The sequence below is a fragment of the Falco peregrinus genome, chromosome 3 (assembly GCF_023634155.1).
Source record: "Falco peregrinus isolate bFalPer1 chromosome 3, bFalPer1.pri, whole genome shotgun sequence".
NCBI classification, from domain to species: domain Eukaryota; kingdom Metazoa; phylum Chordata; class Aves; order Falconiformes; family Falconidae; genus Falco; species Falco peregrinus.
In genome coordinates this window covers 16,762,855-17,034,739 of record NC_073723.1, presented here as the reverse complement: position 1 = coordinate 17,034,739, position 271,885 = coordinate 16,762,855, and the positions used below count along the sequence as shown (strand labels likewise).

Genomic DNA, 271,885 nt, shown 5'->3' with positions numbered 1-271,885 from the left:
GGTGGCTTACGGATCAGGGCGGGTCAGATGTGCCTCGAGCATCACTGGTTCCCCTCAGTTCCACAGGGTCTGCTCCCAGCCAGGGTCCAGGCCATCCCTAGGGGCTGCCTCTGCCCCTCAAGACCTCTAAGAGTCTTTCTCTGCTCTTCTAGTCTGCAAAATCATCTGTTAATGTGGATGCAGAAGAGCCACTCTGTTTTTCCCCTTGCCTGAGGAAGAAACAGCATGAGTGTCATTGCTTGCAAAAGGTGCCAGACTGGTGTTCCCGTGTTCAGCCGCAGGCTGATTACAGCAGACGCAAACGCAGTGTAAGGGAGATGCTTCCAAGATATTTCCTGAGTATTTGCCCTTGTTTTCTGATTTGTGCTGTGGGAAGGGCTGTTTTTCAAGGACCAGCCTCTTCCCATGACTCTAAGGGCTGTACAGGCACTGAAAACAAAGAGACCCTCCTCCTGCAGAGCCTCTGATGTGGGATGAAGACAGGAGCAAGCAGCCAGTGATGTTAGGGAGGGAGGGGAGGGAGAGGAGTTGGGGGAAGCCTAGAGACAGCGCTGGCTGTAGTGACAGACCACGTCGGGGATGACTGCTCGGCTGTCAACCACATTTTTAAAGTCTTGCAGTGCCAAAGCATTTACCTCCAGGATAAGAAGCATAACTTAGTTTCCAGAGGTTATTAAGTTCTTGATCTCTGGCTTAATGCAGCCAGAGAGGATATTACCCACAATGACTGTTTTGTGAGGAACGCATCTGGCTTTAGTGAACTGGAATATTCAATTCATTTTGCTGAAATCACTGGCTAACCTTCAGCAGGGAGGAATTAAGGAAAACTTGGTGTGAGGTGAGTTTTGAGGTGGAGGAGCTTGAAATTTGTGTGCACTGACAGATGTGTATCAATGTCCCCCGAGGAGTTTCCTCCTAATACCAAATTGCCAAGGGGGAAAACCCTAATTTATAATTGACTGTGGTCAGTTTGAGCCAGTCAGTAACCAGCAAAAGGCTTCAGAGGCTGTTATCTGTTCTCAATAGCACTTGGACGGGGACTCCAAGGTGTTATTTGGTTGGGTGCTGTATGAGTACAAGGGAAGAAAGAGTGTTCTGTAGGCCTGTCACCTGGAAAATAAAGACAAACTTTGAAATTCTGGCTCAACTATAGTCAAAAGGAGTTTTACCGCTGACCTAAAAGGGGTGAGAATTTAATCCAAATAGTACAGAAATAATAAAATACATACAATAGGCTATTCAGAAGCTCAGAGGAAGCCAGAGGAAGCAGGAAAACAATAGACTCCTTAGGCTGATTTGTTTGACCATGTTTTCAGACTATTAGAGCAAAAAAAGGCATTTGGGAAATACAGACACGCACATGCATTTGTGCTGAGAAATGCCAGACATCCCCAAACAAACAAACAAACAAGGTGTCGCACATCTGTTCCTCACCTGCATGCGGGATGCTTTCGGACCTCACACCAAACTGCGTAAGAAATACATGCACATCCAGCTGAAAATCCCAGGGTCCTAGACAGGGTTGGACAGTCACTAAGGACTTCAGGGCCGAACTTGTCCCGGGGAGTGAGCTTTAGCCCTGGGACCTTCCCGTGACACGAGCAGGTTGCCCTCCAAGTGTGCAGCCCCCCCCCGACAGCCAGCCATGGCCACATGGCTCCTCAGCGCCGGTGCCGCGCTCCGGTTGTACAGCACCAGGCACAATAAGCTGCCGGTCAGATTTGAAGGCTGCCGTGTGATCTTGTGATATTAATAATATAATGATAGCATTATAACTGGACCATTCAACTCTGTAGTTTGTTCTCCTATAAATGATTTATAAGTTTTATGCATTTTATATGCCTCTCATTAAAAATGCATTGAAAAATACTATCAAAATACCACTTTGCGAGACTCAGGCTCTCTTTATTCTTGTTACAGCCATCTGCCATTAAACTTTAATAACTGACTGATTATAATTTATTAATTTATCACCTGTTCTTTATACAGTTGGATAAAATAATTGTCAACCAATGTGAAATGGCCTCCTATTGTGTTATTAATCCCCAAAGCAATTAGAAAACCCAGTGATTGCACAAGCCATTGAAAATGGGCAGTAATTCATGTTAGGAATGATCTGCAGTGTGCATGTCAGCGCACTTAGTGTGTGATTGGTAATAAAGTTCCTGTCACCAGTGTGAATTTGAAAGGGGGCAGTTTAAATAGGGAGGCTTTTATTTTTATTTATTTATTTTGTAAATAAGCCTGGAGGTTTAGGGCTGACAGTAGATGTGTAGGTTGCAGCTTGTCTTATGGGTTCTGTGGGTGCAGTCTGAGAAAGGTAACACCAACTTCATATGGTGTCACCCTAATGCTTCTCAAACCTCCTTTGGAGAGGTTTCTGCCCCTGCTAACATCCCCAGGAATGAAAAGGTAATTTGGGGATAGATATAAATGCCAAGTCATTTAAGAGATTGACTTCAGTCAGCTTAGGATGAAGATGTCAGATTTCAGTATCTCTCCTTTGATTTTTATCTGCCGAGGTTTCAATATAGGTTAGTTGTGGGCTTTCTGATATGGATATTTACAGTATGTGAAAAGGGACTGAGCCAGCGGTTTATTGAATCCAACAGCTGTCGTTTAGCAATGCTGTTTGCTTACTTTGCCAGCGTGAAGGAGATATGCAGGCCACCCCAGATGTGAAAACGTTCCTTATCTCCCACCCTATTTGCAGTGCAGTCTTCCAGCTACTAGTGTTACAATACCTCTGACACTAAAACGTCACATTCCAGTAATGTTGTTCCTGATGCAGGTTTAACTGCTTTTCTGGTGAAAAGAAAGAAGAAAAGAAACAAGAAGAAGAAGAAAAAAAAAAAAAGATGTCACTGACATCAGAGAGCACAGCCACACTACTGAGGAAAGCAGCTGTAAATGTTTCTTTGTCCTAAATAAAGCTGCCTGGCCCCTCTTGTGTGTGTGCTCAGTCAGGGACCACGCTGGTGGGTCAGGCACAAGGGAGGTATAGAGCTTCCAATTACAGTGTTATTTTGTTCCACATCGCCTGGGAGAACTTTTCCTTGAACAAGATGATTGTATAGATCGAAAAGCTGTCAACATTTTGCTATTGTAGAAGGCTCTGGGCAGGCTTAGGAAGAGATTTTTCACATTTACATGCCATACAGTAAATAGGTCTGTGCATTAGTGTGATGTAGTGACTCCAGAGCATGAGAAAGTCTCGTCTTCCGTCAGTACCATGCTCCCTCTGCATGATGGTAGGATAGTTGACTTATTCCTCTTCCACCCAGCACTTCTGCTGTCTTTGCTGTTCCATTTCAGGTTTGTAGCTTCTCCACAGTTAAAGCTGGAGAAACCACTTTAAGACCCAGAAAAATTGACATTGAACTGAGCATTTTGGGACACTTGTACTTCCTCCTTCTACAGGGAACCCAAAGCAGAAATAAAGAGGTCATTCTTGATATTCTTGTACTATTTCTGGCTTTTCTGGAAGTAAAAATCAGAAGAAATCTCATGCAAATGTTTGTCCTTCGGAGACATCCAAGACAAATGTGCAGATCTAAGGGCTTTAGATAAAGCAGATATAAGTATGCTGAGTTCTTTTTCTCTCATCTTGAGAAACTTTCCCACCTTACCCCTCTAGTGTGTCCACAGATAAAATCTGGACTGTAGAAAGTCCTCAGAAATGGTGCAGCCACTGTAACTGTCTTGCACTGAAGGTGCACAACCATCCTACATAATCCTCAGTAGAGATGAGCATGGAGAGGATCTTCCACTCCTTCCCACCTCTGCAGGCATACACAAGGCTACTCTGTATTCTTAAGCTAGCGCAGTGACTACAACCTCTTCATCTTAGTTTGCAGCAGAGTGTTTGCCTTCTGTCACAACCCACAGCTAACTAATCATATTTTCCCCAGATTTGGATCTCAGGGCTCTTCTAGAATCAGGTTCTCGGCACCAGCAGGGGAGCTTCTGGGTATGGAAGCTGGTTACGGCATGCTGTCTAACATGAGCTACCGGGTAGGTAGTTTTTCAAACAGTAGATTGACAACTGTTACTGTCTGTGTTTTCACTGCAGGTAGGAGGTATCCAATTATCTTGCAATGTTAATTGAACCACAATGCGTATACACCTTCTTGACTATAAGAGCATCATGGAAGGAAATCCACATTCAAAACAAGGCTAGGGCCAGTCATCCGTGTAATAGACCCCCCTGGCTTCTTCTGTCTGTAAACTCGATGGTCTTATATAGCGCACCAGATAAATACTTCACAGCTGAAGAAGTGTCCCAAAAACTCTGATTCATGAAGGGGTACCCATGGCCTTTCCCCTCTGCAAAATTGCCATCTAAGGAATCTGTCATATTTTTACTCATGACAAAGTTCCAAGCTGGGGGGACACTGAATCCTTTAAAAGGACTGTTATCAATCACATAGGAAGATCTATGTTGCAAAAGTGTGGTTGGAATCCATGTGGGTCTAAACTCAAGTTAGCAAACCATGGCCATATTCTGCACTCATTATTTCCACAAAAGGATTGCATACACCCATGTGCATCTCTGAACCTATCCCAGTAATATCCCATAAATCTTTTGACTGCATTAAATGGTGTTACTCTGGCTACATCTACCCTGATGAATACATACACTAGTGGTCGCATCCACACTAGACAGGCTGGCCTCCCTGACAGCAGGGTAGCTTTGTTCCCTCCTTACCACACTTGGCCCTATGTCTCCTGCAAGTCATTTGCCCCCTAAGACATAGCTGTCATTTTGGGTCCATTTTTTTTCAGTTCAAAGTATGAGCTATGCTGCAGTCCTGCTGCTTGGTGTTTTCAAGGAATGAAGCTGAGATTCTACATTTTGGTCTTGTATTTCTGACATGACAAGGCTGGAGTGCAAAGCCTGCAAAGAAGATGCTGAAGGATTCTGCAGAGCAGAAGAAAACAAGCCTGGTGTATTCTTGTCCATACTGCCTGCCGGGAAATGTTCCCAGAGTGGAATATCTAAGACAAAACACTTTGATTTTTCTTTCAAAGGAGCTATCTAGTACTTTCCAAAAATAGCATGGGAGTGAATTAATGTTTATGCAATATGGAGGATCAGTGAATCAAGACCAGGGGTGAGGCTGAGAGTGAGGTGAGGGTGTAGACATACTCCCACTCATGTGAGTGTATGTAAATTGGAGTGATTTTCTGGGCACGGAGAGGTGTGGGAAAACACTGGGGAACTTGGCATTCAAATGCTGTGACTGCATCTTCAGCATTGAGGGTGCCAGCCCTTGTGAAAACAGATCCTGAGCTTCAATTGGCAATCCTGTTCTGAATGGAAAACACACCCCCAGATTCGGGTTTTCTCTATGAACCAGAAGGAAGAAAAGACAACAGCTTCACCTGAGTTCATTCTGAAGTGAAGGCATAACCTTTGACACACCGGATCGTTTACCCTTTTATGTGGGAAAACCTATTATTAGAGCTTGACTGAAATGTTTAAGAGACTAACAATAATGCCACCTACCTTCAGCTTTCAAATATTGAGTACTAGAGTTTGGTGCTTACTTTTCATCCTTGTTTAGACTCTCCTGCTTTGGAAAGTCTTGGGAAGATAACCTATTTCTTTAACAAAGCTGTGCTGCAGTGTGGATGATGAGGATAGTGAAGATCCTCAGGAGATGCTCTTCGAAACACCCTGGAGCCATTTGCATCAATTAGCTCCACCATCAGTATGCGACTGCCTGTAGGCCAGGCTGTTGCCTATTATCTCTTGAAATGAAGATCATTTTTGATAGGGAAAGTGGGAGGCTTTTGCTTATGAGAATGAGTTCACTCAAGGCTGCTCAAGTTAAGGGTTCCTTCAGAGTCTCTTGTATCATATAGGGCAATTTATACGGAAATGCTTTTTTAAAAAAAACACATTTCTTTTTCACTTAGCCTGTTGAATTTTGCTGAATGTGCTGCAGTTTGTTGTTAGGACTTCTGAGCCCTGATGAGCACAGGCAGTGTCACATTCCCAGTATGTGGTCCAAAGCAGTGTCGCAGTGGGGTGACTATAACTACTGTCAAATGGTGTCAGGAGTCCGGTTCTGACTTGAAAAGAGCATCGCTGACACTTCTTACTACAGTTTTTTGGCTTTCTTCCAAGGTTTCCTCCCCAACAGATGCTGAAATCCCAGCAGAAAGCAGGAATGAATATAACAGAACAAATGCACAGCATAGCTAATTAGTCATTAAAATCTCCTAAAGCAGCTAGTATGACACAGAAGTAAAAAAAAACCAAAACAAAACCACCAAAAAAGCAAAAAGGATAGTTTATTGGATCTCTAACCTCAAAAGATTTTTCTGTTGCACCTATCACAGCATTTTATTGTAAGTAATTTTTACGGAGTGAAAGAGAGGAGGACGTCCTGCTGGCAGTTACCCGAAGTATAAATCCAGAGTAGTTCTGCTGCCTCCAGCAAGACAATCCAGTTTGCTGCGACGGTAACAAAAGGCAAGTTTGCAGCCAGGCTACTGCTTTCACGAGAGCTCCAGCAAGAGAAACAGAAGCAAAAAGAGTATTAATAAAAGAGTGAAAGACCTTTTTAAAATGTAGCACCTGGAGAAGGTCTCGTCATGTTTGTATGGCACCTGGCACAACAGAGCCCTTCTGAATTCTGTTTCTGGAAGCTGCAGATATATCCAGTGAAATGACAGCACCAACCACCGAGGCCCAAAATAAAAATCTGTGACAGAGGTATTAGGAGCAGGGTTTGGGGAGGAAGAGGAATCTATGTTGATGGACTCTGACAAAATTCCATCACAGTGAGTCACTTTTTAATTGAGAAAGAATAAAAGAAAGCAAGGGTGGGGAAAAGACACGGGTGAAAATCAGAGGTCACCTGCCGTTGTGATAACTTAACTGAAGTTTTGGAAATGAATCATCGCAGCAGGCAGTGGAAGGTTTCACCCCAGGCGATGACAGGAAACGCAGGGCTGTAGCTGTGTGCAGAGCATTTTGGGCTCTCGATTGGCTTTTATTGATTGGGAAAGTACAGCTGCGCTCAGAAAGTCTTAGCTTTTTCTCTCATTTTCAGTTCGACAGAAAGGAAAATCTCGAGCAACCATTTTCAGCTTCTCTTTCTCGGAAGCAAGGGGGTAAGTGGGAGGGGAGTTCACAGGAGGAAGACACAAATCTCACAATTTTACTCACATGTCTAATGAAATCACATGCTACCAGTGACCCAAACAAAAAAGAAAAGAAAAAAAAACACAAACCAACAAACCCACAGCCCACACCCTTGCTTGAAAGAAGAGCTGTGAACAGCTACCCAGGAGAAGACCCTATTGAGAGGTGCTTCACAAGGGCTTTCTTCTGTTTGCAAGCATGCAGCTATCTAGGACATCCCTCTCTGGGCATCAGATTTTCTGGGAGGGGAAATGATCTTGACCAGAAGATGAGCTTAAAGCCATTGTTTGTAAGCCAGTGGTTTCCAAACTCCTGCTACCAGGCACGTGTGATCCTGTCTGTGGCATCTCCTTGTTCTGGGCCAGGCTGCAGTGCACATCAAAATAGTTCACATCCCACCAGTAGTAAACTTACATTGGTAAACCTTGCTTACATGCCTTTGGATGTGTTTGCCCTTGGGGTGGGAAGGGACTGTGTAAAGATCCAGACAGCACATCCACTTGGTGTGGTACAACTCTGTGGCTACCTTAGCAGCCCAGGAACGGATTAATTGTAAAAACCTTAATGCCTCTGGATCTGGTTGAAAATATCTTCTATATCAACCATAACATGTCCTGGGAAATTATTTTATCTACAAATAGGTAAAGGCTGCGTGGTGTCTTTGCTGGTTCAAGTGTCTGTACTGTTCATCTCATGCTGCGAACATGGTGAAGAACGGCAGGCCCGTTTTAAAATCATTCCAATCATTAGATACCAAGTCGTGTGAGCCAGGAACCAGCTGCAAAGACCCTTGACACCTCTGAGGTCTCTTTACGGACCTTTGCCTTGGCCTGGCTTAGCTTTGGTTTCGCTCTTGTATGAGCATGGCCTATTTGAACGTTGCCTCCTGAAGAAATGGTGGGTGACCAAACAGCAATTAAGTGACAGTGAACGGAAAGGGGAAGCACTTCCATTTTGCTGGGAAAGGACCATACATGACACGGTGCTTAAGTGCATGCTTACATGTATAAATGCGGGCCTGCGCATGTGACACCCCACTGAATTAGTGCACAATTCACATTCATAGTGTGAGCTTTACTGGTATTTTGTATGAGAGCCCCACTGAACCCATCATGTGTGTGCAGTGGCTTGTGTGCATGACTTACGGGCATGCTGTTCATTGCAAAGAGCAACCAGACTCTGGGAAAGTCAAATAAGGTTACAGGCTGTGAGAGACACATGGTTTTAAAACACTCCATGTATGAGGGATGCCAGTGAGAGCTGAGGAGACCCACACAGAGAAACTTACCCACAGAGTTTATGCAGAATAAAGATTTTGAAAAGTGTGAGAATAGGTAAAATTTAGATACTGCACCAGATTTTCTTGTTTCCGTATTTTGGGCTTAAAAATACTTATGAAATTATATGCAAAAGAAGAATTAACCAATCCCCACCTCAAAAGAAGAGGCTGAAACAAAACCAGAACCCCTTTACCTCTTGTCACCCTTAAAATCCCCCGGCGCTCGCACAGTCTGATGCATGTGAGATGAAGCATTAAAAAACTAGGAAACTCCAAAAGTTATGGTATCTCACAAAAGTTTTAATGGTTGTAGGAGAGATGTGTCATATTTTCCTTGTGAAAGGTAACTCAGAATATTTGATTATTATTATTAAAGTACACTATAAAATATGAAGAATATGAAGTGCAGAAGAGTGATTGTGAACTGTAAAATGTAGCCTTTCTAATTTGAAAAGTATTTTATATCCACTTTACCCAGCTATCAATGACTTCCCTAGGTCCAAACCCCTGCAAAGTGATGCCCAAATAATTCTAAAACCCCTCAGTAATTTTAATGACCGTATAATTTATCATAATTCTGAGTTTCCTGTAAGCAGTGCACATGTGGGGAAACTTGCACCAAAAGTCTATTCTCAAGAGAGTCTCATGGCTCTGAGCATCACAGCAAGCTGCCTGTAAATGTATGAGATTGAAAGTTTGTTTTGATCTCTGCCTGGCTTGTTCACTTCCAAAATAAAGTGCTACTGATCCTATGTCACCTTTGTGCTTCAGGGAAGCAAGTGGTGCTGTGTAAGCTGGAGCCAGCAGTAAGATGTCAAAGTGTTTTCTATGGTATGGGGGCACTAGCAGGGAGTCCACATGTTTAGGAAGAAAATCTGAGCATGTGGTGTGGCTCTTCTTTAAGCACACCCGGCTTTTGACATTTCTGGGAAAGAAAAAAAATTGACAGGAGTTGGTACAATTTTAGTATATAAAATATGCAAATTACTGCATTTCAAATGAATTCTCGGGTTACTTGGAGGCCACCCAAATCTCATAGATGAACACCCTAGTTAACATTGGTGTAAAAAGTGTGTGAATGTTGAATGAGGACTTGTGGTGGTGGCAACAGAATGTACCGTATCACTGAGGATGCTTGCGTGACCCTCATCACCAGTATATCTGAGCAGTTGTGGAGTATCACTTGTTCTTCCTCGCACACCCCAGTGGGAAGGGGAACAACAATCTTTCTGGGGTCTTTATAGATGCTCCATGGTGCAGAGCCTGTGACCCAGGAGTGGCTAGAACTGACATCTCCAAAATCCTGTCTTAAGTGTCCTGCTGAATCAACCTTTTTCCTATTGTCGGTCTTGATGACAAGGGTGCTATAAACTTCTGTAATGCAATGGGAACATCAGACAGGGTCTGCCTCGGAGGTGATCACGAGATGAGCAATAGCTGATCTGGATACACATGGCGCTCTGCAGGTGTGTGATGAGCAATGATATGAAGACTGCAGAGATATATGAAATCTATATTAACATCCATTAGCTTGTAAATGAGTGGTCAGGCTTGTACCTGCTTTGGTTGGAATTTGGGGTTTTAACTGGCTTTTGTAGATATTCTTATATTATAGATTATACAAGATTTCCAGCCTTACTGGTATGAACATTAAGGAACCACTTTTAAAATAGTGGATTTATGATAATTATTTTTTTATTGAGATCTCTTTGAAAGGTGGGGGCTATTTTATAAGTAAAATAACACCAGTCTTGATCATTTCTGTACAAAATGAAGTGTAGGTAGTCGTACATAATAAATAATGTTTTGATTTGAAAATGTTTCATTACATTACATTAATACATCTTAATAGGTATGGATCATGTCACACACAGTTGTTAGCTTTACTGTTAGCTGGATCTTTCTCATTAACACACTGTAGTTAAAAATGAAGTGCCCTAAAACTGACTATGTAATACTAAGTGTAATTTCTGAAATTACTGTGTTATGCTGTCCTAAGTACCTTGGAATTGCTTATTTAATGGAATGTTCAGCCCCTAAAATAAATCCTTTACTATCTACCATTAACTCCACAAAATGTTTTAAGGACAAACACAAGCACACTGTCCTTTCAGGAGAAGGCTGAAGTTATTAAACGTTTGAGCCATCCTAATCAGCGAATGCCAAATCTAAACTTGTCACAACTGTACTTATAATAGCTGAACTTTCCACCTCCCCATGAGTGGCCTGTCTCGTCACACTTATTCTGCCTGACCTACTTTCCAGCTCCATACCTAAAGATGTTAAAAAAATTTCTGCATCTCTTGAACGAGGACAGAATTAGTTTTTGTAGTGCTGAATCAACACAAAACCAGTCCATGGCTGGGGACCTCTGCCTCCTGCTTCTCACAAAAGAGATTTTTCTTTTGGAGCCCCATTCCACCTGCATCATTCACTGGCTGAGGAGTTTTGTGATGAGGTGGAGATGCAAGGAGCTTAAGACACGTTGCTGAACTGATGCCACGGTTTCAGGGTAAAGAAAACAGGGAAGAAAGGATACTCTGCTGCTATTCAGTATTCTGTAAAAGTGTTCATCCTGCTGCACTGTCTGTATTTGCAAAGGGCTCCAGAATACAAAGCTGCATATAAGCTGCCAGCATGAAGTTTCAGGGCATAGGGTAAAGCTCAGTGACACCGTCACCCATGGATAGCTCTTGTGGACAGTTCTCTGTCATGGTTTGGGGAAGCCTGGGCTGATGCCTCAGCAGCTGGCAGCCTGACCAAGGAGTGAAGGGGCAGTCTAGCTCTATGGGTATCAGCCGACGTCCCACCCAGGGACAGACTTCAGCCTTTTTCACTTAGTACAGACATAGCTACGGAGACCTGGCATCAGGATACTTAATGACAGCAACATCCTGTGTATTTATTTATGTGTCTGACTATGACAATGATAAATATGGTTATAAAACCACTAACAAATTGCCTTGTTCTTCCCACACTTACAGCTTGAATATATGTCCAGGCAAGTAATTGTACCAGGGACATTCCCTGGCAATGGGCCCAAGTGTCCCATCTCCTACAATTAATCTGTCTTATCATACCAGATGGGTTAGCTGCATCCAACCTGCCTGTTGGGAATGGTCTTTGGACCATACAAGCTTCTAAATTGTGCCTAGGTTTGGTGGGTTTTTTTGGGGGGAATGCTACCTGGCACAGACCCAGACTGTGCTAGGGACCACCAAGTACCCTTGCCTGGGAATGACCCTGGCATTATTTAATTTATTGGAATAGATGTTGCCTGAAAATCTCCCAGTGAGTTCTTGGTGCTACATAATTAATAATATCCCACTAAGGAACAAATCATAGTGCTCAAATGAGGAAGGAAAAGATTGTAATTTCTGCTGTACAGGTCAATAAGATAAAGCCCATAGGGCCAAATCCTGAGAACCTGGTGGGAGTTATGCCTGTAATCAGTCAAGTTTATAAATACTTATTGAGGGTCACACCAGAAGATCCCTATAACGTAGCCAGGATTTTTGGACTGGGTACAGTAGTAGCTTCTCCCACTGAAGGTGCAGTTGGCAGGTTTCGAAGTGTGATTTTGTTCACCTCAGAGAAGTAAGATTTGTCAAAAGGGAAGGCTGGGGCAGGGGCAAGGTGTTCATGCTGATGTAGAACATGGGCTGGTAATAAACAACTGCGCTGCTAGTTAACACAGAGCAGCACAGGTCTCTAGTGTAGACTTCACCTACACGTCAGCACTACTGCCAAATTCTCATTTCCCCCAGCCAAATCTCTTCATCTCTCCATTCCTTTGGTATATAGGCTCTAACACTCTTAAGGTATGCAGATGCAGCTGTGACACAAAGGCTAGACATGGATTCCATCCTCGTTCCAAACACAATGGACTTCTTTCTCAGCAAATACATGGCTTACAGACAGCCTTTCATCCTCACCAGAATTGCTTAACTTTTAGAAACTTTTAGTTTTATCTTTTGCACATGTGTAATTCTGCTAAATGAAACAACTACTCTATATAAGAACTGGTTTCTAATGTCAAACTTTTACTGGAAAACTGGGAGGGAGTACCATGTAGCAGTAGTCAGGTCCTTTGTTTCTTCTGCTCTGCTGAACCAGCACTTTGTAATGAGTCTATCGCCAAAGGACAAACACTTCTTTTTGCTCTCATACCATGATGATTCCCTGTTTTCCAAAGTAAAGCCACGAAGGTGAGGGAGGGGATGTGGGGGGGGGGAATGTGGTCCTCCAGCAACAGGATGCCAGTACCATCTACTGATAGGAGAAACATGAGTTTAGCCTGGACCTCCCCCCTCAAATCTGTATTCTGTCTGAGACAGTTCGGTGTATTTTTAATTAATTACTCATGTCAGTCAGAGACACTCTGCTAACACCAGTCATATCTTAACAAATGAGCTCCTCGCACCTTTCATAAATATTTTATCTATCAGATTCAGCAAGAGTGGCCCAGTTTTCAGTAAGGGAACACTTGGTTCAGACATCAAGGTCTCTGACTAATGGTGTAAGCATGGTGAGCTTATGTCTCGCATCAGTGTGAGTGTCTGAGAAAAGGCAAGCAGTTTTGCAACACAAACATTTGGAGCAATGTGATTCCCTTCTGGCAGATGCAAAACTAAAAAAATTCATTACATGCCTGGATGCTCTTTGGCCATGGAGCTGCGAATGGAGGCGGATACTGAGTAGTCAGATCCCAAAATATTGATGGACTTCTGGTTGGCTGCAGAGCGTTTGATACTGTTAGCTCACCTTAAGGGCCCTGATTCTGCAAAGCAGATCTTTAGTTTTACACCTTTGCTCCCATCCCGTTGAATTCAACCTTTGTGGTTTACTGTTGAGCTGAGGCCATGTTTCTGGATCTCTTTCTCACCTTAGCTTCAAAAATCATTCCGGCTTTGTCTAGAGCGCAGCTGTGGGTATCTGCAGAGACACTCAAGTTGTCTTTAATAGGGCTAGCACAGGCACAGGCAGGAATTAGCATATTTCAGCATAAGCTGAAACATTGATACCTGAACTAATAGCTAAAATTAGTTCGAACTCTGTGTGTGCTATAAACATGTTACTGACAGATCTAACTGATAAAGCGCATTATCCTCTTAGCTAATTTTTGAACTTACATTAATCAAAATCCTTTTTGAAAATGCATATAATGACTGGCCCTTATATTCCAGCAAAATTCTCAGTAATGCTGTACATAATACTAAAATATTTTCTGAGTGCTACTTTGTGTATTCTTAGTAAAGATGGAGACAAATCTAGGCCATTTAAATGCATGTTCTTTAGTAAGATTCAGCTTTCTGCAATTGTATGAAAAATCTTCAGATGACTGTGAAAGTATTGTTTGCGTATCTAGCACAGAAGACAAGTTACAAGATAAACATCCTTCATTACTCTTCATTGCAACCTCCATACATGGGGATTTTAACAGTTTGTTATCATACATTGAAAACTGAGATCTATAATAACAGTTTTTAGAGATTTTTTTTAACCTTTAACAAAACCACAAATATTAATTTTCTTTTAAATCCCTAAATCATCCAAATTTTATGTGCTGCATGAACTATGCCTATAGGCTAGGTACCCTATGTAATATTGGGTACATTTCATGCAGCTGGTAAAAATAGTAATCACCTTATCACAGTATTGTAGAGCTGTCAAACATTAACTTCACAAGTTTAATGAAAAACAAATCCTAATGACAGGGATAACTTACAAGGACTATTGATGATGAAACATCCTTACTCACCATTTTAACACCATTTCAGTATTAATATACTGCAGGTTGATTACTGTTATTCTTGGAATTAAATGATCTTTGTTATATTAAAATAAATGAATAAACATTGATTTCACTGTTGCGCTTACAGCCTTAATTCTCTGGTGTCTGATATAGAGTCTGAAACTTTTAGCTAAAACTTCTCAAACCTTCTCTTTATATGGCAAAAAGCCTTTATGGATTCTCATGTAATTCAGTATCCCATTCAGACTTCTGATGACTGTGTTGGTAGATTTAGATCTGCCACTGGCGATCTGGGGTGCAGTTTTATGTTCAATTTAATCTGATGTAACCTACTTTCCCCTCTCTTCCCCCCCTCACATATTCCTGCCCCTCCCTCACATAGTGTCTGCAGATCATGCGAATGTGCGTGAGTTGACACAGAAACTAACCACATACAAGAAAAAAAAAAAATTTGTTTTCTGCTGGTTTAGCAAACAAACTTGTTTCTTTGAGATGATTTTTAGATCTCATGTAAGGAGTGGCTGGGGGTGGTAATGGGCTAGACCCAGGCATCTTCTTTTGGTGGCTGCCTGCTGTGACATTGGGGTAAGTGTAATGTAATGTTGCATCTCTGTGTATTTAACTTTTTTTATCATCTCTGCCTTCCCAATTTGCTCCTTTATTATACCCGCCACAGGATACGAGGCACAAAGGATGTCAAAAAGGACAAAAAAACCTAGAAGTGATGCTGAAATACTAAATGAAGGGAACCAAGCATCCTCTGTTTCTCATACACATCTGTGCTAGAAGCTGCAAGAAAGCCTGTCCCCTTTGCCACCATAGTGATAAGGAGAGGATGCTAGAGGAAGAAATGAGATTTGAAATCTTGAAACCTACACACACATTACTCTTTCCACTGACTGGACTCCAAGGTTGTTGCTCACGAAGAGGGAGACCTGATATGAGGCCGTGGCCAGCCTTTCAGATACCTTTAGTCAACATTAGTGTAGTAAACATATGCTTTAAGCGTGCAGATATGCAGATATTAGGTGGCCTTTAACCAAGATGAGGATTGGTGATAAACAAATATCCTAAGGCTGCTAAGGATTTTAAATGTAGGAGGTTTGAAAAGACTTATTTCCTATTTTCTTTATTCATACTGAAAGCAAGTGAAATGCATGCTCAGACCACATGAAAACTTTAAAGAAAAAAATGGAATTCATAACTGTTAAAGCCGTCGTCTGGCAAAGAAATCGTTAACTCAAGAGTCTGAAAAGATAACAAATATCTGCTGAGATTCATTAACTAGGAATTTTTTATTCACTGCTGCATAGCTCCGATTGTTTTTTAAATGGGCTTGGTATTGAAGAGGACATCTGTCTACTCCCAGATATCTGTTCTAATGGCAGGAGTTTCATGATGTATTCAGAGCCCCCTGGCTGTACTTCCAGAAGTCTTTTCTCTGGGAAGCAGGTCCAGGTTTTGTCCCAAAAGTACTGGCAGACCAAGACCTGGAGCAAATAATACTTAGGTCCTCGGAATAATTTATGTAAATAATTCTCATGGGCTTTCATTTACCTTTTGCTCTCCTGCATGTCTGCCTTTGAAAGTGGCTCATCTTCCAGGAATCCTTTACAATTTACTGTTTTCTGGAAGTGAAGGCCTTTTCAGGCATCTCCTCTTAATGAACTGACAGTAGTTACTTACAAACCTCTAGGCCCACACTAGTGACTGTTTCTTAATCCTTCCTGCAGGCCTGTTCCAGTTGCAATGTATTTTTTTTAGCTGCTTGCTTCATTTAATTTGCCTCTTTGTTCCCATTTGCTGAGTTATTTAATCAAATATGTGCTGCTGAAAAGCATCAGAAATGTGAGCTATTTTGATAAAAATCAACCTTTGTGTTTCGTTTATGTGCTGGGGCTGTGTGTGAGGTTTTAGGTTGTTTTGTGTTTGGTTTTTTTTGTTTTCTTTCTTTTTCCCCTCACCATGTTTGGTTTCCCATTCACAGGAAACCCAAAGAGCATTCACACATAAATTAAACCCTCACTAGAGAACAAGAGGTATTTTCCTCCCACTTTCTAATAGAAAACCAGGAGGAATGCCCACTCCAGTGTATGCAATTTCATACACTGTGTCAATGGGCAGTTGAAAAGAGTTCTTGTAAGATTTGTAGGACACATGCAACCTACATTACTTTCCACCCAACAATGAAATCCAACCTGACAGCTCTGAGTTACACACAGCCACTAGAAGAAACATCTCTGTGGGAAAATACACACATGAAACCCACTTGAAAAATAAAGTTGGCAATAATCAATTACCTATAAGCCCAGCTCTGCAAAGCTTACTTGTGGGATTAATTCTTTACATGGTACTTTTTAGCACCCAAGTGCTTTATAAAGGGTAGCTCAGTCATCCTCATGTTTTGCAGAAACTTAGGCACACAGTGATATTATCTGCCCGAGGCCACAGAGAAAGTCAATAGTGGAGACAGGATTTGACCCTGGTATTCCCAGCACTTGAGTCTGGGTTTTCCTTTGGAGGCATCAAGTGCCTAGAAGCTTACAAGGTCAGACTCCTTGCTTGCTCTAAGTCTTTATAGGCTCCTTGGGAAGAAACACAGGAAAAATGGTCAGCTACAGGTAGATATTCACTTCACAGGCTTTGCCCAAGAAGACTTCTGTCAAAACTTGTGTAGCCTTTTTTCTGCTTGATGAATGCTTGCAGGGAGCCCAGGCTTCCAGATAATACAGTCCTAGAGCACACATCTCATGCAGAAAGTCCAAAGGGCTGTGCTTTCTAGAGGTTAGAGAGTCTTTGGCACCATGTCACCACAGATGCAGTGAAATGGAGCTGGTGTGCCACCAGGTCTTGGAGCTACTGCTCATCCCATCACTATGCTCTTGGGAGTCTGGAAAATCTGACCATGTCAGCTTATGCTGGAGCATTGACACTTCCAGCCTTCTCTTCCAGGCTCTTAGAAGCCAGCAGCTGCTCTTCTTCAACAATGAGAGTCTGGATTTGGTCAGGCTTTCAAAGATCATAGAATTTCTATATGCAGAAGCACTGGAACCCACTATAGATAGTGAGGAATACTCAAACATTTGCTTATTTTAGTGTTTCCTCTTTTTCCCCCCTCATTTCTGTGCTCCAAGGAAATCTTTTAGGTTTCTACTTCTCTTTTGAAATGGAACATTCTAATTTTTTCCCCTAACTTTTGAGATTTCCCCAGATTTTGATTAGGTCTTAGCTAATTGTAACTGTACCACTGGACTCTGACTAGCTAAGCTACTAACATTCCTGTTCTTACTGTTATTTTACTCATACCCATTTGGAAACTGTCCCAGTGGGCAGTCCATGAGGGAGACCTCTGATGCTAATCACTGAAGTGAAGACCAGGTCAAGCTACTGCTTTAATGAGTTTCCACAGAGTTTCCATGTCGCTAAACACAGAAGTGAGCTGCCAGCATCCTTCCAGCTACAGCAGTTGCTGGCTGCAAATATCTGGTTTAACTCATGAATGCCCTCTGCCTGTTTGTCATTAACCATCTGCCAAAGACAGCCTTCAACAAGAACTGCTGCTGGAAGGGTCTATAGGAAAGGTGTTGTCTCATTTGTACCAGGTTACCCAAAACAGTCCATGTACTTGGTTTGAAACAGACCTGCTGATGGTCCTAAACTGGAGGAGGGAGAACCAACATGAACCAACACATAGCGCTGGAGTTGAGGGATGGTTACCTGCAGCTCTTGAGCAAGGGCAATCAGCAGGGCCAGAGCCAGATCTGGACACAGAATGTGTGGCTATGTCAGGGAGCTCACTGGCAGTCTTGGCTACCTTGGTTTTCTTGCCACTGTACAGGACAGTGGACTTAAGCCACAAGAAATCTGTTGAGAGGGAGAACAGTATGGACACAAACCTCACACTTCACTGCCCGCACAGTAAAATTTTCATTAAAAATTATGCTTGTGTATTTACATCCATAGAAATCCCCATATGAATGCAGAATGAGGCCACAAACACATCTCAGACCTTTGTCATGGTGGCTGGTAATATGATGCGAAATATCATGAAAAACTCAGGTGATGCCTGCCTGATTTTGCTTGGCTGGTGAGAAAGACTAGACAGCAAAAACGAAGTTTCCCTGGTCCTAGCTATGTTCTCAAAGAAGTTGTAAATAATTACCTTCCTCCAGATGCAGTTGAGTGAGCTGAAAATGTCCTGCCCGTCAGGAGGTTACTGATGCAGCAGCAGAGCATCTCATGTCCGTTTTCCCCTGCTCCACACTCCAGCCCACTGCAGGAGCGATTGCGGGTGTTTTTTCCTGAAGAGGATTAAGGAGCACAGGTAAGCGCACAAAGCATTCTCCAGCAGAGCTGCTGGCCGGGAACGTGTTGTGTAAAGGCAATGACATTTCAACGGTATCTTACGGTGTTGTAGCTGTTTAGCTGATCCCACCTCAGCCTAAAGTTTTTTTGTAATACCAGTTATACCACCAGTGATCAGCCACTCTCCTTCACTGTGAAACCAGCAGCAGCAGGATCCCACCAACAACCCTCCTGCTGGCTGACGAGCGGGTCATACCCAGCATAATTCATACCAGTGCAGGTTCGTTTCAGCAGCACAATTTTATTCAGGAACATGGGGGTTTTGCACATGTAAGCCAACAGCTGTACTTGATAATCTTTGTAGCCCAGGTTGGGCCCAGAGTATATGCTAATTTGCCCTAGGAAATAAAAATGTAGTTTAGAATGGCTTTTCAAAAGCAGTACTACTTCCACACCCACACACCCCCCACACCCCCCCCAAACCTTCCCCATCATAGTAATATGAAACACATTGCAGCCCAATTTCTTACACTTGTACATACTGAGAGTAGCACCTTTGGGGCCACTGACAAGTATGAGGGGGACTCTTTGTAAAGTGGTTATTTTTGCAGTACAGACCAAAACGTTTCCCATATTGCCCTTATTGAAAAAATACTCTCAACTTTGTTTGAGGGTAACACTTGCCCATGACAGAGTGGGGGCTGCAAGGGGGTGGAAGCAGGGCAGCGGTGGAGGTTGCTGCTCCCTGAGGCTAGCGATGTGACAGGGGATGTGGTGCCATCACAGCTTCTTGCTGCCACAGCCGCCTACATGTGAACGCTTTCCCCTGAGCATGGCTCTAGGCAAAGCCACGGTGCCTGTGCAGCACCACCAGCAGCCAGGGTGCTTCATGCTCTGGAGATGTGGGCAGAGACTCCTTGGGGTGCAAAGAAGCACATTACACTTCAAGCTTTTCTATTTGAAGCTTTGTCAAGTACTCGATGCTTATCAGGTTTTCATTGCAGCATGGGGTGTCAGCCACTTCTTCTGGAGACACTTTAAAGTATTATCTCCAGGATCTGATCTCACTCTCTCAAGATCTGGCCAAGATTGCTTTTGCTTTCACTGCAGGGGTGAAAGAACTGCATAGTGTCAAGGGTCTCCTCTTCACCTTATCAGTCCCTCCCACTCCCTCTTAAAATGTGTTTGCAAACTTTTTTTATGAGCAGCCAGCTGGAGTGGAGGAATCCCCATGCAGGGACTTCTTTCTGCCTGTCCAATTGAGACAGAGGCTTAAACCTCTGACTTGTCCTAATTCTCTGCCACTTTCACTCACTGAGAACAGGAACCACTAGATCTGATCTGTGCTTTTGCACAGTGCCCATCCCTGTGGCATCTGAGCTTCCTTTCACTTCTACCTCCTCTAAGATTCCTGCTGGGTTAGTGCTCAGAGGCAACTGTGAGTCATATTCCCTATCAGACATAAAATGGGAGAAGAGCTGTTTATAAAACATCATTTTTATGTGTCACATGAACACTGTGTTGCATATCTCCAAATTATTGTACAGTGGTTGGATATCGATTCTGCTGTTTGAATTTAAATGTCTGCTCTTCTCAGAAGGTCTGCTGACAGAATTTGACAGAAAATGATTACTTAGCTATGGATTTTTTTGTTGTAACTAACCCACAGAATTTAATAAAATAGTGAGAACTGATTTCACAAGAGGGTTCTAGAACCTGAAAATGGGAGGAGAAATCTTCCCTTAGTAACTTGTATAGGATGCAGATAACTTCTGGATTAGCCTGTTAAATTTGATTTAGGTCCTGATTCAGCAGAGCATTTCAGTACTGCTTACGTTGCTGAAATGAACAGAGATGGATCTGAACACAGGCTTAGAGATCATTACATGTTGGTGGATGAGATTTTTAAAGTTATTTAAATGCTTAGCTCACTAAGCATCTTTAAAAATCTGTCTTTAAATACCTTGCTGAATTAGGGCCCTAATTCCCATTAAATTTTCTGTGGGCTGGATTCTCCAGTTTGCCAAGTTCATTTGTTCCCTTTAGACTTCCTCATGAGGTTTCCCTTGATCAGCTAATGTGTGTTGAAATAGACCTCGTTCTGTCTGCAGTTGGCATTTAAAATTCATTCATTAAACACGTTGGCTAATGCGTTATTAAAGAAACACCTTTTATCCTTCTGTAATCATACTCTTGGTACATCTCTCATGATGCAATAGGTGCTGGGTGCATTTCAAAGGTACACAATTGTGTCTCACAGCATCATGATGTAACAGGCTTCCCAGGTATCATCTTTCCACGCATGAGACGGGGCTGGGATGGTTTATGGCATGAGAGCATATTTGATATGTTGGCACTGGGTGGAGGAGGAGGTTGATGGTAATGTTGCTGGGAAGTCATGCTTGGTTATGGTCCAGTGCTCTTTCCAAAACAGCCACCCCACTGCTGGGGACATCACATAGAACAAGTTGACCAGGTACTTGTGTCTTATGGGCTTACAAGGCTGTGAAAGCCTGAGACACAGACCTAAGGGGTAAAGGGAGTGTGGGGACAGCGATGGTCTCTCTGAGCAGTTCCTGAAGCAGCAGCTCGTCACTGGGACACCAGAAGGTCGGGTGACCCTTGTCTAGAACAGAGGGAAGTGTGCTGTCAGGCCTGGGTGACACCAGAGAGCACACCCATCACCCTGCAGTGCCAACAGGGTGACACAGCCTGTGTGTCCCCCTTGGGAAATTGCTGCCTGTTAATCTCACCCCTCGGTGCCTACGCCTTATTGCTGAGCTTCGGGAGGAATGTAAGTGCTTCATTGACCACAGGGTTGAATTTCACCCGGATTAAATCCCTTTGAAAAACTAAACTGGCTTGCTGATGAGCTACACAGAAATACTTCCTGTCTATTGCATTACCATCTCTGGGTTTCACCCTTTCTGAAACACAAAGCGGTCATGGAGGGATTTCAGACCTTGTGGTAGATGGTAGTGAAAGAAACATTATCCTCCTGCAACACAGGAACGGCTCAGTTGATTTAAGTCAGGTTTGGCTGAAAGAATCTCCATCAGCTTTAACCTCTCATGCAAAAACCTAGCATAAACATGATTGAACATGTTTGAAACTAGAGGAAAGCAGATCTGTGAGAGAAATCTTCATTAGAGCCGCAACTGCACAGAATCTACCACCTCTCCGCATTTGTGCCATTTATCAGTATTTAATACAAATATATACATTGGAGCAAAAGGGAAGAAGAGAACCCCACAGGACGTGACTTCCAATTAGCAGGGGGTCACATCCCCTGCTGTGATTTGCTATTGGAAAAACATGCAAAAGATAATTGAACATTACACTCTCATCTCCCCCTGCTGCTGGCAGCATTACGAGGAGGGCTGCTCCGGACCCCTTGGGGAGATGGGGAGAAGGGATCAGGCAATTACATGCAGCGCCACATAATAACAGTGATTCATAACCTCATGGCACTAAACTCACTGGGCCAGATCTTTAGCTAGTGCCCGCTGGTGTAGCTTCATTGACTTCAGGAGGGAGATGCTGATTTACGTCAGCTGCAGATCTGGCCCATTTACTTTTTCTCTTTAAGAAAGCGATAAACTATATAGAGGGAGAACAGGATGTGCAGTGCTCCACACGGCAGCCTGATGGGTTTCTGCAGAGGAATGCTAAATAGCTGAGACATACTGACCGCTTTTGCTAAGTAAGATCAGGTTATAGTACCCCTTGTGCCTCCACAAGGTGGCTTAAACTGCGAAATTTGCTATTTTGGACTTGGGATACTCAAAGAAGCCGGAGTGATCTTAGTTATAGTTAAGCACCACAGAGCAGTCAAGGACAAATCACTTTCTGTACAGCTTTAGGAATGGGTTCTTGCTACCAGCATCATCATCTGGAGGTGCTGGCATCCGTAATATTAGAGGAAGTTTCCTTAGTCTGATCATTTTCTTATCCTGATTTGCCTTGGTGTGAGTTGGTTTAAGGGAAGTAGTACAACCTAGGGATTAGGGGTCCTCCTGTCCCAGTCCAGTTCGAGCACTGACTTCCAATGTGACCTTGAGCAAGTCCCTCCATGGTCCTGTGTGTCTGACTTTTCCTTGGCTCTTGAGAAGTTCTTCTTTCTTTTATGTGGTTGCCTGGGAATTTTCCAGCTTCCTAGGAAGAACAGGCAGCCCCTCTCTGAGACCCAGGCCAGGTACAGCTGTCCCTCCTTTTGGTCTGAGACCACACACAATTCAGCCCAGCCCTGAGGCAGAAGAATTAGCAGGAGGGTCTCGACACTCCTGGGGTACAGAGGTCTGGGACGGGCTGGGGTCTATGCAGCTGTGCCAGGAACAGGGCTGCTGTAGGAAGAAGGCAGCTTGTGATGAGAGCACCAGGGCCCTGGGATCCACGGCCTTTACTCACTCTGTTTGGCACAGGCTGGAGCGAGGAATTTTTAATGACAGGATTTGAAAATGTTAGCAGATTGTACATAGCTCGTGCCTGCTTTCACTAGCCGAACCAGCCAGTAATTTAATTGCATGCGTGGCTTACAGCTAACATAGGCATGCCTGCCTGTTGCATGCCTCTCAGCCCGGTGTGGGAGGGTGGGCTGGCCCTGGGAGAGGGCACTGGGAAGCCCTGCCGATCTGTGCCGAGCCACGCGTGGCTGCCAGGGCCCAGATTCACCAGTGGGGATTGCATTCAAGGGCACAATTGCTTCCTCCCTTTGACCAGGCTTGATGTGGTTGCAGGAATACATAACCAGCATGTCCGCTGAACTCTTTTCCTTTTTATGTGGCTTCCTGTTCTAGTCCCTCTGTATTGCAATGCTGTAAGCTCCTTGAGGCAGGGACCATGGCTATATGTACCTTTGCTAAATGCTAATGCACTCCTCATGTTGCTGCCTGAGTGAGCAAGATTGCCGTAGTGTGAGCTGGCTTCAAAACTCGGTGCTGAGCTCTGTCTCACTTTCTCAAAGACTCAGGTGGTGCTGGGGTTGAAGTTGCCTGTACTGGTGAATTGGAGTGAAATATGCTGATCTGCTCTGTACTGCAACAGCACCTGAAGGGCTAAAAGCAGGAAGAACAGAACTCGGTTTTGTCAGCTCTGCACTTATGAATCATTTTTTAATCCTTAATAAAACTTCTATCGGCTTAGAAATCTTGATACTTTAAAATAACTAATGTCAGGTTGTTTCAGTTGCTGCCCCTTCACATTCATGCCTTTAGGCATTCATTCCTTGTCTTTGCCGCCCTGTATGCTGCAATCTCCTGACCATGAAACTTTAGGCTTTATTTTAACAAAGAGCGAGATTATCCACAATCCCATGACTCCAGGACCTGTGTGATCAAGAAAAAAGCATACGCCACACCACAAAAAAGCCCTGTGCTTGTCACATTAGCATTTGCTGCTGTTAGAGAAGGCCTAGGGAAGAACTAGACCCAGGCTAGGGATGGATCCTGGCAAATGGTGGTTCCAAGATTTTTATTAGTGTCCTATAGTAGGTGCCTCAAAATTAAGCTTCTTAGTGCCATTTTGAAGCATAGAAGTGCTATTATTTCCCTTTCACAGCTGGGAAACTGGGACACAGACACAGCTAACAGCTTGCCCAAAGTCGCTCAGGCAGTCTACAAAAGAGAGGAAAAAACAAAACAAAACAAAACAAAACAAAACAAAACAAAACATGTCTAAATCCTGGGTCAGGGTCCTCATCAGTAAGCAATGAACTGGAGGTGAGTACCACCGGGTTAGCCTCTGCAGGCTGAGTTAGGGTTCAGTGTAAGGAAGCAGCCAAATGTGTGGCTGTCTATCTGGAGGGTATTTGCACTAATAAAACTGCTGAGTCTGGAAAGTTGAGCATTTTCCCGTGTGATTGCTGGTGTTTCATTTTCTGGTCATGGTGGGAACAGCCTTTCTGGTTCTTAATGGAATTAGTAAAACATCCAAACATTTCATAACTTTAATGGCTGTAGAAGTGGGAGAAACTCCAGCTGGTAGGAATAGAGATGGCTCCTGGTTTTCCAAGTCAGTTTGCCCTTTCTTTTGTGAGCTGCTTTATTTTATTTTAGTAACCTGCTGTCTTCTTTCTGTTTAAGTCTCGACGGAAAAGAAGGAGAGAGCAGGTAAACAGAGGTGCAAAGTCATCATCTCTAAGAAACACCCAAGAAATAAGTACAGGTAAGGCAATTTGCAACATCGCAGTCTCCCGGGACAGGGCTTTCCTTAACGTTGACCTGTGTTGAATCTTCCCTTTGTGCTTTCCTGCAGCCAGTAAAGACACGGAGTCCAGGCTCTCAGCCGAACTGCAGCTTGTTCCTGCCTCCTTATCTCCATCTGTTACCCCTTCCCTTATTCTTGCTTGGCCAGTTACTCGCAGATCTCTGGCCTGAATAAAGGACAGCCCCTCCCCAGCTCTTTGTGGAGCGGAATATTTCCTTCTACACACACTTCCCTTTGAAGAAAACACTAAGTTTTAAAATTACCTGGCACATGCACACAGTAAGGCTCCTCTCCTGCAGAATAAGCACCCAGATCAACGTGTGCCTGATTTTTTTCTCTCCCAGCATTGCACATGCATTAAATATGCCCATAAGAAACAAACACCCACTGCATCTGTGTCTGTGCACACAGGTTGGATGAGTATCCTTCTATTTGTTTGAATCATGGAAAATTCACATTTTATTGTTTTGTGAAAATACATTTCCTATGTCCTTTTATGCAGCCAATAAACAACTAGTTAGTGAATCCATGGGCTAGTGAAAGATGGGGAGTTGTAGTGACTAGGCATCAAGCAGGAATTTAGGAATGCTGTGCTCTGTGTTAGCTCCCACACTGAGTCATCTGCATCCTCTTTGGTAAATCACATGGAGGACTGAAAAGAGATGCTCCAAATCACCTGTAAATGCAGTATGTCCCCCAATGCATCCCCCTCCCATTCACATAACTCCTTCACACTCTGTCTGCAAGAGGCCTGTATGACAAAGCCTGTATTTTGGGTTCCCAAAATCCTGCATAGGGATACTTTGATCCTGCCTGAGGCAATGCTTGCAGGCACCCCCTGTGGGAGACAGGCAAGCCTGGTCTCAGGGACGGTTTCAGCCACCTTTAGCAGACCAGTGCAAACATAGCCATTAAGTTCTCCTATTTGTAAAACAGGAATAACATCTCTTAAAAGCATCGTGACACTTTTTTGCTAAGTGTTTACATGTTCTTGGTGTATCTTGCTCTGGAAAGAGCTCCATGGAACATTTTGGAAGGGGAGAGGATTGCTGTACAGTATAACAGAGTGTGACAATGGGTAGCAGAAATGGGCTCTGAGTATTTGCAAAGAGCCTGTGATGAAAGGAGAGATGGAAGTGCAAAGTATTATTATTCTAATGACACCCGCCTCTCGCTGAGCTGTGCCTTGTGGAAGTGTGTGAACTTTGGAGCATGCCCTGATGAATGTGAACCATGACAGCTCTCAGGAGATGTAGGGGATGCTGGCAACAGTTTAATCAATTATGACAGCAATGGTAAGATCTGTCCAGATTAGAGCACTTCAAAAACTACAAAGCCTCAGGCTTCTCTGTCTAGGTTTTTTCGAGAGTGGGACAATGAAGGAAATGGATTGATTGGGGTCCTTTGAAATGTAGTAATACATCTGCTGGCTTAAATGCAAGACCAGCCAGATAGTATTTTATCATCTGAAGACACAGGATGGTACAGGAGGTAGTGCTGTGAGTTTTACAGTTATGCCTGCCTGCAAATGGGCTAGATATGATGTTTCCCTGGAAGAAGGGTGGGTTATCTTGAACGTGTTATTGTAAAATAAGACAGGGATGAAGGAAAACAAAAGGAAAACATCACACAGAAAAGATCTTTTGGGGAATGGGTAACTGCAGAAACATCAGATCAAAGGAAGACATTTTCTGTTAGGAATCAAATTATCCTCTTCCTGTCCAAGTCAGATGGACCCATTTGAGGAACAGATAGGCAAGATAAAGCCTCAGCCAGAGTGATTTTATCTCACTCTCAAGTGTGTGTGCACGTGTGAATCTCAAATAAACACAGCATCAGAACACAGAGTTATGGAGCACAATGAATTACATGAGCATGCACGTGTTTTTGCAAAAGAAACAAACAAACTAAAACAGGTAAGGCTTGAAATTGCCAAATCAGCAAATAAGAATGAACACATCACTATTGCAACAGTATTTCCTAAATATTGTCCTCAAAAGCAAGTCACAGACTGCATAGGGTATTCAGATAGGTGACCATTTCAGGGTACGTTAAGCTGATCAAGTCATCGGAAGCCACCGATCCTTTTAAAGGGGTTCACAGGTAGCTCCTCAAAGAGCCACCCAGACATTGCACGGAGCTTCTTGTTTCACGCTGGCAGTAGTGGCTGTGTGCAGGGATGTGTCCTACACAGCGGCTCTGCTGCACAAGGATGAGCCAAACCCTGGGGCCCCCTTGCCCCCAGTGCCCAACCCTATTTTCTGTAACTGCTCCTGACCATTAGTGTTGCTCCCTGCTGCCAGTGCATGGCATGGCCTGGTTCTTAGCAATAGGAAATGTGAATCAGATGTGCAGGATTGATCCCTAGCCATGCAGCATGTTGCCACTATTTGCCCGGTGGCCTGGCTGTGCCCCTTACGTCTTCAGTGATGCGTGGCAGCTTGTTTGCACTGCAGTGACTCCCTCTCTGCTGGTGTCACCCACAACATTGCTCCATCACGGCCTGATGTGGCAGAGATGGGGACAGAAGTCAAGCATGCAGGTCTCATGCCTGGTGTGTGAAGCCTGGCAGGTCTTACGCAGTCAGGTTACAAGAGCGAGAGCTGGAAATAACCTTGTAGCTGTACAATTAAGTGAGCAAACAGGGCTGGGCTTGTTCAGGAAGCAATGCACTTCGACTTTTGAGGGAAGAGCAGCTTTGCCAAAGCACCTCCACCTGCTCCCTCTGTTCCAGTGTTGATACCTCACCTGAACCCAGAGGATCACAGCAGACCTGTGGTTTTGACAGCCCTGCGTACATTGCAGGAGAGTTCACGCAACAAAGACATGATTGCCTGCTACTGTACTGTGCTGGGGTGGATTAAGCAGGGGATTAGCAGTGCAGCCCTGGCTTCAAATGCTGCTTTGGAGGTTGGTAGCAGTCCAGTTTACAGCTCTTCTTCCCTGTGTTAGGTGGGACTCTGGGGAGCAACTGTTTGGGTTTGACTCTCATTGTGCAGCCTCAGTGACATGACAATGTTTCTGTTTCCTCAGGAAAATGGGGATCAATAACACTCACTCACTTCAGCAAAGCACCTTGAGGTCAGCCTGTGAGAGATGCTGGAGGAGTGGGGACTATCATTCATTGGTGTGGACTTGCAGCCCACTGCCTACTCCATGGAACCTAAGCCACAGCTGGTAAACACAGCATCAAATGTGATTTCTTTGGCATTCTTCTCTAAAGCATTGCCAGCCTTCCTTCATGTATATTGTTTGCAGTGACCTTCTGTGCTTTGTCTTTGTTCATATACCAGCTCAGACAGGGCTGGTTTTATTATCCAGCAGGGCCCCTGGTGTGAACACGAGCATCTAGAACGGTGCTGATGGTTGGTAGGACATTAGAGTACACCATAGCAGACCCTGATCCATGTACAATAAAGGGACCTAAGTAAAAGTGCTGGGCAGATGGCTGACTGCAAGTGCCTGACTTTGATGTTGCAACAACTTCTCCCTCTTTATGGCATAAAAAGGCACAGTCTGGTAGTCCTAAATACTAGGCAATGAATCACCTACTTAATGACTGTAATAGGCAGCCAGAACACAGTCCACAGCCTTTTGGGGTCTGTCCAGTGTCTACTTGCCTGTCTGTAAGCACACATCTAAAAATAATAATTGACCCCTGATTCATAGGGTCAGTACTTTTACATACCTACATTTTTATGATGAAAAAGGAAAAGTGTTTTCTTCATGGGGTTTAATTTACAAATTAAACTGGAAAATTGTTGAACTGGTGTTACAGGAATAAGCAGGGTATAATTTAAAAAAGTGAATAATCCTGAAAGTGTGTTTTCTTTGTCTTTTTTTCCCCCAGCCTTGCTGTTTTACAGATGTGTAGTCACTTTAAGAAAGTTAATTTGTCACCATTGTGAGAGAGGTTTTCACTGTTCACGCAAACGCCAGCTGCCACCCAGCTGAGTGTAAAAGAAACTTCATTTCCACCGTGAGTAGAGACCTGTCCTGAGGACCCAAGTGAAACATCTTTTGCATCCTGCTCAGTCATTAAAGAAATACAGAGGCCACTACTGCATGTGGTTTATCACCATTCAGGACGGCAGGAGGTTGCCCCACAGACATATCTCCATGGAAAAGCCCGAGGTCTCCTTCCTTATCATCTATTAAAACATGGCATCTTCTCTGCCCTAACATACATGTTTACATCCTAGTTTGGAATCCGGCATCATGACTTCCTAAAGCTTTCTTAAAGTACCTTCTACCATCATTACCTGAGCTGCAGTCTCCTTCCTTGCCTCTGATATGAAGAAATTAGTGATCACCAAGTCTTTCTCCTTCCTGCCACCTTCCCCAGCCATCAGCGAGGTTACGCAGAATGATGGCTTTTCTTCCTCTGCAATTGTGCTTTCCTGGACAGGGCTAAAAAGGCAGTTAGATGGACCTTGCGCCCAATTTTCCTTCCCATTGATACCATGGAGTGGGGAGTAGGGAAGGAAGCTGCTCTCCTTGTTTTGCCATCTTTGCTCTTGCCCGTTGATGGCCACTCTCACTGCCTGAATGCTGAGCTGAGACCATGTTACTGTGTCCTTTCCCCCACCTGACTCACTTCTATCTCTCATTCCACAGTCTGTCTCTCACAGCCATAATTACAGGCCTGACTTTGCACGTGGCTCTGGAAGCTAGATGGCTTTGGGTTTCTCTGGGGTTGTATGATGTTGTGGACAGAGATTTTATTAACTCTCATTGCAAAAATGACTGAGCCAAACCATCCTTTGAGTGTTCACAAACCTGGTTGCAAAGATGCTATAGCCTCCAGAAGAAGTGTGGACACTCCATACTTGCCCAGAAGTACTCCACCATGCTTTCTACCTTTGCTTACCCCCAGATTTCCACCACTTCCACAAAAAAAAGGAGTAGTTCCACAAAGAACAAGAGGACTGCAGGAGGGTCAGCAAGATCTGATGGGTCTTTTGAAGCCCTCCTTGCCTGTATCAGCATAAAAAAGGTATCTGTATTAGCATAAAAAATGTATCTCATCAGCTCAAAAGGGTTTGAAACACCAGGTCTGACCTCCCAGAGTTGCAGTTGCAATGGAAATGGTGGGCTGAGGATGGCATTCGGAGTGGTTCAGGCAGGTCTGTGAGGTGAAAGGTGGTCTTTGTTTAAGAGCACTAAGTCCCTCCACAGACACAGCCTGACTATTTATTTATTTATTTGTTTCCTGGTGAGATCTTTGGAAGATACTTTTTTCATTAAAGTGATTCATAGTCTTGTAGATATGGAGCTTTCATGAACAAGAAAGCTGGGTTTTTTTCCAGCCAGTGATATGCTAAGTTTTTCCACAAGAGGTGACAAAACCCAGAAACTTTTGAGGAGAAATTTTACTCCGTAAAAAAAATAAAATAAATATCTCTATCTTTGTCTGCTGAAGACAAGACTCACAAAAAGCAGAGAACAGTACAGCTGCAGGTTCCTAGGAAACAAAAAAATACCTTTATCTCGCCAGTGCCTACTGTGGAATCTGGCATCTTTCACCAGGCTGAGATATATGAAGGGCATCAGAGTCAGTAGCCCACAAAGAATACACAGGGGCACTAGCTTTAAATGTACCTGCAGAGGGAAGGATTAAACTTGGCTTGTATGATTAATCTAAAAGACTTCTGATGTCTTAGTACCCTTCTGACACAATCTAGTCACATTTATTTAGATCTGACTCAGATGTGTGACTATCAGCCACGAAATCAGCGGCATCAGTTTTGCAGCACAAAGCATGACCTGCAGCTCCTAATTTTTTTCTGGGCAAGCTCCAGATCCAGAGCAGTTCAGCTTCCTGAGAACTGACAAGGTTGGAGCATAAAACAATCTGTCTGCTGGCTTGATGGAATAAAACCTGAACAACTCTTTACAAACACCATCCTTTGAGAGAAAGGGTCAGGAGTACGCATTAGGTTCACAGTCCTGCCTCTCTGCTCATTGTAATAAGCAAGCAAGCTTAGGACGAGCATAGGTTCAAGAATAGGATTGTCCTCACTGGTATAGAAATAGTTACATACATAGACAAGCATTAAATAAGCTCTTTTTCTTTCCTCAAACAAGCCTGTTAATTTCTGATATTTGTTTGGGTCTGGGGTAGTTAACAGCATAAAGGTGAAATCCCTAATATGTGACAGATTGATGCTGTGATATTCCAGAGGGCAAGTGAAGTTTTACTGTTTGAGAGTGGGATGTTCACTCATGGAGATCCTGGCAGAGCTGGTTAATTTTTTTTTTTTCACCCACTGAAGTTACCGCTGCAAAGGTTTTGCAGTAAGGGGAGGAGCTCTTGCGCTCTGCTCCTCTTAATATTTGACTACATCACAGTCTATGAGTGACCTATTAATTGATTAGCTGCAAACTGCTGAAATGCCAGGTTTTTATACGTGCGTGTAGAGAAAACAGGGAACCATATTCAGGTCAGGTTTTAAGGTTGCGCAGAGGTCTGCAGTGGTAGATTATCTGCAGACAGTGTCTAGGGGAATTATGTACGTTGGGCATTGTGGTAAGTATCAGTCTTAGAAAAATGCTGGTTAACGTTTGAAATTCCTGGAGTCATGTCGTTTTCTACCATAATGCATAAAACGATGTGTTCTATTGCAGCTGTGCAATTTGGCTTTGGTAAAGATGAATACACATTTCTAATGACCCTTATCTACCTTGTAAATGTTTAGCTCATTAGAAGATGAATCTCAATAGTGAGGGAGACAAGCTAGGTGACAAGTCTAACTGTGCTGATGCCATAAGATGAAACTTGATAATGTGTAGCATCTTGCAAAGAAGGAATAGCTAAAATTTCTTCAAACAAATTATACAGCAGATTGATTTAGATTTGGAATAAATCAAAGTGATTATTCAAGCTAAATTGGTTGAAGTCTAACAGCCAAGTGAAAGAGATGGAAACAGATGCTAGAAGGATACATTAAGGTGAAATATCTAAAGATGTGAAAATATTGCAAGAAACTATGAACTAATTCACTTACACATGAATTTAAGGGAAAGACTTAACATTGTTGGTGGGACCTGGCAGGAGCCAGATGCCAGATGAGAGAAGATGAGACAGTGAGGGTCTGTGACCCTCAAGGTGACAGATGATGGGGTAAGCCTGAGGAGAGTTTTTCACCTAAGGATAATCATTTGCAGTTCAGTAGAAAAAAAGTAACCATGTTTGTGCCCTCTCTGTATTTTTAGCCAGGTACAGAGCAGCAATTTTAATGTACTGAGACTTGAGCAAATGATTTGCAGCTCAGCTTTCCTGAAAGCAGCTCCATCTCTGTGATGGATACGTGATATTTCACTAAGTCAGGGTTGTTTTTTGGGAGGTCTTTGCAAGGCTGGTGAGTGTGAAAGATTTTCCATATGTAGAAAGCCTAGGGAGCACTTCCAATGGGTTGGTAGAAGATAGCGGAGAAAAGTGAGCTTACGTTTTACAGACACACATTTGCTGTAGAGGGATTTGCTCTTTGAACAAGCAGGATCTTCTAAGTGGGCATATCAGTACCAGCTAACAGACAGGAGGAGAGAGACAAGAACTTGACTGAAGCATGCAAGGTTTCAAAAGGAAAGGAAGATCTCTGCCATGACAAGGTTGTCCTTCCTATTCTTCACCAGGACCTCTGATACACACTCTTCTCACTTATTATGAGCAGTTGCTGTTGCAGCAGCTGGAATGAAAGATCCCTTCCATGCAAAGCATTTGTATTGCTGTATGAACAAAAAATCTTTATTTAAGAAAGGTGTGTGGGAATATCCTCCCTGGCTGAGAATGACTGGGTAAGACAACTTGTGTATGGATGGAAAATATTTACCCAGGCCTAGCACTGGTGCCCCTGAGGTTGGTGGGAGTTTTGCTAACTTTGGGAGGACAGAACCAGGTTTTGTGATGGCTCTCTGGGGCTGGGACAGGCAGAGTACAGTGGGACTGAGGTATTCTGGTAATGTGTCACGTTGTTTTAATCAAGAGACTTGCATCATTCTAGGAATGGAGATGTTTAGTGAAGGGTGGAGTGCCTCAGATAAATAAGCAACTGAAACTTGGGATGTTCATCCACCCCTTATCTGAACTAGCCAGATCTCTTTGTTGTGCAAAATGGGGCTGGAAAGCTTTTGAGGATAAACTTCCTTCTGGCATTTGATATTCTCTGCTTCTGCTTCAGCTGCAGGCACGAAATCAGCTTCACACCAGTGTCCACTTTTCAGCTCTTTGGTTAGGGCCTTCACCTCCTTTTTCCCCATGTGCCAACTGCTATGAGACACTGGCAGCAGCTATAGCTACTGGTGGAACCAAGTCCTTTCACATCCCCAGCACCTTCCCTTATACCTCTGAGTGGGGCCACTGGCTCCAAAGTCAGTTACAGCAAATTTCAACAAGATCGCCTTTGTGGAAACTAGGAATCCCACCTGCACAGGGTCTTTATTACTAAGATGCTGAGGGAAGTGAAGCAGGATGAATTCAGTTCTGTCCAGGACCTGCTGCATGGTCATGAGACACCATTTTTGTGTACTTAAGTTTTTTTACAAACATTTTCTTTTCACTGAACTTAGATGTGGTATTACTAGTAAGCAAGATATTCAGTTCAGCATAAGCTAATAACATTTTTTTTAGGCTAATGACTGTTTTGCTCTGTAGGTATCTGTCGTAAAGCTGACGTTCTGAGACAGTGTTTCTGTTGGTTTGTGTTTCCCAGATATTTAAAAGACAGGTCTGGATATGCAATCCTATGCTGAAGTGTAAAAGTTAAGGGTTTTACATATCTAGATAGTTGATTTATGGGATAAATAAGTTCTCAGAGGATCAAATTATCTAAGCTAAAGCAAGAAACAGAAGTCCAGTTAAGACAAGCTTAAAAATATGGCCCTGGAAAATGTCTGGATGAAATTTATTTGCAGAATAAATTTCCACCATTTGCAGAAGGGTCACTGCTATCACTTTATTACTGAAAAGTCAACTGCCCTTACAAGTGTTTTCATCTTCAGTGGCTGAAAACTGAACTTCTCTAGCAAGTGTATTGTAGACAAAAATCCTATGTTAGAAAGAAAACTTTTTGTCTGCTGGATTTTGCACTTTCTGACGAAGTGCTCTTTTGTAGAAGACTGACTCCTTTTGTAAAAATAGGTTGTTTATCTGAAAACACATTTTTGTTTTAAAAAAGTTTGATGCACCCAAGGTCAAGATCTGCTGTAAGATCTAATCCTTCCTGTGTTCATGCTTGACTGTTTGCAGCAACATGCTTCTGGGTTTCCAAAAGTAGCAAAAACTGCAGGGCCACTTTTTATGGCTGTTTGGAGAGGGGTTTACTTAGCTCTCTACACTATCAAATGACTCAAAAAATCACCATATGTCAGATTAGATCAGCTCAAAAATTACAGCCAGGAAACCACTGATAGCTTTTCTGGAGTTCCATGGAAGTTTACATAACTGTCATTGCATGTCATTTGGTTTAGCAGCTGCAGGAAGACCCTGGTCTCCAATAAACAGACATAATTGATTAATAGACTGTATCTGTGGCCACTGCAGTTTGTTCTGTGCGCTGAGATCTGCGCACCCAGGTCTGGAATCCTGCTGCTGAAGACACAGTTTATGCATTCATTTAGTTTAAAATCTGTATCTGCTCTGAAAAATTGTGGTGAGTCATTTGAAGAGCCCAGATCGATTAGGCCACATGCACATGTTGATAGGATTAATAATTCAGGGTGAGCCCAACTAAATCTGTGGCAAAATTTCCTTTGGCTTTTATATGACTTGGAGGTGGAAAGGATGGGAAGGTTCTTTGAGTCCACTCCCTCTGCTCAAGTAATATTGCAGGTTTCCATGACTTACTTGACTGGATCTTATAATAAAATCTCACCAGTTTTCTTATGTTTTCAAAAACTTCTTTCCTCTGATGGCTACAGAATCCTTTGCTCCGGTTGCTGTGCCCACAATCATCCTGCAGCTTAAATATTTTGTGCATGGCATTTATCACTTGGGATATTTAGATACAGCAACCATATTCTGTGTCAGCCTTTGTCCTGTGAAGCTAAACAAAACCTATACATCTCTTCTCCTCTTGCAAAACAGGCTTGCCATGTCCCTGGCCAGTTCAGCAGCCTTCCTCTGCACCTATTTCCTCGTGAATTCTCCTTTCTTGAAAAGGCATGACCAGAATCGCCTGCAGTGAATTTTCACAGGGCTGCATACACTGTTACCATTGCCCTCACCTGACAAGCTCCTTTAAACACAGATTATAAAGATGCCCTTGCCATTTCCAAGGGCTAATTTTGGGGGTGGATGCATCCCAGAGGCAGGCAGCCGCACCAAGAGAGCTCTGCCCCTTCTTCCCCCTGGGATTACTTCAGTGAATGCCTTCATTTTATGGCTTTTTAGAAGTGAAAGGCAGGATCTTGAAGGCCATGACCCTGGGGGAAAGGAGTGTCCTATCTCCTGCCCGTGACTGGCCCAGGATGGTAATGTTTGCAAAATCCAATTTTTATGGGGCTTTTGTGACATGATGGAGGGCAGGCAGGGTGGTGGGTATATATATCGTGCCATGCTGTTGTTGTCGTGGTACACCCAGTGAAGGGTGGCACCCTGAAATAAATCACCTGGGCTCCAGCAAAGTCGATACAGCAGTTTATACCAGGTAAAGACCTGGCCCCTGGGCTTGGGGTCACCCTGGAGAAATAATATATTTTCCTGGTGTCCTGTCTTTCTCAACCTCTGTCAGCACAGGGGGAGACAGCTGGGCCGGGGGGGGTGTGGGTGGGGAGTGGGGCTATCAGCAGAGCTGCCGTGGTTTTGGGGCAGACAGCCTTTTTCCTGGAATTTTCATGGCTATTATGTATAAAGAACCCATACTGTAACTTCAGAAATAAAGTTCTTCAATATTTTTTTTTTGTCTTCCCCTCCCCCCCCCCCCCCCCCCCGCCCCTTCTCTTTGCCACAGCTATCTGTATTTGACAGCGAGCAAGACAGTCACTGGGCTGTTTGGCCCGCTATCTTGGTTGCCGTGTGCAGGCTGACTCAGGACTCCCACGATCAGGCCGGTGGCTGTACTTGTTACAGCCCACCAACCCCTCGTTGCCTTGCTGAACCTGTATGGCCTTTGGAGTCCTTCACTCCCAGGTCTGGCTGATGATGTTTGAACAACAGGAAAATATGCTCTCATGTCACCTAAGCAGTAAGTGTTGCAAACTTTTGAAGAAAGCTCTTTGTGCAGTACCAGGTAAAAAACCCAAAAAGCTATGCAGTTATAATGTACCCTTCATATCTCAGCATCTTCTGAATTTTCCAAGGATATCAATAATAAATAAAAAGTCTTCAAAGCTATCTCCTTAGAGCAATTTTAGTACATTTAAGACATGCAGTAAAACATTCACTATGACCCACGAAATGCATATAGAAATAGATATATATTTGCCTGTGGGAGTACATTACATTGGTAACTGAAATAAACTTTTCTTTTGTATAGACTTTAAAGGAAATAAAGTGATTATTAAAAACCTCATTTAAAATCCATCAGTAAATAAAAAAGAACATACAATTAAAATGTATTTATATAGATATTCTTTACTGGAAGGATTCTGCATAGGCAATGGAGGTAGCTGGTGTAAACTGGTGCTTAGAGATCCCTTTTGATAACATCCTAAATCACTGCAGAGCTAGACACAACATCCAGTTATTCGGTGTGCTATGTTTGGGCCCATTCTTTAAGTCTCTAATTCTGCCAGGTTTTCCAGTTATAAAAGAGGGCAGTTCAGTAAACAGCAAAACTGAACAATGGATAATTTGCTTTTTTTGGGAACAGAAGATTTGCTAAGAATATTGGTCAGAATACAAATGTTTAACAACTTGAGTCAAATTTGTGGAATAATCTAACTGAGAAAAAGCAACAAAGTATTTCCTTTAAATATCACACCATATCTTTTTAGTAGTTATATGTTGCAAACATTTTGACTTTGCAGTTGAATGTGGCCTTTCAGTTTAGAAATTAACCCTGAAAAGAACTCTGAAAGCGGGAAGATTATAAAAAAAATACTGCAGTTTAGATAAAGATTTTCTGAGTAATACAAAGTAGTATTTTTGAGGAGTTTAGTGGGGTTTTTTTGTTGTTTGTTTTTGTGGTTTTTTTTTTTCCTTTTGGATTGGTTGAAATGGGAATTACTTTAGCCACTGATCTGGAAAAGAAAAAAAACCAAACAACAAACGCAGTTTTAATGGCTTATAATACTTCCTTGAGTAAAAATCTGGAAGATGAAGCTTCAAAGTTTTCCTTATATTATTAAACATATCGAAGTCTCATGTTACTCCTAAAGCAGTTCCATGTTACTCCTAAAGCAGTTCAGCAGATGTACAAAAATAGTTAAGCCTTTCTTGTGAAAAATTCAAATTATGACTCCAATAAGACATAGATTTATTGTGTTTTACATGTACATTAGTCTGTACCTTCACAGTACCCATAGATAGGTATGTGATGGTGCTGGACTGATGGATATACTATTCTTTTTTCATGGAGGAAATTTTTGCCTTAAAGCTTTAGTTTGGATGTAAGTTTTCCAAGCATTTACAGATGGAAGTATTACTTATTTTATTTGTTGGGTTTTTTTCCACAATTGTTTCTGATGTCTTCTGCATACTCCTGGAGTGGTAGCCCTTCTAATTGCATAAGGCTCCTTGTGGTGAGGTTCCTATTCAACTGAAATTGATGTAGTTGCATTTTCCCTGGTTGTTTCTGCTGTCTGATGGCTTGATGAAATATGTGAAGAAAGCACCCCGTTGCCCCAGTGCTTCCAAAGGCCTGTGTTCAGGCTCGGTGATAAGATTCCTCTCCCTGAGAACGTGCTGTGGGTGTGCACTGAATCCCAAACCCCAGCTGCTCACACTTTGTGGAGGGGGCAACATAAATAGAGAAAAGCCATAAAACAGCGTCCAATGCCCTGGGCAAGAGCTGGAAGTTGGTTGGTGTTGATGATGAGGGGCCCAGGTACCATCACAGTGACCCTCCAGCTGGATGTGCCTGCAGCGAGATGTTGGTAACAGAGTCTGGTCTGTGTACAAATGCACAGGGAACACAGGACTCAAAGGTCATTTATTTGCCCATGGCAGGGCCCCGCTGTTCTCTCCTTGTCCTGATGTGAACTTCTGATTATCATGTTGCATGCTTTGAAGTTTATTAACTTCTTTAGTCACCCTGTGCCCCTGTGCATAAAAATACATGTGTGTGAGCACTGCTCCTCCAGCCAGGCTGGCTCAGACAGTAAAGCAGCACCAGCGTGAGAGATGTGGAGGTACAGACCATGTGCCTGAGAACATGCAGGTTTGTATAACAGCATCTCACAGACTGGGCTGTGGAGGATATTTAAAGAGCTCCTATAACGCAACAGCTTAGCTGGGGCAGGGGAAGGAAAGACCTTCCTGTTCACACCCAAACTGGTTTGCTTTGGGAGATCTCTCGTCTCCTAATCCTGCAGTGCTGGAAGGGGATGCAGCTCCTGCCGCAACACAAGAGCTGCCCTCCAACCCAGGCACCAGCCAGAGGTGGCATGGCGTGAGGAGGGACAGGCATGTCTCATCCACAGCCCCTTCCCCTGCTACCAACTAGTCCATGCCATGAGGGCTGCCGCAGCCTGTCCTGTAGATAGGAGAACAACTTAGCTTTAACTTACAGCCCTGTGCAAAGATTGCGCCACTGTGCAATCTCCAAAGCAAGACAAGGGCAGACTGTGTCTCTGAGGGAAGCCTTGCTCCCTGCCATCCTCTTGCTCCGCCTGTGTGGGACAGCTTTAGTGTAATGTTAGCTAATGCTGCCTGCAACATGCACTGGATGAGCTGTACCAGCTGGTACCCCCAAGGATCAGCACAAACCTTCATTCCTCTTTCCACTCACCTTTCCTGTAAAGCTTTTTCTTGTGAGATCAGAAACTCAGTGACCTTGGCAGCGAGGGAACTGGAAAATGGGTTTAGTTGGAAGATATGACTCAAAAGCACAGTTCAGGCCTCAGATATCTTCCCCTGGGGATTACAGAGTGAGCAATACTAAAATCAGTGTGTCAAGATGTCACCAATCATGCATTGGAAGAAACTTTACATGGCAAGATGAGAGTGCTGCAGTCGGTGCTCTGAGTTTAAAGAAATGTTGCAATTCAATCAACGTCCCTTCGTTTATCCTAGTGTATGCTTCTCCGTTCAGCAGGAAGCCTATTTCATTCCTTTTATTGCTGCCGTGCTCTTTACTGCTTCCCCCTCCATGAGCATCTATCACAGATCCGTTCACGTCCTCTGCCTCTGATAGCTAACGGGCACCTGTCACCAGACCGGTCTTTGATGATGCTCCATCGATCACCCAGAAGGAAATGGTTATTGAGTGGGTGGCAATCAACTTTTTACCTCTCCCTGGAGCCAGAGTGCATCAGTGCTTTCCAGCACTAGGCAGAAGCCTCCTGGAAGGTATTTTTTGTGCTACATTTCCTCACGTGGAAGGCTGGTGTGCCAATGCAGAGTCACAGGGCTCAAGAGACATAGCTGCAATTTCTTGCTGAGTCTTGCTTTGAACTTAGTGCTAGAGGAAGGTAGAAAAGGGAGCTGGGGCTGGGGACCAGCATCTTCTGGCTGGCAGGTCCTACTTTCCAAGTCAGAGCTGCTGTTGAAATCAGGGGAGAAATGTCCTGTTGATGCCAAAGGTTTCTACCACCCCTCCCACCTTTGCAAACACAAACCTAAACTGAGAAAGACTGTGGAAACATGTTAACCATGACTGGAAGAAGGAAGCCCAAATGCAGATGCTCAGTGGGAAAGAAATAATTAGGATTAAATCTGAGTTGGTAATATATACTGGTACAACCACTGTCCCAGCATTTGCTGGAAAAATCTGAATTTTCAGTCTGAAAGAAAAGAAAGACAGAGAATTAAGAAGAGACAAATCCTCTGTGTTTTCTTACAGCAGTAGACAGCAAACCACAGCCTGTGTGTCCCGATCCTTAGCGGCACTTAGGTAGCTAACTCCTTTAATTCCCATTAGCACTAGCAGATAATTGCATTTGAAGACGTAAATGTTAACCAGCAGGACTCAGAAGGACTCAAGACACTACAGGGCTGGTAGGCACAAGATGCTCTCAACACACACCTTTGAAGATAGACCCAGTGTTGTTCTCTCTGTACACATCTTTCACACATTTGGCTAGCTGGGGCTCAGCAGGACTTGTTGGCAAACTGGTGTGACTGCCAAGCACCCCTATGCAGAGAAATCCAAATGGATTCCACGTGGATGCAGTCTACAAGAAGTAGAGTTAGAGTACACATGTATATGAGCAGTAGTCAAACTGGGTTTGTGTATTTTAAAATATCTAACATAATTTCAAAGCAGCGTAATCATCTGGATTGACTTTTTCTTCCTGCTCTGTTATTTTCAAATATTTACAGCAGCACTTCTAACTGCTATCTTTAACCAGTGGATACAAGAATATGTGGTATTTCAGGCTTTAAAACATCCTATGCAACAGCAGAGCAGTTTGCCAGTACTTACAGAATGTATTGGTTCCTTCTTTTCAAATGGATCCCGGACTGTGTTTTAGAGGGAGGAAAAGCAAAGGTGGGATAGGTATGTACTAATCCCAGTAAGATCCTCAGATGTAGGGCCGTTTGCACTCACAGCAGCAAAGTTGGTGTGATTCTGGGCTGCTGACACACGATGCTTCACATCTGCCTGTGCATTCACATTTGAAGTGCTTTGCAGATGTGTTTTAATGATGTCATGAGTTTCCTAACTGATGTGCAATCACGTTCTGCCTTCACCTGATATGGTGTGGTACATGGCATGATGCACACCTCATTCTTTAAGGCATTAGACCCAGATCCACTGAAGTTTTTCTGCGTCAGAGCGCTGTGATTTGTGAACAGCCCTGGCAAACCAGGATGACTGATGAGACCACAGCTCTCGGCAGCACCACCTCCCTCCGGCTGCCACACTGCACCTCCTAGTAAGGGTCTTGAGGCAAAGTGTGACAGCTCACTTCAAAATGCCACGTCAGAAACCGTGGCAGTTCAGATGCTGATTGATGAGCAGCTGTGATGCCCCAGCTGTCTGGACAGTGAGGACAGCTGGCTGCATCACCTCGGCAGCCAGATGGCATGAAGCCGTTCCCTGTCAGTCAGAGCTTGAGGTCCTGCAGGACAGCAAGTTCTCCGTGGGCCTGACATCCAGCCTTGTCCTATGGCCTAACTCTACCAAGATCCTCAGTTCTGTGTCCGTCACATCTGTCTGCATGTGACAGTTTGTTTTCTCCCAGCTGTGTGTGTTTGCGCTTTTCACGCTGGCTTTGATTTGTGCTATCTGTTTGGGCCAACTGGCTAAGTGTACCGGGATTCCTGTGAGCGTTGCTTTTGAATTTAATACTATTTCTAGTGAAAGCCTGGCAAATAACTCAAAATGAGTGCTTTGTTTGATGAAGCTCCTCATTTTCTGTTCACAAATGGTCCATGAATAGAGTGCAAAATTATCTACTGCAGCCATTAGAAAGTTTTTTGCAAATTTCTTTTGGGAAGTAACTCTTGATCTGCAGCGGACACGTCACTCGTGTTAGTGCTGCAGATGTGTAACTTACCAACATATGTAACTAATGTAACTAATCAAAGCATTTGAATTCCAACTTTTTTTTTTTTTTTAATTTTGAATTTAAATGCCAGTTTGAATTCCACTGGCTGATTTCAGCCTAAGCAACTGGTGCAGTATGGATGGTTGCCTGATCCAAAGAAGGAAATTGGCAGAGAAATGAAACCAGCACTCAGTGTCTTCTCCACCCTTAGATTGGGGTCCCCCAAAGGGTGGGGGGATGTGCAGCACTAGCAACAGCAAGCAGCAGTGATCTCTGCTTTTGTACCACGTGCATGAATGTGGCTCAGCAGCAGAGTGGAAGAAATCAGGGGCTGGTTAGTTGCCTCTCTTTTTTGTTGGAAGAGGAAATGATGTCCTTCTCCATGCTTCTCCTGGAGAAAGGTTCTGGTAGGCCACCCCAGACACAAAAAATCTTTAATATTTTCTCCCAGGGACAATGTGAGCAAAAGGATTTAAGTATCCCAGTAAGGAGAAGTGTCTGTGCCAACCTAGTTTGTGTTTGTGGCCAGGGACCATGACAGTTTACCTGACTTACCAGATTAAAGTTAACATCATTTTTGAAAACTTTCTCCTCTCCCTGAGCTTCTGTGGGAACATTGCTGGAATTTATTGAAATTTGTACATCCACCCATGGCACACTTCAAAATGCTGCAAAACAGTCAAGTTACAAGGAGTGGTAAAATGTCAGGTTTCCCAGTTTCCTCTTCCTCAATTTGCAGATGCTGGCATTTTTTTTTTTTTTTCCTGTAACAAGGAATAAGTAGCATCACAAAGGCATTCTGCATCAAAAGGCCTTTCATTCTGCCTTGGCTTTTAGATGGCTTCCGATCCAGATCTACTATAGATATCTCCTTTTGGCTACTATTGGAAGTTCCCTGCAGTGTGCAGTAAACATTCACTTCATATCACACATCTCACCCTGACAAGCAAATCCCCTGCATATCAATGTGGCCCTGTGAAGAGATTTTGCTTTTTTACATTCCTTCCACTCCCAGCTGTTAATTTGCACTGACTAGATAGCAGGGGGTCCTACTCTGCCCCAGAGATACGCTTGCAACTTCCACTGACTTTAATAGGATTTGCGTGAACATACACAGTCAGTCCCGCAGCAGAATTCAGACGAGCTGGCTGGAAATTTCAAAGTCATCAAGGGGTTTTAAACACCCAGTTTCTCTAACCTTCAATAGGAATGAAGTGTTCAAATCTCAGGTAATTGTTAAAACCCATGGAGTTCACAATAACTAACTAGGTCTAGTTTTATTGTCTTTTACATAAAGCAAATCTACAGCCTGTAATCACCCTGCACAAGGTAAAAAAAAAAAAAACCAAACAAAAAACAAAAACCAAGAGGGCAGGAGTTAGCCTTTCACTTACAGAGATTTTATTTGAATTGCCACACTTTCATAGGTTCAGTTACTGCAAGTGTGAATTACGTCTACAAACATTTTGACAGACCTGCAGAGGACTGAAAACATCTTCCCCTGCCACCACTGTTTGTAGGAAATTATTTATGGGTGCTACTGATAAGTATTTCAGATTAAAACTGAACTATTTTAGATTAAAAGCATAGAAGAGTACTAAACTGTTCAGGAAACCTGTAAATGGAAATATTAGGTACATGTATAGCATTGTGTCTGATTTCCTTTATCCACTTGAGGCATAATCACCAGTTGTTAGATCAGGAGAGCTTTACCAAGTTGTTTAAGTACACAGTGGAACTGTCAAAGGCATCTAAACAGTTAGATGTTCAGTTCCCACAACTTTCAGAGAATATATGCATCAAGAATACACGTAAGGAATGGGTTGGGATTTGTGAGTAATTTAGATCCTAATTCATTTAAAAAAAAGGAAATCACTTAAACGTTCTTTAAAAGTCCATTTTTCAAAGATACCGTTTGGTTTCTTTGGTGCCTCAGTTCTAGTTTGGCCGTCCCTCTAGAACAGCATGTTTCTGCTGATGGAGCTGATACACACAGGCAGTGCAAAAGAACGTGATTAACTGCTTGTTTTTTAAATATTAACCAAGTCTTCACTTTTCCAATTAAAATCTATCAAATTAAGCAAATTGCATGGGGGATTGGAAAGAAAAAAAAATCCTTCACTTAATTATTTAGCCAATATTTACTGGGTAGGAGTGTATTATTAACACAGCAAAGGAGGCTATTAATTACTATTCACAGCATTTCTAATAAAAAAATGGCATCTTCTATTTCTATATAAGAAATATTGTCACTAATAATCCATCCTAAATTTTAAATGTGGCGTAATAAACTGGATGTGCCATTTCTCTGTTCTGTACTGACACATGCTATATGAGGAAGATGAACTTTTTTCAGGGCTGTGTCAAAAGGCTTTTTCTTGGTGACCTTTAATCAACTGGTTTCCAATTATGCAGAAGTCTAATGGTGTATTTGTATATTTGTAATTTATTTTCCAGCAGAAATCTCTGCTTTGGCATCACCTGCTTTTCACTTCCATTGTGATAACATAGACAAGCAAAAATAGAAATGAAAAAAATGAAGAAAAAAAGCTATTTCCTTTACTCTATGCAAAAGTTTTAACATGTCATCTGTTGCATAAAGGATCTCCATGTGTAATCTGTTTATTAAGAGAAAGGAAGTGTGAGGAAAGATATTCTGAGGTAAAGATACTTGAATTGGTGTTGCTAAGGTCAGGCTTCAATTTTCTGCTTGATTTTAGATGCCCCATGTGAACTCTAGTTAGTCATCCATGACCTGCGTCCCTGAAATCCACAGTGTGTCATGGAAGGAAAAGACGGCTAAAAGAAACATTTTGAAATCTTTTAGGCTATCTATCTATTTGGTGTTAGGATCGCTTCTGCCTAAGCAACTTCTGACAGATGTTTGTCAAATTATTTTTTTAATGTTAGATTTCTTGCTACAATTAAAATCCATATATTTTATCCCAGCCTCAGCATATAAGAAGAGCTTATTCCTTGTGCCTCTCAAGTACTTCAAGACTGTTTTCATGTCTCCTCTCAGACTTCCCCTAGTCCAAGACAATCCCAGTTCTTTCCTCCTGGGTCACATTTTTCTCTGCATTGCATTCTTGCTGCGCAGTCCGTCCTTCCTAAAGCTGGATGTGCTATTGCAGGGCTGAGCAGAGCAGGAGGGATGTTTCACATGTCTTACAGGTGATGGTTTTGTTTGTACGCACCAGTGCTGTATTTGTCTTTTGAACAACAGCGTAACATTGTTGACTTGTGTTCAGTTTGCAATTCAACATAATTCCCAAATGGATTTTTTTTGTCTCTTCACCTGTTCTTTCAAATTTGATCTAATTTTTCCAGGCCACCCCTCTAATTTGTCACATTTTTTCTGATTCCTGTTCTATTCTTCAGTGTGTTTAGACTGCCTTCCTAAGCTTAATTTTATCTGTAAATGCAGCAAACACACTTCTATCCCTTTTTTCTCATCATTCATGAAAATATTGAACTTTACCAGACCTAGGAAAGAACTCTGTAATTACCACCTGATACAATCCTACCATTTTGATGCCAAATCATTGATAAATTCCTCTTAAAATGCAGATTTCCAGCCAGCTTTGCATGCCTTTTCTGTGTAGTTTAATCCTGACCATGTTTTCTTAGCTTACTTATGAGAATATAATGTGAGACAGCGTCAAAAGCCTCACTAAAGGCAAGATGTATGACATTTTCATTTCCTCCGCTACCCACAAGGCTTGTTACCCTGTTGTAGAGTTGAATTAGATTGGTTTGATGTGATTTGATCTTTACAAGTCTATGCTGGCTGCTACTCCTTTCCTTGTTACCGCCCAGATGCTTACAAGTAGTTAGATTATTTGTTCCAGATTTTTCCAGAAATAAAGTTAAATTGTCAGACTGATAATACCCTAGCTCCTCCTTTACTTCTTCATACAGATAGGTGGTCTGCTGACTCTTCTTCAGTTTTCTAACCCTACCCTCTTGCATGAGTTCTCTAAGAGATTTACTAATGCCTGTAAGTATCTTGGGATAAATGTCCTAATGCCCCACTGAACTGGAAACATCTGCCTTATCTAAGTATTCTCTAATCTGATCTTGCCTTGTTGTAACCTGAGTTGTTGCCCTTTGGTTGTATCAGCCATCTAGTCATAATTGACCTTTCCAGTGAAGGCTGAAATAAAAAAGGCACTAAACATTTCACTTTTCTGGGACTCATCTGGCAGGAACTTGTTCTCTCCATTTAGCAGTGAACCACTGTTTTTCCCTGGAGTTCTTTTCTCTGCAAATGTGCTTACAGAAAGCTTTTTGCTTCCTTTGCTAATTTCCTCTCTTTTTGTACCTTTGCCTTTCTCAATTTTTCCCCACATATTTCTGCTATTCATTCGTACTTGTCTTTAGTATTTCAATGTAGTTTTCTCTTCCTGTACATTTTATTTAGCTCCAGGTCATTGAAGAGCTCATGGTTTAGCCAAATTGTTTTCTGATTACACTTCCTATCCTTCCTTCATGTTGGCATGGCTTCTGATTGTACGCTCACTGTCATTTCTTTAAAGAATTGCCAACTCTTCTGGACTCCTTTGTCACTTCAACTTGTTTCCGAGGAGATCTCACCCACCAATTTACAGTGTTTATTGAAATCTGCCCTCTTGAAATACATTGCTTTTAGTTTTCTGTTTTCCCTCCTTCCTTTGCTAAAGATAGTGAATTAAGTCATTTCATGGTAATTATAGCTCAAGATTCCCTGTCTGTAAACTGGGATAACATCTGTTTGTCTCTGTAGGTTATAAAACCTTGTGGGGAAGAAAAAATTTCATTTGCTTTTCCTTTTTTTTTTTTTTTTTTTTTAATAAGATACAACACAATGCAAGAATATTCCAGTATTAGCTGATTCCTCTAAAGAAGCCCTTGTTCCTCTGCCCTCTCTAGGGACCAGGAGTATCTTTCCCTTCCTACAGTACCATGTTTCTGTCTTTGACAGATAGCATGGCTAGGTCTCTGCTCTGCCATTCTGCTCTAATATCTCACCATCTCCTTTGTGGTCATCTTCCTAATTGACTGCTGTTAAACAGGTTGAAGAGTAAAGGCAGTTGTACTGGTAAATATATCCTAATAGCAATGTAAGTACAGACAGTGACAGGAGAAATAGTCATATTTTAATATATTATATATATTGTGGGGCTTGATGCCAAATTAGAGCAAGACCCAAGTGCACAGCAACGTGTGTGTGTGGATTTCCCCTACATGTGGGCTCTAGATACCATGTGAAGGAATGTGGATTTTCAGGTCTGGAAGCAGCTGTGGTACAGTCCAGCCAGCACCTCAGCATGGATATTCAGGGGAACATGTGGAGCCTACACATACTCCAGAGACCAGACACAGAATCATATTCTCTCTGCTGTTCAGGGAGGGGCAAAGGCTGCCATGCTGCCAACAGGAATGTAAAGAATTTCCAGATACAGATATCTGGTTGCAACCCTTCAATTAACTGGAAAGAGCAATAAATGTGGGGCACTTGGTCATCTGCTCTGCATTCATGTAAGCACTGTCTGGAAGCGGAGAAGAGTTAGGAAATATCTACAGTGTCATTCTTTTGAATTCCTCCTGTGCGAGCCTCTTCCCTTGCACTAAAATATACACAACTGCAAGCAGACATAAAAAGTAGCAGAGTAGTTAAGTCTGGCCACATGTATCATGACTGTGTACCAGGACAGTGAGAAAGTGGGCTTACGATGTTGGCCGGAGAAAATGGTCAGTTAGTCTTGTACTCATTTGCTTGTTTGAGTGAGTGCTGTTGGCACATTGTCATGAACGGCAGTTGCTGAATCCAGCTAGATGTGGCAGAAAACATGGGCAAGAAACTGGAGGAGCTGGAAGTCATGGTGCAGCAGGAAGACTATGCCATTATCGCCATCACAGAAACATGTTGGGGCAACTCATACAACTGGAGTGCTGCAATAGATGGCAACAAACTCTTCAGGAGGGTTAGGCAAGGAAGGAGAGACGGTGCAGTAGCTCTGTATGTCAGGGAGTGTTTCGACTGCCTAGAGCTGAATGATGGTGACAACAGGGTCAAGTGTTTATGGGTAAGAATCAGGGCCAACAAGGTGGATATCATGGTGGGAGTCTGTTAAAGACCACCCAACCAGGATGAAGAGGGAGATGAATCATTCTACTAGCAGCTGGGGGAAGTCTCAAGATCACTACCCTTGTTCTCGTGGGGGACTTGAACCTACCAGGAGCCTGATGGAAATACAACACAGCAGAGAGGCAGCAGTGTAGGAGGTTTCTGGAGTGTGTGGAAGACAACTTCCCAAACAGCTGGTGAGTGAGCCAACCAGGGGACATGCCCCACTGGGCCTGCTGTTTACAAAGAGAGAAGGACGAGTGATATGGTGGTTGGAGGACATACTGGGCGTAATGATCATGAGATGTTAGAGTTTCCAGTTATCAGAGAAGTAAGGAAGGGGGCCAGCAGAATGGCTGCCTTGGACTTTTGGAGGGCTGACTTTGGCCTGTTTAAAAGCCTGGTTGACAAAGTCCCTCCGGAGATAGTTCTGAAATGCTGAGGGGTCCAGGAGGGCTGGATATTCTTCAAGAAGGAAATCTTAAAGGCGCAGGAGCAGGTCATCCCCATGTGCTGAAAGACAAGGCAGTGGAGGAGAAGACCGATCTGGCCGAAGAGAAAGCTTTGGCTGGAACTTGGGGGAAGAGGAGAGTTTACCACCTTGGGAAGAAGGGGCAGGCAGCTCTGGAGGACTACAAGGATGCCACGAGGCTATGCAGGGCGAAGACTCAAGAGGTGAAAGCCCAGCTAGAACTCAGGCTGGCCACTGCTGTAAAAGATAATAAAAAATGATTTTTTAAATACGTCAGAAACAAAAGGAGGGCCAAGGACAATCTGCATCCTCTATTGGATGTGGCAGTGAACATGGCCACGGAGGATGAGGAAAGGCTGAGGTACTTCATGCTTTCTTTGCCTCAGTCTTTAGTAGTAAGACCACTTACGCTCTGGGTACTCAGCTGGAAGACAGGGACAAAGAGCAGAATGAAGGCCCAACAGTCCAGGAGGAAACGGTCAGTGACCTGCTGCTCCACTTAGACACGCACAAGTCTATGGGGCTGGACGAGACCCACCCGAGGGCACTGAGGGAGCCGGAAGAGGAGCTCACTCAGCTGCTCTCCATCATTTATCAGCAGCCCTGGCTAACGGGGGAGGTCCCAGAAGACTAGAGGTTAGCCAGTGTGACACCCATGTACAAGAAGGACAGGAAGGAGGATATGTGAAATGACAGACATGTCAGCCTGACCTCAGTGCCAGGGAAGGTTATGGATCAGATCATCTTGGGTGCCATCACACGGCACATGAGGTACAACCTGGAGATCAGGCTCATCCAGCATGGGTTTATGAAAGGCAGCTCCTGCCTGATGAACCTGACCTCCTTCTACAGCAATGTGACCCACCTAGTAGATAAGGGAAAGTTTGTGGATGTTGTCTACCTGGATCTTAGTAAAGCCTTTGACCCCATCTCCCACAGAATTCTCCTGGAGAAACTGGCTGCTCATGGCTTGGATGGGTTTACTCTATGCTGGGTGGAAAACTGGCTGGACAGCCAAGCCCAAATAGTGGTGGTGAATGGAGATAAATCCAGCTGGTGGCTGGTCACATGTGGTGTTCCCCAGGGCTCAGTACCGAGGCTAGTTCTGTTTAATATCTTCATCAACAATGTGGACGAGGGGATTGAGTGCACCCTCTGTGAGTCTGCAGATGACATCTAGTTGTGGGGGGCAGTGTTGGTTGGCTTGAGGGCAGAAAGGTTCTGCACAGAGGGATCGACAGGCTGGACTGATGGGCCAAGGCCATTTGTATGAGGTTCAACAAGGCTCAGTGCCGGGTCCTGCACTTGGGTCACACCAACCCCACACAATGCTACAGGCTGGGAAGCTGCCTGGTGGGAAAAGCCCTGGGGGTGTTGGTTGACAGCTGGCTGGGCATAAGCCAGCAGTGTGCCCAGATGGCCCAGAAGGCCAACAGCATCCTGGCTTGTATCAGAAACAGTGTGGCCAGCAGGACCAGGCCAGTGACCGTCCCCCTGTACTCAGCACTGCTGAGGCTGCACCCTGAATGCTGGGTTCAGTTTTGGGCCCCTCACTTCAGTGCGGGTGTAGAGATGCTGGAATGTGTCCAGAGACGGGCAACGGAGCTGGGGAAGGGTCTGGAGCACAAGTCTCATGGGGAGCAGCTGAGGGAACTGGAGGTGTTCAGCCTGGAAAGGAGGACACTCGGGGGGGTTCTTATTGCTCTTTACAACTTCCTGACAGGAGGTTGTAGCCAGGTGGGGGTCGGTCTCTTCTCCCAGATAATAAGTGGCAGGACAAGAGGAAACAGCCTCAAGTTGCACCAGGGGGAATGTTTAGACTGGATATTAGGAAAAACTTCACTGAAAGGGTTCTGAAGCATTGGAACTGGAACATGGGCAGCCTGTTGCAGGGAGGTGGTGGAATCACCATCCCTGGAGGTGTTTAAAAAATATGTAGGTGTGGTCTTAGCTGTAGAGGAATGAAGGTGGGTTAATTAGCATTGATAACATACAGCTGTGGGCTGGCTTCAGGGGTGGTGGGTTGGCTGATGTAGATAAGGTGCAGGTGTGGCTGGTTCTGTTAAGGGGTTGGGCAGCCAGTGAAGAGGGAGCAGCTGAGGGAGAGAGAGGAGGAGGAGGAAGAAGAGGGAAGAGAGAGCATGCCCTTGGTGAGCAGAGACTAGGAGAAGACAGCAGAGGGACTGGCATGAAGAGATGTTGGTATGAGATGGTAAAAGACCTTGTTGCAGCTGGCTAGTTTGGAGAGTGCTGCGACACTTAGCAATGTGGTCCAGTGGTGGACCTGGAAGTACTAGTTAATGGTTGGACTTGGTGATCTCAAAGGCCTTTTCTAACCTAAATATTTCTATGATGTGTAGCTAACTAGATTTTGCTGGAAATTAACTGACAAATTAGTGTTTTAATTGGTAATGTCAAGTTCTTAATATCCATTTATTTAGGGTAATTATATATAAAAAATAATGTTTGTCAGAGAAAATTTCTCAGGTTCAGGCCAATATTTCAGGTGCTTAAGAAAGACAAGTGGGAGATACAGGCTGAAGGATGATCTTCCCCATAAAAATCGTTTGCTCAGCAGATATTCTTCAGGGGTGTAGGTGATTTAGTTTGAAATTCCAAGTCATAGGTACTCTGAATTGTGTCTTTCTGCCTTTCCACTTACAATTGCATCCCTTTGTGTAAAGAAGCAATATATTAAATAGAGGATTTGAGCCTGGGTTTTCCTTGTTTGTGGTTGTGCTAGTGCCCCTGGAACTACTGAAACATGTTATTTCCTTTTTTTCTCCTGTGCCAGCTGTTTGTTATCATCCCTGTGCTGGAGGATTCTGCCTCCACAGATCTGTGAGACGAAGGGAATGAGTCAGTGCAAAATCAGAAAACCAATCGAATTATTGCAATTGTATTATTAAATTAATTAATTCTTACATCTTCAACAGAGAAGATTGCCCAAAACTCATCCATAAGTCTTTTGCATATAATGAGCAAAACCAGTATTAAAATTCTTGTTTCTGCTCATGGTATTGTGTGAAGATGGTTCCTCTGGATTTTTGTATAGTACTCTTAAAAGGTCTCCAGCTCATCTGAAGTAAAGCTATAGGGAGAGACAAAGAGAAGGAATTGAAAACACTAACATTTCTGCAAGAGGGGAAAACTAATTCCTGCCATGCTCTACAACCAACCTCTTGAGAAATGCACAAAGGAATTGACACTTGTAAACAGAGAAAAATGAAAATGAACCCAGGCTTTTATCATCTGAGTGCAGCAATGTCTCAGATGCCAGGATTAGGAGATTTCTATTTCAGAAACTGCAGGAACATTAGTCTGTACATTAAAGCTAAAATACTTTGTGAAATAGCGAGCCAGATGCAATGTGCATGAGTAGCTTTTCACTGCCTTGCTCTAGAAGATGGCTTGAGTACCACACAAAACACGATGTGACTCCAATACAAATGTTTTCTATTTAGCCAACGCTACCGAGGGATCATAGAAAAAAATACTGCTGTGCTCTTGGCAGTGTCTGATACAAGTTTATGATGTCATTCATTCATTAAATACAATCTGAGGTATTTTGTGCAGCCATTGTGTGTCAGAAAGTGAAATGATCACTTTTCTTGGCAGCATGTGCTATCAAGAGTGCATTTTTTCCCCATAATTTCTGTAAGCAATGGAGCAGCAACATAGAGTGTGATTTGGCAATGATGATTCTCAGAATAAATCTTAAGTATGTAAATTTTACTCTTGCCATGTACCTATTCTTATTCAATCATCTGGATGGACTAAATAATGTACAATCTGAAAGCATCCAGCGCTGAGGCTTCCTTTATTGTATAGACATGTCAGTGATGACTGATGATTTTCACTTTGTAGATGATTTTGAAAGTTTAACACAGGCAAGGTAGTGGCAATTGTCTTGCACAACTCTTAGGATGAAAGTATGTGCCATTACATCCTGCAAAGTGGAACAGATTCTGAAATTCTAGCATTGGGATCTGAGATGAGAAAACGGCAGAGATCTCTCTGAGATGATTTCCAGGTTATGAGGTCTGGTTACCTTCTGACTTGGAAAACAAAATAAAATCAACGTTGTCAGCATAGGTAACATGTAAACAAATTCCAAGTGGAATGAAATGGGTTGAAAAAAATCCAAATGGATTTCTTTAGGTTTTGGCTTATTAAAAATGTGTATTATCAATTATGATATTAAAAAAGCAAACAAACATGGTTTTCAAGTATCGTGGATCTTGTTTACATTGAAAGCCTCTTCCTCTTCTGAAAACTAAACGTCAAAATTTGATGTGATTTCCTGCAGTATTTCAGTTGTCTTGGAACTACGTTTTTTTTGGCAAAAGTGACGCTTAAAATTGAATGCCACAGGTCCATTAACGGTTAGTATTTGTGTACAACCTCACCCTTGAAGTTGCTGTCTGATTTTTTTTTTTATGTTTTCAAATATTCTTAGAATATGTTAAGTTCTAAATATGTCTTCTAATCTTTTGCAGTTGATATAAGCAACTTTAAGTGCATCTGTAAAAGGACAGGATCATCTAAGCTATATTATATGTTGGCCACTATATTCTTTTCTTATGCAACCGTCTTCAGTAGCTGGCTAGTTTATGTTGCTAGAAAGAATGTAAATGGAACCAAGCAGATATGCAGTAAACAATTTTTGTGTGGATCATTAAAAGCATTTGTGAAATATGCTCTGTCATTGCTTCAGATAATTTTCTACACTTACAATGAAAAAATTGCTAAGGGGACTTTCAAGCTTCCTATGATTCCTTTCACGCCCTCAATTTTTTTGACCAAGACACCTCTACTGGCTTGGCATTTGTAGTGTTGTACAGCTGGTTATTGATTTTTTCGTTCTTAGACGATATAATAAGACATATTTTTTCTCTCTGTTTCTAATGTGTAATCACCTGAGATGAAATATCACGCCCCATCCTCTTATTCTGAATGATGAATAATTTGAGATTGAGGATAAAATTTGAATAGAAAGTTGCAATATGGAGTTACCTCTCAGTTGTGGGCTGGAATTGCAGCCAAGTGTCACAGGAATAGTTTTCTACATCGGTATGGGGTTAAAAAAAAAAAAAAAAGGATATTTCCTGAAAAGCAGAGCACACTGAATTCTCCATGAACAAAACAACCTCAAATGCCCTATGACATGTGAAGATCATCTCTGGAAACTTAGTGGGTCTCTTACTGCTTTTTTACTCCACCATTTTTAACATGTTTTCACCACTGACAACTCCAAATGCTCTACAGATGTCACAGTCTCTAGTGATAGCCACACATACATAATACTGCTTTTTTCCCCCCTTGTGAAGCTGACCTCACCTTAACCACCCTGAGGGGCTGAGGAAAACCTCTGCCTCACATAACTACAGCCACCCCAACACTGCAGGTGTATTATATCATTATATTATTAGCTCCACAGGAACAAGCGAGAGGACATAAATCTGCTGTATGAATGTCAAATGGGCTTCAGCTGAAGCATATATTTAATGCAGTGTAAATGACTTGTATTTACAGATGCGTCTTATGCAATTGCGTGTGTCAGGCTGGTGAAATGTGGCTGACATTGGAAGTCTTGATGACGTAACCAAGATGAGGTCAGTAAAAATGCATGCCGTTTATATGTCACCAGAGGCCTCCTGCACAAGCGCAAACAGGTGGGACTTATTTTTATTACGGTTTTGATTAGCTTTGGAGGGAGTAAACATGCTAGTTTTTAAATAACTCTGTGATCTATGCACTATGAGCTCGACTGTGATTATTGTTAGTCATTTCAGTGGAACAGCTAAGCAAATTAACGGGTACTCTGGAGTGGGATTCATCTGAAGTGAACACATGTTTTGAGAATACAGGCATCTACAACTCAGTAGCTCACCTCAGTCCCCCTTTGTAGCCAGAGGAGAGTCAGTCAACCAGTGTAATCCTGCATCCATTTTAGCCAAAAGTGGATGTTTCTGTTCAGTGTGAATCATTTCTCCCAACCACTATTGGCTTTGTTGATTTGGTCTCCGTTGGCTAGAGCAGGCACCTGGACAGCTGTCTCCAATACAGATGTTTACACCACAAGGACCTTGAGAGAGATATCTTAGGCCTTGGGTAAGCATGGCTGAGCCTAGATCAAGGTTAATTTTGTTTGTTGGATACGACTTAATCTGGCCAGCTGTGACTTCTGGTTTAAGTAGCTATGGATGAATTTGGCCACTCATTTTGACCTCATGAAGAGACCTAAGAAATTTTGAAAAGAAAAATGTGTCAGGAGGGCAGAGGAAACCAGGGTAAGAGAATGAATTTTACTCAGATGAAGAGTGGTCATGGGGTTAATTTCATGGACATGGGCAGGGACAATGTCTGGTTTTGGTGCTGATAGTAAGCTGGTATTTCATCTGAATGTGTGTATAGGTTGCTGACCATCATTTTGCCCTTTTGAAGGAAGTGACCTTCACTTTGATGGCTATAGCAAGACAGGAATGACTAGTGATACTACTTGACCTCTCACTACAGGTCACTGCAGGAGCTACAGATGGCTGTTGTCTATTAATTATTAATACAGCTGTCCCCAAGGGTTTTGCTATCAAAAAAGGCAGTGGTGATGGGAACTGCTTTTGCGGGTTTGGGATGCTGAATTTTTTCAATAAGCTACTTGTCTGGCTGCTGTCATGCTCAGTTGACACCATTCTCTCACGAGGGAGAGAATCCCATTTAAATAGCAGTGTCAGCTCCAGATTACCTTTTTTTTGCTGACCAAACCATAGAGCATGGCATGAGATAGAGACCGTTCCTTGCCTACCTCACTGCCTAACCATGGGTGCAGGGAAAAAGCTGAATATAGCCTTGGTGAGAAAGCAGTAGAAGATTTTGGTGGTTTTTCTCTGGATCTATAACACAGGTGTGTTTCACGGTATGTATTAGTGGGTTAAGCAACTCTTGTGACAGCTCTGGGTAAACAAGGAGTGAGGAACCTTTTACTAACCAGTGCACATAGTGACACAAATGGGGCAGAGGAAAGGCAAAGTATTCATATATATAATTACCATTTCAGCATTGGGTTCAGAGTGCTGAGCAGCTGGGTTATGGAAGCAGGTTCCTATCAGGTTGCACAGGGAAGATACACGTGAATGTGACAGAAACAAGGCCTGACTGCTTGTCTCGGAGGCTGATGAGATGCAAGGGCTGATGCCCATTATTTCTTACACACTGTCAACCTTTTACTGGTGTAGCACGAGTCAGCTATACCAAACTTTAGTTTTGCACTGAGTTGTACTTCCTTTCAGAGCACGAGTGTGTGTTTTCATCTGGTTTCACAGGGCTGCTTCTCGCTTTACTGCAAAGCATGGAAAAGTCTAGACAGGAGACATGAACCTGGTTCTGCCATCTCTGCCTGCCCTGCAAGATGGTTGGGTCAGTATGCCCGACAGTTACATTATACCAGGCAGAGAGATTGCTAAGGGTTACATCCCTTCTCTTTGATCTGCTCCAGAGTAGATCTTACTGCCATATTGTGGACTAACCCAAGATGAACCATCAGTGTTGCAGTATTTATTACCATGAGGTGGACACTACCTCTTTGCAGAGAAACATCTGCACACCACTTTGACTGTCAGACTGAGCTGACATCGATGCAATTACCTGGTCTGAGCTCCTTTCACTAGAAGAGGTTTTCCCTAAGTGCAGATGAAGCTGTAATGAGTCCTCACGCCCCTGTCTACAGAAGCTGCCCTAGTCCTGGATATAAGCCTCAGGCTGTCTCAAACCTCTACTGAGCCTGCTTAACCCAAAGCCCAAACAAAAGCCACCACATGGGAATTGGGTCCAGTAACCTGGCTTGCATTTGAACCTGAAATCTGGGAGTGAAAGGCTTCATCCCAGCAACATCCAGTCCTTCACTGTTGTTCACATTCACTTACACCAAGGAGGAGATGGATGTTCATCCATTGAACAAACAATCCCTGCACTTCTCTTCACTCTTCTGGATGTCCCCCGCTGTTTGCATAGCTTCCTTGCTTAGAATAATGAATATGTCTAAAGCAGGTTTCTCAGTGTATGTTTTATCTGGTTATTAATGATGTGGAGCACTTCAGGACCCTTAGGACCTCTGCATTGTTGCTTTAATAAATGTCTTTCAAAATGATGAGGCCACTGGCACCTTTTCCATGCTTTTATGGTACAATGATCTTAAAGTAGCATGGTGCATTTTATTTATTAGCCAGCCCATTAATCACACAGGTATCAGTTGGCTTCAGGGAAATTTTTAATTAGAGATATTTAAGGTTGAGAGAAAGTGCTTCTGTGACAGACAATGAGAGCAAGCAGAAAGCAGGAGGCAGGCTATCTTTGTGGCTCTGTGATTAATACAGGATTTAAATAAAATATTCATGAAAGGAAATTGAAGTTATAGCCAAATCCAAACGTTAAACCTCCTTTAAAACTCAAATCTAAATTCTTTGGAGATTCATTCTTCTCTGTATTCATTAGTGGGGAATGATTCTGATGAACATGAGAGAAAAGGGAATTTGTTCCCTAATGTAATAATTTAGCAACATTTTTAAATGTTTCTCCTAAATCTTCTTGAACCACAATTTAATATCATTGACAAAATCCATATCCTTATTTGAAATGACTCACAAGTCACTGGGACAGGTACAAAGGAAAGATCGGGGTGGAACTTGGGACATCTCTGACAGCAAACTGACATGCATGAGGCAGAAAGAAAAGACTGTGTAGAGGGCAACTGCATCCTTCTGGCAGTGTTGGATAGGTAGTTGCTAATACTTAAAGCCTGCATTGTCACATGAAAAATGAATGGTACTGGCTCTGCAAACATCTCCTTTGTTAGTTAATTAGTCAGGTGTACTCTATTTTGATATAGCACCTCTCTGGCATGCTCAGAGGCATCTCCTAAATTGCTCTGTAAAACAGATTGTTAAGAAAGGGGGTGGGGGGAGAAGAAGGAGGAAAAAGAAAGTCAAACAAACCCTGTAGCAAATATTGCATGTGACTCAGTCTGCACAAAGGGCAAAGTGTGGAACATTAAATTCTTCTGCTTGCACAGAGCAAAATTTTTAGTCTTGGATGACCACATTTAAGAATTTAAATGTGTAGGGAAATTAATTTTTCCAAGTTACTGAGTTCCTTCAGCTCTATTTCTCTGTTTCCCTTACCCTTCTTGTGTGCCACAGTATTTCTCCCTAAACCCAGAGCATCCAAAAGTCCTTTGGCCTTTTGGTGCTATGAACTTCGGAGGTCTTACTGGAGCATTTCCAGATCCCTAGTGTGGAAAGGAAAGCTGTAATTTTTTCCCTTCTTACAAGTAGTGACCTGAGCTTGTTGACAAGGAAGGAACATGAGTGATGCTGTCTTCAATGTGAGTCAAGCTACTCCTGACTAGAGACAGAAAAAGATCAGAAATCTCCAAAACTGGTATGTGACAAGTGAAGCAGCTCCCAAGACAGCACCAGGTCCTGCCTGCAATGACACTGTCACCAAGGAGAAGGGTGAGCTCATAGCCCCTTCCTGCTGGCTTGTAGAGAAACATGGAAAGCCTACTACTGTCTGTTCCCACTAGCTGTATTACACAGTGGCGGTCTTACTGGGAAACTGTGGTCCATACACTTGCCAAATTTCTCAGCTTTGAGAGGAGCTGTATAAGGTTTCTGAATGAGAAAAAAATCTCCTGGGATGTTTCTGTGTTCTCATCAGAGGGAGACATCTAGGCACATGGATGGAGCTCACAGAGGCTTACACATCACTGAAATCCCTTCAAGTATAGGCGAAATAGTTTGCATGCACAGAACCACATTAAGGCAACCCAGGGCTTCAGGCAAGACCACAGCTGGTTCCTCCTTGTTCAAGCCCAAGTATTTCTTGTGTGCTCTGCTTTGCCTTGTGTGTAAGTGGAACTAGTCCTCTTCCCTCAGCTGCTGAGATGTTTTTCCCGTTTCACTTTTTCTGCAGACAGACAAGGGCTATCTTTAGTGATAAGAGATTTCAGCCTTTATTTTCCCTTTACATTGTAAGTGCACACACATAGAAACAAAAAGTGCTTTGGTATTATTATTGGTCACAAGATCAACAGGTTGCAGAATTAAAAGCAGATGTTCACACCTCCCGGGAGTATAATTTTAGATGCCTCCTGATCTTGGCAGGCATCATTTTTTTGATTACAGCTTCATTTTTTTATTTATTTTTTTTAAGTACAATGGCTACAAATAAAAGGATTGAGAGGTTTTCTTTTTTGGGGGGTGGGGGGATGGGAAATGCTCAAAGTCTGAATCCATTGCTTGACACCAAAAGTCAGGTTTGATGTACTGTGGCTTTGGTGGAATTGCCTTTAAATGAGATGAAAAAGAGGCGTACTGTCATCCAAGAACATAGCCCGAGAGTCCTTCTATATGACCAAGAAAATACTGGTGTTTTTCCTCCGGTTAGGCTGGAAAACTCCTAGCGGTTTGTGGACTATTTCTGATTCTCTTACTTCTCTTGGAGAAAAAAGACTAGCATGTGGATTTGCTATTTAAATTCTCTTCACTAATGCCACTTTTCATGGAATAAGTTGTTAAATTTGGTAACAAGCCCATCTGAAATGTCATGTCTATCACTGTAGAGTTCTAATTAACACTAAGGCTTATTAGTCTGAGTTGCCTTAGAATTTGAATAAGGGCAAAGCTATGCATTGGGCTATATGCGATCTTTGCCTCTAGTAGATTTAAAATTTTATTTTCCAGCCTAACCAGAAGAAGTTACATGTGCAACTCACACTTCCTCCATTCTTATTAAATTCTTGTTACCAAAGATTTTAGGTTAGGGATTTTTCATTGTTCACAGACAAACTAGGGAGCTGGGAAGAAGATACCATTGGAAGAGAAGCAAGACCTGAATCAGAATTATGGGGACAAATGAGAGTGTTATTACATTGCTGATAGCTCGTTTTTCCCCTAAAGAACATGCCCTCTCCCCCACCCCCTGCAACAGGTGAAATTCAGAAATCACTTTCTCCTCTATTGGAATGAATGTGTCACATTGAAACATATTTCCCCCTGCTCTAATTTCTCACAAGCCATTTGGCAATCCATCTTTTCAGCCCATGTTGTGCAGGTCTATGATTGTATTTGAAATTCCTGCACCCATTAATCACCACTCTGTGACCTGCTTTACTCTGTATTTACTAAGCTCCTTTCCTTCACTTCTGGACTGCCAGTACTGTGTAAACTGTTTACTTTTCTGGTGTAGCATTTGCTCAGCATTTTGGCAAACTCCAACAAAATGTTCCCAACTGACTTTTGGCCAACAAACGCAACAAGCTTTTCTTAAATGGAATTTGATTCCTACATATGTTTGTCCTTGTTCACTGTTTCAGGCAGCTCTTTTAACCATTATCACCTGGCCTCACCTTGTCTCTGTTGTGACTGTAGAATGAAAACAATTGTCACACAGGCCTGAACACTCTTTGCAGGTCCTACTCTTTATTTTTTTTGCTTTCCACCATATATCTTCGAGTTCTCAGGAGACCCATTTAACTCTTGTACTGCTTGCAGTCAGGCAGAAGAAGATGTTGCTTTCATGGAAGAATGAGGGGGAAAAAATGCAGAAATGGAAAAAAACAGCAGAGGAATTGGAATTTCCACTCCATTTTGCTGAAACAATAAAATAGATCTGATGCTTTAAATCAGGGGTCCTCAAACTACAGCTTGTGGGCTGTATACAGCCCCCAGGGTCCTCAATCCGGCCCCCGGCATTTACAGGCCCCCCCCCGCGCCGGGGGTTTGGGGGGGAAACCAAGCAGCTGCAGATGGCTGCCTGCCACTGCATCCGTGCGCCGGCCCCCTGGTTAGAAAGTTTGAGGACCCCTGCTTTAAATATTCGCCTTCCAATAGGTACCCAGCCTTGTGTGAGGTTGTGCTGGAAATATATGGAGCAGGAATATCTTTGGCATAAACACTTCACATTCATACGCAGAAGAAAGATGGAAAGAAGGGGAAAATAACAGAAAAATGAGATTTCTTTCACTAAACTTAAGCTGTTCAGGAGCTATTATCACTGGAGTGTGATAGGACAGCAGCCAGTGGACCCCATCTATCTTTACACACTTCTCCTCTGTAGGAAAGACCAGAGGGCGTTTAGCACTGAAGTGATTACAAATGAAGTCTCTATACTTAACTTTGGGTAGACAATGAGCTTTTAAACAGCTCAAAAAATGACAATGACTTTTTTTAACGGCTGCAGTGAAGTGGGAGAAGTCCTGCCTGAAAATGTCCAGTTCGAAATCAGGTGGCAAGTCTTGAGTCCTAGCTAAGAGTGAAGCCTGTGTTTCCTGAGCTGTAGTGCGATGCATGGCCCATCCTGCCTCTGCTGACCTGAACTGTCTGAGCCTGCCCACCTGGGAAGGAGCTAGCCAAATCTCACTGTCACAAAAACACTTCCATTTCCCACCATTGCCAGGAATACCTGAAGAACAGCCCATTTGTGTATTTCATGTTCTGATCTATGTTTAGCCCACTGTTACCCTTTTGTATTGATATGTTGTATAGTTTTTGGCTGTTCTGCTTTGCATCTTAGTCAGAATTGGCCTAAAAAACCCAAACCCACAAACTTGAAACCCCAAACCCATTGTGCAAATATTTTAGATCATTAAACAAGGCTTAACCCTGTCCAGGAGAAAAGGACTTCAGAGGTCTTATTATGGATAGTGTGTTTATTATTGTTATTCTGTGCTAGTTGCTCATCTATCCTGCTGGAGCATAAAAGACATTTTGCACTGTGTGTGCTGGTAGATATCTCAGTGCTTCATCTTCACGCAGCAGAATGTAACTGGGTCATTTGAGGACAGAGTGTGGGTGGTGCTTGATAGTTTTTATAAACAAATCAAAATACCTCTGCTATCCCCAGTGCCTAGTTAGCTGTATGCTTTCCAAGTTCTCAGTGCTGAAAGCATGGAAAGTTAGATACTCTCCCGGCAAAGAAACAGAGGTACGTGTAAGTTTGATGTATTTCATCTGACTTCCTAATGGTCTAACTCTTAAAATTCCCTCACTCCTACTCTATCACTGTGCATGGAAGTGCAAAATAAACATAACTTTTATCTTGAGGAGACAGCAGATAATCCACGAGACCACAGATGACAGAGGTGTTTCCAGGCTGCTTCTGCCTACACACTCTTTTGAAGCCTTGATATTCAAACTGCATCCATTTAGGCTCCCTTGTGCATTGATGGAGTAGGTGTTAGCTGGCCTACGGGAGATTGACTGGAGATAACAAAGGTTCAGGTCAAAAGAAGGGAACTTAATTTTCTCCACTTTCACACCAGTTCTGAATTCGAGACCTGGTGAGTCTGTCAGATGCTGTTGCTAGCTTATCCCATTGATAGCCACACCAGGCATCACCCTTTCAGAAGAATTTTTTGTCCAGCTGTGTTTTAGTATAAGTGTTGGTGTCAGTCACAGTGTCTTGCACAATCTCATAGGCTTGCCTTGAACAGCACATGCTGGTATAATGTAATTAAAGGTATCTACTCCTTTACTTCCTATCTTTCTACTGTTACACAGGCTTCTTTATATGGGCTAGTCATAGGTACATTTCACTGCTGTGATCTTTTACAGTGGTTGGGCCTTTTAAACTTAACTCGCTTAACTACTTCAGCAGTAGTTTTGTAACACATGTACATTGCACATTTATCGAAGCACGTACCAGCAACTGCAGATATACAATAAACTGATACAATTGCTCTTAGTGCTACTAATGTAGAACTTGACTTATTTGGTTGCCTAAGTATTTAATTGTATAACATCTTGTGGCCTATACAATTGGATTTAGTGATAGAAAATCAAGGCCAAAGAGGCATTTTTGGGAATTTTTTTTGTGATTATTTTTTTTTTTTGTGAAGAATGTTTTTAAAGCACATGAAGACAATAAGAGTAACACTTAAATCCATTTTCTGTAAGAAGGTGCCATCACCATTTCAAAAACTTGTTAGATGTGGCCTCAGAAGTAGTAGCAGGAGTTCCTGTGATAATTCTTTTCCCAGAGGCACCATGAGCCCGGTTTAGAGCCTGATTTATTCACTGATGTAAGAAATGACCCATGCTCATGAGTTAGTCAAGTGAGAGAGATGTTAAAGTGCTGCTAGCATTTCCTCCACTTCAGAAACAGCACAACAGCTCTTAAGCCTCCATTTCCCCCCCTACAAAAGTCCTACTTTTTAAGTCAAACAGGAATTTCTTCATAGTGCCAGACACCATATTTGTTTCTTACCTACCACCCCCTACACCAGTTCTGAAACCATTTGTCCCACCAGTACAACCTACTTCATCTTAGCAGGCCCACTAGCCATCTGTGGGCTCCTACATCATCAGCTTTTAATGAATGGGATTGTAGCAACCAAACCAGATGATTTTTTAATCACTCTGGAGACAAGGAGGGAATTTTTCAGTTTCTATTCACTGCAGGAATAGTAAGTAGCAGGAGAGAAAAGAAGAAAATGTCTGATTTTCTACCTCCCTGTGATGGTTCTCATTGGGACTATATAGCTGGAGTAACCTAGGACAACTCGAAGCTGTTATTCATGTCAGAGAGAACTGCAGGTCCAGGCTGCATCTGAGAAGCAGAGAAGCCCTATGGTCTCTTGTTGTCTACCCAGTTCTCCTGCCTTGAGTAGTTCCTAAAAGAAAATTTACCTTTCTTGTCCTTCAGAGCTTTTCCCACTCAGGAAGCTGACTGTGTGCACAGCTGAAAAGGAGAGTAATACTATAAAAAACACTTTGAAAGCAGGGAAGGAAAAATGCCATTGAGCCAAGTGTTATTTTGAGTCAGTGGAGTAGGTTCTGTTTCTTTCTGTGTGTTACACAGAGGTCGGAGGCACAGACACATGCATACACACCCCTCCCTCCCCTGGCATCTTTTTTTTGCTGACTTCAGTGGCAGTTTTTTTTTGTTCAAAGCCTTCAGGGTTTGAACCCTGTTTAACACCTCTCTGTTGAGCAATTCTGCTGCTCAACAGTCTATGCCTAGTCAACAAATTGTGCCTGTGATTTTGCAGTAGGATAACATTGTAGATAAGACACACCTACTGGGCACTTTCAAGTTATAATATTGTGTTAGTCATTGCTTTTATGTATGTTTATACACAATATCTGCCCGAAGGTATACATTGATTTCCAGCCATCAAGAACACATTTAAAATTGGCCAAGTGCTTAACCTTTGTTCACAGAAAGTATATTTTAAGATTTTTTTCCCGTTAAGAATTATTAGCTCAGAAGAGTTTGATATGGCTATAATCATAATCATGATTATTGACTTAAACTAGAATTCTTCTAGTGATTTTATTCCTTTTATAAATTTGAGTTATACTTGTAATTTACCTTTTGTCTTTTAATAGTTGTATTCCCTTAATATGTATTGATTTAAGTGGATTCAACTGTATTTCAGGTAAAGATTTTCTGACAACTAAAAATAAAAATCTAATGTAGTGTTACTTTACTTATCTGGTAATTTTGAGAGTTTCTATAGTTAAAATAGGGAGGCAAAAAAAGGAAAAAAAGGGATAAAAGAAGATACAGTCTGAGATTCACATTGCAGGATTAAATGCTTAAATTCAGAACAATTCTGACAAGCCTCCTCTCCCAGTATGAGCTAATCTTGGAAGCACCTAAAATCAATCATAGCTTCATTTTTTTCCCGTCTTAGTTCCCTAGCTGCTGAAACCTAATTTTGCTTGGTTCATCATGGGCTGAACATCTAAGTGCCTGCCTTCTTTCTGCACGCACCTACCAATTCAGAGATGTGTAGAGCGAAACTCAAACTCCCTTCCAGTCCCTGGAGGTGAGGAACCCATTGGGAGGCTCCAACAACAGCCGTCACCCACCTGCAGCCACAGCATAAAGCCCAGCAACTGTGTGTCCCTCTGCTGAAAAGCACAGTGAGATGGAGGGGAAGGGATGCTGTTGTCTTCTGTTTGCATATTTTCCTCATGGGAAATCCATTCAGGTTGTGGCAGATGGTGTGAATGTGATCACTTTGCCAGGGTTCAAACTGGTTGTATCAACTTGCCAGGGGAGCACTGGAATAGGGCCATTTTGTGTCCCTCCTGTTAAAGCTCTGCAAAAAAGTATGAGGCTACAGAAGGGGAACCCATTGGTGAAGGAACCTGCAGTACTGATCCATGATTTTCCCTGCATTTTATCCCAAGCTCCTTAATTTGTTAAGTGGAGTTGGAACTGTGGCCCACGTCATATCCCAGTACCCAGTTGCGGGGCTGCCTGCCCGAGATATAGGCTCAATTTTAAATCCCTCCTCTGCTCAATTCAACTAATCTGAAGTTTGCTGCCCCTGTCTTAATCACCAGGGTAAATGGACACTCTTGTTCAGTTTTAGAAGAGACAAACTCAGGTATTTTACATAAAGCTAAGCAGATTCAGCTACTAAAATAGTGAAAAAGTAAAGTCAGGAAGTGTCTAAATATGGCAGGCAGCTCCAAATCTCTATCATTTGATCAAAAAGGACCAATACCCAGGGATGGTTAAAAGGGTATCTCCTTGACATTATCATAGAATGGTTTGGGTTGGAAGGGACCATAAAGATCATCTAGTTCCAACCCCCCTGCCATGGGCAGGGACACCTCCCACCAGACCAGGTTGCTCAGAGCCCCATCCAGCCTGGCCTTGAGCACTGCCAGGGATGGGACACCCACAGCTTCTCTGGGCAACCTATTATAGGACAGTCCTAGGTGCTGGTGGTGATGCCTTAACTCTTGGCAGGGTGTGAGTCTGCTTCTACATCCAGGCCTTTGTCTCCAGCGGGGGTTTTTTGTGCTTATTCATTCAAAAATTACCTGTGAGTTTATCTCTCTCTTATTTACCACTGCACATCTGGGAAGATTTTATAGACTCCAGAGGGAATTCCACTTGGAAGAATCCCATGGTATTTAATTGATTTTAAAGCAAAGAATTTTACTGCTGTGGAAGAACATTTTTGCACAGATTACTCGAGACCTATTTAGCAGGCAAAAAGACCCTTCTATGGATTTTTAGACTACATACTGCATTCGTGATGCCGGGATCACAGCCTTCGCCTGAAAATCTCTGATATACAGGTGAAGCAGACAGCTTCAGTCCCTGTTTTACCAGACCAAGCTTCCTCTGCAGTAAGACATGAAGTCAATGGTAGTGTTAGGAAGAGATTGTGTTTTTCCTGATTCCATGCCCTGAGCTGTAGCTTTCCTTTTACTCTTCATGTTCATATTCTCCAGGCCTTTATAACTCTCAAATGCAGATTGTATCAATGCCATGAGGTGAAAGAAAACTAGATCATAAAAAAATTTACAAGTTGTTTTACACCCATGATAGAATAAGGCAATCAATTATTTCCTCCTTCAAAACAACTCTGCCCATGTTCAGACATGGATTGTTGGTGTATTTCAGAAGCTGTGTAGCAGCATGAATGAATGCTATGATTCATGCCCCACGCCTGCACCTCAGGATTGATTCAAATGGCTATTATCATGTTTCAGAATGTGGTGGCGGTAAACACAAGGAAGATGTGCTATGTTTAAGAGCCTCCCATGTCAAAATACCCATCAGCTTTGATTGATACTTACTGACTCATGGCCATACAGGAGACATGAGATTTGTCAACTAGGATTACAGCGGTGTAATTATTTACACTCCCAAAATGTTCAGAATGATAAAGTGTTTGTGTGAAGTATCATGTTAATGGAACTACTAGAAAATCAATACCAGGATTGCGACTGGATGCCATTTAATCTATTTTTTCTGGTTATATGTCATAGTAGAGTTTTCTTTATCCTGCATACTCATACAACTCTATTTGTGTCAAGTTTGTTGCAGTAATTGCAATGACACTGGTAATTACAGACAGCATCATGCGCTCACTTCTGTTCTTCATAAGCATATACTCTCGTCTCTGAAAATTCTGTCCATTTTTTGATTTGGCATCATTCTGTCTTCAGCATTTTATTTCATTGGGCCAAACCCTGCTAACCTTTCTACAGAAACTGGAGTTTTACCTTATTGAGAAGTAGTTAAGGTAATGGCTGAAGTGGGCTGAATTACCTACCCCAGACACCCTGTGCAATCCTGAGTTGTTCCCCATCTGCTAAAAGGGATAAACAATGCTTTTTGTTATGATCTGTACACTTTTGCTGAACGTTTTAGGGTCTCAACTGACTACTGCTAAGTGCTTTTACACCGTTTGAGACCCCAAATCTCTCTTGCAGGGCTGGCAGTGTTAAGATCGTCATAAGTAATAAACAGACACCATAGGATTTGGTCCATGGTTAAAATACCTGATGAACCACTTCTGTAAATACATCCTTGTACTATATCTTTTCATGTCCATGGTAGGAGAATTTGTCCACTAACCTCTAAACTCATGAAGGCTGGAGTCCTCTTATTTGTCTGGCACACCTGATTGATTATCAAGATTCTACACAAAAGTAATAGACCTCTATAAATCAGCCTGAATAATAATAACAATTATGGTAATGATTGATACATGAGCATTTATTTGTGTTCCCCTCAGCCACACTAATGGGATTTTGATGTATAAATCTCTTCTCATTGTAACCAGATTACATAGTTCTGAATGCAAAAATGCTGTTTCATTTAATCTAAAGAAGAAAAAGTCTTCCTTTGGTAGAACTATGTAATGATATAGATCATGTTATACTAGAGATCTTATGGAAATGCTCAGCATTGATCTGATAAAAATTGCTATGGGGATTATAGATAAATTCTATTGTGTATACAAACATTCCCCTGGGAACTGCTGCGATACTGCCTACAAAAGCCAAGATTATGTGTTCATGAAGAAGCTGCACAAGTTAAATAGTGTGGGTTTCTATTCTTCATATAAAGCAAATGTAAGTAGCATATAATCAGGCAGAAAGGTCAGGAAAATTTTGTGTGTTAATTTGAATGGCAGAAACCAGCAAATCAGCAATTTAAGCACAAACTGTAATGTCTTTGGGACAGAGAACCTGTTTTTGTTACATATATCTGTAGGGCAACAGGGCACTGCAGACGGCTGGTGTCTGTGTTTCTACAGTGTTAGTGAAACATGAGTAAGACGTAAACCATAGTAGTGAAGATGCTGATCCAGCAAACAGTTAATTCCCATGACCATCTATTGAATTCAAAGATAGTAATCATGTAAGTATCCATGCAAGGATGTTTGTGTTGGTAAGTTCTAGGCTCAAGTGGCTCCTGCTTAAGTTTTCACAGGGACCCAGGAAAAACAAACACAGATTGTCGGGTATTTAGTTGGGTGCTTTAAAGGGAAGTGACCTCTCTCATCCAGGCTGGACTAGTTATTCTATCATTTTTTATCTAGGTGACTCATATCAGAGCCTTTTTTCCTCATCTCCAGTAGTTTCTAACAGTTCTATATTTTGTTGCTGTTTTCAAGCAGCCAAAAAATAAACAGAAGAACCAAATTTCAATGAAAGCTGTATTTGTATTGGAGCACTTTTAAAGTCCTGTAACATAGGCTTTTACTATGAAATTATCATGAGACTCATAAGAAAGAGTTACTGATGGGAAATTGGACTGAGCAAATGAGTTTTGAAGTCTACATGGGTTTCAAGCCACAACAAGTTCAGGTTTGACCACAGATGCATACAAACCCTTTCCAAATGATACACATTGCTTTTGGAAGGAATATATAAGGCTTTGACAGACTGTTAACTTTCTATTCCCCTCTTCACCCTTTGGGACACTTAGTGCACAGTTCTACTTGCCAAATTAACTCCCAATATATCTGTATTCCACATCCTGCTAAACAAACAGTTACTCAGAAAGGTGTTCATGTGTGCACACATACACACACACTTATATGAGGAATCTAAACCATTCTACAAGGACAGTCTTCCAAGCAACTGCTCTTGAAATCCTGACTGTTCCCAAAACTAGAGTAAAGACATTAGAAATTTAATTACCTTTTAAAATCTCTATTTTCAATTAGCGACATGCTTTGTGGTGTAAGGAACACAGCATGGGAAAAAAAAAAAAAAGATGAGTTTTTCATCCTTTTTTTTTCCTGAAGGATGCGTCAGTACTAGAAAAAATTGCATCTATACTATGCAACTGTCTCTTTCACATACCTCATAATGAAAGATGTCCCTTACCATGGTTCCAGCATTTTCTATACTCCACATATGGCAGTGTTGTGGGCAGGTATACATGGTGGTGGACTGTGGGCAGAGGCAAACTTGTTTTGCCTGTGTTCTGAGTAGAGCAACCAGAGGCTGGATGCACATCGTTATCTCAGTGCTGAGCCTGAGCTAGTTTGTTCTCCTGAAAAGTGGGATGCATTAAGTAAGGCTCAGTGCTGGGATAACCAGGTTTAGATGGCTTCTGATTTTCTCAGTGTGGTCATAGCTTTTATGGGTCTCTTGGCTAATACACTATGCAGACACATCCACAGATTACGTGTTGCATCGTTTTTAATCATTCAGTTAAGTACCATGAATCTATAGCTATAGGTTATTTGTAGTAAGGAAATGAAAATGAAATATTTCCTTCTGGACATTGTTTTCACACTCTTTTTCACTGTAGCCTGGTTGCACAGTGGCTCAGGAGGTGGAGAGGAGGGGAAAACAGCCAATAAAAACTGCTTAGAAAAAGCTCCCTGCTTTTGAGTTCCTATTCTGATGAGGCTGAAGTATCACCTTTGCCTCGCTGGCGAAAAGCATTGCATGACATAGCATTACTCAGCTGGGCCTAACTGTGTACAGCACTGTATTTACAATATATATACATATATATATATATATTTACACCATTAGTGAACTCTCTCTAATCGCAGAGGAAGTGTGAGTGCAGACCTGGATGGTCCGAGCAACTCTGCAGTCTCTTGCTTACAAGACAGTCCTTTGTGCCTTTCCAGCCCACTCATTGCAAGAGGTATGAAAGAAACCTGTCTGCACAGGATTTATGGCTAGCAGAAAATGCACTCTCTCTTCCCGTCCATCCAAATCCTTTCGGGAAGCACCCATGTAGTGTAAGTGGAGCTCTCTTCCAGTCATCTATTTAGATTGGAAAGCCTCTTGGTTTTCTTGGAAGGCAATCACTTATGAAGTCCCCCTGCAGAATGCTGTTGAGAACTAAGCCATGGAAATTATTGATATAATCATGTTCAACCAATTTGTAAAGCCCTGGTGGGGGAGGGCATGAGGAGCCCTCAGTCTGACATTTAGAATTAATGCCAGGAAAGTTTCTCCTCCAGAGAAATGTTGAAAACCCAGTGTTACTTATTTGCAGTCATAGTGAATGTACAGGACCTGACCAGCTAAAAGAATAGTCTAATCAAAATCTCATCGAATGCAGGGGGAAACGTCCCACCAGCTTCAGAGTTGAAATGTTGAATGTATTTCTCATCTGAAACAATGTAAGGAATTAACGATTAGAGAAGGGTTTGCAGCCTCCGCACAGAAATTTAATAGGGGCTGCTTACCCTGGTATTTTGATACTCAATTTATCCATTTTTATTTGGAAGATGAATCACCAGAGTGCCTATGCAACTTTCTTCTTCAAGGGAATTTAAAAATGCATCCTTTAATAAATTTGGCTCCTTACGTCATTAGCTTAATGACCACCAATTTCCATCCCAACCTGATTTCCCTTTCCTATTCATGGCCAGAGAACTCCTGAAGCTTGGCATGGTTTGGCTTCTGCCCATCTGCTTTTTGTGGTGTGTCCTGTGGTGACTGGTAGGAGAACAAACGCCGTAGGCTACTGTTAAATAAAGCAGGTCAAGGCTTGTTCTCTGGCCCTAACGACAAGTGGCACAGGATCTGCATGGCTCAACCCCTCTTCCCACCATCTCAGGTAATATAATGATTAATCTCTATGGGCCACACTGTCTAGCACTTAAGTCCGTGGTAGGGATGTGTTCAGGTTACTAGTGTCGCCAGAACTGCAGACGAGTGGAGGGACACTAGGACTGCCATTTCCACTGGCAGTGGATTTGCACTGTGGCCTTAGTACACGTCTGTGAACATGACCACCACAGGGAACTGACAGCGCCGTGACAGTGTGTTTGTTTAGAATTATCTTAATTGATGCTGAAACTATTCATTGCTTCCTGTTTATACAACCTCCAATAATGTCGAAAGATCAAACACAAAAACCTAGCCTGGCAATTTTCAAGAGCTGTCAGAGGGTATAACAGAAATGACTTAGATAAATGTGCTTTCAACTTCCATGAAATGTAAATGTGTGTGTAACACATCAGTCTGCCAGCCTTTATGGAAAGCTGTCCATGGATGCTTTTTTGTTCTATGAAAACATTAATTTCTTTTGCAATAGCATGAAGCCTGGAAATCTCAGTAATCAAAATATATATCAAAATGTTTGAATATCTTTCTTTCCTGGATCTTCTATTTGGACTTTGAGTTTGGGATGTCTTCTCTCCAGGCCTGTGGTGGGGGTCTGAAAGCTCATTGACCCATTTTGGTGTTACAAAAGATACTAAAGACATGTATGTCCCATAAAGCTTTATCCAGTTAATCTATAATGAATTGAATGGGATTAATATAAATTAATAGATGTTTTCCCTATCATTATATTATCATTATTATGTATTGATTTGTGTTTTGGTAGTGCTTGGTGGCTTAGTGCCTAGGTACAGGATCATGTGCATTGTGTGGTTTCTTGTATCAAGAACTGGCCATTTTTCCAGAGGGGCAGAGTTCATCCCATGGACTTGACAGAAAACCCAGTTATATACCTTTACATGTAGGCATGAGGTATGTTAAAACATGTTTGGTGTTTGAGAGGGTGCGAAACTGCCTCTGGGGACATAACCATTGCCTTTACATCAGCTCTATAAACTTTCAAAAGCAGGAAAACTGATGCTGTTGTTCCAATAAACAGAATTGATACAACTTGCAACTCCAGCTGAATGTTTTAACACTCTTCCTTGGGAGAAAAGAGGAGGGTTTGGCCTTTCAGTCAGGCATCAAGGTGCCAGCTGCTCAGTACGGGTGAGGTGAGAACCAATCTGCCAGTGCTTTTTCCCCAACTTCATTGCAAAGCCATGGAGCTTCCTTCCATCAGCAGTTGGGCTCCGTGCAGCTTCTAGCAATCAAATTATGTGACACATAATAGTTTTGTTTGTCAACTGTGACATTTTTCCAGCAAAGCATAATATCATTCTCAGGTCTGGTGTTGGAATATGAGTAATTACAATCAGCATACTGTAACACCTTGTCTGGCTGTAGCCTTTTTCCACAAGGCTAAACGTTCTTCTGCTGATGCTGAACAGAGATTCAGAGACCTCTTTCAGTGGTTCCTTCTTCTCCAGATAGCTTTACATTTGTCATTTCACAGACCTGTGCTTTGTGTTCCCTTTATGGAAAACAACAAGAACAAAGTCATAATATACTCTGAGATTTAAATAGGAAAAGGATGTAGTGGACAGTATAGCAGTGACTTCTGCTGAAGAATTTGGACCTACTCAGAGTGGTGGGTATCCTCCCAATAGGCAAACTAAACATGTTAAAGCAGGGAGCATTAACTGGGATTACTTACCTCCTCACGTTACGATTCATCATTTTGTCTTCCATTAAGATTCATTCTAAATGGCCACGGTGAAGGATAAATAGGAAATCATTCGCACCACCTGTGAACGCGATATGAATTACTCTAGGAAAAAAATCAGGTACAAGTATGTGAAAGAGAAAACCATTTTGGTCTTCAGAAGCAAACACCTTTTGATTTTCAGAGGCTAAATCCAGTGGATGCAAAGGGAATCATGTGAGGCTGTGATCCTTATAGCCAGGCCAGTGTTCTGCAACAGTGAGAGTCAGCGTGGCATTGAGCTTATCGCTGGAGACACTCTGCAGCTTTCTGGTTGTATATTGTACACCTTTGACTTTTAGAAGAGATGATTATATTTAGATCCTAAAATCAAACATTGTATAGTCTTGTGGGAGAGGTTAAAAGCTTTCAAGTGGTTTTGTGTTCAGACATTGTAAAATAGATTTGTGTGTGTATACGCATATATATGTGTGTGTGTGATGATGTAGGTTGTTTTCAGCTACTTAAGATACACCCAGCCTTGTTTCTTGGGGAGGACTGAATTTTTAGATTTTTAGTCTGATTTCAGTGTCCCCAGTTGAGTGAAAACTGTAACATTGCCATGTTTGTCTCAGATCTACCACGGCCAGGCACTTTCATGCATGATGATGTTTTTACCTTAAAAAATGCAAACAGGGAGCACCTTCAAGATGTGAAGGAATCAGAGCTTCATTCCTGAGGGGAGGAGACCTGAAATATTTATAGCATTTGTGCTACAGCTAGCTAACAAGGGTTGGGGGAGGTATGCTTGATATCATCTGTCTTATCATCTGAGGCTAAGTTATAGTAATACACCCCCCCTTTCCCTCTCAGCTTACCTTTTTTTAAAAAAAAAAAGATACAAAGGAAATACTTTTCATGTCAACTGTATGAGGTAATGTGCAGTGTTTCTTCTTAAAAGCCAGGGAAGAACAGTAGCAGATGGGCCAAACATAATCTATTGCCATCATTTCACACCGCAGTACAGGATACTAAGACACCTTTGCATAATTACTATTTTGAAAAGCAAACTGAAACTAATAAATTGCACCTTTTCCCCACTCCTTTCCCCTTTCCTCCTCCATCCAGACCAGCTGTTTTTGAGGGTGCCCAAGCTTCCAATTCTGTTCCATTCTTTCTTACAGGATTTCTTCTCCATTTCTCTTCCTTTTGGGTTAACTCCAACCATTGTTTGCTTCACCTTTACCTCCTGCTTGTGATCCTTTTTCCTAATGTTTCCCATTGAATCTCCTTCTCATTTGCCTTCTTTCCAGGTTGCCCAAGCACTTCAAGAAGTCAGCCTGTTTTTCATATCCCAAAGCCTGGGAATGGGAGATGGATTTCAGTGAGCCTGACTGAAAACCTCACTGAACTCTAGACACAGCGTCAGCCCCTTTCAAAAATAGACACAGGTTTTGAATTGATGAAAACCAGTGGTGTTCCATTATCTTGAAGTGACTGACACCAGTTTACACCAGCTGAAGATCTCTTGTTAAATCCCACATTATCCACTGGAAACAACAGAAAAAACATTTGAATGACCTGGAAGACAGACTGACTCACTGAAGTCTCACCTTAGGATATGTGTGTGTTTTAGTGCTGCCACCTTCTACTTTCTGTGTGTGTCCTTCCCTTGTAACCTAGACTTTATTTTATTTCAACATAAGGGTAATGGTCCAGATTTATTTAATTTCTTATAAGTTCTTCTGGTTACCTTTGCTGTTGGTTGACTTTAGACCATTTTTAGTAGAAACACTGAGGAAAAAGGGCCTTGACTACAGCTTGTAGGCTCTTCTGCAGTACCATGACTTACTAACATCTCCAGGAACATATAACTTCAATAAGAAGGAGTAGAGGAGCAAAGGTTCAGAGAATGAGAAGACAACTCCAATTTTAAAGAGAAAGGGACAGCGAGAAAGTCTGCACATCCCCACATCTTGTAGGTTGCTGATGTCACCCAGGAGGCAGGAGGATAGTAGAAAGGGTGGAAAGAGCCAATACCATCTTTATCATCATCTTCTGAGCTATGTGTATGAATAAAATAATTACCTGGGATGGTGAAGGAGCTCCATGGTAGACTCAGAGTGTGAGATTAGGTTTCCTGATTCCCATCCCTGTGTTATATCCACCAACAACACTGCCTCACTTAATGGGGTAAAAATTGGCTTCACATCAGGGTGGAACATTCTGTGTCTCCACCACGTTGACTGCTCCATCACTGAAGAGAGTTCTGTTTACAAACTCCACCACTGCACTTCTTACTGTTAAATTCCTCTTGGGTTAGGGGTGAGTCCAGGATGGTTGAATTTCAGCAGTTTGCTCTGGATTATGTTTTAAGCCTTCCTGGACAACCACAGCATGTTGGTCCCAATGAGAGTAATTCCAAATGAGCCAGTAAGTGCTTTCATACAAAACGGCTGCTTTCAGTTCCCTATCTGTATAGCAAATTAGCCTTCACTTTTAAATTTTAAATTGTCAATTGTGATGTGATTCTGTATTTAGACCAGCTGTATCCCTTCACATTAATAAAAATAATGTTTCAATTGTTTGAAATTTCACGGGGTAAAAAAGTACAAAATACCCGTTGAAGTTGTCATCTTCTCTGTGAATATCAGCTCCGCAAGCATGGATATCCCCAGCTCCTAGAGGTCATTCAGGTCCCTGAAGGGCTGTCGTGGACCCAGCATAGCTCTGCTTTCCTGTCCAGAAAAGACATATTAGCGATACAACTCCACAAGCTTCTGGGAACAAGCATCTCTGAGAAGTAGCCCTGTTATTTTTAGGGAGCAGAGCCATCCATTAGTCAATGTTTGAAAGGAAAAGTTTTTTTTTTTTAAATTTAAAATATTTTTTTTGTTTCATAAATAAGAATTTCTTTAGTAAGAAATGTGTCTTTGAAATAAAAAATGAAAACATTTCATTCTGCAAATTTGAAAGAAGCTTTTGACTATTTTCAGTGGTTCTCCATTTTCTTTTGTGGCTGAAAACAATTCAACCTAAATTTGTAATTTTTGCATCAGCTGAATCTCTGTTTTTTGGATGGAAAAGAGCCTCATAATGATGGGATATTAAAGTGCAGCTTCTAGAAGGAACAGAACTGTTGTGAGCATGTTTATGTTTACCATGCATTGCAGACTTTGGCTTTGGAGGAAGGAAGCTGTCAAGGTGCAGTAAAGGCTGGATGCACCCTGGGGGCTGTAGGGTCTCCTGCTGGGGACCTGCAGCAGTGGGCTTTCACAGCCAGGGCCCACCTCACCACCCCTAGCCAAGGAGCGGGGCATGCAAGGGGGTAGCCAGAGGCAGCCCTGAGCATCAGGTACCTATCTCCATAAGACTGGAGATAGGCTGAGGTCAGACCAGAACATCAGGCTGCAGGTGGGGCTTAGGATCAGGTCCATTGAGGGCAACTGGGGTCAGACACATCCCAGGATGGCTGGTCAGGTCCATGGGGACAGTGCAGTGAATTAACAGAAGAACAAAGACCAGTGTTTCTACTGAGAAAAAAGGTCACTAACATTCCCTCTCATGAAACAGGAACATTGATCTAGTCCTCATCTAATGAGTCAATGACATATATTTAAATGTTCTTGGAAGTCTCCTATCCAGTTGTCAACCTCCATGGGATTATAGCACCAAGCAGCAAGCTCTACTTTCATTGCTGCCTAAAGGCAGGAGAGACTCCAGCAGATTGAAACAAGGGCTGACCACAATTATAGGTGGTGTACAACAGAAAAATGTACAAGCACAACTGTGGTTCAGAATTAAAACTCAGGCAGATAAAATACTGCATTCCTCTGCTTCCAATTAGTATGAGAAAGATGTGTTCTTGGCGATTTCTCCTTTATGCTCATTTGAGAAAGAAGAGTTAATTTAACTACAGTTAATTTCATGCCCTCTATAATGTACCCAATTATATTGTCCTAATTATTTCAAGCCCTCATGTGCCTTGGTTGAGTGCCTTTTTTGGAAGAGGATATTAAATAACGATTATCCTCCTCATTAATACAATGCACGATAAAGAGAAAACAAACAAGACATGGCTGAAAGGCATAAATATCATTTATACTTTTTACTCACTTTCCCCCCTGATCTTTCCACAACAGCAGTAACATTAGTCATGGAGACAGGAGGAGGCTGACAAATTTTTTGGCTTGACTTGTCATTCCAGTTTTGTCTGGTTAATGCGTGAGGGTGTGGGCATCCTAGAAGCTGGGCTTTTCTGAGAGATCAGCTATTATTGATTTATAGCAAGCACTAGGTTACAACTGCAGAAGTTGAGATCTGAATTAGTTCTAATTGATCCTTGTTTTGCTAATTTGGACAATGAAACATAAAGAACCGAGTCATAGTAAAGAATAAGGTAGGAGGGTCACATCCATCTCTTACGCATGAAGATTTAAATGGTGCAGAATTAGTGCTATCTCATCCATATGAAGGTAGACAGGATTTGGAGACAGCGTATGAGGCAGATCTGTCTTGCCATACTTCATAACAGGGTGGGATTTGATTCATCAATTTGCAGGTCCATCGGCTGGTTCTGTTCATGTCACTATATATTAAGAGCTCAAAAAAAATGACCTCTGGCTCCTGCTCTCGTGCATGTGCATTCAGATCTCAGACAGATGCTTAAGTCTCTGTCCTGATTTCTGCACCAGGTTGCCGAGACCCAACACTCATGTAGGTGGGCTTGTTATAAAGCATAAAGAACAGTACTGAGATACAGGTAAGATGGTAACCTTCAACTATCATGTGATTAAGCAACATGGCATGTAATGCTGCTCTTTATAAAGCCCAGGATATGATTGGCCTTCTAGGCTGTAAGTGCAAATTGCCAGCTCATGTCCAATTTTTCATCCACCAGTATCCCCAAGTTCTTCTCTTTGGGGCTGAATATATATCATGTAAGGGTGTAGGCACGATAAAGGACAGTGTCAGCTCATATAATTTTCATTCATGCACACTTTGAGAAGTGCAGAAGTGTATATGCGGTATATGGAGCAACCCCAGGGTTGATTTCTTCATTTTGTTCTATCAAGATCAGCAGAAATATAAAGGAAATTAACCACTACCTGTGTTGTCTGTAAATCGCAAGTAACTGGATAACAGTGTGCTATTTGGAGTTGGAAAGTGTAGCTGGCCTTTGGTACCCTCCTCCTTCCCACCTGTTCAGGATATTGCTTAACTGGGAAGGTGAATAATGAATCAGCCTTTTCAGGCTCTTTCAGATTCCACCTTGTCTGGAAGAGAAACTGCAAGACTCATCAAGCGCAGGGTAATAAAAACATGTGCAGACAGAAATACCCTGAGCCTAAAGCTGATGTAGCTTCTGCCATTTGGCTCATGTAAAGATTCTTTAAATCCTCTTACAGTAGAAGGCTGTAGGGGAGTATGCTGTTGGACTGATAAAAGCATGTCTGTCTGTTTTGTAACAAGCAGCTAAGAAGCGTTGCTGAGTCACCTTCAGTGTGAGCTCACTCTTCTTTTTCATTACTGAGCAGCAGGTGTCACGAGCCTTTTCTGATGCAACTGCTAGTAAGTGCTCTGCCATCACCCATTGTGTCACATGGCATCACAGACAGAGCCAGCTGATGACAGGAAGGAGAAAGGGTCAGCATCTGATACCAAAGTACAAACAAATTCAGAGAAACATTACCTCATTGAGGAGAAAGAGGGGGGATGAGCGCAACCCAAATAAAAAGTGGAGAGGGTACAGAAAACAAAGGGAGAAAGGGATAAGTCTGCTGCAGGAACATTACTTTTTTCACCCTGAGCAGTTTTCAGCAGGTTTTGCATCAGCCAAGCACATTCTGTACAGCTAAGCAAAGGCAGAGACAAAAATAGACTACCCTACCAGGTGAATATTTGTACAAGCTCTTCTTGGATGAAATGCACTTGGAAGCAATTGGAGCTGGGCTCAGACCCAAATTAGACTACAATTCCACGTGCAGATATTCAGTGTGATACAGTGGCTCCAGCTGCTCTTCAGCAGATCAATGCATTTCTCCTCTGCTGGCTCAAAATGCTGGCAATCGATACAGTCTGGGTAAGCCTGGTGGATCAGCATCCGCATAAGTGCATCTATCCCAGCCTTTTCAGGGGTATGGTCATTCCAAGTGTTTTAAAAAAGTGCAGTTTTTCCCTCTTTTATTTTGGCTGTCCTTGGCTAAATATAGTCTAGATACTCATGGAGACCACGTTGTTTTCTAGTTCACTGGTCTCAGTGGGAGAATTGCATTGGTAATGAATACTACATCACTGATGAAGCACCAAAATATTTGGCCCAAAGTGAACACTATGTGATTTTATGAAAGTTTTCTCCTTCTTCAAAGTTATTAAGTCAGGGAACACATCTTTTATTAGGGCAGCACTGGGGGGAATATACCCTCATACCTAGCAGCATTTGTTGAAGGGTTAAAACAGAAAGATAAGAGAGAAAATAACCCGTGAGCCTTCACCCCTGAAATGGAAATACTGATTTTCTAATTTCTTTTTTTTCATAAATTTATGCATGCATATGCACATACAGTCCAGTGGTTCAAGTTCTTGATCTGTATCAGACATAGCTCAATTTGCTATTTCATCAGAAACTACTTTTAGTAGCCTGGTAAGGACTAGGTCCAGTAACCATCTTGTCTGCACAGTGTAGTACCATTAAGCAAACACTGCAGCTTACTATGCAGCTGACAGGGAGATTATGTGCTTAGAGTGGGATTCAGAGCAGGTTGTATGCTAAGCAGGGAGATGCAGCATGTAGCCAAAAGATAATCAGGAGAGAAATGCAGGGCCTGGGTAGGCAGGGATAAGATGTCTCCAGAATCCTCACTTCAGATCCAGAGCTCAGACACTACCCCCAAAGGCACACGCTTACAATCATTTTCTTGAGAACCCAACAAATCTCACCTGTTTCCTCTGAAATGGTGACCGAGTTCTTGGTTCTGGTGTTCAAGTGACCAGGCAGATGGAGAAGTCCTAAGTGATGGGGAAGAATGGAAACAGGTCCCTGCGTGGGGCAGCAGGCAAACCACCTCCCAACCTAATTCACCTCTCCGGATACCCCTATACAAATAATTATGCAGGTTTGAAACCTGAAGGCCAGGAAAATGATGATGTGGATGAAAGCACATCCAGGTTGGAGGAGCTGCTTAGGAAGAGTCGGTCAATGACCTCATGCATCACAACCAGCTCTGCTAGGAAGAAAAGAAAGGTGGTTGTCCTTGGTGATTACACTCTGAGAGGAATGGAAGGCCCAATATACTGACTAGACCCAACCCACAGGGAAGCCTGCTGCCTCCCTGGGGCCTGGGTAAGGGATGTTACTGGAGAACCTCTGATTACTACCCACCACTGGTCTTCCAAGTGGGCAGTGATGAAGTCCAAACAAGTCTAAGGGCAATCAAGAGGCACCTCAGGGCCTTGGGATGACTGCCAGTTGCAGGGAACAATGGGGCGTGTAATCGGAAGATCACACAGATCAATATGTGGCTCTGGGCCTGGTGTCAATGGCTAAATTTCTGATTTTTTGTCATGGGTCAGTTTACACGGTACCAGGCCTGCTGGTAAAGGTGGGGTTCACCTGTCTTAAAGGGGGAAAAAGATCCTAGGTCAGGAGTTAGCAGGGCTCACTGAGAGAGCTTTAACCTAGATTGGAAGAGGGAAGGGAATAAAGCCAAACTCGTTAGAGATGAGCCTGGGGGCAGCACACCAGGGTTGGAGGCAAGATCAATAACACAGCTGAAGTGCATCTATGCTAGTGCCTGAAGCATGGGCAACAAATGGGATGCTCTGGAAGCCATCGTGGAGCAGGAAGACTATGACATTATCACCATCACAGAAACATGTTGGGGTAACTCATACGACTGGAGAGCTGCAATAGATGGCAACAAACTCTTCAGGAGGGTTAGGCAAGGAAGGAGAGACGGTGCAGTAGCTCTGTATGTCAGGGAGTGTTTCGACTGCCTAGAGCTGAATGATGGTGACAACAGGGTCAAGTGTTTATGGGTAAGAATCAGGGCCAACAAGGTGGATATCATGGTGGGAATCTGTTAAAGACCACCCAACCAGGATGAAGAGGGAGATGAATCATTCTACTAGCAGCTGGGGGAAGTCTCAAGATCACTACCCTTGTTCTCATGGGGGACTTGAACCTACCAGGAGCCTGATGGAAATACAACACAGCAGAGAGGCAGCAGTGTAGGAGGTTTCTGGAGTGTGTGGAAGACAACTTCCCAACACAGCTGGTCAGTGAGTCAACTAGGGCAGTGATCATCCTCCTGTACTCGGCACTGCTGAGGCTGCGCCCTGAATGCTGTGTTCAGTTTTGGGCCTCTCACTTCAATGTGGGCATAGAGATGCTGGAGTGTGTCCAGAGACGGGCAACGGAGCTGGGGAAGGGTCTGGAGCACAAGTCTGATGAGGAGCAGCTGAGGGAACTGGGTGTGTTTAGTCTGGAGAAGAGGAGACTCAGGGGAGACGTTATCACTCTCTACAGCTACCTGAAAGGGGAGTGTAGGCAGGTGGAGGTCAGTCTCCCAGATAACAAGTGGCAAGACAAGAGGAGACGGCCTCAAGTTGCACCAGGGGAGGTTTAGATTGGATATTAGGAAAAATTTCTTCACTGAAAGGGTGCTGAAGCATCAAAACAGGCTGGCCAGGGAGATGGTGGAATCATCATCCCTGGAGATGTTTAAAAAACATGTAGCGGTGATGCTTAGTGACATGGTTTGGTGGTGGACTTAGTCATCATGGGTTAATGGTTGGACTTGATCTCAAAGGCCTTTTCCAACCTAAATGATTCTATGATTCTATGACTCTTATAGTTCACTATGCAACCTTCTTTCCTGACCATATTTTGTGCAGTAATTGGTGGCCAACTACTACACCCGGTAGGTAAGTGGTGTAGGTTCAAGTCCCTCCTCTGACTGGGAAAATGCTGTTAATTATCACCAGTTACAAAGCTGGATTTGGGTTATCCTCCAGAGCTCTTGCTGAACTCTGCAGCTGTATCACAGGACTCCAGAAATCCTGGGATAAAAGTGCACATCAGCAAGGCTGACTATAGTCTCCTTGCAAGGGGGAGACTGGGGTGTTTGTCACTGTCAGTTTAATAGATTTTCCTTGACACAGTCACTGAATATAGCACATGTACTCTGCTGATGGGGCCACATAGCTCAGGTAGAGTCTGACATCTTTTGCCTGTCCTTGAAGAGAAAATAAAACAGACAATGAACACTTTCTAGACTACAGGGTCCTATTCATATGATTATTGTCACTACTTTTTAACCATAAGCTTCTGTTCTGTAAAATAGCTTGCTATGCTGAAGAGGAGAGAGACTCCTCAAGGTCTTCCACAAGCTGTGTCAAGCTGACAGTTCTTCACAGAAATTTTGTTGGATGTGTCTAATTTTCAAAGTCATTCATAACAGTTTTTTCTTAGTTAAGATATTTTGAGGACCAAAAAGGGTTGTAGGATACCTGTGCCTAACCTAGGCACAGGTTGCTGTCTTTTCTCCAAAAACTCAGATCAGGTGTGCCATCAGTACCAAACACCGGAATGTTTATGATCTACCAGCTCTATGCTTCCCTATCCATTTGTTGCTTCTTTTCAAACTGGGTTGTCAGTCCTGCACATAGACATTTGGCGGAGACTTGCCCACGGCACTCCAAAAGTCTGCTGCCCCTGGGCAGAGTGCTGCCGTGAAGCACAAGTGAAGATCATGAGCCCTTGTGTCTGTTGTGGACTTGCTTGCTCTGCCCATTTCTTTTCTGATGTAGTTCACCTCTTTGAAGCAGGAGAAGATGCTGATCAGCGGAAGAGAACTATTTCACTAAAGTATTCCCCCACCACCTTTAAAAACTCCAGTTGACTTCTGACAAAAAAAAAATATTGCAACCAACTGTTTGCCTTGAAGCCAGCACACCAAGCCAGGCCAAAATCCGTGCAGTGGTAAGACAGTGCAGATTGCCATGCTAACTATTGCCTACTCTTCCTCCAGCTCAAGGGGTGCTTATTTCCTGATAAGTCTCTGTTCATCTTTGCAGGGGTGGCAACTCCATCAGAACTGCTCCTGAAAGACAGTTTAAAATGCTAGCAGTTCAAGTAAAAAGTGGGACTTTTTCAACTTCAGTTTGAAATTCACAAAATGCTTTGTGAAGATACGGTTGGTTTACTGTTGGCCAGAGAGATTCACTGCCTGCGTTACTGTATTTTAATCATTTTGAGTATCACTGCAAAATTTCTCTTAAGCAGCACTTCCTTCCTGTTATTCTTGCTTACATCTGTTCACTGTAGTAATGGATATTTTTGGCTGTAAGCAGTTATGCAGCATGACACTTGGCGAATAGATGTCTGTGTGTGCACTAGCTACTGTTTTTTGAAGACTCATTTGGCCCTTGTCCCCTCTGGGTGTGACAAAAATATAAAGATATCGCTATAAACTGCTTGCCAGCCTTTCGTTGCTACTGTTACCTTTTTGACTGACATTGCTGATGCTTGAGCTCTGCTCTGAACTGAACTCTTTTGGGAAAATTTAAAGGATTTGATTTTAAGCTTCAAATTTATTGTGTATATGTTTGCTGAATGACAAGTTGTGCTTCTGCTATCTAGTCAACAGCGTATCTGTCCTTTGTAAGTAGCATGCTGTTAATATGTGATACAATTATTTCCACTAACCGCTCAGAATCCGACTGATCACTCTCACAGCCATAAATGAATCTGTTTGACAACCTGTTCTCTGCACAGTAGGTAGTCTTCCACCCGCCAGCTAATTTATCATTGCATCTGCCTTGTTCTGCCAAGGGATATGTTCTAGTGCATTTATTCTGTTTCTAAAAGCTTGTGACTGGCCATTATCTTGGGAGGAGAGACACGCAGAAGAACAAAAATTTTATGATGTATCTTTCTGTCTTTGTGAAGCTCTTGCTCACAGCATCTCAAAGAGATCTCCATTAGTTGTTCTTAGTCTCTTTCACAGACTGTACTGCCCAGTAGTTGCAGAGACCCCAGCAGCCCAGCTGGTTGGCTGAGGCTAGAGGAGAATGTTTCTCAGCGCTGGTGAGAAGTGCTTAATTGATATTAACATGGATGGAAATGGTCTGCTCAGCCATAGGGCAGACGTCATTTGGTATACTTTCCTTCCCTCTAATGGTATAGTGCTCATGCTACCCAAAAGGACCATCTGTAGATTTTTGAGATAGTGCGGGCCTGTTTATTGTTTGGTTTTTCTGTTTGTTTCCTATCTGTCTGGATCTGCTGTGCTAATTGCCTTGATATATGAATGTTAAGCTTGCCCAGATATCCCAGCAAGCAGCAGATTTTTTAGCATGCATTTATTCTTAATTCAAAATAAGCCTAAGGACTTGCTGAACTGAGCAGCCATCATCACAATGGGAAAACCTTCATCATCCAACTGTCTGAAACAAGCTCTTCTGCCGTGCTGCTAAGCAGTGTTTTTGCAGTCTGAATTCTTCAATACAGCTTGCATTTTTTTCCCCCGAGGACTCACGGTTCAGGTTCAAGACCTTGCCTGCCACACCTCCCTCTCCCAGTGCGAGCCAAAGCTACGTGTTGGAATCACAGAAAGGCAGCAAAGTTCATATATGATGGAAAAGGGTCAAAAGAGTAGGTATCACCTGCAAGTTGGGGCTATCTTTTTTATCCTCTGTAAAATCTGGGTCTTTACTCTTCAGTAATGGGTTCTCCTGTATTTTAGCCTTGTCTTGTCACATACATAGGAGGATTAACACTGCCAGAAGGAAACTGAAGATGTCATTCAGAAGAATGGACAGGGCAGTAACTTATCAATAACAATATCATCCTTTCACCTAACAGACTCTAACGCAGAGACATGTCTTGTTTCTATTAATATTTCATAGAACCAGCTGGTACTACTAGATCCAGCCAGTCCCAATGAACTTCATTTTAGCCTTTTTATTAGCTTATAAAAGTGATAGGGTTGATGGATACCATTTAATGGAACGCTTTCCACCCTGTTCCCCCCTCCCTTCCCACCCTGAAAAGTCTGACATTCATAAATTGAGGAGGTCAGTAATTTGCATCCAGCTGAGTGGCTGTCTGGCTTTAATGAGATGATTTGTAATCATAAGCACTGCACTGCAGTGGTGTCTGGTACAGGGGGAAGAGGGGCACGTATGCATACTCCAGCTGAGATGAGGGAGAGGTGATGGGAGGGAGGGAAAGCACATGGATCAGAAAAAGGAAACAAGGCTGGAATGACATAAGGAGCTCCATTAAATGTAATACAATAATGCTGGCCTGGTTAGTATAAGAGCCAGCGGCTGGCTGATGCAAGCCAGTGAAACTCCTGTTACATAGGTCAGGCAGGCAGCTTGCAGGATCGCTCTTATCCAGAGCTCTTTAAAGCAGCTGAAAATAACAGGTTCGTTTTTGCCAGCTTTAAACCCTCAGTGCTCTTATTGCACCGCTCTGTCATTCCTTTCCCACTCCTTACATAACACAAAAACTTCCAGACCAGGAAGACGCTTCAGGGGCTAAAGAGGTTATACGTTGCATAGTTAGCATGTTCCTCATCAGCTATATTTTCAGCCCGTTTTCCTAACGGAATGGATCATGATCTGTATGTGTGTGTGTATTTTTCCTCCATCAGATGCATTTTTAACCCGCTAGCTCTTTTCATTTCAGTCACACAAAGCAGTAGAAAATTCCTGCAAGTCTTAGGCAGGCAGGTAGGAGAGAGACAGAGACTACTAATCCCTTCACTGGGGGAAAGACTCAGAAGAGAATCCTTCTGGTAGGGAGATATTTTTAATTCCTTGGCCTTGATAAAAGCTTCGCTTGGCATCTGTTTCAGAGCAGACAACCATGAATCTCACCACAGGCACAAACCCATAGGAAGCCAGGCTGCACTAGCTCTCCTGTACACAATACTTTCTCTGGCTAACTGTGAGAATTTTGCACCTCCCAAAGACTGTCTTTCCCTTGTCTCCAGGGTTTCTCTTCTCTGTAGTAACAATTTTCTGAGATTGTCACGCGATATTTTTCATTAGGAGGCCCAGCTGTGGAGGACTGTTTCTTTAACCATGTCTCCAGCTGTCTTGAGTTATTCTTCAGCAACCCAGCTGGACCAGTGTAGCGTTTTTTTACAGCTGCAATAGAGTAGCCTGCATGAGCTTTAAGTTTGCTATTTTTTAATACATTAACTACTTCATGTTGCCAAAAGTAAAAAGGCAGGAGTGCAAACTGATGTGTTCTACTACAAGCCCCTTCCAAGGAAAAGACACTGAAGTGAGGCAGGGGGGCTGCTGGTTCGCCTTAACTCGCAGTGTCTCCCTGCGCAGTTTTAGATGCACGATAATGTTGTTCAGCCCAAAGACCCTTTACAAGGTGTGGCATCTCCAGGACAGCCTGCAGTCAGGTCACTTTGTGAGGAAACAGCCATACCACCACAGGGCCCCTCTCTCTTCCTTCGCCGCTTCACATTAGGTGACGTTCAGCCCTAGTTCACCTCACCTTTCTCAGTTATGACCTCACATCCCCTTCCTCATCTGCCCCTGGAGGAAGAACATCCTTCCTTCCAGGCAACAAAGAGCTTTTCTTTCCCCCTGTCCTGAGCTCCCTCTTTAAAACATACATGCTTCATGTGCTTCCTTCCCTACAGATGTTTGCAACTGCAACATAATCCCTTCCTCCTCTTCCCTGGGGAGACAGGTTACCTCTATGTTAAGTAATAGAAATTTAAGTTACAGGGATGTGTGGGTGGCCTTCAGAAATTGTGCCAGAAAGATGTTTCTCAATCAGATTTTCAGTTCCAACAGGAAAAGACGAAACAGCACAACTCTACCCAGCAGGCAACCACAATAGCTGAACTTCCTTTGGGACAGAAGGTGCCCTCAGTCACCCTAGGGAAAAAGCTTCCTCTGGGTAGGGTGAATATCCCTGTAGATGGCTTTTTTTGAGAAAAGCCCTATCCAGGAAGCAGATCCCCCAACTTCTTTACCTTTTCCAGGCTATAATCCTACCTAAGCCCATCAGCAGGTCTGTGAGCTGACAGTATTTTCCCTAGTTTGTTCACAGAGAGATCAACTGCTTTGCCAGATCCCTAAAAAGTACCCATCTAATGTGCTATTTAAGCAATGTATCATCAGTCAGAAAGGAATGAGCTGGGTATAGTCTCAATGTTAAGAACAGCATAAATAAACTGTAGATTGAACAGAGGATTGTGAGGAGGGAAATTCATTTTTACCGTTCCTCTAATGTACACTGTCTCCTCTTTGTCTGGGGAGTAGCCCACAGATGATCACCTCTGGACCAGCAGTGTGCTTTAGTGTAGCCACTCAAGCTAAAAAAAAAAACCCACCTTGAAACATTCATTGATGCTGTTTTATTATTTTCCCAATCATGTTTCCTTGACTTGACTTGTCCTGTCCCTCTGATCAATAGCAGACGTCACCCAACATGAGACATGTTTTGGATTGATTTAGAGTGCTTATTAGTACCAACTTCTAAATCACTTTGCTGAGACTCCTCTAATGTTGTTGGCACTTGATAAGGTCTTAGGCTGAGATTTTCAAGGGAACACAGCAACTTAAGAGTCCAAAACACTTAGAGCTCTCCAGCCCCTGTTGAAAATTGCAGGCAAGAGTGCAAGAAATTTACTTGCTTTCAATTATAAGATTTTCAAGCACTTTAAGGTGCCCATAGCTGCTTTATGGTTTTTTCAGAGGTACCTTTCGGAAGCTGTGTGCTTAAACATATTTGGAAATCCTATTAGAAGCCATTCAGCATGTTTATGTGCCTAAATTCCTTTAAAACCTGACTCAGCATACTATGATACCCTTCTGTGTGTGAGCAACAGCATAAAGAGCGGGCTGTCAGTAAATGACTGATGCTGTATGAATGCGTGGAATACAAGCCAAATCCCAAATGCAAAGGCTCATATGTTACAGTCATATAAACCAGCCACTTGTTTCTTCAGCAGTTGTCACAGCAAAGCTGTCATTTCCTAGTTCAAGAGTCTTTATCACATCCTTATCCTTGATACATACTCTGGGAGGAGGAAGGATTCATGAGGCAAATGGAAGTGTGATTCAGAAACTACATTAAGTCGAGGAATGAAAATGCTCCCAGCAGTGGCCTCAGTCTACTTGGATATGTGGAATGGATAGCTGGAGTTCCTCACATAATTTAGGTTACATTACCATTTTCCAAGAAAAATCCACAGTCTGGATTCAGTTTGCGTAAATAGGAGTTTCAAAACCAAAGTCTAAAACATCTAATTCCATTCTTGCCAACTTGCAGCTGAAGGATATTTCTGATTGTGAATTGTAATGGTGGAGAATATTGACTGATTCAATCGGAGCAAGAGTCAGGGACAGACAGACACACAGACCATTTCCGAGGAGATATATCCTGTTTCCCATGACAGGCAGCTTTCTTATTAAAATTATCCCAGTACATATATTCTCTATTTGAGCATGAAGTGCTCATTACAGGTCTCTACATAAATAATGTACACTTGAAATGGTTCCCTGTGCCATAAATATTGACCTTGGTTAATAATTGACTATGGGATTATATGTCTGCTCCACTCATACACTACAGGCTGAGGGTCTTGCCTCTTCCCATCAGGTTTCTTTCCTTTCACTCCTGTAATTTTGGGAGAAGGTATTATACTGATACCATCAATGTAATGATGGCACAAGTTTGCACTGGAGTATATAATTACCTCTCTCCCCTTTCCAGTTCTTGCTTAGTGTCCCCAGTCATTTCATTGGAAAGTGTGAAAAAAAGATCTTTTTTAATTCACTTTACAATTTAATCTGATTCCTCTGCAGGGCAGGCTGTAGTCCTTGTCTATTTTTGCTTTAACCTTTAGTTAACATTATTACAATCAGACATATCTATCAGTCACTTTGTGAGGCTGGTTCATGAAAAGTGTTTCAAAGAGCAGAATATGGACCAAATTTGCTGCTTGAAATGCAGTGGAGCCAAGGCATATTTGGTATATGAGGCTTCCCAGCTTCACACTTGATAAATCTATACTGCCTGTACTGAGCTTTTGCAATATTCTACAGATTCATGGAAAATGAAGAACTGAATGATAGGAAAATGGTGCCTGGCAGAGTTAAGGTTTATAATGTCAGCTGCAGCCGTGACTCCTGAATAGCATGTGCCCCTGCAGACCCTTATTCTGCAGCCCTTAGGCTGGATGTTCAGGAAAAATGACTCATACATCATACCACCAATATACCTTATATATCTAGAATGAGTTGCCCATAGAAATTCACCTGGGCCTTGTACATTGGATGAAAACTGCATGCTAATATAAAATGTGCTGGATAGCTTCTCTGTGGTATTCGGGTACCAAGGAAAGGCTTTGGTTGCAACAGCATGGAAAGATTTCATCAGAAGGTTTTGTCCTCTGAGTTTTGATAGGACTTTCCTCTTTTGGACATTCTGCAAATATGTAAGTATCACTAAAAATGCTGTGGTTGCTCCTGTAGTTCCCAGCTTTTCCTCTGGTGGCACATTTATAGCCATGCCATGTGGGAGTTGAGAAAACTGTCTTTTCTTTTACTGTCAGCCTTTATAATTCCTAGCCCAGTGGCTCCTTGCTTTGAAAGAGAGATATGGAGGATGCTGTCCAAAAAAGCAACATCTATTTATGGAGACAGTGAATACACAATGAGTTAGGAGATGGTGACCAAATTGTGCAGCATTGTTTGTGAGTCCTTGAGGACCAATAAAAATAATAGAACTGCAACTGTAAATAGCTTATTACAAACATCCAATTTCTATGCTTGGAATTCAGGACTGTCCAGACCGTAAAATTAATCCCCTTGCCTGCTGGACCTTGGAGTCAGGGCTGCTCTGCCAAAGGTCACTCAGTTCTCAGTGATGGCATCATTGCTGCTTTGTTTCAGCTCTTCAGCTCTGTGCATAAACATTTGCTGTGCTTGGTTACCATTTGGGATTGCATAGAGAACATTGGGAAGATGGGGTGAAGTGCCACAGCCCCTTCACAGCTAAGAATTTCACTTCAAGGAAAGGCACATGAAAGGACCTGGGTACTAAAATTCATGTATCATTGGATGGTTAATAGAGGGATAATGCCAAAAAGGTTTTGGGCTAATATTTGAAATGATTGGTGAAGGAATGATGAGAATTTGTAGTTATAGCTAAGGTTAGATGTAGTAAAAAATGCTTGATGTTCAATAACTACTAGTTTCAATTTTGACTCTGCCATTAATTATAATGTCTTTAATATTTTTTCAAGAATTTTAGACTTTTAATTATTATATATTAATCAAGAATATTTAGAAATGCCTAAAGTGGCTAACCTGAGCTGGGTTTTTTTTGCACAGATTTGCACTGATGTAACACACACAGATAAAAAACTGCTGTAACTCAGTTTGCATTGTTATTTTCATTTTTTTTTCAAGTGTGTTCTTTCCTTTGGAGCATGAATCTCACAACCTATAAACTGCTTTATGATCTCTGGTGGTGGTGTCCTGACCTGTAAGAGAAATGAAACAATATCCCCCTCTTACTCCTCTCATATAGCTCATCATGTAACTGCATAATAAAACTTCTAAGTTAAGATTGTACCGGAAACAATGTTTAACATGGTTGTATGGACCATTTCTGGGTCTTTCACATCAGCAAGCATATAATATAGTCCCTAAGGGAATAGAAGGCATGTAGATATATCCTCCTGAATTAAAATCCTGTGTCACTACCACCACAATCTATTGATAAGACATTTTACCCCCCTGAGTTGTCTGTTACAGTTTGTCTTAGGTAGCAAAAAAAAAAGACAGAGCTGGGTTTCTGGAACAGATTAAATGGAAGTATAATTTTGACAATGCCTAACTGCACAGCTATTATGCTCCACTTTCATATCACAGTTGAGATATCTTGTCCCATATCCCCATCCCCTAAGAACGCAAAACTGGCCAAAGATCCTCTTGAGGGTCAGTGGAAAAGAGAACTTTAAAGGTGCTTCATGGCCTTCAGAGATGAGACTGAAGGTTGACATGCCTGATGTGCCCTGGCCAGCAAGTGGGCTGCTCTAATACAAGTCCACTTGTTGAAGGGCACTTCATCTCCAGGCTGCCGGGAATCTTTGCCTTGTGCTGTGCCAAAATGGGCCAGTATTAATAGAATTGCCACTTCTCGATAAATATCAAAAAAAGGTAGATGTCCACACAGATCTGTTGTGAAGCCCAAGTGTTAGCAGCCTGCTTCAGGGTTGGTGGTGCCAGTAAGAGTTTGGCAGCAGCCCAGAAGGTACATGGATGTCTTCACATTCAGCTTAACCCACACCATCAACACCAAGTGGGAGATGGATGAAAAACTCAAGGATGCTCTCATTAATTAATTATTTGAACTGCATTTTTACACCAGCAATCAGTGTCTCCTGTTGCTTGACAGACAGTAGACAATTTCCAGTTTTCCCTGTACAGGGTCCCCGGTGTAGCCCCGCAGTGGTTGGTATAATGCAAAACCACGCATCAAATATGTGTGTCCACCCATGCCAGTGAGCAGACCTCTTCTGGCACCCGTAGGCTCCAAGTCAGAAAAGAGAGCTGCACATGAAGGCCTGGTGTTATAACAGGGACCTAAAACGTTCCATCTGAGCTGCAGCTGGCACTTGCAGGCAGTACTGCCCACTTTGCACGGGGCTGTGAGTGGGAAGGCAGGGTCTGCTCCTGCAGCTCTCACCAAAGCAGGCAATGGAGGGATGACCCTTCTCCTCGTCCTCACTCTTCTCCCTCCGTCTCCCTTGGCCTGTGAGCTGAGGAAGGCCTGTCTCATCCTGCTTGTGTGTGCAGTGCCCTGCAAAATATGGTCCTGATCTCATCTGTGGTTTCCAGGCTTTGTTATAGGACAGAGAAACAATAGGCATTTTATTACCCTGAGTGTATCATTCCTGTTTGAATGGTCCCTCAGCATGGTGTTCTGACTCCAGGCTTGCCGAAAGAGGCTTGCACAGTAATTAAAAGATTGTTAATATTGCTAATGCTGTTCAGAGCATAATTCCACATCAAAACGCTACTGGGCTTTTGGGGCCATTTAAAAATCCAAGTTTTATCCCACTTCAAATTCAGCTTCTGAGCCTCCCCTCCACAGTGGATCAAACCAAGGGCATGAATCCAACCACACTCTGAATGAAGCTCCAGACTGTATAGCTTCAAGTCATCATTCTATGTGTGAAATTGCACGCTGTACTGCTTTGTATAACAGAAGTACTTGGTCAAGTACTGTTGTGCTGTATCACACAGAAATGCAATAAAATGAACTTTCCCGGTTGGTTTATAATGTACATTTATTACAGTCCCAGCAGTTCATACACTGGAGATAAAACTGGTAGGTCCCACTTCCTGATAGAAGTTTATCTCAAATAGAGCTGAGAAAGACATTCACACTGTGACCCAAAAGATGGCTCTCACCAGAGACCTCCATCATGTTTCTACAAACTAAGGTACCACTTGGTCTGCTCTTTTTTTACTCTTTCAGAGGCAGGAAACACAACCTGAAGCTCTCAAAGTCTTAAGTTAAAATTGTTCTGCCCACCTGGGGGAGATTTAAAGAAAATAATGCTAGTCATGACAGTGAGGATCTGATTTTCATAAAAGCTCAGTTCCTATTTTGGCACAGAGCTAATTGGCTAGAGTCAAAATCTGTCCTCACATTAGCAATATTATCAAAAAGTTTTTCACCTGGTGCTTATGTCTTGTGAGGGTCTGAATATGGCTGTTCATCATCAAAATCAGAGGTTTTCTCAGTGGAAAACTGAGGTTAGAGCATATGGTTTGAATCATGTGTGGTAAAGTCTTCGGAAGTTTTTCACATTGCTGCTCTAACAGGTAGGATATTGTTTGTTTCTCTCTTCTCTGTTCTCTCAACGCTGTTTCTTTTTAACACAGGAAAAAACATTTCTTGGCCCTCCATTTAGCCTTGATGAACCTGGAAGCTGACTGTATTTCACTTCACTGCATTAATTCTGTCAAGCTAACATGAGAATGAACTCAACTTTGCTGGTAAACATATACCTAGCACACACAGAAAGTAGCTCTACCAAGTTACAAACATGTCATCTGTAATGAGCCTCCTGTCTAGGCATACTCTGCATGTCCTCTTCATCTCATAAACAAAGAGTAAGAGCTGTCTTTTCTGTGTGAAAACTGGTATAGCATTTGTGGCAGCCTAAGGTTGTTCCCAAAGACTGATATGAAAAGCAGTTTATCTGTGTTATGGTCAATGTATCATCCTTCTCACACTTTTTGAGCCATTTTTTGAGAATGATGAATTGTAGTCATCACCACATTCAATTAATTTTACTCAGCTGGTTCTTATAGTGTGTTTGTACCAAATGTCCTCTAACAGCTGATAAATCATCCCTGAGTGGCTGCAGAGGTAGCAGCAGTGACATACACTGGACTGACGACAGGAATGTGTCACACCATGTCTCTCACCCCCTCTTTCCAGAAAGATTTTTGTGACCTTTGGTGGCATTTGCAAGAAGCCATTTTATCCTGATGTTGCATGGCTCTATTGATCTCTGTGTAGGATTAATCTTAGACAAACAGGCCACATAATTTATGTAAACTCTACAGGTAATTAAATTCCTTCCAGCAAAGGTCAGGGCAGAATATTTAAGATTTCATTTGAATAGAAATTACAGTTAGAAATGAAGGAAAAAAAAGAGGGAAAGGAAGAAATTTGGAGCTTGTCATATCAATTATTTTAGAGTAACTAAGAGGACTCAAGTTATTTCTCAGGGACTAAGATTCAGTCTTCATCATCTGCACTCACAATTAGGAAATGTTTGTCTGTAATGACTTACAAATAACTTCAAGAAATGTTCAAACAGTTGTAATGGATAGTCAATGAAAACATCATCTTTTTTCAAAGAGACCTGAGACTCTCCTTCCTAAGTAAATAAGCCCTAAGCGTGCAAGCGTGTCTTTGTAACTGGTCATGATTGTAATGCTCGCTCTTCCTTCACCAGCATCTTAAAGCTCATGGAAAACATTATTTTTCTGTTTACCTTCCAGTTTCACAAATCTTTGGATTTCAGTGTTCAAGCTTGTCTTCTACAAAAAAAAAAATTCATTCTGGGGGCAAGCCCAGAAGCTTATAGGAATGCATGGCTTCTGAACAAGGATGCTGAACAGCACAAACTACCTTATGGTAAGATTTTATGCTTTGAATTCTATCTTTTTTTGCCTGATATGTTCTAAACTATCAGAATGTAGTGTTGTCTTTGGGAAAGGCTTGCATAATTTTTACTACTTATCTGATGAAGTGGTCTCTGTCTGGATACGACAAGACGGTCACAAGGCTGAGCAAGGACCCAGGCTGGAGACAGAGATGTTCAGTTGGTGAAATCTTTGGAGCAACCCAATCTATTGAGATGGTTTGAGCGAGTGTCACAGTCACCTTCCTGTCCAGCTGAAAAGAGTACACATTCACAGAGATGGCTGCGGTATAAAGCTCTCAGTTACAGAATGGTATAAGGGGTAGAGGTAGGAAAGAGGTGACAAGTGCACTGGAAAGCGAGCTGCAAGGGACACAGAGATGACACTAAGATGAGAGCATGATTGCATATCTCAGTGTCATGACATTGCTTTACTTCCCTTCCTGCAGCAAGGACCTCACCGAGGTCTGGTTTGACGTCACCATCTTCAGGAGCTCTGCATCCCTCACACCTCACTTCCCAATTTTGAAATTGTTAGATTTCTAAAACCTTGATGCACAGAGGGACCACACAACCTCTCTCTCAGCACCCTGTTCCACTGCTTTAGTATCACCAGGGCAAAGAAGGTTTTCCTTATAATCAGTCTGAACCTCTCTTGGTTTGGTTTGGCCCCGTTGTCTCTCATTCCACCCTACCAGGCACCACTGTGAAGACCCTGTCCCTATCTTGTGGATAACCTCCTTGTAGGTACTGGCATACTGCTGTACCAGGTCCTCTCCTCCAGGCAGAGCCTGCTCTGATCCCTCAGCTTCACCTCACAGGGCAAGTGTTCTGGCCTCTTTTGAAAATGGATTCAATATTTATCCCTTAATACCATTGCCCCTGACCTCCATAGCCTTTCAAAGAAAATAGAAAGAGGAGGCCTTGCAAGGAAATCAGCCAGTTTTCTCGTGATTTTTTGGGATACTTTTTGGATGTGGCCCATCTGATTCCATGGGCCAAGTATGGGTCAAGTTCTGAGGAGTAATCCTTGATTGATCCTCATCCTCTGCAGGTATCTCTTCTCCTTGAAGCCCCTCACTAAACACAGAGGCCAGTGAAGGCTGGTGCAAAGACAGCGTTGATTGCCTCGGCCCTATCAGTGTTTGCTGCTATAAAGTTCCCTGTCCCATTCAAATGGGAGTTTGGCTCCCAGGTACTGTAAGCCTGTGAGCATCAGCAGTGAAAACTGTGACCACAAAAACTGCCATCGCTTTGGGGCATTCAGTGACTGTGGTGATCCGTATAACTGCAACCACACAGTCCCCACAAACAACAAAATTGTGAATAGAGGACATAAGCTGTGATAGGAAGTGTTTCAATCTGAGTAGCATAAATTGACATTAACATTGATGTGACTCAGAGCTGACCTAGGCCCTTTACAAGGATGTGCTGATGCCAGACAAGCTTTCCTTCCAAAATCCTGTTGTGTAAAGGACATCTAGAAAAGATGCCTCTATTAATCTCTCTTGGTAAGTGAAGAGAGAACTATGGGCTTGCCTGGGTGATGGCTGGGTGAAATGCAGTAGCTGCCATGCCAGGAGCCAGAATAGACAGCCATGGATGTGACTTCTGGCCTTAAAAACTTAGAGTCAGATAATTTAGTGAACAAATGAGATTGTTTTGTAATAAATGGTTGGAGGAAATTATTGTGTAAAGGTAAAAACCCTTGCCCCATTCAGCAAGTGGTGATTGCCAGGAATTCAAAACTAAAGAGCACCTACAGCTGCATCTTAGATGCCAGCTACCCAACTGCTGAGCACATGCCCAGTTGCTCTGAGATAGCTGCAGCACCTGCTGTTGCTGCAGGTCCTGTGGCAGATCTGGTCCAGTCGCAGTAGCATCTGCCTCACCAGCTTTGCAGCAGTACCTTCCATCTTGTAGCTTAGCTGCCTTTGTTTCAATTACAGCCCCATCTGCCTTCACGCTGGCTGTCTCTGTTTTTGATATGATTGCAATCACATCTGCTCCACCACTGACTGCTGCTTTCATCATGATTATAATGTCATACACCTTTGTGCTTTCTGCTGCTTTGCTACTATAATGATACTGGCATCTGAATCGTATTTTGACACAGTTGCTTAAAACATCTGTCCTTGTGCTTGCTTGACAACACTGGAGTGGCTGGGCTGATGCGAACTTCAAGTTCATCTAAACCCATGTTTTCTCCACCACTGGCCATCTCCACACACTTATAGAGAAGATGTGAGCACTCTGCAATAAGCAGATGGGGGAAAACCTGCTGCTGATCTTTGCCTCATACTGCAGTTGGCGCAGCAGCTATAGTGCTAGCCTGGGCTTTGGGAGAGCTACATTCAGATTCCTGCTTTGCAACCAATTTGCCAAATAAATCCAAAAAGATTACTTGTGCCCAGATCTGTTGTGGAGTTCTACACTCAACATCACAGTTGCTGGTTGTTTTCGCTCCAAAAAAAGCCTTAGTGTCCCTGACTTAAAGTTCCCCATGCAACAGATGAGGGAAGTTAGAAGAACGTCAGGAATTTTCTCAAAAGTTGCATGGAGAAAGGGCCTCCACATAAGAAATTGTAATGACATAGGCACCTTCTCTCATGTAAGATTCATAACTTGAAACCATGCCCTGGAGGAACGTACCTGTTTCTTTTCAAAATGGAATTAGGCTCAATCCTTCTTTAAACCACAGCTGACATGCAGTAGCAGGTGCCCACATTCCCCTCCATGTGCAAGAGCAGCACTGAAGATGGCTAACAGAGGTGTGAGGATTCAGCAGGTATCGGCTGTGAGATTGAAATTACCCCTCCTGCAGATTACCTCAAAATCTGGTGGCTTTTGCTGTATGCGAGGTGGCTGTATGCGGGGAAATTTCTCTTCTACAGGCTCTGCATACAGGGCTTAAACTATCACCAGGTGGGAGGGGAAAGGGATGGACCATGCATAAGCAGTATGTGTTGTTATAACAATAACCTCAGGTTAAAAATAAAACTAAACAGAAGGAAAAAGAAATAGCACTGTAACTCTGCTCTGAAGAAGGACTGTTGTTGCAGGACATGGAAAAACATTAGCTGGTGAAATCCTATTGTTGCTTGTTTGATGTGTTCACAGGTTTTCCCAGTCAGTCTCTGCCATGTAGTAAAACTTCACTGTTTACCCACAGAAGTAAAGAAACAAAATGAACTTTCCCATTTTCTTGTAAGTAATCGTACTTTCAGGCCAAAACCTCAGCCCCTCACACATGTCCCCTTCAGGCCTGTCTTCACTGACATATGCCGGCACACCCAGTATTCTTTATTACAGGCTTCAACCCAAAAGCCATATAGCCATGCTGGCATGCTCCGCTCAAGCAATTAGTCACTCTGGTTGAGCCAATAAGCGTTGTTAAGAGGCTGGGCTCCTCAGCTTAAACACAGCACTTGCAAATATATTGATTTGGGTTCAGACTCCTAATGTGTCAATTTATACGAATCTGTACACGTCTGTCCTGGGATGTTTGTATGACTCCTCTGTCTTCTCATTAGTATAATACAGCAACAGATCATAATGTCCTCCCCTCCCCTCCTCTCTTGATATGCAATTACAGTGCATTGCTCCATTACATCCGCTGCAGCATTGAGTGACGCAAGAAGTCTGGGATGTTGCAGTCTGACACTGATGGGTCAAGCAGCTCCATGTTTGCTGAGCTGCATGCACTTCTGTAGTCTCCTCAAACGTAGCAGGCTCTGTCTGGGTGCTTACATTTCAATAAGTGTGTAACATTTGCAGAATCAGGAGTCCAAATCTGCCATTGACATGAGCTGCAAAAGCAGCTGGTCTTATGCTTGTCTAGTCAAACTAGACCAAACCTCTGAACCTTTTGAGGTTCGCCCATCACTAATAATTAACGTCTGACTTTGATAAAGCTGACATTTGGTTTATAAAGGCAGACTAATAAGCTCCAAGAAGGCTTAGAAATCCTGTCGACTAATGTATTGCATTACAAATATTAAAAAATACTGTCAAAATTAACATAATCTACTGCTGGGCACGTTAGTATATTAATCTGATTGGAAGCGTGACCCCTTTTTGCTAACTTTCCAAGTGACCCTGGTAAAACTGTGACATTTCTAGATATGTTACAGATAGCTGTTTTTTACAGACCTTTAAAAATATAAGATACAGAGAATGAAGATATTAAAAATACTGTTTTTTTAAGGCTTTTAAAATTTCTTTTATAGGCTTTTCTGCCCTTTGTATTTAATGAGTAGCCCAATGTTTTATTTGCTTTAGGCAACTGGTTTTGTCTGGGCTTTTTTCTCTGGCTTTCCATTTTTGAGGCAGATGTTATCTTTATGGTTAAAGAGGTTTGGGCCTCCCTCTGTGATATTTAAAGGGACCCAGAGCCTACTGATTTTAATTTGAGTGGCTGCAGCTAGCAAGTAGTGGGAGTTACTGACCTTCAGATGACATGCATGAAAGGACAAAGTATGATGGGAACTTTGTCCCATCTCTCTGTGTTTTTGTTGGACAGTGGCTGTAATGCACATCTGAATCTTTTAGGTATTTCTTTTCCTTCTCCTGCTGTGTGGATGGACATCATCTGGAGGACACTGAGGCAGTAGAGGATAACATACCAGTCACACAACAGGAAAAGAGGAACAAAATAAGACGAAATGGTATGTAGGGAGCAATGCGTGTTCTAATGTCCTCATGTTCTCATGACTCAGGGTGAAAGGTTTGCTTGCAATTCTCAATCTATTTGGGAGCACAGCATTAAAGCTAGGTATAATATTAATGGTAAACCTTAGCCCTCACTATTGGCTAAAACAGTTTTCAGCTTTTGACGTTCCTCCTTTAATGCAGAGTTGTTTCTTCCTACCCCTTTTCTACTCCTTGTCTTCTGTGAGCCTGGGAGCCTGTCTTTGAATTAGAGGTCTTCAGCAGGCTTGTGGTGATCATTGCCCTCTTCACTAAACATTCTGGGTGTCTCATTATGCCTTAAAGGGATCAAAGCCCAATTTCCCTCTTCTCCATCTCCTGAAACGTCTGTTGAGGGGTGTAGGTAGGAGCAGTGTGTCCCAGCTCCTCCCGATCAGGCAGCAATTAACATACCAGGAACGATGGTACACAGACCGTAGAGGATGTGTGGGAACCTGAAAAAATATGAACTAAGAAGTAGAGCAAGTAGAGGGGGTAATGAAGAATGGAAAAGTCACAGAAGAATGGAGTTCTTAAACTTCTTGTGAATATACGTTGATTTAATCAAATGATATTGGGTCAAAAAAAATTGGGGAGAGTTTTTAAATGTCTTTTTTTTTTTTTTTTTTGCTTTGGCAAAATGCACACATACACAGACATTTTGGCAGGAAAAGTCTGTTAAGCCTGAACTGCATTTTTCCTGGTGCTTCCTGGTGCTTTTTTTCCCCTTTTTTTTTACACACACACACACACCCCCCCCCCCCCCCCGATGAGCTACTGAAGATGAAAAAGAAATAATTTTCTTCCTGCAGGTCTAGGCTACTCAGAGCTGCAGGGAGTTGAAGGTGTGCGTCTCCTTTTTTGTGTCCTGGATACTGGCAGAACTGAATTCCCCAAAAGTGCTGGGCTGACTTAGTGGCCACCTGTCTGAATTGACTGTGTTGTCCCTAGCTCAAATGACCACCCAGCCTGAACTCTGCAAGGGGGGGCTGCCAAGCTGTGGTTAGTTTCTTCCCCAAATAGCTCTAAAGTGTGGCTTGCTGTGTGCTTTAAGTAAAATTATGCTACTGTTCAGTTCGCCGCTTGATTAAAATGTATCTTTCAGCATGTAAGGGTGGGCAGTGACTTCCTGGGATTAGAAAGGGAAGTGAACTGGCTGGAAAGCAGCAAGGAAAGATGTTGTTTATGAGTAGCGGGAGGGCAGAGTAGCATGTGTTGCTGAAGTTTGGGACTTGGCCACATTACTCAACTCCAGTTAAAGCTCTGCTAAATTCACTCAGAGTCCCATTTTCTTTCTTAATAGTACACACAGGAACGCTTTTACCAGAAAAGTGATTCATCTGCTGTGGTATTCTAGATAAATTTCGGGAGAGCAGGGCTCCCATGGGCTGACAGTGTGAACATTTGCCCAGGACAAATGCCCTCGCAGCCTCTCAAGTTGGCTGAACACAGACTTCTTAAGATTTGCACTGTTTCAATATGTAAGATTTCACTTGGCATAACAATTTGCTTCCCATAATAAATGTTTTAAACAGCTTTGAAAGTCCTTGCTTTCTCAGAATTTTGGTGGGGTGCCGCCCTCCCTGGGCTCCAGCTGCTGCCAGGGAAGCTCTGTGCAGGGATGCTTGTCAAGGAGAGGCTTCGTCACCCGCAGGGACTGCAGGTATTATAAACCCATCAGTACAGCCGCTACTGACGAGTTCTGTGTGAAGCATGAGTGAGCACGCTCAGGTGCCACTCCACTAATTTACAGAAACAGAAAACTTAGCTGTTTTGAAACGCGAGGGTTGCAGTGGCTGTCAGCTTAATGGAAAGAGACATTGTCTTCTTTGTTTCTGTTTCATGGAGAAAGAAGTTGATAAAACAAACCTATTTTAAGCCTTTTAATGAGCAATTGTTTAGAGCAGTCAAAACATTGGCTTCCTGAAGAAACCAATAACTAATATAACATTTTTACTATAGGTATGTGTGTGTATGTCTTAGAACATGAAAAGAAAACTGTTTATAACCTCCAGAGTCATTTGGAGTGGACTGTAACATCCCTCACAAGAAGAGGTCAAGATTTTTGGGTTTGGCCCAGGCTTTGATAGAGGCTCGTTTTCTGACAGTAGGAAATGGTATTGTTCTCTTCCCCCTTTTTCTCTGTCTGTCAAATGAGTAGGATAACATGCCCAGACACATTGGAATCTATTTCTCTAAAGCATCTAAAGATCCTTGGATGGAAAACAGTACCTATATATACTGAGTCTGTAATTTCTGAAGTTTTGTGTCTGTATACTTTTCTGGCTAAGTATATTTACATCTTAACAGAAATAAAATCAAGGACGCTCCAGCTGAAAAAACCAAATCTGGGTTTGAGCTTGAACTAGTTTTCCTCTTGTCCTTTTTTTTTTTTTTTTTTATCCTCATTAGTACTGTGCCATACCTACCAGCTTTTTTGATGAACATTGAGAAATCCCCCAGCTGATATTAATGGTCAAGAAGGAGAAACTGAAATACCACATTTTTGATGTGAATTAGTTATTTTGTTATGCTGAAGAAACTGCTTATTTTGATGGCAGTGGCTTCTGTTGTGTTTATGTTCCTCCACTGATCTCATCAGGGTGCCAGATGATCCATCCACACAGGACCTAAACCAGCTGGGTCCAATATTAATGAGGAAAGGAGCATGTTAATTGTAGCAAGGGGTTCAGACACTAGTGCTTCAAAGCCAGTTCAGCCAGACCAGACTGAGTGAGCCTCCCTGTGCATGGCTTTTCACATGATCTTTCATCATCTATTGAACATAAGGTCTACATGGAGACAGACATTTCACTGAAGAAGTTATTTTTGCCTTTAGCCAGGGGCACTGCGACCTGCCATCTTCCTCTTACAGGTGGCAGACTGAGTGATTAATCAGGACCATCTTACCAACTGTTGGTTTGAGTTTATTTTATTTTGTAACAATAAGGTGAATTGGCTCTAGACTGGAGCAGGGGGGATTTCCAATTATTTGCTGTGAGCCACTCTCCTTCAGCTCAGACTTGGTTGGGTTTTTTTAGCTAAGGGAAATGTTTCCCTGCTGAAAGTCTATTTTGCTGTAAGAGGCAGGGGTTGCACTGACATTCTGGTGGTTATTGCAGTGAATCTCTTGGTCTCTTAGGTTTTCCATTTGATACTGTTCATTTTGTTTTTTAAAAATCTGAGAAACATGGTGGTGCTTGCACGAACTTTTAAAATTTTGCTCGGGCACAGGGTGGATGCTGATGGTTCTTAGATGTGCAAGCCATTGCGCTTCTCTAACAAGCTCTGGTAGAGCACTCACAGCCTGCTGGTTTTGAGAGAAAGATCATTGGCACCAGTAAGGTCCTATGGCACAAAGTCTTTTTGTTGTGAGCTGGAAAGACACCCAAACATCAGAGGCAGCTGTCAGCAACCCTTGCTGTAGCCCATAGAAGTGAGGTTTATGTGAAGAAGGTCTCTGGTATCCAGGGGTTCTCCTTCGTAGTTCCAGAGATGAAGACAACAGGGTGACCATTGCTGACAGGGACCGCTGACAGACATTAATGGATCAAATATTTCAGAAACTAGGATGCAAGGGCACTTAAAATCTCTTTGACTCTCTTTCAAACGAATCAATAATTTTGTTAAAACTCTGGGGTTTATGAGAAATAAGAAATGAAAGGAAATCATAGTTACAAAGAGTGCTTATTTTATATGTGGTTGCTGTATTTCAGCAGGTATGTGAATTTTGGTCATCCTTTTCACAAATGAAAACACAATGTGAAGGATGTTGTGATCTCAGGCAAGTTTGTAAGATAACATCAAGTGTTATTTGGACAGTTATGTTTTCTGGGGTTACTTAAAAGCCACAGCTATGATTATCCCCAGTAAGAGTCCTTTCCTTTTAATTTACAGTAGTGCTCACCATGCTCACCATATTCTTTTTGCAGCCTAGGTTTACTGACTGTGTTGATTCACTGGATGCATCAGTTTGCTTTGAGTTTTCTATATAATGCTACTCTAAATATTACTTAAGAACAAAATACTTGTTAACTGATTTTATATTTTTTGTTGGGAACTTATGGTTGTGAGCTAATAGTATCCTAGTTCACAACTGCTATCCCTATCCCTGTCATCACTTGCCCTCTGGAATTTAAATCTGTGTTTTATACCTCTGTGTTCGAGATCTTTATTTTTATATATAGCCTTTACCCAACCTAGCCAGTATTATTTTCATACAGAGATCGGTTCACATTACATACCCTCTTCCACCCATCTCTGGACTGGGACACTTAGAACATTACCAGTATTACATTTCACATCCAATCATCAGCTAGTTGCAACTAGGAGAAGAAAACGTTTGTTTCCATCATGTCATCCCATTCCTACTTCACTGGTCAATATCTCAGTTATAGTTGTGATAAAATTAGTTCAAAGCATGAAGAAATTCAACAACCTATGTTCAGTAGTCATCAAGTATTGATAAAGGAGTCAAAATGGACAAGAACTTCAGCTGAAAATCTGGCACATGATGGGAACTTGTATAGGTCTCTTGGAGTTTTCAACTTTAAGAATCCTGTTTTAGGCAGGAGCTGAGTTTTACCAAAGAGTTTCAAAAAGAAGCAACTGCATCTAAGATTCTGCAGTCTGTGAAGCAGAGCAGCATGTTTTCTTTCATTCACATCTGTGAAGAAATTTCCATGAAAGACATTGTAATTAATGGTTATAAATCTGGAAGAGATCCTTATCATTACTCCAAAGTTCACTGTACCTCAGATTCATGGTCAAAAGTTAGTGGGAAAAAGTGATGTGATACATATATATATATAAAAATACATATTTAATATACATTATACACATACCTATGAATATGCATATATTTAAAGATATACATATATTTATGTATATACATATATATGCATAAAATAAACCGAATCTTTCCTATGCAATGGCTTCCCAGCTCTTCCACAGCTTTCAGGATCAACCACATTATGCCTCACATAGCAGATTCACGTCTGCAAAAAGTCATTTTCTGTCAAGTAACTGTGCTCATATACAAAGAGGCCATTTCTACCTTGTTCCTTCAGTTTGTCTGTTCTGTGATCAATATCACAGTCTAGACCTAGATGACTGCAGAATCTGATTGCAGCTTAATTTCCCATAAGAGCAGCTAGACCTGCTGAAACAGCTTGAATATGCAGCACTGAATAAGCAGGCTGAGCGACAAATGTCCTCACACCATATTGGGAAGCCCAATTAGCACAGCAGAGCGCATCTCGCTATGGTATTTTTCTCCCCATTGGATTTTGAAAGGATTGAGCTCTGGGACAGTCATAGTGAAGTAACGGAAAATAACACTGGTGTCCATCACTGAATAATTAATTCTAAGGAAACTATAGAGGTGAATGTGTGGTTTTAATTTTTCAGTTTATATAAGGTTTGCCTTAAATGCATGAAGATAAACTGATCGTATGTTAAGCACTTAGTGACCACTAAGGACTTTAACCTAATTCTTCCTTAGATTTAACTGGGGCAGTGGAAAGAATTACCTTCCCTACCAATCCTTGTCACACCACTGTCAGATGACACTGTCCCCTCGGTGTGGCTGGAGGTGCACCTGATCTACAAAGTTTACAGCCTGCAGGCATAGAGCACTAATGAGAGCAGCAAGCTCATTATTAGGCTTGACTGCATTCGCTGACTAATGAGGATGGGTAGCTTTATTTTGGGTGGCATCTGCTTTCCCTAATGCCAGCAGTGTCCCTGTCTCAGTTGCTTGTGAACTGTCTCCTGAAAGGCTCCACTTTAAGGCACAGCTGAGGACAAACCTGAATCAACACCAGTTGACTTTAAAATGCCCAGCTGTCTTTTGTGGTGATTTAAAAATGCTTCATGTTTAGGTTTTTCCCGGTTGCACAAGTGCCAGCTCTGCTCGGGAATCAGAAGGGAAAGCTTGGGACCACTAATTGCATCCGCTGTCACAGTTTAAGCCGCTGGTGCATGTGAGTCAGTATCTTTAGGTTCTCGGAGACAGCTCTTGGTCTGGTTTGCCAGATGAAGTGACCTTGTCTCTGCAGAGCTGCGGCACTGAGGTTTTGCTGGCTGAAGGGAAGGTGTCGAAAGGCTCTTTTCCCTCGACAAGCAGCCAGGAAGGGAAGACAGGAGAGAAGTGTGCCAGGGGATGTGCTCAGATGTCTCACCTCGGTTAGGTAATGCCTAAGCTCCCATCAGCAGCAAATACAAGCCAAAGTAAAGTCAGGGCACATTTAGCCAGCAGATTGGGCTGCACAGCTTATTCCACCATGGGGACTCTTGGCTGAACTTATTTCTAGATCTTTGTTTTCTCTTCCTGTGCCAGCTACTTCCATTGAAGGTAACAAGGAGGAACCTGCATATTACTTTATTTTTATGCTGAGAATGAATTAATTCAGCTATGGAGGTGTCAGTGAAAACAGGAACAAATACAGAGAATGGATGTGGGGAAGGAAGGGAAGTATTGAAGACAAAGGGCTTAGGTACCTCCCAATCAGGGATCGCTCATACAATGGGCCATTAAAATTTAGCTGAGTCGAGTGTATTGTTTTTAATTTGTATTCCCATAACATACTCTGTTAAGGAGGGTGTATGCAGCAAATGCATATTAATGATGCTACACATTTGCATATTATAGATCCATAATACCAAGGGTGTAGTAAAAATCTTTATGAAAAGTGGTGACTATGCAGCAGTCAATTTTCTCTATATCTCAACCGTTTTAATGCTTTTTTTGCGCGCGCGCGCACACATACACACACAGAAGCATGCACAAAATCCTTACAACCGATAGCTATACAACATTAACGGACTAATGATCTGCAAAATTCCATTTATAAAAGATGAAGAAATGTTAGATTTATATAGAGAATCATCAAATTATCTCTTCTTCTGGAAGACTTCCAGTTCTTTGTTCCTTTGTTCTAAAATTTTTTAAACCAACAACCTGCCAAATGCATTGGTTTTTAAAATATGTATTTAATCCACCTCAGTTTTACTGCCAGGAGGAGATTATCCTGAATTTCATTTTCAGAATAGTTTGTACGGCTGAGATACAAATGCCTGCAACTCAACTGTTTACAGTGAAAACTAGCCTCATCTGGGCTAGCTATGGGTTATTAGTGGTCATTAACTGAGTAAGAAAAGTGTTAGTGGTTATTCCAACATACGTGAACAGGCATGGACCCTCATGTCAGAATAAGACCAGCAACACAGTCTTCAAATAAGTCTCTGCTGGTCTAAATGCATAGTTAAAACCTCCTTTACTGTGGGTAACGCTTTGGACAAAACGTGTTGCATTTGCCTCCCATCAGTGCAACCTACTGTTCATGAATGTTTTTACTGGTTCAAGTGAACTTAGAAATGTGGTAAGGCAGAGGAATAACCTGGCCAGTTATACCAGGATATGAGCAAAAGTCTTGGATGCCACTTGTCGGTCTTGGTGAGGGAAGATTTCCTGGTATAAGAGAGAAGCTTGTGGCGCAGATTCCTCCTGGCTTTGTTTCTGCCTCCAGGGGAATTGGTTGGTTTGTCACTGAAAACCTCGAAACTTCTGTGTAAAGGCTAAAGGCCAGGGACAGGCAAAGATTTCCACTCTCTTTTGGATGAGGTTTTGTGCTCTGAGAAGCAGAAGAATCACTTGTAGCTGCTTCTCGCGAGAAGAGAATCATGGCAAAAATGAGGAAAGGTGGACTCCAAGCTCACAGCATAAGAGGTTGATGTTGGGAGGTCTGGCTGATCACAAGAAGCTTCTGGCTCAGAGAGCGCTGCACAGTTTCCCATCAGCCAGTTTTTTATATGGACATTCACGGAATGAGAGTTAATTGATGTCTAGGTCAGTATGTTGCCTGGACATGAAATGTTTGTTAACTCGCCGCATCCCATCATCTCATTCCTAAAGAAAGTGCCACCACTGATAGGCCAGAATGAAATGAAGGAACAGGAGTTGTCTGGTCTGTGACGACACCTGATCGTTTTCTCACTGTAGCTTCCTCAGTTGCTCCTGCCCTCACTTTTTCCATGGCACAGTAGGTGCATTACAGCAATGCTGCTTGCAGCTATGTACTTTGCTGCATACAGAATAAAAGTCTAATCTGTCTTCCACTGATGTTCACAGATCTTGCCGTTGACTACCGTGTGAGCTGGAGCATATCCTAATTTATAGAAACCAAATGATCTTTACAAACCCAACAAAGCTAAAGTAACATAAAATCATCTTTGGACCTGCTCAATAGCTTTATATACTCAGCAACACTTTCTTTAAGGACTGTAAATCATAGGTTTGGGAAAGCCATTTTTCATTCTACAGACAGTGTCTCACTTTAGGAGTAAGATTTATATTTCCAGTTTATGCACAAATCTTCATCCCTTGCCTATTAAGGGATAACAAAAGTGGAACCCTAAAGAGTGAAGACAGGTGAGGGTCTGAATTTTAGGTATATATGTCTCTCTAATCTTCATTTATGTTTTTAATATCTACAAAAGTATTGTTTCTTTTCAGATTTATTTTTAACCTTGAAAAACAAAGACAACCCAAAAATATATTGCACTCAGATCTTCAATGCTGAAAGACAAGGAATAGTGAAGTACCTGTTTTGTGTCCTTCTGTCTTTTCTACTTACCTGCAGAGTGAGGAGATTAAAATGCAGAATAATGGACATTTGGCTGGGATAAGGAAGGACATTCCCCCTATCTCCTGTGTGCCTGCAAGCAGTTGTCCATGGCTGTCCATTCCTTGGGGTACCTGCAGGTATATTTGACATGCTTTAGAGGTGCCAGGGCACAGCCACTGGGTCAGTGAACTATGTACATCCATCTGCTTCAACCCCTGTATAAGGTTTATGTGGGGGGTAATGTTTAAAGGTTAAGGCAGTGACCAAAAAAAAGTCATCCCAAATATGTAGCCTTATTGTTGGGCGATGAGAGGACAGCAATAACAAAATTCCCCTAGGTATAAATTTTATCTTGGCTATATTATTGTTTTCATGCAAACCAAATTTCTCCACTGCTGTAATCCAGCTGATTTTGTGAGTGAAATTAATTGGGACAGAATAGACCTAAATGTTTTGGATGGCTCTAAAAGAAATGAGGGAAATGAGTATAGTTTTTCAGGGAAATTAAGTGGATGCAATAGGTATTAGCCTTCCTAACAGGCCAGTTAAGGTCCATGCTTACCTCTTGACTCAATGTTACTCAGTCCCAAAGGGAATCTCCATGAATAAGAAGTGGAAGCAAAAAGAGTCAGGACCTTGCTATTTTTTCCTTAGTCAGTTGAAGGACCAGTTGCCCCATCCTAGTCCCTTTAGACCAAAAGGGAGTTTTACCATTGACGTTAATGGGAACAGGACCTGGCCCAGGAACCGGCTGCTTTGGATCTGCTTCTGTCACTCTTGCTGCATTGTTGCTGAGAGTACAGAACATCCTCGCCTTCCGTTTTTCACTCCTTAATGTTTCCTTAGAATACTTAGGCGGAGAGTGACTGTAAATGCTTAACCTTTGTCAATGGCAGACGTTCAAGAGAGTTTGGCTGCCTCTTTCTATTTCCTTGTGGACACTGATTTAAAAGTCCATCCAAAACATTTGTTCAGAAGGATATGACTAACATGAGAATCTGTCACTGTGTAAACACAGCGACCGAAAACTATTTGGCAGTGTTTTGTATCTACCGGCTAATAATTAGGTATTTACATTTGCTTTAACAGCACCAGTTGTGATGATCTAATGTAGTTCAGTATTTATATGGACAGCTCATCAGATTTTTTTCATTTTACAATGATTCAGCATAATCACATGAGAGATAACATTTAAAGAAAAGTACTTATTCCAATAACCAATGTAAAATTTCAGTCAGGACCACATTAGGAACGACATGCTGAGCTCACACAAGAACAACGCCTGCATTTACTGGAAACGTTGCAGTAAGGGTGGGTGAAGTCATTGAAAACAAATTGCTGTTCCCTTCCTAAATAGGCTTAGGCTGGAATAGGGTCCTCTGGGTTGTGACCAGATTTTGCCCTCACAGTCAGTTTGTTCCACAGAAACTGGGTAAATTCTCTTGGGAAACAGATCTGCAAAAATGTGCATAAGAATTTTGGGGAGGGGAGTGATACATGGATCTAACACTGTCAAAAATATATTAAAAGCCATAAACTATTTCCTGTTGTTTGGGCAGTTTCAGAAGAGCACATTCATGTACTGAATCTTTCATCAGTGCAGTAGGTATAATGTTATACTGATCCAACTGTGTCAAAAGTTATGTGAACAGCAAGTATATCAGTCCGTAATTCAAATACATGTTATTCGCTATCATGAAAACTACAAAGACTATGAAGCCTTAATGATACAGATCCAAGTACACATTGATAAGCTTGAAGGGCATATGATTTGTATTAACTTGTGTACCTTCCACTGACATTGTTTTCAGAGCATCATAAAGGAGTAGGAAAATATTGTGCAATAGCCAGTACGAACAAATTTGCTTTTGATTCTCCTTCTACTAAAGAGTTTGTGAAAATGTTTGAGGACAAGACCTTTTTTGTGCCCACTCGAGCATTACCCTGTTTGACTGTTTGCAAGAAGCAGAAAAATTCACGTTTCCCCACAAATATACCTCAGATCACCCCAACAGATCCTAGGAGATAAGGAAAGTCAAATAATGTACTCTGAGAACCACGGGAGTGATAGACTTCCCCATGAGCATTCCAAATCTAACAATGGCGAAGGTAATTCTGTGCACAGAACCACCAGCAGTACTACTGCTGCTCAGTACATTCGGTTCTTCACATTTTTTATCACTTATTTGGTACTTTGATAAGCTGAGGAATACATTTCTGTGCAATACACTTTCATCTCAGCCAGGTTAGATCTCACCCTGGTACTTCCACCTCCTGTGCAGTATATTTTTTCTTCTAAATCATTAATTTCATACCATAAGCACTTTAGATAGAAAGTTGCAAGATACTATGGTAGAGTAATAGAAATGAGGAGTCATCAAATCCTTCCCACTGCTTTGGGGGAGGAGACAGCAAGGAGATGACAGGGGACAAGGTGAGAAGATGGCAATACCATGCTATACACATCTACCTGTACCAGCCAAGTAACTGCAGTTGGGAGTGGTGTATTTTTTTGATAATGACCCTGAAAAATTGAAACTGTTACAAATTTTTTTTCCCCCTATGATTTCTTTTTTCTCTACTCTGTGATCCCTGGCTCTTTCGTGGATCACCAAAGGCATAGGTATGGCTTCTGGGCTCTGTGGCCACTTACATTACGTGGATCCTTCTACATTTGAGAAGTGATGCTAAGCCTCTGGTAAAGGCTTTTCAATATTTCTAAAACTAACAGTAGTGGAATTTGATTTCTGTGGAGAAATTTGGTAGGGGCAACGTGAGGAAAGGAAGAGAGGAGACTCACATCCTAGCGTGAGATATTTTTTTCCTAGAAATTTCTCTCTCCCTGTTATTTCTTGCTTGAGCTGATCAAATGATCTAGTAAGAATGAGTCGTCTTTGCCAATGTCACCTTTTCGTTATTTCTCCACTCATAGTGCTGGCAATAAAAGACTGCTTCAAAGAGGAAAATATTCTCAAGATCTTGGCCTGCAGTGCTCTGAAGATGTGATTAACTTGCCAGAGGTATAGACAGCTCTAAACTCATTCGGAGCAAGAGTCTTGGGACTAGCTGGTGTATTTTGGATGTTTGCCAACATGGGAATGAAACAGAAGCATCTGGATATTCTGCATTCACACTGCAGTGGCAATGGACTGTCATTTCCAAAAGCTGGACATGCCTTTCATCCTGACTTCAGATGTGCTTCCTGAAGTGGTCACTTTATCTCTTTCTCCTCATTTGCTCTTGCCACCCAGAGCTGTGAGTGTTCTTACCCTCCCATCCATAGGCTCGGTTGCTCCCTGGCAATGTAGACAAACAAGCCCAGCACTTGCACGAGGCTAGTTAACCTGGTTAGGGCAAGCTGGGGACTGCTCATGTGAGCATCTCCACCAATAGATCAGATGGGTTAGTAATTTCCAGTTTGGACGCAGTGATGGAGGTCATGTAGCAATAAAATAAGTGGAAATGGATTTAAACTGAAAGACGGTAGATTTAGATGAGACATTAGGAAGAAATTATTTACTGTGAGGGTGGTGAGGCACTGGTACCTGTTGCCCAGAGAAGCTGTGGATGCCCCATCGCTGGAAGTGTTCAAGGCCAGGTTGGACATGGCTTTGGGGAACGTGTCCCTGAGCAAGGCAGTGGGGTTTGGAACTAGATGATCTTTAAGGTCCCTTCCAACCCAAACCATTCTTTCACTCTATGATAAAATGAACAGCTGTGGGAATTAAACTCAGCTGAAACAGCTGGAGCTGAAAGAGGATGTGTGACTGCATCCTGAGACAGCCAGGCTAAGTAACAGAAGCAACTGAGCTGTGTTTATACAATTTCCAGGCACTTAAATGAAAAGATTACCCTAAAACCTGCTTCAGTCACCGCTAAAATACTAGAGCATCCTGCCATCTGTTCCCCAATTATAAAACTAACATGTCTAATTAACATCTCTTTCTTTTCTGGTCTCAGATACTCACAAAAAGAGGGAAAGAAGTCTGAGAAGCTGATTGCAGAGAGGAGCTCTAAATACACTTATACAAATACAAAATGACTACCCATTAAAAAAATATAAAGCTTAAAATTTTGCAACACCTAATTACAATGCCAAGAAGAAAAGCTCTAATAAATCCTAACTGGCAAAAATACAAAAATAAATCCAGATGAATCTTCTTTCAAAAGAACCCAAGAAACAAAAAAAACAAAAACCCAAAGAGCCCATGAACTGGAAAACTTATCTGTAAAGGGTGAAGGATGCTTGTTATATTCTGTTATGAATTTGTCTCAAGTTTCTGATGAAAGTATCTTGAACAAGAATAACATTTGATAAACCATTACCTTATTTAAATTCTTAATATTTGTGGGAGTTTTCCATATTACAGACCATGTGTATGATTTTCAGGAAAGGCAACAGGCTATTATGTGTCCAGTTCTGTACTGAAAACTAAACTCCCCAAAATTTCTTTAACTCCTTTAACCACTGAAGTACATTGTTATAACCCAGCTGGTAATACCAGCTTGATGCATCTCATTAGAGAAGCTTGGTTTTCAGCTGCCAATAATTTTTCTAATCTTTAATGATTTGGTGTTTAATATTCCCTGTTATGTGCCTGCTTCAAATGCATTTTTTCCCTAAGCAGATTTGGTCAGCTGGTTTCATGAATTAAGTCAGGAAGAAAAAAACCAAAAAAAATAGACAGAGGTGGTTTGGTTTGATTTGGTTTTGCTGAAAAAAGATGGAGAAGTTGTTTCTTGAAATTTCTATTGTTTCATGGTTTGGAGTACTGTTTTGAATTTTAGAGGCACTTAAGACTGGTTTCATGGACAGTCTTTGGCTGTACCCACAAAAACAGCCTACATTTGTCCTTCAATGAATTTGTTTATGTGTCTTCATCCAGGGCATCTTAGATTTTTTCCTTGTAAATCCTCTGAGAATTTTGTTTTTACCAATGATGCTGTCCCCCAGCCTGACTTGAAAAGATGCTGCTGGTGAAAATGTTGGGACTTTGATCCTCCACTAAGGAGATGTGAGTGGGTCTAACAGAGTGAGGAACTGAGACTAAACAGGCATGAGAAAAGGTCTCTATCGAGAAAAAGAGACAAGGGTTTCCTCTTCAGAAAAGTGCACTTACTGGATTAGGTTCCCTGCCAGATCCCAAAGCCGAACCCGGATTTCCTGAGTCTGCTGTCAGCAAATCTCTGTGAAACCCTCTGAAAAAATGCCCGGTTCTCCTTCAGAGCTGTTCACAGAGTGGACAACAACCTGTTACTACTATCAGTTTCTCCTTTAAGCCTCGTGGCAGAGGCAGATCTCAAGTTTCCAGCCCCCCAATGATTTGTGTGGGTGTCAGCACTGCTCTACACCACAGAAAGTCTATCCTTTTCCCCCATTTGATGATATAAAAGTTGGAAAATGACTTTCTTAGGAAATATGTGAAAAGACTAAAGATGTAATTTCAAGGCAAATATTAAAAACTCAGATTTAAGGTTGTCTTGGTGATCCTAATTCAACTCTATTATGCACATTGATACAGTAATTAAAGACGTCTTTGTACCCCATTTTTTTTCATGCCAAAAACTGTGTCTTGTTCATTACATAAAATGCATGTGCTTAGGACTACATAACAATAGAAGGATCCTTACCAGAAATACAGACCAAAGGAATGGGGCCCAGAATAAATAGGAGATGTGCAAAATATTATCCATCTATTATGTGAAAATGTTTCCAGAGAGATATGAACATAGAAGAAAAATACACTTTCTGGGCTAAAGACACATACCGCTGCACACAGACATACACATACCTATTTCCTCCTCTTCTTGATTCTGTTTACATGGGGGTGATTCCACTGCAGATGTAATTGCTATTTCCTGGTGACTCAGGCATTAGCTCTCCTGCAGCACGTTTACAGACACAACCCCTTCAATTCAGCATTTGCTTTCTGTTTCAGAAGGCTCTTCAAATGAAGATTTATACTCAGAAGCGTAATGAAACAAATAGGGACAGTTTTCTTTAGCATTATTTGGGTAAAATATTGCCATAGGGACAGAAAAATTACCTTGATCATGAAATAATGTCTGAGATGGATTATATCACAGACATAGTTCTCTCCTTTTGGCAATGTTTTACTGGTGCTCCCTTGAAAACCCGTTGGAATTTACATCCTCTATCTGCATGCATGTACACATATTATATTCAGTTTTTCAGACTGGCTTTAACCCAAAATCTAATTTTTAAACCTGTAGAGTTATGGATACGATTTTGTATCTGCACTTTGTTGGTGTAATTTAGGTCCCTGGAACAAGCAGCAAGACTGCACCCTAAATTACTAAGCTGCAAGGTACGTCAGGTGAAATAATATGTCATTGATGTCATAGAAAGTATCTCATATATTTTAGAAAGCAGAACTTCCTCCCCTGTATTTTTTGGTTTGAAAGAGAAAGACAAATCTGATGTTTGGTAATAAAACCCCAGCCGTGCTACAGTCTCTTTGTCCCAGTCCTACAATGCCATGAAACTGGTAGCTCTCTGCCTCTTAGGATTCCCACTATAAATTAAATCTCTTCATGGTGTAAAGGAGAGACTTTTCAAACCTGTATTGTGCTTTGCATTCCCCTAATGGAAAGGAAGTATCGGGGCAAAAGAAATGTAATTGAGCATTCTTCTGTCTTGGTTGTTCTTGGGTGCTGGAGTGGCCCTTTGTGCATGTGGGTAAGTGGGAAGAGCATTCCTGAAGCTGCTCTAATTTATGCAAGGTACTGGACTGACATCTGGCTGCCTCTAGACTCCAGGGGAAGATATAAGTGGCTTAAAGCCAGTTTGGCCTGCTCTAGTGATGAGAGCAGCTCAGCCAAATCAGAAAATCTGGCACTTAAATATACAAATTATAATAATAATATTTTGGGGCAGAGGAAAAAATAGATGCCAGCCTTAGCAAATGTGGCCCAATGGTGATGCACAAATAAACCACCATCTGCTGGAGACTTTGCAAGCCTTTAAGAATTGCACTTTTGAGTTTGCAGACTTTTATTAAAATAGATAGATCATCAGGGCAAGGTTTAGGGACAGATAACTCAGCTGTGACTTCCATTTTGATTTCTTTCCAAAGCATGGCACTTCCAAATACTATCAGTAAGGTTTCTGTTTCCCTTCACAAATCTGCTTTAATTTACTGTTTGGATTATAAAAGAGGGAGGAAAAGAGTCTGATTGGATACTCCTGTGCTTCTTCCTTTATCTTTCTGTGCGCTGACGTTCTGGGATATACTATCTTTCCAGAAAAATGCAACAAGAATTGCAGTTAGAATCTGCTGATTTTTGATGTTAACTAAATGCATAGAAGGTACGTTGTATAGTATTTCTTCCGTCTCAAAACCTCTCTTTTTTGGCCGTTGACACATGCCACTAACATAACTTACACATATTTTGTGGTTTTGCTCTGTGAAAAGGAAGTATTAAGCTCTGAGACACTCTAATAAATTTGTTTGGTTTTGATAGAGATTGACTGCCTGAATGCTACCATTTTTACCAGCCATAAATTGCTCTACAAGCTGTTGGACGAAGGACCTTTCATACTCTGTTTTGACTTAAACTGGATAAATCGTTTGCAGTGATTCCTTCAGGAGGTGTCTGTTCTTTCTATTGTGTAAATTTGTCTTCAAATGCATTTTCTAATGAATTGCATCATTCTCAATCTGCAGATTGCTCACAAGTAATGCATTGCAAATGCTTGAAATTTTAGGTGGGGTGGTTACCAACCTACCTGTGTGGTGTTTTTTCTGGTCCCTGTAAGATAGATGCAGTTATCAAAAGCCCATGTCTGTTTCAAATGCAATATTACTGTTACTGTCAGAGTTTCCTGGAGTAACATCTAGAGACTGGCAGTAGCATCCTGATCAACCTGTGCTGACAAGCCACTCTTGTGAGTGGAAACAACATGATGACAACAATTTGCGATTTAAGCTCTGGGCTCATCTACTCTTTCTGGGGAGAGAGCGGACCACACTGGGCTTCTGCCTTGTGGGAAACGAAACAGTCCGTGAGAAAGCGATGTAAGCCCCATTTTCCTGATGAAGACCTGAACCGCACAGTGATTGAGTGGTGAAGACTACAAGGTCATGATAAGGACTGGAATTCATCCTAAATCGTAATCCAACATTGACAATCCAATAGTCACTCTTTAGCCACCTATTTGTGTCAATCTCTCCTCAGGAGAAGACAGGACTTTCCCTACCTAGTATCCCAGTCAGTGATTAAGAAGATGACTGGCAATACACCTGCCATTGTCAAAGGGTTAACCTGACTATGAGATTCATCCTCCACGTCACGCAGCACTGCTAAATATATCTGTTATTGCAGCTTATTAGATTTGCCAAATGTCTACATGTCTCCCTGACTCCTAGCTCTCAACATGCCTTTGTCCAGCTGACTCATTGATTCATGACGTCTTTTCGGCTGCATCACTGGTAGCATTGATGTTTTTCATTATTTACTGATCACCAGGCTTTTTTCTTTCTTAAATTTTGCTCCCTTTCTCCCCCTGCAGCATTGTCCAAGAGAAAAAAAATCCAGTTTTACTAAACCCAAAATTACAAAGAGCCACATAACACAACTGCTGGCTGCACAAACTTTGAGAAGCAGGGTGTTTTATGGTCCCACACAATGGCAGTGTCATAAAGGAAAGCTAAGTGGGTTCCTTTGTGAGCTGGTGGGGTGGCTTTATATCAGAATAAGAAAAACAGCTGTGAAGCTTACCAAAGCCACTTTCAGAGCTATATTTTCACTGAGAGGAAAGAGAGAAAAAGACTAACAGAGAGAACGTGCAAAGAAACTGCTTGAAGAACAGGTGTTTCCTGGCAGGTCAGAGCACAGTAACCCAGCTGAAAAAAGAACTGTGATAAGGCATAACATCAGCATGGAAAGTGTTCAATATTTTCCCAATCACAGCTATTGTTCTGCTTAACTGATGCTGGCAAACAACCCTGCTGCAACCTTTTAGGTACAGAGGATCAATGAGCTATTAACAGTGCCACTGGATACACTGATATACAGAATAAGTTTTATTATATTGGCAGGACAGCTGTAACTCCTGCTTCCCTTAGTGCTGGTATCAGGAGTTCTCCATTCTGCTTGGCTCTGTAAAGTAGAATAAATACTTGGATGAAATCTGGTTGTTAACATTTTAGGTTGTTGTGAACTGACACAACCAAGGGCGTACCCAGTGTTAAAAGAAACATATTGATTGCATCTCTTTGAATATTTCTTGTCCAGCATGATGCGCATGCTAAGCAAATCAGGAATGGTTGATGGGGTTAAATGTGATCATCACCACCATCAAGTATCGGCTCAGAGTTGCCCTTTCTGCACTAATCAGATTTCACGGTATTAGGACTAGAATTTGTATTAATTTTGTCTCTATTCCTTGCGGTGCATATTTGTATTAGACATGACAGTTGCAGCCATGAGTTTGAATCCTGTGTCCTGCAGTTAGAATCTGTTGGTTTAGCCACAGTCTAAGACTAATGCGAGGTAGCTATAAGCACCTGAGACCAGTCATTTAACGTCTCTCATTCACTTTACACATCCAGAGAAATGAGAGGGTAAATATTTGCTAACTTCTTGATGACAAGATTGATCATTTAGTAACTACATGCACCAAGCAATACAACCAATGGAATGAACCTATAAACCACTTTGCAGCTCTCTGGATTTTGGGCCGATCTGGAAATAGAGCAAAAATTAAAGCAATCAGGCATGCCGTAATAACTACCATCTCTTAGGTATGAGCTGTTAGCAGCTCACAGTCAGCAACAGCCTGGTGTCTTACTGGTGGTCTCTGCTTCAGGGCGGTTTCCCCCATCACCATCCCAGCCAGCACATATGAGGAGGACAGGATCAGGAAACAGAGGCCAGCTTAGGCAGCAAGAGTCTGTGCCAGTATATGCCAGCTCTCTAAAGATGCAGGCCATTGATGTATATTTTGGGTCAACATTTTCACCTTTGCCTCCTACTGATCTCCACTGCTGATGCAGGTGTTACTTAATGCCGAAAATTAGAGCTGTAGGATGCGAAAGGACAGAGCTTGGATTCACTGCTGGCTTGACCACGCAGTTTTGAGCACTCCTCGGTCCTGACAGCACCCCCCTCTCCGCCAAAGAGAGGAGGATACTGTGCTGATGGAAACCTGGGTGAGCAATAGTTAATCCTATGGTCACAATTTCTCTAAAATCAGCTGGCTTCTGCTATGTCTGAAATGCTATTTTAGTGCTTTAAACTTCAGGCGAACTTCCAGCACAGACACTCTTATATCACAGAAGGCTGGTTTAAGTGCATATATGTTGAAAGCCCGGAGAAATGGCATTTAGTTCACTGTGCCCTGGATCTATTGCATAAAGGATTAGGAATTTTATCCTCACAATTGCTGCTGGTCTTCATACATAAGCAAACTTCTTTTGAGGCTGGTGAATATATTGTGGTCTGACAAATTTAACCTTTTTTTGGAGAAAAAAGACCCAAGTGTGCAACACTTGGCATAGACCATAGATACATGGTCGAAGTCCTCTTCAATCCTCTCTCAGCCTATTCTCAGGACCTCATTCAATTAAAAAGTAAGGAAAACATCTTCAAAAGTGCCTAGATGACTCTGAGACCTAAATTGCACCATTTCCCAATGGTCATATAGGCTCATGGCTGTCTAAGACTTCCACTGAGACGTAAATTCCTAAATGCTTTAATTATGACTGAGAAGCGAGGTCCTAAGTCACTTAGTTGCTTCTGAAAATTTCATCTGAGAACTGGACAATGACATCAGAGTTTAGCCTATGTTGTCAGGCTGCATGTGCGTCCTGATGTGGGCAGAGCTTCAGATTGAAACCAGGGGTTTTCCACAAAAAAAGAAAAGGTTTAATACAGATCAATCCAACAAGGGAAAAAACAGGTGAATCTCTTATGGGTGGTAAATAAAGGAACTTTCGCAAAGTAAAAGGCTCCCCAAATCTGCTAGCATGAGTTACACAGGAGCTGCACACAGGGAGGGATTAGGGAACCCAGGTACTCCTTTACCTAGTACTGAGTAAGAAGAAACAGAAGGATGAAGTAGATGGTGTCAGTCTCTGGGATCCAGCTGCCTCCTGGTAAAACTGGTTATAAATTGTCATTGGAAAATTTGTCTCTAATCAATACCTCTTTGCTGCTCACTTCCAGGCTGTCACTTCCAGCTTAGCAGAGAAGCCTTGATGATACCTGGGGAACTTCTCATCCTGCATGGGGGGATTCTGTGCTGTGCAATCATGTAAATTACATACTTAGGTGAATGACGCTTCTCCCTTGCATCAGGATCATCAGTCCCTGGGGAACAGGGGTGTGGGGCTGTCAGCCCTCCTGAAACATATTTTATCACTGGTTAAACTTGATGGTAGAAACAAATGTACTTTATTCCTTTTAAATCTAAGAGTTGAGGGCCGGGTATTTCATTTGAAGACGTAGAAAACAGTGAACACCCGCTGTAGCTTGCTTTCACTTGTTTGGTTTTACAGTGGCTTCCATCTTCCCAAAGTCAAGCCAAAATGATGCATCCAGCTCACAGATTGTTTAGACAGCTCTGTTCCTCAAGATTTGTCTTCTGTAAATAAGAATCTTGATTACAGTGTAATATCCATTTTCTCTCTCTCCCTCTCTGTGGGGTTTCTTTTGCATAAATCAGCATAACGTTGTTAAAGATAAAGGGATACAGCTTCTTATTAGTTCATATTAATCTCAGAGAATAACACATAAACACATTTGAGAGTTACAGTGTTTTTAGAGAAGGAATTCCTAACTACATGAGCTTGGAAATGAGGTACGCTCTGACAGCTGGGGTATACGAATAACTCCTGAATTTCCCATTCACCGCATAACTATGCTCCAGCTCTGGACTGTAATTAACCAAAAGTACTTATGGCATATTTAGAAGCGTTTATGCATCTGTTTGTCTAGTGTACACCAAAGATGTTTCTTTCCATGGTACTTGAGTTCTAGACCACAAATGAAGAAATAATGTAGCCACAAAGGGACATCGTGCAATTTATATTCCCAAAGAATCTATGGAGATTGATATTGCACATATGGATAATAAGAGAAATCTATTGTCCTGAAAAGCTGTAGGCCCAATTGAAAACGAAAACATAATTTTCTAAATGTTGAATTTACATAGAGAAAATGTGAGTCTTGCAGTGACACATACAGGGCACATACATCTTGCTGCCTGTTTCTCTAACAAGATTATAAGGATGGCCATACTGTGACAAAGCTAAGGTCCAGCCAGCTGGAGTGCTGCTAGAGGGGTGGCTCTTTAATAGGATCAGATGTACTCTGCTCTTCTGTGAGATGTGATGGATTTCAGTGGGCAATAACGGTTCTGTGCAGAGGACAGTAACTCTAAATTGCAGGAGGAAAGGAATCACCTGGATGCTTTATGCAGGAATGAGTGTCAGGGTGGCTACAAAGGGGAGGGAAGTAAGGGAAGAAAAAACATTTGCATTTTCAAAAGGAGCTATTTTGGGAACTGTTTTGGCCCATTTCCCAGTTTCTTGTTCTGGGTGCGTGGCAGTCAGTTTAATTAGTTTTTTCTGTACAACTTCTGAAATGCTGCAGTTGTGATTTGTGCCTGGTAGGTCATTAATTTACTTGCTGCCAGTTTCAATGCACAGCCTCTCAGAGCTGGCAAAAACGTGCACTGGCACGTGATTTGTAGTGATTGGTGGTCATCATCCATCTGACATAACAGGTGAGAAAAAGAAGAGATGGACATTGGAAGTGTTACTGGAATTGCTGAGTGAAAGACACCATCCATTGCAAATATAGTGGAAAGATTATCCTTTGGTATTACATTAACCCTCAGCAAAGCCTCATTGAGGTAGATACTCTTTATACCACCATAGTTTGTCTCAAAGGGCTTGGCTTCCATCACCAGAATAAATTAATTGCCATTTCCCACTAAAATCAATTTCCACAAATCACACCAGTAGGTGTGATGTTTACTAATAACTTTGAGGATTTGGGCCATCAAGTCTTAAAGAGCAAGGCAGGCAAAGGGCTTGGGTAGGTCGCACTGAGAAGTGGACTGATTTGCCCCTCACAGAGGTAATTCACTGACTACAGCCAACTGCTTTTCAAGTCCTACTACAGAAGTATATATATTTTTTTTTATTTTTCCTTTGTAGGGAGGGAAATGGTCTAGTCTATCCTGGAATCTCAAGGCTTCCCTGGGGTGAGTAAAATTCCCTCTTCAGGGTTCTCAGCTGGTCTTTCTGGCTGGAATTTGCACCAAGACTTATGGTCCACGTGCTACATATGACATGAAAGCAGCGTTGCAAGAGGACAGCCCACCAGTTCATAAGGCTTATATATGGTCTTTCTAAGTGTCTTAGACATGAAAGATCAGTGGTGAAGCATAGACTGACTCAAGGTATCAATTAACATTTCCAACCCAGACAGATTCATCCCCCTTCCCAGTTCATCCTTATTTGTACCTGTGCAGCTGAGGGCTTGTCAGTACCAGGGGTCCCAATGCAGGCTGTTATTACCCACACAATATATACCCACACAATATATGCCTAGACCATATATTGGTTCTAAGAGGTTGCCCTGGCTTTGCCTTCTTTCGGCTGGTTCCTGAGAGAGTCATTTACCGGAGGCAGCAATGGACCATCCAAGTCCTGCTAATAAGCAGGCAAGAAGTCACATTCCTTCATTATGTAAGTTCAGTGGAAATGTAAAATAATTGAATTTATCCCTAAACAACAGCATATTTATCTTTATGGCAGAGGCCTGCGTTATCAGAACAGCATGGGAACAAATTCTCATTATGTTGATGGAAATCAGATTCTGTTTCCCATGTAAACCATGTGGTACAGCTCCTTGCTTTCGGTGCCATATGTTTTCAAGATCACAGTGATTTGCTTTGGTTTGCTTTCATTTACCTCCTAGAAATATGGCAGTCAGGTGGAATGGTAGATGCTGTATTTGCTTCTGCTTTGTTGATAGCTCTGTGTATTACTCAAATCCGTGTATTTACTCCCAGATGAGAAATATCGTTAAGGTATTGTTAATGCTGACAATATATCACTCTTTAGAGCAAGGTGATTTTTTTCATTATTATTATTATTATTTTAAAAGCCAGCCCTTTGGAATATTATAAGCTTAGGAAACTCTCAGTTACATATTTAAGATCAAATTTGTCAGTAGGCTCCTATCATTGCGCACTTTTAATCTCCAAAACAGGGGCTCCCTTTCACATATGGTTTAAGCCCTGTCTGCTGAGGTCTTGGATTGTAGCAGAATATTTGATCTGTTGAACTGGTGATCTTGCTGGGGTGGTGAAGAAAGAGAAAATCTGAGAGACCCAAGAGTAAAACTTAGCTGGATGGACCAGATTGCTTTCACGTATAAACTGGTATACATTGGCTCCACATCGGCTCATTTGGGACTCATTAAAAACAATTGAGAGTTATATACCAATGGACATCTTTCTTTAATGAACTGGGTCTGAACAACAAAACCACCTCAAGCCCATCTCAGCTTATAACATTAGTGTCCAAGCACTGGGCATTTTGATATCATTACAAAACTCTTGGAGACAGGAAAGGGCTTACTGCTTTTTTTACAGGTGAGAAACCGAGGCAGAAAAAGCAACTGGGATCACGTTCACAGTCACAAACAGGAAAACCTTTGCAGAACCCAGAATGGAAACCAAATCCTAGCACCACAGCAAGGAGGCTGTCTTACCTGTCTAACCAGTTGACCTTTGAAATACACTTTTCCAGATTTGACAATGCTCATATTCAACTGCAGGTTTGAGCCCTGGGTTTCAAGCCAACCTGCCGTATGAAAATTTCCTTGCATCCAGGTTTTTATTAAAGCTTACCCATTTGTTGTCCAAATCCTGTCAGTATTAGGAGAAATGTCTATGCCTAAACTCTTCTCTCCTTGACTTTAAGTGAACACTTTGCCTGCCAGGCACCGATCTTTGATCTGGATTTCCTTGCCAGCCCTTCAAAACAATTGCTGTCACCATGGCATCTTATTTCCATATTGTGTCTGAGAGTGACAGCAATTATTTCCCACTGGAACTGACTTCAATGTCACTACACTGATTAATCAGCAAAGGTTACTATAAGGGAAAGTATCGGTCTTCCTTTTCCATTGGAGCAGGAAAATGCCAGATCTTAGCAGCACAGCGCCTTGGGGATGGCTGCATTAGTTTTCCAATGAAAGGTTCTGCGCAAGTCACACCTCCCATCCCCCATGCCTCCCTACCACTCCTCTCTTCCTAAAACACACACTGAGTGTTATTATATAAAGTTAATTCTATAACCCAGGGTTCTTTTATTTTTTTCTTCTTTTTTTTCTTTCTTACTTTTTTTTTTTAATGCTACTGACCTCCCATTTCCTTGTCAGTCGACACCAAGCAATTCCCCAGATGGAGAGAAAGATTTCCACTTTGAATATCCCTGAAACACATTTAGAGCCAAAGGCTTTATCATGGGAATAAAAGCACTGAGGTTCTCACAGCTGGGAAGATTTATACAGCTGAGCCTTACCAGCTTAAATGCCTACAGACAGAAACAGCTGAGCTGTGTATTATTTCTTTTCCCCCAACTTGCAAGGGAGATGAAAAATGCAGAGGCAGCCTGCAGATAGATATGACTGACAAGGGAGGGGCAGATCTGTCTACCCGTAGCTGCTGCAGTGGCATTTTTATAAGATAATTTCAGCTCCAGAGGTGAGGAGGCTGGGGCTGACATGATTGCCCTAGCCAAGAGGAACTGCCCTTCCAGCTAAAGCACTCCAGACAGTGCCAGGGAGCCTTAAGCATCAGTCAGGGCAGCATGGAGCTGAGCCATGCTGATGAGCCCCAGGGGGAAGGTGTTTGGTAGAAGATGAGCTGAGCTGAGTGCTCTGCACAGCAGAATTGTTGTTTTCAGTCTGTGTAAAAACAGAAGCCAAGATGTCTCTGCTCTTCTCACAGTAACAGCAGCAGTATTTTATGCTTTAAAAAGTGAGGGCAGATCTGTATGAGTTTAATCTGCCCCCCATGAAACAGGCACTCAATGGCCGTGCTTCCCTTGGAGACAAACAGGAGGGGAGATTCCCAGAGGCTCAGCTTCCCGTCCACCCACACAAAGACGAAGACGTGCTGACCTGATGGAAGCAACCTGCAGACTCCTCTGAGGAGTTTGCGCTAGTGCTGGCCAAAAGTGAGCAGAGCAGCCCCACGAGTGCAGCAGCTACGATAATGTCAGCAGGTCTGTGCCTCCCCTGCTTCTGATGTGTGTCTGTTGCCCTGCCTGTGTGCTGCCTCTGCTGTCAGTTGTCCTTCATGCCACCTAAACCCTGGAGATGTGGGCTCCACTGTGTGCTGTTCATGGCTTCATCACATCTCTTGTAGCCCTCAGCCATGACTCTAATTATTCCACCATATCCAGGTGCCTTTGTGCCAGAGAGGGGGAAGAAGTCTAAGAACGGGCAGAGCTCAGTCTGTGTGGGGTTCTGTGCCCACCCTCCGTGAAAAGAAGAGGCCTTCAGAGTCCATGTCACCATGCCATGCTCGTCATTGCTCCTGATTTTCCCACCCAGGCAGCCTGTGGTCTGGCAGTGCATTGCTTCTCCCTGTGTGCCCAGGCAGGCTTGGGATCCAGTATCCCTTCAAGAATGTGTTCACTCTGAGCCTGGGGCCATCCTTGCCTTACTGTAAAATGGAAATGAAATTACTTACGTTCTTAGGAATGCCAGTGAGCCACTTTTGAAATGGTCGGGGTAAGGATGGCCAACATCCTTGTAAATCATTAGAGGAGCAGAGCTGCATTTTCTAAATGCTGCCGGTAAATCAGCATGGGAGGGGAAAAAAGAATTCAACAAACCTGGATATTGATTAGAAATGTATTTTAGCAATAGGGAAGAAAACAAAATATCCTAAAATTAAGGGGTCTGGAAAACAATTTAAAAGATTGAATTGTCAGTAATAATGTATCTAGTGACTGAAGTGCTCAGAAATAATCGGCGTCTGTGCTTATCCAGCCTGAGGGACCTGACAGGGGGTCTAATTTACGATACCAGTGAAAAACCTACCCTTTGAACACCAGGTTACTGGGGATACTCAAAAATCACTCATTCTGCAAAACTTATGTCATCATGCCTGCCTGTCAATATTCAATTGTTGTCTTTTTCTTAACTGTAATTTTTCTTGGGGTATGGACTTCAAACCCATGTGTAACAGCTGTTAGTCATGTTGCTTAACACAAGAGCCACCCCTCAGGGTCAAAACAAAAGTCCATTTACCTTAAAAACCCATTGCTCACAATGACTGTAAATAAGAAAAGAATGGGGACATCAGAACCAGACACTAGGTTCAAAAGGTTTTCATCAATTTATACCTTGTGAATTTATATAGAGCATATAGATGTTTTATGTTTGCCTTTATCCTTTTGGTAGCTCTCTGCTTGAATTTTGACTGCCCTTGAGCACTGGAGGGATGCTTTACTGGGAATTGCACTCAGTGGTTCCCAGATCTTTACCATGAGTGAGTAAATCTAAGTCAGAATCCATCACCATGCAGATATAATTTCTATCCATACTGTTTGGTATGTGTATTGGAATTGCCATTTCCACACACCCCCCCCCCCCCCCCCCCCCCCCCCCAAGTCATTCAGTCTTACGACATCTTCCTATCACTTTCCAGTTCATTGTAGATTACATTATGCTGGATAAGTCTGTATCATTTGCAGGCTTTGCCACATAGCTCTTCACCATATTCCACTGCCTTTTATAAGTTTTAACAGCATAGATCTCTATGGATTGCCACTGTGAACTTCCTTCAGTTGTTTAAATGTATAAATTTATTGCTAACTTTTCCTTTCTATCTGTTAAGTTAATTCAGATTCGTTCCTTTGTCCTGTGACAACTTACTTTTTTTAAAGACTGCAATGAAGGGCATAATAAAAAGCTTTTCTAAATTCAAACTTCATTATTTTAACTGGAGTGCCCTTCTCCCTGTGCTTGATGGCTCTGTCCTACCCACACCTACTAATTCAGCTCCTCTAGTAGTTCCTACTGATTTGCCCGTGAATCACGTAAAATTTATCCCTGAAACGTTTTTTAAAGATGACTGTTACCTTTCCCACCCTTCACAACTTTGACACCAAAGCTTATTTATGCAAAAGGAAATGCACTACAGCTAAAAGCTCAGCAATTTCATGTCTGAGTTCCTGAGACCTCCTGGATGAATAAATGCTTTCCAGACTTGGGGTCTGGTTACTTCTATTTTATTCACTTGTCCTAAAAGTTCTTCCAGTGAAGCTTCAATATGAGACAGTCCTTCAGCTTCACATTCTAAAACATGGCTCCAATATGAGACAACGTTTTCTACAGAAAACAACAACACAGAGAATTACCTGCAACATACGTATCTTTGAAAGCTACTTCTATTACTGGAAGAATCCAGAGGTTTTGGAGGGCAAGATGGACTAAGGTTAGTAAAAGCGATACAGTAATCTAGACTTACTTTTTGTTGTCACTTGTGTGTGGTGACATGGCTGGGAGTGTTGTTTCTTCCTCTTCCCCTCAGTCATGACATCTGACTATTGTTTTAATCCACAGACCCTTCTCAGGCTCCAGAGATCTCCATCTCCACCACAATGTCAATCTCTGTCCTTGACCTTTCCTACAGTCATCAGGAGACTGATTTTGCACCACAGAAGCACAACCAGCGTGCAGATAACAGCTAGTTGCGATCCCAGTGTTAGAAATCAGCAGTCTCCAAATTATTATCGACAGGAAAATGAGAGAAGCTCTCCTTTCCTTCTAACATTTTTGTGTGCTCCGTAGAAATCAAGGAACATCTGATGGGGACCATATGAGAGACAGTTTAGGGGTGGGGAAGAAGTACAGCCCTGTCTCACTGCAGCAACCTAGGCAAGGGAAGTGATGACTCACTTTAAGGTTTGGGAATGGAAAGAGCCAATGGTGTAGTGAAAAGAGGGAGCAAAGGGAAAGGTACAGACTTAGAATGCCTCCTTTGGAAAACTCAAGCCTGCTATATGCCATTCTGTATTTCTTTATCTGCTGTGCGTGACTGAACCTCCCACTGCAACACACCCTCACCCCCACCAGCATTTCCCTCCTTCTTCAGAAATTCCAGCCCCAGAGAGGTGAGAATGCCTTTGTGTAGGTACTAGGTGTATTTCTGCACACTCTTTGGAGACTTTTGCTGCCTTGCAAACTCCAACTGCATATCCTTGGCTAGTCAAGCTTTGGTGATTTGCACCGGCCTAGGGTCTAGCCTGTGGACTTAAGAACGGTCTGTGCTAATCCTGTGTGACCTTCAGTGTCCTCTTTGGCTTTGTGTGTGCCTTTCCCTGCCTCTGCAGCTGCTGAATACAGGAGGAAGAAAATTGGGAAAACTAAACTTGGGAGAGGTATTACCGGAAAGCCTAAGCCTGTAAAAAAAACTAAATTAAAAAGTCAGAAACTTGCTGTCTCAGCTATAGACCTCAAAGGGTAATGACACGTTTAGTGATCATAAAACATGTCATTTCTCTTAAGCATTTGGGAAGTTGTAAAAGGGACTGAATTAAGTTCTGGAAAACTTAAAAAGTATAAGGCAGCTTAGTCAATATTCACAGGATATGGGGAATGTATCTTTGTTTATGAGTAAGGAACAACACTTGTCATGATAACAACGTTCACAAATGATGGAGGTGCAAGGAATAATTCTGAGGTTCTGAGTGTTTGGCCCCTGAATGAACTTAACGTAACTCAAAAGATCACTAGAAGTTGGCCTTAAAATATTTAGACAAAAAAGTAAATTGTATTTTTTCAGAGCATTTAATTGTATTAAATTAAGTTAATTTCCACTGTGCTCTTGTACAAGGAAAACAAAAGGTCTTACCACTTAATGGGCCATTATCTCAGCTGTCAACAACAACAGATAGTACCCAAAGAAGTCCCCACCCCAGCCCACCCCAAGATTTCCCCTTCTAGGTGTTCTGGACAGAATATATCCAGCATTTCTGAGCTGCAAAGGATCAGGGTCTCTAGCAGTGGGATCAACTGCATGATTAAAAGTTTTTATGGTTGAGAATTTTTATGGGAAAAATACACAACTCTTGAACACTCTGGCACTTTGTGTCTATGGATGCAGTGGTAGCTACATATACGCACGCAGGTGTTGTTTCTGTGTATGTATGATACCTGTCTAATGGGTTTACTTTAACTGTAGAATTAATAGGGATTCTCACTTGGGCTTTCTGCTTGCTTCCGATTTCTCAAAGAAAAAATGCTCACCTGAAGTAAAAGACATTTTAATTCATGCTTCTCTTTAGGGAATTGGGTATGTGTGGGTGGAAGAAGGAAGTACTGACTTTACATTACCTGTCATTTCAAGAGGGTTACTCCCCCGCTTTGTAGTAAGTGTAAGGGTACAATCATCAGAATTTCTTACAGTCTTCCAAACCTTCAGCAGGGTCAGAAGCCAAACTTCCTCTTCACTAGGAAAGATCCCACTGCAGTATGATGGACCAGCAGGGTGAGAATGGAGGTCAGCACTAGTGGCTACGTTGTGATTTGGGAGGGTACCGCCGCGTGACTGCTCCGCTCTGAAGCTGGCTGCACTGGCTCTGCTATGAGGGTATATTCTGTAAGGACAATGGGCAGGCCACCGGGTCTTCCAGAGAACAGCTGAGATCTCTCAGATGGGTATTGCCCATGCTGGTGATGTCAGTGTGAGAACCTCAAACATCACTCCTTGACATTAAGGAGCTAAATGAGAATCACTCTGTTGTAGTCCAGAGCTAAACGTTTCAGCAACAGTAGGATTAGAGATAGGACAGGGAGTGGGAAAACGTGCAAAAATCTTTTCTCAGACTGAGAATCTAGAAAATATGTGCTTATGAATTTCTTTTATATTGCTTTGTTGGCAGAGGCACATTTTGATTTTGCTTAGTGCTGGAAAGGGATTCCTTCTGTATCCCTTATAGGTCTGAAGCTTAATGTTAAAGTATCTTGACTCCAGGACATAATACAAAGAATGTCATTGTTTATTCTTTGATGTTCTAAAGCATCTTATTCTTCAGGGATCTCAACATGCTGTACACACATTAATTAAAGTCCATAGTACTCCTAAATCAGCTGCTATTATTCCCAGTTGATTGATGGAGAAGCTGAGATGAAGAGAGATTATACGGTACATTTTCTAATGTGGGAGTACGTGAAACCAGACCCACAAAATTCATGGTTCAGCAATTAAATGGAAGCAATATGATATTTTTCACATATACTGAAAAACCTCTATGTTACACTGAAGCAACATAAAAAATTGTTCGTTGAGACCTTGGTGTCACAATACTCACAGAACTGCAAGGATTTTCTGGATGAAGGAAAGCTAGTCTGCATGGCCATATTTAACAGATGTCTCAGTGGCATCAAGTTCAGATCTAAATCCAAATATCCAATAATATTTATGGCTATTTGGATTTATGGTTTCAGTTGAAGCTACTAAAAAGAACGGCAACGCCCAAAGCAATGCAGGCAATGGACCTATGAAACCAGCAGGTAGTATCAGACAAAGCGTGAATACAAACTGTCTACTACAATGTGAATCAAATACGCCACTGGTGAGCACAGCAAACTGTGTCACATAGCTTCATATTTTATAACAGAAGAAATGAACTGGGTAGATCCTGGTCTCCATCTGTAATAGCCAAGAAATAATTTTAAAAGCTTCTGTGAAGATTTCTGATCAGATTTTGTCTATTTATTTTTTCAGTTACTGATTATTTTTTTTTAAAGAATATTACACAACTGTCTCAAAGGCATATTTAATCCTGTTCTTTGAAGAAACAGGCTTTAGGAGCTCCATCCTCCCCTTCATCGGAAGTATCCTCAGATGCAGCTTCCTCCTCTTTATCTGTTTCCCTGCTTAAGTGAAAGATGCCTGGCTGATGGATCTCAGTATTACTCAGAGTAAATGAAAACAAGAAGTTTGAAATAAACTATATTTGAGCTAATTGCTGTTTTGTCTTTTGCTTTCTCACCAGGCTCCAGCATTGCTGCCTTGAGGCAGGTGGGCTTGCAGCATCCCAGACCAGAGTCCTTCAGAGCACTCCTGGAGCCCTGTCTCATGCTGGGGCTTTCCAAGGGACCTCGATCAACACAGGCTGTAACAGCTCAGGCTGTGCATGCACTGGAGCCAGTGGATCTGTACGTGCAACTAGGGGCTTTTTGGTGGCTCAGAGACAGCAGAATGGGACCTCTTGCCGGCTGCTTTCTGACTGCAAAAGCATTGCTCCCACTGGATAATTCAGAATGAGCTGGGGCAGAGAAACATTTAGGATCTGAAGAGAAACCTGAGTCACATTTACAATTGCTATTGCAGTCAACTGAACAAATAAATAAAAAAATCTTTTTAAGGCTAATAAACAGGATGTAACTTGTTAAACCTTAAAAAAATACCTAAGCAAGCCAGTCCTTTGCTGTTATTGCATTGAATTCTATTTCTGTCTTAGCTACTGTCTTGCTCTGTGACCTTGGCATGCAATTTCCCTCCCTCGTCTCCCTGTTCTGCCTCCCACCATTTTCTGTCTTGCCTATTTATGTTTTCTTTCGCTCTCAGTATTCAAGTTTATTTGTTCTGTCAATTGAATCCATTCTATTATTCAGGGAAAGCTGTTCTCTAAAGCATTTTGTCATCCAAAATATTCCCTAGAATATCAAAATTGAAAGTAATGGAAAGTAAATAAACATTCACAAAGCATTACTTCCACATGGAGCTAGGACCTTATTATACCTGGCTGCGTGACAAGTCTGTCAGTCAGTAACGCTTATTTCTCCTTGCAGCTGGCTGTGCCACAATGCCTCTCTAAGCCCATTTTTCTGAATCCTAAACTGATATCTATCTTCTGCAGTGCCTGGTACTGACCTTAAGGTTTCACTTTTAGAATTCCTTGCAGGTCATCAGATGGTACCAGTCTGCATCCTGCGTGCAGCGGTTTGAGGGATCTGTGTTTGCAAAGGCAGAGATCAGAGCACAGGGCAGAGGAGTACCTAAATGAGCCATTTCTATAGGACACACTTGAGACACAAATCTGAAATGTTACCAGCTCAGACTTTCCACCTCTGATATTTTGTGATTCACAGTCCAAAGCTGTTTCCTAAACATGTACTCCAAAGTTATCAGGCTGAGTACCAAGGAAATGATTCACTTTCCCCTTTTAAAAAGCAGCTGCTGTGTGTTGGAGGGGCACGGCTGCCTTTTGCATTGTTCAGTGCTCAGGCACAGGGAGATCTGGATTCAGCTCTCTTCAGCCTGACATGGTTGGGGTCAGGTTCTAAGCACCAGGATATTCCTACTCACCATCCTTGCAGCAGTGCTGGTGTACGGAAAAAAAAGGGCAAGATTCAAAGGGCCAGAGGCAAAGCAGGAATGAGAGACGCTGTCCCTGTACCTAAGAGACGAGTGCATTTCTTGTCAGGAAAAATGGTGGATTCTAGTCTGTTTTGCCAAAACAACTCAAATGCTCTGTATGGGAAGACATTAGACACAATTAAAAACAGGGCTGAAGCTGAATTCTCTCCTTTTCCTTACAAGGCTTTTAATTGCTAAAGCCTAAAATATGTTTACTACTATCTTTCTTTCTTTTTTTTTTTTTTTTTTTTGGTTGTTGATTTTTGAACAAGCGGCTCATATTTTGGTCTAAACACCAGGTTCTCAATATGTCTGAGAATCCCTGTCTCATTGGTAGCCCCACTAATGCTCAGCTCCTGAATCCAATCAAAACTTATACTTACAATAGAACACCCAGCCAGAGCAAGATGGTAGCATCTGTGGATATCTTGTGTTAAACTGACAAAAATATATGTTTCCATGTTGCCTCAAATGAAGAAGTGATCAGGCAGGGTTTTATGGTGTCAGCACCCTAATTCTATCTACAATTTACTTTAGGTTCCTTATTTCAGTGTCTGATAATCTGGTACATTCAGATGTTTCTTCTGCAAATGGCCATCATAGATCAGGACAGTGAATTCTGTCAAGACACAGTGCTGAGTCAAACAGATACACAAGGTGAAAGACTGTAGGAAACTGGCCCAGCAATTCTCATTCCCTTGTGAGGTTTTTAGGATTTTAGGATGATAGGTGCCTGGCTGAGTATGGTCAGTATAAGATGACCCAGCTCAGCTTTCCTATGCACTGATATTGGACCTGGCTTGTTTTAAGCTAACCTAGATGCAGAACACACCAGGTAGTGTGGCTGTAATTTTGTTTACAATGAGATGAATAGATTATCTATAGCTCATAACCGAATTAAGGCTGGGTCTTTTTTTAAAAAAAGTGCAAAATGTTGATTTCACTTTGGAAATTTGTGATATTGGGATAGGCAGGGGTGGTCACCAGTGGATGCAAAGTACTCATCTCCTCAGGAAGGGTACTAGGAAAAACATACTCAGACCAAGGGCTTCTTGTGCAGTGCTCCTGCGATCATATTACATCTTTTGACTCCTTTCCATCAACCCAAGCTGGGTTTCTGTCAGGCCCACAGGGAAAAAATGCAAGGAGTTTTATTTCAGGGAAGTTTCCTTGCAACTGCTATTTCAGAGGTTTTCAAGTTGTTATGCACTGGGCCTACAGGATATAGGGAATGTCTCTGAGAATGTACTAATGAAAAAAGCATCCACCAATAACTAATTAATTATTTAAATCCACCATAAGGCTGTCCATACCTGCACTGAAGGATCTGCAAATTGAACATTCTTTTTCCTGTCTGTTACCATGGAAGGACAGAAGAAATCTGTCCATCTAGTGTAAGCTACTACTCCATTATATTAGCTTATCTTATTAAATATTTTCAATTGCAAAGGGCTGAAGTCTATAATATTTTATACAATGGACCGGTTCTTTACAGGAATGATTTAGAGTTCTACATATAAGACACCTCTAGCTCTCAGCTCGATGACATGATCTACATTAATCCGGCATGACACGGTTGTAGATCTTCACAGTTACAATGCTAAAATTGAGGACTAAATCCTCTGAAGTGAAACTGGAGAAAAGGGGAGAATCAATATCAAGAGCTGAGTTTGCTTGATTTAGCCTCATGAAAAGGAGGCTGAGGAGGGACCTTATCGCTCTCTACAGCTGCCTGACAGGAGGCTGCAGACAGGTGGGGGTCAGTCTCTTCTCCCAAGTAACACCAACAGAACACAAGGAAAAGGCCTCAAGTTGCACCAGGGAAGGTTTAGATTGGATATTAGGAAAAAATTCTCCACTGAAAGGGTTGTCAAGCATTGGAACAGGCTGCCCAGGGAAGTCGTGGGTTAACCATCCCTGGAGGTGTTTAAAAGATGTGTAGATGTGGCACTTGGGAGCACGGTTTAGTGGTGGACTTGTCAGTGTTAGGTTAGTGGTTGGACTTGATGATCCGAAGGGTCTTTACCAACCTAAATGATTCTATGATTCTAACTATGCCAAATTACATCAGCTATGGATACATCTCTGTATTGCTTTCCCGTACTTTTTAAGTTGTGTTCCTGAAAATCCTTCCAAAGGCACTGATTAGGCTGGTGAGATGGATGTGGTTGATAACTGTTAGTTCCTGCCATATGGATCACAATTGGAGGCTCTACAACTTGCTAATGACCTGTCTTAGGAACAGTCTGCCTGAAAAGATGAAGAAATGAAATGTCCCTGTATTTGCTGTGCTAAGCTTTGTGTTGGCAAACACTTGCTAACATATGTCATCGGCTTTGAAAAGACATGGTTTATTTATATGTTAATTACTGCAACACTTTGGGGAAAATATTTGTTGGTACAAGAGCTGTGTAAATAGTCAAATGTTGAGATCTGTTGCCATTTAAAAAAAAATGAGCGCTGGCCAATAAAAATCAAGAAGTTACAGTATGAAGGGCATCTCCTTGCTTATGGCTCAGTCCAGTCTCACTGAGATCTCCACTGATTTCTGTGAGTTGTGAGTCAGCATTTAACTGTTCTGCATGCAAACAGTAAGAAAAATTCATGCACACCCTTCCCCGAATTGGCACACTGCTTCGAGACACTGCACTACATTTGAACCCAGAAGATGGAGGTCACTTCTGGGTAACAACACACAGTGGAGGGTGTGTAAGTGTTGCTGGAAGCAATGTCAGTGATAAAATAGATCTCATCCTTCCTCAGACCCAGGGCCTCATCTGGACACGGAGCGGGGCTGTTTTGAAGGTGTCATGCCTTCTGTGAAACAGGAGCCAAAGGCCTTCACAGCTATGATCATTAAAAGTACCTCAACATCATTTGCAAGAAAATTCTGGCATTTCTGCTGTCTGAGAAAGTCACTGGGCAATGTGTAGAATTTGCTTCTCTGAATTCTCCTTATTAGTCGCTGATAGAAATGCTTCCCTTCAGACCAGCCGCATCCCATACTCCTGGCAGAAACCTGGGTAATGACATATCAGGCACTCCACAGCTGAATTTCTAGGTCGTAAAGTACTTCACAGTGAAAATTGTTCTGTCAATGTATTGAATTTTCACAGTGTTGCTATTAGCAATACTGTTTACCTTGAGGGCAAACAACAAAAGAAACAATTCTCTTGGATCTGCTTGGTGGTTACAAACTCCCTGTTGTTTACTGAGTAGTTTACAAACTCTTGGTTTTGTGTACCAGTTGTATTACAGGGCTGTGATGATGGAAGTGAGACATGCATTTTTTCTGCATCGATAGCTGAGAAGCTGCTGGGTGCCACACCCTTTCCATGCATGGGCAGAAAGTTGCTTATCTTGCAGCCCACATTGTTATCCATTTCTTCAAAACTACGAAACTATTGAGACCTGAGAACCCCAGAGATTCTCAGCTGCCAAGAATACATATTTTGCTAGGTGTTGTATTCACACTAGGGATTAAAGTAAAATGTGGGAAAGATAAGAAATAGCAATACAATCTTTAGTAGCTATCTCCTGTATCCGTGCATGTGATGAAATGGAGAGTCTTGCCACTATGAATGGGAAAAAGATCTCACTATACAGTCTGATAGACGTTTGAGGTATCAGTTATGCTCATTATAACTTCTAGAGAAAATATAAAGGGGGAAGGGAATGAAGGGGTGAAGGACAAACTTCTACAGCCTTGATACCCACTTGTTTATCCATTCTCAGTAAAAGCAATACAAAGGCTGCTGTTAAGTATTCCTTTCCGGTCAGAGACCCAATGTTTCAGATGCTCACTCTAAAAGGGACTTCCTTGCTCCACTGAGCTCAATTTAAGGACAGAAAATAGACAGGTCAGGGCTGATACGTTTGGCTTCATTCCCTGCTGCAGAACATCAAAATCTCAGTGGCTTGCATTTTTATGGCAGTGAGTGCTGCACAACAGTTGAATAATTTTCAACCAAATGCACTAGTAAAACAAAATAATAAACTTTGTCATTCAAAGACTGCTCCTTCCCAGTAAGTGAATGATCATCCTGTAAATGTAAAGGTTGTGAAGGATCTTCTTTAAAATTATTACTGCAATCTTGTTAAGGATCTTGCAGTACTTCAGCTGTCAGAGGTGGGGGGAGGTGGGGTGGGCTGTGGGCATTACGTTTGATCCCCCATTCTCAGTGAAATAATATGAAACTACAGTTACAAAACCCTAAATGAGAGAGAAAAGGTGTCTGGATTTGGAAATAGATCCAACCTGCAGATCAGCACCACTGTCAAGACAAATAAGGTACTGAGTTCTGCAAGTGGCAACCAGAGAACAACTCTACCTTGATGTATTTTAGCCCTGATCATTATCTGTGCAGTTTAAACAGGGGACCTGTTCATCAACAAAACTAACCTATGACCTGCACACTATTCTGAGAAGTTACAGAAAAGCACAGCCTTCAGGAAACCACACAGGTTAAATAGACAAGTTGCTTAAAAGTCTATATTCTTGACGCCACCCAAAGAAAGAGCCATTTCTGATGATGTTCACAGCTTACCCCACATCCTGTTTTAAGACAGAGCACCTGCGTAAACTACGTGGTTTTATTTTTAACCAGCTAGCTCTAATTAACCTATTGCTGCCATAATTTCTTCCACCCCAGTGGAAACCTGCAGTATCTCAAGGGTTGCCTAAAAAACACATCCAGCAGGAAGCAAAGCTCTGGGTGACTGTTCATGTGTCAGGTGCTTCAAATCTGTTGGATTTCTGGGTTTGGTATTGCCCTTGGTGTTGTACATACAGATGTCGCATGATGTGGTCCTGTTTCAGGAGTAGCACTTTCCACATCTCTGTCCAGCAATGGACCGCACAAGATACCACATCTCAGCACAGTGACTTATTTTTTCATTCTGAGAAAGTGCAGGGAAATAAAAGCCTTGTAGCTCTATGAACAATTTCATAATGTGCCACCTTTCTTCTAGCAGCTGAAGTGACATTGTAGAAGATGAAACCTACAACTGCTGGATGCAATTTCCATACACATGCCATTGTTTCAAAGAAAACAACAATTTTCTGAATGGTCACGAAACTCTTCAGGGTCCCACATGCAAAAAGCCCCCAGAAGTCTCCCTTGAACAGTTTAATTAAATTCAGACTTCTGGCAAATTGATTGAAGGGACAGGTTCTACAGGATCCCACATGCCAAAGTCATTTGGCAGGGGCAGGCTCTACGAATTCTACATGGGTAATTTCTCACAATTTCTTTACATTAGCAAGCAAGTAACACCTTCTTCATTCAGTCTTTCCCTCCTGTTCTCAAGCTGAGATTGATGGAGCAAAGCTTTACACCAGCATTACACGATGACATTTTCTTCCTTTCTCTTTAACCTGTTGGTACTCAGTTTCCCAAAATCCTTTGGAAGAAATAATGGGGTAAAAGACATTGTACTTTGGCCCTCCTATCATTCCAGACAGTCTATAGTGAATCACCACCATCATGGCTCCATCAGGACTTGTGTATCTTGACCTGAATTTCTCCTGTGGCAGAATCAAGGAAAAAAGGTGATTGTCTATGAGGTGAGAGGTGTTTGAGGAAAGGTCAGCATAGCAGCTGTGGGAGTGCTGGTGCTACCTGTGTGGTGGTGCTTGAGCTACATAAAAAAGCTCTGGGAATGAGGACAGAGGACTATGTGGCTGTTTATTTTCTTATCCTCTGTAATAATACACCTTCCTGGCTTGTTTTACAAGGCTCTTTTGTCCCTCAAAATTCCCAGAGAGAGCTTCTGCTTCATGTTTGTCTGTATTCGATGTTTGAGGAGTAATGGGAAGAGAACAGGTGCAGGCACATATGCAGAAACAGCTTTTTTACAGCAGTTGTTTCACAAGGAAGTTGGCCTTGGTCATCAAATTAACCAGTCTGACCAGCACTGAGGTGAGACTGCTGGTCAATCATGAAAGTGCAACAGGGTGTAAGGGAAGAGCAAAGGGATGTGAAAAACTGAACTTCAATTACGGTAAAGCTGAGGTTTTTCAGCTGATCTGGATGTTAAACTAAGTTACTTCCTCACTCAAAACAAGGACACACCCAGTGGTGAGAACAAAACAAAGTTGTTTTGATTATTGCTCTCTTCCTTTCACTTTTCAGACTCTCCTACCTGCCTCCATTGCCCCAGTTAGGGTTGTTGTGTCCTTGCCTAGGAAAGACAGGACTTATTTTTGGCAGTTGTCTCTACTAACTGGCAGGCTTCATAAGGAGCAAAGATGCTATCACCAAACTGCAATAAGATCTCTGCATTAGTCCCCTCATGTTATAAGGTGGTAGTGAACAGGGCTCTTCTTAGTTTTCTTTTTTTAATTGGCTGAGTGATTACTTATATGAAACCAACCTCATTTTAAGCTTGCTCAGTGAAAGGCACAGGAACAAACACTAGCTGATGCTTCATGATGACCTTTCTAGTTGCTATTGTATAACTATGTCCTGAAAACATTTCTCTGGCAAATTTCCTTTTCTCTCCTCAGATCAGAACTGCTTTCCTTAGATAATTTAGAAGTGGATTGTGCCCAGCCTCACACAAGGTTGGAGAAGAAATGTTTCAAGGAGCCTTTCCTCCTTTGTGCCCTTGGGTACAGGCTGGCATGATCCCTCACCTGGAGACAGGCGATCAAAACTTACCTAGAGGATCTGGATTCTCAGCTCCAACTCATGTCTTAGATGATACCTTTGAAAACGTCACTTGAATCCGCACTCATTGAGCCACTGTGTGTATGTAGTGCCCTGCAGTCATTGCATTGCACATCAAGGAGAAACAGGCTCATTGCAACCTCTGAAGTCATTGGACCATTTTAAAGTCCAATGAGACCATAGAGCAGGGATGCACAAGCAAAGGTCTCCCACTGCATCTGAGCCTTCCAAATATTTCCATGAACTATGTTGGATGATTTTGGAAGATCTGGAAGATTTATTGCATCTGTATTGTCTGTATGTTAATAAGGAATGATACTTTATAATGTCCAACTCTTACTTCCAGGACTGACTTAATTGGTCAGCATTCTGTATGTGGACTCTATGGATAGATGCTACCCACTCTGACTTTCAGGAGTTGGCAGAGCTTAACAAGACATCTATAGTCATCTTCTAGGACTTCTAGAATGATACTTTGCTTTACATTGAGTTTGTGTTTTGATATTTAAGAAGAATGATGAGGGAGACTGGTTTAGTTGAAGTATATTAGGTATGTTGTAGACTTAATTGGGATTTTCCCTGACTTGAATTATTCTTCCCACTGTGTGGACCGGGAGCTTAAGATTTAGGCAGGGCCTGTGATTTGTGTATACAGTTATTTTCCCTTGAGTTTTCTGTCACTCCTTCCCCTTACTCTCTTAACAAAATGATTTTTAGAGTGTTTTAATTGTAGGAACAGAATTAAAGCCAGTATAGAAGGATGAACTAAACCATACACAGTTCTTTGTGGCACATTGCAGAACCATTCCCTAATGGAGAACAGATGGATTTTTTTCCCCCCAACAGTGCAAAATTCCCACTTTTTTCCCTGTGGGACAGAAGCTACTGGCTTTTAATATCATTACTCATCCGTCTAACGTAACTGATTTAAGAACAAGATGCCTATAGGATTGCACGCCTAATTAAATTCTTACAGCTCTCTCAAGATGTCTTTTCTCTTGTGAACCTTGCATGTATGCAAGACATGAGAGTCTGCATTTGTGCAGGTTTACTTGACACTTGTGTGGTTTTTACTGGCACTTACAAATGGCGAAGTCCTGAGGGACTGCTCATGCCTCGGTTTTGGATCCAACACTTGTGAATCCTGAGCTTAACCCAAATTGAAAATTGTATAGGCTGGATTCCCAGCTGCTGAATATTGATATCTCTTTATTGACTCCTGCAGAGAAGCGATGGTTTCCATCAGCTAAGGATGTGTGCATGGCTGTGTAGGTTTGAGGGTGCCCATCTGTTTAGCAGCCAGCAGGGGCTGTTCTCATCAGTGATCCCAGCCTACAAGATTTGAATTCTGACCCCATCCATCAGTGTCCCCAGGGTGATAAGCCTGAAAGAGGATAGATTCAGTGGCCATAGACTGTTTGTTTTAATATAGTTTTGTTTTCTTTACTTGGCTCTTATTGAGACAATTAAAGTTTAAATTACCTCTCATCTTCCAGGTCAGCCATGAGCAATAAAAGGGTTCCAGTAAAGCAAAGAGGAGAAGATTACATGCTGGTTTCCTTCTCTAGGCTTGCATGGGGAAGATCTGTAAGATTTTAATTTCCAGACCTGCTTAAAGGATGCTCATAATTTTTACAAACCACAAGTTTTGACCATCCTCCTAGTTTCCCCTTCTACCCAGAAAAAAGAACATTAAAGCAAAGCTGAAGAATGTAATCAAAATGGGATTTATGTCCTGAGATGTCTTTAAATGTCCTTGTAGTATTTAAATAAAGTGGAAATTATCTTTGTTATTTGTGCCAAGCTGTATCATTTCTTTGGCATATCCTGTTCTATGAAATGGGAAGTGGTTTTGCAGACTTCCTTATATAGGGCCTCTGTTTAAAATAGTTTGGGGCATTTTTTTTTCTTCTTTAACTTTGATAAGAGAATTTAAACTCTGTTTACATTCTTCAGCTCTCTTCCTTTTTATCTTCAAGTGAAGCTCTGTTTTTCTTTGAAAGGTAAAAATGTCATCCTTAGATGAGAATAGCATTGTGCTAAGACATCTGATCAGACAATATTTTACTGCCAGTAAATCAAGGGAAAGTATGAACTCTGCACTTGGCAAGGAAGGATTCATAGCTCACAAGATGCAGCTGAAGAAAAACTTACCGCAGCAAAGTAGGATCAACTAAAACAGAAACAAGGATTTTGGCAGAAAATCAGGACGCTGCACAATAAGCAGTGGGTTCCTATCTCTCAGGACTAGATGCAGGGAGAGGAGCAGGGAAGTGGGGGAAATACCTTCAGGGAAGGAGAGATAGGACGTGGTACTTCCTTGTGTACAACTTAAAGCATTTTTACTAGCCTAGACGAATTATTTCAGTTTTGGGAAAATGAACAAGGATAGAATAATTATAAAGGGAGATTCTCACCTGGAGCTACTCCTTTAGGAAACAAAGCTGTCACTTGACCGCAAGACCAGCATAGAGAATCTCCTTACTGGAGGAGAGCTCTGTAATGATATAAAGCTAGCAGAGCTCGTTATGACGTCCACACAGATTCGCTGCCTACCTAACCTGCTTCCAGTTCCCTGCAGGAATAACTTCCTTACAGTAAGTAGGTTATAACAGCTGTCAAAACCCCATCTGGAGCCTTGGATACTGTAAGCAAAGCCCCAGCTGACTCTTCCCAGATCTTTTGCATCAAATGCATCCCAGGGATGAGATTTGTCTGAAGTCCTCATGGTGCAGAGTGCACAGTGGCTCATCCTGCTACAAGACCAGGAGTTGTTCAGGCAGGGATGACTTCCACTTATCTCACTGAGAAATCTGTAGGGTGAGATGAGAGCACCTCATTTCTATCACCCAGTTACCTCCAGAAAATGTCTCAGATGAGGAGAAAGAAACAGAACGGTAGCTATGGAGAAAAATTTGTGAGACAGAGATTAACGGAGATAATGCAGAGGATGGACTGTGGAGAAGTATGAAGAGGTATTCTGACCATGGATTGGAGACAGCTGATGTGTAGAAGAAAGAGTGGAAGATACATTACATTACTTTCAGGATTAATATTTCCATGTTCTTTGGGCATGAGGAAGAAAGGAAAACTGCATGGCGAGGGAAAAGGAAGGTTATATTATCTTTCTATTCTTTTAGAAGAATCATGGCTGTTAAGAAAGTCAAAGATGAGCTGTTTCCCTGAAGAATGAGAAGCAAGATAAAGGCAATTTCTCTAGCTCCTCCTTTTTGCCTTCCTATTCCCCATTCCTTATGGACCCAGCTGAAGGGGTTTCATATTCAGCAGCATGAAGGAAAGCCATGAAGTCTCTGGTGCTGAGACACTCTTTGCCTTTTACTAAGCACTTTTTTCTGCACAGTGTCAGCATTTTTGTCTGAGTTCAGGACTGAGGTATCAAACAACAGTTTTATCAGCCATCCAGACTTGACCTGGGGTCAAGGAGCGGGGGAAAAACGCAGGTACTATGGAATAACTTGGACCCTGTGCAGCTTGAACTAAAAGCTCCAGTTTGCATTGTCTGTGACTTTCTTAGCTCAATTAAAGTGATGCAAAATACAAAAAAATTCCTCCGTATTTAGCAGCAAAGATAAGGTTTCATTCAATTATTTATCTGCACATCTCTGCTGCACTAGGTTTTTGAGAGAGGGTATCAACTTGCTTAATTGCCTTCCCAGTTCAATCCTGAACCAGCACATTGTGAGCTTTGTGGTGCAGAGTGCCCAGGGAAGCTTACAAGTACATAAAAAGCAGGATATTTATCAGCTTTTGACTCATTAAAAAAATAATGGTTTGTTCTGAAACTGTAAAAATATAAACATGGAAGTGGCAGTGGATTATCTTTTTTAAAACAGATGAATAAAAGAAAAGGTTTTTCCACTTAGAGAAGACCTGACAAAAATGCAGGATATGACCCTTTATAGGAGTTGATGACTTGAGATGGATCCTGTGGAAGGAAGTCATAGCTGTAACGTAACGTGGATTGGTTCTCTACTGTGGGCAGTTTCACTGTGGAGCTGAAATCCAACCTTCACCTGGTTTTAAGGTAGCAAAATTCAGGGCTGTAGCTCTTTTATCATTCCCATGTAGCCTAGGAGATGGGTCTGCTGAAATGCTAACTAGAAACCACACGTTCCAGACCTAGATATTTCACTGGTTTTATGACCTTTATTGAAATCAGGTTTTGTTTTCATCCGTGCTACAATCAAGTTCAATCACAGATAATCTAAACTGGGAGCTGAATAATTTCATTTGATTGGCCCCATGTCTTTGGTGAAACCATCTCTCATTTACTTGACTGCCAGGCATATATTGAATGCCAGCTTGAGCGGGTTTGTGTCCCATGTTGGTGTGTGGTTCTGTGTTATACGCAGTCTTCACTAAGTAAAATACAAAAATCCTGTCAGAAACCATAAGAGTAAATATTTCCCTTGGGATGGGGTAGGGACTGATGCACGCTTGTCAAAGTTTGAGATTTGACAGTAGTAAGTTGTTTTCTTAGGAACTCCAACAAGATGTAAATTGTCCCAGGCAGTATGAGAAAAGAGCCTTAGCACTGTGAACAATGCATCAGTTTTCAATAGCAGCACAGCAATACTAGTGCCACAATGAGGTTTTCCCTGACCTCAGAAAGAGTTTGTGATCTAGAGAAAACCAGGGATCTGACTATTCCATTAGAGAATATATTCATTCCAGATTTAATCTGGACTCTTGGTGTTTCACCCCTTCCTCTCACACATCCCCCCAAATCACCTCAGCCATGCATAGCCAGATGTGCAACTCAGAGGCTGGATTTAGCTCTCACTCAGTCTGGCAACCTGTTTTCTTTGCTGCAAGGACACCAAATACACCAGTTAAGCCCTAACCATCCCCCAGAACCATCCCACATCTCCTGATGTTTCTGGGAGGACAGACACATTTATCTCACAGTTTGAGAAGCAACACTGCATCACAAGAAATCCTAATGGTCCACGTGGGAGCCCCGTGCTGGCAGGCGTAAGCGCTGTCATTCCTGGCATGGCTATCCAGATCTGACGGGGCGTAGGATAACTGCTGCATATTGGGAGTGAAAATACCCTCGGGGCAGAGGCCATATTTCAAGATGAGGCAAGAAGCTAGGCAAGTTTTTGTTTTCCGTCATACAGCTCTGTCTTCCAATACAAATAATATCACAGTCCTATGGTCCAGAGACACTGTTGGCCAGAATAATCTCCTTCACAGCCGTCAATCAGGCAAGTTCATCAGAGCACTGGCTTTTAAAATATGTATTTGACAAAAGAAATACCAGTCTACTTCCTACATAACTCTGGCCATTTTTTCTCCCTCAGTTCTTTGCTTCTCATGTCTTACTTTGTTCCCTTTCCCCCTTTTGCATGTATTGTCCCTTTTCTTCTCTGTAGTAAGGAGGAAATCTGTCACCCTGAGAACCTGCAACTAAGACCACTCTACAGATAAACTGTGAAGTTAACAGCTATGATGAACTGACACACTTAACCAGCACAGTAGATAGTGGCTGATGGCCAGAAAAATAGATCTTTCTTGTGCCTACATCAGTGCAGGACCCAAGGAAGAGGCAGGTCCCAAACTGAGAGATGGCATTTCAAAATTATCTTAATGCGCTACAAGACAAGGAGCAGCAGATGAGGTAGCAGCACAACTGCTGAAGCACACAAGACAGACTTCACCTAACCCAGTGTCATGACTCACGTTGGCTGCTGAAGGACATTTTAGGAAAGGATGTAAGGAATACGGTTTCTATGCAAGGTGACTCCTCCTTGGCATCCCTCCTTCCAGCAGTCAGCAGCTTGGGTGCTTTCTCCTGTTAATCACATTTAATGACCCACAGTGGCCCTCTCCTTTATGCATCTGCCAAACCCCTTTTCAACCCATTCTGTGCATTGCACTCCACATCCACAACTGCTTTATGTGCTGTGCGGAAAAAAAATAATAATAAAAAAAATTACTTCCTTTGGCTTGTTAAATTTGCTGCCTGATTGTTTTATGAGGTACCTTCTAGGTATGAAAAAGTATTCTTCTCATTAGAAAAAGCACAATAACAGTGTTCTGTTTCAGCTAGGTAAGCAGCCACAATGCAGGCTGGCATGGTTTCAGAGGCATGTATTACATGATATTTCACTGATGTGAATGCCAAAGGCCTAGCTTTACTTAACATGTTAGCCTTTTACTTCTTATACTCTCTTACCTTTCTGAGACAGTTCAGTCGTTTCCTTGTAATAGTGGTGATCTCTGAAAGTAGGTACCAGACCACAGATGCTGAAAAATACAAAACCTTTTGAGTTGTGTGTGTAGGTCTTTTTCTTTCGCACTTGGTTTTTCCCTTATAGTTAAAGCATAGTAATTTTATGTGTTTTCTTTCTGGGCATATTTATTTCATCTCTAGCAGGAGGTTAAGCAGAACTTGATTTGTCTAGACTCATTGCTTCAAAGACTCAATGGCAACAGAACTGAAAATCCTTATCTTATTTGCCTTTGCTCCTAAAGGGTTTGTGTAGTCATGTTAGCTTGTGCTTTTATGCAAGTCTTGGGACCATTTACACAGCAATCAGAAAACATGTCTCTTTCCAAACAGTTTCTCAATGTGATTACATATCCTAGCCATTATTTGTGTTCCTTTTAGGATTCTTTTAAGTTGGACCAGATGCCACATTTTGGAGGATTTCACTGGGGCTGGATGAGTCCCAAGACTTCAGGAATCTTTTGGTAGTAAGTTTACAACTGGTGCATCCTACCTGACTAGACTCCACAGGGACAGCATGACAGCATTCATGTTGATCAGTCTACAAGGAATGGAAGAGCAAACCCACACTGATAAATCTTCAGTGAAAGTCTTCAGTGAGGACTGTAGCATTTAATAATTTCCTTTGGAGATCAGGCTTACGGTGAAAGCCACAAAATTCAGAGTTGCCTAAAATGACATAGGATCAATTTTGTCATCTCTTTCTTGTAGCATCCATCCTCTCCCTCTGTTTACTGGAATTTGCTGAGTTTCTCTTGCTTTAAGTAATCTAGTGCTTGTAATGAGAGCAATAATCCCTTAACCTTTCCTAGCTTGTATTCTGTTTATCCTCCTGCTCCCCTTCCTGTGAAGTCATCTTCAGGTGCACCTGAACCTTATCGTACTGCAGTGTCATACTTAATACATCCTGGAGCCTGACCTTATCTTTGCATCAACAGATACTTCATACCATCTGCTCATGAAATGACCATTACCAGAAGATGGAGTTTCACAACCCAAACCAGGATACATATGTGCTATTCGATGCATTAGAGCTGGTCTCTAGGATACAACATCTTATTTGAAAGTAAGCAAAATAACTTACTACCCTTTGTCACTATACAGTAGCCTCATGTATGCAACTGCTTTCATCTGTAAGGAAAAACGGGACCTAAGAGGGTTTTGTGAAATCTGTGAGTCTGTGAAAACAATCTGGCCAGTGTTAGCAGGCTATAGATTTAGAAAGGAATTTAGAGAATACAGAGGGCAAAAATCGCTATCTGAGCGGTCTCGATTCCTACAAGCACTAAACATAACAACCGCGTCAGCCACAAAATAAAGCATACCCCACTATTAACCTGGCTGTGAGATGATCTGATAGTCTGTGTTTCTCAAAGTGTGAAAGCAAAAAGCTTTCTTTGAACTAGAAATCAATGGCGATAACATTTCCCTTTTCCCCCGCTACAGCAAAGCTGGAGCCTGGGTCCCGGTAGTGGAAAGTCCTTGACTGGTGGCAGTGAAGAGAAAATCATCACCTGCTCAGTCACAAACAACACATAGGCCTACAGCAGTTTGTTAAATAAGATCAGCTAATAGTTGCACAGCGGAGCTTCAAAGCTTCACAGCGCAGTTAATGAAAGCTTTGTAGATGCCGTGTTCCCGCTGAAGCCTTGGACTTTGGGTTTAATATTTAATGCAAGAAATCTGAGGCTGTTTAGACTTACTCAGTTTTCAGAATAAAAAGGAACAGAATTGCTAGGAAATGAGCACGATTTTTGACTTCTAGACCTGATCCCAACTTTGTTTACAACATTTAAAATGACTTCACTAAATCATTAAAGCAGATATCCTGGTTTGCAGGTACAAGAGCAAACCTTGAACTGGAGTCTCCGTCCTGACTAAGTTTGATTTTTGGATGGAGTTAGGCTTCTGTGTGGTGGAATTATGTGGGGGACTCAGTCTTAATTGTGCTGTTTCCTCCAGTACCCCAAGTTGATACCTAATCTATCCATGTGTTAGGCTGTATTGAAGGGAAGGTTTGTTTTAAAAAAAGATTTCCAGTAACTCTTCTCACAGGGTGCAGCACAGTAAGTTTGTAAAGAATCAATTATTTGCAGTAGCATTGTAAACATTTTAGCCCACAAATTGAAATATGTATCATTAACGGGGAAATTTTGTGTATTTCAATGAAAGGGTTCTAGCTCAGAAGCTATTTTCCAGGAGAAAGAAGACCATTTCAAAGCCCAGTTCACATTGTAAAACCTCCTCCTTTGCTACCATTTTCTTACCGTAGAGTATATATAACCTTAATTTTTCAACATAGACATATGCATATGTATGCATGTATGTGTGTATGACTTCTTATACATGAGCATCCAAACTTTTTCATTTACTTATATTTCTATCCTTCATTTTTGTAAGGGTGAACTGCAGTGTCTTTCCATTATTCCAGTATAGTCAAATGGCACTGACAGTCAGACATAACATTGACTTATGAATGCCCTCTCTCAAGAGTCTTCATTTGGTTGCTGTCTTCTTTTGCCTAGCATAAGGTCACGCTGCAAGCAATGTGATGGACTGGGTACCCATAAAGGGTACATGGGTACATCCATGACACTTTAGCGCAATGCAGATAACCACATTACCTCTGGATGGGATATTAGAAGGCAGCTGTGATAGCAAGACAAGTGAGCATGTGAGCGCTGGTGAATCTTCCTTTGAGATGTTACCACTAAGCTCTGGGATGAAGTTGGTTTGTGCTGAGCTACCAGACTGCGAATGAAGCAGCTGAGTTGTAAGCACATGTTCCCTTCCAGCTCTGCATAGGCTCCCCACCTTGCAGCACAGGGGTGACAATGAGCAGCCGAGCAGGAACTAATACTTCAAGATGCTGCAGCCATATGTTAGCTTGCAAGAAGCAGGGATGCCCAGTCTCTACTGCCTTTTCAGAGCCAATTTGAACCTCAACCAGAACTCTATCATGTCTCTCGCAACAAAACTGATGGCATTTAGCAGAGAATGCTATTCACATTTGTTCTTATCAAGTCCACACTAATTTAAGCATGCATCCTTTTACCCTTGCTGAATCCAAAAACCATTGCTTCTTTTCAGGGTACTGGAATTTCTTGTAGCAGAAAGGTATCTGATGGTGTCCTTCAGAATGGCCCTTCAAATTGCTTCCTTTATCCTAAGTCCTCCTGCAGTGCCAGAATTTTTTCAGCATAGCAAAAATATTTCATTCATTATCAGGAGCTTAGTCATCTGATTCTTGGTGCTGATGCTGCCTTTCTGAACAATGGCTGGCTGCCACTCTGTCTGCTTCTGTGGGAGAGCTGCGCTCTGTAATCTTTGTGTGTTTCTTTCTCTCTCTCTTTTTTTAATATCCTTGGCTTTATCATGGGAATTGATTTTTCTAAATGTCCACCTGGTATGTTTTCTCTTCCTTAGAAACAGAGATCAGGTGTTAATTTGTACCAATGTCACTGACTTCAGATGATAATGAGTTCAGAAAGGATGGAAAATCAAAGTGTATTCCACCATGCCTAGAGGAGCAAAACTGTGTAGGGAAAATCTTCCACGGCTGGGCAAAGTAGCTGGAGGGCACGCTACCCCTCCCTTACTGTGCCTTTATGTATCTGCCTTTATCCTCTCTTTAAATGATTGGCATGACCATACGACCCCAGGGGAAAAGATGGAGAGAATAAGAAGAGCCCCACAAAGCTGCATCATGCATTAGCTGTGAATAGAACAAAGCCAGGGCAACACAGTTCTGAGCAGCTTTACTCCATCCTCTCTGTCCCTTTGGGGAAACCTCAGATCACACGTGTCAGCTACCAGGAGCACAGCAAGAGGTAAGCTGAGCTGCCTTTGCGTGTGGAGAGTAACGTGGACACAGATGTAGAGTACTCTGATCAAAGCCTCCCATGATGGGAATATGAGCTGTGGAGATCCCTGGGTCTAAATGCATTTTCTTGGCCCAGCTTCGAGCCCAAATGGTATCATACTTGTTCCAGTCTCATGTGCATAGGAAAAATTAGCCTGAGGACCTTTTGTGTTCCTTTGTTTCTCTCTGCTTGGAAGGAAAACCAGAGATATTATGGTCATGAGCATAGCAGAAATGTTGGATAGGAAAGGGCTTCATGAAGGCTTCTTGATAAGGATATTTACAGCAGCACTGTTGCCACATCATCTTATTCTGTTCTCTCTAGAACAAAGGATTTGTCCAGAGTCTCCTTGTGTCTCCTTATTGACAGTAGGGATGGGGGCCTGTAGCCATTGCTTGGGACCAGAGCATCACAGATCACATTTATTGTGCTGAGCCTCTCACAGAGAATTTGTAGGGTTTGGTTTTTTTTTTTTTCCTCTTTGAAGGTGAGCCTGAGAAATACTTGTGCACCTTTGTGTACAAGACAGCATGGCACACGGATAACGTGGCAAGCTTTCAGCAAGTGATCATCAAAGCTATTAAATGCCAATCAGCTAAGCTGAAATTATACTAGGTCAGCTTAGTGGTCTGTTGACGATGTCTCTCATTACCCAAGTGATAGAGCTACAGATAGTTCTTCGGCAAAATGCACTGTTATTGTTTTTTCCTGACTTTTTTTTCTTGATAAAATTAATGAAGGCCAGAACTTTAAGAAATGGTACCCAAACTTGGGCTCTTCTGTCAGTAGTCCAGTTCCCCAAAGTGGCCCGATTTTCAGAAATGTTGAGATGGCAACAAATCCCACTGAAGCTGATGAAGATTTTGGCATAGATTTTCAGGGCTAAATGATTAACACAGATATGCAAATCACTGATGATCCAAGATAACTGCCTTATTTCTGCTTACACTTTTGATAAGAGAAGTCACCGTGGAAAGGAAATGAGTCACATGCTTCTAAAAGGGCAGGAGAGACCCGTTTCTGAACAGTGTGAGTACATTCCTGGCAAGACCATGACAGGGAAATTAAACAGAGTAACAGATCAAACATGAAGGCAGATGAACTGCAGTAGCAAAACCCCTCCCACAAAGATGGGTTTTCCCTCTGATAAGCTGTGCTGTGTGGCGCTCGCAAAAATCTTTACAAGCAGAGTGGGTGGCTTCCTGAGGCTTGCTCACAATAAAGCAAAGGGAATAACACCGTGGACGTCCTTGTTGCTTGGTGTACATACTCACCCACTTTTAATACAGAAGCTGATTTGTGACACTTTCTCTCTGTGATAGGAAAAGACTACCTGAAATTGGTAAAACTAACTGCTAACCTCTCCAAACTTCAGCAAGTTATTATTTGCTTATGCAACCCCACAAAAGAACATTAAAAGACTTCAGATGTTGTCATTACCATGTTGGAGGACATAATGAAAAACTAAGTACTGGACAATCTGTGATCATCAAGGATGGGACAGAAGACTTGCTACTTGCTAGCCCTGAAATCTGTGGGAAATTTGGGACTGCATTTAGACATTGTTACCCCTACACTGCTTTTCAGTTCAGACACGCTGTCTGCAGGTTCCCTTGCCTAACGCTCCTTTCTGTGTTTTCTATATGTATTGGAATCATTACGGCCACTGTTTTCCATTCAGGAACCATGGCTGAACAAGGTACTTGCTTATGTACTTGCTTAGATGTCAACTATGTTAAACTCTCTCCTTTTAGTTTTTGCCCTAAGAATTTTATATTTTTCAACGTTCTATATTTTACCCAGAATTGTTCTTTATATTGACTTCTGATTTAACACTTTCAGCAGTCCACCCAATAAAAGGAAACATTCATTACTGGTATGAAGAAAAAACTTATCAAGAAAGGACAATTATCTGAAGCAATACCAACAACCTGATCTAATTTCTCTGGCAAGGATGGTTTTCAAGTGATGACATGACTATGGGCCAGATTTGAATTCAGTGATCCTAGTGTAAATCTGAAAAGAGTGAGGAGTGCCTAGTCTATGCCCTGACTTACCAATGCAAGCCCCCTGAAGTCAGTGGAGTTGAAGAAACAGAACTGAATTTTCCCCTTGGAGTTTAATGACATTGCTTTGGATTTACGTCAGTGAAGCTGACAGCAGACAGTCATTTTGCTGAACATTGCCAAGAGGAAAGATCATGGTGAGCTGCTAATATTTGTTGCTGGAAACAATCCAGGAATGACACAGAAGCCAGATTTTTACAAAGCTTCGAAACCATGCTCTAGGCACCCTATGTGGGTCAAGGTACTAGGCAGTAATGGAAGTCAAATGGGTGCTAGGCCTTTTTAATCCTGTCTGATCCAATAACCTTCTAATTTCGGTCATTTTCCTTGAGCTTCTTGAATCTCTTTCAGGACAGCAATGAAAGCAGGTGTAAGAATGACTTAAGATCCAGCTAGGCTCCCAATGACAGCTTAAACAAACAATATATAAGTAACGTTCACCTTTTCTGCTAGTTGCAAATGATTGGTAGATTCCCACATAGAAATTAAACTGTTAACAATCCAGTCTGGGAAAGTGCTGAGTGTCTCCTACAAGGTGGCAAGAGGCACCTGCTGCCAGCATACAGCACCGTGATAGCTCCAACTGTAAAGTTATCCAACAGCCTGTTCTGATAGACACTTACAATGGAGTTCTGTGATATACTGCTTTTGCTAAGGAAACTGCTTGTGGGATGAGATATCAGCACAGAAAGGAAGTCAGGTTTCTTGCTCTCAGAATGCATACGGGCTTAGGCAATTTTATAACCAATACATTTTTTAATCCACCCCCAAAACTGTTTCCTGGTCTCCTTTCATTCTCCAAGATGAATCGTCCCTCTAGTAGAGACAAGCAGAAAAGACTGTGACCTTTCAAATGAACTTGGAAATTCCTAAATATGTTTTTACAGTATGGCTCAGGTGCTCACTCTTTGTCTGAACAAAGTATTTTCAGGGAGGGGGAGTGGGGGAAGTATGTAAGAGTGAGTGTATATGTGTGTGTATGCATATGCGTGTGAATTTTCTTCCTGCCTCTCCACTGAAAGTGGAACACATAATTCATTTTTTTGCTGTAGTAAGATCTGGTAAACTATGAGTAAATTCTGTTACTGTCTGGTTAAATGAACATAACAAGGCTGAGGGGAATTATCCAACCTATTTCAGGTACATGATGAATATATGTTTTCAATTCCGCGACTGTTTATTCGTCTCTTTTCCAGTAAGAGTTGGTGAATATTATTTTAGATCAATTGTGTGAGGAATCCATACAGCTGGTTGAGAGTCAGCAAACCACAGTTCATATTCCAAGGAGAGCACTGCAGTAACATTGTGCCTTCTGCATGCTTGCCTCTTTCAGAACCCAGTGAAATTTAGATGTTTGATCCGAAAAACAAAGCCAAAGTAAAGCCCTTAAATTCCTATCCTAGAAGCAAGTTGAAGCTAATTACTAACAAATATTCCCCTTGAAGTCTGTGGATATGAATTTGTCAGCAGATGATGCCTCAGACATTGACCCCTTTGTCAAGGTGAACTTAATCAACCCAGATAATTTGTTGTTTATCTGATGGAATGCTGGAATGGAGCTCTAATGACAATCTTCGCTAATTCCAACTGCCGTGTAAATATCATAAAAACATACAGTAAAGATATGGCCTGGTTCCAGGCATGAAAATATTGTCCTTTGTGATTAATCAAATGAAGGGAAGGGAATGACTGTCGTGTCAATGCTAAAAAAAAATTAATATTCAGCAACAGGAGGTTATACTAATGTGCCTTTTCAGTACTGCCCATACTGTTTTAGCTGGGTTAACACACTCTGGAAGCCTTTAGGGTCTTGCAGACTGGTCTCTGTCCCTGAATTTGATGGCCGTGTTTTTCATCTCATATCTTAGAAATGTTCCCCTGACATCAGATTTACCTCTCAGAATGCAGTCTTTTGCCATAGAGTCGAAGAAGCCTTGTCGAAGAAGGCTTGATAAAATAGAAAACAATCCAAATAATATGTTCAGCAGCAGATAACAATTAAGATATATGCTTCTTATCTCAATATTTCTTTTGCTTTGCCTCATTCCTTCATCTTTTTGGCCATCATTTTCCTGAACAAAGCTTCTGGCAGTGCGCACTGTAGATGACAATAAAATCCCCTGGTGGAAATTACCTTATCTAGCTTTTGATAGCCACACTATAAGTTTGTGTCTGAGCTAGTTATCCTATTATAGTCGACTCCAATACAGTCAATAGAGTTTAGAGTGTGACTGAGCTGACCAAAAGCTGTTGTCTGCTTCAGGATGAGAGGAATTACACCTTAAAGCCTTTTGAGTTGATTGACCTTCACTCTATTGATTATGAGGAGAGCCAGAAGTTTAGATATAGAACTCCACACTGTAGTAAGATGTGTCTCCTCCCTCTTGACTTTAATGGGGTGTTGATCAAACCCTTAATATACACATATACTGGGACTCTTGATTTTCTTTTTTCTTTTCTTTTCTTTTCTTTTCTTTTCTTTTCTTTTCTTTTCTTTTCTTTTCTTTTCTTTTCTTTTCTTTTCTTTTCTTTTCTTTTCTTTTCTTTTCTTTTCTTTTCTTTTCTTTTCTTTTCTTTTCTTTTCTTTTCTTTTCTTTTCTTTTCTTTTCTTTTCTTTTCTTTTCTTTTCTTTTCTTTTCTTTTCTTTTTCTTTTCAGACAATGAACAAACAATTAGAAACCTATCAGTAACATAATTGTTCTGTGTCAATAGATGTACCATAGTGAGTCACTAACCTTGCAGCTCCTTTCATCATCACTCAGACAACAAACAACATTGGACATGACAAAATTATTTGGTATATCTGCTGTCAACATGAAAAAATATTACTCATTTGAGTTTTCCAAGTAGGAGATGGAGGATAGCTTCAGTTCATCTTTAACAGGTAGGTTCGTGATACATATACCTCTCTGGGAAAAGCAATAATCTGATGTTCACTTGTCTTCTCTTGATAGTGTGTGCTGTAACTTGAAGCTTTCCCTGGTTCCTTTTGACGTTGATTTGATTATTTTTGTTACTGTTTCATGTTCTTGCTGGACAGCTCCTTTTTCAAAGTGCAGTAGTAGCAGAGGCAATAGGAAGCCAAAGAACATCCTGCTCAGACTAATGAGTTTTTTTGTTAAAAGGACAGCTAGGTTTTTAGTGTAGTCTACCAGGTCGGAAGAGAACCAGAAGAACATGCTCTGTCAGCTATCTGCTGGTTAGTGTCATATATTATTGCTGCCTTCTCCCACCACTTTTTGCATTCTTTTGCCTTCATGGGTTTTACCTAGTTACTTTGGGGGATTGTTAGCACTTTATCCAGATTCAGATCTTTGTTTCTTGAGACTGACTTCAGGTTTTAGTTACATGAAGCCCTACTCATTTGTGAATGCCTATGAGATAACTTTAACCCCGGGACTGACGTTTGTAATAAGGTAAATAAGTAACAATACTAGTTGGAACAGGAAGAAGTGTGTAGATAAAACACTGCCTCTGTTAGGGGAGAGGCTGGCAGATTAGCTGTGATCTTGGAGGAATGGGACATAACGTAGACAGAAGATGAAGTATTCTCAGCCATGGAAGAGCTGTGTCATATGTTTTCAATTTGAAATATGGCCACACAGGATGTAAATGCAAACCAGGCTGGTGGAAGTCAAAATCCCCTCCTTTTGAGAAGCACTAAATGACGTTTTGGGAAGAGATGTTTCTGTTCCACTGTGAAGTTGGTGGTGGACATACAATATGACAATGTCAGAAAAATTTCCAAAATGAATGAGTTACATGCTTTATGCTGTGAATGCTCTTAGCTGTACTAATTACATATATATTTAATAGTATGTAACTCAGGGACAACATTATGCCTCTGACTTGAGTACATCATCCACACCAGGCCAGATCTAGAGAGAAGATCTTGAGGCCAAATGAGAACATGCCTATGGTTGTTATTATTAAGCACCCACTGTGGGAACATTCTTGCTATATGCTTTCCCAGTTCAGACATTCCCCCCCCAGCCCTCTTCTCTGTCAGAAACACGATGTCTGGATGGACTGTCCAACAGTGGCTCTTACAGCAGGCATTATGTGGACACTCAAAAAGGCTCTGAGAAATCATAATGATAAAATACAAAAATGCATCCAACAAGAGCTGCATGTCTATATTTGTGGGAAGAAATTAAACTGTTTAAAGGTGTGAGATTAAAAAAGAAAAGACTACTCAAGTAGATCTGCTGATGCAGTTGTAGCATGACTGAAGACGGATATTTTCTGTGTCTCTAGGAAGGCCTTGTCAGTGTGATGCAAGAGCCATATGTGACTAATAAATGATGATCTTGGTTAATGGTTAATTGAAATGGTTAATCTTCTGTTACCTCTTTTATCTACAACATTTTTCCAAAGTGATTTGATAATATCCTTTTTGCCTAATTAGAGAAGCCTTCTATAAATCATTCCTGGAGGAAGATGATAGACTGCTGGTAAGAATGCTGGACAAACGAATTTAAAAGATTATTGAAAGTTTTAGGCCCTCAGTGGAAAGATGTTGAATGTATATGCATGTTAGTTTGTCTTTAACTTGCTGGTTAAAACACTGCCTGGAAAATAAATAATAAACAAACCCAAACACCTGAGCTGGTGACCAGCTGACCATTACTATTTGATTTCCTATTTTTAGCAATGTTTCAGTTGAATGTATTTATTCTTCCAACCCATTACTAAGAGTGCTTCACTGTGATAACAAAACAATTTTTTTAATCTTTGGTAGAACTATGTTTTAGAGACAGTGAAATAGCAGGAAGATGGAAAAATAATGTAAAATCTAGTTCTGAAATGAAACCACATAAACTTAAAAAACTCAGCACTCCTGGTGCTTTTTAGCGGTGAAATAGCTAGCAACTTTATTTTTACCTACTGTGAAGGTGACTGAGGTAGCAAAAAGAACCCAATTTATATGTTGTTTTCTATCTATCTGCACTATTGTGTTTCTGGAAGGCAAAGAGATACCTCTTACTAAGCCATGGCAGCTGTGAAAATCTAAATCCGTCCTCCTTTCCCAAGTTTTTCTTTATGGCAACGTTTTAACACTTAGTGCTAACTGATGATGGATACATTTAATCCAGAAAATTCAGTTGCTTTACTCCTGCTGCTGCTGCTATGGTTACAGATAATGACATAACTTTTTGTTCTGGTGGTGGTGATGATAAGGGTTGTTATGATGGGTCAAACTGAGAATTTAAAAAGTCAGAAAGACTCCTCTGAAGGCAAATCTCTGTTGTGGTTGAGTAGCACTTGAAGCAGAAGTCCTGGATCTTCTCTCCAGGAGTTGAAGAAAGAGTAAGGTTTACTTTTTACCTTTTTTGATAGTCTTAAAAATGCATACAGGTGTCATTTATGTATTTAACTACATTTTAAAACATAGCTATGTGTATATGTATTTTTCTAATTATTACTCTAGATTAAAGAACAAAATAGTGTTAGGAAGAAGTGGTGAAGTCAGATGTAGAGGGTGATTAGATCCAATCCCACCCAAAGGCTTCCAGCAGTCTGAAAACCAAAGATTCCTTTTTCTCTCACAGCCATGCCTAACTCTGTTAAATCTATTTCTTCTGCTTAGGCCCATCACAGCTCATCACACTCCTTGGGTATGCCTATCACCCTGGAAATGTCTATGCTTTCAAAGAGGTCTCAACCCCTAAGGTCAGATGATTTTACCTGTATGCAATGTTGGCATGCTTCTGTCACTTATATCTTAGTAGTTTACTTGGTGTTTTCCAGGAAGCGGTCCTGCAGACCTCTGCCACAGTAGTGTTTCTATCCAATCCTTTCTGTTGGTAGGTGATGCAGGAGAAAAGTACAGGGGAAAATAGGTGTTTTCTTAAGGTCTACAGCTTTTTTAATCTCTCCTGTAAATATCAGGTTTTTCTCTGTCTCTTGCAGAACCTGACAAAGGGAAGGATCCAAATTGGGTAGCATTCCTCAGGCTTCCATTTCCAGCAGCTTTCTAGTAATTTTGTCAAGCCACAGAAAACAAAAAGCACTGGGCCAGATTTCTCTCTCATTTACACCGGCATGCATTTGAACATAAAGCCAGCAAACTCAACACAGTTTCACAGCAATTAAAATAAGGTACTATCAGAGTTGGATGAGCTGCTTTTGGTTGACTCTCAAGGAATTTAGAGGTATTCAAGCACATTTCAACCCAGGTGATTGCTTAGTATTTCTGCATATTCATGCTAACTATACAGATTTTCTCATCATGTTTGCTGACACTGACCACCCCTGCTCAGGTCCCATGCTTCATCGTCTAGGTTGCATTAGTGCCAAAACAAACTTTTTGTGAGATAGTGGGAAGCTGTAGATTTCATAGTTAAATACAACACTGCATAGTGCATCTGCTCCATCACTGAGTCCTGATCAGCAGGTTAAGTGTTATAGACAGTTTGTGCTGGCAACTGAAATAACCAATGGATGGAGCAGCTGCCTTGCAAAGTGAGACTGGAGGGTCTGGGGAGCTTCATTTTGAAGGGAGAAAGCTGTGGAAAGTGTACAATGGAGTTTTATGGAATCATGAAGGGTTGGATAACTTAAATGTAGAATCTTTTTTTGCCACCCTCCACGATAGTAGAACTACAGAATAATTCATTAAATAATTATATGATTGATATAAACCAGATAAAGTACTTTCTTACATCAAGCATGATGACCTTCTGGACAGAGAGAGATGAGGATAGATAGCAGTGGCAACTTTAGAAGGAGGTTAGGGAAGTTCATGGACATCTGGTCAATTAACAGACACAATACAGCAAGAATATATCCCTAATATCCCTAATAAGGTGGCTGCAGAAGCTGAGGAAGCACGAGGTGAATGGGCCACAGGGTCCAGGTATGCTTCTTGTATGGCATCTCCTAGCAGCCCCTGCAAGAGACAAAATGCTGAGCTAGGTTATTATGGCCAGTAGGGCTTTTCTTTTGCTGTTATATTCTTACTTACTATCTTTTGTGGTGTTTTTTCCATTCCAATTGTGAGGAACATTTTAACTGGCTTCTGGAGCCCACTAGAATGCTGGTTTTACAGCATGCTACTGAGGGTATGCATTGCATGCCCTGGGGTGCTGCATAAGAGCAGGAATGAACATGCAAAGCTTTCTGGGACAATCTGGAGGACAGCACAGGGAAGAAGGAGCCAAACTCCTTCGTTCGGTGCCATCCAGCAGAACCCCTCCTGTGAACTGTCGAGACCCACAGGCACACCCAGGCTTTGTTCTGGAGGGAACTCGTTGCTTTATGGAAAAAAATAATTGAAGAATAAGTAACAGTTATGACATTTATGAAACAGGCAGGGATAGTCAGAGGACCAGGACACACAGCTGGGACCTGAGGTATTTGAGACCATGAACATAACTGGATTAAGTTTCACCTATACTATTAGCTAGTTTGCTGTACTGAAAAAGGATCAGGACAACTTGCAAAGGGTTGGAGCCAACAATAGGAGCCTGCATGGGGTCACATAGTTGACTTCCCTCCCCGTTTGGTTACATGGGCCAGCACTTGGTTAAAAATGAGGCCTCTTTCTTCCATTGTCCTGCATGGTGCTGGCAATGAATAGGCTCCTGGGGTTGTGGCTTAAAGGGATTATTAGGAAAAAAACCCATGCCTCCTACAAAAATCCAGCACAAAAACCTGTGGCAGTTTAAAAGACCAATGAAGAGAAGGTGTTGAGCTTTAATTATGGTCTTTCTCCATGTATGAGGCAGAAGAATCAGAGCAAATTCAGGTGAAAGCTTCAGCTCCCTCAAGACAAACACAGCAGGGTCAGACTGAAGCTGTTCCTAATTGCCTGAGCCAGAAGGAAAAGATGACAGCAAGGAAGGGCCCCTATATGGAAGCACATGGTGTCGTACTCCTGGTTTTTCTCAAATCCACATGTTCCTGTGGCTGTGGTAAAAATGGTGTTTGAGTGGCTCGTAAGATTTAATTGCATACAGAGCTTTACGACATTACCAACGTGCTCATTTTTACATAAACTCTTTTTGCACGTCGTAGACAATTTTGTGCATGATCTTGTGGCATCAGAAACAGAAGGCTATGGGCTTTCTTGACATTATTTACCTCTCTGCAGGAGCATATGATTGTAATGTCTGCAAATAAACATGCCCAGCAACAAAGGTTTTTCTATCAAGATTTTCTATGAGGCCCTACAACCTTCAGAATTACTATGAGACTTGTGTTGTCAGTTGAGTCATACAGAAAAGTCAGGATGAGATTATTTGCTTCCTCATGTCTGATTTATTGCTCTATTTTTCAGACCACTGCACTCCTAGGTCATGGATGACAGTGTGTGTATCAACATCTTTTAGGGGGAAGCTCTGAACATAGCTTGCTGCATATGGCAACCTAAATATGCAGCTCATGATCCTGTCCAAGTAAAAATTGCAATGTAAGGAAGCCCTGATAGACTGCTCTTCATTTCTGCCTCTCTTTTCCAGTAAAACATTCTGTCTATTATGTTGATTGAATCTCTAAAATTGTCTGCTTCCTTCCTGCCTTTATAAATAGTTTCCTATTTGATGTGTATTTACTTTCATTTTTCTTTTTAGGTTAGAATGCACTTGTCATTGTAACAGTGATAATAATTTGCAATAGATGTTAAGATCCTGTTAGTACTTTGAGTAACAGAGAATTGAGACACTGACGTACAGTTCCCAGAAATATTTATTCAGTTTTCCATACTTATTTGTGTGTAGTTGGTCATTTCATAACAGCAGCCTGAAGAGAGATCACAGATGAACTTTGTCAGTTCTGACTGAGTTTCAATTGAAAAATTCTGTTAAATCAAAGTTCTTCAAGTGGATTTCAAGGAGTGTGAACTGCTGCACCTTCAAATCAAGAAAATGTTCATATGAATTTCTGGAAAACCGAACTGTTTCGTATTGTGTTGTGTATTATAGTCTAGCCTCTGTGTGGGGGAACAAGATTTCACCCTGTCTGAATTTGCATGTTTATTTCAAGTTATTTACTAAATAATTTGTTTCTAAGTCAAATTCATTAATATCTTTACTCTTCCACACTTTTTTGATGTATTGCTGTGCTGGGTTGACCCTGGCTGGATGCCCGGTGCCCACTAAAACTGCTCCATCACTCTTCCATCCTCAGCTGGGCAGGGGAGAGAAATTATAACAAAAGGCCTGTGGACTGAGGTAAGGGCAGGGAGAGATCACTAACATGTTGCTGTCATGAGCAAAACAGACTTGACTTGCAGAAATTGATACTACCAATCTAATCAGTGTAGGATAATGAAAAATAAAACCTAAATCTTAAACCACCTTCCCCCCACCCCTTCCTTCTCCCCAGGCTCAACTTCACTCCCAATTTCCCTCCCTCCTCCCCCCCAGCAGTGCAGGGGACAGGAATGGGGCTGGGGTCAGTCCCTCACACGCTGTCCCTGCAGCTCCTGCCTCTCAGGGGGAGGCTCCTCACACTTTGCCCCTGCCTACCGGGGGCTGCATGGGCTGGGGGCACGGCCTGCCCCGCCGGGGGTGCATGGGCTGGGGGCACGGCCTGCCCCGCCGGGGGCTGCATGGGCTGGGGGCACGGCCTGCCCCGCCGGGGGTGCATGGGCTGGGGGCACGGCCTGCCCCGCCGGGGGCTCCATGGGCTGGGGGCACGGCCTGCCCCGCCGGGGGTGCATGGGCTGGGGGCACGGACTGCCCCTCAAGGGGTGCACCGTGGGCCGGGGGTGAATCTCTGCTCCGGACCTGGAGCAGCTCCAGCCTCCTGCACTGGCCTGGGAGGCTGCGGGGCTGCAGCTCCCACACAGTCTCACTCCTCTCTCTGCTGCTGTTCTGCTGCAGTTTCTCACCCTCCCTTCTTAACTATGTTATCCCAGAGGACCTACCACCATCGCTGATGGGCTCGGCCTTGGCCAAGCAGTGGGTCCATCTTGGAGCCGGCTGGCATTGCCTCTTTTGGACCCAGGGGAAGCTTCTAGCAGTTTCTCACAGAAGCCACCCCTGCAGCCCCCCTGCTGCCAAAACCTTGTCACACAAACACCATACAATTTCTCCTGGTCTAGCAGAGGACATTTATTAAGCAACTGTATGAATACCTTATTACAACCAAAACTTTCTTATGCAACCACTCAGGCCTGATTGGGAACAAGCATCATGTACCTGAACAGTAGATTTTTATTCATTTATGGGACAAAGACGTCCAAAGCAGTTTTTAAAAATTCATTTCTGCACACCAGATCTGTTCTTGTGAGTGCTTCAAAGTAATTACAAAGGGACAGTGATATGGTTTGTGTTCAATGTGACCAATTTTGTGCCAACAAGTGATTGCATTTGTAACTGCCCATTTGGTGTGCGCAATAACATGTTTGCACTTCTGCATGCTTATTTTGGAGAGCACAAACCAGGACCTCACAGTCTGCAATGGAACAAATGAAGCATGGCAAAGAGTCATTGAGAAGACTGGCTTTGCATGAAAATTCCTCGAATCAGTAGAAGTGTTGATCTCTAGGACAAAACCACCTTGCTTCACTGATTAATTCTTTATAAATTATTTTTAAACGTGCCTATTAGTGTAATTTATCTCTTGTAAGCTTGGTGAACAGGTGTTTTTAGCCCTTAAAACCTGCCAAGAATCAAGTCCTCTTTTTATTTACATTTTTAATGGTTCAGTTGTCACAGCCAGCCATGATACAGAAGTGATTCCACTGAATAATTTGACTTGGCATTTTGATGTCTGTTTTTTTCAGGGCTGAGTGTTATTTGGCTTATCTTGACCTGTGTCATGTCATTCAGCGACACTTACCTCCATTTTTAACTACTTTTGTACTACTCCACTAAAGAATTATATTCAGCCTGAATATCTAGTTTCTTATATTTATCCACCCATAGCTCTCTGGGCTTTTTCTTTATGTCAGCAAGGTCAGACTTATTCCTCTTCTAATTATACACAGTACCTACTCAAATCTGTACCACTCGAGCATGTCAGCTGTTGAAGTAATTATATTAGTATGAATGTCAAAAAAAAAAACAAACCACAAACAACAAAACAACCCAAAACCGAGAAAAGGAAGGAATAAAAAAATACAAAGAATTTAAAGCTTTAAGGGGAAAAGAAAATTGTTCTTACTGTCACTGAATGTCGTAAGTCCACCCAGACAATATTGTTTCAGGTGTTAAACAGTCTGGGGACCTGGCCTGAATTTAAGTCAAAAACACCAGTATTCTCACTTTTCATTCTTTCTTATTAATGTTACCTTCAGGAAGGCATCTGTGTGCCCGAAGGAGAAGAAATCTTCAATCTTTCCCACTGAAGTTATTGTCTTACTTTAAATAAGATTGCTCAGGACCTCCTAGAAAGAAAACAGCATACTAGCTTGTATGAAATAAACAGTTGTCAGGGCTCTGCTGAAGAAAACATAGTGGCTTTCAATTAATTTTCCATTTTCATTTTATCTCTTCCTTCAGAGCACACATATTAAGAAATTTACAATGAATCACAGTTGCCTTTTCAATTTAAAATCTTAACATGCTCTTTACTTTTTCACTAAAGAACCTGTGTCATATAGTTTATGCTACAGGTCTTTACTGGTAGAAATCCTCTCATTTAGCAGTGTTCAAAGCTTAAACATATTGTTTCTTTTATATATACCTAGCCTAGTATCCTTTTCCCCTGGTGTATGTAGTGCCAAGCTCTTCCTTAGAAGGGCACAAGGAGGAAAGAGCTGTGCACAAAAGATAGTGTTTGATTTCAGTAGGGTTTTGCCTGACATCTTTTCACATTTTCTGTTTTGGGATGACTTTGGGCAGAGATAGTCAACGTAGTAGTTAGTACTTAGAAGATGATGCAATTAATCTTCTGGATACTAGGTATCAAAGCAGGTCTGCAAAAAGCCCTAAACCAGCTTCTCCAGTGATAAGCACTTTCTTTGGTACGTACCCTGGATACATACCACATAAAGTACTACATAGAGTAATATGGATTGTAAGTATGAACAGCCAGGGTAGACCAGTGATACCCGGAGGCAGGCAGCTTTCACAGCTGATTCTGATCACCTCATGAGCAGAGGAAAAGACCCATATTTTTCTAGTCAGTTTTGCCCTAAGCAGAGTTAACTGTGCATAATTGTATTTATCAATTTTGGCAGTGCAGTATTCTGCAGTTGTTTTTATACATGGTGGCCACAGTAAGAGAGCACTTGCTGTTAACCATTATGATGTAATGATTAGATTTTTGCAGTCAGTTACACTTCACAGAAATCAAGTAACAGCAGAACCATCATCTTTGCTATAGGTCAATGAAACCAAAAACCTGTGTTTCAACACTCTGATGATAAGAAGCTCCTTTCTCCAGTTGAAACAGAATGGACTGGATGACTGGATTTTAGTTACTCTGTAACATTACGTCTGAATCCCTTCTGCATCATGAAATGAAGGTGGGATATGATTACAGTAAAAATTGCATAGCATTTTTAAAGTTTGTTTTTAAAGCTGGTTAATTTGCTCTTGTTCATGTTTGAAAGTTATTCATGTACCAGAGTGATTTTTTTTCTGTCATTTATTTATTTACAGAGGAATCCTGATCAGCCACAAAATTTGCAAATTGTTCCTGAATTCATCACTTCCAGCTGAAAAAAAATTAAATCAAAATATTTCTCACTTTTAAGACAAAATTGATTTTTATTTTGGAACATTTCATTGCAAAATTGAGGGTTGGTCAATGCGGACTTGATGATTTGGAAATATTTTATATTCATGAAAACAATATTTGGGCCCAGACATTATACACTATGGTCCAATAAAAGGCATCACATCCTCTACCTAAGCTACCCAAGTTATTTATTTCCTTAGCTTTGGAAAGTACACACAGCAATACAAAAATATGTTATTTACATGTATAAAAAACCAGCATCCTTTCAACATGTTGATTCCTGCCAGAGCCAAGTGATGCGGTCCAAGTCCACACAGTGAACTGCCCATTCATCCAAGAGAGCACACTAAGACTTTGGAGCGCTTCTAGATGAACAATGTTGAGCTATTGAGTACAAATACTCATCGCTTGGACACATTTTTCATTTGATGTCTAATGGGAGCACTCTGGCATGCAATTCATAAATAAGGGAATGCAAGGACTGTTTCTTCTGTGTGAAATCTCCTCATATAATCTTCCAAATGAAATATGACAGTACTGTAGGCAACAGACTACTGTAACTTGTTTGCATATGTTGCCTTGGAGAGTGATGCCACAGTTAGTAGCTCCATCTTTCATGAGGAAACATAAGGCTACAAAAACTCAAAAGGTCTATCTCCTATAAGCAAAACCACATTTAATTCCCAAGGAGCACAACAAAATGGCCAAAGCAAGGTGGAGTTCCGAGGCAAACAAAGAGTGATATGGGAATTTTTTCTTCTGGTTTAAAACTCTCATTTGTTCCTCCATATCTAGCAGTTTTATATCAGAATACCACCTTCCCTTGGCAGCTTTTTCCAATTAAATTATATTGTTCTGTTGTTGTACTAGCACCTCTTCTACTGATGACTGTACACATTGCTGTTTGTTACAGCTTTTAAGACAATACTGCAATACTTCTATCATTACCTCTGATTTCTCTTCACTTTTAGTTCTTTATAGCATCTAATAAAGCTGCAGAGATCATTCCTAAATAGGGCCAGAAATACTTCTAATGTGCTGTTAACAAATAAAACTAGTACTACCTCATAAGAGCATGATTTTAACCATAGCCTGAAGCCTCGTTAGAACCAAAATGACTTACAGTTTATGCGTTAGCATTTTGCTTTTAGCTGTATGCAGAGTGAGTGCCTCAGGATTTCAATAGCAGGTATCTTTTCTGGTTTTAAAGGATGCTAACTGTGTTTAATTTAATTTGCATTTTTTTCCTTTTCCAACTGATCTTGAGATTATTAAACATCAATTGATAGGAAAATTGTTCATCTTTAAAAATGATGAAATAGACCTGGTTTTGTCATCTAAAGCTGACTAGAAGTTAAGGGATAGACTATGTATTTAGGTTACCCAAAACTTTACAGTTGCAACTAGTCTGCAGACGGCAGCCACCTGGAACCTAGATCCACCCTCTCCAAGTATTGCCTCTTACTGATGACAATTTAATGATTGGGGCACACACTAAGGGAACTGTGAGTGTACCCACCAGCGACATGCTTGTCTATTATTAGAGAAGATCTTACTGGCTCACTTTTTTTTTTTTTTTTAATTGGATGTTCTAAATAATTTCCCTCTAACCCATTTCATGGGGGAGGGGGAGAATAATGCCATTTTTGTTGGCTAAGCATAGCTACTTAGAACTTAAGTTGTCACCATGTTATGCACATATCCCAGCAGAAGTGGGAACACAATTGACTTCTTGAAATTGGGCTGTAGGATGTTCTGCGCCAACTTTTTCACTGTGAGGGGAACATCTTTCTCTGTCTTACCCAATTCTCTCATTCTCCCCCTTTTTCTCTCAAGAGAACTTGAGACACAACCAAGTTACATTAAAAGTAAGAAAAGCATTAGATACTCACAAAATAAAGGAATTGCCTTGGCTCTGGTTCTTAGATAAAGGTTCTGAACCCACAAACTCTTCAGTGACTTCCTGACACTAGTTGTAGTAAAAGCCCAGAGAAGATGTGTCATTTGGGATGCACATGGGAAAGCTAGGTATTTTTAAAGGCTTTTATGAAATGAGTGGTGATAAAAACTGTGAACAGCTCACTGGCATCATGGAACTTTTATTTAGCCTTTCATAATAAGCTGTGGAACTATAATATCTTGAGAAAACATTTTCAACAGATCTATTTTTGGCCTTTAGTTGTTTGGCCTGCAACCTGTGTACAGGGTTAAGTAATTTTTTTTCTGCCGCAAGGACATCTTTCTGCACTACCATCATGGTACCAGTGTTCCCTTGCTACCACCTCCAACATTATTAGTAATAATGACTTTTTTTTGTCACATTGTATGTGGTCCTAATCAAAGAACAGAAATTCAGGAGAGCTTCCTCTGCTTAAATGTGACTGTCTGCAATTTAGACGTCTATATCTGGCCAAATATGCTTTGGTCTGTGCCCTTGCCATGTTTGATTTCCTAGTACAGACGTACCCATTGTAAATCTTGCAAAATATTTCTGTTGTGATAAACCGTTGACGCTTTCAGTAAAGTTCCTAAAATTCAAATTCAAATGCTATGTTACAGTAGCAAACAGCATATGACGAAGGAAAAATGGGACTAGTAGCAAAAAAACATGTTACAGGATACTGCCTGGAATATATTCTGCCCTCAAAACAGCCCACATTATCTCCCATTAACAGTAATGGAAAGTTTGCATACACATCAAGGTAGAATATATAGCTAAGCCTTTGACTGCTTTGATACATATTTATGAATGTAGCTATACATTTATTCCTTCAGCCAATTTAAAAACCTGTGATTCAGAGTTTAAATTTATTCATTAATACCTGCAAATAGAGAAAAACGGCATGGAGCCAACATTAATTTAAAGAAAAACAATCTGATTATATGGTAAAATATGTCAGGCATAAGGAAGAAAATGAAGGTTAATTTTTTTCTCCCCTGAGTTGAGATTAGAGACACTGTCAGAATGATTATCCCATTGAGATCAATTGTTTGGAAAAAAAATTTGGAGATTAAAAATTTATGATACAATTATAGACCAGATCATTAGTGTCAGAAAGGGTACATAGTATTTTGCATAGGCAATAATAGAAATAAATGTCTTAGAATATGGAATTTTAGAACAATATGTCTGCAGCTATGAAGAGTTTTGATCAAGATACATTGTATAAGCAAAATATAAGCAAAAATATAGAGATATCTTATAGAGATATATATCTATATAGAGATATCTATCTACCAATCTCATAAATGAGATTGGATTAATTTGGGCTAGGTTTCCTAATTGATTTGATATCACATAGTGAATTACTGTGAAATTAAGAACATTGAGAATTAAAATCCTTTAGATTCATAAAACAACTGAAGACTAACATCAGGTTGTAGATCATGTACCCACCTACCTTCTCTTAAAATTCCAGGTAAAAATTTCTGTATTCCAATGTATTTTGTATTATCTGTTACTTTACTTTATTTTAATTTATTTTGAGTATTAAAAGACTTGTACCTAACTGCACTGAAAAGTTATTTGCTATGTTTTGTCTAGCTCCTGCTAAAACTATGAGCAGCCTGTTTTGTGGAAAACAGGTATCATTGCACAATCCTGGCTGACTCAACCCATAGAAGAAAGTAAGTCTTAGCTTTCTTCATATTAAGGTTTGATATAAGAGGAAAAACCTCTCCTGGCTAAACAGATAAAAACTAAAAGCTACCAAAATCCAAGGTAATCTCCAAAGGCAACAATTTAGAAATAAATAATGATAACTGGCGTGGAACTTCTTGGCTGAGTTATGGGGTAAAGGATCATAAAGATAGATAAAGATCAGCGGTGTCAACGCTAGGGGAAACTGGTACCATACAGCAACAAAACTCTCCCCTGCCAAGTGCTCTGTGACATCTTGTTGGATGCTTCTAGCCAAACAATGTCAAAATATGCTTATCCTCCATTGTAAATCTGTCTACAGTTTGGACTCACTTTGCAAGGTAGGATTTTTATGCCTACCATAAAAATCATGGTTTGATGAAATCCATTTTGCCAAAATTTTGTGTTGAGCAGGACATGGACAAAGAAGAAAAGAGCCTGAAACCATTCAAAATAAACTTCAGAGAGACCTATTTAAGAGTCTAACTTTGTCCACTGCATATGTGCACATGACTTGCAGTGGGAAGGATTACATGTTTATTTTGAAGCAAGGTAGTTAAAAGTGGACCTTAAAAGCCTTGTTTTATGATATGCACTTGACTGCATTGCATTTCTCACTTGGTGTTTTCTAAGTTTTGAGTGTTTGTCTTTGCAACATCAGGGTTCTATCAAAAGGGTGACTGTGCATGAAGGAGAGAGTAATTTGCTAGGTCTGTAATACGGAAAAAAGGAGAAAAAATCCAAAGCAAAACACAAAATCCATCAGGTAGCAAGTGAGTGACATGCACAGGTACCCTTAGAGGCATGACAGCCTTTAGATCCATTGCACAGACCTCTTGCCTCTTGAGATATATTTGTAACTGCTGGGTAAGGTTCTCATCCTTTTTGCTGAGCAGCACTAACAGACACTGAAACGTACATTTTCCCAGTGGAGGTGTACAAAATGCTTGTTGGTGAATGTGAGGTTTAGGAGATGTGGAGCTTCAGATACATCTGTCTCATTTTCTCTAAGTGGTACCTGTCCTGGTATACAATGCCACATTTAAGTTCTAAACTCTTGCTGAGCTGAACTTTGTCCAGTTTAAACTGGACTGTATCCTCCTTCACAGAGCCTGGGCTTAGCAATCAGCAGGTAAAACACTGAAATCACACAAAAAGAGAGAAAGAAAGAGACTTCCTGGTCTTGAGAGCTGGCAGCAGGCAGGAAAACACAACTAGTATGGAAGGAATTTTTAAGCACACAGCTGCCAACTGCCTCAGCTCTTGTCTGAACACGGACAAACTCAGGGGCTTTTTGAAAGGCTACAACTAAGAGACAGAAAAGGCATGCAATACATCCTTAGTACAGATTTCACCTTCCATCTCTTAAATTTTTAGTCTCTACCACAAAATCTAGTATACTTAGTGTTATTCCAACAAACTATTGTAAGGCATTATTATTATTATTTTTCTGAGATGACAAGCAGTGAGTTTTACCTCAATGTCTTTGAGAGATGTATGAGGTATTTTGAATGCTAGTATCTTTAAAAATTCAGCCTAAGGCAGATACCAAGTCTGGAAATGTTTAGCCTGAGCGGTTACAGTTTGACAGAATTTTAAGCCAATGAAAATCAAGATTTATTAGGAGTGTTGGGAAACTTCAAATGTAGGCGGTGTTGCCACCTACATTAACAATACATGTGAAAATTCAACAGCTAGCTACAGAAAATGAGACTCGTATTAGAGTGTTGGTATATTAATATGCATATGGAGAGAGAGAGAAAATAAAATGCTTTTTTCCATATTTTTTTAATGAGACAGAATCATATGTTAGCAAGAAAAACAGGCATACTTAAGAAATTAAATTGAACAGAGATAGGAACAACCCTGGCTTTATACATTCCCTTGACAAATCTCTTGAGTTTTTATGACTGTATAATCCAACTCCTGTCACAGTTTTCTGCCATGGCATCTTTCAGACGATTGGTTTTGTGCATAGTTATTAGTCTGATGCTGCTAATCTCTCATTTCTGCAGGAATAAACTCAACTGCTTCTATCTGAGTGCTTATAGTTTCTTTTAAAAGAATGTAATTCAGGTGGCCTAATGGGAAGGTATGAGATCCAAATTTAAAGAAAATGTTTGATCTTTTGTGCCTGCTAGGTGGTCTAGAAACTGGGCAGTATACTGGCAGAGTTTTCCAGCTTCATCTGGAAGAAGATGGCTAATAACATGCAAATGTTGTACATCCTGTTAATTAAGAAACACAATTGATGGAATTTCCTTCACCCGCATTAGCTGGGTCAAAAGCAATGCATATAGGCCAACCTAGTTCCCCATCGGTGGAGAGGGTGACTCATCTCCACAGAAGATTAGTTTGTATTGCAGAATGGTTAGCCTCCCTGTGGAGCTGCCTGGTTTTCCCTGTTAATTACAGAGAAGGGTCTAGATCGTTTATGAATATCAGGCACCCAAGTTTCAGATGGCTGCATCTAACGGAGAGGGGATTTACGGAGTGGCTGTAATAATTTTCCTTCTTCCTGCAGGGATGAAGCTTACATCAACATGAATGTTTGTTATCTTCTCAGTGCTCCTATCAACTGTTAGCAGCTCAGATATATCTCATCCCAGCTTAAGATCAAATACTGAGGAGATGTGATAATAATACACTTGGTCTCTGGCTATGCAGGATACTAGGTGAACACTCCTTCTCCGAGTCCTCCCTTCAACATTCTGTTCTTTTTACCACAAGATGTTCCTGACTCACCTACTAAAAGTAGTATAGCTTTACAAAATTGTCTTAACTTGCTTGTAGACTTTGAGGCTTCAGCCAGACAGAAGTGATGTAAAGAAGAAATGTGCCTTTGTGAGTAAAATGATTTTTTTTTTTTTATGATGGACAGGTCTTATAAGGATGAGTTTGTTCTTTTGTTGACTTAACATTCATGTGGACCAACCAAAACATAGTAAGTATATGAGTATTCCTACTCATTCTAGTCTATCACCTTTCTTTTTACTTGTTTCCAGGCTCTGGAAACTAATTCTTCACATTAATTCCTGTCAAAAATAAAGAATCATAAGAATATTTTTCTTTCACTAAACAAGAAATGATACTGCTTGTCTTCTTTTCAAGGTCCCCCTGTAGCTTATTCTTGTTTTGGACATCATATATAAAAAGACTAAATATCTGCTCCCTTGTTGATACCAGCCACGATATCCCAGAAGTCACACTTTTTTTCCATCATCACTTTCAGATTTTCTCCCAATGTTGAACAGTAGGGGAGCTTCTACCACATGAAAGGTGTGATCCCTTGCTGGGACCTCTGAGGTTCGGTGCAGTTTAAAGGATTACGACACCTTTACACAGAAAGCAGAGTGTGGCACTACCTTTTGAGATATTCTTGGTGATTCAGCTCCCAAGTTTCCTGCAGTCAATGTCCCATCTTTCTTTCTCCAGAGCACACGAGATCTGTGACTGCTTTCCTCAAATCTCTGTTAAGCAAGATCTAAGTCCATAGGCTGATGAACAGACATTGTCTCACCTCACCTCTCACCATGTGGCCTCTGAAACACACCCTGAGAAATATCTCTTTGTTCCCCAGGAGAAAGGCGTTCTCCCTGGTTGTCCTGGTTTTTGTTCAAAGTATGCTGGCAAAGAGGGAAGGATTTCTTCTCACTTTTTTTCTGATGAGTTATGCAAAGACTGGAAATACTTATGGGCATAGTATTCTTAAGATACTTCCCACCTCATTTTCCCCCTGCAATCTTTTTGTCCACTACTTGTCATCATATATAAAATGAGAAAGAAGAGTTGTCTGTGACTGATTCATTCTTTGAAGTGTCTGCCACAGCAGTGTAATAAATAACCATAAACTTTGTATCCTTGAGATGAGAAATCAATCCACAGAGGCAACTTTTAGATATTTCATCCAGAATAAGAATCCAAGAAGGAGAAAGATTAAGCGAAATGGAGAAGTGAAGAACTTGCCTGTCACCTTGCCTCATGTTTGTTAATTGGATACAACCGTAGAAAGAGGCAGCATTCAGCTTCAGGGTTCTTTCTGTGTGAAAAGCAAAGGTGAATTCCCTGATTCTCTATAAAAGCCATCTCCCTCTTTTTTATCTCCCTCTTTTTTTTTTTTTTTTTTTTTTTTTTTTTTTTTCTTCCGTTTGGATTATTGATTTCTGTGACATATTTTAAGCATCTCTTTCTAGCTGCTACTTTTTTCCATCCCAGACTCTGCCTGCCCTCCTCTGGTCTTCCCACACCTTCACAGGCAAAGAACTGAAATGCTGAAATATCTGAAAAACAGAAAATGTTGTAAGTAGGAAAGAAAGATGGTGTGAACTCAGGTAGTAACGCTGAATGTAATGCTGGTCTTTGCCTTAGGATAAGTAACATGAGAAGTATCTACCAAATTTAGGATCACTGGTGTATCAGCTAGGCAGACCTTTAGTCTCCTGCTTTGTTTAAGCACCTCAAAAATCTCATGGTGGATGACTTTGTGTGGGTAAGATGTGTATTTCAGGAAAGAACAGTGAATCCACTCTTCCTGAGTCACAGTGAAATATCTGTACATACTATCCTTCCTTTTTAGATTACCTTTCTCAATTTTAAGATACATGTGAAAATTTAGTATTCAAAAGTTTGTGGAAAACCAAAAATCAAAAAACAGTGTTTGCATGAAATCATGGGAGAGACTTTTTCTTTAGGTGTGATGTTTTCCATTTCTCCCTCAAGTTGCAGATGATTTCAAAAGTCCTATGGGCAACGCACAGGGACAGTTTCCTCTCAAGTTTGTCAATTTAATTTTTTGTTCCTCTTCCTCATGACAATGCAATGTAGCTGGGCAGGGAAAAAACAAGAGAGAAAAAAATTATGTCCACAACAGAGTACTGCTAGAAATCTGCCATCTGACTTGTGGTGGTAAATGATGTTTCAAAGTAATTGGTGCCTGCAATGTACTGATACACACAAAACCCCCCCGACCATATCCTAGAGATTCCTGTTGGTCTTTAAATTTTAAAAGCATTTGCTTAACTTATTCTTTGCATGCTATTCTAAAATATTCACAAGTATCAGTGATGTTCAGGGAGTTTGTACTGAACAGTTGGAAGCCCTTTCGTGACTGATCTGATCTGACTCACCATGTCCTCCTCATAAGTGCAATCTTTGCCATTCCCCAGAGGTACCCCCTTTCAGACGGAAAAGTGTAAAAGAGGCACTTTGGAAACATTACGTGGGAAGACTTTGCAATGCAGTTAAATATAGTGAACTGTGTCTGAAAATGCAGACCCCTTGATGCCAGTGTTCATAGAATTATAGAACAGCTTGCGTTGGAAGGGACCTTAAAGATTATCTAGTTTCAACTCCCATGTCTTGGTCAGGGACACCTTCCACTAGACCAGGTTGCTCAATACCCCATCTAACCTGGCCTTGAACACTGCCATGGATGAGGCATCTACAACATCTCTAAGTAACCCGATACAGTGTTTCACCACCCTCAAAGTAAAGAATTTCTTCCCAAGATCTAATATAAATCTACCCTCTATGTTTTTTCAGTTTAAAGCTACTACCCCTCATCCTATCACCACACTTCCTGATAAAGAGTCTCTCCCCATTTTTCCTCTAGGTCCCCTTTCAGTATTAAAGGCCACTGTAAGGTCTCCCTGGAGGCTTCTCTAGGCTGAACAACACCAACTGTCTCAGCTTACCTTCTGAGCTGCAGCCCTTTGATCATCTTTGTGGTCCTCCTCTGGACACACACGAGGAGGTCAATGTTTTCTTGACATGACACGGGACACTGAGCTCCTGAAGTGGTAACTGGAGGTTGGACTTGATACTTTACAGTCTAGAATTATACTAGGAAACTATATGAATTGAATTGAATTGAAACCTAAATTATCCAGTAGCCGTAATGCATTTGATACCTAGCTGGCATGCAGACACCTCAGTAGTAGGTATTTTCCTCTTCAACGGCATCCCCCTCTGAAAAGCAAATAAAATTATGCTATATTGAAGCAAAAGTTACCAGCTTTTCCAGCGTCAAGAGTTGATGATTTTTTAAGTTGTCCTTTAGAAATTTCCCAAGTTAAAAAATAAATTGTGTCTTAAACCATTCAACATATTTCTCAAGTGGTTTCTCTCCTTTAAAGAACCGTGAACTTCATAACAAGGGTAATTTTTGTGTGTTTCACTTTCACATTTATAACTTCACAGTGATGTGGTCATAAATTAAATATCTGCAAGTGTTTCCAATCTATTCTGATTAAACTTTGATATTTGTAGCTGCAGATAAAGGGTTGCAACCTAGATGCTGTACAAACTGTAATGAATGCCAATCTCTAGATACTTTATAATTCGAGGCATATTCTGGTGGTGAGGATCTTAAGTAAATTTCCCATTAGTTTGTATGAATCACTAGTTTATACTGTAACATATTAATTTCATATCAATTAATCATGTGATTATTGGTTTAAGATATTCACAGTGGAAAAAGGTTTTGAGAAAGATGAGTAATCAAACTGCTTTGAAAAGCAGCTGTTCATGCATAGTTGACAGAAACATGTGCTGTTACTGTGTGTGTGTGTGAGGGATTATAAAAATTACTGCATTTGTAGAGGAAGAAAAAAATATCTGTATTTTCAAACTCATCTCATGTCCATTGAACTGAATGCTGTGCTGGTGGAGCTTCTGCAGTCTGTCTTCCCAGTTCATTCATTAAAAGTAAAAATTAAAAAAAAATAAATTGAAAAAGGCATGGAGAGGGGGAGGGGGAGAAGACAGTGCAGGAAATTAGAAATAGATGTGGGTTTTCCTGTGGCAGGTTTCTTCAGCTAGTTATCAAAAGCCTCCATTACGCTGAAATAAATGGCTACCTTGCAATTCTATCTCCTCTTTGTCAGCAAGCAAAAAAGAAGGAAGTGCAGTGTGCAGCTGAAAAACACCGGGCAAGATTGTGTAGGTGAAAACATAGCTAAGACTTGATTGGAAAGGTAACTGAGACTTATTCCCTATGTGCTCATGCCTGGTACTGAAGCCACTGGTTAGTGTTGAATTAGACCTTCAGAATTAGGCTATTAGCAGATGTTTCTTACTGGCATGGACATGGACGTTAGGTCACGTACTAGATTACCTGTTTGTGCAATTTCTTGCTTGTTTCACTAAAGAGAAAAATTTTCAAGCCTGGCTCAAGGAACTCATTTAGTTGGAAATATGTACCATTCAGTTCACGTTAGATGGAGTTTTCAAAGTACTCTCATTAACTTGGGTTTAACAGTTGTTCTTTACTTACCTTTCTACTGTAAGCATTCCCCTCTATGGGACTGTCAACGACTCTAAGAATAAAACTGGCTCCTTTCTGGTGTCTGACATGCCCAGCTAGAGCAGACAGGGAACATCTGGATCATCTGCTTTACTAGCTGTGTGTACTCCACTTTCACCCTATTTTACATCTACCTAAAATTCACCCTGTGTTTTCAATTGATCTTCCTATTTATTTCCTCCCTGAAGGCTCAAATCTGCATCCAGTGAAGTCAGTATGAATGTTATATGAGAAAGTTCAAGCCTTTAGACTGTGATTTAACAAGGTACTTAAGCACATGCCTGGCTTAGCGCACAAGAACCTTCTCATTGAAAGCAGCAGAAAGATTGCTACTGGCCTAATTGGGAACAAGAGTGAGCTATGAACCATTAAGCAGCTGCTGAATTCCAAGGCAGCAGTGACTATATTTCAGTGATGGGCTGGGCGTAAGCCCTGTGAACAGTTTACGATGTGCTTGGAAACCTGAAGAATGAAAGCAGCTCTATACCAACTGCACCCAACCATGGAATTTACCAGTCTAGACAATATATCTGCTGGTCCACAGCCACCAAGAAGCTTGTAAAAAGGAAAACGGTATTTTCCAGAACAAATTGAGAATTATATCTCCCCAAACTCAAGGCTAATCAGTGAAGAGCATTTGTCAAGATTCTCACAAAGTGGAAATTATTTTACGTGTCCCTCTCTCATCTGCCAGAAAAGGATTTTTAAGCAATTAGTTCTACGTACATATACATGCATGCAGGCACGTTTACATACAGGATACTACACATACATATCCTTAACCTAGCAGGGCAAGACTAGCAATGCTGTTTCTGAGTTTGCTCTGATTTTCACCATCTGATGTTCCAGAATGGGGGCAATCACCAACATCTACAAATAAATATTTGAAAAAAAACCCCAAGGGATTTATTTTATAAAAGCCAGAAAATTCACAGAGACTGATGAATTCATCCACAGATACTGTCCTATCTTATTCCCACAATGTAATATTTGGTACTCCTGTAGGAGGTGTTTGATGTGTAGGTGAGTGTAATATAGTCATAGATAAGCTGTACAGTCTGCAGGCAGATGGCTACAACTTATGTGAGAGGCAAAACAGTGGAAGATTCATTGTGTGATGATAGATAGGAAAAAAAGATAATGCTCATTTTTGTAGGTTGGTATGATCTTCCCACTGCCCTTTATACTTAGGTCAATTTATGGCACACTTAAGACTGTGAGATACACACCCCTCAATTTTCTTTATCTCTTGCCCACAATAAAGCATCATAATCCATGACATGCCAGGGAAAACACCTAGTGCTTTAGGTCATGGTTCAGTGAAGTAGTTGCATTGCTTAATTGTGATTGCACTGCCTCCTACCTACAGGCAAACATGAAGCCATGATAGCACCCATGCAGCACCCTGGTCCTCCTCCACCCCAGGAATTCCCAAGAGACAGGCTTTGACTCCATGTTGCAAACACATGAGGTATAGCCCAAGCAGAGGTGACGTGAGGTTTACACCAGCTGCACAAGTCCAGTGCTCAGAGTACACAACAGGATGGCTCTCTGGATCCATTTAAGGCACCTTTAGTGTAAATGTGGTATGAACTACTGGCCATCTAACTCCCACCCTTGTGCCTCCACCTGGGCTAGGCTTGGCGTTAGACAATATCATTAGGAAACAGCGTTGTTCGGTTCTTGCTGCTGCTAACCCCTGAAAAGTCTCTCTTAGTCATTAAGGACTGTTTGTGCATTGTCCACAAAAACGGTGTTACAGCACTGAGTGAGAGTGGCTGCTCTGCTTTCAGGGGATCACACAAGAAATTGTGTCCATAAATAGGTTATTTTTTTTTCTTAGAAACTTGTCACTCTTTGTGGTCATTTATCTAAGATCTGTACACTGTGTCAGGGAAGCCAACCCTATCTAAAGTTGCAGTTGAGGTCTGTGTGTCATTTATTTCAACTCGACATAGGAAAACAGCCAAAAAGAATTTCTAATTTAGGCTTTTCTCTCTGAACTTACACACCAGGACTTTCAGCCCTGCCTGGCTACATTATTTGGCACTGTGATTGATGGCAGCTGTGCATACCTCTGGCCAAAGTGAGGTACATCTGTAAGATACCTCCCTGCTTGTGCTTATGGTTACAATAACACCATGGCAACTGTGTGACTAGCCTGAAAAGTCACTTCTCTTGAGGAGTTTCCTATTAGGTGAAACTTGTAACAACACTAAAAGGTGTGCAGAAGAAACCATTTCAGAAGCATCACAGTACTGCTCAGGCAGGCTTATTAAAAAGAAGAGGTACATGTTATCTTGAAGTGAAATGAAACTTCCCTTTAAAGGGTTACACTTCAACACCAATAGGCACAAATTGCTCATTAGTCCAAGAACTTGTATGAAGAAATTACTAAAACGCTGCCTCTGGGTTGAAAGTGGAGAGCTGGAGAAGAACAGAAAGAGCACTGGCCCCCAAAGAGTATATTGCTTCTGCAGAACGGTTAGACCAAAGAAAGCCATCTGCAAACACTCTGAGTGATTCGTTATTGGGAACAGCAGCAGTCGTCAGCTGGGGGAAGCTGTGGCCTCAGTTTTAAAGCAGGGCATTGTCTGATTTGGTCATTTGCTTAAAGCTGTGCATAAAATGTCAAGTGCTTTAGAGCTTAAGAAGTGATCAGGGATGTTTGTAAAAAAGTACGGACGGAAAGACACCATTTTCTACTTGCTTGACTTTAAAGGGTACACCTGATGTTTGTTTACTGGGCAAAGAAAAGGCTAATATTAAAAACTTAATTGACTTTACTTTGCACCTTTATAATTCAGAAGGGATAGGATATTGTGTTATAGAAACTATATTTGCATGTGGGGATGGAAAGGCAAGGGGCTATAAACTCAGAACAATTCTAAGTGTCTGGGCAAAGCACAAGTAAAGTCATAGAATGACTCAAGCTCATCACAACTGATGAAGAACTGAGATGCTGGGCTCCTCTGTTGTCTCAGGAGCCCCAGGAGAAATCATAGAGCATCCCCCTGCATCCTCCCAGTTACCTGAACTGCTTTGAGATATGTGTTTGCTCATTTCCTCGCTTTTCCCAATATACCACCTAGTTAATCCTCCCCGTGGCTCTTCAGCCAGCCCTGTGCATTCCAAAAGCACCATAGTAGAGAGCAGTTGGGTATGTTGAACTGTGAGTGCTGAAAAACTGTTGTTTTTCTGGCTTGCCCTCAAATTCTTAGGCTGCCTCTGATCACTATTGTTCAAGTTTTGAGGCAGAATATTTTGCTTCTGCAGCATGTCATGTGCCTCTTATTTTTAGCTTATTTGGCAATTCCTAAAGTGTTTGTTTCTAGTTCCACTAATTTCTTTATAACTGCATCTGTTGGGTTGGGGCTCAGTTCAGGAAAAACAATGACTGTGATTTTATTGTTTATGAATGCTCTAAGTGCATGGCTCTGCACAGATAACTAGACGGAAAGTCACAATTTCAAAATGCTATTGCTAGATGACTTAGGCTCTGTTCCAAAAATAATTAGGCACTTACAAAGCTGATTTTCTATGAAAATCAAGAGTATGAAGGAGACCTTTGACTTGAGATCTCAGGCTTGGAAACTCAGCATATGAGTATTTGGAATTTTACTCCTGGCTGCGATCCAGTAAATGCCATCTTGTAACCTACTCATTGCAAATAGTCCCATTAAACAGTGTTTACCTCACCATGAGTGAACTGGGTTATGACCTCAGTAGGGACACAAGCAGTGAGTAATAGAAACAGATGGAAGGGATGTTAAAAGAGGGAACATTATGATTGTATGTGACTGCTATCTCAGGGTCTGGTTTTTTTCCTGTATCATCAGCCTGATAAATATTATTACCATTTCAAATAACTAAAAGAAGCCAAGTTGGCTTGATGCGCTTATATGGCCCCTTTTCACTAGCTTATTCACTTTGCTAAAGTGTAGTTACTTGGACTGAGATTGTTTAATCTGTTCCAGTTAACTTGTGTTTTTGTTTGGTTGTCTTTCCTTTTGGAATCTTTGAAACTGACACAGAGAAGCTTTGTGGGGTATGAGGATGGGGGTAATACTTTTTTCTTCACTCTACAAGTGTTTTGCTGGGAAGCCATTTTGATGAGAGGCTTTCACCCTTACAGGCTTTGAAGCAGTGAACTGAAATTTGGCAAAGGATGGGCTTGGTATGTAGAGTCCTTTGCTGTCTTTGTAAAAATGTGGCCAAATCATGTGTGTCTGAAACGAATCACTTTCCACAAGCTGAGACATTGTTAAAGATCAGGGGGAACAGTTCCCCATCTTGACAGAACATGCCCCATCCCAACAGTGAATGAGGACACTCATTACCAGAGCTGCAAGCTGAAGCAAGAGTTCTTTAGAATTGATCTTCCTTGTGTCTTGCTCCCTGGGACTGTGGTGGCAGTAGTCATGGAAAATTAGAAGAGATTGTCCCTTCTGTCAATGTTCCCTGTGCTGATGCCACCACTGGGAACGGATCCAGCTTAACGGAGGGTATGAGTGGAGATGAGAACAAACTGTGTGGTACCTCTGTCAGAAAGAATAGATGGATCTCACTAAGAAGTATTAAATGTGAAAACATTGAAACTGCATTGAAGATTCATCCAGAAATCAAAATCCAATTGCCAAAACCAGTGCCCACTTTGGATCCAAAAAGCTGAATGATTCTTTGCCAATATATTTAATTTTCCTTCCTAGTGCATACCACAGTGCTTAACAAACTACACAGAGGGGGGTGTAGGTGCATTTGTCACCACCTTCCAGGTAAAAAGTGACTCCTTTTTACAACACACTTCATTGTTACTCTGTTGAGAGTGAAAGAAGAAAAGAGACACTCACCTTTCGGAACTTCAGGGAAACCTGGTCTGCAGCATCTGCTTCTCTTAGCTGGAGTTTTGCCAGCTCATCAAAGCTAATATCCCTTCTTCTGCAAATAAATGCCAAGGGATCTTTAATTAGCTAAAATGATCAGCAGTCAGGACCTTGATTTTTCACTTAATCTGAAAATAGCACAGTGCCCCTTAGCACATTGCTGGAACATTGGCACTGCACCAATGGAGAGAAAATAGTGCCAATTACTTAATCATACACTTCCTGCAGCTCAGCTTCTTCTACATTTCAAGTTGAGTTCATCTCAACAGCTGGAGAAGGGCATTGTCATTTCTACAGTTTGTGGGAAGGGAATATTCATGCTTTCTTTGGAAATTGTCTTGTAGGGCTGCTTCAGATCTTTTGGATTTGTTCGCTCGAACGTTAATACAGCAAACTCTAGTGGTCAGCATGTTGCAGTGGAAAGGAGTGAAAACAACAGTCCTGATCTATGTCACGATTTATTACCAATCACAGGTGAAGCGAGGGCTCCACCCTTTGTGCTATTCTTGTATACCACAGACTTCTGTTCTTAGCGTTAACTCTTTTAAACTAACAGCTACATCAACTTCCGATGTCCAGCAATAGTACGGCTAGTAAAGGCTGAGCAAGATGTTTGCAGAAGTCTCGGTGAGGTGTTTCAAAATCTCTTCAATTAGTCATAGGACCACTGTACTGGCAACCTGTATGAGTGTGCCTGCAGCAATGCTCCATTCCCACAGCTCCCAAGAATAGGTAGGAAAGCAAGCTGCTGCCCAGCTCCAGCTTTGCAGATCAGTTCATCCTTGTTTTAGGTGCTAAGCCAAAATTAATGGAATTGCACTTCAGAACAGACTTCAAGTATGCTCTGACATACCTTTCATCTTCAGATACTCATCAGTGTGCCTCAGCAACATAGTAAATGGTGGGATGAAAACTCCTTAAAACAGCTAATTGCTGTGTCCTGCAGGAAAGATGTCCCAGTGCCAGTGAAGGCTGTAGACTGGGTGCAGCCGGGAGCAGAATGCTGTGGTGGAATTGGACACAATGGGAACATACTGCCAAGGGCCAACTTCATGGCTCTGCACAAAGACTTGTGACCCATTTTAGCAGAGTTTTGTTTGGTTTTGATTTTTACTGGCAGTACTAAAATGAAAAAAGAAAAGAAGGCTACAATGAGCGCCAAATATTCTGGTATAAATAAGTGTAGTTCTGTCCAAGTCACAAGACTGCGAATGGCTTAATTCAGAGCTAAATGTCTCTATAGATGTAAGGTAGCTCTCTCCATGCCTATAACACATCTCTTAGAAGAAACAGCAGTAGGGTGTCATGCCACTGTTAACTAGAGTTTGAATGTGATGACACCACAACCGTCTTTCAGTGCCGTATGTTTCCAGGCTGGACAGTGCAAGACCACTGCATTCAAGTGGGGAAGGGAGTGCTGCAGTTTCCACCTATTTGCTGTTGCTGCTTAGCCGCTTAACCTGGTTCTCACCAGCACTGAAGGACCTGTTTTCCAAGATTTTTTTAATGCTTCTACTCCACCCTCGAATAACTTCTTCCCATGGAATCCTGCTAGTACCAGTAAAAAAATGTTAAGGCTATCCTGAAACCTCAAAGCACCACTGTGAATAGAAGAGGAAGATATTTTTATCCCCAGTTTACAGAGAGGGAAATAGAGGTTTGTAAATTACTTCCTCAGCATCATGATGCAACTAGTCTTATATTAAGAGTTAGAATGAGAGCACAAATATTTTGTCTTCCAGACCTGTATTTATTTCCATGCCTCTCTTTCTTTCAAGAGACCCTACATTATAATTAAATTAACAACAAATATGATTAAAGTAAACAGTTCAGTTAAGGTTTTCTGGAACGCTATATATATAGACTGCTTTCAAGTAAGAGTCAGCTTTTTCTTTCTTTTTTCATTTTTTTTTTCTGCCGTAAGCCTCCATTTCCTGCTTTCTTTGAAAAATTGTACTACGAATTATCAACAAGAGGTCACATACTCTAGAATTCAGCAGGCACTGCCAAACCTGTATGTGCTTCTCTTTAAAGTAACATTTTTCGTGTTCTGTTTCACACATGGCCTCTGGAGCTTGTAGGTCATGCACAAATACAATGGTGGTCTTTCATGACCACAAGAGTTTCTAAATCACTGTGTTTTGCATTCTCTCCACCTGTGTGACTTATTCTGGTTACAAACCTTTACAAAGAATGATCCTCGCACACTCAAAATCTTGCAGCTTGCACCACTTTCCCCCCAAATGTGAAATTATTTGGTTCATAGCTCTTTGCAGGATTGCATGTAGTTCAGCTCCTGGGTTTACTAAGAAATAGAAAGGTGTTTGCTCTAGGTCACATCAAGTGTCCATCTAGCCCAGTGGCCTCCTGCTAGCAGTGTCTGTGCACTGACAACTATCGAAGAAAGTGAGTACAGGGCAAATATACTTCATCTCTGCAACCTTCCAGCTTGTAAGTCAAGTGCATAATTATGCAGCTTTCTGATGTTAGCTGCACAGCACTCAGAACCATAGCTATGGTAAAGGAAGATTGTAAAGAAAGGATTGGAGTAGGTTTGAGCAATATAAACAATATCTTTTCAGTTCCTACTGTGTTAAAGCTGGACAGGGAAATGATGGACTGGATTAGAAGATAGAATGGAATTCACAGGGGTTCAGAGGCCCTTCTTTGCATGATGTTTGGTGTCTACAATGGGATTAGTAATTGGAAGATTAGATCTGCAAGAACTAAGAACATCTGTACAGATGAATAAAACCTAGTTGTTTTACCCAGTATTGATATGTGCTTAAATCTTAATGTTTCCTCTCCCCCAGAAAGAGTAAATGAAGACTTGTCAATTTTTTTTTTAACTTCAAGTTATTTATTTCAACATTGCAATTAAGTAATAATTAAGTTGCTGCAGACCTCTGTTGGTTCGAGAATTTCTAGCACCCCTTATTCTGAGCATTTATGTGTATGTATAAACACTGACTATCTACATGGTACCTCAGCACAGAAAGATCCCACACAGGTCAGTGCTGATCCTGGTCTCTGGCAGCAGTTTGCAGGACTTTTAAAGAAATGACTGGTGACATTTGCAAATGAAAAGCACATTGACCCCAGCAGATTAGTACACTGCTCTCTTGCATTGAGGTTTGGTGTGAAAAGAACTGAAAAACTTTTAAAAAATGTTAAGTGAAACCAAGACTTACTTGGTACCTCAAAGCCAAAGATCTGGTCCATTCTTAAGTCTTTTTCTGTGATATTTAGTGCTACTTACACAGGAGAAGTTTTCATGGTGTTACTGCAGATTCAAACCCAGTTATCAGAGAAAACTGTACATCTGCTATGCATGTGTGATAATAATAAGCCCATGGAAATCCCATTTAGGATTTTTCAAGCTGTACGTATGTTCTTGGCTTCCCATATAGTACACTAGATCCACAGTGGCTCTCATGCATTCACTCTTACAAAGAAATTGTCCACAGCACAAGATTCCTATAAGGCTTGAAGTGAAATCAAGGAGTATTCATTTTTGGGGGAGAAAGCTTATAAAAGGTGTGTATTGAAGAGGTTCATGCCAGGAGAAACTCTTTTTATTTGTTCCTTGTGTTGAATGCTTAACTGATATTTAGTTTTAAACACAATAACACAAACGGTAAAATTTTTCATCATGTAATGTTACTGAAAATCTAGCCACTGACTTCTTATGATTCTATCAGGAAACGGGACTGTTGATCTAGTAATCTGATTTCCTTGTAGTATTTAATTTTCTTTACATCTTCCTTGATAAAATCAAGTCTTTCAGAAAGGAAGCCCATTTTTATTTGAAAACTTTGAGTTCAGAAGAAATCATTGTTTCCTTGTTAAGATACTCCATTAGTTCAGCACCGGTAATATTCAAGGGTCCATTTTTTTTCTCGATTCATTCAGTATCCATTTCTTTTACAGTGACCCTACAAAGGTTCCTTGCACCCAAGATTTCTCTGTACAAGAAATTCCTGGTTGAAGAACTGCATTCTTGTTCTAAAGAGTTTCTCTATGTTCTTTCTTAAACCAGTTTCTGTCATCACTCTCTTTCAGCACAACACAAATTGCTTCTGTAGCATCGTATCTGCATCTTTTCTTTTTGTAGGAACAGCAGAGGTAACTACAAAGGCTCATCAATATCCCTTAAAAATGAGAGGCATTCTCCTTATTTCTCCCCTGATTTACTAACACATTTGATCTTCTGGGCTGCTAAAGCTCCATCTGATTACTAAGTAGACCACTTCTAAAATAACCCATCATTTAAAAATACTTTGCTTTTTGAAGTTTCAGGTCCATTCTTCCATTCACAGGAAGATCAGATTAGGTGGTACAGACTGCATTTTTCTCCCTTTTATTTTGGAGGGAACAGTGCTCCCTTTTCAATCTTCAGTTATTTACTCTTATTCAAAAGGGATGTGCAGCAGCCCTTGGATACCAGCATATATAGGTCCTCAGAGTCATCACAATGGTCAACATTGTGGATATATAGCCCCAAACCTACTAATGGCTTCATTCCAACTAAATGCGAAAAAGAGAATTTTGCAAGTCTAAACCAGAGGTCAAAACCATAATTTGTTTAATTTATAATTCACCTTCGAATCAATGGGTTAAAAGTCTCTTTGAGAGCCAAAATTATAGAAAACCTTTTAATTTTAGATTTATTTTGTATGGTAGTTTCCTAGATAGATCAGAAGTTTCATTCCTTTTTAAGTGTTCCCCCTTCTTCCTCTCACATATTGGCCAAACAAAGGCTCATGAAGCAAATCTGAGTTCACAAATTGATCAGAGAAGTTGATTGATTTTTTTAAAAAACAGTTTGTCTGTAAGATGCCAAACTGGCTATAATTTCAGCATAGCTTGAACAGTTATGATTACTTGGAGAATAGAAGTCGAGTTTTGTGTTTGATGTTCAATGAACTCCACGTGAATATTTTACAGTTGTGATGAATATTGAACATTTTTGGTAACAGTAGTGCCTGAAAGATATTGATGTATAACCGTATACTATACTGGCTCTTCACAACATATCACCTTTATGAATGCTAGAACAGACTCAGTGTTATCCTTAACTTCTCTGATATGTGATCTGGAATTAAGACATGGTGCTGAGTAATAGTATAATTGGCAATTTGAAACAGTTAATCACGTACATATCTCTCCATATATTTTTCTCTTTAACATTGTCTTCCCTTCATTCTGCTTCAATTCAAAGTGAGGGAGTACTGCACTGCAGCTTAAATAAAGCTTGGTTGAAATAAAGTGGGTAAAATTTTGTAATTGGAAATGGAGGACTGGATTGTTGAAACACTGGAGAAATGTGCATAGCTTTTAGTGAACTGCTTTGGCTCAAAAAAATAAAACTTATGAACTGAAAATAAACCATTAGTTTTTCAGAATTACAGTGTTTTGCTTACTTGATTTAAAGCAAAGATTGGTAACAATAAGTTTAGTAATAGCAAGCAGTTTCAAACTGAGGTGACCTTGGCTCTAGGTCCTCTTTTGCATGCGAGTATTTGGATGTATACTTCAGCACCCTGGGCTGGCCTTCACCACCAGGCTGTCATGTGTTTCAGAGAATCAGAGGAAGCAGAACTGTCACAGCACCCTCCAAACCACGGGTCCTCAAACTTTTTAACCAGGGGGCCGGCGCGCGGATGCAGTGACAGGCAGTCATCTGCAGCTGCTTGGTTTCCCCCCCAACCCCTGGCGGGGGGGGCGGGGGGGTCTGTAAGTACCGGGGGCCTGATTGAGGACCCTGGTGGGCTGTATCCAGCCCGCAGGCTGTAGTTTGAGGACCCCTGCTCCAAACTGTCAAGCTGCAACAAGGTCTTTCACCACCTCATACCAGCACACTCTTCATACAGTCCCTCTGCTGCCTTCTCCTAGTCTCACCTCATCCAGGGCATGTGCTCTCTCTCCTCTTGCTTCTTCCAATCTCTTCCTCAGCTGCTCCCTCTTCATTGGCTGCCCAACATCTTAACCAGCCACACCTGCAACTTATCTACATAGGCCAACCCGCCGCCTCTGAAGCCAGCCCACAGTTGTATATTATCAATGTTAATTAACCCAGCTTCATTCCTCTACACAGAACTACCTTCCACATCTCTCATTGAGACTGATTACTCAGATATATAAGGGCAAGAATAGAAGCAAATGATAATTTGGCAGAGGTGGTGAGTGCTTAAGTTCAGCTGAGAAGAGGCAAGCACGGCATTCTTGTACCAGAAAGTTTATATATCAAACACATATTTGATTAAAGAAGAAACTGTGGGAGGGAGAGAATATACTTGTATCCCAGACTGTTGACTGTATCCTCGTCCTGTGGAGCAAGGATTAACTCCTTGCAGTGATGAAAGAGAATTACGGGAGGGAAGAATTCAAAGGCAAAATGAGGTTGAAGAACGGAAGTGAGAGGGAGAGGAGAGGGAAGAGAAGAGATCTCAGTTGGAAAGACCTAAAATGATCATCCAGTCCAACTGTCTGACCAATTCAGGGCTGACCAAAAGTTAAAGCATGCTATTAAGGGCACTGCCCAAATCCCTCTTAAACACTGACAGGCTTGGGGAATTGATTGCCTCTCTCTAGGAAGCCTGTTCTAGCATTTGATCCCTCTCTCAGCACAGAAATGCTTCCTAATGTGCAGTTCAAACCTCTCCTGATGCAGCTTTGAACCATTCCCATGCATTCTATCACTGGATCCCAGGGAGAAGAGATCAGCATGTCCTTCTCCACTTCCCAGCCTCAGGAAGCTGTGGAGAGCAATAAGGCCACCCCTCAGCCTCCTTTTCTCCAAACTAAACAAGCCTGTAGTACTTAGCTGCTCCTCATAGGGCATTCCTTCCAGCCCTTTCACCAATTTTGTTGCCCTCCTTTGGACACATTCAAGGGCCTTCACATCCTTCTTAAATTCTGGGGCCCAGAACTGCCCACAGTACTCAAAGTGAGGCCTCAGTACTGCTGAATACAGCAGGCTAATCACCTATTTTGACCGGCTGGTTACACTGTGTTTATGCACCCCAGGATGCAGGTTGCCCTCTTGGCTGCCAGGGCACGCTGCTGGCTCCTATGGCTGATCCTTTCTGCAGGGATGCTCCCCCAGTTTATACTTGTGCTCATCATTGCTCCATCCCAGGTGCAGAATCTGGGATTTGGTCTTGTTAAATTTAATCCATTAATCATTGCCCAATGCTCCAATCTATCTAGGTCCCTCTGCAAGAGGGACGTACCTCCCAGTTTAATATCATCAGCAAACTTGCTAATGGTGCATTCAACTCCTGCATCCAGATTGTTGATAAAAATATTGAACAGAACTAGTCCTAGAATTGAGCCCTGAGGAACACTACTGGCAACTGGTCAGCAGCCAGATGTAGCCCCATTCACTGCAACCCTGTGAACCTTGCCATTCTTCCAGTTCTCCACCCAGCGCACCATGAACCTACTCATCCCACAGTTGGACAACTTTTCAAGAAGGATGCTGTGAGGGATGGTATCAAAAGCCTTACCGAAATCCAGAAAAACTATATCCACCACCTTCCCTTCATCCACTACGTGGGTGACCTTATTGTGAAAGGATAGTAAATTAGTTAAAGAGGACTTTCCCTTTCTGAACCTATGTTGACTGTGCCTGATGATTGCATTGTTCTTTAAAAGTCTTTCAATAGTACCTAGTATCATCTTCACTGTAATTTTTCCAGGTGCTGAGGTTAGACTAACAGATCTGTAGTTTCCTGGGTTTTCCTTCATGCCCTTCTTGTAAATTGGAATAATGCTGACTAGCTTCCAGTCAGTGGGGACCTCCCCTGACTCCCAAAGCCTTTGGTAGATGATCAGGAAGGGTCCTGCCATAACATCACTAGCTTCTGTAGTACTTTGGGATGAATCCCACCAGGCCGCAAGGACTTATGAACATTCAGCTGATACAACTGGTCGCTTACAATTCCATTGTCCACAAATGCAAAGTCACTGTTCCCACACTTGTGGTCCTCCAGCTCAGAAAGCCGGACAGCCCAAGGTCTATCTGTATTATTAATGACTGAGGAAAAAAAACCCAAACCACTGAATGCCTCTACTCTTTCTTCATCCCTGTTTGCTAGGTGACTATCTTCAATAAATATCAGTGCAAAGTTTTCCTTGGATCTCCTCTTGCCATTAATGTACGTTTAAAAGTCTTTAAAAAAGAAGGTGAATAAGAAGGCACTCACTGACATCCTTTATTAGACTGTGAAAGTTTTCTAAAGGAATCAATAGAAAATCCCTTCACTTCAGTAATTAAAGCAATTGAAACATCTCTGTGACTATAAATTCAAGGACAGTCTTCACTGAATGACAGAGACGGTTTTGTTCTGGTTTTTTACAGTGCAGTAAGATCTTGGTTCACATCTTGTGTCCCCAAGTACTGTGGCAATAAAAATGTAACAATAATACCCATATGAAGAATTCAAATAATTAAATAGTATATATCTTCTTTGCTTTTTACAGAAATACAGCCATTGTCAGATAAGTCTGTGACTTGCTTTTAGTCAGAAATGGCTCAGACTTATAACATCTTCATCCCTTGTAACCAGGATCCTTTTGTCACTGTCACTCAGAGTGCCCTTGGCTACAAGAAGCAGCCAAACAGGCAATTAAACAAAATCTGTTGGTTTGTATTATTTGACTTTGTAAGAGCAGTAGCATCTCCAAGTGGTCTGTGGGTTCAGAATCTCCATTTCCCCTTCTATGCAAGAACCTATAATTTCCCCATTGTTTTTCAAATAAGGTGAAAGGGGGGTGTGTGTGTGTGTCCGTCCTTTAAAATGTTCATTAGGTTGAATTATCATGTAGAGTCACTTTTAGCTGACCAGATCTTACATCTTAGTTAACAAACTGAAATTTCCCAAATCTAGCCTTTCTCCATAGCTAAGTTAAAATGCGTGATGCAAGAACACAAGTTGAATCTACACTCCTTGTAAAAGAAGCAGATGTTGTTGCCAGCATCTCTGAAGCAGAGACAAGCAAAGGCATTTGTTGGTCCATCTATCTGCAATGCCTGGACATACTTCCACTGTACTTCCACTGCAAGCCCAGAAGCTTCCTCCCTAGGGGACTCTTGGTCTAAATTCTGTTAATGCCTCTGGGTTTTTTACTCCCTCTTCTTGCACTGGGGAATTTATCCCTTTAATTTCCCTTAGCCTGCTGAGGTCAGAGGAGTTATACTGATTAATATGCAGGAGAGGAATTGTTAAAATTAACCATGTAATGGTTCATGTATTATCTGGGACAATTCAACATTCATTTACTTAATGAAAGTAAAGTACAGCTAGCTTGATCCAGAACATATCTGAATGCTGCCATTTCAGGTAAATAAGTTTTGGGATCTAGTTTTCTGGAGTGGGGGCATCATGGAGAAACTCCAGTATCTTGCTTTTAGCTTAGCAATGCCTTCTCTTTGGAAGTATCCTGAAGTTCCTTTACGCTGAGTACAAATTACTTCACTTTCTTCTACCTATGCATTTGGTGGGGATTTAAGGCAGGAATTCTCTCCCATCCATTAGAGTTTTTCCATAGCTGCTTTGCACACCAACAGAGTTTTGATCTGAGAAAACAAAGATTTCAGAGGAGACAAGAGAAGAACATAACAGTGTGGCTATTGATTTCTTTTGTGCTATGAAATGGTTCCTTATTCTCAAGATCTTCAAAACAAACAGAGACAAACCCTTTCCTAAATGAGAAAGGAGACATCATAAAATCCAGATCTCCCTCCTGCTCCCCCCCCCCCCCCCCCCCCAGTATAAATTATACTATTTCCTACAGGAGCATAACACTCCTGATCTTAATATGGGAAAAAAGGTCCCCACTGCAGGAAATGCATGTTTCTCTTGCTCAGTTCAGACTCTTTAACAGACAAAGATGAACTGATGAGTTTCTTTGGCAGTGATTATCCCACAACAGCATTTCATTAAGTGGCGTGGGGGATTTCCTCTTTACTTCCGCTCCAGGCTTACTCACAGATCCCACAGATGCGGATCTCTCAAAGGACAGCCTTTTTTTTCCCTACCGAACCTCCAAGAATTTGAAGATTCCTTTTAGAAAAATAAATTTCCCTTTTATTGTGACTCAGACTCATTCAGTCCAATCCAGCCTATGCAAACACACATACAGCTTTAAATTAGCATTTGTGAACAAGCTGGGTTTCTTTGGCTGTTTGCTGAGACTTGGCAGTTCAGTTCCTTGAGGAAAAAAGAAAGAGAGATTCACGTCTATTTATGGCTTGATTTTCAGACATGCTGAGTACCTCCTGTGGACTTTGAGAGCTGTTCCTCTGAAAATCAGGTCACCGATGTGGTGCTGGAAGGAGAGAGCACAAGGAAAAAGAAGGGCCCTGATTTGCAAACACATGTGTTTGTACGATTTGGGGAAGAAAATAAAATTAATCAAGAAACCAGTTTTTAAAGGTCTTGTTTGGAACTAGGGCTGAACTCCATATTTCAGGCTGAATTCACAACTGAGAAATGCCCGTGTGCAGAAAAGCACTGATGGTTGTCTGCTTTCTAGCATAAGCAGAATACGTCTTACTTCATTCCCCAGCTAGCTTGCTATAAATTACTCAGAGATTTATCTGTTAGTGCACGTCCAGCACTGGCTGGAGAGCTTGCCCTCCTCCTGTCTGCCTCAGCTGCTTGTCACTGTCTCCAGCCAGAGGTTTCTCTCCTTTCTGCATGTTACTGAGCAGCTGCTCAATGGGAGCAGTCACTAAGTTATTCAGTTGAAGTAGACCAGCTAATACATTTTAAAAAGTAGGTCTTTGACTAAAATGCAGTAGGCAGTGCACATGTGACCTGTTCAGCTGTGGATCTGAGCAGGGTGGTGTTCTTTACCAGAGGTAATATCTTGCCTTAGTTTAGAAAGCTTATTTTTGACTCAGAATTTCTCTCTCTCTCTGTGGCACCCAACATTACAACCACAGTGGCACAGAGAGTAGCTGTTACAAGTCCAAACTACTAGAGATTTTTTTTTTAAATATTTTTTTTCCAAAACTTATGATACTTGGTTCCTAAAGTAAACCTAAAATTTAGGTCCCATCTAAACTAAATATAACCACACTGCAACAATGCACTGGTCCATTTCTTATTAAGAATTAGGAAAAAATTGTGCATACATAGTAGATTTTTATTCCTTCACCATCTGCTAAGACAGGGTTAAAGGTAAGATTTCCAAAGGTACTTAAGCTCACAAAGTGAGAATTTCTTACCTTTCAAGGACATTATAATTGCAGGTAAGTTGTTCTGTAGAATAGATTTCCATTAAAAGAGAAAGAAAAACAAAACTAAAACCACTTGTGTTTTGGGGCTATATAGCTTTCCTAGCTTTTTGACAACCAGAAGATATTAATAAAAATGTGATGTTTTTCTAAATTTCCAATACCTTCCAGTAACTCTAAATTCCACAGTAAATATTTAAATTCTAAGACTACTTTTGTAGGTCAAATTCCTTTAAATGGAACTGGAGCAATTGCTATCGAGGACAAACATTAAAGAAAAAAAATAAAAAAAAGAATGCAGTAAATTTGGTAGTCTGGGTCTCCCTGCAGGGCAGAATGATGCTAGTTATTTAATTACAAATAGAATAAAATACCTTGTGATTTGTTATTTATTGATCAAAAAATAAAAACCCTTTTGCCAGTTTCCTGCAAATATGCAAGCTTTGGGATTTGGCATAAAAGCCCAAATGGATAAAACTGCCTCTGACCTGTATCCTAGTCCTGCCAAGTGGGTTTGAAACAGAAATTCCATGAAATAAGGGGTGAGTGGAACAGTAACCCTTTTATTTGTATCACCTACCATGGGTCTTTTATAGCCTTTTTAATCTAGGTTATTAAATATCAGTACAGAGATGTCTTATGGAAGTTGCTTGTAAAGCTGTTTAAACAACACCAAGAAAACTAGAAAACCTGCTCATCACAAAACAGGAGTGAGATAAGACCAACATTGTCACACTGAAAGGCGATTTATATTGGAAGATGAAATAATCCACCTGAAATGTTCAAAAGCATCTAAATTTAAAGCAGAAATCCCAGTAATTACTATCTAAGCTGGGTATACAGTCTCTTTAGACAGCCTTAAAAATAGAACCTCTATGGATACAGGAAACTCTTTAAAGATTATTGTCCAAGCCTGCTCTATTTATTTCTTGCAAGAGCATCGACAGTATGTCAGACTGGTCCCTGCCCAAAGAAATCTCTTGCAGCACACAGCCGTACCGAGATCAGAGAAGGGCAACAGCAAAAGGGATTTACTACGCATGATACCTTACAGATGTAGCTGTCTAAACAAAAGTAATTGGGGAAAAATGACTGGTGTTTATGCTTAGAAAGACAGTGATATCTTGATCTTTAAGCAATAAAGCAGATCTTTAGCTACTGATACATTTTAAAACAAAAGTTACTTATATCTGTTTATTGGCTGAAATGATTTTGAGCCAAGTTCTTTATTTCTTCTGGCTTCTGTCATTGTTTTTTTCCAGGAAGACTTTTGGCTGACTGGGTGACTGCTGATCAGTAAGAATGAATGCAAAATGCATGTAATGACAGGCAAATTTCAGTAAGCCCATACACTTAGGAGGGCTGGGTTCTTTTCCTGGTTTTACTCTGAGAGGCTATGTGATATTGGACAGTTCAGTACAGCTTCCAATGCTTTGTTTCCCTTGAAGATAATATTCCAGATGCTTTTCTGGAAGTATTTCCAGACATACAACACCTGGCAACACTGGACATCCAAGCAGAATCTACTTTGTTATCCAGCTTTATGCAAAACTCCAGAAAAAGCCAAAACCATCTCTCAGGCCAGTATGTACTCTGCATGTAGAAAACACTTTCATTCCACTTTATTTCTTAATATGGTAATTCTTAGAAGCATTGCCCTCATATCACATTTAGAAATATGGACAAATAAAGAACCTAATTCAGCCACAAAGACTGAAAGATGTCCTGAAAATATTTAAACAGAACATCACATCTCAATGTTTAAAAGTCTCTGTCCAGGCCTAAAAAATGGTTGCTAAAAGTATTATCTTTTTCCAAAAGTCCTAGCACGTTGTCGCACTTCTTGGAATCTCTTCTGCTCTTGAAATCATTTACTGTTGGTAATATTTTTTATTATTTAATGTTGAAATATTTCAAGAAAGGCCTCATGTCAGCTGCAGGAGGCTGGATGTAAACATACAGAAGGGAGAATGTATCTGTTTATCATATATATTTTTAATATCTTCCCACCTCTCAGGTCCTGTTTGTGGCCTATTTGAATTTTTTCTCTTCTTCCCTCAGCAGAGATGGTGTCCTACCTCTTACTATGCTACTCATCCTTGTGACTGTCACACAGTCACCTGTGTAGTCAGGGACAGTCTGCCCTGCTCGTAATAACACTGAAACATCAGACCTTTATACACCTGCTCCTGAAAATCCAAATCTACCAAAACGTCTGCAGGAAATCAATCAATCCAAACGGTGTTATACTTTTTTCCTTCAGCTGAGTTCAAATTGTGTGCTGTTGCTTTTGTCCCTGCTCATTGCAAGATCATTGGTTAGATGACTTTTCAAGATCCTTTACAACTCAAATTAATCTATAGTTCTATGATTCTCTTGGAGAGTTAAAACTGGTGTGGTATTTTTCCAGGCATAATACCTGTGATTTGTAGGCAAACTTCCAGCAAACCAGCCTGCCTCACCCTAAGCAGGTGAATCAAGGTGTCATACACCATTGTTTGGTCAGATGCTTGACGTATGATGAAATAGTTGCTTCTGGATCCTTCCATGGTGGTCCTCCTGTGTCAGCTCAGGAAAGCCCACCGTTTCACTGGGTGTGTCTCAGATGGCCAACTAGACTTGCTTCTTCCTTGGTAGAGCAGTTACCAGTCACAGAAAATAGTGCAAATTTTTATTTGCACTGAGATCACCAGGCTTCACTGATAATGCTCACTGAAAAACAGGGAGATGGTTCCCTTTTATGTTATATCATACTCTGAATACTCTGGTAGACATTCACATGTCAGTTGTAACCTCTTCAGACACAGGTTTACTCTCAAAGACCCTGTGAGAGCACAGTACTGCTGTCCTGGCAAACCTAAATAATCAGAGCAGGTCTAGACATAGGCAAGGAAGTTGTGATGCTTTTTTTTTTTTTTTTTTAACCCAAATCTTTTCAGTGCACCAAGATATTAAAACAGGAGTGATGGAGAAATCTAAGAATCCTAAAATTAGAGCAGGAAGTTTTGAGGTGGTTTTTGCTCTTTTTTCTAATTATAGATCGAAAATACGTGGTTTGTGTTACTTTTCCACTAGAAGTTAACAAACTGAACCATTTACACACTCACTTTGCTTGTTTTCTTCTTGTTTCTTATTTTTTTCAATGCAAACCCTTCCTCTGAATGGCTCCCACAGTTTGAACTACTTATCTACAGGTGCTGAAATATTTGATGCTTTAAGATAGAGTGATATGGCCCACTCTCTCCACCCACATGTCTATGGGGTTTGAAAACCAGTCAGTCAACAAGACAGGCTTGTTTGTATGTCTTCAATATTCTCACCCCCACAGCTGTCTAAAAAAAAAAAAAAAAAAAAGAACTGTCTTTCTTTAAGCAAGCAGTGATGTAATGGTGCTTGTTAATGAACTCTCAGTGGTATCGTGATTACAGGACTTTCCATTAGAACGTCTTTTCTGGGTCTTCTCCAAGAAACAAATTCAAATGTAATCACCTCATGAGTTGCAATGGAAATAGCCCTAGAGTACCACTCCAGTGTTTCAAATCAGCAAGCTTATGAGGAAAATTATTCTGTGTGTTTTAATAGCGATTTCCTGCAGTCCTTTTCTACACCTTTCACTGTCTTGCAAGAGTTCCTCATGTTTTTAAGAAAGCACGGAGTTGGAGAGGACAAGGAAAAAATGCACATAAAATTTTGCTAAATAAAAGAAGAATAAAGCTAGAAATAACAGACTTTATGAGGTTCTACAACACTGTTCCAGCTTCCTGTTACTGCAGGCAATAAGGACTCATATAATCCCCTTCATAAATTGAGCAAACTCCATCCTCAATCTGCTTCGATTACTTCGTACTTACTTTGGAAATCTATTCAAGAACCTCACTACAGTGAAGAGTGGAAACCTTATTGTTACTAACCTGCAACTGTTCAAGGCCAGATTAGTTTTTGTCTCTGTCATTTCCAACTGATTTTCCATGTTGTACTAAAAGAGTTCTTTGTGTTTCTTAAGAGTCTCCCTGGTTTTCTTCCACCTCTGAAATGTTCCCATTCTCTTCTGTGTTGATGATATTTCCTGACTTCATGTCACCAGCACATTTTATTAGTCTCTTATTATTATGTTTGTGCCATGGTTTCTAATAAAAATAGTAAGTAAGATGCATTTTAAAACTACTTCTAGAGGAACTCCTTTCCTGTTTAGCACAATGCATGGTTTTATCTTCTTTCACTAGCTCCTTACTGGATTTATGATTCATTTATTAATTTACATCTTTTTCAGATTAATCTACAGATTCCCACGTGACAACAACATAATGTTGAAAGCCAGATAGATTTAATGTACCAAAGTTTCTTCATCTAAAATTCATTTCTCATTAAAAGATATGGAGCTATTCTGCTCAATCTGTCTTTGGTAAGTTCATGAGACATCCCTTGCACAGTTTTAAATACTTACTCTACAGCACTGCACATAGTTAAGATCAAGCTAACTTTAAAATTATCCTCTTACACATTTGATATTTTCTCATGAAATTGCTCTCAGGAGGAGAGCTATAAATGAGAAAAGTGGTGTTTGTCAGTGATGTCTACAGCTGGTAATAGAAAGGATAGAGGGCCTCATCCACAAGTACATATATCAGCTGGAATCTTTCCACTGACTTAGCAATCTGCAGATCAGTCTTACAGTAGTCCAGAAAAACACTGCTTCTCTTTAAATTTTATTTTTAGGAAAAACTTTTTGTGGCCCAGCTACTGAGACAGACAAGGAATACATATGGCATTATAAGACAGAACAAATTTTATTTCACTGGCTATTTTGTAACTAATTTTCCCATTATTGGTTCTAGCTAAATTTTTCAAAATTAGTGAGGAATACATTACAGTTATATGATGATTAACTATCTAGTCTGAAAAACTTTCCTTCTCTAACTTTCAGAGTGTAAGATCAGAAAATACTGCTTCTGGACCTCATGTATACAAGAAGAACAAAACAATTACTATGAAATTATGATCAAGTCATTATGGAGCAGTCATAGCAATATCAACACTTGTTACCAAAAGATGGCTGTATTTTATTATAGAACCATTCAGTAGCTAAAGCAATTATTCTGGGATCAGAAACTGAGTTATGGCATTGATTCATAAAACAGTCATGTGTTTATGTTTAGGGCGTTGAAGTATGTGCATAAGTAGTGTTTAGAACAGGCATGTTTCCTTCAAGGTTGAAGTTAGGAATTTTGTACTGCTCTGTTAAGTAGTTAACCCATGGCATTAAAATAGTACATAGTCAAGAGTGCCTTGAATCCTCAGCACTCGTGACTGAGTGTATGTTTGAAACCATATCAAGTTCACCATATCATTCTAGTTACAGAACCAAACCATAGTATAAATCTTAGTCTTCCACGCTGAGAAGAGGTGAATGGAAACCAGGCGCCAGTTCTTCAGGGAAAACACAAGCTCCTACTTCATGGTGTGTTCATTATCTCTGTGTTCATTTAATTAGGGATAAACCCTTTGTTATTCCAACTGTTCAGGTTCTTGAAACAGTAATCAGGGTCTCTTTTCCAGCTACCAGCAAGCCCGCCTACTTTGAGAAGTACCCTGACATTATCGAAACAGGCGAGACAAGACACATCTGAGCTTTGGCAGAAAAAAACCAAACAACCTCCCCTACCCACACACAAAAAACCAAACTAAAAAACAAGAGAGTGAAATCCATCTGTATTATAAATTGGCAAGTGGGGGTGCTGTTTGTTTTACCCCTCATGTCTCTCTTTTAATCCCTTGGCATGATTTCCAGCAGGCTTGCTGCTGGCCCTTTTGCTAGCTCCCAGGCTTCAGTGGGGGGGTCGTTTCGGTACTCCTCTTCCACAGCCTGCCAAGAACTCAGTTTGTAAGTTTACCAGGGATAAACTTTACCTTCAGGCTATACACAATCTATATGGTTTTAGATGTCTAAGTATTTCAGTGACCTTTTTTAAGAAATGCTGAAGAGAACAAGGAGGAATTCTACACAATGAAATGTCAAATGAAGTGCAGATAATAGTTCTGAAGTCCTAGACATTTTCACCTGTTCTCTGATCTGGCTGTGAAGCAACAGGTAAAGAGCTAGTTGTTACTTTTCATGACACTGACCCCATCTTTTTATTTTTAGTATGTGGGGAAAGGGTCAAAAAAAGGGTTAAAGAGCAGAGTCTCCATCAAAGGATGATATAATCATGGGTTGTAGCTATTAATGGGCATTTTAGTAACTATTCATCAACAGGGATTTGCACTCTGTATCTTGTAGAACTAGGGACAGGAGTAAATCCAAAGGAACGGGAGACAGTGTTGTCGTGATTAAGCCACACGAAATATTCTGGTTTGGACTGAATAACATTCAATGGAAAAATACATTTTTTTGTGGGATTGTCAATATCCTTTAAAATCCATTTTCTGTGTAACTGCATGCTCCCATACCAGTGTATACATTGCTTGGTCATTTTTTCTAAAATACAGGAAAAGCTCCTCTAGAAAAAATCAGCAGAGGAGTAATGGAGGTGAGTTCTTGCCCTTGTGCTTTGAGACAAATTGTTTCTAAACTGCACGGCCCCTGAGCTTGGTTACGGAAATACAGCCCTCAGTGAAATAAAAAAAAATATTGTATATAGGAAGGATTTTAGGAAAAGTTTAATAATTAGATCACATCTCAAATAATATTTTACATTTCTTTACAGCAGGGAAAGCATCATGAATGTTTTGGGTTTTTCTCTTTGATCTCTGTCTTAGCTCTGCCTTCAGTTTTTTGCTAAATTTGTATATCTACCAGACTGACATAAAAAGGTGGAAATCATACAACCTAGTTTTTAAATGTATTTGCCTGTAAGGCTAGTAAAAAGGATAATTTTTTTTTAAATGGGAAAAAAGAAAATGAACTGGTAGTGCACTGTCAGATTCTTAATGCAAATCAGTCAAACCTTTACAGACTGACCACTTGAGTTCAGCTTTAAGAAACTCAGTCTGTTGCTGATTGGAGTTGACATATCTCTTCGACTGATCGACTTCACAAGCTAGAAAAGCTGTATGGAAGAGGTGCTGTGGTTCTGAGTAAAAGAAGAAAAGAATTCCACTGTGAAAGTGTCTGAAACCCTTGAAGCTATGTCTAAACTGACGCATGTGATACTACTTCTTCATGGTCTGGATGTGAGCCCCACTGCATCCAAATCCCTGCTTACTGTTCAGTCTATGTGACTTCAGGATCCTGACTGTGTTGATCTGGCTGCCACAGACATCCTTTGGCATGCAGTCTTCCTTCAGAATAGACCAAGTGCCACAGTGAGAAGAGCAAGTCTTTTTTTCAATCCTACTATTCCCATTGTTGCAGGAAACATCCTTCTCTGGCAATTAGAAACTTGCAACAAGTTTCCAGCCTTGAGTCATGCATGGTCAGTTTTCACTCATTCAGCTTTGTACTGACATGTTTCTATAGCTTTAATAATTGATTCTCTCCATGAAATATACCCTGGTGCATTAAGAAGGAGCAATGGCATCCCTTCTCAGCATTAATTTTGACATACTAAGCAAGCAACGCTTCCAGGCTCCTCTTACAAGTGAAACTCTTCCTTTCATTATTGGTTTGCATGAACATGTTCTACATTTCCATAAAAAATCTGTGGGTTTATATATGTGTCCAGGATTTCTGTCTCATTTAAAGCTGCTGTGTATTAACTCTGATCAGGCTGGGTCCAAAAATCTTTCTGCAGGACACGTTGAGCTCAATAGTACATCGACTTGGTCCAGCACTTCCCAGAAGCATTACCCCTGGACATTGTATCCTTGGAGGTGTCATGCTTACTGCTCAGGTATTAAACATGTGCTGTGCAAGCATGCAGCGAGTCTGAAGAGCTGCAAAACATTAAATTCAGTGCATGCATATCTTATCACTGCATGTAGGTCCATCTGGGAAATCTGCGGAGGAATAGGGCAGCTGTCCTTGTCTCAGTAACATCCCTTACCTGTTTCCAATTGGAATGGGCAGAGCTGATGGTGACCGAACACACCAACTATATGCACGACACTTGCAGCATCTCATCTAACACAATTTCAGTTTACCTTTTACTTGGCCAAATCCCAGTGTTGTCTCAGAGTTCTCTGAAACTGATTGATGCACTCAGATCTCTCTTTCTGTACCATATTCAATCAAAGTGAACACAGTTCATAGCAGAAATTATTGTCATTAATATCTGGTGTCCAAATGAACTTCTGATATTCTCATCTTTTACTACACGGTTGATACAATTCTGGATTTGTACCACTAGCAAATTTCATTAATACAGGCCAAATTTTTGTGACAAGGTCTCTAACTGGATATTTTAAAGAAACTATTAGTTCTTTCTTCCTTAGCTAGTCCCTTATAGTTTTGTTTAGCTCTCCAATCTAACTGAGGAGTCCAGTCACATGCATCTAATTAATTTCAAAACTGTTTCTAAAAAACCCGCCAGTTTGATCCTTCTGGGTGCCTGGTATCATTTGGTCTTTTCAACATAGATAGATATGCTACCTGAACTACTTACGATTCTATTTTTATTGTAACTGTAACTTTGCTCCAATGGGGCAAAATTCTCAGAAGATGAAAATTCAAGCTAATACCATGGTACATTAATAAAGAATATGGCCTGTATTTTTCATGGTACGGATGAAGTAACTGACAACACTTTTTCAAAAATCTTGTTCATAACATCCCTGTATTTGTTGGCTGAATATTTTTACAGAAGTAAACTTTTCCAAATCAAATAAAAGGAGACTTTTTTTTCTTACAGACACAGTGACCACTTTGACTTTTAAAAGCAGTCTGCATTGGTCAACTCTTCTTCCTGGGGAAATATTGCAAACACTGAAGTGAGAAAAAACACTTTTAAAGTGTTGAATTTGAGACTCAGTACATGAGAAAACTAGATAGAGGGGTGGGTCACACAGGATAAGACTCACGCCCAGATGCTCTTGTTCGCATGTGCGTACCTTTTGGTAAGTCAGTTGCAACAGTTGTAGGTTTAAAGATTACTGCTACTGTGATTTACTGCAAAAGAACGTTATTGATAGTAGGCACAAGGCATTACTTCAGTAACGTCTCACTCCATTCAGCTAAATTCTGCTTAAATCACTGTAGTCTTAAGCACTCTTGAACTAGTTCAGTAAACATGGTTTTAATATAAGCAAGGATTGGGCAACAGCAAATCAGTGCCAGAGCTTGGAAAATAACCCAGGACTACTGGCCTTCAAATCTATGCACTAATTAATGCAAACATTTCCTCCCTCATCTAGCAAGTTAGGACTGCAAAGGATACAAAATGAAAGTGGAGGGTTTGTCTGTGCTATTTTACTAACCTGCATCTTGTAAATGTTAGTTACAATTGGACCTTCAGTATAAATTCCAGATTGCAGAGATCACTGTTCTCAGTCAGATACTTTTCTGATTCATTGATGTGCTTTGTTTTTCCTGGCTTCGCATTAAGGGAATTATGCCTCACTGAGTTGTGTAACAAGGATCGGGAGCTGATCCTTGGCTAAAGCAACACTCACGCAGATACTCAGCCCCAGTAGAGCTACTTTAATTCTGCCAACTGACCAACAGCACTTTTCTTCTGCTTTTTTTCTTTTTCCATTGGCTGTGAATGGTCATTTACTGGCTTGAGTTCGGTCCTCCTGACAGGAAGGGTTTTCTTGCGGATAATAGAATATAGCCAGGGTGTCTGAGCCTCTGTTGGGCTTTTTTATAACAGTCTGAATCAGTGCTTTTCAAACTGTTTTCATTTTGTTACTCCCTGAATATCTTCAAGGGGAGGTGCAAGCCTCTGTGTAATAAATTTAAGCCTCCCGAGAAGATGTTCAGCACAGTCTAGTTGACAAACTCTTCAGAAGACCTCTGGGATTGCAAACTGAGAATAGCTGACCAGACCCAAAACTTTATACGTGGACTCACATAAGGCAAGAACATTTTCAATCCAAGGCTTGAGATGAGAGAAATATTTCCAGTGATAACTTTATATTTTTGTTTAAAAGCCCGTCCTCCATTAATGATCTTTCTGCTACATTAAACCTTTTGCTTTGTCAACTTATTAATTGCCACAGTGATGAGTTCAGAAATTTCCAATGATATCAAGCCTTTCATTTCTAAATACACTCGTCACCTTCTGAGCTTTTGAATTTGTGGAAAGGAGAGTGGAAATAATGAGGTACAGTCCAAATTGTGGTGGAGGCTGAAGAGCCTTTCCTTTCTTAGACAATGCACCGATGGGAGAAACTTTAAGGGAATTTTCCTGGGTATAATCAGTCGTCACACAAACAAGGCAGCCTGCAGCATCAGTTAGTCACCACAAGCAAATCTTTTGTTTCCACACCTAGGTAGGAGCATGCAATGGTATTTCGCTGTACCTACACACACAGCTTTGCCTTTTTGTGGGTGAGTCAACAGCCCTGTGTGCTTTTCTAACCTTTTCTCCCACCCAAAGTGTAGATGAGTAACTTCTCTGTTTTATCGTGGGGAAACAGGGTGGTGAGGCTGTCTCTGTCTCACACAAGACACAGGCTGGGAAAGAGGACTTCATAGGCAGGGGTGAGGAGGGAAGAATTGTTTCCCTTGAAGGCTGAAGATGTTCTGGGATCTCAATCACGTGTTGTAAGGTGATAATTCAGAAAAGTTTCAGGCGTTCCTGATAACTAGAGAAAAATCCTGAGAAACAGGACTCAAAAGGTGGATTATTGTACAGACAGTTATTTTCAAAAGATCACCAATTATTTCTGGTTTTATGTGTACAGATCTAGAAACATAATGCAAGGCACTGTATTTTTAATATGGTAACTTGGAAGATTAATAACTTTCCTTTTGAAAAGTAACTGTCAGTCGAACTGCCACGTAAGTATACTGGTACAAGATTAATTATGTTTTCAGGAGTTGAGAGAGTCAAATTTGTCTCAGCTGATACTGTTTTTCCTTTCTTTTCTTGTGAAGTCAGAGGTTTGGTTTCCTTTCTGTAGAAAGTGACCTGAAAAGAAGTGGAAACTTGTTTTCTGCTTTAGACACGTGATTGCAAACAAAGGAATCCATCTACTCTGCATCAAATATACACATTATAGACAGAGCTTATTCTGAGTTATCGGGGACGTACTGGTCTGAAATAACTCATTAACCAATGAAACGTATGAAAAAGACCGATACTTCCAACAAAAGATGTATACCAAAACTCTCATATAGTCACCAAAAGCCTATCAGGGACATGGTTTAAATGGTTCCATCTCTACAAGGTTTGCGGTCTAACAAGTTTTTGAGATGTCTATTACATGACTGATGGAAGCTCCTGACCATGTTAGGGTGAGATTTATGTGGTTCTAGCCTTTCTGGAGCAAGAATCTGCTTTGTCTTTGAACACACACAGTCCTCTACTGGTTTCCAGTTAGCTTTCATGCACATGGTTGTACAAACCTCGTAAGATTTAAATTGATTGTAGGGAGCTTGAAATAATTTTTGTTTCAACAGCTTCACCCTGTCTCCCTCATTTGTTGCATACAACTTGCCCACACCAGGATCAGCATATGCAGCTCCTGTAATGCCACATTTCCCATGCAAATCTCCACAAGGCACCCTTACAGACCCTAACACACTCAGCCATGAACTCTGAAAGAACTCTTCACAACAATGAAAAGGTAAAAATGCCCAGGGATCCACCTCCATAGGGAAATCCTGAAGAAAACAAGTATTTCTTGAAAACGAAACATCCTACGTGACTTCTGACTTTGGGGGTGCTCATCAACACACTGGGTATGATATAAAAGCCTGAGTAAGAAAGATCTACACAGGTATAGTCTGGATATGCAACAAGGGGAGACATCCTCCTTCTAGCCCTGTGCACATTTATCATTTTACACATTTTCAGTGCCATTCAGCTAACCAATTTGACTGACCAAAGAGTGTAATTATTGCCATATACGCTGCTGACACGATCCTCAGTTGTGCATGTGTGACACAGCAAAAAGTCCAAGGGATTTTATGGCGTGAAAACAAAGTTGTAGTAATCAACCAAATCTTGCTTAATCGGTGGAAGCTGAGGGCAGAATTGGACACTGTCAGGTTACCTTTATGCTGTACACCCACAGTCATCTAGTTGAATACTGCCTACACAGCAATCAAAACCTTCTGGATTTGCTTCCAATGTGATAAGCAATGATGAATGGAAAATCTGTTCAGTGATAGGTCCTTCTTGTGTGGAAGGAGGCATAAAAGGAGCGGGGAATACTGTGACAGAGGAGAAAGTGAAGTACAGGGGACACTGCATCCTCTCTGAGGGTAATTGTACGACTTACAGCTGGGATAGGAGTCCTGGCAGTGAAGAGAGGAGGAAGGAGAGGTAGTGAGAAAGGCCACGTACAAAATGACCATCCTCTCTGAAACCAAGCCTGAAAAGCCTGGTAACCAAAGATTAGAAATGCCTTTTTTAACTCTGGTCAGTGTCTCAGTGAGAAACCTGTGAGGCGGACTTTTTTTTTAAATTATTTTTGCAGGTGGGGGCAGGGAGGAAATTGAGAGGGATTTTTGTTCAGTCCTTTGTTGCTTTCAGAAGCAGCATGTTTTGTTTATCTAAGTGCTGACAGTCAGAGAGGGAAACTGAACCTCTAATCTCAGGAGAAGATAAGCCATTACCTATTTCAACACCATCTTCATATTTTCCTCGACTGCAGCTATTTTTTGTTTCCATGGATAGGGATTACTGACTAACCCAGTCTCGCAGAAAGTTGATTTTTCATCTCCCAGAGTTAAAATAAGCAAAGATCACAGCCTGGGAGAATGGCGGGTCTGTGCTAAGGCTGCTTGTCCCCAAAAGACCATCTTGCTTTAAGCAGTGGATATGTTCTTTGCTTTGACGGGAAAGTGAAAGTGAAATATAAGTACCATAAATGCTGGTACTGAGCTGATGAAGTATTAGAATTATTCACTCAGCCAACCAAACCTGTGCTTCTCATCCACCCTAAAGTCCAAATAAGGACTCCATTGTAAAAACATTCTAAAGTCTTTTTATCAATAATTTCATGCCTCACAAAAATAGACTCGTATTTGATCCCTGCTGGGTGCTCCTAGTCCCCCAACAGACACATGTCAGTGGCTGTGGTAAAAAGTGCTCTTCCAGATCATATAGATTGTGGTTATAAATAAAACCAGATTCTTGTAAGCTCCTCTCAGCCTAGATTTATTTATAACCTCACAAAAAATCCTCATGACATGCTGCGCACTAGTATATTTGGTTATGCTTTGGTGAGTTACATACTGAAGTAGAACAATATTATGCCATTCGACGATGGTAAAATTTCATGTGTAGTTTCATGTTGAAGACTTTCTGGAAATTATCAGAAACTTTGAAGCATCCATTTCCCTCCTCTCGCCCTTTTAAAAATCTTATGTTTTTCCTTAAAAGATTCTTTTGTCCAACAGTGAGTCCTAGAAGCTTCTTTCATCATCCAAACAATGGCTTCTCACAAAAGAAGTTTTCTTCATTCTAAAATAAGTGAGGCTTGTGAGACAGGGGAAGGGGATTTTTATTTGTAAAAAATACTTTGCTTGAGTTTTCTTCTGTGAATGACAGTGAAATGTTGAGGTTTGGGGTGGGAGCTGAGGAGACATTTCTTCCCAGCACCAGTTCCACTGTCAGCATCATCCAGCACTGAAGCTGATCATAGAAAGGGATGGATTTCTGACACATTTTCAGCCTACTCCATTAACAAAATTTCAGCCTATTCTTTCCCCTAACTTTCCAGCCATCTATAACAGTCTCTAGCAGGGGTATTTTGTTTTGCTTGTCACTGAACTATGAAACACAGTAACACAGTCTAAATATGTAGATGAATCAGATATCCTGAGCATGTATTCTGGTCTTTTGAGTTATTCTTTAAACTGCACTATGAGATTTTTTTTTTCTTATTCTCTGTAGCACAGCTAGCAAAAAATGTTAAGCATTGATAAATGTTAAATGGCTTTTTATGTTAACCATCTATCTTTTTTTCAGACCTACATCTTCTGTAAATATGTGTTTTAACCATACTGAGTGGAGGAAACAGCTAACCCCAGAGTGTGTTAGGTTTTCCTGTTCTAAGCAGGCTTGAAACCAATTAGTTTGTAAGCAATGAAACCACAACAGCAAAAGCCAGAACCTTGTTCAACTGGGGAACAAGCACTACTTCTTACATATCAATTCCAAGAATGTTTTCACTTTGTGTTACCTGGCTGTTGAACACCATCAGGTCAGTTATACTTAGGTTTTCTGCTTTCATCTATAACCAATACTAAATTTCAAAATAAAGAAAAACCAGGTAGTTACTCAAAAATGAGACACATGATGTCAAATCATATCTAAGTATTCATTCATAAAAAGTAGTGACTATCAGAACCCTTTTTTGTTCAATGTTACTTATTTTACTTATTCTAATTGATCAAAATTGGGTTTACCAAAACATCCATTTTAAAAGATTTTCTATAAATAGTCCCTTTCTGTAATAACGAGTTTTAACAAAACTCTGAAGCGCAGGGCCATGAAAATGTTGGTTCTGGAGGTCAAACCCAGGAAATGCTATTCTGATTTCTGCATTATGACCAACATACCTGATTCAGAACAAATCTGATTAATGATTTGTCATCACAACAACTTTCAGTGGAATCTCCTGTGTTCAATTACATTTCAAAGGGCTCATGTTTAGATCTGAAACCCAAGCAAATGTTATCCCAGACAGCTGCTCTTTAAAACATTCCTCTGTCATTAACCTCTGATTCTTACATGTCATCAGCAACAGTTTTTTACACACTGCAGTTCTTCTACGGATAAGCATCAAGAGCCAAATACAAACAGAACTATTGAGATACTGATCAATCTCATCAATAATACACACTACTGAAAGTAAAAAGGTGGTGGTTTATTTTTTAATGGACTTTTTATCTTTTTTGATTTCTTCAAATGAATATTAATTTCCAGGAAAGTGAAGAAATATTACAGTATTATGACTTTGACAAGATCTTTGCATTTCTGGTAATGTGGTTTTTCTGCTTTTAGTTTTTCACATGTACAAAGTGTTATATGAAAGAGGGATAGCAGACTCACTTAACAAGACCTTGTTTTGTGTGAATAAAATATATGCTGTGATTCAGGTTTAGAGGGATAAGAGGCTTGAAATCTTTAAGTAAAAGACTGAAAGGAAAAAAGAAGACATTGTGATAAGATCTATATATACATGATGCAATTGCTGCTAACAGATTAACACTTCTGCTCCTGCAGATATCACACTCACACACGCACAGAGGGAAGTGCTAATGTGTCTAAATACATGATTTTAATTAACTGCTCACAAACACTGTGCAGCCCTCTGACAGACTCCTAATATCTTCAGTGCGTGTACGACCTTCTTAGCAACAGTGATTGCATCTGCAGGCCAAATTCTGGTGAGCATAGGTTATATGTGCCTTATAAGCCTTGCAAGCCCAGGATGCTTCCCACATAAATATGTTGATGGGAAAGGAAGCCCTTGTGTATGCTACAAGCAGGAATGCGCTAGACACCAATGAAGCCTTGAATTTGGTTTCTAATCATTAAATAACCAGGAGCTCTGACACAAGAACCGAGCAACTGCAGAGAAATTATTCTATCTTGGGGCATGTATACAATGGAGACAGTGAAAGTCCTGATCTACTCCTTGATTTTTGATGCTCATAAGCCTGTAGTAGGTCCGTGCCTTTAAGTGCCATATCTAGTGTACAAACTGATCCTGTGCCATCACAGCTCCAAAGGACCAAGAAATGGTTTACTCATTTCTTCATCACCCATGTGAGCAATGACAAGACGGGTCATGAGTGACCTCAATATGACATCACACATTGACTTCTGTGTATCCTGTAGCTCTCTGGTGAATTAAACTTTTTCTAGCACTAGAACCATGGCTCTTACGTTTACTCCTGATATAAGGTAACTGCGCTTGATAGGACAGCCCCACCTCCTCTGTTGTTTGTAGTCAAATTATGTCATGATTTTTCCCCATCCTGTGATTTTTCATGTGTGCTTGGTATTCTCTCAAGTACTTATGAGTTTGAGGGGACTGAATTTTTTTTCACTTTTTTCTTCCAGTGATTGATCCCAAGGTAGCCAGAAGATTTAATGACCTTCACCTATTTTAGCAAAGAGAAGAAATGGGGAATGGAGACATAATCCCTGCACTAGGGGAAGGCGGCATTCTAATATCGCAATGTTAGTGGAAACTATCAAAGCTCTCATATTTCTATTGTTATTGCATAAAACCAATAAAAAAAGTTTTGCTCACAGATAAATCTGGATAAATCTGGTAAAAGTTCCATATTTCTGAGTCTTATTATGGCATGTCAAAAGCTTAAGTAAGCACAATAAACTCTAGTACTTTCTTTGCAGGTTGTTATTGTCAGTGGGCTCTTGATACCACGCCAAACCAGTAAGCTCTGGTGCAGAATGTGTGTGGGAAAAACACACACTGAGATCTGCATTTAGCACATTCCAGGTCAGCTGGAGGAGATGACATACACAAGGTTCCGCCACTGACTAGGAAGCTTTTGAAACTAGGTTCCCAACCTCAGTTCAGTCATTGACCTGATTCTTTCCCTGTTGTACCTCCAAGCGTCTAACTAGCTAACAAGCGCAAGAGAGGTTGTGGTGCTGCAGTGTGAATGTGTGAATTACAGGCTTACTTCTGGAGGAACAGGAGGCAGGAGTCATCTCAGTCTCTGCCTGTGAGACTTGACAACTGTTGCAAGCAGTCTGAGGTATGAAAGGACAGAGGCAGCTACTTGGCAGGAGAAATGAACTGCTCAAAAGAAGCACTGACTTTTCTCTGCTTCTTGTACAGTTAATGTTTCAGACTTTGTACAAAGGCTCCCATAGCAGCCAGAGCATCTCTCTCTCTCTCTCTCTCTCTCTCTCTCTCTCTGTGTGTGTGTAAGTATGTGTGTGGGAGTGTGTGTATAGGAAACAGTCTGCCTAAGACACCCTTTTTGTCTGTGAAAGGAAGTGTTTGAATTAGAAAGAGATTCTTCCAAGGATAAAACATCAGGGACAAATTTATATATAGCAGTAGAAACTGCTTTCTGAACTTCATATAGGAAGGAGTCTGAGATACAGATTTTATAAACAGACCCCTTTGGATCTCTGAGGAGAGGATTTAAAAAGTCAAACACATCCAGGCCATGCCTATAAAAGTAAAAATTGCACTGCCTAGAGCCTTTTAAGCAACAGGCTTATTTCAAACAACAGAAGACTATGGCTGTTACTCTTTCTCTCTCTCTCTCCATGTAGACACATATTGGCAAAAATAACCTCTGACTAAAGATGCTGTTAGTTTACTGATTTTATTGACTATAGCTGTAAGATCCATGGCTGAAATCTTCAGTGAGAGGGTAATTCATTGACACTTGTTGCTGAGCAGTAAGACAGGCAAGTCAGATATCTAGAGATAAAGACCCCTTCCCTTCCTATAGCAAAAGGAATGATCTGGATGGGCCAGGCATCTTTGACTGTCACTTAATGGAACAGTTTGGGTCACTTTTCTTCCATTAGTTGAATAAATGAAATTAATGCACCTGAAAACGAATAGTGAAAAGAGTTACATGGAAATGAACAGTTACTGCAACACGTATTGGATGGAGACTACAGACAGCAAAAGACAAAAGATGCTGGAAGGGTCTGCTCAAAAGCAGGACCCTTCTGTGAGAAGGATGTAGGATCCTGTATGCCACTAACAGTTTGTAAAAGGACTGTAATGTTGCAGGACCTGTTGGGATGAGTGATGGCAAGATGAAACAGGGTGACAAGCAACAGTGGTGATGTCTGGCAGTAGGCAGTGAAATGGACACAGCAACCATAAACAGCAGGTGCCACAAGAACCATCATAGAAACTGATTTTATGGTCAGCATCATAGCAAGGAGTTCTGATCTTCTCTGTATTACATAGGCCAAGGTTGTGAGTTTGACCTGCAATACAAAGAATTTGGTTTAACCCTTTTGAGCTCAGTTTGCAAACATTCATGTATGAATGCCCTGAGAGTGCTTATGAGTCCCCGGGTTAGTAGCTGGGCTTCCACAGAGCTATGTTTTAACTGTCCTAAGAAACAGACAGTGACTACATGAACATTTTTGTGCTTTGCCTCCAAATCACTTAAAACCAGGTAAACAACTCATTGTGTAAACATGCAATTAAGAGTTTAAAATAAAATATGATACTTACACAGGAAGAACTGTTGGATTTACAAGGAACAGTTCCTGGAAGCAAAAAAGATTTGAGTCATATTTCTTTGCTGCCATTGTCATATATTTGGCACTAATATCTCTACTCCTGGCCATGGCAGAACTAGTGATGGCATTGCTGCAGTATTGACTTGTCTTTGATGCTGCCAGTGACTGTGCAGCAGAATGAGGTAATTTGCAGAGGGGAAAAGCTGCTGCAAATTCCCTTTTCCCTGCTCACTTGCTTCTTGTTGCCAGGTGATTGGGTTGGGTGCCATAAGTGGGATATGTAAATTCAAAACTGGTTGATAAGGATGCATCTGAAGTCTGTGGGGTCCCTGAGTCTTATCGATCATGCCTACAATGTATGTCTTTGCTTACCCCTAGTCCTGGCCATGCCATGGAGCGGGAGATAAAGACACAAAATGCAACCTCTGATGAAACTCCCAGAACCTTTGAGTTATTCCCAGTCACTTTCAGAAAGGCTTCTTTACACAGTCCCTCCAAGCCAAACTGCTCTGCTTTTCCTAGCACAGTGGGAGCTAGAGATGTCTACAGGTAAACACAGCCAGAATTGGAGATGTTTTTCCCCCAGCTCCCAAATCAGACCCCTTTATCACTAGTCAGCCTTGAAACTTTCAGTGCACATCACCTTTTTATTCTGCAAGGCACACAGAGAGTATATACAGGACTTGTCTGCTGCTGTGTCATGACAGCTTCACCAATAAACAGGAGGAGTCATTAGCCAACCAGACAAAAAGCTCACAGTCCTTCAAGGGGAACATAATCACTTTCCTCCACTTTTGTTCTCTTTTTTTTCTTTTCTTTTTTTTTTTTTTTCCACTGGATATATTTCAAAGAAAAGAAAAGAAAATTTTACAAGCGTTCCAACGGCTTCGCTAACTGCTGCCTCTCCTCCAAAAGGCAGAAAGGGTTAAGGTTGCATGGCCCTGGCCACTTGTCAGATTTGGCATGCTACAGCCAACAGCTGGTGGAGGCAGTTAATTAGTCCTGCACCCTGCTCAAAGTTCAGTCTTTACTGGCAGGGAGAAGTAGGCTGCACCAGCCTGCTTCCCTCTTTCAATTAACAAAAGCCTGTGCCATCAGATTACCTTGGCAACGTGCCATGGCATCCGTGTCATTTGCCTGCCTGAGCTTTGCCATGGCAACAGGAAAGCTAACCTTGCCAAAGCAGCATCTGGTCTATGGGTGGCAGATTACCTGCCAAACAGATTTACTAGCTGCGAAGTGCTGCTGACTGCCCCGAGAAAAGAGAGGAAGGGGGGAAATCTTGTGACAAAAAGATGGTTATCCATTTTAATTTTTCTTTCTAAGCAAAGGTTTCCAGAGGTCCAGCTGCTGATGTGTGGATAGAGCATGTCTTTATTCTTTCTGGGCATGAAAGCCATTAAACAAATTAGGCTTTATCTTAGCCACAAGGTCCTCTGGGCATTACAGAAGCACAAGTCTTTGTCGAGGACTAATTTCTATTATGCAGTAACCAGGCTGGTCTTGACAGAGCACTGCTGGTTTTTTATTTCATTTCGTCACATCCATTTTGCTGTGTTGACACTAGAGATATGTGTGATCCAAAAATCATGGATCCAACTGCTCATAAACTACAGGGAAAATCAGATCTGAATGTCAGCATCACATCTAGTTCCAGAAGCCTACAAAACTCAGGGATGGGCAGGAGCAGATTCATAAGCAGTGTGAGATTATTCCAATGGACTGTGCTCTCAGTAGAGACTGAAGCTTCTGGATTCATTGAGGGCAGAGAAATAGACCGTAAGGAATGCAGGACTGGCTCTCTCTCTACCAAATCACCCTTGAAACCAAACCATGTTGCAGAGGAAGGCCATCAAACCAGTGGCAAACACCCAGTGGTACCTCTGTTTGGGGAGACAATTCCTTTCTGACTCTAACTCAGTCACTCCTTTAAAACTGAGTTGCTGTGACAAAGACGTATTAATCAGCCTCTCAAGAAGTATTTGAATGCAAATGCAATATGATTACCACTATGCAGCAAGGAAGGAAGGAACAAAGTTCCTTTCCAGTCCCTCCTTGGTGATTAGTACACTTCTGAAACATGATGTTTCTCTGAAGCAACAAATGTGATCAAGGAAAAGAATTATCATCTTATTTCAGCTCTTCTTACAAACTTATGCATCTTCTCATAAACTTTAATTTCTTATTCCAGGATGTCCCTATCCCAGTTTCTGGCTCTGAGGCCTTTACACACTGAAGTAATACAATGAGTGGTGGTAGATACAGATGGAGCAAGCAGAGAGTGAAGTTGCTGCAGTAGTGGGAAAGTTTGCTTCAAGTTGGAAAGCGAGGCTGGTCACCAATGCTTCACATCCTCAGCAAAGAGTGCCATAAAATTCTTTAGGTAGTCAATGGTCTATATTTTTCTCCTCTCTTAGGTTTAGGTTTCTAAGGGATAAGAGATACATTTGGAAGCGTGCGCATGCATGTGTCTCTCAGTGTCACGTAGAACTATGCTGTGCTGAGAGAACAAAATCAATAGCTAAATCTGGACAAAATAAATTGGCTAGCTAGCACATATTTGAAAGACTCTTGGCAGAAAGCTAGCCTCACAGATCAGAATATAAATAACTGGAAGGTTCACCTCTTGTATCCATACCAAAAACAATCGTAATAAAAAAGCAATATAAAGCAAACAAACAATAAGAAATCTTTGTTCCTTAAGCCTTTTAAAACTCGGTACGTAAGGGACCTATGCTGCTCCACCACATCACTTTGTTACCCAAATATTCATGTCTGTACACTGACCTACAGGTCAGTGTTGTAGTTTGGTGCACTGCATCCATCTCCAGCGCTCGCACAGTGGTTACTAAACATCACTTCACACCATTTGGTGTCTGCTTGAAGCTAACAGGCAACATCACCATGAAAGGGGGTCATCCTTATTCATAGGGTAGATGCAGGCACAGAGAATCAAGTGACCTCCCTGTATTCACAGAATTTGTTTTGCCAGAGTGAGTACTAGGCCATGTTCTCTTTTGCTCTGCATCCTAACAAATAATTGTACCCACTTTCACCCTTTCGGGTTCTTCTGCTCATAATGCACACAGATGACTGCAGTAGAGATCAGAGACCTGAAGCCAAATCCTGCTGCCCGTCTTATAGCTAACACAAAGAGAAACTCCGTATTGACTTGCTGCTGCACTGGCTAAGATAAATGCTGAGGCGGGTGTGAGACAGCAGGCCAAGGTCAGGGAGTAGCAGCAAAGAGAACAAGAGGAACTTAAATGTCCCTGTGAGGGATTGTCTGCTGCAGACCCCAAGGGATCAGCTGTGCCCAGCAGGGATGGGAAAATACAGCCGCCCTGAGGACAGCTTGGCCTGGCAGCCCAGAAACTTCCAGAAGAACCAGCCTAGTGGCTGGAAGCTTTCAGAAGGAGCTGGTCTGGTGGCCCAGACCCTGTGAAGGGGTGAAGTCTGTGGCTGCACACCCTGAGGAGCTGCTGTGGGACATGTCCTCTCTGAGGACCTTGACTCCTCAAGGAGCCCAAAGCACAGCCAGCCAAGCACCTGGCACAGTGAGTGTCTCTCTGAGTGAGCATTTCTCCCTCAGTCCTGCACATTTTTCCCCTTTGATTTGATCAGCTACTTCCAAAGAGAAGCAAATTGTCTGTGGCTTGTATATGGCTAGCTGCTCCATGAAGTAAGATTGACAGAGGCTTCACCCTGCATCTGCTGTGGGACTCATCACAAAGATGCATCCCTTGGCCAGACGTCTTGAGATTTCCATGCCCTGCCAGGATGAGGAAAGAACAGAGTCCTTCCAAAGAAAGTCTCCTGTCATTTTGTATCATTTGTGGTCAAAAGTCAAGGATCAGCCACACTGATGAAAAACCTTCTAACTCCAGCCGCTGGTATGTTCATGACTCCTTTCCAGATCCCAGACCTTTACAACATGAGAATTTCTGTCTGCAAAAGACATCTGAGGCTGGATGAGCCTATCTGTTTTTTTTTTTTGTTTTTTTTTTTTTTTTCCTGTTTTCAGTAATGGTCAAAAAGAAATTCAGTAAAGTAAAAAAACCTGCAGTAGTTTCCCCCCATCTTGTAACTTATGGGCTAAATTACATTACAAACCAATGGCTGGAAAGTTACCAAAACACCTTGAGGGTACTAGAGAAATCCCACTGAGTTCTCCAACCTCTGTTCAAAGAGATCTCAGGAGCTGTGGGTGCCCTATATAAGGTGTGATGCCTTAGAAGCAAGGTGGGAAGTGCTAACACCCAAACACATCACACTGGTCCTTATTTTGGAAAGAAGACGTTAACATTAGTGCCTAAAGCAGAACTGGGTTCTTTCTGGATCACTCAACTTCAGTGTCTAGTCCAAAACCTGTAGTGCTTAATAAGAAGACTCCTGTTGACTTTTGTAGCCCTTGGCTTGTGCCCTGCTAGTCAAGCTCCACCTCTTACACATGAATTCTGTACAGTACTAATCAGTAATTTATCATTTGAACTATTGTTTGAACTATATTATATTGAACAATATTGTTTTAAAAAAGTAGCAGATAACTTTGTATTTTCCAGCTATGTGTATTGTTTTCCTGCCTAATGGGGATCTGCTCCATTTAGTCCTAAGGTGATAGTGGAGTGAAAGAAATAACAGCTAGAACCTGCACCGTTATATATTGTTTGCCTCTTTCTGTGACCTACCTGTAGCCATAGCAAATTTGTGACAAAATGAGAGAAGGAAGCACACAGACTTCTGGTTTAGTCACCTCTCTGTGATCAGAAGTATATGCATTGTGTATGTGCTTCAGAGGAGTAGAATTGATCTGAACCCCTGTCACCTCAAATATACTGCTAGGCCATCCTAGGAAATCCTAATAAATCCTTCTGGCCTAATTGTTAAGCTCTCCAGGGCACGGGCACATGGACAAAAGCAACATGCTAAATGGCTTTCAGAACGTCAGGAAGTCTAAGAAGCTGAAGCCAAATATTCATTATTGCTGAAGCATTTTTGTTGGAGGCTTGCTTGTGCTATACTTTATAAGAAAGGCTTCATTGGGATGCAGAAAATATTCCATCATTTACAGGGCTGGAGGGTCACCACACTACAGTCAGTAGGAAGTCACAAGGGAAATTATCTCTAGTATGGGGAGTGTTTTCATATGCAGGATTGAAACTTTTGCACAGTCTGAGAACACTGTTTTACATCAAATGATAATACCATCTCCTATGTGGCACTCAGTTTGAAGCGATTGTGATGATCCTGTCATTTCCAAATGCTGAGAACTGACTCAGCAACCCAATGAGTCGTCTCACGTTAGGATCTCAGATTAGTAGTCCTCCTCTATAACACAAGTTATGATTTGCTGCCAAGAGCATGTCCTGGACACCATCCCCACTGCTGTCAATGTTTTAATCCAGAAACAGGTCAAATCCAGATGGTGCATTAGTAAATGTTAATGTGTTTTAATTATTGGGCTATTTTTAGAAGGTTCAGCATGTTGTAGTGCCTGGAAGTAGAGCAGAAACTAAAATCCAAGTGAGATGCTTCACTCCTCTTGAGATAGGGAGATGGGTTATGTGCCGTTAACACTATCAATGAAAAAAAACCCAAATAATTTCAGTTCTAGTTTTAAAAGCTGAGTGTCAGCACAGAGAATCTACCTCAGAAACCAGCGCTTCTTGTTTACTTATGTTTCCTGAATCCCAGCAATATTGTCAAGTAACAGAACTTCTCACTCAGTCCTTTAATGCTATTGGTTCTATGTCCGCCTTCCTCCTATTAGTAGGACAATGAAAATACTGATTATTTTGACCTTCAGGAAGTTATCAGGAATGTTTTCTTTGTGAGTGAGCTTGTATGAGTCGAACAAATCGAATTTTCCAGGGCAATTACTCATCCCTGGTAATAGGTAGAGTGATGTAAATGAATATCAGCTCCCTCAACCCCTACCTCAGACTTTCCTTGTGTATTACAAGGTCTAAACAGGATCATCTGGAGGCTCAGATTAGGCAGTATTTGCTAATGTTGGTTGATGCCCAGATGTTTAATAAAACATGTAAATGTCTTTGAAAGTCTGAAGCTATAGGCCTAGATTTACTGGTTATCAGCTGCAGCTACTAATCATGGTCCATTTCTATCTAATGTGTGTGGGTCTGGTTCTAGGCTCTGCTACATATTTCTTGCGTGTGATCTTGAGCAAATCATCTGCATTCTGTATCTAACGTGTAGCATAAGAAAAGCAATACTTTATTTTAATATCTCTTTTAATGCTTTTATGTGCAGTGCCTGGCTATAGAATTTTATTCATTTGATGCTCCTCAGTGCAACTATAACAAATAAAAATACTTCTTTTCTGAAAAGGAAAAAAAAATAAAAGGATTCTTTGCCTTTTTCTCAGCATGCTACTTGTGAATCCAATCAAAGTGCAGGCATTGCTGATTTTTTCCATGTAAATGGCAGCCTCCATTCAAATGAATTCTTTAGGCAGTTATCAAGTAAGAAGTGCAATGGGGGCCAACATAAACCATATACAATGCAAACAGGAGAAGAGACTGCAATGAATAATCTGGCCATCCCAGGTTTCCTGCCCTGTGCCTCCATCCAGTCCCTGCGATAATTGCAGAGTTTTGCTTAGGCTAGAAAAATGCTCGTCTTGCAGTTGCAAGCATATCGTGTTGGATTTCAGTTTTATTTTTAGTCAAGTGGATTTGCTGTCTCTTGTCAGCTTATTGTGTTGTGTTAGCAGGGACATTTGAACAGAACAGAGTTTTGTTGGCACTCCAGTGGGCTCTTGCATATAAAATCAAAGTTCTTTTGCTTACTTCATGTTCTCATTCATTCATTCAGTGTCTCAGAGCCTGCCAGCTCTGTGGGCATGCAGCCAGTTTTGCATTTACTACTGGGTTTTGCTGCTGGCTGCCAGTCACAAAGGATGGTGATAAATGGATTCAGCAGCACCTATTAGGATTAACTGAAGGCTTAAATGCATTTTGAACCCTCTTACTGCCAGAATTAATTATAATAAAATTAATTATGCTATGTTAGCCACTGAAGAACAGGCCAAGGTGAGGAAAACACCCACCTTAATGTTTACTGAAGCTTGGAGCTGAAATAAACAGTGGAATCTATAGAACACAGAACCCAACATGCTTACTAGGCTCATATGCATAAATGCAAGCTCTTTGCACTGCTTTCAGTCATCTTTAGATTTTGGTCTCAGAGGCTTGTCCTCCATGCTGGCTTCAGTGATACAGGTCAATCAGAACAGTACCCATACGGTGATCTGCAGAGCAGCTTGGAGAGAAGAAGAATCCTCATATTTTAGCAAAAATAGCTCAGTTGGAATCCCACTTACTGTATTTCATGGTATGGCCTTTGGAATAAATATGTTAATAGAAAATTCAGTGACTTGATTGCTTTGCAAACCAAAGAGGTTCTGTTCAGCTGACCTATTGATCGTAGTAATTCAGTTCAGCCTTGTGTTGAAGAACAGCTGCTGAAAACCAGTGTAATAACATATGGAAACCCTGAAACTCTCTCCTGTCAAACTAGCAGATTGTCAGATAGCTGATACAGTAGAACCCACCATGGTGGCACAGGGATTATGAATAACCTTAGTTAAATTCTGCTAGGTCCATACAATATCATACCTTGCACTTATGAACTGTGCTATTGGATTAAAGCTCCCTTTTGAAATGAGGCATCGATGTGAGTAACACTGGCAGAATCTGGTCTAGGCTAGACAATGGGATGCAGGTTCAACACTGATGAAATGACAAGAAATCCGTGACAGTCACAATGTCCCAGTAAATGACCTGACTCCTTCCTTTTGTGCCTTCTTCCACATTCTGATCGGATGTGAGACCCATCTACAACATACAAGCAATCAAATTTCCTTGATCAGAAAGCTTACAACTGAAGTGAAGACTTAAAAGATGGAGGAAAGAAAGGAATAAAAATAGAATAAAAACAGGTTTTTAGAAACATTACTTAAAAGTGAATGGAATGTCACTCTTCCCCGCAGCTCCTCAATCTAATTCAGGCAAGGAAATAATGTATTTTGACTACTTCAGGGAAGGGCCTGATTAATTCATCCTTTCCAAAGGCTCATCTATAGTGCATACTATAATAAAAAATCAACTCCTAAGACTCCACTGTCAAATGCAGTAGTTTGTATCTCTGAGCTATCTCACACCATTCATTTCAGATAAAAGGCTGCTCTCTTCACTCTTGTTCAAATTACAAACAATTCTGTGGTTTCTTGTAGTTGTCTCTGCAAACTTGCCCTTAGTTTGCCCTGTCTCTCCTGCAGAATAACATGGTATTTGGTAGACAATTAGAACTATTCCCCACTTGGATATTAAATTATACTGCTTTGCCTACTAGTTGTGTGCTGCTCAGAAAGTTGCTACAAAGCATGCCTTGGCTGAAGAATTAAATAATTGCTAATATTTTTTTAGCCGTAAGATTGAAGCTAGATTAAGTTACATTCTTTTTTCAAAATTTTTTTCTGTCCAGTAATTAAGTGGTTTACTAACAGACAAAACGTTCCAGCTGAGCAGAAGTCTGAGAAACCAGATTCAGGCCAGCTACTTGAAACATGTACTTGAAACATTAAAGTCAGAACTGTATCAACCATGGGTTCCCTCTGTATTCTATAAGGAGATATAAATCTTTCTTTTCAGGGTCATTCAGTATGATTATGATTTGAATCTATATGGGGAGTGTAGTATGGATTAAGCTCTCAGCTTATGGTACCTACCTTAGGATGCTAAAGTTCAACAAGACAGAAATCAAGCCAGGACGTGGAGACAAAATGGAATCTGTCAGCCAGTGCATGAGCTTATACCCAAAATAGACCATCTATCCCCCACCTTTTGGACTGAGTGCTCCATGATGTGGCTCTCCCATGTTCTTATTTTCCCACCTTAGCTTGAGACATCCAACTCTGACATTTTGCCTTCCTCTAGATTATCCTTTGGGACCACACTGGGCATCATCTGAGAGCTGCATGATAATGCAGTGTATTTATTTGTCCTTGCATTTAGCCCTATTGGTATTGTACCCGGTTTGCAACACCGTTCTGCTTCTTTTGGAGACTGATGGTAAAACATTGGTTTAATTTCTTGATTTCTCATGTTTATTCCTATTCTTTTTCTTTTCTTTTTCTGAAAACCACCATATTTAAGAGATTCTGTGGGTGATGTTTGTATTGCAAAACACAGCTCTCAGATTTGGAGCAACCACCTGCTAAATAAGAGCTGTACTTTAGGATGAGATTCAGCTGCAGACCACAACCCCTCTTGTCCTTTCCCTCCACATCCTAGCTGTGATGCAAAGGAAGTGTGAGGAAGCGGAGCACGGGGAAACTGCAAAGCTCTCCATGACTTGCTCTTGTCTGGACTGATAGATTTTAACTCCTTCCAGATCGTCATCAGAATGACTGTAAATAAGTTCAGGAAAAGGAATCCTTTTTGAAAAATTAAGAAAACTGGGATCTTCTTATCCCTACCAGACTCAGATCTATACAAGATTCTTCTGCATGGCATGCATAGTCTACTAACACGGGAACTCCTGCACACACAACACTCCTGACATCTTCCTAAAACACTGAAGTGTACTTTATCTTTTACAGCATAAACAAAATTGATATTTTCAATCTCTCCTATAGCATGTGCATAGTTCAAAGGATTTCCTCATTGTTCCCCATTAATAGTTTGCTGTTTCTTTCAATTATCATACATGAATATCATGTAGCACACTGGAGTTTCATTCTTAGAATCCCATAGTCTTAACTAAAACTATAAGGTCAACAGAAGAGGCTGGTGTGTCTACTTTTGAGTCAAATCATCCCAAAAGTAGCAACAAAGAGAGACTAAAAATGCTGGCACTACTCATTTTGGAGAGAGGAAGACTGATAGGGGATTTAATTGAAGTTTATGAAAATCTGAATAAGGTGAGTAAGAGCTGCTGTTCACTAAATCCTAAAGTATTCGAACTTGAGGGCATTCATTGATACTAGCTGTAGATCGCTTAAAAAATAACTAAATAGAACAGAATAGAATAGAATAATTTCAATTGGAAGGGACCTATAATGATCATCCAGTCCAACTGCCTGACTGCTTCAGGGTTGACCAAAAGTTAAAGCATGATGTTAAGGACACTGCCCAAAAGCCTCTTAAACACTTACTGGCTTGGGGAATCTACCACCTCTAGGAAGCCTGCTCCAGTGTTTGACAACCCTCTTGGTAAAGAAATGTTTCCTAAAATATAATTAAGGGTTGGACAGCAAACTTCTGGAGTTGTTTGCTATGTGAGGTTTTGGAGGCAGCACAGTTTATAAGAGAGTTAACAAACTAATGAACAGCATCCAAAACAGGTACTAAAAACAATCAGCAGGGATGCACCCTCTAATCCTTAATCCATTGACTGTGGATGCTGGGGCTGGGGCAGCAGGTAGTAGCTGTGTCCATGTCCTCATTCTAAATGACCTTTTCATTGCCATTGTAAATTTCTCACATGCAGTTTCACAGGAAGCTTCACTTAGAGCCGATGTATTTAGTAACTGGTTTTGTGCCCTCTTGTGCTTTGCTAGTTGTCCAGTAACAGCAGGTGAACAATGGTCTGTTTAGCCTGCAAGATGATATTCAAGCATTGGTTGTTTTGTGCCAAGTGCAGCATCTCATTTCCAAGATCCTCCAGAGTCACACATGAATCATTTCATAGTGCTCAGAGTCTTGGAAGAAATTCTTATACTCAGGTGGACCTATATAAGCCATGTAGACATGAATAGCATAAGGCTCCTTCCTATTCTCCTTTGGCTTCTTCTTACCCTTTTCATAACACCACTAACCAGCTTTTTCAAGCCCCTCTTGCAAGTGTGCACAATCACCTCCATTTGTGCAGAACTTACAAGTAGAATACCGGTCTGGATGGACCATTGGTCTGACTCCTTAGCACATGATCTGTTCTTCTGGCATTCAGCTTCTTTCATCCACCTGCAACTTGTCTGAAGTTCATTTATAGATATCAGTTAGAAATTGAGTGTGTCTTGACAAGGTGGTTTGAAGATGAAATTGTACGGTACTTGGGTAGGTTAATTCCAGATCAGAAAGTCAAGGTGGCAGCTTCTGAAAAAGAAATAAGGGATTAGCCACTTGCTACCTCCAAAATATTCTGGGAAGATGACCACCCAACACTGCTAGTCATAGGATTGGACTATATGGCCCACAAGATGACATTAAAGATCAATAGGACAGAGGTTCTTTGGGGGGCTATATGTTGTGGCAAGGGGTGCAATTCTTGAAGCTTTCATTTCTGCAAAACCCCAACTTTTAAGCAAGGCAGCGGGGTCAACTCATAAATCCCTCGCAAGATGACACAAACACCCTATCAGAACAAAGAAACACTCTATAATACTCAGCAGGGTATAATGGAACCTTTTGGCTGAAAGTGAAGTGATTAACAATGCAACAAGCAATTATGCGTGATGTTCAGTTAACAACAAAATAAACATGATAAAATATGACCGCAACATTTTGAATCAAAAGCTCATAGAGAGATACCATTTGCTTCTACATCTTCCTCTATGCAAATAGTGCATCGTTAGCAAAGTAATATCCATGTGTTTTCTGCCACTATTTAATTGCATGGGAGGCAGTTAAGCAGATCAAAGAGCTCTATTAACAACAGATAACCACAGAGCAAATATGATTAAAAGTAATTACAGAAGGAAGTAATCTGCTAATTCTTAATGGTTCTGAGGACTCAGAGAGGAGTTCTCAAAGTGATTCTCATCACTGGAAATCAGGGTGTTACTGCAATTATGTATTCACTTGTGAATTACATACTCACTTGTGACACGATTCAGAAGTGGGAAAACCCTTATCACAAGTTACCCCTTTTTTTTCTGTCATTTGGCATCTGATAAAATTTCCCAGACCTCTTTCATTTCTAAACAGGACATCTCTTCACCTTCCAGGCAGCCTCTGGAAACAAACCGTTGCCATTTTCCTCACCCTTCCTTTCCCCACACATCTTTTCTACCTTAACAACTAGACTTAGATATGATTTGTCACTCCTTCCACTCTTGCCCTTCTCGCTCCACCTTAATACCTCCTTCCTTTCTTACCTCGCCTTTTCACTTCAGACATCCTACAAACTTGCCCCTAATAAACGTTCTCCCTATGACTCTCCTCTTTCTCCCTTCCCCATACTTTGCTCCCCCTTTGCTGTTCCCTGTCTTCACTGTCACCAAAATGCACATGGCCCCAGTGTCTTTAAGTGCTTTTACAAACTGTTGTTTGATGGTGCACAGATTCTAATGGTGGCTGAAGCCTCTCTGTATCACAGTGCTGCTGACATTAAGGATCTGTTGTGGTTTAACCCCGGCCGGCAACCAAGTGCCACGCAGCCACTTGCTCACTCCCCCTCACCCAGAGGAATGGGAAGGAGAATGGGAAAGGCGTGTAAAACTCAAGGATTGAGATAAGAACAGTTTAATAGGTAAAGCAAAAGCTGTGCGCACAAGCAAAGCAAAGCAAGGAATTCATTCCCCACTTCCCATGGGCAGGCAGGTGTTCAGCCATCACCAGGACAGCAGACGTCCATCATGTGTAACGGTTACATGGGAAGACAAACACCATAATGCCAAATGTCCCCCCCTTCCTTCTTCCCCCAGTTTCTATACTCGGCATGACGTTATATGGTATGGAATATCCCTTTGGCTAGCTTGGGTCACCTGCCCTGGCTGTGTCCCCTCCCAATTTCCCACGCCCCTCCAGCCCTCTTGCTGGCAGGGCCCAGGAAACGGAAGAGTCCTTGATTTAGTATAAACATCACCCAGCAACAACTAAGAACATCAGCACATTATCAACACTGTTCTCACATCATAGCCAAAACACAGCACTGTACTAGCTGCTAAGAAGTTAACTCTATCCCAGCTGAAAACAGGACAGGATCACAACTGGAACCAACAAAAAAGCTCACTGAACCTTCACTTGGTCTGAAACCAACACTTTTTTTCCCCCCCCAGCTAAAATTGGCATAGTTATTCAAAATTAACCTCTCTACCTTCAGAGATGCACTGTATGTATTTAAATATATGTAATCCTTGCTGTCCAGCCTCTTTTTCTTTTTCTTCTCTATTCTTCACTTGCTGCTCAAAAATTTCATTTCCAACTATTCTTGAATCACCAAAGTATTTCTGCTCCAGGCCTGAGATCTTGTCTCTGCTAAAGCCAACAGACCAGTGCTAGCACTGTCTTTATCAAGCCTAGAAGCCTAGGTCAGAAAGCTTAAAAATAGCAGAGGCCAGACTCCTAAATTTGTATTAGCACTTAGAAGTGATAGTTTCTCTTCAAAATTGTTTACATGCCTAACAAGTCCAGCTCCACACATGTAACTGATGCCTCTGAAAAAAAAACCCCACAGCTAATTATGATGCCTTCCCAGAAACCAATGGTTGGGAGTCTGCTTTGCTGAAAAGACAGTATGAAATCAGGACAGTCCGCTTCAAGCTTAAGCATGTCCATTTAAGTAGGAGCATAAATACCTAGGGAAGGAATAACTGGTCCAGCATGAATTACCATCTTCTTATGATAAACTGTCGAATGCTCTACATCTAATATTGTTATCCAGATTAATGAAGAAACTCTGGGCCTTTGCTCTTCTTCCTTAAGGAAAACTTAAAATGCCACTTTTTGCTTTCAGTTTTGTCAGATTATTTCTCTGATTGACTCTCCAATTTTCTTGTAAGAAAAATCTTGAAGGTAATTCACTGGCTTTTGAAAATCAAATATTTGAATTAGGGGATTACAGTGTTCTGTTTCTGTTCTTAATTTTTGAGGTGTCTAGCTTTGTTACATGATCTGATCTTTGCAGCCAGAGCTTTCTCCCTTTCCCAGTAACGCTTAAGTGGTATTGCCGCCTCCACTTCAAAGGGGGACCACAAGGTAAAATACATGTACTTCCCATAGTCTCAAACAAACAAAACACATTCCTGCAACAATACAATCTCCTGATTCTCACCCCAGTCTACTGGCATCTAGACAATCCTTACTGCCTTTTAGTTGTACTATTGCTATCACAGGACCTGCTTAAAGACCTGAGATTGTGTTTCTAAAGAGATGTGGGGGGTAATAGTTTTCAGGGTAGGATAATTACCAGGATCCTCCCTAATTAATTAGCTGATCCGTAATTTTGTCATATTCAGTCTGTGCCTTCAGAGCTCTTGATCTGCAGGGTGCTCTGGAAGAAAGTTTCTCTCTCATTAGAGAGTCACAAGTTTTGCTTTAGGTAGGCTGTGCTGTGCAGGAAAAGGTGGTTTACAGGGTAGGTGAGGTTCTTTATTAGGAGCTAATGAACAAAATTCCCTGTGCAACTGAGTGAAGAAAGGTTGCCCAGTGCTTGTTTGGGGCTTATTTACCAGGCTATTTCTAGACCCTGAATGAGACCACTAATTTGATCGTGCCTCAGAGTACCTACAGTCAAAGCCTTTGCCCTCATGTAAGCAAGTGGAAAGAAGGAGATGCCTCAGAGGGCCCTTTTAAGCACTTGGTTACCTATAGCAAAGCAGAGTGAACCTTTCCTCCCCCGGCCATCCAGATTTTACAAAGTTTTGTGAAAGGCTCTGCAGATCCTGTTAAAGATGGACAGGACAGCTCAGCCATCTGAAATGGGGTAAGACCATACTTGCCTGCCCAAGCTACTGACAGAGGAATGTCCTGCTTCATGTGGTACACATGGTGTATAAGCGGTTCCTGTTACCAGAGGGCATAAAGATTACTGTAATAACAGAACCACAGAGCTGCTGAGGTGGGAAGGGATCTCTTGAGATCATCTACTGTGAGTCCCCTGCTCATGCATGGTCAGCTCATGGTTTTTTCCATTTTCTCTTTGATAGCCAAGTTAGTACTAATGTCCTTACACTAAATCTAGTAGCATTAAACATGCAATCATACATCTGCAAGATCATGTTCTTAAAAATGGTATCCTGTGTCCCAGGCAGTTTGTGGTCATTTTTAGGATAGGAGATGAAAGGATGATATGGGGGCGGGGGGTGACCAAGGAAAGGAGAGGGAAAATGGGAAGTCTGACTACACATTTCACTCCTATTTTCTAATAAAGCTAACAAGCAGGTGAGCTTTTGGACTAAAATTACTACAGACACTCCCTTGCTGCTTAACTCCTTACTTCAGCCTTCCACTCAAAAACTGAAATTCCTTTCCAGGATGCTTGTAAGGTAGTTGCTTTTTTAAGGTTAGGAAAGGTAGATTGCTTCAGCTGTTCTGGTTAGTCTGTGGCTGGCTTTCTTACTTTTTACTCCACAAAGGTGTATATTGTTGGCTTTCTTATATTTTTTAACATTTTTTCAGAATACAACATAGTCTTACATTCACCATGCCATGCAGCTTGAGTAAGGAAAATAGAGCAATCCATTTCCATTCCTTCATGTGATATGCTTAGCCTGTATTTGTGTGAAAAGCTGTGAAGTATGGGTGGTGAGAGACAGGAGACTTTTTGACTGAAATTTTAAATATTTTTTTATAAAAGCTTTTATTCTTGCTTAATTCGAATTAAGTAGAAGCTAATAGATCAACCCAGCCTAAAGGGTTCTATTGTTGAGTAAAATATACAACGCTTGAAGTTAATAACTATTTTTATAGTACATGTTACTACTGAAAGAAATAATGGATCCTTTTAGCTAATTTCCTAACCTTTTTTTTAGGCACATGAATAAGATTCTTGATTTAAAAATAATGTTTAGCTTCCAACAAATTGACTTCATGCAACTGGGAGCTGATAGGTGCTTAGAATGTAGAATGAACAGGTGATTTATTCAGGTGCCTGAAACCATAATCCTGCAAAGATTTATGGTTTTTAAAATCAGGTTTAAGATTTCATTGTGTATTCCAGAGCCCAGTTTTTAAGTTCTTGTTTTCAGTATGCTGGCGTTTTGATTAACCAATTGGTTTAACTTTCTTTTACTACAAGTTTGCAACATTTAATGCATATAAGATAGTCCATGATAAATAGCTGTGATTTTATTAGCTGATAGTTGGAAGGACATGACTGATAAGTAAGATGTCACATAAATCAGTGGCAAAAATGACCGTCTTTGAAGGCCAAACATAGCAAAGCCTTAAATCTCTCCATCTTCTATAGATTTATTTATAAATCAATATACAAATCAGAGCTGGGAAGCTAAATTCAAGAGTAATTAACTTTAGATCAAACTGTCTTGATACACTGTAAAATAGCCAGAACTTTGTGAACATAATTAACCCGTATTTTGTTTTGTATTCTACCACAGTGTGGACTAGTTTGAAAATGTGTCTGTTCATGTAAAAAGAAGACATCTTGCTGTCATTTATATCACAGTGGTGAAGTAACTCAGCAATCCAGTGTAATTGCATAATGAACACAGAAATGTCAATTTCTAAAATGTTTAAGGGGAATATTGTCTGTTGTACTACTGGAAATCTTTGCCTCTCTGCCATATGTGTGCTTTTCTGAACATCACTAACAAAGCAGAAATTCTTGGTACAGAGATGATCTTTTCTGAAGCTGTTCTCTTGCCTGCTGTTGATCTCTTTCTTTCATAAACCCCACTTTAAAAAATAATAATCAATGTCTAACTGAATGCCTAAAGCGTGCATTTGAAAGTTATTTTCCCTCCTCTGTAAAGCAGGAGGGGGTATGTATTTATTTATGTATTTATTTATTAAGTGGGATATAAAGAAGGAAATGGAAGTTTGTTATATGCCAGTTTCTAGCTTCCTTAGTGGCAAAGTAAGATGGGTTAAATCAAATCACACCAAGTCTCATTAACATCCTTAAAAGGTAGGAAAGTATTGTCAGCCAGTGGAAAAAATCTGAGATAAAGCACACACAGAACTAACTTTCCAGGTATTGTGGGTACCCAGAATTTCAAAAGAAGTAAAAGTGTTGATGAATATCTCTGACAGTCAGCCCATTTGTGTCTTTCCTAACATCACACACAAAAGCTTGGGTAAAAGCAGATCTGCTGAATGCTATGCCTACATTTTATCTTGTGGAATTAGCTTTTTCTGCAGTTGTTAAGCCATGTTACCAGGGTTGGAGACGAAAAGTCTTAATTTCACTTTCTACTCGTTGTACTTCAATTAATTTTGAGCTTTTTGTGCACAGCACCTCTTGCTGGAGAATAAAATGCTTCCTCCTAGTTGTTTAATGCTCTTTTCTTACACAAAAACCAGACAAACAAACAAAATAATAATCCCCAAACCCCAACAGAACCCAGCTCTGAGATTTTAAACGGTGGGATGTTTCCTAGCACAAAGGTCTTATGTACAAAGGGCAGTTGTATGCTCGCAGTACTCATAGGAACAAGTCAAGCTACTGCGAGTATCCCTCAGCCCTTTCTTATGTAAATGCAATTCACCGAAAATATCCTAAATGTATTCTCTGTGATTTTCTATTACCATTTCCTTTGTACCGTTCATGAAATGTTCTGACACAAAAAGGCATTGCGCTGCCAGCTGTAAGAGCACTCGGCATGGAGAATACACCCCAACATAAGGAAATACTGATAAGTGAGTGAATCCATGTAGGAGAACGTCACTTTGTGTATCTTCTCTCACTGCTGTTGCCTCCTGCCAAGCCCCAAGAGATGTCTGATACCTTTTATGCCAACTCTAGAGTTAAAAGCGAAAAGCAGGCTGAGGTCTGCGTAAGTTGCAAATGTAACTCAGTCAACTGGTGTATAGATACTCCAAGACAGAGGCCATCGAATGCAGCAGGCAGAGAAATACGGCATCTTGGATCAGTATTTCTGCCAAGTTCCAGGAATACCCTACCTATAGAAATGATTCATATTGGAAGTCAAGGCAGAAAACATGCTTTTCCACTAATGACACAGTTTCCTTTCTAAGGATCAGAGGTTTTGTACTGAGGCACATTTAGGGAAACTTAACGATTTAGGCTATCTTCCCCAAAGCCGAACAATTGTTCACACGCTAGGACATGAAAGAACGATGCTGCCTAGTGAAGCCTGCTGTAATGCACATATGGATCTGGGATAGGTGCCCTGGATGGCAAATTTGTAATTCAGTTTATCATTAACAAATTCCTATTCTTTAAGGGAAAGATGAAGTAGGCTGAAGAGCTACTTAAAAGCAGTCTTAAGACATCTGTAGTTGCCGTGTGTCCTCAGTTCTGCTTTCTGAGATATTTCCCACATTAAAAGTTAACAGACACTCTGAATAAATTCCAATGAACAGTGGGAATTTCTGGGAGGACTGACAAACTTCAGGGAGCATGACCCTTGAGCTCAGGTGATGGGGAGTGCTGGGAGTTTTCGGTATAAATAGCCATGGTTATTTTTCAGTAGCATTTCATTTCCAGAGAAGTAAATTCCTTTGAAAATATTCACAAACTTCTGTGACTCGTAAAGAACTTTTCCCTTATTGCATCATCCCAGTACTTGGATATAAGTACTTACCTCCTCAGAGAGGCAATAAGTACATTTTATACTTTGGAAAAATAGCACTAAGTGTTCTAAATCAAAGCTGGAGACCTGCTTCCTCTATGCTGAAGACAAGAAAGGCTGTGGTATTTTCCAATGCTAAAGTTAATTGCAGTGGAGGAAATGTCTCTGGGTTGATAAGGTGGTAGGATAAAATATAGGATAAAAATGGGATGATGGTATTACACAATAGATGGAGGAGATAAAATAATAAATGTTTTGTATTCAGTACAGAAGCCACAGTCAGAGCATGCTTTCCCAATGAGTTAACTCAACTTCAGAATAAAGTGGCCTGTTGCATCAGGATGTCCTGCAAACTGTCTGCGGGAACATGCTAGTGATCGTGTGGATGGAATTTGGCTCATGGGACTGAGTTCACATCCTCAGGGCTGACATCACTGGAGTGAGAGATAAATACATTCACTGCATGTTTTTCCATGATGAATAATATAACACAGTTTTGTGACAATTATTATGCAGGCTTTACTTACAGCATTGCAAATGGTGATCTACAGATACATGAAACCTAATGAGTATTAGTCTCCTGGAACACTATTCGATACTATTTTGTTAAGTTCATTGATGTTACAGTGTAATAAATTAAATCTTCTGGGTTCGTATGACAAACCTTAGCCCACTGTAGAAGCCTCAAACGTCTACTGAAAGCCACATTTTCAAAAGCTCAAAAGCTTCAAATAGTATTAGGTATCTGTATTGCTAAGGAGAGACAAATACAAGATGGGGCACTGAGAAATAAAAGCACTTCAGTCGAATGAATGCTTTTTAAAAGACACTCCTGAAGGGTGAATGGATGATGTTGTGTCAATGGTTGGAAGTTACAGATTATTTTACCTATTCCATTTTTTATGTTGCTACAGCACCTGATACAAATTTTTGCCAGATATGAAACAACCATCTTAACAGGTTATTTCTCCATTCAAATTGCTGATGTCGTCTTCCGGCTACAGTATCTGCCACTGACAATTAAGTGGAGAATACTAGAAGTCCTCATTTTTGCACCAGCTGAGGCAGGACAAGAGAAAAGATATATAAGTGGGCAGTAATCTCATTCTGACAGTTACTGTTGCAGAGCTTCTATTATTAGATTTCCTCTGGTGGAGATCAAATATTTTACTCTTCAAGCCTCAACTGTTATAGTTGAACAATGGATAATAATGTTACTTGCAATCTTTGTTTAAACAGTGTCTAGGAACACTGAGAGACACAAATATCTGTTTAAAAAAATTGAATGACACTTAAAAAAATGTAGATTGTTGAAGAAAATGCTGGCTGTCCCAGGAAACACAGGTGGTAGTTTGGCTCTCTTCATACTCCACTCAAAGCATATATGCATCCAAGAAATTTCATTCAGTACCACAAGACATACACACTGTCACTAGGCTTGTCTTCACTTGTGCATTATTTAAAGATAATATCTTCTTGAAATTATCAATCCATTTCTCTTTTCTGTTTACATGCTGATATATACACAGATGAGCTGTGCAAAAAGTAGATTCTTCAGTTCTCCAGCTGCACTAACAACTACTTTAGATCCTGGTGAACATTTTTCTTTGTAAAAAAAAAATAAATATATAGATATATAGAGAGATATATATAACCTTCTCAAAACTTTGTTAATTTGTTTTTGCATCAAATTTTGGTCATTTGGGGTGAAAATATTAATTTCAAGAGATGTACTCAGTGTTCAAATAATTTTTGATTCTTTCTGTATTTTGATCTAAATTATTGAGGCTAATTAGTAAGACCCCATTTTCTTTGCAATGCAGCAGGTCAGCTCCAAGACCTGTTTAGAAATGGAAGTCTATAAATCACATATTTAGCCTGTGTGCTGCTTATTTCTTTATCCAGACTATACAAGTTAGTAAGCAGGTCATGACACCCAAAACTAAACATCAAACTCGAGCTGAATTTGCTACAAGTTTTGGTTGCTTTCAGACTCTTTTTCAGCAACAAGATTATTCACTGAAAAAAATAATAAAAGCACTGTGTAGTCTGTTACTCGAATGTAATAGGACATGAAATTCCGCCTGGGTGAAACAATGCAGTTCCTTTTTCCTCGTCCTCTTTTGGCTGGTAGGTCTTGCTCTTGGGTATCCCGGGAATGTTGCTGCAGGACATCTTTAGCCTTTTGCCAGCTGAATGATAATTGTTTCCTATCTCTCTGAGCCCTGACTTCCAGGCATCCCTCCTCCTCCCCCATGGCCTGGATTGAAGCTCCTGTGACTGAGCTTCCTGTGAGGTCTCTGCAACAACCCCAAGGGCCTCTTCTGCCACCATATGTATGTAATCACAAACTGAAAACTTTTCTGCTTCTTAAAACACAGGGCTGCCATGTGAGATAACTATCTACAGCTATCAGCCTCTCACTGAAAAGCATTCAGATGCATCCTTATGCTCATTTTTTTAATAAGCCTATTATGCTTTATTTCTTTTTTTTTCTCCCCCCCCCCTCCCCTTACACATTGGTATTAATATAATGAAGGATCAAAATTAAGTATATCAGGCAAAGGTTCCACCTCAGGAACTTAACAGCACGCCAGACCTTCTCCATATTAAGAAACATGCACCAATGCGTAACCAAAATCAGTTTAACTGCCCAAGCTGGCCAAGTGTAAACCAGGGGAAGCGACCTAAGCTACACTGGCAGGAAGAATCTGAATTATTTTAAGTCTATCTTATTCACACACACCTTAAATTGTATGAATGTATTTGCAGTGCAAGGACTTAAGAGCTCTAAGAGCTCTGAATCATAAGCAGCACTGTCCTAATTGGACCAAGTGAAGGACCTGCTGTTATCTTCAAGGCATCCTGGCATCCTATTGCAAGGATGACTTGGTTGCTCATGAAGCTGTTGCAGAACCACTGAGGTTAACAGTCTGATATTGGAATGTGGCCAGAAAAAATAAAATTAAAGTGGTAATAATTTAAACTGCAAAAAAAAAAAAGCTGAAATAAAAACTGTGCTGGTTCATTTGCTTGAAGGAAAGCTGAGACACGCTGCAACGAGGGTGGGAGCCACATAGAAGTGTCCCCCCTACCTGGGGTGGGACCCCTGTTGGGTACTTCTGTGTGTGAGTGATGCCAAAATAAACAATAGTTTTATAGGAAACAGAAGCAATTTTGTTTTCATACAGTAGTTAAAATCAGCTATCCCAAATGAATGGAGAGGATGAAACCAATTTAGAGTCTGGCCAAGTAAACACATGTTTTTAACTTACAAAAGGACCTGTGTTTTATTCTACCATTTCTTCTCTCAGTTAAGTGATACCTCAGGATGAAAATGATGGTAATAATAATTACAATAACAACAACAACAATAATAATGATAATTTTAACACCATTTTGGCCATTGAATGAAGTAACAGTCGTATGCTTCCAATTTTTAAATGTGAGTAATGTAGCTGGTCTAGGTAAAGCTATGACCTGTTCATTCCAATAATTTACAGATCCAGATCCAATATCCAGAATAAATTAGTTAAAAGAAAAAATCTAATCTACAGAATATGAACTCCTAATTTAAACCAATGCTAGGAATGTTGCATTAAGTATCCCCCAAATCTAGGAACATTTCAGGGTTTTGTCTTGGAAAAAAATAATGCAGTTGTGAGGGCATTATACCCAGAAAATGGAGATTACAGAGTTATACCTTGACCCAGCACAGACTGCCTTTATGAGGGACCTCTGACAAGTCAGGCTGAGCCACACTTCAAACTACCTCAGCTTCCATTTCTTCTTTATTCAAATTCTTGTAACCTGGAGTAAGAGAGTGGTGGGGTTTTTTTTTGGTTTGGTTTGGATTGGTTTGTTTGTTTCCCCTACAAATATGTACCTCTCAATTAAGATCTTACACAAGATTCACATTTTAAAACATGCTCTACATTCCCACTGTGACTCTTACTAAGAAAAAAATGCACTCAAAGTGGGCAACTGCAGTGCAATTTGTCCTGCAAATGTCACCTTAAGTATATTTACACTTTCATCCTTTTCACAACATGATTTTTTTCAGCATTTGCGTGTCTCTTTTTATTGTTTAAAGCACTAGACATGGAATTTTTGTGGTTTAACCCCCTCCCTCCTCCTCTCCAACCCAAGGGAAAAACAATTTTGCATATGTTTTTCCTCTTTATATTTATGTCAACATTTTCCTTTAACAACTTTGAAAATATATGTTCTTTTTGGAGTTATTTCCATCAGTATAGCTGAGTGATGAAATGATTCATGAGAACTGATAACTAACAAGATTCATGTGTATAGATGTTGCTTCCCATTGGTAACAGTCATTTAGTGATGGAATTATTCAGCAAAGGCAAATGACATCCAAAGGCAAATTTCAATTTTGAATAAGTTGATTTATTTATAAACCAGATCACAATTTTTTACTTTAAGTGGCTAGTTGTTTTGTGTACAAATAGAATTGACCTTTCTTTTCTTCAGGAGGCATTGTTTTATCAGTGGATGTTGTTTCCAGCCGTGTGAAGGAACTTTGACTTTCCATAAGTTTAGGTTTCCCTGTACATGGGAAACTGAGGGAAATGACCAAACTTTTGCCAAGCCACACAGAGCATTCAGTGTCCCCTATGACACACCAAGTGCAGAGACTTCATTATTCTGCTTTGGGTTTGCAGTATTGACATAAAATAATTCATAGTGCTCATAGTACCCTTAATTCAAAATATTGTGAGCAACAGGTATCTCCTGTTAAAAAGATGCTCCCAGTTAAAGACATCAATTAATTTGAACTGCCAATATTTGAAAAGGGAACTTTTTAAGTGTATATATAATATGATTCAGTCCTCTGAAGGAGAAGTCACTGAGGGAGCACATCGCCATTTGAAGAGCATTAACTCCAAGTTTGTTGTCACTAAACTAATCTTTCCTTATCTTCTATTTAGCAGAAGGAATTCCTCTCCCAGTTGGAACTGCCAGGTTTTTCTTAGAAAACCTCCTAGCAGAGGAGATTCTGAAAGCCAAAATTCCACAGAGTGTTTTGTCTTGCTAATGACTTCAGAGCACAATTGGATGCCCAACTGTGCATCTTTGTACTTGGCTGGTTTGGGACTGATTTGTCCACAGGGGGAAAGTAGACTGCTACAATTACGTCTGAGGGAATCCTCCCTCAGAGCATGTGGGGGACATGAGCACTGCTGCTCTAGCAGACCGTGTTTTCTCTGCAAAAGGCAAGAGCTAAAGAAGGGGGTTAACAATGGGATGAAAGGTTTTCTCTGAAGTCATTAAACTGTGAGGAAATGGTGAGGGTCATGAATACTTAGATAAAAGGAATTAATGAGCATGAGGTGGGAGGTAAAAGTATTAATGGGTTGCTGACACTTAAGTTATAAAGTAGTCAAGCTCCGGGACTGGCAGAGCATCTGCATTTTCACAGCAGATTTATATTTTGATGAGCAGATCGGTGTTTCTAGGTATGTCATATTAGCTTTAACCAACCATGCAGCAGGAATTGCTCATATCTGTTGAGCCTGTGAAAACATAAACCAACTTAATCACACTATGCAGTGTTCATATCTTTGTCTGTAAATGTCTGTCCCTATTGATTTCCTCTGGGAAATAAAGGTCATAGGATTGCCCTGAACCAGAAAGGCCCTTGTATTGGGATTAGGGGTACAAACCAGAAACTGCATTGAGTCCAGTGAGACAGCTAGTGAGGGAAGAGAGGAGGCACAAGTAAGCAGGAGAGATATTATAGACTTAAAATGCGAAACTTGAGAGTAATGTATATTGGTAGCACCCACCACACCCTAGGTCATCCAAGAGACTTGTAGTTTCTCTTCATGGGGACATAAAGGTAGAGGCAACAAGCTGGCTCCGCAGCTGTGGGGGACCCCTGTCCTGCTAGAACTCCTGATGGCAAAGCTCAAAACTGGCAGAAGGCTCCTGAAATGTGTTATTTTATATGGCAAGCACCGGTCCATGTAGGAGAGAGGGCCCTGCCCTGGATGGATGGTTTGTGGGCAGAAGCAGGGGGAATTTCAGACTAGTAGGGCCGTTCTGTTCTCCTCACTTCCAGTGCTGGAGCAGTGCCCCTTGGATACTGAGCACGTACTAGAACTCACTATCTCCTTACTTTTTCCTGTCCACCGTTTTAAATCTGATCTCCAAACTCATGGCCTGCCTACAAAAATTATTAAACTCCCTTAACACCTTGATAATCAGCAGCAAAATACCCAGGATGTATATAATCTCCCACTGATCGGATGCAGAAATGCCTATGTTTCGATAGTACCAGTTGGATACATCACAGGCATTGGTGATTTCACTAGTACTTGCTAATTTGTTACTGTCAAGTATCGGTGCTGGAATATGTTCATTTTCACAGAAGACTCCACTTAGCTGCAGGCTAATGAAGCTGTTGAATACAGAGCATATTTATTATTGTGACTTGAAATAAGATTAGTGGGGCAGGACATTTATTTTAATTTCTTCCAGGTGGCATAAAGCCTTGTTTTTTGTTTTCGGTTTTGTTGGGTTTTTTTTCCTCTCTAATTTAAGAAGAATTTGTGGTTTAGGAATTAAAGACCTAATTAAGCTGCATGTCAAAACCAACAAAATACCCACACAAGTGATTCCTTCTGACAAAACAGCCTTTCAGATTAGGCTTCAGCCTCCTTTAAGCATCAAATGGCAGGTCTTCTGAGGAGCAGCTTGTGTTAAAAACAGTGCAGCACTGACAACTCTAGTCCTTCAACATAGCACCAGTCTGCTTCTCCACACACTATTAATACTAACATGTATAGCTAATAAAAATCACATCAAGAAACATGTAAACTTTTTTTCACTGGTGGGTATGCTGTAACACATTATGCACAAGAGAAGCAATCAGTCAGGAGTTTTAAAAATACAGTGTGCAATGTCTGAATAATAGCTGTGGGAACTGCTTGCATAGAACAGGATGATTAAGAAGTTCTGTGCATTATTTTTAACTGTCTTAAGAAACTTGTCAGTTGGAAATGGGAAGAAAAAGATGTTTTTCTAACTCAGGCTTCCAAAGGACTTCTCGTGTTTGTCATCTTCCTAAATGCCTGCAGTGAATACTTGGTAAACCACATGGTAGACAATCAGAACAGCCATGTGCTGAATGATAGAGGCAGGTATGATTAGTCAGGATGCTTATGATGAAGCATTGAAAATGTAATATTATCCCAGAACACTACAAAATGTCTCACAAAATAAGGACTGTATCGGAAGCACACCAATGACTGGGCCTGGGAATGTGTTCAAATTTGACAATTTGTATGTGACAGTATAGGAAAAAGGGAATGAAGTGTGGTCCAGAGAACTTTCTCCAGGGAGATGTGGCTGAATTTATGGGACAGCTGTATAGGTATGTTGTAGAGAGCACTGGGTGTGAGATCTCATTCCAACACTTCACACAAGTCAAGTGGAGGATCATAGGGTTATGGCAGGCAAGTGGTGCAATAAATTCTTAGCCTCAAGCTTTTGTACTACCATAACCCACTTCTTTCATTTGAACTGGGTTTTAGACACTGCTCTTCAGAAGATAAAAAAATATTCCTTTCCCAGTGTGTGGGATACATAAAGTTTTTAATTGATGATTACCTTGCACATCTTGACTCTCAATGGGCTGCAGAGGTATTATTATCTAAAAACCGTATGATGGATTTAATTGGTTTTGAAACTTTTTGTTGCCATTTTCTATAAATTAATGTAACAGATTTTTAAGTTTTGCTGTTTCTTCAATATAGATGTATTTGATATCTGTACTTATTATTTGATTTTTCTAAGGTACTAGTGTATATAGTAAAAGTCATTTTTTCTCTTCCTTACTGACAGATGACAATAGACGGATTTCTCAGTTTCTTCAGAGCAATTAGCGTTTGTTATTTACCTTCCTAAAGAAGTGCTATGATCTAAAAATAAAGATGTTATTCTTCATCTACCAAAGCACTGGACCAAATATTGTGTTTTTTGTTTAGCAACTTCTAGTTTACTTGCTTTGAGGAATAGTAGGGTGCAAAGAAAGTAAAAGATGGAGAAAAATGATAAATTGGAGCAAATATCCTGAAAAGCATTAAATAAAACACTTCTAAAACTAAAGAATAAGACTCTGAGGAAAATACTATAAGTTTATTTTGTGGGAATACAGATTTTTGTTCTATAAAACTTTATGTACTAAAGTGGGAAGTTTATTTAAGGGTATCCTCTCAGATAGGATTTGTACAACAGAGATATTAACTGACAATTAGTGGTACTGAAATATGGTTGAACGATTAACTCCTGTACTAGGTAAGCAGTATATAGGAAGTGTGAAGTAGGACTCACAAATATTACAATACTGGGATTACAAATAGTGCTAGAATACATTTTCTTACAGAAAGAAGGACACCATAGAATGCAATAAATATGGATATGAAATCTAAGTCACAGTGAAACAGTAAATGGTTTGCTATCATGTTCCACAGCAAAGTTATTAGGTGCTTGCAGTTGAAGGAAATCCCAGCAATAGTTATATCTAATCAAATAGCCTTCATGGTGACTTGCACAGTACAGTATTACAATTTTCTATTAAAATAAGGCTTACAGAAACATTCTTTTCACACCTCAAGCAACTGCTAATTCCAGAAGCGAAATGTGGTTGTTTTGATTTGAACCTTAGCAATATACAAAAGTTGGTTCAAATGTAAATTAACTTACGACACATTAGGAAAAGAGAATATAAGTTAATTGAAGCCCTTTTAAGGAACGGTGATACTAAAATTAGGCAGAAGAATCTGTCTTATTGCACCTAAATTACGGTCAACTGCATCAACTGAAATACAGAACAGTAAAAGAATTCACCCTCATTTGAGTCCCTAAGGGCAACAAAAAAGCTCTTCCTATGCAGCAAGATACCCAACATTCAGCCTTGCAACATGCTGAGTTTTGTTAATAGGGCTTCCTAAGTAGGTTTTGTACTCTCCTTACATCCTTGAAGTACTAAGTAGGAGCAGGGAGAGTTGTCTTTACTTTTACATTCAGTAATGTAGAAGAATTCAGTAAAATAGAAGAAATTATCACAGTATTGGATTTTTTTTTATTTTTTACATTTCATTCCAATGATTCTCCTCACATCTCAAGCTACAGTATTTTTCTCTTGCTGCTTTTTTTTTATCCCTTGAATATTTCCCTTCTTATTCATCAAGAAGTGATGACTATTTAAAACCAGTGATTTTTTTTCTTTGTTAGTAGTTTCACACTCTTCAACAATGACCTCCTCTGATTTTTTTCTTTTTTTTTTTTTTAAATCAGTCAGTAGGAGAAAATTTGAAAAGCCTAGTTCCCAGAGAAAAAGAAAACCATCTGGGGTAGAACCGCTACTCTTTCCTTTAGAAATGTCTCTCTCTAGTTTTGATGTTCAGAACTGTCAGAACACAGTCAAATCAAGGTCAGACATGGCTATAACAAACTAATTTCTGCAGTGCTAGATTTTAAATCATGCTTCAGTTTCATTCTAATCTGTCTGCCTTACCTCTTATAGCTTGATTTATATTAGCTTTTTTTTTTTTTCCTTCCTTTCTTCACTTTTCAGGAAGCTACTTCTTCCATTTTCTCTCCCCTTGCTCTTATTTTTTACAGCTTCTTCAGTTTCCCTTAATCCCAAGGACTGAGGACTGGGAAAAGCTGAATGGAGTGCTGACCTGAGGATACACCCCTATGCATGCATACATTTGTTGTTATGACATTAGTTCCACGATCAAGAAATGCTTTGGCTGCCATAATTAATTTCTTAGATAAAGTGAAGCAGGAGTTTTTTACTCTCTTGTGATATCAGCAAACAAATTTTCTAAGAAATGCAAATATCTCAAAAAGATGCTCTAGAGGTCCTCTTTTTTTGCTGGAAACTCTTGATTCAGTGTCAGCTTTGCTATCTTCCGACACCACTTGCACCACTGGCTTCTCACAGATCTTCAGCTGACAGTTTAGAAACTCAGGAACTCTTACACAGTTCTGTGCAACAAGGCTTACATGTGTGCACTGCAATTTAAAATGTGCCTATTTCATTGCTTTGGCCACTGTTCAAACATTCCTGTTCATGTGCACTAGAAGTGCTTTATTTTTCTGTTTGAACCTTAATAGAATTTAGGCATTTGTGATCACTCAGTGCCTGACGCTGATGTGAAATCTACTCTCAAAGTAACCTTGATTCTTACCAAGGAGGCAACTGTTGCTGTTCCTGAGACAAGAGATTAGGAACTGGGTTGATTAAGAATATAGAGTATTTTCCTCTTAGGTCCTTTGGGTTTTGTCTTGGTGACTCCATAAATACATGTCTATCCATATGTATGTAGGTATTTATGTGTGTATATACCTATTTGTGGAACTGTATATGTGTATATAAAGATATATATATTCTACGTACAGATTATATTTAGGTAAACATAATTTATTAATTTCTAGATGAGTGGCTAATTTTTGACTGGGAAGAAAGTGTTAGAGATTCAGACCCATGAATTAGCACATAATACTACTGGATTCTTTTAAATTATGCTGAGGACTTATTTTTGTGATCTTGGACACAACAATGGCAAATACTTACAGTCACAAATGATTATATAGAACAGTATAACCTCTGTATTATATGATATGGGCAATATCATATATCCTATCTAGGCTTTTAGAAATTAGTAGGAAAAATGCGTTTGAAACAGGAATCTTGTAAAACAGTGGTTGCCACTATCAAGAGGACTTTCATTACAAAGAATCCAGAAGCTTATGTGAAGGTGTCAGTCTGTGTGTAACAAGCATCTGATGAGGTGGGAAGAAACAAGTAATAATTCCTTGTGAATGGGAGATTTTCCCAGCTTTAACAGATTCCACCTGGATCTCAGCTCCAGCCAATCTGGCAATGATTTCTAGATGGACACACATGCCTTTATATTAGATACCTTGCATTTAAAATTTTGGGTATTGATCTCAGCACTACAGTGGTTGGCAAAAGAATCAAAGGAATTAATCATATATCAAAGGGACAATAGCTAAAAATGTGAGAAGTCCAACATTTACAACCAAATCTACGTCACCTCCCTCAAATCTTGTGCAAAAATATTCCTTTAAGGCTATTTATTCTTTAGTGCTTGCCATCATGATACAACTGAAGTCAATACTGTGCACATGAAGTCCAAAACTTCTGACAGGTGTAGTTAAAATGACATAAAAACAGAATATAATGTCATTGGATTTGACTACTTTGGCTTTCCTGTGAAAATTGTGCACTCCTGGATGTTAGCTAAAAAGTTGGGAAGGGAGAGAACACCCACCTGTGACATTATCCCTCATCTTTCTCTGAGAGTCCTGGGGACGAGAAGGATCTGAAAGGATGGCTGTTTTCTGCTGCCTCATTTCTTGGAAATCAGCTTGAAAGTCACACTCCCTCCTCTGTGAAGTGATCCAGCTCTAGACACTGTGGAAAGAAAGTAGTAAGCAGGGAAGCCTGAGGCAGAAATTTCTGTAGCCAAGTTGTTAGGGAGGTCTCAAGTGAGGAGACAGTGGGAAGGAGGACAGTGCAAGGATGACAGAGGCATGAAACACCAGAAGCCCTGTCTCTGCCTAAGCCTTTTGGCTACCACTATTGACAGAACCACCAAGACACTAATGAATTTGTGATGGACAAAACATTTCCTCTCCTCCACAGAGACAACCATTTTTTTTTTTTTTTTTTTTTTTTAATTAGATGATGGGTAGGAGGCTCCATAAATGCAGCCTTTGCTTTCCCTCCTCTTTGCAGGATCCGTGTCATTGTCATGCAGGTGTGGTTTGTTCTTCTTTCATGTTCTGACCATATGTGTGTAAAATATACGTCATGAAATGAGCACTAGCTTGTGTTTCTTTACTGACCTACAGCACCTAATTTCATTAAATAGCTTTTTGTACCATTCATTTTATATCAAAAATGCTTTTTTCTATTTTTAAATATGCCTCTGTTCTTACCTGAAATTAAAGCTCTGCCATCAGGACTTTGTACAGAAAACTCAGCCATCTTTACTTGTCATCACAGTAATTTATACAATCAGAGTGTGCTGACTTTGTCTGTGATAGAGTTAATTTTCTCTGTGGTAGCTGGTATGGGGCTGTGTTTTGGATTTGTGCTGGAAACTGTGTTGATAACACAGGGATGTTTTTATTATTGCTGAGCAGGCTGAGGGGGCACAAGCAGTCGGGAGGGGACACAGCCAGGACAGGTGACCCCAACTGACCAAAGGGATATTCTATATCATAGGACGTCATGCTCAGCATATAAAACTGGGGGAAAAAGAAGTAAGTGGGGGATGTTTGGAGTGATGGTGTTTGTGTGCCCAAGTAACCATTAGGCATGGTGGAACACCACTTTCCTGGGGATGGCTGAGCATGCCTGGGGATGCCTGCCATGGGAAGCGGTGAATGAATTCCTTGTTTTGCTTGGCTTGTGTGTGCAGCTTGAACTGTTAAACTGTATCTCAACCCATGAGTTTTCTCACTTTGACTTTTCTGACTCTCCATCCCAGTGGCTTAGTTGCCAGATGGTATTCAACCACGATGCAGAGCTTTAGTAATTTAGTGTTACCACCTCCAAGCAATGCAAAGCCATAGGACAAGTCCCCAGAGCTCTGAATGTACTATATCTTATGAGGACTTTAACAATTGGAAATTTCTTTTATTTACTTTCTGATTTTTTAATCTTTTGCATTCATTTTCTCAAGCTTTCCCCTGTTCAAGCCTGTTCTTCCAGGAGAGATGATCATTATCCACTTCCTTTCTCTTTCCCCTCTTTTTACATGTTACTTTCCACCATTAGTTCTTTTTGGGTGGAAGAAAAAGCACTGTTGCTTGTGTATTGGAAAAGGCCTGGGCATGGTAAGAGTCCACATGAGAAAGGGAGAAGGCTGCAACATGGGATATTCATTTTGGTGCTGCATGTGTGCACATACCTGTGTACACTTCTACATGGACACCTGGAATTTCCCAGAGGCATGAGAGCAGAATGAAATTTTCTTCGCAAAGTAACCCAGCGTGGTGAGTGAAAAGACACTTGTGAAACAAGGTGTGTCTTAAAGAAGTATACTCTGGGGTGTTCTTTTGTTAAAAACAAGAATTCAGGTAGATGCCAGTAGAATCGTATTGAGTCTTCTTTCTTTTTTTGTTTTAAAACTGAGATGAGTTAAATGTGTTTTGGTTAAGACAACAGAAATGTCTACCGTTATTGTACATATATTGTTACCTTATTTGAGAGGATACTAAAATCCTGTACCTCACATGGGATACATCAGCTTATTGCAGGTAATTGTTACTTAGACAGAAAAGCTATGTAATATCATCAATTATTATAGAATAAACATGCTATAAATAACTCTTTCAATAGAGTATACCACGGGGGCAGATGCTGCTTGTCTTTAGTCACACTGATTGCTGTGGAACTCTTGCATGTGTCCCCTTCTCTAAAGGCTTGCTTCATGTCCTTGCATCAAAAAGCCCCTTGGGCTAACTTCACAGAAGTTGGCCTTAAGGTAACTGGTCTTCATTCACAGCGCAAAAAAGTCTCCCCTGGAAACAGGTAGAAATTTGAAACAGCAACACAGTAGACATATTTTCAAACACTAAAAGTGGGACTTTGATGTTCAGCTTTTAAAAAGGTCTCAGAAGTATTTTTTCCTCATTGTCACCTCAGTTGGGTGACCTTTATACTTGCCTTTCTCAAAAATGTTCAAGCACATGAAGACTCTATCTTCCCTATTGCTGTTGTTTTAAACATAACAGATTAATTTATGTAACTCAATTTACAATACTTCATTGGTTAGGTATTCTTGGACAAAAATATTCGAGAGAGAGTGAACCAAATTTCAAGCTCAATTCTGCAATGCTCCCACACATTTTTGCCCTTGCTGAGTATCTGCACCTCTGTGTTTCAGCGCAGTGGCAGGAAATAGTGTGTTTCATACAAGTGCCTGGTGTTGTTCATTTTGATTTGCCTCACAGTGCAGGAAGTCTCCTCTGGAAAGAGGTAGAAATTTCAAACAGCAATGAGGGCCCACATATTCTCAGCCACAATCTGATCAGCTGGAGGTGAGAACAACCAGTTTCTCACTGAGAAAGAACATCTTTCAGATTATCTCATACATGATCTCATTTGGGGAAATGAAGGGAGAGGGAAGAGTTGAGATGATACAAGAGTGTCTTTGTATTACAGCTTCTGTGAAACTTTATCTCAAATGCCCTGCTGTCAGTCTTAGACCAGAAACAATTTCTAAAGAAGCAGTAATCCTGGAGGAAGTCGCAAACGGATCTCTTTAGGCTATACTAGAACTACATGTCTCAAACAGCAAATGTTTTCAAGAGCCAAGAAAACCATACACTATGTGAGACATGATCATTTAAAGGATTAAACTGTTCACAGGCTGAAAGTGTCAAGAATTAAAAAAAGAAGAAATTCTATTTTTTCTTCACTCTCTTCATTTTCTGTCTCTAGCCTCCACAGACTCACCCACCCATTCACTCACCGTTTTCCTCTCTGTTCTCCATCAACAAAGTTTATTAACATGTTGCCTATGGAAGGAAATGCAGTTTATCACACCTGGCTGTAGAAAGGACTGCCACAATGGAGGGATCCAGCTGTGCGTAGGGAAGGGTCTAAAGGGGTCATCAACTCATGATGCCTAACCATGTAGGAAAAGACTAGTTTTTAATACTCAGGAATTTGAGGCTCAGGGGGGACATTATTGCTCTCTACAGCTACCCGAAAGGAGGTTGTAGGCAAATGGGGGTCAGTCTCTTCTCCCAATAAACAAGTGACAGAACAAGAGGAAATGGCCTCAAGTTGTGCCAGGGAAGGTTTAGATTAGATATTAGGAAAATTCTTCACTGAAATGGTCGTCAAGCATTGGAACAGGCTGCCCAGGGAGGTGTTGGAGTCACCATCTCTGGACATGTTTAAAAAACATAGATGTGGTGTTTAGGGACATGGTTTAATGGTGGACTTGGCAGTCCTGGGTTAAGGGTCGAACCTGATGATCTTAAAGGTCTTTTCCAACCTAAATGATTCTATGATTCTCTGAATTCTTTCTTGTACAAACCTCCTCATATACTTTAGTGCTTCATGGATAGGTAGACAAGACCTTCATCTAAAAACACCACTACATATTGAATCAGGAACAGTTTGCAAAAAGGAAAGGGTAGCTTAGTGAAGGCAGTGCAGACTTGCAGGTTAGAGGAACAAAGCTTGCCGCTCGTGAAATACCCACTGACATCCACACCTGGCACGAAGCGTGGTGCCTAAGGAAGTCAGGATAACAGGAATGTCAGCCTGTCCCTAAGTGCAGGGAGTCCTGTAGATTCATGATAATGTTAGCAAGCTACCCCTGCTTCTCGTGCCACACCTACAGACCAAAATAAAGACATTTTACCTCTTTCTCAAATAGTGGGTGAGCTAATGAGTTACACAAAATAGAATTTTAAAGGATCAGTAGAGTTACTAATATATTTTTGTGCTTACTTATTTGCTTCTGAGATCTTTCACTGAGGACCATGGTAGGGGAAAGATTGTAGAATGCACTGTAAGCTATTTCGTACATGATTTTTTTTAAAAAAGACATCATCCTTGATGCCTTCACATCCCTGTAGTGAATAGAGCTCTTCAGGAGAGTTAAGTTTCAGCAAGATATGTGATCTTCATCTTTTACCTGCTCATCTAGCCAAATTTCTGCTAGATGTCTGGTTTAAAGCCCTCCTCTCACTTCCTTTCATCTCAGAGGAATTCTGCTGCTCTCCCAAGGATGCAGCCTGATGGCATTTTCCCCTCTCCAAAAGTGCTGAAGCAGAAAGAATTTTGGTTGCTTTAGGGATTCCCTCTCTCTGTCCTGCTTCAGTACTGTGGGCAGAATATTTGTGCAGCATTCAAAATAGCATCTATCTCTCATTATACCAGATATGAGTCCCTAATAAGAATAGACAGCTTCTTTGTGCTGTGTAGAGTGGAGTGCTTAGTGTTCTGATCTGCACCAGGAAAATAAGAGAAAGTATAGTCCTTCCGCTAAGACACTTATTTAAGGTCAGAAGCTGTTTTCTTCAGGATTCACAAGTGGCCTTTTCTGGAATTATCAAAGCAAACTTTTCTGTGAATTCACACAGATGGTGAAGAATCTGCCCCTAGTTAATTTTAAAATTCTCTTCCCAGATGACAGAGCACTGTTCTGTAATTTTGACTTTCACACTTCTTGGTGTACTTTGAAACACAGTACCTGTGATCCCAAAGGATCTCAAAGTGCTCTGCAGTCATGGACAGAGAAGTCTATTTGCCTTTGAAGAACTGCACTGATGCAGTCTGCAGAGTAAAGGCCTATTATTCTTTGATCCTCCAGCTGCTAGGAAACTTTGCTTACTTTGATAAGTGATCATAGATTTGTCTGATTGGCTTCATAGAGATACAGTTTAAAATGACAACAAAGTGCATTGGCAATTAAAGTACATTGATCTCTTTTGGACTCAGGTGCTGTTTCCTTAATTGAATACTTTTCCTTCATTTTTAATGGACACATTTGGTATATTTAAAATGATGAAGTCCCAGGTCTAGGCTAACATTCAAGTGCTCCTTCAAGCCAAAATGACAATAAAAATAGCAAAGGTATTTACATGGAAAATTTGTATTTGTGGTTGAGGGGTTTTGCAAGCAGTTTGGAAACAAAATGACAAATTTTCATGTGAATCAGGACTTTTATTTCTCCTTTACAGTTTTAATTTGTTTTGTTAAATGTTTTGTAATTGCCCTTTTACTTTTCTTTTTTGCTTTTCTAATGACCCAACTAAGAAAAAAAGTTTTGAAAAGCAGAAAAAAATACTTTGGTGAAATAAAAGCAAAGAGACCCCTAAAAGAGAAAAAAATAAACACCACCACCATCCTCCCCCCTAGCTGTGATGCTGTTTAAAATTACCATGTTTTTTGGCAGAGTTGTTTGGCTACTGTCATACAATGACCAGCATTTTGAATTTCCTTTCTTTCTTTACAAGTTTTGGTATTTTGGGGTTTTGTTTGTTTGTTTGTTTGTTTGGTTTGGTTTGGTTTGGTTTTAACTGTGAGAGAGCCACCATATATATCTCATAGAATCATAAAATGGTTTGGGTCAGAAAGGACTTTTAAAGATCATCTAGTCCGAACCCCCTGCAACAAGCAGGAAAATATTTCACTAGACCAGTTTGATCAAAGTCCCATCCAGCCTGGCCTTGACCACTGCCAATGGTAGGTAATCCACAACCTCTCTGGGCAACCTGTTCCAGTGTCTCACCACGCTAATCATAACAAATTTCTTCCTTATATACAACCTAAATCTACCCTTCCAGTTTAAAATCATTGTCCTTTGTCCTACCAATACAGGCCCTGGTAAAAAGTCTCTTTTCTTATTTCTTATAAGACCCCTTTAAGCACTGAAAGGCTGCAATATAAGGTCTCCCCAGAGCCTTCTCCAGGCTGAACACCACCAGCTCTCTCAGCCTTTCTTCACAGGAGAGGCATTCCATCCTTCTGGTCATTTTTGTGGCACTCCTCCAGACCCACTCCAACAGGTCCATTTCTTTCCTTTGCTGGGGAGCCCAAAGCTGGATGCAGTATTCCAGGTGGCACCTCACCAGAGCAGAGTAGAAGGGGAGAACCACTTCCCTTGGCCTCTCAGTGGTCATATGAGGAGGTTTTGTACAAGAAAGAGTTCAGAGAATCATAGAACCATTTGGGTTGAAAAAGACCTTTAAGATCATCAAGTTCTTTTCATTCAGCCTAAGATATGGTTGGTTTTCTGGGCTGTGAGTGCACATTGCTGGCTCGTGCAATTTTTCATCCACCCAATAACCTCAGATTCTTTTCCACAGGGCTGATCTCAATCCCTTCATCCCCCAGCCTGTACTGACATTAGACACTGCCCCGACCCAGGTGTACTTGGCCTCATCGAACTTCATGAGATATATATGGTCCCCCTCCTCAAGCCCGTCAAGGTGCCCCTGGAAGTCATTCCTTCCTTCAGGCATGTCAGCTGCACTACTTGGCCTGATGTCATCTGCAGACTTGCTGAGGGTGGACTTGATCCCACTATCTATATAATGAATGAAGATACTACATAGTATTTGTCCCAATACAGACCCTTGAGCAACACCACTCATTACTGGTTTCTACTTGGACATTGAGCCGTTGACTGTAACTGTTTGGATGTGGCCATCCAACCAATTCTTATCCTTCTAGCAGTCTATCCATAAAGTCCTTACCTCTCCAATTTAGAGGCAGGATTGTTGTGGGGGACCGTATCAAAGGTGTAACAAAAGTCCAGGTAGATGACGTCAGTATCTCTTCCCTTGCCACTGATGCAGTCACTCCACTGTAGAAAGCCTGTAGCTTTCTATATTATAGTAGAAATATTATATTGTTGTATTGAAATATGTAGTATTGGCTACTACATATTATAGTAGCCAATACAACTAACATTTTTACAGTGGTGTTCACGATCAATGTCTTTTACAAGCAGCATTTAGTGAGTCATTACAACAAAACTGTTTTAAAGAATGTATTATTTTATGTTTCACAGAAAGAAAATAGGCCAAAAGATACAACCAAGACCTGTTATTAGCAGAATTTGGTCATCTGTAGAATTAATCATTTCCTTCTCAGTATTTCTTATTCATCTCCCATTCTGACAGCCTGAGACCCTTGTACCTTGCCTGCAATATGAATCTGTGCCTTTTTCATTCATTCCAAAACTGATCTTTTGTAATCATCACCCATGGGCAATTCCTGGAGCCAGGCTCCTTTTGCATGTGTTCACACTCCCCTATTCATTTCACACATCCTCTGAGCCACAAGTTTATTTATTGGGTTTAGTGTCTTTACCCCTGCTTTCACAATCTTGAAAGCTGAAGGGCTTACCCACACCTCAGATCCAGTCTCCTTTTTCTTTCTTTGTTATACACTTGTATAACTTGCCACTGGCTCTTCTGGATAGTGACTGAGTAAAGTGGCAAGACCACAGTGTATAGAAGTGCAGCAAATTGGATGATCTATTATTTGATAGTGAGGTGTACAGTCATTTTGCAGTAGTTCAGACTGATATAAACACTTCTAAAAGGAAACGTATCTTATATGGTAAGAGAATTTAGGAAGAAAGCTGTATTTGGGCTCAGTGCCCAGCACTGTTGTTCTCAGAGTAAACATTTTACTTTTCTCTGTTTCCAGTCCACAACAAAAATAGGAGAGCCTTGCCTAAAATTAACTAAAGAGGCTCTTTCATCTTAAGAACATTTAGATTTGGTATTTCAAGTAAATGCTTTAAAAAGAGTAATTTTTGTTTTACAGCAGCAGTCTCTTGGAATGTCTGGGCTGGATGCCCTTGGCCAGATCCACAAGGTCTTCATAAGTGGGAAATGATCTTTATCTCCATTTACCCTTCTTTTTTTCTTCTTTTTTTTTTTTTTTTTCCCTTTTTTTCCCCTGCCCCTCTAATTTTAAAATACATTGGCTGGAGAATTGGATTTCAAACTGTGTGACATGTTTTCTTGAGGGTTTGTGTGTCTATTAATAGATAGGACTTGAATATGTGCTCCCACATCATGCCTTGTTGTGGGGACAGAATTGGATGGATATAAAGTAGAAAATGAAAATTTCAGCATCAGTTCATTTCAGGTTCTAATGTGTACTTTTCAAAACCTCTTTCCAAATGACAACAAGTTCTGTTTCCTTAGAAAACCACAGAGTTTCTTGCCATAAGGACTTCAGAAAGACAGTCTCTGTAAACTCAAATGTACTTGCTTTTCAAAATTCATTTCCTTGAGAAAGGAAAAACTGCAATGCTTATTTAAAATAGTTGATGGCCTGACTCTTGTACCAGTGAAGGCAATATTAAGCAATGTCTTGATTCCTATGGAAGGAGGATCAGATTCCTAGATAGCTACACAAATATTTACCAGGCTGGGAGAAGGCTGGTAACACCCTCCAAAATAAAGGTTGCAATATAGCCTTCATTTATAACTTCCTGTTCTCACATGTTAATAACTTCCTCATGCATTAGTCTTTCTGGCAATTCTCCATGTTTGGTTTCTGCCTGGAGGTGATGTGTGTGTTTGGAACCAACTCATACCATGCTTTCAACTAGGCAAGCAGCCAAAATGGCCTGAGATTTGTTGCTCGGTCTACAGGTAACTGTCCTTGAGGACTAGCACAGAATGGGGAAAAAAAATTAGAATTGCCAAACCTATTAAGTGATTCCAAGATAACTTTTGAGCCAGTGTAGGAGTGTTTGGAAGTGATTTAGTGATGTCACAACACATTATTATTGCTGTTTTATGTCTGAAGAAAGCAGTCCATTTAGAGTCTCGGTAAGTCTCCCCAGGGGTCAAGAAGTGAATGGGTAATTCATTCTTAGTTTCCTCATTCTTTTATGTGAGTGGAGGAAGGAGAGTGGAAGAAGGTACAGATGGCTTCTAGGATACCTTCTTTCCTCTACTTGCGTAAACCAATGTATATTTCCTTTTGCATTTGGGGGAGTTAGCCAAAGATAAACTCTTCCTTCAAGTACTGAACTGTGTTCAAGTGTTTAAAACAACACAGATGAACCGTCTAAAATCTTTTGAGTACTTTGAAAAGCTAGAAGGCTTTCTGTCCAACCCTGAGGGTTCTGAATAAAATAAAATATTCCTCTCCTGTGCATTTTATTGACATTTCAGAAGCACACTATCTGTATACGATAACAATTCTGAATTGGAATGTATGGTATTTCCTTGCTCCCTTAGAAGAACTGAGACAGGATATTGAATCAGACATTCTGAATCTGAAAGCTTTCTCTCTCTTCTTATCCATATGGTTTGATGTCTCCTATATATATGTGCAGTGTCCTGAATAGTGCTTGACATAGAGACTGTGGTAGGAGAGTATGAAAAGGTTTGGGTTATTTTTATTTTCTGGCTGTTTCTTTCAAATTTCTAATCCATCAGGTAAATAAAAGGGAAATATAGCACAAGCAGAAAAATCTTATTCAGGAAAAATCATGTTTGTAGTTTGTAATTATGGCAGATAACTCTGGGTGACAGGAGAGCTTTGTGCTTAGTAGGGGGTGTACAGGTACATCTGCACAGGTATGAGCTCCTTCCAAAATGGTAGGACATCAGTCAGCCCTAATCCAAAAGCTGTGTGATCCTGCTGTCTGAACACTATGTCACAGCAAACATAGCCTGCCATTCAGCATGGGTTATTAGCTTGGAATCATTACAATGCCAACACAAGTATGCAACTTCTGGTTGCTTCAGAGAGTAAGCAGGCATCAGCCCATAGCATACCTCATTGGCATATCCTGAATGTGCCCATTCCCACTGAGGCAATCAGTGAAAAAAATTTCTCAGTTCAGCACCAGAGAGGATTTCAACCCATAACTGAAGGCCTCCACTATGAGGCTTTTTCTAGCACAACCATTCTGGTGTAGTCCTGATGGAGTTGTTGAGAGAGGGTCTGTTATGTTGCTAACCCAGCTCTCTTCCAGGACAGCTAGTGTTGGGTGTGCAACAAAAAGAAGGTGACTTGAGACAGCTACCCAACTAATGTATGAGGGTAGCAGTCAACAGCTCAATGGTCAGATGCAGAGCAGTGACAAGTGGTGGCCCTCAGGGGTCCATATTGGGACTGGTGCTGTTTAATATCTTCCTCAATGACAGACATTGGGATTGGCTACACCCTCAGCAAGTTTGCAGATGACACCAAGCTGAGTGGTGCAGTTGACACTACTGAGGGATGGGGTGCCATCCAGAGGGATTTGGACAAGCTCAGGAAGTGGGCTTATGTGAAACTCATGAGGTTCAACAAGGCCAAGTTCAAGGTCCTGCACCTGCATTGGGGCAATCCCAGTACTAGTACAGGCTGGGGGATGAAGGGGTTGAGAGCAGCCCTGCAAATAAGGACTTGGGGGTACTGGTGGATGAAAAGCTGGACAAGAGCCAGCAGTGTGTGGCTGCAGCCCAGAGAGCCAACAGTGTCCTGGGCTGCATCAAAAGCAGCATGGCCAGCAGGTCGAGGGAGTGATTCTGCCCCTCTACTTCGCTCTCGTGAGACCCCACCTGGAGTCCTGCATCCAGCTGTGGGGTCCTCAGCACAGGGAAGTTATGGACCTGTGGAGTGGGCACAGCGGAGGGCCCCCAAAATAATCAGAGGGCTGGAGCACATCTCTTGTGAGGAAAGGCTGAGAGAGTTGGGGTTGTTCAGCCTGGAGAAGGCTCCAGGTAGACCTTGTTGCAGCTTTCTTGTACTTAAAGGGGGCTTACAAGAAAGATGGGGACAGACTTTTTAGTAGGGCCTGTGCCAACAGGGCAAGGGCTAATGGTTTTAAAGTAAAAAAGGTTAGATTGAGACAAGCTCTAAGGAATAATTTTTTTATGATGAAGGCAGTAAAACACTGGAACAGGTTGCCCAGAGATGTGGCAGATGCCCCATCCCTGGAAACATTCAAGGTCAGGTTGGACAGGGGTCTGAGCAACCTGATTGAGTTGAAGATGTCCCTGCTCATTGCAGGGGAGTTGAACTACATGATCTTTAAAAATCCCTTCCAACCCAAACTATTATACGATTGTATGATTCTATGAGTCTATGTATTTTAATTTCTCTGGACTTTGCTTGACCAAATGGAAATGAGGAGTGCAATGAAGTGTAAACATCTGTTTAAATATCTCCTCTGATGGCTACCTAAGAAGGAAATAATTGGTCTTGCTGATCTCTTTCAGCACTTGTGGCTTTAGGAGCTGAATGATCCAACTTTCTGGAGTGAGCATTTCAGACCTGTGCTGTTTCCTTGAGGTGTTTCCTGGATGACAAAGTGTTAGAGAAAGTCATGAACAGAGAAGCTATTGTGCTAGACTCCATACAAGCTAGACTTTGAGTCCTAGTTTTTGCATTATATTTATAGAATCGTAGAATCATAGAATCTTTTATGTTGGAGAGGAGCTTTAAGATCATCAAGTCCAACCATTAACCCAGGACTGCCAAGTCCACCATTAAACCGTGTCCCTAAGTGACACGTCTACACGTCTTTTAGATACTTCCAGGGATCGTGACTCAACTGCTTCTCTGGTCAGCCTCTTCCAATGCTTGACAACTCTTCCAGTGAAGAAATTTTTCCTAACATCCAATCTAAACCTCCACTGGTGCAACTTGAGGCCATTTTCTCTTGTCCTGTTGCTTGTTTATTCGGAGAAGAGACTGACCCCCACCTGCATACAACTTCCTGTCAGGTAACTGTAGAAAGCGATAAGGTCCCCCCTCAGCCTCCTCCTCTCAAGACTAAACACCCCCAGTTCCCTCAGCTGCTCCTCATAACACTTGTGCTCCAGACCCTTCACCAGCTTCATTGTCCTTCTTTGGACACACACTAGCACCTTGTAGTGAGGGCCCCAAAACTGAACCCAGCATTCAAGGTGTGGCCTCACCAGTGCCAAGTACAGGGGGATGATCACTGCCCTGGTCCTGCTGGCCACACTGTTTCAGGTATGAGCCAGGATGCTGTTGGCCTTCTTGGCCACCTGGCACACAGCTGGCTTATGCCCAGCCAGCTGTCAACCAGCACCCCCAGGGCTTTTCCCACCAGGCAGCTTCCCAGCTGCTCTGCCCCAGCCTGTAGCGCTGTGTGGGGCTGGTGTGACCCAAGCACATGACCCGGCACTGAGCCTTGTTGAATCTCATACAATTGGCCTTGTCCCATCAGTCCAATCTGTTCAGATCCCCCTGCAGAGGCTTCCTACCCTCAAGATTACCAAAACTCCCTCACAACTTGGTGTCATCTGTAAACACACAGAGCGTGCACTCAATCCCCTCATCCAGATCTTTGATAGAGATATTAAACAGGACTGGCCCCAGTACTGAGCCCAGGGGAACATCACTTGTGACCAGTTGCCAGCTGGATGTATCTCCATTCACCACCACTCTTTGGGCTCAGCCATCCAGCCAGTTTTTTACCCACTGAAACATAAACCCATTGCAGGATGCTGTTGTGCCAAGGCATTGTACAAACAGAGTTTGCTAGAAATAAATTTTCTACTTCTCAGAATTTAAGAACAATGTATGAAGAGCAAATGCAGAGAGATGGGAGAGTACAAGAACACAAAATGAAATAATATTGGTCACTGTGATTGGTAATGACTGACTGAATATACATGAATGAGACTGAACATGAGAAATGTGGACCTTTTTCGGAATGAAATGGATAATTTATGAGATGGGTGGGATGCATGACACAGGCAAGGATAGGTATTTGGTGTCTTATTTGTCTCAGTCTTCATAAACAAGATTTCCCAGGCCTTTGATTAAAGAGTTCAAGGAGAAAAAGTTCTACCAGCAGTGGAGGAGGGCCAAATCAGGGATTAGTACCAAGAACTTAACTCATCCCAGTCCGTAGGATCAGATGGGCTGCATCCATGGTGCTGAGATAAATGGCTCATGTCTTTGCACAGCCATTCCATACCATCTTTGAAAGGTCATGGAACTTGAGGACAACCCTGATAACTAGAGAAAGGTAAATACTTCATCCATTTCAGAATGAGGCCAAAAGATTTGGGGAACAGGCCAGTCACTTTGGTGTCTGGAACAAGTTCTCTGGAAGTGTGTTTTTCACTACATGAATCATGTTCTGGTTATTGGGAACAGTCAATATGGATTTTCCAAGAATAAATCATGACTGACCAAACTGATTGCCTTCTGTGGTAACAGCACTTGATTCGCAGATAAAGGAAAACCAGTGAATGTCATTTACCTCCTAGCAAGGCTAGACAGTCTTCCAGGATATTTTTCTGTCCAAGTTACAAAGTCACAGTCTGGCTGGGTAGGCAATCAAAAGTGGTTGCATGATCAAGCTCAAAGGGTAGAGTTTCATGCATTCTGCCCTACCTGGAGGTCACTAACAAGTGGACTACCACAGGACTTGTCCTGTTTATTATCTTTATGAATGACCCAGAGGAGGTAAAAAGTGCATACCTGTTAAGCTTATGGATGACATCAAACTGAGGGAGATAGCAGATGCACTCAGGGGCTTGGCTGCCATCCACAAGGACCTCAACAGGGACAACACAGCTCACAGTGTGTCCTAGTAGCAAAGAAGGCCAACAGCATCCTGGGCTGTCAGACATGAACACAGCTAGTAGGTCAAGGAAAGTGATTACCTCAATCTATTCAGCATTCATTAAACCACACTTAAATACTGTGGATTGGTTTGGATCCAGCAGAACAAGAAAAACACAGGCAAATTGGAGGAAGTTCAGCAAAGACCACCAAGACTGAAGACAAGCCTGGAGCACTTGCCTAGTAAAAAGGGGTTGATGGACCCAGGCTTGTTCAGCCAAGGGAGGAGACAGTTCTGGGGACAACTAATAGCATCCTGTCAGGTGCATACAAGGGCAATATCAGGAAGATGGAGCCAGGCTCTTTCTAGCACTGCAAAACTGGAAGACGAGAGACAGCAGACCTAAGTTGAAATAACAGATATTAAGGCTAGAAATAAAAAGAAACAATGCTACAAGTTCCTCTGCATTAATGCTTGTCTGGGTTGAAGCATCTGTCTCTGTAACATGTGAGTCTCAAACACTGTCTCCTGTACATATGCCTTCTAAACTTGCTTTCACTGCACATGGCTTATTGTAGAGGACACCCATACACAGAGTTGAAAATTAGCTTGACTGTTAGATGAAATATACACTTAAAAGTGCCTGCTTCTCTCTTCTGACCATATAAGAAGCGAAACAATGAGATTAGATTAGATGTTTCCAAAGTAGGCATCCATATTAGGTAAAATTAATATTTTTAGTCAAATTAAGGCACTGTGAGGGGAGTGGAGAAACAGATAGACCATATCAACATAGGCAGTGTAATGTTTTATGGAGAAACAACATTAGTCTAACCTTGTTTTACAATTTACTTGTTCAGGGAACTCTTTATAATACTTACCATTTTTAAAAGGGCTAGGTTTTTTGGCCTTGCTTTCAGCCATCAGATCTTGTTAAATCTTTTTGTGCTGGACAAAAGGGGTAATTATTGAAGTTTCATTCCCCAAGTAGGTACTAACCATTTGTAATCAAGTCATTCACAACATTTTCTTTGATTAAACTAAACAAATTGAGTTCCCAAGTCTTTCTGTTAAGTATGTTTTTAATCCTTCAAGCACTTTGGTGGCTCTTCTCTGAACCCTCTCCAATTTAGCAACCTGGAGCCAGAACACTATGTATGATTGTATGATCTTCTTTTAAAATTTTTTTTTGTCATATCTTTTTTTTATTTTACATCACAAAACCCACTGACATCCAGCTCTTGGATCTGTTCCCACCAAATGCTGATATCAATCTGTGCGTTTGTAGTGTGCTCTTCTTACGCCTGGCTGGAAGAGTGTTAACATGAGCTCAGTGTTTGGCTGCCTGCCTGGGCTGACGTGAACTTTCCCCTGCTATCACCACATCAGGACTTCTGCTTGCAGTGTCAGTTCTGGAAGCAGCCATAGTCTGAATGGAAGAAGACGAAGAAGAGGCAACTGCAGCTACGCAACTGTCACACCAGCTAGCGATAAAGGAGTGTATCTGTCACACCAGTAAAACGGAGTGGAAAGGTGATGGGGCAACTGCCTGCAGTCCTGTACAGAGAAACCTAAACTACATAGTACTGTATTATTATTGTAAAAGATTCTTAATTTTTGTAATTTAAAGTTGGAAAAGGTCATTGGAACACCCAGACTGCCCTCCTTTCTGTCACAGGTCGTTATCTTTCATCCATTTATTCTTGTAATTATCCGAGCAGTTCACAAGTGGCAAAATTCATCCAGGAAAGTAGTCAAACCCAGTTCTAACTGGTGTCTAAGTTAGGAGCGCAGTCCCTGTAGGTTTCCTCCACAGTCAATGGAAAAGACTGAACTTCCTCCATAGGGTGACTCTCCAAAGGAAAAATCTGAATAGCTCTCAGGAGAGACCTAGCATAACAGGCTCCAAATTTGGCCATCTCAGATAATCATTACAGAAAGGCAAAGTCAGTTTGAACCTTTGTATTGATTTGGAGACATGAGGAGTTTTTCCCTTGGGATCCCTACACCATGGCTACTCATCCTGTCATTTTCTTTCCTTTCTGAAGTATCCTCTCCTTGATTCTCAGCCATGAACTTCAGTTACATCTTTCTTTAGCGGATCAGAGAATCCTTTATAACCAGCATTTTATTCCTGTGAAAGGAGCAGATTTACCACATGCTGTAGAGGAGCAGATTGAAGGAGACTGCAGCCTTCTTTTAGGAGGTGGTGATCCGCCAAGTACAGTCTCCTGTAAGCGACAGGGAACTCTGCAGCTGCTGCCATTTACTACTTTGAAATCATCAGGTACTGTAACGGTGTACCACTGCTATCCATTCACAGAACTTCTCAGAATTACCCGGGAAAATGGAGAGGGCCTGGCCTGTGACCAGAAACTGGTGAAAAGTAGAGTTGACAGTCAAGACTGCCTGTTCTACCCTTTCTGCAGTTGTGAATTCTTTGCTTTTATGCTACATGTGTAACTGCTCCAAACCAACATACTGCTCTTGGCCACTCTTCTCAGTCCCTCACTTCTTACCGTGTTGCCCCTAGATGACGGTAATCTTGGGGAAGATCTGATGGATTCCTAAAATTTTTATTCCTGTTAATAAACAAGAAAGCTAGCATCAAGGTAACTTGCAGTTCACAGCAGTCATTGCAGACACAGGCAGAGCCAAGCTGAGCAAGATTATCTCTTGAGATCTGCCCTGACCATCAGCTTAAATCAACTTTATAAGGTTTGCTCAGGGTCTCATAGAAAATACGATATAACAAAGAATCAGATCGCTGCTTCCTAAATTCCACAGTAATTCTTTAGCTTTTAGTCCATTCTATCTCCACGTGCCATTAACCTGTCCTGGAGTTGCAGCTAACACTAACCTAACTTTGAATCTTGAGTGACGTCCTACGATGGCTGAAATGCCTGATGCTCTATTTGTGAATCTCCACGACCAGTGGAAATCAGCAGCAGTGTCTCACAAGCTCTGATCTCCAGCAGCTCGGGGAACTGTGCAGCAAAGAAGTCTGAGCAGATACTTTGTGCATTTCCTAATGAGCTGCTGCCTGAGTGCACAGTCATTAACATTACTCTGGCACTCACCAGCTGCTACTTTGAACAGCCCCTGAATGAAAGGGTCAGCTGCACACGATCAAGTCAGCTGAGTCAGTGATCCTTAATCTACCCTCCCATTGAAATGTAACTCTGATGCACATCCTCTGACTGAGCAGAGAGCCCACCCTGAACAGGTGCTGGGCGGCTTAGCCAGATAAACTCCTCTTGGAACAAGCAGAGAGATGTGCCTCTGAATCCAGATACTTGAAATGTGTCAGAATAAATAGAAGTTTTCACAGTACTGGGGGCGTGGGTGTATATGCAACATATGTCCGTGCTCTAGAGACTAGAAGCAGTCCAATGCAATTAGAAAGGAATATGGAAAAGAAACTTTTCAAAACACGTCCTGGGTGGCTGAGTTCTGGTCCATCCTTCAACAGCCAGTTTTGGCATTTCATTCTTTCCAATGCAACAGGACCTAAAAGCTGAAGATTTCAATGGAGGAACAGAGTGCTAACAATGCTCTCACCTATAAGCAGTCTTTTACTCCAATATCTACTTCATATCCTCAAGAGCCTGTAATGTTCATCCCTGAGAGTGAGCTGGCCTGCCTTCTAGGTCAAGAAGTTCTGTATGTATTATGAGACCCACTTAGCTATCTGCCTATTATATGAAAGCAGAATATAATGCACAGTTCATATCACTGCTAGCAGGGTACTTTTTCCCAACAAAGGAAATAGGCTGGACCTATTGGTAGATGAAATTCATACAGGCCAAGCTTTTGATCTGTCTGCCACTTTCTGCTTCTTTATAAACAGCTGTTGTCTTAACAGAACACAATCTTCAAAAAATGAGCAGAGGTAGATGTTTTAAGGTATGCTTTCAATCTGTACATCCAAAATGGTAACACCCTGTCACTGAGGCAATCTGTGCCTCAGAGCTGTTTCTGGAGAGTATCCATGCTGTTGTGAATGTCCTAGTTGGGAAGGGATGGTGGTTGGATGAATCTATGGATGAGTGCAGAAGCTATGGATTATTTATCTTGCAGCTATGCAGAGAGAGATAAAATCAGAAGAAAAACAATTTTTGTTCAGGATGGCTACATTCGAACTTGTTCTAGTGCCTGTCCAGCTGCTAGCACCTATTACATAGAGAAACAAGTATCTTAAAAATTCAATGTTCTTGGTCTCTACAAGCAGAAAAATCCCAATCCGTATGTCTATATTCTATCAACTAGCACCTCCAATAGATCCAAAGGATGGGGTTTGTGCTTCCTTAAGTTCCTTAAATAACAAATCATGATGAGATATTTTTGTTTTTAAAATGTTTTCATCAGGCATCCTACCATAGAGATGTAAAAAAATCTCATAGTACCTGCAGGGATAGGTTTTACCCAAAAAGACACAAGGACTAGTATGTGGATGACTTGTGCTGTCCTATATAAACACAGAGCTGTAGCTCTCCACATCTTCTATTGTAATATCACCATCAAATTCTGTGATTCTATGATTATTATAATGTTCCCACCCAAGTTTTCACCTTCCATTGTTTTCTCTCTACTTTTGACAACTGGAAGCCGTACATGACGTGGTTTAAGCTAGCCTGTTGTACCTTGTGTTTAAATGGAGGAGGAATGAGCACATCATCACTGTTTGTCTCTTTCCACAGATGTGAGACATCTCAGTGTGTTTTATCTGAACCCAGAAGGACACCATCGTGGCTTTCAGCCATAGTTGTACTCCTTCTTCCTGGCACCTCCTGGGGGCAGTTACAAACTAGCTGGCCTTTCTAAGAACACTCCAGCCGAGCATCATTGCAGTACGCTACCAAAATGGGCCCATCACCCCCCCATCCTGCCCCTTACTGAGATTCTTGAAGATGTCCTAATGAAGGTAGCCTTATATGTATTTTCTGTAGCATATACGCTAAGAGAATCTTCTCTCTAGCAAACAGAGATGGTGGGAAATGCCTTATAGCACTTTCAGATAACATAAATAAAATGGAACACGATGAACCAAGAAACAAGAGGATTCATCCTTTGCCCTTTGCCCTTCACTAGTTAACACCAGCCTTTCAGATCAATCTCTGTAACATAGCTCACCAGAATTATACATCCAGGCCAAATTCCAGTTAAAAGAATAGTTTGAAATGCAGTGGGTACAAAATTTAGCCTGATATATGATCTAGAGGTGAGTTGGTTTTATGCATGTTAATCTGGGAAGTAAGTAGGAACACAGATCTCTCAGAAGATAGAAGGAGGTGAAGAGGGAAGCAAGGTAAAATTTTGAAGGTGAGGCAGAAGGCTGAAAAAGAAAGGCCCAGAAAGAAAAGCTGTGAGAAGAAACAGGAATGAAGTTGAAAAGGGCCAAAGTGAGAGTGAAAAGCAACTGAGGGTCAGCTTGGAGCAGGGGGAGAAGTGGATAGGGATAAGTGAAGCACACTGACTGGCCCAATTTTTTTGTCCTTTTCTCCGGCCTTCAGGAAGGCGCAGCCAAGGCTTTGGGGTCTAGTGATTTGTCTTCCTTTCTTCCCCACTACACCCCCTAAAATCTATTGATCTGTGCAGCCTGCAACTGTGATGTGATGTAAAAGCAATGTGTATGGTAGGAAGTGTTTGCAAGATTAGGCCTCTCTAATAGCAAGGCCTTCAGAGCACAGGCTAGATTCTCAGCTGGTATAAACTGAGAGAGCTCCATTGAATCCCCATACTCTTTAGTCTTGAATTAAGTACCAAGTGTGTTAGTCACTGAATAACAACAAGAGAATCTCCTTTTTTAACTCCTAGAGGCCCTACCTGGGTCCTTGAGCTCAAACTTTTTGTCTCTTTAGAAATTTAAACCATGTTTGTTCCATTCTTACATCCACTGGAATTTGCAACATATCTACTTTGTAGTCTGGACAAAGCTCGAAGATTTCCCCAAACACAGTGTGAATCAAACCACACAGGAATGTTTGTAAAGAACGTCTTAGACCCTTTGAAAACCTATTCAGTTCTCAGAAGCACTAATGCATTCCACATTTGGTCATTAAACACTAATTGGTAACATGCTGCGGCTGGGTTCACTCTCTGACCAGTAAGTATTTCCTAGGTCACAGCACTGCAAGACCTCAGTGCCTTCATGTGACCTGCCCTTTTGAACTTTTAATCCTTCAACTCGTCAGAGAGCGCTGGTAGCTCAGGCCACTTTGGAAACCACAGGCATATTTTTTCCCTGGCTGTTTCAAAGTTTGCTTGGTTTCCCTTCCACCTCCTGCTCCTGCTCCCCTCCTCTCTGATGATGCAGGATGTCTTTTGGGGACCTAATTGAAGGCTTCAAAGTGCCTGAGAGTTTATTATGAAACCATTGTCCTTGGTAAATGTCATGGGACTCATGTTTTATTATATTTATAACCTTTTTTCCATTAGTCTGCCATTTCCCTGAGAAATTATGACCTTGGCTCTATCAGCTTAACCAAGCTGGGTTTATATATAGTAAATGTGTGCGTGTGCAAAAAAGGAGAGAAGAGGGGAAGCCACCAAATAGCTTTCTATTAAAACAGTGCTTGTACTGGCCCCTCCTAGAATCTGGTAAGCAATTTAATAGCAGTGATAAGGGAAGAAATCAGGAAACAAATTATGCCAAACATTGAAGTCTCAGGTGGTGTCTCTGACTACAGCGTACATAGGGCAATAGATCCTGGTTGCTGTCAGGTCTATAATTTAAAATAAATTTCAGCTGGTATTTCTTATCAGAAACAAGTTTAGAATTTTCCCTTCTCCCTGCTTGTTCCCTCACCCTCACTTTGAGTTTCTTCACCCTCTATTTTAGGCAAATTTAAACCATTTTGCTTAGCTTATATAAATCTTCCATGGTCTAAGTCTCAGGATAGACTACATATAAACTGTATCTCACCTTTCACAGCAGCTCAGAGGATGACATCCACTGGATCTCTGCAGGAATTTGGTAGAGAAATAATCCAGGCACATTGAGTGTAGTGCTTAAGGCTGGGGTGGGTCACAGGGTGCTTTTCCAACAGCAGTCCCTCAGTCATTTCTAAGAGGCCCCCCAGAAATAACAAAAAAACGTCAAACCTGCTACCAGCAGATGTATACCTGAAATATTGAGGTCTGTACCTCATCTGGAGAATGTGGGGGGCTGTGGGCTGGGACCCAGAGCCTTTCTAAATGAACCAGTAAATGAACCAGTGCCAGGAAATGTTCCCAGGCACAGGAATGTGACTGTCTATACACTTACATGGTTAGAACTGTACTGGACACATTAATTTACTAGCACAGACTTAGCCAGAATAGCTGAGTTCTGTATGTATGATCTGAAAGGAGCAGGTTGAGCTCTCATTCAAGAAAAGAATGTGCTTAACTGACATTGGTCTTGCTTGCCTCCCACCGGGAGTGGGTGAGGTCAAATTCATTAAATTTTGTCTCTGAGAAGGAAAATGCTATAACAAGCAATGTTGTGGGGGGTTTTTTAAGGAGCATTTTTTAAAAAAAGAAGTTTGGAGTTGTTTCCATGCTGCAGGACTCGCAATGGTTCCGTTTTTCATTCCCTTAACCAACCTCTTAAAGAAACAAAGTGGTTCTCACTGTGGATGTTGAAAGAGTTCTCCGACTGACTGCCTTCCTAGCCCAGGCATGTGTGGGCAGAAGGACAAACAAACAAATGCATAAATTTTTTAGGACAAAGAACTTTCTCAGAAGGCTATGTCCTTATAAGAAATTTCACATTTGAAAGAAAAAAAGGACATTTTTGAAAGAAAACACTTGCTTTTTAATTACAATCTGGCCAACAGCATTTATTGAGATCATTGAAAGTGATCTTTTGTTTTTTACTACCTTTCCCTCAAAGCACATCTATGTATTGTATATATGCAATACCTTTTCCTCTAGATCAGCATGGGCAGGATCTACCCTCTCCTTCAAGACTCCTGTCCTCTTGCCTTTGCCCCCCGCACATGTCACTGGCATTATGTAAAGCCATTAGAGTCATGTTCTTGGCAACATCCCTACTTTTCAATGCTTCATTCCCAATTCCCACGTAAGGGCTGACAGACTTCGGTGACCTTTTGCATCAACACTTGTTTACTAAAATTAGATTTTTTTTCTTCCTGGCATATAACCAGGCAGATTACACTCCTCAACCTGTCATCCATGTAGGGCAGGCAGCCCCAGAAATTGATGATGCAAAGGAAGAAACTACTCCATGAAGAGTAAAAGGAGCTCAAGGGGAAAAAAAGCAAAAGTGAATGATGTTCTAGCAGTTTGTACGCATCTATCTATAGTGTGCGTACACATGCACATATGATATTAAGTGGTGGTGTCAGCCACAAAAGGTTGGGAGGTTAGATACAGGTCAAATAAACATCTAGCTAGTTAGATGTGTCTTGAAAGCTCATTTGAATTAAAGATTCATGAAAGCCAATGGTAAAAATCCAATAGACTTGAATATTGCAGGGCTACTGCACATCTTTAGCTGGCTAGAGCAAATGCTCAGAGTATCTGAATTTCCTCATGATATTTCCATGACTTCTTGCAGAAAGAGAAAATTAAAAAGAAGACTAGAAAACGAAAGGAAAACCTTCAGTGTGACATTTTGAGGAATAAGTCTGCTCTGAAGGGAAAAGCTGCTTAATAGCTGGTCATTATTAAGCCCAGAGAAAGAAGCTGGAAAGGGTACATTGATCCTAACCTGAGAATTACATTACACCTAGACTCATGTTAAGATTTATGGTCCCATGATGCTTACTGGTGTGTTAGCACATATGAAGCAATCACTCTCCTACAAACTTCACAGTCTGGCTCATTCTGAGATCTAGGAAGGTGATAAGTTACTAGCAGAAGACAGTGAGAAGATTAACAGGAAGTTTTGGTAATTTGGGGCTTCTGGTGTTTTTTCTCCTGACCAATGAAACACTTTGTTAAAGGGACCTAAGCTGCTAATCTTTTTCAAATCAAGAAGTCATCCAGATTCCACTGGAGCTCATAGCCTGTATGGACTTCTGGGTCTCTCTTTTATCAGTGCACCTGTCTGACATGAAACCTGATGCTGTACATTGCTGCTCTTAATGAGTGACTGATGATGCGTCAGTGTTTCAGCATCTGCACCGCTCCAAACTCCAGAAGAGCCATTTCCAATATTGGCTGCTCCACATCACTCTTCCTTCAGGTCACCAACTCTGAGAGCTAACTGAAAATGTGTGTTAACTATATCTCTCCAAGCTGGACTACACAAAGCCTTTGAGTGCTAACATAAAATGATCTTTAAGGCCATCTTGTATACCCTGAAGGAAACAACCAGACTATATTTTCGCTGGCTGTTGACCAGTAGAGACGATGGGTTACTAACACAGGCACTCTGTTGCAGACTAGGTCATGCAGGCCTGTATGTCTGAAGATACGTGCAGGGGGAAAGGAGGGACCGTGCAGCCCTTCCAGCAGGGCCATGGGTCTGATTCTGCCGTGACGTACAGGCAGCACAATGCCACTATCCTCTCCAGCAGGCAATACGTCAGGGCAGAATGGTGCTCGTGTGACTGCCTCACTCGGCCGAGCGGCCCACATACTTTCCTATGTGATGCTGGGGAAAGCGGAGTGTAGACCTTCAAAGCCTAAAGTTTTCATTCTCTTCATGTGGTTACATTCACAGTTGTGACACTGCAAGTGACGTAAAGGGAGAGGAAAAGGCTGCTTCTTCAGCAAGATGCAAACACACAGATATTGTCTGTCCAATGATTTTAATCTCCCTTCACAAATACTCATGTATAAGTAGATCCAAGCGATGTTGTCCCTCCTTCTCTACCTTTGCTATCAGGTTTCTTAAACCTTTTCAGCAATGGTGTGGGTGTATCACTGCCTTGTATTATACTGGGACAAGGAACATTTCATGTCCCTTAAGCTCACTCATTGCAGAATGTTTATACCTGGATACACAGTTACAGAGCTGCAAAATCCAGGCGGCAGCTTACACCGCCTTAAAACACAGAGGTAAAAACTGGAACTCCTAACTGGGGAAGAAGGAAGGGTTCTGCTCTTACCCTGCCAAACCAGAAGGCAAAGTGTATCAGCAGTAGACTAGCTTGACATTCTCACATTGGAAAAAATGCTGAAACGCTTTTCAAATGAAGACATTTCTTTTTTGGCAAAAAATATTTTTCCTCTTACAGTATATTATTGTTGGAAATGCTGGACTTCCTTAATTATATATATATACATATATATATATATATATATATATATATATAATAAGACCACTGACACCACATTTTTTCAGTCAGATAAAAGACTGAAACAATTCTTTTTTGTTAGCTGGCTGATGTTCTTCATGTTTCTTTACCTCCTTGTTAATTTATATGTGCTCCTTAGGCATATTATGTGTCCCATGATGGACCTTCTTGCATACTTAGTCAGAAAGACTGTCTCCATTGCATCCTTTCCACTCTTTAACGAGAAGATCATGGTTCATTAGAGCACAGGCCATTGGCCAGGAGGGTTAATTTATTAGGGGAATTATTCCAGGTTCCACAAGAAACAATAACACTCTTAGTCAGAATATTTCAGTCTTTACTTCTTTGCTGAAAATGTGAGCTCTCCTGAGAAAATATCAGTATGCTTTATTATTTTTTTTTTGAAACTGCTTTGCATGCTCCTGCCACTACCTCACCCTTTTCTGCAGGTGTGAGAGTGAGTATTCTCTGGCTCTCTGTATGCTGTCATTGTTTTATTTTTTTTATTATTTTCACTGAAAATTTCCAGAAAGTGACAGCACAGGGGCAACACTGATGATTCATTTTCTTACTATCTCTAGTCAGCATTGTTGTTGTGGCTGTGACAGGCATTTTTCCTTTTGCTTTCCTCTGAAGGTCCCTTACATGAATCTCTGGAAGGTGTGAGTTTTATACAAATTCAGTTTTATTGCTTATCCATGATCAATGAAATCAACTGGATCATCTCTGTTAGATTCAATAGGCTTTTGGGGGTTCCCTTCACAGTCTTTATAATGAGCAGAGTAAGTCATGAGTAAAGGTGTCTTCTCGTTCTGCTAAATCAGCAACTTCTACACTCAGTTGGGTATTCCCCTTCTGTTACATCAAAATGTAAATGTAAGCAACTCATAACTTGCTGTCTCTCCTGTACCCACTCCCTCTCCCCACCCTCAGACTTTGATATTTTCTGGGGTTCTACTTTGACAGCCTCTGGCTCCAGACATGGGCCACCCTTAGTTCTAACACAATGTGGTTCCTTGCATAGAAACAGGCATACAAATATGCACTGATCTCAGTTACCTTTGGAAAACCAAACATAATTTATTCACTTTCTTTTTTTGTTTTTTAATTGTAATGAACATTCATTGCCTTTCAGTAACATGCTTCACACAGATTCTGCCATGCTTTTCACTTCAACATTACACCAGGAGTACTGGGTTTATAAAAAGTCTTAATGTCACATGTATAATTGTTATTTTTAATCATGGCATTGGTCTCACTTTTTTCTTGTTCATCTGTGAAGGGCAGACTGGCTGCCTATGGTGCCTTTGTGGATCTAAACCAAAGGAATGTGGAACTACAACTGGTCTAGCACCCATAATGAAAGGTCACCATGCTGTCATCCACCTCCAGAGAGCCTTGGCAGCGCTGGGTCCAAACAGTCTTGCAGTAACAACACAGTTACATAAAGGTCAGAAGTTTTGAATTTCTTGAGCTGAACTTTTGTTGTTCTGTGTGAATGTGTAAGGTGGGGAAGAAAGAGGGGCTTTGATTGTGATTCAGTTTAGTCATTGGTTGAGAAGGAAAGAAATCCTCGGATACACAACCAAAAAAGCAGTCATTCTCAGTGCCTGAAGTTTTTTGCAAGTGTTTCATTTTACATTTATTTTTTTCATGTTTTCACCACCTAACCCAAGGCTGGAAATGCTTTGTATTCATTTCTTCGGGTGGGATGGTTGCTAGATAGGGACTTGCTGTAGACAGGGACCCGAGTTCAGGGATGGCTTCACCACAGGTTTCCTGTCAGACTTTGCACAAGATGCTTTAGCCCACTCCTCTGTGATGTTTAATTTTCTGTCTCTCGCTGAAAGAAGTAGAAACTGAGCACTAAACATCTTTGCTTTAGTTTTCCTGTTTAGAAAATGGGTATAATTTTTCCTCACTACTTTTTAGAAAAATACAGATATTAAAGATAGCTTTTCAAACTGTCAGAAAAATTCCATTATTGTGTAATTGCCTATCAATAAAAGTGCTACCCATTTTCACTGCACGTGCCCAGGATGACCAGACCTTCGACCTTCACTTATGGGGAGGAGTTTTTCAAAGTCCAGTGAAGGTGAGTGAATGATGACTCTGGCAGTGCAGAGGAAAATGCATGTTGCATGGGGAAACTGAGGCACTGAAAATTTACGGGATGAGGTGATAACACCATAAAGGCATTTTCCACTGACTTGTTTCTTACATGTATTTTGATCAAAAAAGATTGCCTTGTAATCTTCTGAAGCTGGCATTTTTTTATTCTTTCCTCTATATCTTTGTGATTTTAACATAAAAGAAAATATTATTCTAAGAAGCAGTTAATTTCCTTTAATGAATCTTATCTGGCTTGGATAAACAAAAAGTGTTAATCCTGGTATCTTTTTCTTTTTTCTTACAAAGTGGTGGGATTTTTTTTTTAGGTTGGTTGGTTTCTTTCAATTTTAAAGACTATTTTTTAAGCTCGCAGTGATCTTTATTGTTTTTTTAAAATATCTTTTCACTAAAGTTTTCAGTGATGGGCTTTTGTGGAGAAAAAACATTTTTTTCAGGCAAACAATGTTTTGGGTATAAAAATTATGTTGAATTATTTAGCCAAGCTAGTTGAATTTTTTTGTGCTATTGCCTTCAAAATTATTCATAAAATACAATCCAAAACAGTCTTGTGTACACATGCATGTAAGCTTATCAGCAGCCTGGGCTCTGGTATATCCAGGTATCCAGCCATGGCATTTGAAACAATGACCTGTGTAGCAGTCAGTACTGAGGAAGACACGATCACCTTCCCAAAGAGCTAGTGGTCTTAAAATGCAAAGCCAACCAGAACTGGAGATGTTTAAAAAGGATCTCAAATCAAGAACAAAGTGAAGTGTTCATGCAGAACCTCTCCCAAGTATTATATGAGAACAAGAGAGCCCAAAGCTTTGTTCAGGGTCAGAACAGGTGTATCACCCTAGAACAAGCAAACGGGGTTCCCATAGCAGATCTGGGGCTAAACTTTTATGTAATGATGAAGAAGCACATAACTTCCCATGCTTCGGGTTCTCCCGCTGCAGGTGGAAAATGATGCACTACCTTTCCCTTGATGAAGTATTTTGAGATGGATGTAGAGCAGACCCTAAGAGCCTCTTACTGTCAGGAAAAAGAGATGAGGAACCCTGCCAGAGCACCTATCTGTGGTCATAAGTGAACAAAGGTGTCCTCCTAGGCAAATGATCTGGCTGAGAAGTCTTCTGTGCATGCAGTAGATTTTGAGCTAAGTGTACGGAGCTACACTGATTACACTTTCCTTGAAAATGTCTTTTGATCTCTGGCCTCCAAATTGCATCAACCCTCTTCCCTTCTGAGAAGAAGTTTTTCGGTTCTCAGAAACAGCCAGCGCTCAGTGAGGCTGCTTGTGAACTTTTGCTCTAATGGAGGCATAAGCAGGGGGAACTAGAAATGCTCAGGAGTTTTCTGGGCTTTTGTTTTATGCATAGCAGATCTGTATTGGTGATTTTTATTTCCTTCACCCTGCCCCATTTTTGTCTAGTCAGCTTGAGGAACAGATGTAGGCTTTCGTCCAGCAGTGTGTAACATGATAAATATGCATTCTGTGTTCTAATGCCTGGCGTGGTGTCCTCTGGAAATAGCCTTGAACAACGACAACTATACTTGGCATTTGGAGGAATCAGCTGGGCTATCTAGGGATCATGAGGTCCAAATAGGAGAACTGCAAGCCCAGGAAAGGTTTTTTCCGTCAGAGCTGACTTGTTCCAGCCTTACTTTTGCTGATATATCTGAAATCCACTATCAGGAATCCCTCTTTCTGTTCCTCACAGTTATTAGACAAACCTAGGGAATGCTGTGGAGGGTGACCTCACAGATTAAGCACTTCTATCCAGTTTTCTTGGAAGCAGGGTAATTCTGGGTGCCAAATGCAAATTTATAACTTGGAGTCTTGCAGAACAATAAGAAAAAAAAAAAGAGCACTTTTAACTGAATTTACAGCGAGTTATACATTTGGAGTTCAGATCACTCGGAAATGAGCTTGGCAGATTCTAGCTGTGATAATGATGCTGAACTAGGGGAAATGATCTGGCCATACACCTAAGAGGTGAATCATGCTGCATCACAGGCTTATTTTTAATATAGGGAGGTAGTGTATCTCAAGCTTTTATATACACCTCCAACTTCTCACGTGGAGTTTTCGACACACTTCCCCCACCCACAAGTAGCTTTCTGTGAACTTGACTGACATAACGTAGGATGTAGCACCTGGGTATGCTACTATTTATTGGATGCATTTTATGCTTATCTGGAAAAAGTACTGCAAATGACTCACTATTTCTATTTTTCCTTTAAGAAATTAGACATAATAAAAGTTCTCAGGAAGGAATCTTTATAGTATCCTTATCCTGCGTTGACATCCAGACTCCCTTGTGCTTTATATGTAATTTCAGTGACTAGTAACTTAGGAAATTTGGCACTTTCATCTCTAACTCATTGCTTCCGAAGCCACATTAATTTAGGCTTCAGCATATGTACAGAAGCAGCCTAGGTGCCTAGCTGCTACTTAAGCAGCTGAAATCCAAATAGGAAGCGGCATACCATCAAGGCGTTTGACTAGCCATGACGTAGTTGGCTTCAACCCATCTTTGTCTACAGCAACATCCTGCTGGGTATATGCAGTGGCAGGACTTCAGCCATCTGTAGAAACATACAGCTAAAATAGGAGGCATCCTCCGAGATTAGACCCGTCAGCTAAGCAAGGCTTTTCAGGCTCTCGGGTTTAGACCTAGATTTACTTAACTTGCCCTAATGGCCCCCACACAGCATGCACACCTTCCTTTGAGTTTGCACCCTTAGACACACTGGAAAACATTCTTTAATACGTATTACATTTTAATATGAGGTAAATGTAAGCTGCCTATGACAGGAAAGGCTGGCCTCGTTTCCAAAGGTGCTGGTCATCACACAGGAGAGTTCATCACTGCTGAAAATCAAGACTTTTTTTACTGACATTGTGGCATATGGGCTGGGGGAGGATTTTCAAAGGTTAAAGATAATTTACTCAAAGGCAGTTAACTGCCACTAGTATTTCTAAAATCCCCCTTATTCCCCTTCCTACACAAATACACCTATTAATCATTAACCCCTAAACTTCCACACAGTGGGTATGTTTCAGATCTGGTACACTTTCTGGAAGGAACTGCAAGTTCAAACAGTCTGGAGAACGACTGCTGATGAATCTCTGTGGGCTTGCTTTCTTTTCCACTAGAAATTTATTTTCATACTGCTTTTACTGACCTGCTAGTAATTGCTATTAGAAGCAGGAGAGGAAGACTTCTGGCCTGACCCTGGCCATTTGTACATTCCTGTTCTTAGCTCTATATACTAACGCTGTCTCTGGATTATGCAATTAATAAGTTACAGAGGATATGGAGATTTAATTACACTAAAAAGAGGAAGATGATGTCATTGATTATTTTAAGATGGAAACATCTGAAAAAAGCATAAGCAGTGAGAATTTCTTCTCCATAAGCAACATGCTTAGGACTTGAACAGCTAGACTATGAATTACTATTAATGTAGAATGAATTCATTTTCCAGATGTTACATCAGCACTGAACCCAAAGAATGTTATCTCAGCTGGAGTAATACACAATTGTACTTACTGAAATAACTTAAGCTTATGAGCATTGTAGCCTGCTTACAAAACCCCAATTAGTTACCTGGGTTATGCACTTTTCAACCAGGAAAAAAAAAACAGTTGATTAACATGAGAAAATTATTATTTTAGGTAAGCCTAAATGAGTGATGTGAGCGCGGCTTTTTTTAAAAAAATACAGGCATGAAAATGACAGAATGAGTCATGTCAAATTTTTGACCCAAAGTTAATCTGATTTAATTATCTAAGGGCTGTTATGTATCTGCTTTATATGTCTACCGCATACTTGTATAGCTGTGTATGCTACAGTTACATATCTATGGAAGTGAAAGGAAATGTTTTTAAATTTGAGAAACCATCTTACTGTGTGTGCTTTTGACCTCAGGAATACAAACCATTTAAGCTTATTACAAATACATAACAACAAGATTGATCTTCCCTCAAAGCATTGTAGTCACTTATCCCTGAACCAAAGTTCCTGACTGCTTGGAGATCTTTATCTTACCACATTAAGATGAAAATTCACTGGACACAACTGATCAAAATGATTTTTTTCAATATGCTCAGACAAAACTCGTTTTTTACAAATGCCTTGACAGATCTTAGCTTCCTAAAGGCTTACTGCATGTCAGAAAGTTTTTCAGGTCACAGTTCTGTTCTGTGGGGACACATCTGATCCCTGTCATAACATGTCTTGTTTTCTTTGAGCATACCCTCTGTTACCTCTTGGACACACTGAAGAGGTGCTGGGGAGGTAAACAGTCACAAATGTGTCCCATTGCTCCCATCAGCAGGTTCACCTCTGTGTTATACAATGTTGTAGATGTTAAATCAACACCATAATTGTCCCTATAAACTTATTTTAAAGTCTATTTTGTAGAGCAGAGGAAAAAGAAGATCTGGATCTTCTCAACTAGAAGAGAGAGCAACACATCCCTTTAACAAAAGTTCCTGTCTGCTTCTTAAACAAACTACAAGAGCACAAAAATCCCAAGATATTTTATTTTATCTCCTTTGAGGTGCAGTCCTTTAGCGTGTCTGTTCTGATACACTGACAGAAAGTTATTAGTCTGACTTACAGTTGGTTGCATTTCTGTCACCTTAAAATACTGATTTAATGCTCATCAGTAATATCTAAACATCTTAACAGGTTACCATTATTCAGCTGAGCTTTATTCCTGCTGATACAGATTTAGAAGAGCTATCACTTAATGAATATTTGCCTTAAGTCAAATACAATTAAAGCCACAGATGTGGAGATATTTTTTTTTTTTTGAGCCATATGTATGTATGCAAAATGTATACAAAATACTGCAAAATGTTAACAATATGTTTGAAACAAATGAATTGGAATAAGAATCTGGACTTGGTTATCCATAAAGAACCCTCTTTCTCTTGGGAAAGAGAGTTTTCAGCAAGCTTGTAAACAGAGAAGAACCATCACATGGTTTACATTATAATTTCTCCTACCAGCTTTCTCTTTCAAAATGAGGTACTTATTCTAAGATTATATGTTTTTGACTTAATGTGTTAGAGAAATAAGAATAAAATATTGAAATCTTTGTGCTCGTGATTAGACCAAATTGAGTCTGATCAAATAGAACTTTAGGAATTCCAGGTATGCTTCAAATCTCCCATGGAAGATGAAGGGGAAAGAAATCAACCCACTACAGTCATCAAGGCTTTTAAAAAAGAGTAAGGAAAAAAAGAAGAATGATCCTGTGATTAAGACATTTGATTCATGTCTTGGCTTGATTTCTTCCTTGGTTTGAATGATTTTACAGTTAAGGTTTAACCTCTTTGTGCCTCAGTTTCCCATTAGTAAAACAGGCAATGATTAAATCCTTCTTTTCCCACCGTTTATGTTACAAATCTTTCCAAGCAGGAATCCATCCAGAATGTGTGCACACAAAGGAAGCTCCTAACACTTGGGTTCTGAAAATTGGTAATACTCCTGTAGGAGCATGGAGACTGCTGTCAAGAGGTGTGCTTCACTTTAATCCCATATTCAAACCCTTTTACATGGAGACTAAAGGCTAAATTCAGAAAAATATGGGTGCCAAAATCCCAAATTGCAATAACAAAATACAACTTTCTCCAGGGGCTGCTTGAAGGAGTACCTAAAGCCTACAAGTAGGTGAGTTACTAGCAGGCTGTTGAAGAAAAAGAATATAGGAACTAATGAGAGGTAGAAACAAGCCTCTGGTATTTAACCTCCTCTCTAATAAGGCAAAGTCTATAAGGCACCAGGCCATGCTTAATGTTTTACTCCAACTGACGTCTGCACCTCCTCCTTGAATATGTTGGGTATTTTGAATATGTTGTACAGATCTACTTGCTGTCCCAGATTCTGCTGCAAAAACTTAGCACTGAAGCTGGGTATTGCAATATGTAGACTTGTTGCAACTTTCCTATGCAAAGGGAGGAAACTATTTTTTCAGTGAGGGTGGGCTTGTCAAGTCCTGAAAACTGCTAATGACTTTGCTGCTTGAAAAGCAATGAAACCAAAGCGTGTTATCACTCAGGCCACTGGTTCATGCTGGAGATGACTGAAATTTAACATCAAAATTAAAACTGTGTTAATTAATATGCTTGTATTGGGAGTAAAATTCTATCTGAGTAATGTATGATGGGATATCATCCTGTTCATTGCAAAAGCCCCATCCATGAAGAATCATTGCAACCACCACTGGAGAAGATTTTTAACCAGCCTTTCCATCTGATGGAAAGGGGGCTAAGTGTGCGTGAGAGGGAATAATAATTATTTTCTCTGACCCCCTATCTTCCCAGCGCATTAGAAGGGAGGGATTTTTAATGGTCAGGTTAGGATGGTTAGGATGGAGATATGCACATAGCAAGAGGTGCATTGACTGATAGCCTTTTCTTTTCCAGAAGGTTTTTTGAAGATTTCACTTTGACTTCACAAATCATCTTAACCAGCATTTTTAGGACAAAGTTCTAAGGGGAAGCAAAAGTCTAATGTACTTTCCAAGTGGTGTAGAGATCATTTTGTCTTTAAAGATATCTGATTTCTATAGCAAGGGAGGAGATTATTTTACACCATATGGTAGCTGTCCTGTGATGTCATAGTGATTAATGACAGGATCAGTTGGATGCTCCAGTGGCATAACAAATGGCCTGGGTTTCCTGTAATGGCAACAGTTACACGCTCATACTAGGACCCTGCAATTAACTGCGCTCTAGTCTCGGCTCCCCCTGGGCTTAAGAACTATAAAATGAATGCAAAGACTACTACCAACTTCATGAGGATGTGGGTCAAGCATTCTGTGACTTTTGGCAGATACCTTAGACTGTGGATATCTGTTTCCCATCTGTAAAACTGATATTATAATTAGCCGCTCACAGGCTTGATGTACAATTAACCGGTTGAAGGTCTGTGAAACCTTTGTAGAAGAAAAATATGAAGTGGAAATAACATATTTTGGGGAAATTATCTGTGTATTTTAAACTCTGTATCATATACTGAAGAACCTCCAGCACTCTCTGTCTAATGTTCTCTTTTAAATGCACAAAGTTTAATTGGCCTCACGATTATTTGTCAGATAAAAAGAAGTCGTCTGCTTTAAACACTTTGTGCTCTACTTTATGTCAAAGATTTTTGGGGCAATCATATTTCTCTGCCTGAAATAATTCTGGGAGCAGATAAAGTATTCCTACAGTACTGACACAAAGCATTACAAAGAATGATCTCTTTCTTCCAATTATTGATAGCTTGATGACTGTCATTTTAGCTTTATGCCACACATAAAGACACACATAATTTGTCATTAGCTGATGAAAAAATAACCCAAACAACTGAAAAACTTTCTTTTCTTGATCCAGTCTTTACCTATGGTTTTCTTCAATCTTTCCTGAACATTATGGTCAAAACTACAGTCTTGGGCATATGCTGTATTTGGCATCAGGCTTTGCATTTATCTATCTGCTGAGGCTCTTTGAACCCAGGATCTTAAAATGATTTATCTTTTCAGCCTGTGTTTCTCTATCTTTAATGATAGCAGCGTAATATTAATAGGTCATTTCATTATACTTCAATACCTCTTTTCCACTGCTGGTTACTGGACAGTTCAGTCAGCAAATTTAAAGATTCTGTTGCTGCTGGCATCAGGCTTTACTAAAACAAAACCTAACATTTTTGTTTGGTTTAAGTTCTTTCCTTTAGCAAAAAGTGAGTGCTCCTGGGTTATGAAGAGAGTGCTCGAAGGCTGACATGTTTGGACTGTCAGCCTAATATGTTATGATTTTCTTGAATAAATCACACCTCTGACTGGTTTCTGGATCTTGCAGTGTATGACTGTGTAAGTGCTTTGCACCAGTAAGAGGAGCTCACCCAAAACTCTCCTATGCTACTAATAATCGATTGCAACAGCATCCTGGAGGTAAGAAAAAACCTGCTTTTGTACAGACATTTTACTTCAGGTTGGGTGATGGGAAGAGTACAGATATGAACATTGTGCACTGTATAAACTAACACATAGATTCGTGTTTTCCCCTGTTCACTCACTGTTTTTGTGACAGGTTTGGAAGTGAGATGAACACACAAGTTTCAAATAATTCATAGAAGTGAAGATGGAACATTCACACAGCTCACGTTCCAGTGATGACACCCTAGCTGATGTCTGGAGGATACCCGGTGCCAGACACAGCGATGGGAGGAGATGGAGGTAAACACAGGCCATTGGCTGGCTTAATTTTGTTCCTTGCTACTCATGCAAAGACATCAATCCCTGCTTGCTCACAGCAATGTCTTTTACATTGTTCAGAAGTGATGGTTGATGGCTACTTTGATGGGCAGGAGAGTGTATAAAGCAGATCACAGCTCTGATTTTGCAATGACAGTGCTGGTGGGGTTTTCATAGTAAAATTGCACACATCCCATGAATGCTCTCCTGGCTTTTTTCTGATCGTTTTTATGTGACAATCCAAAGATATTGTCAGCTGAATTTGCTTTACCAGGGTAATTTACAACTTTTTTGTTAGTGAACTCTGAATTGGTACCTCAGCTTTTGTAGAGGATGGGTATTCCTTCCTACTTTTAATTCATCTCATGTAGCTATTGAGTGACAGGGGTTGTGTTAATTTATGATTGGACACCGGAACCTGAAATAAAAAGTGGAAAGGGAGAGACAAGAGACTTTCAAAGCATGAAATTAAAACCTTTGGGCTATGACTTAACTTACTACTTATTTTTCTCATTTTGTTGCCATCAATATTTTTGTTCTATTCTTGATGTGATGTGTTTCACAGGGCATGATTTGGGGGCTTTTGGCTCTTTGTTTTCATGTGATATGTGGGGTATTTTTTATTAGTTTGTATTATAACCAATGCTTTGTCTGTTCTTATTCAGGTATGTGCTATTAATTGTCTTTATTAGAGCTATAAACATTTCTGAGATATTTAAATGTAGTTCCCCTTTAACTTGCACAGGGATCAGGTCTGAGTAAATAGAAAAATGTACATTTTTGGGGAAGCCTGAGAGCCAGCAATCTGCTGCCTCTACGCTAAAAAGGTTCAGGGCGCCAGCATGGCCATTGACTAACAGTCAAGGAAATCATCAAAGCTGATCACTTTTCCTGGCAGTTTTGACCTGGGCCAGCCAACAGTCTGCCAGGCAGTGCCTGGGCCCAGCGTGTGGGACAGGACAGGACAGGACAGGACAGGACAGGACACGGTCAGGGTGGGACAGGACAAGGGCATTTTGCATGATGGACCAAGCCATGCTGTTCAGCTTCTCTGAAAGGGAAATAGCGGTGGGCCATATGAATCAAAGTCTCTCCGTCTGCCACATGGGAAAAGAAGAGGTGCAGGACATTTTTTGTTTTAATTAGTATTAAGAGTAACCTTTAAGAGCAAAGAAGGAAAACAGAAGGACAAGGTGTAAAATAGATGAAATTAACTCTGGGATATATTTCTTAACCTACTTTTATGAACTTTGGTGAAGGAGGAAAATATGAAGTGAATTATTTATTTTCATGACCTCCTGTCCTTAAATGTACTTGAAGTTGTGAAGGTCTAGAAATGATGCTTAAGGGTTAGAGAGAACTACCAGGAGATCTTATTTATGTTCCTCATTCTGCTGAACGGCAGAGCTCAGAGGGTTGTGAGCAACAACAGAGGCTAGCTGGAGGCCTGTATCTAGTGGCGTTCCCCAGAGGTCAGTGCTGCCTCCAACGTTGTTCAACTTATTTATTCATCAGTA

General features: G+C 41.1%; 6 long non-coding RNA genes across 7 annotated transcripts; 4 read left to right on the top strand and 2 right to left on the bottom strand.

The window, feature by feature from the left end:
- Positions 1–18,414: 18,414 nt before the first annotated feature.
- On the top strand, positions 18,415–28,476 carry LOC114013250 (uncharacterized). The gene is made up of 3 exons (XR_003556138.2): positions 18,415–18,514; positions 24,576–24,657; positions 27,733–28,476. It is a non-coding gene; the product is annotated as an uncharacterized LOC114013250 (long non-coding RNA).
- Positions 28,477–49,990: 21,514 nt separating this feature from the next.
- Positions 49,991–111,430, top strand: LOC114013231 (uncharacterized). The gene is made up of 11 exons (XR_008746447.1): positions 49,991–50,075; positions 52,183–52,258; positions 53,409–53,548; positions 81,246–81,399; positions 82,951–83,073; positions 92,493–92,628; positions 97,187–97,302; positions 105,967–106,088; positions 107,186–107,262; positions 108,884–109,206; positions 109,912–111,430. It is a non-coding gene; the product is annotated as an uncharacterized LOC114013231 (long non-coding RNA).
- Positions 57,410–74,395, top strand: LOC114013234 (uncharacterized). Its single transcript, XR_003556117.2, has 2 exons — positions 57,410–60,854; positions 72,731–74,395. It is a non-coding gene; the product is annotated as an uncharacterized LOC114013234 (long non-coding RNA).
- Positions 69,936–72,740, bottom strand: LOC114013232 (uncharacterized). The gene is made up of 2 exons (XR_003556114.2): positions 71,430–72,740; positions 69,936–71,246 (listed from the first exon to the last, which is right to left on the bottom strand). It is a non-coding gene; the product is annotated as an uncharacterized LOC114013232 (long non-coding RNA).
- LOC114013233 (uncharacterized) lies at positions 99,193–142,412 on the bottom strand. The gene is made up of 3 exons (XR_003556115.2): positions 142,250–142,412; positions 105,961–106,082; positions 99,193–101,990 (listed from the first exon to the last, which is right to left on the bottom strand). It is a non-coding gene; the product is annotated as an uncharacterized LOC114013233 (long non-coding RNA).
- A 13,892-nt stretch (positions 142,413–156,304) lies between these two features.
- LOC114013230 (uncharacterized) lies at positions 156,305–167,449 on the top strand. 2 transcript variants are annotated; one of them, XR_008746504.1, is made up of 4 exons: positions 156,305–156,645; positions 157,362–157,405; positions 160,509–160,650; positions 167,387–167,449. It is a non-coding gene; the product is annotated as an uncharacterized LOC114013230 (long non-coding RNA). The 2 variants fall into 2 exon arrangements; XR_003556108.2 differs by lacking the exon at positions 167,387–167,449 and adding an exon at positions 160,787–160,837.
- The last annotated feature ends 104,436 nt before the right edge of the window (positions 167,450–271,885 follow it).